The sequence below is a fragment of the Aricia agestis genome, chromosome 1, assembly GCF_905147365.1.
Source record: "Aricia agestis chromosome 1, ilAriAges1.1, whole genome shotgun sequence".
In the NCBI taxonomy this organism is placed as follows: domain Eukaryota; kingdom Metazoa; phylum Arthropoda; class Insecta; order Lepidoptera; family Lycaenidae; genus Aricia; species Aricia agestis.
The window spans coordinates 6,316,208-6,604,565 of record NC_056406.1 but is presented as its reverse complement, the minus strand read 5'-3'; the positions used below and the strand labels follow the sequence as shown (position 1 = coordinate 6,604,565).

The 288,358-nt window shown below is 36.1% G+C and overlaps 5 protein-coding genes and 1 long non-coding RNA gene across 13 annotated transcripts; 3 read left to right on the top strand and 3 right to left on the bottom strand.

Moving 5' to 3' along the window:
• Positions 1 to 20,560: 20,560 nt before the first annotated feature.
• On the bottom strand, positions 20,561 to 128,830 carry LOC121726780 (transcription factor Sox-17-alpha-B). Its single transcript, XM_042114295.1, has 4 exons — positions 128,495 to 128,830; positions 118,712 to 118,936; positions 94,744 to 95,132; positions 20,561 to 23,076 (listed from the first exon to the last, which is right to left on the bottom strand). Exons 2-4 carry the CDS (start codon positions 118,786 to 118,788, stop codon positions 21,875 to 21,877), a joined length of 1,668 nt encoding a protein of 555 aa, XP_041970229.1. The 5' UTR covers positions 118,789 to 118,936; positions 128,495 to 128,830; the 3' UTR covers positions 20,561 to 21,874.
• Positions 128,831 to 135,712: 6,882 nt separating this feature from the next.
• On the top strand, positions 135,713 to 142,967 carry LOC121734580. The gene is made up of 3 exons (XR_006036758.1): positions 135,713 to 135,723; positions 141,980 to 141,983; positions 142,902 to 142,967. It is a non-coding gene; the product is annotated as an uncharacterized LOC121734580 (long non-coding RNA).
• Positions 137,395 to 149,693, bottom strand: LOC121734456 (glutamate--cysteine ligase regulatory subunit). Its single transcript, XM_042125072.1, has 6 exons — positions 149,219 to 149,693; positions 144,152 to 144,419; positions 140,497 to 140,616; positions 139,962 to 140,072; positions 139,482 to 139,667; positions 137,395 to 138,329 (listed from the first exon to the last, which is right to left on the bottom strand). The coding sequence occupies exons 1-6, from the start codon at positions 149,312 to 149,314 to the stop codon at positions 138,175 to 138,177; spliced, it is 936 nt and encodes a 311-aa protein (XP_041981006.1). The 5' UTR covers positions 149,315 to 149,693; the 3' UTR covers positions 137,395 to 138,174.
• Positions 149,694 to 150,707: 1,014 nt separating this feature from the next.
• LOC121734521 (transmembrane protein 14C) lies at positions 150,708 to 158,597 on the top strand. The gene is made up of 5 exons (XM_042125145.1): positions 150,708 to 150,723; positions 155,240 to 155,318; positions 157,453 to 157,500; positions 157,958 to 158,048; positions 158,274 to 158,597. Exons 2-5 carry the CDS (start codon positions 155,243 to 155,245, stop codon positions 158,392 to 158,394), a joined length of 336 nt encoding a protein of 111 aa, XP_041981079.1. The 5' UTR covers positions 150,708 to 150,723; positions 155,240 to 155,242; the 3' UTR covers positions 158,395 to 158,597.
• On the bottom strand, positions 158,594 to 287,842 carry LOC121734375 (A disintegrin and metalloproteinase with thrombospondin motifs 1). 8 transcript variants are annotated; one of them, XM_042124988.1, is made up of 18 exons: positions 287,651 to 287,842; positions 285,389 to 285,391; positions 231,161 to 231,254; positions 204,496 to 205,026; positions 191,769 to 191,864; positions 189,471 to 189,609; positions 187,648 to 187,755; positions 185,278 to 185,413; positions 184,138 to 184,267; positions 167,703 to 167,845; positions 166,896 to 166,948; positions 163,178 to 163,304; positions 162,941 to 163,105; positions 162,594 to 162,710; positions 161,725 to 161,839; positions 161,412 to 161,527; positions 160,603 to 161,208; positions 158,594 to 159,687 (listed from the first exon to the last, which is right to left on the bottom strand). In XM_042124988.1, exons 3-17 carry the CDS (start codon positions 231,248 to 231,250, stop codon positions 160,620 to 160,622), a joined length of 2,655 nt encoding a protein of 884 aa, XP_041980922.1. In that variant the 5' UTR covers positions 231,251 to 231,254; positions 285,389 to 285,391; positions 287,651 to 287,842; the 3' UTR covers positions 158,594 to 159,687; positions 160,603 to 160,619. The 8 variants fall into 8 exon arrangements, with proteins under 8 accessions (XP_041980922.1, XP_041980886.1, XP_041980914.1 ...); XM_042124952.1 differs by lacking the exon at positions 166,896 to 166,948 and adding an exon at positions 166,490 to 166,545; XM_042124980.1 differs by lacking the exon at positions 166,896 to 166,948 and adding an exon at positions 166,490 to 166,545 and having other exon boundaries at positions 158,594 to 159,684.
• LOC121734467 (homologous-pairing protein 2 homolog) lies at positions 180,614 to 183,046 on the top strand. The gene is made up of 3 exons (XM_042125080.1): positions 180,614 to 180,871; positions 181,327 to 181,587; positions 182,894 to 183,046. The coding sequence occupies exons 1-3, from the start codon at positions 180,651 to 180,653 to the stop codon at positions 183,021 to 183,023; spliced, it is 612 nt and encodes a 203-aa protein (XP_041981014.1). The 5' UTR covers positions 180,614 to 180,650; the 3' UTR covers positions 183,024 to 183,046.
• Positions 287,843 to 288,358: the final 516 nt, after the last annotated feature.

Below are 288,358 nucleotides of genomic sequence, written 5' to 3'. Positions count from 1 at the left end.
GTGGTTTAACGTTTTCGCCTGCCTAATATGAGCAGGTAAGGAGTTCCAAAGTACAATGGACTTGACAGTAAAGGAGGAATGAAAATATTTTGTTTGATGGATGGGAATGTTGAGGAGGAGATTTGAATGGGAGCGGAGATCTTGCCTATCATAATTATGGAACATATAATTGTTTTTTAAATAACTAGGGTAATGGGAGTCGAATAAGATGTTGTATAGTAAGGAGAGTATGCGAAAATCACGGCTTGAGACGGTATTCAGTGATATGGTCATATTTACGCAAGCCAAATATGAACCTCAGCGAAAGATTTTGGAGGCGCTCAAGCTTATTAAGTTGTTCTTCAGTTAGGTTGGTGTAGCAAGCGTCAGCATAATCTAGAAGGGAGAGAAACAGGGATTGAGCTAAAACTACTTTGGTTTGGGTAGGAAGAACGTACCGGAGACGTTTTAGGGAATGCCAGGTAGAATAAACTTTTTTGCTAACATTTTGAAGTTGTGGCGACCAAGAAAAATACCTTCTACAACGTTAAAATTTCAGTAAAAATCCTTTAACTATCTTGCTAAGTAAGTGATTGGTTTTAGAAACAACCTTGTTCTTTTTAGAAAAAATAATCTCAAACAAAGATATTATTAGGATTAATATTATGTAAATGATTCGAAATTCGAAATTTCGACGATTCTATACGAAATTAGGGAGATCGCAGACGGCACACTTTTTGTGTGATCGAGTCTGCGGCGCACATACAGTTGGCATGGCGCGGCCATCATCTGCGGCCATGCAGACTGTATGTAAGCCGCAGACTCGATCACACAAAAAGTGTGCCGTCTGCGATCTCCCTAATTGTGATTCTATATTCAAATTTTTCGTACGCGAAATTTACGCGATATTGTACCTAATCTTTTTTGTACGAATGTGGTTTAATGTGAGGTGGAATGAGATTTACTGACTATTGTTCGGCCGGACCTGACCGAGGAGACTGATATTATCTGCCGGAGATCATAACTTACCGCAGCACGCCGGAAGCCAAATATCTTAAGTAACTCATTTCTGCTAACGTGAAAAATACGGTTGCGATTTCATACTACATTATAAATATCTCTACATCGCATGTAAAAAACGTAAGTACTAAGTAGATTCCTATCCAACATGAAGGATGGCGAAGGCATGGCGAAGACACAGAGTAGAAATCTGTTATCTTGTGCCCTAGATATTTCCACTGTTTCTACTGTGCTTAAGCTGAGCCAGCAGCAATACGTAATATAAGTAACTGATGTTAATAGCATTTAACTACGAACCTCTCGGGCCAAATAAAAATTAGTTATTTGTAACACAAACTGATGCTGCTCAAAGTACCCAGTAGTAAGTAGCCCAGTCACCAGGACCAGATTTATATTTTTTTGAGTAATAGGCCACTTTAATTTTGCCGCCCTGATGTACGAACTCTGCCGCCTAACTGCCGCCATCCTAGGACGCTGCCGCCCTCCCTAGGACGCCATAGGACGCTGCCGCCCATAGGCCATAGCCTATATTGCCTAGTGCCTATACATAAATCCAGAGCTGCCTGTCACATTACACATACACGCATACATGCAACGAAACTACTCCTCACTTTTTGTTTGACAAATATCATCTTATTTGGTCTGAAACGAAAGTTTGTTTTCAAGTAGCTCTACCAACTATTTAGTATTTAGTTAAGTGTGGTAGGCGGTAGTTAGCCGTAACTATAGATACTTACTGAGCTATTGTACAGTTTAAAGTAGTAGTCTGTACTCTGTAGTTGTCTGTCGGCAAGTCTGAAGTCTGTGTACAGTGTAGTTATGCTAAAACGCCGCACGGTCGGTTAATAAACAAATGATGTAGCGTAGCAATTATTTCTCTATTTCTTGCGCCCGCCGCCTCTGTGCTCCGCCGCCCGACATACTTTGCAAAATTTTTATTGTCTATGGCAATGGATATTCCGTGTTCAGATATATATGCACTTGCATCATAGATAGGTAAAATATTCCCATATAATAAGTATTGTATTGTAAAGAAAATTGAACCACGACAGCGATACGTCACTCGGGTTTGCAAAAAGACATTATACACTGGTAAAGAAAATAATATACAATATAGATAAGGTATGTTTATCAATTCAACGAAATACTGTAAGCAATCATAGCAGTGATTATTGTCTGGTGCTGTTATTTTAACTTAAAGATTTGAAAAAAAACCACTATTTTTTATTAAATGATTAAAAAAAAGATTTAAGTAATACTTTGTAAACTTTGACTTTAAATGTGAAAATTTTGTGTGATATTTTTCCTAACTTACGCCATTTAATATAACCAAGTTTTCGTACTGACTTTTAAGCAGGTTCAATTTTCCACTAACACCGACAAGAAAACGACAATCAAATTAATGAAAAGGCGTAACTTCCTTACTCAAGTGTAATGTTCAGCTATAATTTTGTTCTACTCAAAATGTAAACTACGTGGATATGATTTATGCAGAGTATAAATTATATTCTTCGGTTGGTCCGTCAAAAGTTATTTGTCAAGAGATGACGGGAATGTGATAAGTCCACAGGAAATTGAAATCTGTATCACTGTTCATCACATCGGGCACGGCCGGCACAGGCCGGGATGCTAATCGCCAGGAATTTGAATATAGAACTCTTTATTCATTTTTTTCTGTCTTATGTAAGATGGTTAAAGCTTGATAGTGTAGGAAGGTGTAATAATATAGGCAGATATACTTTATACGTAATATGTAAATAATTGTAAAGGGAATAAATAAATAGGTATCTAAATAAAAACAAATTTAATTTTGTTAGTCTCAACTCTCGCTAAAACTCGAAAACGGCTGAACCGATTTGCCAATTTTTTGTCTTGAAATATTGGTGGAAGTCCTGGGAAAGTTTAAATATGGTGAGAAAATTTAGGAGTTAAGTGGTCACGGCCCACGGGTCATCTAGTTACATAATAATAATATTATGTTTTAACCCCTTGTTCTTCGTAGCTTGTGTACATTTTTATGGGAACAAATATAATGACCACCAAAAAATGCACTGATACCCTAAACTTGTTTACCAAAAAAAGATAATTAACACCAAGAAAATAAAGTCTAAAATTGCAATACTACCAGCTATTTAATCATGACAACACTTCAAATTGTAATCGAACACCAAATATAGTAAATGATCACCAAATAAAGTAAATGATCACCAAATATAGTAAATGATCACCAAATATTGTAAATGATCACCAAGTATAGTAAATGATCACTAAGTATAGTGAATGATCACCAAATATAGTAAATGATCACAAAATCCTTGTGAGCAAATCAATGCGATATTTCTGTCCAAATAAATCACTACGATTGACAAAACATGTAAGCATATTATTAACAAAATAGTCGGCCAAGTGTGAGTCAGACATGGAAGGTTCCGTACCGTTATAGAACAAAATTAGACCTAAAGTTGTGTTTTTGTATGGGAGCCCCTTTTAAATTATTTTATTATTATTATTACCTAATTATTGAAGTTAACATAATATAACCAAGGCCTTTGCGAAAACATCAACGTGCCTACCGGATGCCATTATTGATATCGAGCAAAAAGGCCAAAAAAATAACGTTTGTTGTATGGGAGGGCTCCCATAAATAATTATTTTATTTTATTTTAGTACTTGTTGTTATAGCGCCAATAAATATACACAATCTGTGAAATTTTTAGAAGTCTAGCTGGAGTGGTTCTTGAGATACAGCCTAGGCCCTAGAGAAAGACAGATGGACGGATAGACAGGCAAACATCGAAGTCTCAGTAATAGAGTCCCGTTTTTTGGGTTCCGTATCCAAACGGTACAAACGGGACTCTTTTACTAAGACTTCGATGTCTGTCTGTCCGTCTGTCTTCTTCTCTTTAATAGGATATTTGCTAAATAAAAATATATTTGATTATAATTTTACATTTTTGCATAAATAGGATAGCGGGATAATAAATCTTTGGTAATCATTTTACATTAAAATGCTAGTATAATGTTGGTGATCATTTACTAATTTTGGTTATCATTTTACTTTAAAATGCTAGTATAATGTTGGTGATCACTTACTAATTTTGATGATCATTTACTTATTTTGGTGATCATTTACTATTTTTGGTTTTAAGATGTTAAATCTTTGGTTATCATTTTACATTAAAATGGTGGTCTGTATTTTGGTGATCGTTTACTATTTTTGTCTGTGAAATGTTACTATTTCTGGTGATCAGTTAATTATAAGCCCATTTTTATCTGTGAAACTCTTCATTAAATTAATCATAATTATTTATTATTAAATGTCTCTGTGCAGACAGAGTACATTGTGTAGGTTTCTTAACCCAATTAAGTTTCGTAGTGATTATACGGAATTTCGTTGAATTTCCACATAACATTAAGTATTATAATAATGTCCTAATCTTCAATTCTTCGGAGCTATCTTTATAATTCGTATCGTTCCTAACAGTGAGTTAAACAAATGTGTTTTCGTCTACACTTGCCGCTTGCGTATACGCAAAACATTCGTTCAATAGAAAATGAACCTTCAATACTTATTATAAGATTGATAGCGTCTTGATAATATGTCTTAAGAAATTCAGCAACGTTTAATCTAAATTAGCTTAAAATATTTGGCATTAGAATTCAAATTTCAATGATATGCGAATGGAGTAAAGGATTAGATAGTACAATGCCGTAGATGGGACCTTATAGGGCGTGTAATGGTAAAAGGAGCTATAAAGGACCATATCATGGAGTATTCCGATATGATACTGAAACTAATCTGCTTTATATATACGATTTAGTGTTAGAAATAAGGAAACTTTCTATTTGGCTACTGTTTAAATATATTTTGTAATATAAGTGAAATATTTTATGAACCCACTACCCAGATTGGATTGTTGTACAAAATATTCCAATGGATTGTAATATAAGTAATATTGATTGCCACCATGGTTACGATGCTGTCTACAAGGTGTAGCAAATGAAAGAGATAATACTTTTGTGTTTAGAGTATGTAATGTGTATGAGTCTCTTATATAGAGCTCACTATGAATATATAAAGTAACTTTTATTTGTATGGGCAAATGAGCGTTCTGGGGCGCTTGCCCATATAAAAAAAAAACGCCCAAGTGCTAGTCGGACTCGCGCACGAAGGGTTCCGTACCGTTATAGAGCGAAAATAAGGAAAAAATGTGTTTTTTGTAAGGCAGCCCCCTTAATTATTTATTTTATTTTAATATTATTATTTAATATTAAAGGACACATATAATTGAGAATTTTGTGAAAATTTCAAGTGTCTATATGTTGCCATTGTGGATTACGAGCCAAAAAGAACAAAAACATAACGTTTGTTGTATGGAAGTCCCCCGTAAAATATTAACTTTATTTTATTTTTAGTATTTGTTGCTATAGCGGCACCAGAAATACATAATCTGTAAAAAATTCAGAAGTCTAGCTATAGCGGTTCTTGAGTTACAGCCTGAAGACAGACAGACAGACGGACATACATCGAAGTCTCAGTAATAGGGTCCCGTTTTTACCCTTTGGGTACGAAACCCTAAAAATAACTCAGCTCATCAGTTTTGTTACATTCTGTATATGTGCAATCGATGTCGACTATATTATAGGTAGTCGTCGAAAATAGAATATTAGGTTTTCAGAAAATATAGCTACACCTGTTTTGAAACTTAGCAAGTGCGCTAACGCCTTCAGTATATTTTTTCACGTTATTTATTAATCATCCATCAAAATGCATAATAATTTATTTAATTTGTCAATAAACTTATCTGCTCGTAATAAAAGCTATCTGGCTATCTATGGCGTATCAGCTATAGAGCTAGCTCAGCAGGCTTTGCCGCGCCGCTCAGGTGCTATCGACGGAATTAGCGAACTAGCATACCACTCTACGCCCGGTCACATCGTATTCCAAATATTGTTTAATCGGAGTTCAACGGATGGTTAGTAAAAACGCGAATGACGTACGGTTACGTGGTGGTCAAGATTTTTTTAATTACCTACCGAAGGCCCGAAACCAAAACGTTACCGAAGTTTATTAAAAATTCAATTTACCGATATTAGCAAAATTATTATTTTTAAATATACTTAATGTTTTTTTTCTCAGTAAATCCATAATTAATGTTTTTCAAGTTTTTCAGAGCTGGTTTTTGTTGCAAGTTATTTAATTAAGTTGCAATAATAATAATACACAACAATTAAAAAAGTATAATATAGGTATTTAGAGTTTTGAGTTTTATTCTGTATGATACCAGTTGGAGCCTCGAACATGTTTACGGGTACGGATTTTAGGGTTCATACTCGTATGATTGAACCCGAAAACAATCGGCTTAGTAATTATATCAGATTTAACCAAGTGCAATTGTTGAAACTTAGTTCTAACCGGTTAAAACTAGCCGGTTTAATTTAGAGTTTTGGCTGTAACATGTCAATATAACTTCGTTCTTTAATGGTCAGTTTAAATGACGTTTAAACGTTCACGACGTAACCGGGCCGTAGGCAGTAGGGTTTAATTAGGAGCGTTTAATTATTTACGTGGTCACGACGCTGCGAGCTGTTTGATATATGTGTGTATGTCCCCCGTGACCTATGAAATTGCTGCATTTGGCATACGACACGCCGTATTGTGTACGCTTATGGTAATTGAATCTCAAATATTTATGCTAAGGTTACTTTGAAGAAGAGTTGACGTGGGGTAGAGCGTTATGTTAGCGAATTAGCGACGGTTATCAATCAATCCCCATTATAAATTTTACCATCGCCATCAGCAAAGGCTTGTTGTCTAAGACCTTTAGTAGTAAGGTTTCATCTTTAGAATATTTAACTGCCGCAAAATTGTAACAAAAAGTTATTGTCCACAGAATATCCAGGTTTAAGAAAAATTCGAAGTCATCCTTTGCTTTAGTAACAATTACTCAATCTGTTTTTACCTACTTTAATCGTTTGTAAACAACAAGGTAATGCCCAAACTGAATCGCATTTAAAATAAAAACAAAAAATCATTTTACATTTAAATACAAATTAGTAATGAAAGAGATTTAGATTGCTTACCTCGCAAATTAACGATCGTTAAGGGGCAACGAAAATATTTAAAGAAGTAGTATTGTGGACATGACATTGAATTAATGTTCCATTTTTAGGGTTCCGTACCTTTGGGTAATGTTATAATATTATGATGTTCCATCAAAATGACTGATAATATATCTTAGTTCAGGTCACAGAGTTGCATCATGCATGCATTCCTCACATCATAACAGGTTTTCTGAAGGATATTCCATTTTTGAAATAAATGAAACATTTGTACAAAACATATTTTTTAGTTTTAAGCTGGTTTTTAACTTTATTTTGTTTGTACATAAATAGTAAAAAAAAAAGGATTTCATACAAATTTTGACATTAAGGAAGTTTTGTGCCTTGATTTATCGTTTGATTAACGGTAACTTGAGAAAATAATATGCTATCCATCCATTATTTATTTCATTGTTTCAATTTATTATAGGTCTGTATAAACTTATTTCAACCACTTGTATCTAGAGCCAGTGTATCAAATGTGGTTCATACCTACATCAAAGATAAAAAAATTCAGATGTCCTTTTCCGGAACTCAAAGTATCCCCATACTAACTTTCACCTAAATCGGTTAGGTAAAGAGGTAACTGACATACTCTCCCGACAGACAGACATTTCATTATGATATTATCATGGAAATATCAGTACATAGTTTAACAAAGTCTTTTTTCGTCGGTCCCTTAATCAATCTTTGAAACTACACATCTGATTTCGATATAGTTTCTTCCATAACTTAATTAACAGGACGGATATCAGCTACTTTTTAATGCGAAAAAGGGGTTCAAAGGGTGGGTGAGGCTCACGCAAGCAATGCTCGTAGATCGACCAGTGAATAATAATAAATTAATTGTCGTCTTATCCACTTCAGCTAGCGGGTGTCGTTACCGTCGGGTCGGGATGCGATCAGCGCGACGATCAGGAAGGCCGATCCGCGGTCCGATACGCATTCGTAATTAGTTCCGATGGACCCGACCGAAACGAACAGATTAAACTAATAGTAATTACATCGGTTCGGAGTATAAAGCTTTTGTTTTTTTACGGAGAAAAAGGAGGATGTGAATGCATGGACCTTGGATTGCTTTTTTTGGATAAAAATTGCTTTGGATATATTTTGATTCCCGGGAGAGGATAGTTTTTGATGTTTATTAAAAACTATCCTGTGTTCTTGCCTAATATTGTTTGTTTAAAAATACTTCTTAAATTCATGCTTCAAGTTATGTCAGTAAACTCAGAGCTCGTTTGACCCTGGATCTCAAAGTCAGGCTGTGCCTACCCTGCTATATAGCCTGTATAACCTATAGCTCTATAGCCTGTAAAGCTTATAGCCTGTGTATAGTCCCCCGCGCCGCGACAGGCGTGTGCTACCGGCCGTCGCCGCTCGTCGATACTAAATAAGAGTGTCACACTAGCCTTTGCCAGCGCCGCGCGGACAGCCACATGCGAAATGCACTATTTAAATACATGGGACGGAATTTTAGTAACTGTTGATTTTTTTAAATCAGAAAGATCAAAGATACCATGACTTTTAACGACACAGCAAAAAGCAAAATAAAATGAATTTTTAGTTGTTACTTTTAATCAGGAGCTATTTAAGAATAATTTCAATTGTTCAACTTGCAAGTAGTTAACTGAAAGTAGTTAAATATATTATATTTTCCTTTTTGATTTTTTTATTGTTTTTTACTTTAAGATATTTACCATTACAGTTATAATGCTTCATCAAAATTAGGAAAACACACGTGTCCTATGAAGCTAGGCCGGCCTCTAATTTCAAAAGCTACGAGCTACGAAACGACTTAAACTTGCAGCATTTCGCATGGCGCGGTCCGCGGGCGCCTTTTTGTTTGATTCCGTATTTCGGCTGCGCGGCCGTTTATCTGAGATACGGCTATCCGCATCTGAGCTTGTATCAGATAGCGGGAGATACGCGCAAAGCCCGCTGATTAGCCGATAGTACTGATAGCCGCCCAGCTCATATTTTATAATGATATACTTATGTCTCGTTAATTCTATTTCGCCATATCTGGTGAGGACGATGGGCCGAGGAATGCCTATAATTGACGAACCTTTTTGCATGCGAAATGAAATGGAAAATTCCAAACATGGCTGATGGCAATGAAATAAAACGCTAGCCCTCTCACCAATAAAAAGGTCAACGCTATTTAAATAATGCTCTACAGTTTTTCCCTTGTCTGTTACGCCAAAAATTAAAAATAGGTACGAGTATAATACTACACCTATTACTAATTTTCGTTTGTAAAGCTATACCAGTTCGAAGACGGAGTTGGGCACGAAAAATGATGTATCTTGATACAAGTATTAGGTGGTCGCTGTTAAGCATTTGTTTTTGAATGCAATCTTGTTCTAAATTATACTAAACAACATAATGGCATTCATATACGTTATTTTTGTGGGTTAGTACACGAATGCTTAACAGCGTCCGTATGATAGGCTTACGTAAGACGTCAAATCCCATAAAGCAACTTGATTTTAAACTCTGTTTCAGTTCTGCGGCAAGTAAACTGTACATAAACATTTCGGGTATTAAGACACTTGAAGCTCGATGTGGAGATTGATCGGCGGGTGACAAACAGATTCGATCGATCGCGGGGCTTATCGCGATCGATCGTGTGCTCCTCCATCTCCGCGGCGCACAATTAAACTTTAATTGAGGCAAATGCACAATAGCCGGCGATCGCTGATAAATGTATGCGGACTGTGGAGCTGTGGAGCAAATTGTTTGGAAGTTAAAGGGTATTTTGGTGCGTCAAGTGAAATTTTAATGAAATTCCCTTCATTTTGAAAGGTATATTGTGCAATATAAACCATAGAAAATCAGACGGAGAGCTTTAAAAATAAAATATTTGAAACAAGTAAAATAATTTAATCGTAAAAACTAAAAAAGCATAAATTTATGCAAAGTATAAAACTCTACGCTTTCGACAAAATAAATTCTATTTTTTAATGGTACTATAAACAACAAACTTTGGGTGGTGAAATTGGCTCTAAGAGTAGATAATATTAATGTCATGGCAAAATTTTTGCTTAGCAGTTAGCCATAAATTACTATTCCTTAGTCTTAGTTTTAATTTAGCGTGTATGAATCTCGGCGCACAATGGGGTAAGTCGGGTATCACATGCGGTGTATCTGTGTATTCTATCTGGCGGGCTGGCGGGCTGGCGGGCTGTCGTCGGCCCTTTGTGGCACCCGCGGCGAGCGTGTGTCACTATATACCTCCTTACCGGGATCCACGATTCTGTTATTAAATAACGAATGTCAAACTCGAGCTTTGAATGGAAACGATATCATCTTTAAACTCTCTGTTGGGAACTCTATGTGGAGTTATCTTACGTTAGTTGAAGGTGGTAATGATTTTCATTTATTTGTCACTCGTTGGTGTCTATTGCGACGTTTGCTTGCTTATTAATAAAAATCCAGCTCAATCGGTTAAATATATCTACTTCAAAATTTTGTTTCAAGATTTCACCCGAACATACATACTTACGTACATACAGAGTAAGTCAAATACTTAAAAGGTTTTAAGAACTGACTGACATCAATTGAAATAAAACAACATCAAAAAATAACACAAAAAAACTTCCATGTTCCACGCTAATACTATACACTCATTTAAAAAATAAAAAGGTACGAACGAGTGGAAGATATTCGGTGATTATTGCGGCATTTGTCGCGGTGTCTGGCTGTAGGACTGTACGTCGCTGGTCGCTGGAGCCTCCGATTTATTGCATAATTATTTCCGGTGAGCCTCACCGTGTACGGAGCTGTTGTATGCCTAGAATTTCTGCAGCTTAGGAAAAGTTAGAAGGCAATAATTACAAAAAGTGGTAAATTAATTAAATAACGAGATATGAACTGCAAGTTCATTTATAAAGCGGGAACGGCACATTTTTTGGCACGCAGCTGCTATCCAATGTTGTTACATTTCATTGAAATTGGTTCAGCGGCTTTCGCAAGCAGACATACACACACACATACACACTTTCGCACTTGCAATACATTGCGTTTTTCGCTTGTGATCTGCATAAGTTCTCTATCTATAAAAGACATATTATTATATGATATTTTCGCTCGGAAAATGATATTTGCGATGTTATCCTAGAAAAATTCTCGTGGGTGTAATGAGTGGGGCTGCGGGCCGGGGCCGGGTATAAATCAGGAGCAGCCTCATTTACCTGCGCCCGCGCCGCGCTATCGCCCGCCAGATATCACCGATAGCGCAAGCCGATAAATAAAATAATGACGCGCACACCGGCAGGAGGACGTGGACGCGAGCTTAATTTAATTCGTATGAACAACGCTATTGACTAATGAGCCAGTTTATTGAAGCAGTCTACTTTTCTTCAATTACAAATTAAATCAGTTAGAAATAAGTTAAACATTAAGCATTAATGGCTAAACATTAGGTAAGACCTTCAGTTGAGCTAGGCCCAGGAATCTTTGAGATGAGGAAATTAAATAGCAGTTTCTTGAAAAAAAGTATAATATTGTCACCTAATAAGAATCGAACTGATGAAAACTGCCGGATAAGCATCCGGCAGGTTTTATTTGTCTTTGCATTCGATGACAATAAGATGCGAGAATATGAAACGGGCCCATAAACAATATAATTAGTATTCGATGTTCTGACCGGTGAGAATAATTAAAAAATATTTTTTAAATGCATCGAAACTTTTAAAAAATATCATTAGTGAGTCAGAAAACGTCGAATGTTTTTTTTTTTTTTATGAAATAAGGGGGCAAACGAGCAAACGGGTAACCTGATGGAAAGCAACTTCCGTCGCCCATGGACACTCGCAGCATCAGAAGAGCTGCAGGTGCGTTGCCGGCCTTTTAAGGGGTAATAGGGGAGGGTAGGGAAGGGAAGGGAATAGGGGAGGGTACGGAAGGAAATAGGGGAGGGTAAGGAAAGGCAAAGGGTAGGGGATTGGGCCTCCGGTAAACTCACTCACTCGGCGAAACACAGCGGAAGCGCTGTTTCACGCCGGTTTTCTGTGAGGACGTGGTATTTCTCCGGTCGAGCCGGCCCATTCGTGCCGAAGCATGGCTCTCCCACGTCTAACAATATTTAAAGGAGATACCTATGTGACTAGGTATCTCCTTTAAATCCAAGTCCCCCTGTGCGTGTGCTGGCGCGTCCAGTTTAAATTAGCAGTGGCTTTACGCAGCGGAATCTGCGGTGACCATTAACATAGGAGGGATGCTCGGGGCACCTCTTCGCTAAAAGCCAGCAATTAGCCTATTGATAGCCTACACGTTAATTGCCTAGGAATTTCAGAAAAACGTCTTAGAAGGGAAGTACTTTTAGCGCAACTAGACATTTTATCACTTAGTTTTTGTATTGCGAACGCTTTGAATTTTCGCCTGAGATTTATTACGGTTGAAAGGAAATGTAGACAGAGAATGTTTTCACTGGAATATTCTGTCATGTGTTAAGTTGGATTTTGATGTTAGGACACAATCAATTTATTCGTAATTAGGAAATATTAAGTCAAGACCTAAAATAATTAGTGGGCTTATACAAATTGCATCCCTAAATTAGAAAAACAAAACATAACAATATGGAATTGGACATTATGGTCATTTCACATAGCAACGCGTTTCTAATGAATCCATCCATCGTCTTCCATACATCCCATACACTTAAGATTTGTAACATCGCTCTTGACATTACCAAAATATGCAAGTTGAGTTAATATTTGATTTACTCGCAGGTGTCCCAAGTCCCAACTTACGTAGCGTGAAATAATTTTTAAACTCTAAATTAAGTATATTTTCACAGTGACGAGTTGTTTTGACAATTTTCATCGTAGGTAATATATTCTGTTAAATGTGTTAGATCGTATAATATATTACAATTAATGTGGGAAAACTCCTAATAAACATACAATAGGATGATGCAAAGTCCACTTTTGGACTGAGATTTATGCAAGCTATATTATATATCTTTAAAACATATAATTATGACATTAAAAAGAAAAAAAGTACTTAAAATCATAATAAAGATAAAGTAAAAAACTTTCAAATATCTCTTGCAATTTTGTTATACAATCTGAGAAAAACAAGCTTTTTTGCTCCACATTTTGCTTGTTGGCTTGTTGGCTAAAATTCTTGTTGGCTACAATTATAGTTCCTAAAAAAACCCAAAACATTTTTTTGTATTAAAATGGTTCTAGAACCATTTTGCTATGATATTTCGTTTTAGCGGATATTCTGTTTATATAATATTAGCTTTCAAATAATTATGAATTCTGACGAATGCGTCGTAACGAGGGTGGTCTTTGAATTTTTAATTTATTTATGAGTTGAAGGGTGCCATATCGATATCGGAATTTTAAACAAGGTTTTTACACTTTTCCATATTCAAACGCTACAAGTGTTTGTAAATTGTTTTTTGTTCGTGTCTGCACTCAGTGGGGCATATTAAACAAAAACTACCGAACTGCTGATTAAGACGAAATCATTTGGAAGTCGGTCAGATGCGCGACTTGTGCATTTATTCATTACCGTCAATTCCCTTTTTTAAAACTTTGTTACTTTGTTCAAGACATCCAGCCTTTAGCAATCAAATAAAAAATATACCTTTTTAGATTTCGAACTCACTGAAAACTTTGAAATCAAAGAGTATTTGTGATGCTAAATATAAATCCGTAGACGTAGAGCAAGCGTACGACGCAATATTGCCAGATAAAAATATGACTAAGTTGTAGTTTATGTTAATGTGACGTGAGTGACAGGCGGGTAAGACACGACACGTCGCGTCGCGTCGCGTGGCGTCGGCCGCGAGGAGGACAGGATGTGGATGACTGGCACTTTTTACGCCTCGCCTCTATGATTGGAATTACTTTTGTTGTGTAACTTACATTTTTTGTATCGTACGTTTATGTTATTGAAATTACAATCTGTTGGCCATCTTGTAAACGTCATTTCGAATTAAGTTACCAAAACGTTATCAATCACTCGGTAAATTATCATTTTAATTTGTAAAACTCATTCGCGGGACGAGAAACTTTGGAATTAGTTTGACAGATTACCTCTAGCAGATACACTAGCAGGAACTCAACAGACTGCATGATATTATTGTAACAAAAATGGTAGTTTTATTTGTAAGTAAATATTAATTATATCAGCTAAAAGCAACTTCATTATAAGTTTCGTTGACCCTTGCCGCTGACCAAGTTGGACAGCTCTACAATTTCTGCAAAACCGTCGATAAACCTTAACAAACCATGGATTCATTTAAGTTCGGGCCATGCGCAATAAAATAAGGAGTAGAGCATAAACATATTATATCATTGCCCAGTGCCGGGCCGCGTGCGGGAGCGATGCGCCTTTGAAGATAGCGCCGATACATTACTCCGATGGTTTGCATAGCGCGATTTGGAGCCCATTCATCCGGAGCACAATGATCAAATTGTTAATTTACTGAAAACAGCCGCGGACCGCGGTAGCGAGATAATAACATTAAAACGCTCGCGAGTGCTTTATAGTTGACCAGTGTATACGTATTGACATTTCAGGGGTCCGTGATTCTGTCTTGGAACTTATACTAGTTTGAAGTTTCAAAATGTCAGTCCGTTTTCGCTCTATATTTTTATAATATATTGTACTACTTAACAATATAATATTCTGTTTGGGAGTCCGAGGTAAAATACATACTTCAAAACTATTTAAACACTATCTACGGGAGTCGGGACCCTATTTTCTGTGTTGCGACTGGCGGTGAGCCGTGCACTAGGCCGGTTTTTATTGGAAGAAAAAAAAGGGAAAATTGAATGAAATGCGAAAGTCACTGCAATAGTACAGCAAGGATTTAAGCTTAGAACAAACCTACGCGTCAGTGACGGAGCGTCAAGTTGACAAATGTGTTTTTTGTATACAAAACACACATTTAACAACTTGACTTTCCGCTTCGCAGTCGCCTGGTCGCGTAGGTTTGGCCTAAGCTTAATACGATAGGGCTAACTGCTAAGAGTAAATAAGAAAGCTCTGATTTTGCTCTCTCGTACCCTAATCATGGAGAGTAAACATTTCCCTATTTTCTTTTACACAATTTTTAATAATTCTGTGTGTGTTATTGAATCGTTATCGGTACGTTATCTACATCTCTTTTATTTGCGGCGGTCGCGGTGTTCGGTATCGCGGATTACGTAGAGCACAATGGGTCGTTATTGAAATGTTTTGGTTAGCGCGGAACTGGGTAAAAAGGACACCTCGTGATAATACACGTGGTGCAACCATCATGGCCGTGGAATTTTTGAATGCACCGGTTTAGGAGTTCTATTCCTATCTTTCGAATGTCGCTTAAATCCATAAAGTTAAAATACCTAGCGGAATAGAGAAACAAAGGCCTGAGCAAGAGAGATGTCACTATCAGTAACACTGCGTGATAAAAAGAGACGTGTGATACATGACAGCAGCACTCAGGGCCCGATCTAAGGGGGGGCGAGCCGGGCATTTGCCCAGAGCGGCAAAAATGAGGGGCGGCGAAATTGACTTATTCCAACCTAGCCATCCACCACTTAAGTTTGAGAATTTTACCAGCTAACCTACCTTAAGTTTGCTAGTGGAAATATTTGAGTATTTTACTTAAAAATTCCTCCCATTTTCCCCCTACAAATATGTTTCCCGTATATGTAAAGGGCGGCGAAAATGATCTTTGCCTGGAGCGGCTAAATGGCTAGATCGGGTCCTGGCAGCACTCTTTCTATGACGTCCAGTCGGCACGTGCCGCACGTTGACAATTTAACCTTTAAGTACACGCGTTGTTTTGGGTAACGTTCCGTCACGCGTGGGGTCTAGAAGTACCCCAATATAAATATACATATAAATTCAAAATAGTTTAATAATTTTTAAAACCTGTTTTATATTATGAGAAAATATATTATTTTATTTATGAAAAGCATTTATAAATAATAATTTAGGGCACATGTTGAATGTACTAAAATTCAATAAAAATGTCTACTTCTGACTAACTTATTATTTTTTTCTAATAAAATAGGCCTTATAAATAAGTAATCAAAATAAAAATTGACACTAAACATTACAGAAAAAAAATTGACAATCCTTGAAAAGTACTACCCTAAACTAAAATTATTCCTTGAATGGGGTAGAGGTGGGGGGGGTGGGGTAGAGTGGGGGAGAGGTAAGTAATAAATAATTTGACTGAATGAGGCTTGCAAATAGTTTTATAGCAAGGCTTACGGACAATAATAATTAGTTCTGGAACAATAACAGCATCCTCGCTTTATTTTTGGCGCACTAGATCTACCTACTTATAACTCTTCCAAAATGTTTCCAAAAACTTTCAGAGTCATTAAATTGTATAATATTATGATTTGAGCAATTTGATTTCCTATCAGTCAGCAACAATTTTTGCCATTTATACATAGCCAATTGAAAGAAACAAATAACTAAACACATAAACAATGTGAAAAAAGTATGTGAGTTAAGTCACGGGTGGGGTCTGCAGGTATCCCCACATAAGCAAAAATGTAACTTCTCTTAGCAGAGGAGCGACGGGCTTTTACTCACTGAAAGCCTCGCGTTGCATTGAGATTAGCCGACTATGTGCGATCGTAACTTGCCAATTTAAAAAATTATCGTCAAAAACAGCGCGTGGAGTCTGCGTAGACCCCGCCCGTGACGTTAAAGGTTAATCTCATTATACGTACATATTTTTACACACAGATGAAACCAATTTCGGTTTCATTTGACAGCTCGAGATTGTTGCTTTATTCCGCTAGGTATATTAACATTCGCGCGTATGGTGTGTGCGCGTGAATTAGGCAGCATGGGATCGAAGCGGGGATAATCGAATCTCATACCCTGAGGATTCAAGGTATAAAAATCGGGCCTTTGGACTCTGGATTCCTATTGTCTTAATCTTGGTTCGATTTTCAAGCTGTGTCAAAAGTGCGCGCAAGGGGGACAACCTACAGGAAATTGCACAAAATGGTGAAGAAATTTTCATTCCAATCACGGTATTTCTGAAAATGGAAAAACCATAAATTGTGACCTCTCTGATTTTCATCCAAAACGACTGAGTTCTCAATATATGTTTAGAACATGCAAATTGCGCATGTTTTGAATTCTTAATCTTATAAATAACAGACAGTTAAGTATCCAACTGTCACGACGGCTTCGTCTGGTTCCCAGCCAGAACTCCCATTTCCTAAATATAAATTGATTCGAGCAATTCTAGCTGCAGCAGTAAATAAAGATATTGGAATAGCTTATAAACAGTTCAGCGAGTTATATATTAATAGCAGGAACAAAGACACTCGGTCATTCTGTGCCCATTACTCGAAACGCCAAAATAGATTTAATTACTCGCTCTTAGAGTTTAAAATCGCGGGGCATTTCTTCGTAAAATACCACCAGTTTGCGCAGATTTATTAATAGGATTAACTTCTGATACACTTTACGACATTATAGCTTTAACTGAATTGTTAAGTTCGATTAAGTAGGTAAATATTTTATCAATGGTTTCACAAGATAAGGAATTTTGACGAATCAAAAGCTTAAACGCGACGAATGTGTAACCACTTGTGAGTAACAAGGCTAATTGGTGGTAAAGTAATTAATATAAAATAGTACTCTCTTCTGCAATATTAAGCGAGTCAATATTTTTAAATCATCATAATCAATGGTCTCCAAATTTGTGAGTGGGAGTTTCTAAGGTTAACTATTAACTTCATAATAACTATGCACATAAATTAAGTTTACTATAAGGGCCTGTTTCACCACTTTCTGATAAAAAGCCGAGTTGGCTATTCACAACTTTTTTGACAGATTCTCCATACTCGATCTGTCAAGTTAATTGGAGGATAGCCTATTCGTCACTTATCACGAAGTGGTGAAACAGGCCCTTAGTCTTTTACTCTAACTATTAGACTTCAGTCTTCTACTTAGCAGGTATTTAGTGGGCCACTAGACGATCAATTATATTGTACAATAATATTGAGCAGGCGCTAGACGGTCAATAAAATTGCACAATACGTGATATTGATATTGCATGATAAAATTGATCTAGACGATCATGATAAAATTGATCTAGGGCAGGGGTTCCCAATCTTTTTCAGCCTGCGGCACAGTTACACGTCACAACATTTTGTCACGGCGCCCTACTCTACCTAGCTTTTAAAAAAAGATACACATTATTTAATGATTAGATATACAGAGTGTAACAAAAATAAGTGATAATACTTTAGGGTGTGTACGTGTTCCTAGTAGAGAGTTCACTGTGTAAGTAGCAGCGCTGAAAGACCAAAAAATTTTTTCACTTTTGTATGGGGAAACTCGTGACGCTCGGGCCCTTACCCATACAAAAGTGAAAAAAAAAATTCGTCTTTCAGAGCTGCTGCTTTCACAGTGAACTCTCTACAAGGAACACGTACACACCCTAAAATATTATCACTTATTTTTGTTACACACTGTAGTTAGGTTATAAGCAGGTAAGTAACAATAAACAAATATTATTATTTAATCATCTACCTGCTTTAAGTACATAAATAATATCATAATTTTATTTTCTAATATTTGTGGTTTCGGATAAGAATGGAGGATCGACTCACTGCGCCACTTTTGCTTTTCCACGGCGCACCAGTTTGGGAACCCCTGGTCTAGGGCATTTCTAATGTTTTTTGCAATAAGTATTTATTTTTCGAAAAATTAATTTTCCAAGCCGGAAAACAATCGTTATTAACATGTTAATGATCCAAATCTGAAAAAGATTATCAGCAAAGTCTCCAAGGATTAAACCATTAAGACGAAGATAAAATTATGTATCACAGTTTATTAAACCACACGCTTTTGAACCAAAGTGATGCACCCCGCAATCTTGTATTTTTAATTTAATTGCTAATATGCGCATTTCGCAGCGACTATAATAATAATAATATACTTTATTGCATTCCACAAAATAATACAAGAAAACACTAAAATCTGAAAAGGACAACACAATTCTGGCGGCCTTATCGCTATCTTCCAGGTCTCTACATAAGTAGCGATATCTTCCAGGCAACCATCTTACGACTAGAACATTGATATAAAGATAACTTAAAAACGAGTGGATGCATAATGTGCATAACAAACTAAAACTAATAAACACACACACAAAACAATTAAAGCGAAAGTACACGATGAAAAACTATTAATTACCTACTTAACTACTAATGTTAAAAAATCTAATGACTAACAAGGCTACAATGTTTCATCCGTCTCATTATTGTTCAATGATTTAGTTAGTAGACTATGTTTTGTAGGAATAAAAAATATTTTAAAAATATAACTGTGTGACAATTACTTGCTATTATAACAAGACTACTAGCTATTTGACCGAGCTTTGCTCGGTATTCGATAAAACACGAATAAAATGACATTTTCTAAAAATGATTCCTAGCTAGATCGATTTATCGCCCCCGAAACCCCCTATATACTAAATTTCATGAAAATCGTTGGAGCCGATTCCGAGATTACAATTATATATATAGGGACATATATACAAGAATTACTCGTTTAATAATAAGACTATATTTTGTAGGAATAAAAAATATTTAAAAAATATTGCTGTGTGACACAATATCTTTCCTATCGACATCTTCATGATGTAGAGATTTTTGTTTTAAGTGTTTTTCATATCGGTCATCGGATTATGTCGCAGATTAACGGTATCTTTATTATCATCTCTTCCTCGTTCATACTCGAGTTGGTATTGCACGCGAAATTAATTAAACACACATAGAGTGTTCCTTGCGGGCCGTCGATACATCAATATGTTGTGGGTCGGGCGGCGGGCGGACATAATTACAGGCGCGCGCCGCCGCGGCCCGCGGCCCGGCACATACGTGCGCAAATTATTTAGTAATTTTAATTTTATTTGGACTTATGCGCTTTCTGTTAGGGGGCGTCGATTCGCCCGTAGTTTAGCGATTTATTTGGCCAAGTGTGAGGTATTGCGCTTAGGATCGTGATTAATACGTTTATTGCTTCGTAATAATTTATTTGTCTTTGTGTTTTGCATTATGTAAATTAAGGGTTTAGTGTTGTTTATTGATGCTACATTTCTTGTCACCTAGGAAAAGGATGCTTTTTAATAAAAAATTATAATATAAAAATTGACACTCTGATATTTCTCTCAGTTCTCCTTTAGATGGTGGGTGTGGTGAGAATTTCATAAAATTATATGTAAACGGTAATTTTATCTTTATGCATTAATTTTACTTTCTTGTTTTACTTTTTAAATCGGTCGATTATGATTATAATGCATAGGTTTGAAAAAATATATCAGCTATCATTTTCTAGAAATGTTTCGCTTATGCAAGAAAATCCTAGCCAAAAATTTTATCTACTTTCCCACGTTGTGTGGTTTACGTGGTATGCTTTGTCTAAATCTACTCATAAAGAAGAATTTATTCAATTAAATTAAAATAAAAACTCATTTTACGAATATATTTTTATTAATTATAAATTTTCTTACAAGGAAGAACGAAGTTCGCAGTGCGAGTGTCTTTTTATTATTCTAAGGAACCAAATTAACTAAAATTAATACAAATTATATTATAGCTATGAGATATTTTCAAATTCGTACATTTTATACAAACATCGTAGGTCTACCGAAAATATTAACGACTTACACGATATCTACAGGCGTATGGAAGATCTTATGATAAGCTTGATTTAAAATATACAATAAAATACAAATAAATAATCTTTCGCGACAGAAAAATCTCGAAGATTCGGGTATTATAAAATAACAAACTTTAGGACCCCTACACATAGCACCAATTTATTCCACCAGCCACAACACGGGCATGTTGTTACAGTCGAAGCTACTGCTTAATCTCAATATTCACAAACTTTAAAATTATACGATTAAAATACATTCAAATTTCATCCGAAATTCGATTTAAATTTATTTAATTACACATTACAATTATATATTTTTATTTACACACATTAAAATTGCTTCAGCTGTGGCAATTTTTACATTGGATCTTTTTCGGAATATGGTAAGTCAGTCGACAGTCAGTAATACATGAGGTAATGCCAGTTTTGTAGTAATATTTTTTCTTAGGTTCTTTCCCATTTTCCGATTCGATATCGGCATTGCAAATATTCGACAGCCATTAAGAATAAAATGATATTGTATATCAAGTCGGGTAGTTAAAAAAGTAACTACTAGGTTTCATATATTTTACTTAACCTTGGCTTTCGAATATCGGCTTAGTTTTCGATACCGGTATTGGATCGGAAGGTGGGAAAACGCTCTTATGTTATGTGTTTTGCCTAAGCCTCAAATACTTTGTAGTACAGTTTAGGTACTTGTTGACATAAAGAACATTATTGGATCTTCGCACAAACTACTTGAGAGGCATTTCCGCTATTTGGATGAACGCTTGTTCGATTACTATACTTAATACTCCAAGTCAAGATGTTTTTCATTTTTTTTGTAAATTTGTCGATAGACTATAATATAGCCTGACCTTAATCATCATGTACCTACTGATTGTCCTTATCATGGAAAATTTTAGCCAACAGACGTAATCGGCAGGAATGTTTTATTTTTTTAGGCACGCCTCGGTTTAGTAAAAAAAAATAACAATAATTGCACTACTATGAGACCACGGTTTGAAGATTTTCTCAGAAATCAGATTACAATTACAACGATTCGACAAAACATTTCAAAAGTCTACCAGTCAAGTTACTTATAGTTACAAGAATAAACGTAGATACTCTTTGGGCTACATCGGGTCTAGTTGCTGTAGCAGGTCTGACGCACGCCGGCGAGGATGACGCTGAATTCGTCGTCGGGGCGCGCGTCGGGCGCGGCCGGCGGCGGCGCGTACTGCGGCGGCGGCGGCGCGCCCGCGATCACGGCGGCGTACGGCGCGGGGTACACGCGCTCCCCCCCGCAGTACTCCCCCCCGCCCCCCGCCGCCTCGCAGTACGGCCGGTACTCGTACCGGTACTGCTCCATCGCCCCCTCCGCGCCGTAGTCCAGGTACTTGTCGAACTCGCGTGCGTCCACGTCCGACTCCGGCGACCCCGTCCGCATCTCCGGCCGCGGCCCGAGGTACTGCTCGCCGTCCTGCCCTTGCGCCGCCGGATCCTCCGAGAAGTACGCTCCACCGTCGTACTCGGTCTTCGGCTGCTCCGGGTACTGCGCGACGTACGTGTCCTCCGTCTTGTAGATCGGCTCGTACTGCTCGTAGGGGTGGTACTGGATGCCGTACTCACTGGCGAGGGGCCCGCTCGGGGCGGACGAGACGCGCGGGGCGGTGTTGCCGAGCGTCTGCTGATCCTGCGACGTGGCGACGGGCGGGAAGAAGGTGCCGGTCACGAGCGGGGGCTGCTCGGCCGCCGTCCGCTGGGTGCACATCACGTACATGCCGTTGGCCATGCCCATGGCGGCGACGGGCGCCGGGGAGTACGAGCCCCCGGTCCGGAACTTGTACGAGTACGAGTCGTTGAGGGCCGCGGCGTTGATGGCCCGGCGCCGCTCCTCGTACTGGAAGTTCTCCTTCTCGTTCTCGACGGGCGAGGCGTCGGGCGTCGGCAGCGGGGCCTCGGCGGGGGCGCTCCGCCGGCCCTGGGGCTCGGGGGAGCGGGCCGGCGACGACTCGGGCGTCTGGACGTGGCCGTTGTACTGGCTCGACTGGTAGTCGGAGGCGAGCGGTGAGGTCCGGTAGGGGGAGAAGCCGGCGCCGGGGTTGTGGGAGTACCGGCCGTCGGGGGAGTCAGTGGCGGTGGCGTAGGGGGAGCCGAGGGCGGCGGACGCGGAGGGCGGGGCGCTGGAGGGCGCCGAAGGCTGGTTGGGCCGGGCCTTGTTCTGTTTCCGGCGGCGCGGCCGGTACTTGTAGTTGGGATGCTCAGTCATGTGGATGACGCGCAGCCGCTCCGCCTCCTCCACGAACGGCCTCCGGTCCTGCGGCGTCAGCGACCGCCACTTTTTACCTGAAATAGAATAAAATGGCTTTAGTATACCGATTTCGACGTGATTGTAACTTTTATATCTAATATAACAATAGTTCAGCTGCTACAATATTAATATTATAAATTTATAAGTCTACTGGAATTTTTTGATGGTATAACTGATAAATGTCATTGGTAACATCAAAACACACATATTAATATAGAAGTATTTTTCGATCGGTAGCTCTTGTCTCCTATTAGTTTCTTGCATTGGACGTTACATTATTAATATCGTGTTTCGAGGTCCGTAATATATCCAGGGGCTATTTTAAAGGCATTTCTTGACAAAATGGACACCAGCTGTCAAAAACTCAAGTTAAATAATCACGATAGCGCTTTATCAAATAACTATAAAACACCTACCGAGCGTCTCATAAATAAAAGCCTCTGGTTCGATCTGGGATCTATTTGCATCGTATATTGGACTCTATGCCCCCGCCTTAGAATATATTTTTGAGTACTGGCACAAATATGAGGCTGGCAGAGGAATTATCACGAGAGTGAACGATCTTCAAGGATATTTATCAATGCGACACTACTTGCTACCGGCGCGCGTCGAACAGTTTACTCTAGTGATGGGGCGATGTACTCGAATATTGTTATCGATGGAATATTTTTTGGAAAAAATGTTCAGATTTTCCATGTATAAACTTTAATTAGCCTATTACGTCAAGAACTAAAATTATCTTCAGATGTCTGAAGCTTGGTTTAGGTATTTTAAGAAACTAGTATTTTAAAAAAGAAATCTTTTAAACTTGATAAACACCATTGACTTTTTTGCTGCAGTTTATAATAGATATACTTACATAGATAAGTTTTTGCATTTATAATTTTTTGCTATTAAATTTGAAGCAATTATGAGGGGAGGCATCAAGCAGGTAAGACCCGACATGAAGCGTGACTGATGTCCGGTGTCAAACAGACTAATGGCGGGAGGCGTCCCGCTCTGTTCGCCCATTAGTGGTCGCGTCTCCAAAACTTTATCGATAATAATTAATAGAGCTGCCAACTATCGATTATTTTAGGAATTTTGTAATTTACATCCTTTTTTTTTTTCTTTCATTTTATTAAGGCTGTAGCCTGTAGCTACTAAGACGCGGGAGAGCCATGCTTCGGCACGAATGGGCCTGCTTGACCTGAGAAATACCACGTTCTCACAAAAAAAAGGCGCTTGCGCTGTGTTTCGCCGAGTGAGTGAGTTTACCGGAGGCCCAATCCCCTATCCTATTCCCTTCCCTGCCCTCCCCTATTCCCTTCCCTTCCCATCCCTACCCTCCCCTATTACCCTATTCTCTCTTAAAAGGCCGGCAACGCACCTGCAGCTCTTCTGATGCTGCGAGTGTCCATGGGCGACGGAAGTTGCTTTCCATCAGGTGACCGTTTGCTCGTTTGCCCCCTTATTTCATAAAAAAAGGACAAAACATATTAAGGGGTTTATACTTTATTGTTATGATTTTATACGTAAAACATCTCTATACTTGAGGTAAGTATAACTGACGATACCTTCTTTCACGATACGATTTTTCCTATGAACAGTATCTCGTGGCCACGTGTCGGGGCATTAATATCCCGACTTCCGCCGCTACGCACGTCTATCTGGCAGATAACGCGTATAATATTACCATTACGCTACCGGTGGTCCCTCCACTTTTTATCGCACTCGAGACAGAGACAGATTTTTAATCAGTTTTAACAACATTTTTAATAAGACACCTAAATATTTATAAAGTTAAGGCCTCATAATTCTGGCGATATGAAATGTTGGATTATAAAAAGTTTGACGAAGCTCGTTTACTAACAGCTGATTGCTGTTATAATATATTTGGAATAGAAATTCATTTATTGTGAGTGTACTTTTGCAATGATAAAAACTATCCAACGTTCCTGGGGATATACCAAATTCGTTTTGTGGTTTAAATTCAAATATTCGAATTCTTTTTGAACAAATAGGAACACTTTAGTATTTATCACAATAAGTACGCGTGTGAATTCACGTAAAAGAGTTTACATAAAATAGCAAGACCCTGCAATGTCAGTTGAGAGCTCCTATACCTACTCATTTGACATACCTGTATCAGGGAGGTACTCGTACAGTGTAGTAATTATCACGTTTTTACAACATTTAATCCGAATTGATGACTGACATAAATCTCAATATTGTGTGCGTCGTTCGTGGAAACACAAAAACTGTTATCATATTATGAGGGATCTCGTTATCCCGCGGTAATGGGGCCAATCCATCTGACGTGACAGTGTCAATCCCGGGTCCGTAATTTTTTTACCCTGACGGTCATTTTTTAGCCCCGGTGGTAGCCGGCGTCACGCGGGGAGCATCAATACCGGTCAATAAAGACATTGTGCAAGTAGGTACACAAAAAGTAAAAAATATATCGTGAAAAACTTGTACTGGCAATGCTGAGATTCGACGATACAATAAATGATTTGATTGAAAGTAAGACCATCGAATGAAATTTTTTAAAAGAATTTTCTTGAAATATCAATAACATTTGCCACAATCTTAAAAATAAAAACAATAGGTTGCGTTCCGGGATGCCGTTACATGCCGTTGCAGGCTGAACTCTGAAGTCAAAATTAGAGCATACATTTTCGCCACGCAACAGATTGAGAAGGGAATATTATTTCCTCTTGTGTTTTGACGCGAATTTATCATTTTTTACCCACCCTAAAAAAAGTGTACAAAGTTTTTACTTAAAAAAGGAAATTTTACTATTCATCTAACAAAGTGCTATATTTTAGAACCTTTTAGCCAAAGAGAAATTGTGTGTAACAAACGTTTCGATAGTATTATCACCGAGCGGGAAGTAAGTATATGTAGTTTATTTAATGACAGCGATCGATCAAACTCGTTACGGTGGTCTCACCGTTAATTAGATAACCATCATAATATGTATTTAATTATACAACTACTGTGCTATTATTTAAAGACTTCGACCTTGGTTTATAGTTTATACTGAGTAACTAAATCGTAAGTACTTGATATTTTTTTAATCTTAGGATATTCCTATGCTATAGTTTCCTGACAACAATTTAGTAAATAAACTCAAAGATAACTAATTTCTACTAGACAAAAGGCAGTATATGTGTAATATAATTCATGTTATCTTATAGGTTAGTTAATTATTATACCCGGTATATTGACCAGCATAAAAATCCCAATTAAGTAGTAATATGTTAATAATAATAACGAATCTATCAGGTGACTTAATTACACACTTTAAAAATGTTTGCTCTTCGCCGTTATGGCTCGTTACAATTAAATCTTGAGCTAAAGTTCAGAAAAACTTGAGGCAGAAAAAAAGTTTTACGATAAAGGTTAAAAATCAAGGAGCCGTAGTGTCATCGAGGTTCGATAGATGGCGGCCTCGTTTTTTTGCCGCAACGGATGTCCAACGCACGCGCTGCATTCTAAATTCGAAATTTCTGCCATTCCACTCTATCTGGAACGGTGTATCTACCTCTCTCTTTCTCGCGACATTTTTTTGCATTTCGATTCCAAGTGCGTGGTTATTTTTGTCGTTTTTTTATGTTGATACGGCCGCTTTTCTTATGCGGTGGCCGGTGGCAACGTTCCTTGTTTTTTTATTGCTTATAAAATATTCGCAATAAACTATGTTGTCTCGGGTTATTAATCTAGCGTTTCGAGACGATGTTTTATATTTGGTCCCATATCGATACTGTATCTTATGTTTAATGTATTATTTTGGTGTCATGTAACATATTTCATTCGACGCCCGACAACTTAACGAAATGATAAAAACGTAGGAAGAAAATGATGCTAAACATAATGAATTATATTGATAGTAAACACCACATCACATTTATGTTATTATATACCTAATTATAGCACTCACATTAAATATTAGTCTTAGTAATAAAGTAAATGGACGTTCCGCAGAAACATTTTAAAATAAAGAAACGGTAAAATTGAAAGACGACGAGTCAAACGGCATAATAAAATCGGACGTACCACGCTGAATATTAATATTAGTATGGTTTAACTCGTTTCGCTGTAAATTGCCTTACGTCAGTTCCTTTACACGTACTCAGAACTACAGGCGTTCGAATATTAGACAATCGTGAGCAACATTTCCCTCGCACTAAACAGTAGTGCCAACATTTAAACGCACAGCTCCGACCATAAACGCGTCCTTTATTTTTTATTCGCAGATTCTGAGAAATGTTCAAAGAAATAAAATTGATTCCGAAATCCATAAAAGACGCTTTTCGGTTTCAAGTTCTGCAGAACGAAAATATCCATCTTGGAATGGTTCAAGAGTGGAAACACTGGCTATAGTCTATGGGGGTTAATTTTTGTATGATTTTGCTTACATATAAGCTATGATTAGGAGCTAAGGTTAAATATTAACTTTATTATTCGCAAGCACACAAACATAATCTCTATTCAAAATAATCTAGGAGTATAGTACTTATAGTTGGAAGGATACTAGTTCTAATAGTAGTTATAGCTGAAGGTTGACGGTTACAGAAGACATTTCTGAAATGGTTAGCCAAAAAGGAACTAAGAGACACTTTTCCTTTTATACACGGTAAAAAAAAAACAAACCAACTTGTTCAACTTTTTTTACTTGCACCATATTATATACCCCTCATATCCTAGCGAGTAATACCCGCGCATACCCACCGGCTACACATTGTGCCTAGTCCGGGGCCCATTCACACCGCCCTTGGCCGTTCCTGCCTCCGTAATCTATTTTATGTACAGACAGATTTCCTAAGTGTGTATTGTATTCGCACCGTTTCGCAAAACTCTCAAAACTGCGAGGCTATAAAAAAATTCTATGATACTTTTACTGTTACGAGTCCCTTATATGACGAGTCGTTTCAGTCAAAGTAGGAGTGACTTGGAGTAATACACGAAAGTATTACACGCGCACTTCGGAAACAATGAGGTGTAGCTCCCATTTTTCTATTAACTGAGTCATATCGGACTCAACATCTCGACAGCGATCCTATTCTTCGTCTCTCAAAACCGTCGGGGATCAAATGAAAAGCAAAGAGAAAGTAATGACGAATGAGGAGGAAACGGAGAATCGAACCCGTCATATAATTACGGCGCATAATTCCCCGCGCCCACGTGCGCGCATTGTGCTCAATAAAACCTTTTTCGAACCTATACTTAGCAAATAATTAGGCTTTAGTTTGTTGAGGCGATGAATGCTATCATGAAATCTGAAGATATTATGAAGTTTGTATGTGAATTATTGTGCTGATATAAACTATTTTCATTGAAGTTATTCATAATCATAGGGATTTCAGAATAATGATTTCTACTATTCCCAACCATAGTATACTTTCTGTACAAAATGGCACATCCAATAAAGTAAGTTACAAAAGCAAAACAACAGCAAATAAAAGAAGAACGGACAACATAAAATGCCGTCGATAAAATGAAATGTGGGACGAAACCGATTGAATTATCGGTATATTTTCAAATATTCGGTACGATACCGACATTGATATTTAATTCTCCTAATTTGACTGCATTTCTCGGTTGTCGGTCGTGCCCATTTATCATATGTCTATCCTTCTCTCTCTCGCTAGTTTGTTATAGTTCTATCTCTGTCCGGCCAGTTTGGATGCTATGTGCGTACAGGGTAAGACCGCGCGTGCCGAGACGTCGTTGACTTTTTTCCGATTACAAGAAAAACTATAAAATGAAGTGATTGTTAAAAGCTATCCGTTTAAGGAATAGTTTCCGTTTATATAAAGAGATCGATATGGGTGTGTATCAATATATTGATGATCAGTGTTGGTCTCATTTGATTTATTAATATTTCTCATATTTTTTTCTTTTGAAGGGGTTTCTTGGGGTTATTACTTTGGCACCGTAATTATTTGCTTTTTCCCTATTCTCAGAATACAGATCGGCTTTCAGGTTTTCAAAGCTTTCATTTCTCACGTTTAACGTAATAACCTTTCACTGAAAGCCATGTTATTTGAGACAGCCTAACATACATAATACATATGGCAATATTTCGATAAAATACCTTGTTGATATTCTATTCTATGGTTTTCGTAGATCATAGTTGGCGTTCTAGAAGGCGTATTCGTTTGCTACTTTCCCATTTTCATTTACCCATTCATAAGCGCCTTTTACAATGCGTTATAAGAAGGGCTAAATCAAACTAACGATAGGACCCCAAAAAAAGGAAATTTGCAGCAGTTTTTCCTTATAAAAAAAAGTGCTAAATCGTCAAACTATCAACAACTTCACCACAGAGTAGACAAGGGGTATTCACAGTATAGTTTCTAACACCGGGGTCCAGTAGTATCGTGTAAAGGCGCGCACACACGTGCTCATTAGGCGCGCGGCTATTCGCGCCACGTGTGACGGTCACGTCTGCCGCACGCGCCGCCGCACGACTCCGTTGTCGCACGACACGGCATTAACAGATATTATAATTTATAATAGCTAATTTAGGTGACGGCAAAGATCAGAGCGACGATAGGTTAGTTATAACGGCATGATTTGTACAAGTTTTTTTAATTCAAAATTAAGTTCACATTTCACTTAATTCTCAATATTTTTTAACACCGAAGCGATATATCTTTACTTCATGATCACGCGACTTCTGTGGTTGTCATGCTGGCTTCAACAATAAGCTGCACAAAAACAAAGATTTAAACTTGCGTTCGAAAGAATGAAATATATAAAGGTGCGAAGATCAAGATACTTTCACCACACACTACGTTTGGATATTGCAAAATTTAATTTTAATATTTGGATATTGCAAAATTTAATTTTAATAACTTTCTAATATTATAACGTATCATATTATATTCGTTACTGGCACAGTTTATAATATTATGGTGATAATTAAAAGGCATAATATACATAAATATTTAGTGACTAGATTCTGTCTTGTTACCGTTAGCATGATATTTGTAAAAGCGTAAATCACAAACTTTCGTTGTTTGCCCACATTCTTATTTAGTCTCTTGTTATTAATATTTCGTTAAAATGAAATAAATATTTACGTTTCTTTTTAATATCTGCTAGTGAATAATATACTTTTTTCGATTTCGGGAGCCGGTTAAAATATCCACCACACGAGATGACAATGGAGCCGCGCGGCGGGAGCGGTCGTGGTGCGCTCTAAGTTATTATTACCGTCGCACGCCTGCACGCTAATACCTACTAACTCTTGTCAGATTCTTCCTCGTCTGCTAATAAAATCGTTATAATATTAGCAGATAAACAAAAAAAAAACATGCCAGTCTTGGGTGTGCCTAAAAAGTTTTTTTGGGCCCTTCAAGAAAAAATTAATATCAGGAAAACTGAAGTTGATATCTTCAAGAACAAATTTTGGATATTCTGATAATACTATTATGTTTACCTCGACTACAACAGTGACAATAATTCGCAAAAGGGGATGAACACTGGAGCGCGCCTGTAAAAGACATCAACGAGCGCACATGAAGAACTTTTATAATTTTTTTCCAATAACTATTATTGTTCGTGTGATAAGTGATAACTACTGATATATTGTTAATTAAAAATAATTTTTTGTTTCTTAATAATTGTGTCAATAATTGTAATATAAAGGGATATTTAAAACAGTAGCATTAGCATTTTTATCATTCATCATAATTTGTTTAGATAATCGGTATTTGTGATATCTAGATAGATCATAGATAACTTAGGATATTGAATATTCCGTGTAGGTGAGCTATGGTGATCCTGGATCAATATTCGCGGGGCGGCAGTTCGGCGAACGGCGACCACAAAGGCGGTATTAGAATGCGGCAGGCGACTACGGTATCCAGACAGACAAACAAATACAGATTTTACGTGAATCTAATCTCGGTAAAATAAGTTAGTAAAATAAGTAAGTAATACAAATTCACAAGGAATAGTCTATGCATAATTATTTCGAAGAATCACCTCTTTTTTAATCTGAGAATATACTATATTATAATAAGTACATACTTTGTGGTTTATACCAATAAACCTTCCCTAGATTTCCGCATATATTTCAAGACTAAAATAAGCCAAATCAGTTTTCGAATTTAAGCGAAACTTACAAAATTTATAACTTAACTAAACGATTGGGTATGAGTGTTCTAGTAGGAAATAGTACACTGTACAATAGGCACGTGGTTTTGAATGAAAGTCCGGCTCATATTTAATTCAGCAGAACGTTTCGTCTCGCCTCATTCACGGACCCGTATCGCGCTTCATTCACGATCCCGCATTATTATGGTATTTTACAATATATATACGTCACATACATACATGTATAATAAATGATACAGTTTGTCTGTGCGTAACCACTTCACGCTTAACCCTCTGAAATATTTTTTACGGAATTTGGAGATGATTTTAGTCTCTAAAAAATGTACTGTTCCCACACTATATTGTGGACAACATTCAGTACTTGGTAAGTAATTAGTATTAAACACTCAGTCGAGCCTGGATTTAGGCTGCGTTTCCACCAGAGATGTGCAATGGAAATGTGCCTACGAGGATGTGTAGCGGAGCTGTAAAAATGCGCTGGTACAGTATGCACAAACCTAGCAACACATCCATTTCAACACACATTTCTCGCAACGCATCCCTCGCTTGTTTTGTATGCGCAAAAATATAGCTCCGCTAAGCAGTTTCCACCAGAGCTGACCGAGGCATAGTAAATGCGAAGGGATTCTATTGGTTCTTTACAAACACATCCTTCGCTACGCATTCCCGCACATCTCTGGTGGAAACGCAGCCTTAATGTTGACCCCAATTTCAAAGTCGGATATCGAACAATAAAGCACACATGACACATACAAACGATGGGAAGATATTCCCATACTCTGTATTTCAGAGTCAATGACCTTAAAATTCTACAATCCCAAACAAAATTACAGGGCAATCGTTCGTCGTCCAAATGACACCCCGTGACAAGCAAATGACATAATTGTCAAAATAGTCACTACGCTGACAATCGCACGTGACATCGCGCGCCGAGAGAGACGGCCGCATGCGGAGCTCCGCCCGATCGACCGAGACAAAAAGTGACGTGTCAATGTCAATTATAGGCGGGAAATCTGAATTAGAGACTACGATAATGACGGTTTCAAATTTGGAACCGTTTTGTTCTAAAAACGATAAATCGATCGATTCTGTTTCAATATTGATTGCGTGTGGTCGAAATTCTAAGAACAATAATCGAGAATTAATACATCGCAATGGTATACTATTACGACGATTACAATGTATAAAATGAATGAGATTCGTCCGATTTCGATTTGGTTTTGTTGGCATTCGCGTGCGAAATGCGATTTAAATATTCAATAAAGATGAGACATTATTATTTAACACCCGAGGTTTTACGAACATATTTTACGAGTGTTGCAACAAAAATCGGTAATATATTCGCGTGGCACGAGCGAGCCTTTTCAACGCCTGTCGCGTGTAAAATCTGCGATCATTTCTCCTAATTATACCTCGCCGGCCGATGTGGGTGTTCGAAATATGAAATTACGTTAATGTGAAAAGTGACATTTATTTTTTTAATAGTTTGCAAATCGCGCCAGATTTAGGTCGTGCGCCGCGACATGTTTAAGCATTTCGCCGATGAAACATTTTAGTTATTTATAACGATAACTGGGCGATATTTATGGGACGCAAAAGAAGTATCGCTAAGCAGATGTCACGCTCGGTGCCGTGAAAGGGTCTTAATGTTATTTATTACTTTTTAATGAGAGGATTTACTGAATATAAAATTAAGGACATAGAATTTATACGCAATTGCTTGGATAAATATTTTTATTCACTGAATTTATGCTAACGTGCTGGGTAACTGTGTTTGCAATGTGTTATTTGTACATTTCCTTTACTTTTATTTGGCCACACAATATCATCTCTATAATTGTCTTGTCACACTATCATTATAAAGGTAAATGTTTACAAGTTTTTTTTACTCTGAGAGAAAAGATCAATTTTAAAGTAGAGATAACCCGCCCTTAAACTTTGGATAACAAAATCTCATAGAATAACACACAAATGGCTCGTCCAGCGTAACACGTATCATTACGAGAATATTCTTTTAATTAAACACCAATTACCCGTACAAGGCGGAGTTTTTACCGACTGCGCATAAGCGTATTATTGTGAAATGCTAGAAGAAAGTTGACCCCGCGTTTCCCAGGCCTCCATATTTATGATGAGCGGAATGGATCGTCATAAAATTATTTTTTCACCCGATAATTGCTGACGCTTCCGCGTCAGTTTTTATCGATTCAAATAATCGATTCGTATTATTTCAAGTATTAATTAATGTGGCCGGTTCTGATTGCGATTGAGAATGATGGCTGTCAGCTTTTTGCTGAAGTCACTTTTTCTACTTTTGTAATAGTATTAGCGATTTTGCACGTATTTATTTGTTTTATGTAGAGCTCTATCTCATGTTCACCGCAAATACTCGAGTAAATGCTTCCTCATAATTTTTGTGGTTGGTGAGAAATATAGGACACCTTTCATTGAGCAAAACTATAAGTTTCACCATAGACTGTCCTAAATAATAAAAACACATACTTTTATGTAAATATAAGCTTGACTTGGTGACAAATTATGCACTTGAATAGACTGTTACTGCAATACATCCTTGGCTGATGTAAAGACACAGTCGATTCCGCCCATACTAGTATATTTAGAGATATTTATCTCTTACCAGCCTGCGTTTCCAACTTTTTTCTTTGCGAAATTCGAAAGTTTCTTAACACCTAATGGCAGCATCGAATCACGTCGGCAAAGCAGTTAACCGTTTATACGAGTGGGCGCGCATGTGTTATACCTAGAAAGAGTTTTCGTAAGAGCGCGCGGCGACCCGTGACCGTTTCCTGCCGGGTGCTATGACCCCGAGCCCCCCGCCCCCCTCTCGAGCTGGCGAACTTGGCGTTTTATGTTTTTTTAATCGACAGGAAATTAGTAGATTTTCGGCCGGGACCCATTTAACGCTCCAATGACACTAGATTTAATCGATGGTTAACGTATCTGTATCCTGTTTGGTAGTTTATAGCTTTTTATTTTGATGTCCTTGATGCCCCTCCTATAACATAGAGTAAATACTAAAAAGTAACTTACGGTAATAGCTGATTTAATCGTTTGAGTACTTTGTTTTAAAAAATATACTATAGCTATAGGTAGGTGCTAAGGTTTTCATGACAGATAAGTAGGTTTACAGTTTTTAGGGGGTTTTACAAGCAAATTCGACCTATATCAATACAAATTAAGTTCACCTTGAAAGATTCTCTTTTTAAATTTCAATAACATACGGTCTACGGAAATATATTTACTTAATACTTTTGTACTATACATAATTACATACATTTAAGATTTTTATCATATAATACACACTAGCTGTTTGACCGAGCTTTGCTCGGTATTCGATAAAACACGAATAAAATGACATTTTCTAAAAATGTTTCCTACCTAGATCGACTTATCGCCTCCGAAACCCCATATGTACTAAATGTCATGAAAATCGTTGGAGCCGATTCCGAGATTGAATTTTCTCGTTTAAAGATATAAGAATATTTAATACACATCCATGACCCAGGAACTTTGAAAACTTTTTTTGTTCCGTCGGCGGGATTCGAACCCGTATGAATCGGATTCAAGTTTTTAAGAAAATCTGAAGCAAAATGAACACGAATTCAGCCACCATTTCCAAGTTTTCTCAATGACAAAGATACGATGCCCTCGTTGACAAGGTGAGAAAGCGAGATGTGGAAAAAAAGAGAAATGTACGCACCGTACATACATAACGCGATAATTATGGCAATAAAGCGTAATATTAACATGCGCGAAGTAGTGCAATATGTATGAGAGGCGGTTCCCATGACGGTAACTGTAAGCCGTGATTGAGTTTCATATTCCTAGTTTTTGCGCATTAATTACTCAAGGTCAGTGACCTTTGACCGTTTTTTTAACTTTGTTGCTCAGGTTTGGACTTGCTATTTTAGTCTGAGTTTAAGTATTTTTCGTAGTTTTTATGTATTACGAATTGGTGTTTCTCTGTCTACTTGAGGTACGGAGAGGAAAACTCTAGAAATAATTGTTAGTTATTTTTTGGGGTTTTCTGCCTTCTTGGCTCTTTATTTTTAACTCAACATATAAATATTAAACTAGGTACAAATGTAAGTACCTACTTTTTTTTTAAATTTCATTAGTCACTTGTTTATGTTCATAATATAATATTTGTAGATATAACTTTTAGGTTTTTACCAACCTGCGTCAGTGGTTTTTATTGCGAACCTTGACTAAGATATTTTGAGCTACGTAAATAAGCTACTAAAAGCGTTAACTACGTGTACAAAAATATTCAGCTAATTGTATTTATTAAGGGCCTGTTTCCCCACTTCCTGATAAGTGCCGGATAGGCTATCCACCACTTAACTTGACAGATAGAGTATGGAGAATATGTCAAAAAGTTGTGGATAGCCTATGCGGCACTTTATCAGGAAGTGGTGAAACAGGCCCTTAGTGTAAAAAGTACATAATATTATAGCAATAATCAGTTTTAGGGAATAAAATTTGTATATAATATCTATGGTCATACATAACCCCAAATAAAAAATACTACGGTCGGACATAGAATATCTCTCTTTTTTTTAAAAGTCGGTTAGAACAACAGGTGTAGTTCGAGTTACACTTTCTATACAATCAGCATATACATAATATAGACTCTACCGCATGTTCTTATAATATTATTATATTCTCTATGATTGAGGGGCAAAGAAACTAAAAAGACAGAAATCTAAAACAAAAAAACTTGCCATCAACTTAAAAAACATAACATCTAAATAACTATAATAATATTATTATGGTGATAAAGTCATCCATATCAAAGAAAACCGAGAAAAACCAGGGTGACCAAAGGTCACAGATTCCTCGGAAAATGCCTTTGTTCTCCCATAAGTATACCCATAGGAATAAATACCAAGTCAGAAGCGATTGTCGGCTATTACAGTGTAGTGGGCGTCGGCGGTGCGTGTCGACCCCTGCCCCATTACCGCGGGGGAAGGGGGACAGGGAACGTTTCCGTGAGGCCAGGGGAGAAGACTGGGGAGCGATTCTCATGCCTAGAATGTCACCTCGATCACAGACTATCCTTCGTGAGCTTCCTACTCCTATTTTGTTCTGATTAATTTCGTTGTCTGTCCGAAGACAGCTTTGACATGTCCCTTGGGCTCCCTGAGGTCATATCAAAGATTTTCCACGGTTAGATACTGCGGTCAATCGCGGCAACAGAGAAGATACAGTAGTGGCAAATGGCAAAGTGTGGTGGGCCAAAACCCGTTAAAAAATTTCTCACGCGACACATGTGAGCGACAGAGCCTGCAATCGAAGCGACATTCGAGGTATAAGAATTGGAACCCTGGGGAGAGGTACCAGGGAATAGAGGAGACAGGGCTTCCGTGATGCATTACGCATGTGAACGCGCTTTAATTGCAGTCTCAAGTAATTACTCGTCCTTAGTATTAGTACGGCAATTTGTGTGAATAACAGGACCGGTGTGAAATCTCACGTTAACTGACCTTTGATTAAGCCCCAATTTCACCAACGTCTGTTAGTGTTAACAGCTTGTTAAAATGTCAAGTCTTCTCTTTCATTCATAAGAAAAACGAAAACGTGATACTAATTCGAGCGTTAACTTTAACGGTCGTTGGTGAAATTACGGCTTAATGTTATACTAATGTTGTACTATCAATGAAGTGGATTACCAGGCAAATGGTGGACCTGAGTAATTTGGTCGCGTTCAGTCAAACTCATCCGACCGATCACAATTCACAGCTAACATTGAATTAACATAAGCCGACCAAACGACGTAGGTCCGTCAACTGTCTAGGAATCAATTTCCTCGCGTATACAATGTGTTTATTATAATATTGTTTACGTTTGTTTAGCTAAAGGGTGACGAAACCTACTTCAATTATAAAGAATTAAATAAGTGAAGCTTAACTTTGCTCGGCTAGTTTAAATGAAGAATTAACGTAAATAAGTCTAAAATGCGATATGTTTGGTTAGATCTTTTTTCCTCCCCTAGGATAGGTACAGACAAAAACATACAACATTTATTTCATTGTATGATGAAAAAAGAAGTCACTAATGAGTTGTGTGATTACCGGTAGCCACAACTCCGCCCTCTCATACGAAACATCATAAATTATTATGATAGCTATTAAATAATTAACAAATTGTAAGCGAGGTGCGATATTGTTTTACATAATGTACGGTCACGGCGTAGATAGCTGATATTAATAAATTATAACATCGCCAGCGTTTTAACACCGGCCGAGCGGGTAATTTCATTAGTCTTCACCCCGAAAGCTATTTTAAATCCTACAACACTGATAATAAAGTCCAAATTTGATTACCACGAGCCGTGCGCTATGGTCACTAATGAATTACTAAACCCAACGCGATTAATGTAAATTGAGCTCTATGCTGCTTTAATAGGGTTCGTTTTGGTGCTAGGCTGTTGTAATTAAATGTTAAATGGGTGGTTACGGTCAGTTAGTGTTTTTAAATGATATATGTCGAAAGAAACGTGTAATAGTTTGTTTTGATAATATCTTTATTTGTTTTATCAATGGCACTGTTTAGTTTGGTATGAAAATATTTTTATGTTCATACCTCGATGATCTAATACGGCACGGACGTATAGACATATAAATGCTCAAGCAAACAGTGTCAACTAAAAGGCCCCAAGGGAGTTGTAGGTACAAGGTCTTTTTGATATTTGAGAATTAAAATTAGATTTTACCCAAATATAAATTAAAGCATAATAATATAATAGTAGGTATCCTGATTTTTCAATCTTTAAACTGCGCCTGGAATTATTACCGTGACAGTAGGAAGGGCTCCGGGGTGTATTGACCGTAAAGGTGAACGAATTTCAATAGCCGTTTTATTAACCGAATTTATTAGACTAATACACTTGCTTTTTTTTGTTAGAAAGGAATAATGTTCAAAAGGGATACCAAGCGCAGGGCTAAGGCCTGAACATAGTGCCTGCAACAACAAAAAAAAATCTGCTTTTTTTAAAACTGATGACTTGATTACTTGATAACACTCTATGCATGAGGTCGCATGGCCCGGCTATTTAGTAAATTAATCACGCGATAAAATCAAAAGTAATTTAGAGAGCACCGCGATAACCGCTATAATGGTTAAATCTCGAATTAATTATCATTAAGGTGGTTAAAATTCGCGACATATATAATTAAAATATTTGTGAAAGTCACGAACAATGGTGGGACCGTCCCACGGCAGACTCTTGTCACCTACATAGCGCCGGTAAAATCTGGATCATGGTCTTTAATATTTATTTTACAATATTCCATTTACGTGTAACAGTAAACATTTCTAATGAAACCGTTTCGAATCCCTCATATCGATGAATCTAAAAATGACAGAAAACATCCATAAACGAAAAAATAATAACACCGTGTACGTCAATGTTATTCCATGTCAAAAGGGTTCAAACAACTCCGAATGGGATCCATTTGACTTACAGCTTTTGTTTGTGAGGCACTTTGTCATTGCACGGTAAGTCGTAGTATCTGCCTTGTGTTCGATGAAACCTGGGTTTCCTTTTTTAAAAAGCCGCTAGAAAAGTCGCTTGATAGACAAGGACAAAACATTGTTTAGCTTATTCATTAACCAAGTTTGTTATAGTCTTTTTATTGTTACATTCTAAGGATGACAAAAGATAGTGCAGAAAACTATGGATTTAAATCACAAAAAATAAATTTTGTCGATATTTTCTTCGTTTGTAATGCCCTAGTCGAGAGCGATGGTGCGTCCGTCACGGGTGGGCGGGCTCGCAACTGGAGCAAAGGTGAAAGAACATGTACTCGTGAAACTACCTACCTATAAATTTTATCGACATTAATTATCGCACCCGCTTTACAGCTCTAATGCTTGGCAGCTAGTAGAAAGCTACGATGTTGGTGAAATTAGAGTAAACAAAGATACTTCACATTTGGACAGAATAATGGTTTAAAAATGGCTAAATTGTCGTTAAGTAAATCTACTAATTTAACTATAGACTAAAATAGCCCACCTGATATATACCCCTTCATGCCTTTTCCTTTAACCTTATCATAACTGATTTTAGTAGTTTTCATCGCAGCAGAATGTACGGATCCAGATACACAAATTTCCACGCGAAGGAATGCAAGCAAGTGGTAACATCAGTAGCCCTAGTACGGCAACCAGTAGAAATGCGAAAGTATGGACAAACTGTGGAGATAAACTTAAGGTAGCGTTCCGATCTTTTTTCGTTTCCAAAAGTTCAATTAAAATGCCACTTTATGACAAACTATAGTCCTAAAAATTCAAATAATATCCTACTCTATGACATAGACTATAGTCTGTCATAAAGTGGCATTTTAATTGAATTTTTGTCGGTCGCGATTGGCCGCGGTAAAGATCGGAACGGCACCTTTAGTTTATGTCCACAGTTTGTCTATACTTTCGCATTTCTACTGGTGGCCGTGCTAGGGCTACTGATGGTAACAAGTAGATCTACTTTTAATCCCTGTAAATTTAATCCCTGCACTGCAATCCATGTTGGTAATTATGATTTCCATGTAATCTAGAAGCGAGTTATATTTAAGTATCATACCAATAAAATATGAGACTTATGTTTATGTTGAAATGTAGGACCGATATAAGATATGCACTTTATCTTTGAAAGACTTACGGGCAGCAATTAAAACACTGTATTTTCGTAATTTATGAACCGAAAGATAAGTATTTCAGAGTTTTTAACGATCACATTACTAAAAAATATGGGATATTTAAAAGTATATAAAATATGATATATTATGCATGCCTTATGTAAAATGAATACGCTACTTATATAAGTGAATAGTAGGTACATAAAACTTGTGACGCGACAAAATATATGACTTCCTAAGAATACTTCGCTAGAAGATTTGTAATTAAAAATAATTTTATTTCAGATACGTGTCACGTTGTCTGCATTAAAATTAAATATTTCAACATAATTATACATACCCACCTGAAAATAATTGCTGGAATAATTAATCAAAATTAAGTATAAAATTATTAAAATACGAGAGATCGAAACAAAGAAAAACGTAAATTAAAATATTTTAAACTTTTGATAATCATTTTTTGGAAAATCCTCATAAACAGTAAATCTTTATAAAATAACACATATTAGTCATTAGTCAATCATGTAAATTTTATAAATGTTAATGTGTTGTTAAATTTAAAGAGGCCTATGTCCAGCAGTGGACGACTATAGGCTGATATGATGTAAATTTTATGGTCATTGTAGACCAGGGGTCACCAATTAGTTTCGCTCGGGGTCCATTTTAAGAAAAGAAATTACCTTCGCGGTCCGCACATTTTATAATAAAAAAAACATTTATTAAAAAAAGGTAATTACGGAGATTACAAAGGTATTTAATATTTATATTTTACATATCAATGAGAAAAGAGACAATTTTATTGCTTGTTTGGATATTGGTGCAATCTATATGAAGTCCTGGAGATGTTCATCAGTAAGTCGAGACAGAAATAATTTATTTTTAACGAAGTTCACCTTTGAAAATACTCGGTCCGTATACATTTGGTGACCCCTGTTGTAGACCAATATAATAGTAAATGCTTCTCAAATAATGTAAAATATATCTATGCAATATTCATATCAAAAGTGTAAAGGCGCGAACGTACTGGCCCAAATTTTGTATGGTGAAAAAGACATCAACGCGAGCGAAGCAGCCATTTTGGCACTGTTTCCAAAATCAAATCAATTCTCTACTCGCGAAGTGCGTTTCAATTCGGGCAAATGAATATATGAGGTGAATAATCAGGACGACACCGAGTTATTCGGGTTAGGCAGCGAGCAGTAATTAGCATAGGTCACCGCCTCGCCCCACTTACAACCGAATATTTCACTAAATGTTAATGAAATACGATAAATGAACAGCTTTTGTAATTTGTGTCTAGTCCACGATTACTCACTGAACCCAATGTACCAATACAACGTTAATACAAATATCTAAGTATTTTGTAAGTTTTAAATATTCGTTTTTTCGGTAGCGGCGGCGTACATAATTTTAAATGGCTAATATCAATTAGGTATGATAACTAGTCCATGGTTTGATAAGCCACATTGGTAATCTACTTCTGTTGGAAGGTGAGCGCGACCTCCGTTCTCCTTTGACCTTTGTCATCTAGAAGACAGAATATACAGTGTGTAACAAAAATAAGTGATAATACTTTAGGATGTGTACGTATTCCTTGTAGAGAGTTCACTATGAAAGTAGCAGCGCTGAAAGACCAAAATTTTTTTTCACTTTTGTATGGGCAAGAGCCGGAGCGTCACGACTCACGAGTTTCCCCATACAAAAGTAAAAAAAAAAATTGGTCTTTCAGCGCTGCTACTTTCACAGTGAACTCTCTACAAGGAACATGTACACACCCTAAAGTATTATCACTTATTTTGGTTACACTCTGTAGATGTCACTCATTCGTCCGTCTGACATACCGACTAAAAAACGTACGGGGCACTATCAATTTCATAGATTTATTAATTACTTCCATAAATAAAGACATTTCCAAGTAAACACCAATTTGCAAGTCGCAATTAACGAGCAAAAACCACGCTGATTTTCCGCCATTACTCATAATAACGTCCAACAAAGGTTCAACAAAAACACAACAATGATTCGGCCCTACGTGGTGCAACATGTTTGCGTAAGCGCAGCAACAGCGTGCGAACATTTTTCTTGTTACCCCCATATTGTTGGCACTGGCGATCAATGGAGATTGGCTGTTGCGACACTAAATCGGGCAAAACATACACACGACCTTCAGATTAATTAGTCTGTGTCTGACTAAAAACACCCATTATGTCCAATACCGATTCTTAATATCCATTAAGAGATAAAAAATTAAAATTCTAATTCCGTTCAACGAAATATTGCTAATAGACTGTCGGGGTTAAATGGTATGATTTAGGGGGCGACTAACCCGAAATTGACGATTTCATAATTCCTTTTTATAATTGAAAATAAGCCCCGAATTGTTTCATTTTCTTAAAATAGATACTTAAAATAGATTTGATGTGAGCGAAAACACGATATCTTAAAATTTACTCGATAGAAAAAAATCACAAAGATGCATCTAATTTTCATTTATTGCCATAACCGTGTATTAAACAAATTTGAGTTAAATTCTATCATTGAGACACTGACCTGGCGGATTTTTAAAATGTTGTATATTTATCGAGTTATTAAGAAAAAACTAACTTGGCGATGATTCCGCGTCGTTCTTTTTCACCTGGCCATTTAGCCGAAACTTTTTCGTTTTCGCTTCGGTATAGAATCGCCGATCAAAATGTATGGTTGACATTAGACGAGTCGAACGTCAACGTCATATTAACGAACGCTTATAAATCCCAGACGACGTCCAAAATCTTTCAATTAATAAATTGACTGATTTTTTCAATGATAGCACACCTTGGGAAAAATAAGCTGACTGACCATAGGTCGCTTCTATATAAATGTACCATATTTTTACTTAAGTACTATCAGTACTTACAAACTTAACGTAAATTAGTTTAAACTATTTTTGTTATTTTCCACCTTTTTGGTAAAAGGTGGAAAGTTTCTTACGCCGGTTCTTCTCGGCGGGGTAGTTCCCGAACCGGTGGTAGGCCTCATGTAGACACGAAGTTCTAAAAGTAATATAATAATAATAATATCAATGGACGCTTCACACCACGTCAGTCTGGCCCCGTGCTAAGTACCTAAAGGACTTGTGTTACAGGTACCAGACAACGGAAATATATTTAATACTTTTATACTTTACATATAATATTTAAGATTTTTATTATATCATACACATATTTAATACACATCCAGACCCGGGAACATTGAAAACTTTTTTTGTTCCGTCGGCGGGAATTGAACCCGCGACCCCCGGTTTGAGCTACCAACGCGCTCACCACTGAGCCACAGAGGTCGTCAAAAGTGTTAACTTTGTTAACCTAATTGGAAATAAAGATTTTTGATTTTGATTTGACTTTGATTTTGATTTTATGTCAATTTCATACATTTTCATCGGCGATTCTATAACGAAGCGAAAACTAAAAGATTTTGGCTCACCCCCCATATGAAAGACGGGCGTGAGTGAGAAGAGAGAAGGACGATGTTTGATTTTTTGGGTAAGTCGCCTTCTTAAACTCTGAAAGTCAAACGATGAAAAACTCGCTTACTACACTATAAGGGTAAAGTCGCATTGATTAAGGATACCAAATAGAAATCGGCCAAGTGCGAGTTGGGCTCGCACACGAAGGGTTCCGTAAATCCGTACCGTTATAGACGAAAAATAGACCAAAAATTGTATTTTTGTATGGGGTACCCTTAAAATTTTATTTTATTCAAATATTATTATTAATTATTAAAGTAGACATATAAGGCCTTTATGAAAATTTTAAGTGCCTAGCTATTGCCATTATTCATTACGAGCAAAAAAGGCCCAAAAAAAAACGTTTGTTGTATGGGAGCCCTCCTTTAATATTAATTTTATTTTGTTTTTAGTACTCGTATTTGTTGTTGTAGTGGCAACAGAAATACACAATCTGTGAAAATTTCATAAGTCTAGCTATAGCGGTTATTGAGTTACAGCCTGGAGACAGACAGACTGACTGACAGACAGACAGACGGACAGACAGACGGACAGACATCGAAGTCTCAGTAATAGGGTCCCGTTTTTACCCTTTGGGAACGGAACCCTAAAAAAGCACTGAAAAGTTAGGATTGTACATAATATGGTTTACAAACCAGCTTACAACTTACTTAATACAACCATATTACACATAATATTGATTAAATTAAAATACTACTATTATTAGTTTCGAATGAAATAATTGTATGATACGCGTCAAAATATTTCAGGCCAATTGTCGCTTACTATTACTAATACTGTACTACTTAGCAGTAGTACAGATAAAATATTGGTGGAAGTAGAGCTAGTACAGGTACAAGTAGAGTTAGTACTCTACCGTAAGCACTGCAAGTATCAAGATTAAGCAAATCCTGCAAATGACCTCTACATTAGAAAGGAGAGCTATGATGGACGAAGCGGGCCATATGCCGCTATTGTTCGTGAAAAATATTCCTATACATCGTGTTATCAGATTTCACACGCCTCTAACTGTACTATATACAGGTTGATTTATTCTAATACATGCATATGGGTTAAGATTTTCAAGTTTTCGCCTCAAAGCTTGATGCAATCGCACTTGAACTGTACAACGCAAAAACCTAATATAATTAGGTTGTTACGTTGTACAGTTCAAGACACAATTTTTAGACCCTAACAATTATTATGACACATTTTTAAATTGTCCAAACAAATATTGTAGTAAAATTTAAAATAATGATCACGCAGTGTACAGCAAAAATATAATCAGGGCAAGCTAAGCGATCCCTAGTATATCCCACAACCTAAATATTTTGTGGTACACTTTACAGAAAAACTATCACGCCTATTGATTTGTGCTTTAACATACTGATTTTTATTTATACTTATGTAGGTGTGTTATTACAGTCAGTCAAGGACATAAGTTCAATGTTCAAAACATAAGGACTATAATATTATAAATTGTCTTATGGAAAAAATTAAAAATAATGTGGATTAATATGACCAGTGCCTTTTCCTCCTGAATAAGACAACAAATACATCTCTTGGCTCATCTCAACTGTGTTTTATGAACATCCTGTAGAATAATCTCCGCTGAAGCAATTAATATGTTAACAAGTGTTGAGCCAGCGCTGCCTTGGTGGTTACCAAACATTGCGCCAATACAAATTAAACCATTTTTACTACAATCTCAGCTTATATCTCGTGGCCTTGAAATAAAACATCTTGCAGCTCAGAGATAAATCTTAAAATGGTGTAATCTGTACGAAAATCCTTTTTCTACGAGCTATATTAGTGTAAGTTTAACTGAGCGTTTAGTCAAGATATTGTGATATGTCGACGTTGACGTAAAGATGTGTACCACACTCTTTTGGTTTCGAGCTTCGCTGTCAACATTATCAAATGCATTTTGGCCTAACTTTTTAGCATATTAGGGTTAGAGGAAATTATTTAGTCCTGATGTCTCAGGTAACTTAGTAGTCGGAAGTTATTAAGATTCTATGGCAGCACCCTGCCACCTTTTGGTAAACATTTCTTGTACGATCTTGTAGTTAATCAACAGTTTAATGCCCAGACTTTAGTTAAGAGTCGCTTGACAGCTGTTTAAATGCACACAGACGCTGATTTTGCTGTCGTCACGTCACTTTTTGTGTTTTAATTTTTATGCTTTAAATGTTTGACCAGTCCACAGTGTACGGAAGAGACGAAAAATCGGAAATTTTCTTTTTTCTTCAATTTTGAATAGGCATTAGTATAATGAATGCGAGAGTAGAAAACCCGCGTGCTAATTCGCAATAGTTTTTATTCTACGAGCTACAAAAGTTTAGCGCTTTTTTGCGGCCCGGAAGCGAAAAATCCATATATCTCCAAAATTTTTACGCAATAAATAAAATGTTATATTTCACCTGAAAGCCTATTAAATAAGGTATATTTCAAGCTTTATCCTGATCCGCCGTGTCGATAGTATAAATAGTTTTCATTTTTAGGTTTTTATTTTTTTAATCCAAAACCAAACAAAAGATGCAATCGAAGATATCAACAAATTAAAGGTATATAAGCATTCTTTCTATACGCACAAAAAAAACCACCTCAAAAAGTTTTTTTTTATGCTCGGGCCACACTAACGAGAAATGCCGTTAATTATCGCGATAATGCTAAAACCTGTTAAAGCATTATCGCCTTTAATTAGTGGCATGTAAAGGCGATAATGCTATAACATATTTTAGAATTAACGCGATAATTAAAGGCGTTTCTCGTTAGTGTGGCCCGAACATTAGACTGCAGTCTAAACAAAAACTTTTTGATATGGGGGCAAAGAAAATAGTAGAAAACTTAAAACGGCCAATAGTTTGTCGGATTTAAGGCAGGTATGCATTCCACAAGAAATCAATATTCCAAAAATCCTACTGTCGGCCATTTTAATTGTGTGCCCGTTATAGCGTTTTCCATATCTCATGCCCGCGACTTGAATACCAAGACTGCACCTGACGCCGCTTCCGCTCTATGGGAGTTGGGAATCTATGGACGTTATAGGTCAACGGTTTTAAAACTCAGGATATGATTCTACGTATATTTAATTTAAAAAGTACGTATAATTGAAAAAAAAAACTATAAGTACATTAACCCCCTTACTAATAAACGTTGTATAAGCTTTGAATAGTTATACAGTGTTTTGTTCCTGTCACACAAGTCACATTTTTAATTGGATTGAAAAAGACAAAGCTTATACAGCGTTTATTAGTAAGGGGGTAAGAATGTGTCATTACTCAGTGCTATAGACTAGCAACATTTAAAAAATACGCTATAATCAAATGCATAATAATTTATAGGTCAGCGTTGTTTTTATTTACATTCAGATTAAATTGGATATACGGGGCATACAGCTTGTACAAGTGCTTGTACTAGAGATGTGTCAATTGACATTAACTCGCTTGAACTCGAGTCGAGTAATTTTTTCCGAAGTTGTGTAGAAAGATTTAAAAAATATTAAAAGAATAAGATGAAACGTTTAGACTTGTTACGAGATTTAAGATGTAGCAATTTAATAACACTAGCTATCTGACCGAGCTTTGCTCGGTATTCGATAAAACACGAATAAAATTACATTTTCTAAAAATTATTTCTAGCTAGATCGATTTATATCGCCCCCGAAATATATATACTAAATTTCATGAAAATCGTTGGAGCCGATTCCGAGATTCCAATTATATATTTATATATATACAAGAATTGCTCGTTTAAAAATATAAGATTTTATGACTGTACTTAAAAAGAGCTGTTTACTTGTAGAAAAAACAATTCAAATCGTCTGAAATTGTAAAAAACTCGAACTTGTAAGAAGCTTAAAATAAACAAGTAGTAGTACTTGTTTATTTTAAACTTCTTGCTACTGCGACAGTGCCACTGTATTATAATTATCACAGAATAATAAACGAGTACTTCCGATGAACTGCGCCTTCCACGTAAACCCTTAATTCCGACAGTTATTACACTAAACACCGTTAATTTAACTTCCCCGTCCACCACCAAAACGAACTCTACTCCCTTGTAATAAAGCACTGCGAACCGCTGAGGTAACCTTGTAGTTTTCTACGCGGTCTCATTGTGTGTACGTATGGTGAAAACGGGTAAGATTTTCCCACGAAAAAAGGAAAACTTACGGTACACGTATGTCGAAACTTCTTGTGACACGTCGCATGATACTATATTGCATGTAAGGTCATGATAGCTTGTATAAATAGCTGATCCCTCGCCCGCATACTGCAGCCTCGCGAAAAAATTACCTACGGTGTTTTTGGACTTGAGTAGCTGAAGTTATTGGCTAAACGAGCTTTTTTAATAACCTTCTTGTTTTAGCAAAAATCTCACCACTACAACTTTAAAGCCAATGTAGATAAAATTTCAGATTGAGAATTACAGACATAGAGTTTGGGTTACTAAGTTTTCAGCAAAAGTGTTATAGTGTTATAGCATTACGTAGAATATTTTGTAAAATATTGAAACTTTTTACAATCTCCAGCCCATCGAAGGGTATGTTAGATTAGGTTAGCCAACCTAAGCTTTATTTTAGTTTGAAAAAAGCTTTTAGATTAACTACCACTTTATTAGTAGTATAATAGAACTCATACAACTTGGCAGAGTAATAGACTTGCTAACGCAAACTCATTAGTCTCCTTATCTTAGCGAACTTCTGTCATAAATTAGCAATATTTTTCACTATCTGTCTAAACAAATGTTCTTCGCAATCTTCACCGCCCATTACCTCCAGATTCGTAACAATTTCAAAACGTACCGAACGCCAGAAATACCTAGTAGCTAATTACAAAATCCTTCGTATACATAAATAAGCGCTTAAATATTCCATTTTTACTGTGGGAAACACAATTTCAAATTTTATTATTGCGAAATAAGAACGTTATTACTTGTAAGTTGTAACTGTACGTTAACGCGCGTGAATATACTTTTCCATTTAATATACTGAAATATACCAATATAATATTATAATAGTATATTATTTTCTATCATACGAGAAGTAATTAAGATTTAAGGAAAATATGTATCAACTCGATCTTTTTATTTAGTTCTAAGACCGTCATCCTCTCAAAGTACAGGTGAATAAAATATTTTTTTTTGTTATTTGATCAAAGTAAAATCAATAAAGTAACTAAACTGTACGGTAATTTATATGTACATTACGCGCGACTTCTCTTTATACTATTTTTATAATTACTCCCTCCACAAAAATCTAATTACTTCCTCAACAAAAGTCTATGATCCTTCATGTGGTCTGCTTCTTATCTTTTTTTTTTTTAATGAAATAAGGGGGCAAACGAGCAAACGGGTCACCTGATGGAAAGCAACTTTCGTCGCCCATGGACACTCGCAGCATCAGAAGAGCTACATGTGCGTTGCCGGCATTTTAAGAGGGAATAGGGTAATAGGGGAGGGTAGAGATGGGAAGGGAATAGGGGAGGGTAGGGAAGGGAATAGGGTAGGGGATTGGGCCTCCGGTAAACTCACTCACACGGCGAAACACAGCGCTAGCGCTGTTTCACGCCGGTTTTCTGTGAGAACGTGGTATTTCTCCGGTCGAGCCGGCCCATTCGTGCCGAAGCATGGCTCTCCCACGTATAAATAATAGAAAAATTTGTTCAGTAGTTCGTGAGATAAGACCTTTCAAATAATTTCCCCCGTTTTTTCCACATTTTCTTCGCTCCTATTAGTTTTAGCGTGATAAAATATAGCCTATAGCCTTCCTCGATAAATGGGCTATCTAACACTGAAATATTTTTTCAAATCGGACCAGTAGTTCCTGAGATAAGCGCGTTCAAACAAACAAACAAACTCTTCCGCTTTATAATATTAAAGTATAGATATTTTGCCCTGGGATCTTAGAGCTGTGCGCTACCTTCAACTGGAAAGATGTAACCCGTCTCTCTCAGTCGGATACTTCAGGCGTTCATCTCGGCGATGTTAGCGCAACTGAACCGCGACCGGATCTTGCCTCAGCCTCATTAAAGATTCTAGGTCGGTCTGCAATCGTTAATTAGCCGAGATAAGTGCGGTATTAATTGTGTTCGCCATTGAGGCGGCTATCGCGCCATCTCGCGGGGAACACTTGTTTGCGTTCCGTTTTACGGATGTATTATTCGAAAATTCGGTTTAGTTTGTTTTTTTTAAATTGCAGCTTTTTAAGACGTATAAATATTTTTGTGTGCTTTTACGTTATTGTAAAAATTAATAATAAATAAATTAATTATGCGCTAATAGCAGCCGAGCTGACGTAAATATTATGTTTTGAAGCTAAATTAACTCTTAACATACCAATGGAATCTGCTGATTCCTCAAGTGAAACTTACCTGAAACAAAAAATAAAATAATCAATATTTTAAAAATACAAAATAGGAAAATAAACCAAACACAAAGTATATGGCATAATAATTGCAGACTAAAAAATGTTATTATTAAAGTTGTTCTTGTGTTTTTTTTCCATCCGTGATTTCCACAAATATATTAATTTATCTTCTAATTATCTTTAAAACTTATTAATCGGGACTTAATGCTACTTATTCTAGTAGTAATGCTACTAGGCTACTACGAGTACATAATGCTTTAGAATTTGTACATTATATTTTAATGATTTTTAGTATGGAGGTTAATTTAATTAATTTAATAAAGTAAATTTAATAAAGTTAATTAAGGTAATTAAATTCATGGAAAATAAAGAAAACAGGCATCATCTAACTAGTTTATAAGCATAAGTAAACATGAAAACATCGTTTTAATTATCATTGCAATCGTTGAATGTCTTTCGAAGAGTTACGACTCACAGGTTGCAGACGTGTTCAGTGGAAAACACGAAGATTGTGGAAAATTATCAACTTAGTTGCTAAGTAACAAATAAAACATAGTATTTTATTAGCATACTATAATATTTTATGATGCGGTAGTTACTATATAGCTAGTTTAGCAGCTTTGAGTATAATATTTCAGAATTTTGATTTGCTTAAGACATTAGAATAACTTGAAATCGTTGGACCTAATTTCAATGTTAGTGTAAATAGCTTGTCTAAATTTATAAAATATTTTTAATCAATGACTAACAGGCGTTACTAAAATTGTCATAAAATCTACATAATTTTAATTATTGCTTAAGATTTCAAATTTTTTATTGAGCTTGTAGGTAAATCTACATTAGAAGTAGCTTTGATTAGTGTCACTGTTATGAAATTCGGTACAAAGGTCGACAAATTTCTAATTTAAGGCGTATATCCGAGTGGCGATTCGTAATTGTAACCGTGAAACGAAACGCACCAACGCCTCGCAGTTCGATTGCGAAAACGGAACGGATATAGCCGTTCCCTCCGCCATTGGAGCAAAATTTGAATTTTGCCGGTTAACTAGCCACTTCCGGCCGATAGCTTTGTTTCAGTTGGCCAACCGGATACGAGATGAGGCTCTGAGGCTGGATTTTAAGTAATTAATGATGTTAAGTTACGAATTTGCCAGTGTTAAAGTTGTTTTACATAGGTTGAAAGGTTTGAAATTCAAGAAAGTTTCAGGAAACCATATGAGTAGAATACAGAAATAACTTTAAGTTGTACTGATTCTTTAAAATATTCATACTGTTTATTAGTTTCATAGGGTGCAGTAGTAAATGACGTGATGGTTGCATAATAAGTAGAAATTTGGATGACGACCTTTAAGATTTACAGAGAAAGAGAAAGTTACAGTCTGTTACAATGATATTCTATGTTAGTATTTTAGAAACTCATTGGTCTGTTATCTCAATTAAGAAGGCTGGATAGTGCAAGTTTTAAGAATCTTAATATGATTCAGTAAATAGTCACAGGTCAAGTTTCTGATTCTGAGGTTTCTGAGTGATGTTTGTTTTTCGGTAGAGTTGTTGATTTTAATATATTATAGTCAAGTCAAAGCACTGTTGGATAAACTTTAAACAAATCTAAAAATCACAAAAACTATACATTCTGACTGTACTGAATAATGTTTATATGTAGTTCGTGTAATGACGCCGTGATTGGGATCGTCGCGGTCAAGAGTCGTCACGGGTGAGGAGGTTTCAGTAGGCGGCTGGCTACGAATTTTTACTTCTCCGTCAGCTACGTCATGATATTTAATCCGTTTCTATATATTGTATGTGCTTGTCATTGTCAGAAATTTAGATTTTCTTGTAATTCTTAAAAATTATTAATTATTTTTTTCGCTGAAAATTCGTTTGTTCTCTGGTAAACTATACGTTTTGACACTCTTAAAACGACCTTCGAATCCAATTCAATTCTAAGTATTTCCTAACCAATTCCATCAAGATTTCGCTTCGAACAAGTCTTAATAAATATAGGTAACAAACAGATACTTTCACAGTTACATTTCAGGTACAGTGTCTTTCAAACTTTTAAAACGTCTCAATCATGAAAGTGCAAATGACCTCATAAGACCACGCGACGGCAGATTTTCCTCTTTGACTATTTTGGCAATTAACTAATGAGGGATTAGTAGATTCCGATTTTCGTTCTGGTCGGGCTATTCTGGCTAATTTAGTATTAGATCCAGCAGCACAGGAATGAGCTACGTCATGTCTAACTAGAGTGCTGTGAGGTTGTCGTCGCGGGTGGCTGCGCGGGCTAATTGCGGCCCGCGACCCGTGACCGACAGTTACACGGGAGCGGCCCGCCGCGCCGCCCGACCCGGACACCGTATTAATATGTACTTACATTTATTCACAAAGATTCAAAAGATTCCTTGATGTATCCCGTATGTAGCCATTGCTAAATCTTACAAAACAATGATTATATCGTAGACTACTTATATGGAATGAAATCAGCTTGAACGTATCGAAACCAAAGACTTCTATTTAAACTGATGATGAACGAAACCAAAACATTATTTACCAAGAGCCTCTGACTGCCAGACCATCCTCAATTTAGGCAAGCTGAAAGTTTACCTGTTTGTGACCTTCACAGAGATAAGAACGACCAGCAACTATGGAGTTTCGATCGCGGTTACTTTAGGACATAAAGAATTAATATACCGAGTGGAATGGACAAACAATCCCGAGCTGTCAAACGAAACCAAAATTGAATTACATCTATGTGTACAAATCTGTACTGTAATTCTGGGCGTGAAAATTATGTTCCTACATACGTACGATAAGTGCAGACTGAATGTCAAAACAGATGAAAAAAGGGTTCTGTCGCTTCAAATCACGCATCTCTTTCTACCACACAGTGTTATTGATAGTGACATCTCGCTTGCTCAGCTCTTTGTTTTTTAGGAGGTGTCCAGTTCTGAAGGTCTACCTGACCTTCGAGAAAGAGTAAATCTCAATTTTATAGCTTAAAATATTCTCTGCGGTAAGTGGAGGAATCTCGTCTTCCATTGCCGGACATATTTGACAGTTACTTCCCACTGCTAGACACCCTCAAAGTCTGATACTTTAAGAAAGTTTAAGTGTGTCTGGCAGAACTGGATACCTCCTAAATTAACCGCGACCAAAACTCCATGGTTGCTGGTCATTCTATATCTCTGTAAAGGTCACAAACAGGTAAACTTTCAGCTTTACGAAACTGAGGAAGGTCTGGCCGTCGCAGGCTCTTACTCTATTACTTTGGTAACCTATATTGACTTACCTACTTAATGTTACTAGCGCAATGTTTATTAATTTATTTAAAATAGTATTAACTATTTATTATACCTATATTTTACTAAAGCGGGAATATTACCTATAAATGTACGAGTAGGTACTTAGCCAATTATCTCACATTGGTTAATTACACCTAAAGTGTACATAGCGAATTACTCATATATCACGGAATAGCGTTAATTACGCGTTATTAAAATGCAAATGAAGTTTCAAAAGAAATAAAAGTATGGCGCCCGCCCACCGACCACTCCTCATATCGCACGCCCCGCTCTAGCGCTAAGTAATTTACTAATTATACCTTTTGTACATTTTTAACAATCTTTTAATGATCGTTTATCGGAGGCATAAACGGAAGTGTCAATTAACAATATCATCACATCAATTTATACAATATGCTTGTTTAGCTCTACAATAAATACAGTTCTTGTAATTTGATAAAATTGTATATACTATATTGTAAACTGTTGTAAAGTTAACAATGTATGAATTTGATTCATCTGTACATCTAATAGAGTCGTGCAATCTCATATTACCGCATAATATGATGTTGCATGCCTACTCTTGTAAAATGTAGAGATATCTCTACATTTTACAACGCAATACGCATACTATGAATGTGAAGTCAAATAAAGCCAATTTTGTCAGTAATAACTTGTAGGATACGTATATATAATATATATTCGTTAGTATAATTTATTTTTCAAAGTAAGTACAAGCACGTAAGTACAATTTAATTTGTAGGTACTGTTGCGTGATTCAAAATTCATTTGTACACACGAATAACAGAAATTATGCTTGTTTCAGGTTGGCATAATCGAAAACATTGATTATTTCCATTAAATTATAATCAAAATATTTGCAGTACGTATCAATTTTCATAATTCGCCTACGTGTCGTAGATCGTATTTCGGAGAATTTCGATAGAGCAACGGTAAACCGACTTTACCGTTCGTTCATGATTTGACAAAAAATTAATGATCGCGAATGAAATTCTACAATTTTTAGCTTGTAGTCAGCGATAATGTCAATGTTGTTGTGATGTTTGCTCGATTTTGCTGCTTGTTTTGTAGAATTTATGATCCAACTAGCTGTTGCCCGCGACTTCGTCCGCGTCAGCAAAATCGGATAAAAAAAGAAAAAAAAAGAGAGGAATTTTCCCCTCCCTTACCCAAATTACCCAAATAGTAAAAATGGGATCTTGGTAAGTAGTTGATCTGATCACTTTTCATGAATCTAAAGTTATAGATAAAAACGCCAATACTGTATAGAAAATCTTAAGAATAACGAATAAGAGTAAAATTATTATTTTTAAACAAAAATTGAAACCGACTTCCAAGGTAAAGACAATAGTAATTTTCATAAATGAACTAAAAAATATTAATTAATAAGACTGGTCAACAGTAAATTTGGTACCTGAAAACTAAGAGCTGTCTCTGTAAGAACTTTGTGCCCCGATCACATGTTTCTAAGAAATTTTCTTTCTATCAGCTCAGGTTTTTAAGATATTTAATTCCAAAGTTTCAAGAATCTCGAATTTCAGTCTATTTCAGAATCGCCTTACAACTATTGACATAATGTATTTTCATGAGTTTCGATAAAATATGTTTAGTAAATATACACAATATCTATTATTTAGATCTCAATTTCAATTGCATATTATATTTTTTATTTAAAAGAGAGTTGTTACTCCACGTAGTATCAGCTAGGTAAAGCATTTTGAAAACCGTCATAATATTGGGGAAATTAGTCATCATTCCTTGAAACAAATATATGAATACTTTCAACTGCAATGTGATTCTGAAATGGGCTAAAATGCGAAATTTTTGAAACTTTGGAATGCAATATCTTTAAAATCTGAGCTGATAGAAAGAAAACTTCATAGAAACATATATCGTGCACACAAAACTCTTATAGAAACTGCTATTAGTTTGCAGGCAACAATTTTTTTTTCGATTTTGTTGACCTGTGTAATTCATATTCTGTACTCAGTATTTCTGTTCTCAATCTTCATAATTTGAAGACGGTACCAGTCATATAAGTTGTAGTTATATTTTGTCATAGAACTGGGCACTGGCGATTAGGTTAGCTGGTAGTTGGTACCGACTTCAAAATAATGAAGACTGAGAACAGAAATACTGAGTGCAGAATATGGATTATTTATTTCTTTTTAGTTCTATGTGTGTCCCAAAAAATATCTAGGAGTTCCCTCTATATCACATGATCACCACTTTTGTAAACATAAGCATTGTACCAAATTCGGGTTATTGTACCTCTATAAACAGTAAACACTAAATAACAACAAAAGAGTTTTAAAAATCAGTCAACAAACGGTGGAAAAATAAAATAATAAAAATTATTGACACATTGACATAATAATATGCTTTTAGTTGTTGAAATAACGCCAAAATTGGCGAACATTTATTTATAAGGATTCAAGAGTTCTGTACAGCACCTTCGGAACCAGGGTGTACTTCGGCGCAAATTCTTATTTTTTGGTAGTTTAAGCTTAAAATCCTTCAGAAAAACGTAAAATCACGTTTCCATATAAATTTTAAAGAGTCCTGTCGATTTCTCATGGTTCGCATCATCAGATCACCACTTTTCTGATCATATTATCAAATTCGGGCTACATCTCATACAACAACAAAATAATTTTGGAAATCGGTCTAGAATCTCATACAACAACAAAATAATTTTGGAAATCGGTCTACAAACGACGGAGTGGTCCGCGAACCAATATAAAAATAGTGAAACATGTCCTCCTCCTTTTCGAAAGTCGGTTAAAAAGTAACCTAAGTTATGCCTTACTACATCAGCTATGTGCCAAAAAAAGTCCCGTCAAAATCGCTCCAGCCATTTCAGAGATTAGCCGGAACAAACAGACAGACAGACACACAGACATACAGACAAAAATTGTAAAAAATGTTGTTTTGGTGTATGTACCCTATATACATTCATATGCATCTAGTAAAAAACGGTTCTTTCAATATTACACACAGACACTCCAATTTTATTTATATGTATGTATGTATTTATGTATAGATGTATAGATGGTAGATTCTCAGATTTTCTATACATAAAATACATAATATTAAGTGGAATTTTATCCAAATCTGTAGAGTATCAAAAGATATTAAAAATATACAGTGCTTTTGTGTTAGTTAAAAGCGTAGATGACAATAAAGGTTAATGTGACACCAATTTTTTGACATTTTACTAAGAAAAATGATCTCGTGAATCTAACCTACCTACTGAAAATTAATATCAAATAAGTTATGAGTTTTCGTCTCTAAAATCTAAAATCCAACATAAGGTAAATCCAACAGGCAATGACAAAAGCGAATAAAATATAAATACATAATCTCAGAAAATTTCAGAAGTCTATAGCGGTTCTTGAGATACTGACAGACGGACAGACATCGAAGTCTTAGTAATAGGGTCTCGTTTTTACCCTTTGGGTAAGGAACCCTAAAAACATGTCGTTAGGTATAATGAAATTGGCAACATGCATGGAAGGTCACCACCACGGCTGGCTTGGTCCGCACCCGTCCGGTGAGATCAGCACCGGTGATATTTAGTTAGCTCATGTGGATGAGTCGCTAATAAGATGGGTAGATGAGCTGACATTATCATGTTATGTCAAGTCATTATTTCCAGGTGTCTTTATGTGCAACGGTAAAAGGTATGATTGTATTTTTGTAACATTGTTAGAGATGTAAAAATATTTTTAAACGGCGAAGAAACTATGCATAAAATTTTGGGTACATAAATTATACCACGTTATACGTATAATCCATACTAATATTATAAATGCGAAAGTGTGTCTTGTCTGTCTGTCTCTCTGTAACATCTTCACACGCCTAAACCGCTGTACCGATTTTGCTGAAATTTGGTGGAGAGATTGTTTGTAATAAAAACTAAAATGTACAGTTTCCGCGCGATTAAAATGTTGGCGCAACGAAGTTGCGGGCGTTATCAAGTTTAAACTATAACTTAATATCTGAAAGTTGGTAGGTTTCGAAAGTAGAATCCAAAATACTACTTTTTATTAGGGTTCCGTACCCGATGGGTGAAAACGGGACCCTATTCATGAGACTTCGATGTCTGTCTGTCCGTCTATCTGTCCGTCTGTTTGTCCGTCTGTCTGTCTCCAGGCTGTAGCTCAAGAACCGCTATAGCTAGAGTTCTGAAATTTTCACAGATTGTGTATATCCTTTGCCGCTATAACAACAAATACTAAAAACAAAATAAAATTAATATTTAAAGGGGGCTCCCATACAAGAAACGTGATTTTTTTGGCCTTTTTTCCTCGATATCAATAATGGCAACAAGTAGGCACTTGATATTTTCACAAAGGCTTTAATTATATGTCTACTTTAATATTTAAGAATAATATTAAAATAAAATAAAAAATTAAGGGGGCTCCCATACAAAAACACAATTTTTCGCCTATTTTTCTCTAAAACGGTACGGAACTCTTCGTGCGCGAGTCCGACTCGCACTTGGCCGATTATTTTATTATTACTTACAGTTTTTATCTATCCAACATTAGAGAAGTAAATGCCGAACTATACTAATACAATTTGTCTGCTGTCTCAAATAGAAAAGGCTGCCGAAGATGGCCATAGTATTGCGCAAGCTAAAATCTTATTACAGGCAAGTTCATCTGGTGTGGGAGGAAATTTGACAGAAAGATAAATTCAAGTTAATTTATCAAAGAATTGACAGGAGCTTAATGATCCGTGATGTATTATATTGGCAAGTATGTGCTCTATCGTGACATCGAGCTCATCATTATAAAGAACTATGCACCTGCTTTAATAGTAACCTTCGTTGTACATAGTTAATAGTACTTGTGGACGCCATTTTTGAGAAATATTTTTAGCTTCGGCGAATGATTTCTCTAACAGACTCAAACTCATTTTTTTATTCAGAATAAATTTTTGCAAATATTCTCTACATACATGATGCCTACTGATATAGATAACTGAATGCTAAAATACAATTTACAAATACTTAATACAATTCCAATCAGAGACGTTGCATATAAATACATATTATTATTGAATTACCAAGCAATAAAATAAATAAAAGGAATAATAGAAATTAGTTTTATACCGAACGCTTATATTACAACAAATACGTTTTTTGTTCGCGAACCGAGATCCGACATCTCGATTAATCATCTGATATCGATGTGTGATCGACTAATGCTGGACAATTATTTTGACAGTAACGCTCACGACTGCACATCATTTAGTTACAATAACCACGCTCTTAACACTATAGTAATAGAGCTCTAAATTGCTTGGGCTCTACTCGTAGAGATTGACGATAAATTTGTAATCGTGTACCGTTCGATTCATTCACATTTCACAGACAATATAAACACGTGACGAATGATTTAAACAGTATAAGCAATAAAACACTCTAATCGACTTATATTTAAGGCTTAATTTAACTTGCTTTAAGCTAATCTAAAGAACCAAAATTTTATAAAGCTAGAGCCTAGAACTAAGTAAATTATATGGAAGTATCATTTTTATATCAAAAATTATGATAATTATACCCTTTCAAGTTACGCCGTGACTGAGTAACAAGACCAACTAGCGTTTGATTTATTTTGCTATGAATAATACCATTTTATATTATTCATTGCAAAATAAATCAAGTTGTAATTAACTGATAGTTAGATAAAATTACAAGCCTGCCCACAAGCCCATCATCAATTTCTCAGTATTGCTACAGATTAAATTGTTACTAAGTACAAATGATATTACCTAATATTCAAAACTATACAATGCAAATACAAAAGTATTTAAACATAGGTATCTTTTAAATATATGGATGCCAAACATGGTCTTTAACTAAATCCCAAAATAATTAGTTAGAGGTATGTCAAAGGGCGATGGAACGAAGCATGCTCAACAAATTAAGAACGGATATGATAAGGAATGAAACACTCAGAGACAATACCAAAATAGAAGATGTAACAGTCAAAGTTAAAAAACTAAAATGGAGGTGGATAGGCCATATACTGAGAGGAACAGAAAAGTGGAGTAAAATCATCCTGGATTGGTACCCAAGAACTGGAAAAAGGAAGAAAGGAAGACAATTTAAAAGATGGACAGATGATATAAAACATGTAGCAGGTAGCACCTGGACTAGACTGGGGAGGAACAGGGAAAGATGGAAAGCCCTGGAGGAGGCCAATTGCCAAAAGGGCAAAAAACAAATATAGAAAAAAAAAACAAAGAAACTAAAGAAAACTGCAGGCTTAAATAAATAAAAATCTTTTAAATTTATTAAAACTAAAATAATAATACTTGGCTTACATAATATAACACATTCTTTACACTTATCGAAGTAACCTTAAGTTAGTATGTACTATTTATTAGAGGAGGATCAGTTAAGAAAGGTCAGAATCCGTAATGTCAAGATTTATGTAATTACATTAGAATAACAAACGAGTTTAAAGGTTGACGTTATGCTAAACATCAGGTGGAATTTTGGAGTTTGATCTTTGCCGCAGCTCGCGACCAGTAAAAAAAGCAGCTGTCACATTTTGCGCGAAATAAAAAAAAACAACTAATTCATGGTGTATATTGTTAAACATATCATAGCAACGGGAAACGTTTTTGTAGAATTTCATCCAATTATTTCCATAACAATCTTAAAAAAACACTGAAATTGTCAAGTCATCATCACACAAGATTAAGGTGCGGGTAAGTCACATCGGGGGTCTCAATACTGACAGTCATGCACCCCAGCTGAACGAGTTAAGTATAATTTAAATTAATTCCTGACAGGCTAAAATATCGTATCGGCATTATATAATTAATCGGTTAGGCTGTGTACAATTGAACATTTTTGATCTAGCATGTATTCATTTTACAAGTTTTTCAGCGGCGACAAAATTTGCTAATTGCCAGCGTTCTATTTTCAAATGCGATCGGCCAGCAACTTTTTTTTAAATTTAGGCTATGAAATGATGCATAGCGCCAGATTAGGAACCGGTCAACGGGTCCGGTGCAAGTGGACTATTACAAATGATGGAGCGGTTAATAAGGTAGCACGTTTATCTTATTAAATGTCCAGCGCCCGCGGCCTCCGCCGTGTGATGGATATGCGAGCCTCAGATACCGTCGACAAATAATATCGTCTAGTGTTGGTACTCTCTGCTTGCTATTGTCGATAGTTCTGGCTACTTTGTTTGTCGAAAATTCGTAAAATTCCTAAGCAATTTCGAGGGTTTTTGGAAAAATGTTCTATTGTAAAACTTTTATGTTAAATATTGAGCTATGTTAGAGACACCGAAACGTTTACTCAAGGCGAGAAAATCTACTTATACGGTAAAATTACATTATAATTTGAAATAAACATATCCAAATGAGGCTATTGTTTCGTTATCGATACACGTACAACACTAATACACGGCATACCGATACAATTAGTCGATATCGAGCATCGGCCGCGCTAACTTCACATTCAGAACATTTGTCATACCCGACGCGACGCGACGCGACGCGAGGCGACATTCCTCTCATTGTGTTTAGGTGCTACTTACTATAAATATTACACTTCAAAAACTACGGCACACTTTAGTATTAGTAATATAGGGTGATAGGTATAATCTCGATAGATAAGCGAAAAATACATAGGAAGATTGCTGGCTATTGTTTCATCAGCTTTTTCAGAATCAGAAGCTAAAACTTTCGATGATGTTGATTGTTAAGTGACATCACAACTTAATATTCTTTTCTTTCGTTAATTAATACAATTTCCATTCAGTCACTTTATGTAATCTTTTGAACTGAATCGAAATGGCCTAATTTATTATTGTTGAAAACCCGCAAAACACAAAAAAATTTCGAGTCCGCAGGTGCAAAATTGTATGTCGTTAACGTTTTCTTGAAATAATTATGCATTTTTACATTTGTATTATGAGGGAAAACGTTTATTCACTATCATTAGAACGCATAAAATACTGCATAAAAACCTTAAGTACCTGAATACCTAATAAAAATACCTACATGGAATAAATTTTGATAGAACTTTTTAAAAAATGTGTTTTTCTAGAATCTCACACTGGTAAAATAAAATTTGTGTTCTAAAGAACGAAATTTAAAAAAAAAATGTCCCTGTCCGTCGGGAGTTGGACGTATTAAATCCACATAGAAAGCTATTACTGAGAAGTGTTATCTGGTAGCGCGCCCATCTCTCATATTGGGACCGCACGGGAGGCCGAGGCGATAAGAGCGGATTAACTTAAACAATTTATCATTCCTTTTTTGTTCACTACTGTTCGACTATTAAGCTAAAGTGCAGGGTTTAATTTTTAAAGTTTAACAGTTCGGCGACGTTGCTAAAATATTTTTAGGTTCAACGAAATCAAATCAAGTTATTGGGGAAGTAGTTTCTTTCATAAACTTCATTGTCTACTGCTGTTTTAACAAAATCATAGTTTGACTTCACTAGTTTACCATTTCAGTGCTACAATAAAAACATACTCGGGAAAGCTGTGTCGTCACTACCCAGCGTCAAATGCAGGCGCGGGAAAAAAATTCGTTACGGTGCTCTACATGGGAGATGAATGATTAAAAACAATCAAACGAAAGCCGGAGTGAATGAACTGTGCACCTTGAGGTCCTGCGCGAATAAAGAACAATGCCCTATTGTGTGCGACGTCATAGACGGAATATAGGTCGGCCGAAACACAGCTGATCGCCCGCCGTCCGCCGGTCGTGGGAGCCACCTCCCCTCTGTTACTGTTCTTATGATATGCACTAATTACTTTTTTTATGGACTAATAGCGGTTATTTCTGTCAGTTTTTGTGATGTCGAGGAAGCAGGAGGACTCTTGGAGGAATCGACACCGGATTTTTGTGATGCTGCGGTCCTCTGTCTAGGGAGTCGTTGGTGCAGTATGATCATGATAAAGTTGCAGATGTTTTGGGGATCTTTAGAAAAAAATTGGACTCCAAAACAAGAACAAAAATGTCTTAAGAAAGTCATGTTTTTGTGATAATATAAAATATATTGTTTAGATTACAAGGGAAATAAGTATAGTGTGTATTAATTATGTGGTAACTAGTTGTTATGGCGCTGCAAATACAGCGCTGAAACAAAAAATATGCATAAAACATTAACTGCTACTAAATCATGTTTAACGTGTACATAAATCGTCCATAACTATAATTTATATCTGTGCTTGTAATTTGTAATGTATTATTAGTTCTTACTTTTTACATAGTTGGGTATGTATATAAGACTTGAGCATAAACTTGAATTAAATTATTTGATATTTAAAATTTTTTGCTTCCACGCGGAACATTATAAGTTTTTGCTAAGATCAAAACAAAAAATACGTTTTTACTTACTACCTACCTACCGACCTACCTAATTACAATTAGTTATAAAGATTTTGAAAACATCGTAAGGTAAAGTTAAAATTCTACCTTCGTCCAACCGTACAAATTTTAGTACCTAAACTTGCTCACTCTGTGCAAATTGAAAGATATGCTTTTAGCCACTAAACGAGTAACATAATTTTGTGATATTCGTGTAATTAGTTGTATAATATTTTGTGATACATCATACACGCCAAGACAAAATTATTGGACCGATTATGAGATTTGGCACTTAGATGGAAAAATGTTGAGTACGAGTATCTGTAGCCTGCAATTAACCATATCCTTATGTACTATCAGAGAAGTTGATTCATAGGCAGATGGAGGTCCTATTTAATAATAATAATAATAATATCTATGGTGCTAAGTACCTGAAGGACTTGTGTTACAGGTACCAGACAACGGAAATATATTTAATACTTTTATACTGTATACATATATTTAAGTTTTTTTTTTAATTTGATACACATTTTCAATACACATCCATGACCCAGGAACTTTGAAAACTTTGTTCTGTCGGCGGGATTCGAACCCGCGACCGGCTTGAGCTTCCAATAGCCCACCAACTGAGCCACAGAGGTCGTCAAAATTCCAACTAAATGACGTAGGTCTGCCAACGGCCTACGAATAGCTATGTCCACACTATGCGCTTTCGTTCTCAATTTTCGTCATCTTCCTTCATTCAACTTTCGTTTTGGCGCATTTAATAATTGAATGCGTCAACGAACACAACGCCAACATTGTCATTTTTGTTTTTGGATACGGTCAGTGCGCAGCGCAGTCAACAGCGAACGTGAGGCATGCGTCGCGGGCATGCCTCACGTTCGCTGTTGACGAAGGCACAATGTTGACAAAACTAATCAATTTCTTCAAAAGTACATGGTAAATTAACAACATACAAAACACTAAACTCATTACCACCAAAATGGTTTCGGTAGACGGTGACGTCAGAGGTCGAAGAGGTTCACAGAGTTCAGAGAGTAGCGAGGTCGGCAATTAACATTATATTATTACCTCTGCGTATTATTTATGCTGTTTTTCTGTAAGCGTATAATAATGTTACATTTTAAATACCACAGTACTATTCCATTCGTGAAAATAGATTTAAAAAAGTTTAACAATATTATTATTTGTATTAAATATAATTCATATTTAAATTTTGAAACTAATTCTTTCAATTTAAAGTATCTAGCGAATATAGCTTATACCTACTGAAAAATATAAAAAAAAAAACTAAAGTATTTCATGCGAAGTTGGATTATTCAGTACCTACTGATACTACTATGCAATTTGTTAGGTTCAAAAATATATCAACAAACTTCTAAGTTACCCTACTACCTACAAATAAAAAATCCACACATAGTCCGGTTAACGAATGACTCAAATGATTGCTTAGGTTCCCGCTCACGCATTCTATAACTAATTTGTTGACTGAGCTAACAGCAGACAATTATTATGCTAGGTCTGCTTTTCTTTACCTGAAATGGATCAAGATGGACAACGACACGGAGTCCTTGGATACACTGCAGACTGCTTAAATAATCGTTATTAGTAAGGGGGCTACGATTTTAATTTACAGATACACACAATATAATAATTATTAATAATTATAATTAAAAAAATATTATAGTACCTAAGTACCTAAGTACTAAGTACATCTATTTATGTACCATCGAAGAATCATTCATAGGCAGTTGACGGAACACGTCATTTGGTCGGATTGTGTCAATTCAATGTTAGCTGTGATCTGTAGGCTGGGTTTGACATAACACGACCAAATTTCGTAGGTCCGCCTTCTGCCTATGAATCAACTTCTCTGATAGTCACTATCTACGTGGTAGAGTCATGCTTCGGAACGAATGGGCTGGCTCGACCGGAGAAATACCACGGGCTCACAGATAACCGGCGTGAAACAGCGCTTGCGCTGTGTTTCGCCGAGTGAGTGAGTTTACCGGAGACCCAATTCCCTACCCTTCCCTTCCTTACCTCCCCTACCCTATAATCCTATTCCCTCTTAAAAGGCTGGCAACGCACCTGCAGCTCTTCTGAAGTTGCGTGGGTCCATGGGCGACGGAAGTTGCTTTCCATCAGGTGACCCGTTTGCTTGTTTGCCTCCTTATTTCATAAAAAAAAAAACTCTTTACTACATTTATGCATACACAGTGACAGGTGAAGTGTTAGCTACAAATTCGTCGCGGACGCTTTGAGTTGCAATAAATATGTGCATCTCAAGTGCAGTTGTCGCCGGTCGCGGTCGCCGGTCGCCACATATCGCGGTGTGAATCTGAATTCCATTTGAATACCTTATTCAGGTAATTGCTTTTGGGTCGTTTTTCCGTAATGTCTGTGTTTTTGTGCCGTTAAAATTATATTATAACATCTTCTGAATACTATAATGGATATTCACTTCGGGCATGTTTTCAATAGTTTTCGTCCAACTCTCGATGTCAATATTTGGTAAAACTTGTTTACGTTCTTCTTGGGAAATCCGTGTAGGTGACACTTTGATTCGCAAAAAAATTTAACTCATAACCATTTTTGAGCGTTTACTAAATTCAGAATTATTAAACTTTCAGAATTCAGAATTATTCAATAGAGAAGTCATACTAAAGATTTAAACGAATGCGCGGTGCGTCATTACGACAAAACAAAATATATATTTTTTATTTTTCTTCAATGAAACGAGTACCTAGAGTAATATTTTTATAAGTAATATTCCATTACATCTGAAAATAATACATAGAATTTGAGAACAAAAAATACTTTTATAGTGCGTAATAAGGAGCTCCAGAATCTGGACATAATATATTCTAAATTTTCACAAGAAATGCAATAAACCAGTACGGTAGTAACATTATCGGAACATAAACAAGGACCACAATATAATTATGAACAGTAGTACAATTCAGTAGTGTTCTTAAAATCAAATTTATAAAGCACAGATACAAGTTGCATTCGCTTAGGTACGGCGTGATATGCATAATTTGTAACTGAAGTTGAAATAGCACACATTGTGTTCGCCCTGTTCGGTGTTGTATGAAGAGTATAGACATTGACATTCTACGTAGACTTCTGTATACAATATATACTACGTCGGAACTCCACGAGCGCAAAGGAAAGTGCATTAGACGAAACAATACAAAAATGTAAAATGTGAACGGCCTGCAGGAGCGGACAATGTGCCATTGTTGTTGGCAATTACGCGCACGTGCCCGCTATCTAGCGTCCTTGGGACGATCCACGATTGTTCCCATTGATCTTACGACTCCATTGACGGAACGTCACCCAAACATCGTCATGAGTGACGGAGGTGGTGACACGGCAGATGAGTTGTGACGGAAGAAAGTAGAAGATAAGTAAGTATGAAACGAGTTACGGAGGTGGAGAACACGGTAGATGAGTTGTGGCGGAAGATAAAAGGAAATGTAAGTATGAAGAAGAGTACATTTTTGACATGTTATTTTTCTTCGATTTTATAGAAAAAGTCTATTTTAATCTTGGTGGTTGTACTCGTACTCTCCTCACATTCAAACAGAGACACTTTTGTCCATTCTTTATAAATTATGTTAGAAAGAAGATATTTAATAGAGAATAGACCCAGAAAAATATATTATCTCACATCATTGTTCCAGATTCTCCAAGCAAATCAGGAAATCAAGCCGCTAAGGAACTTATATTAATTAATTTACAGTTATACTTAGTTGAAAATAACCTATTAACTCTAATTACTTGTGTCAGTGGCGAGATAAATATCGGTGAAATATTACAAATGCCACCGCGCTGCAGGTCGTGCCGACGTAAAATGTTAGACATGGCGCCCTGTCATTTAGCCTGAGCTAGGACTAGGTCACAAATAGTAAATACTAGCGAAATTAACGGTGTGCGGTTACGGGACCGGCAGCTTGTGTGTTCGTAGGTTTATCACTTTTGTCTCGACATAGACAAGCGTGAATGGACCATAAACAATATAATTTAAATTTGGAATAAACTGAGTGGCCACTGCCGCATTTCATGGTATAACTTTTATGATTCTTGAAATATGTGCAACGCATTCAGTTAATAGCTGCGTCAAATGCTATGCTTCTTAATGCTGATGCCAATAAAAGTATATATACCTGTAATCGTTATGACACAAACTCTAGTGTTGCGAGTTTGCGACTGCTCATGACCGAAGAGTGCCAGTGGCAATCGCTTAAGCCATGAGACGATCTGTCTGCTCGTCTTGGTCCATTTCATAAAATTCTCAAGTTGTAAAGCGTTTTAGGTGTTAATAACACCTCGTAACTTAGTAGGTGACAGGGAAGCGCTTAACGCTAATCTAGAGTGGCCCTTAAACCCAAAACCGTTCGCAGAACCGATCGAATTATCTCCTGAATGATTTTATGTGTGGTTTTACGAGAGCAACAGTGTTGCCAATGCGCGCGCATGATTTACGCCCAGTTTCATGTGCGAGCCGCGAGTTTTGAAATGGCAACACGCACTGACAATTCCGCTCGGTACTTTGTACGATATGCTCCGTGTTTTATTGCGGATTTCTCGCAAATTTGAATTAGGAGGCGTTAATCCACCTGTCAGGGAAAACATTCTAAGCACGGTGGTTGCACATACATGTTGTGATTTAATTTACGAGGGGATAAATAATGAATTAGGGAAGGATATATAATATCTACAAGACAGCAGTTTTTGAAGGCTTGCTTGAAGACATAAAAATATGCATGTGTATGTAAAGAATGTTTAAAATATAATAAGGTCGTTGACTTGTCGCTGAAAAAAAAGCAAAACCTTGGCAACCAAGTGGTGCAGTAAAAGTGGTATATCACCATCTTTTATGTTCATGCAGCGATTTATATGGGCTTACGGGGTTATGACGTAAAGGTAATTTCTTCGACATGGCATCGAAGCCGTACCTAATCGCTGGAAAGGCGATCGCTCACCGCAGTTATGACTTATACCTGTGCCCGGACCGAGTGGAATACACCGCCTGGGAATTACGCGAACACTCAACCCAAACGTGTGTGTCACCAAAATTAGGTATTGAGGGCTAAGCAACTTACTTTATCTCAATATTATAAATACGTACTTATGTTTTTAACAAACTCAACAGGATGTAAAAATACACAAATTTTTAAAAAGTACTTAGGTAACTAAATAAAACACAAAGTATTTCACAAGAATTTAACTGAACGAAATACTAAGAAAAAAACTGAAAATTAGTTCACAAACACATTAACGTTAAATTTTTTCGTTTAACATACGAAAAAATTACAGTTAAATAACCTCTTCCTTTTTTGAAAGTCAGACAAAATAGCAGTTCTTGAAAGCGATTATCGAGTTAGGTAAATGTATTAATTATCCAGCGAGCGACAATAATCTTATTTATTTATGCTGATTACGGTATAATTTTGTACGTAGCTATTATTATAATTGTGCTCATTATTATAATACTTCGACTGAGATACCGAAGGGAATGTCTAAAGTTCAGCGCGTGTTTGGCGTTTTATACGCCCGTGTGTCAGCTCAAGCCGAGAAACATGACGCTGCCGCCGTTTTTGAGCAAAATATTGTACGTTAATTTAGCACAGGCTGGTCATTTATGGCGCTGCATTTTGCTCTTTTTGACCCCCTTAGCGCATATTCTCGAAAATTCTCCAAACGTTTTAAAATCACCTGGGGAGAGCGTGAATTTTCATTTTATGACTTCAGAATACTAATGTGAGTGTGCTTGAAACGACACCTCGATAGTGTGCTAAATAAGTGTGAAGAAGAAACGATATTATTATACGTAACTATAGAGTAACATATAGACACATATTGTAAACAGTTTCACAATTGGTTCAGCTATACGTTATTTATTTTTAAAAGTAACTTTAAGAAGAAGTTGAAAATTTGAATCAAAACAGGAGAAGAAATTAGAACTACAAACGAAAAGTAAGTAAGGTAGTTCAAACTTTTTCAGAAAACCAGCAACCTCAGGTATACCCTTTATCGCTTGAATGAAAAATTTAATACATTAAAGTTGGTTCATTGAGGCGAGATCAGTCTAAACACGGGTCGTGTTACCGTCGTCAGTGTTATAGCTCCCTGTATAAACATCGCCGTTGATATTAAAATACGCCCGTGAGACCGCAAATCTGCACTTGTATAATAAACTTGACTTATTTGTTATAAGTTGTGCAGGATCAATCGATCGGGCAGATAGTATGATGACAATCCCATGGGAACATATATTTCCCTAGAGAAGCCTATGTGCTTCCCCGTGCCTCAGTCTGTGCTTCATTAACATCATCTATGACAGCAGACAACAAAATCCTCTTAAGTTTTGATATTATAAGTGCGAAAGCGTATCTGTTTGTGTTATTTAATTGTGTCCAAACCACAATTTTTTTGATATAAGATTTAATACCTAGATATAGTAACTTGATGAAACTATTGAGTATCTTTGTGATAAAAACTTTTAAAACTTTTATACGTCTTTCCCGTGTTCTGAAGTTGAGTTTACCATTTTTTAACCCCCGACAAAAAAGAGGGGTGTTATAAGTTTGACGTGTCTGTCTGTCTGTCTGTCTGTTTGTCTGTGTGTGTATCTGTCCGTGGCATCGTAGCGTCCAAACGGGTGGACCTATCTTGATCTAGTTTTTTTTGTTTGAAAGCTGACATGATCGATTATGAAAATGAAAGTGGAGGTTTCATGTTTGGGCTCATATTAACGGCCTCATCGAAAAGGACATTGATAAAATATGGTAATCATGAGAATATGATTCTGTTGATAGGAATTAATATTCTGCACTATAACCGACACAAGTTTAAAAAGTATGAAATAAAATTAAATTAAGAAATTTAAAAAAACCCCCGCCAAACAACTTTAAAAAGTAATGAAATAATATTTACTGCCTTCAAGTTCAAATAATTCCTAACTTGTGTAAAGAAATATTTTAGTCCATAATTGTTGTCAAGGTGTGTCCGGGGACCGCTAATGTAGACATGTTTGATTTCACACAACAAGTTTAAGGATCAATTCACAGCGGACTGAATCGAGATAATCAGCGACTTGGCGGTTGTAGGTTGTAGTTTACTTAGCGGTCCCCCGACACACCGAGACAACAATTATGGACTAAAATATTTCTTTACACAAGTTAGGAATTATTTGAACTTGAAGGCAGTAAATATTATATTCATCCCAAATTAGTTTTCACTTTAAGAAACATGTATATTTAGTGTAGTTTGTAGTTATGTTATACATTGTACAATTGCTTATACATTTGCGACGTAGGTAAACACCGCGGGCTAGTAATTGCGCCAAATTATACAGCGCATTATAATCGCTTCGAGACTGTATCAATCAATTCAGTACGCCTTATAGAATTATTCCTCGTTAATTCTATCGAGAGTGTTACCACGGAAACTCGATTGATCTCAAGCTCGGACGATAAATGAAAACAGATTCGATTACATATTATTATCGTTCGATATATCTATATAGATTTATATGTTAAACTCGAAAACAACTTCAAATTAGGAACACATAAGTGTAGAATGTAGATTACTACAAAATTCTAGAATATAAAAATGTATCGATTTGTATAGAAAGACAATAAAAAGTTTGACAAAATATTTTAAGATATCAAAGCGATATATATGTTCAACACATAAATAATATTATGTAATGTGTTCAGTATTTTGAAACCGTTTAGAAAACGAGAAGACGCAATATCAGATGGGAAGCCACCGCGCACGCCCACATCGGAAGTAAGACAGTATATTTTGTGTGTATATAGATTATAGACAACCTGCAATCTGCATTCGTAACAACGAAGGAATGAGAATATAGAATAGCCTCTAAGTTACACGACGTTTAATTTTTTAGTAAAAAAATACTTTAAATTACTCAAAACTTGTCCATGTCACATACTCTGCATGTGACATAGGCTAGTTTTGTGTGCACATAATTTAAGATTTTTTAGGAGTTTTCTACCTTTGCAAAAAACAAATAGTAAATTTTCAAAAGTTCCTTGCTAATTTATATTAAACTAGCTGTTGCCCGCGACTTCGTCCGCGTTAGCATAGTAGATCACATCCCAAGTATTATAATTTATTGTACAAAAATATTCAATGTACAGAATTGACTTTCCTACGATTTTATTTTATATAGATGATCCGCGCGGCTTTGCTTGCGTAATTTATGAATTCCGCGCAACCGTACATTTTTCCGCAAAAAATAGCCTTTGTCCCTTCACGTGGTCTATTATATTCCTCTATTTCTTCGCTCTTAATAGTCTTAGCGTGATAAAATATAGCCTATAGCCTTTCTCGATAAATGGGCTATCTAACATTGAAATAATTCAAATTCAAATCGGACCAGTAGTTCCTGACATTAGCGCGTTCAAATAAGCCCTTTCAAATAATTTCCCCCGTTTTTTCCACACTTTTCTCTATTTCTTCGCTCCTATTGGTCTTAGCGTGATAAAATATTGCCTATAGCCTTTCTCGATAAATGGGCTATCTAACACTGAAAGATTTTTTCAAATCGGACTAGAGGGGTTAGTGCGAGTTTTATTCGATCATACGCATCGAGCACGTTAACGCGAATTTATATGGAATCAAAGCAGCGCCATCTACTGGCTGACGTGGATACTGCTTTGATCCCATATAAATTCGCGTAAACGTGCTCGATGCGTATGATCGAATAAAACTCGCACTAACCCCTTTGTAGTTCTTGAGATTAGCGCGTTCAAACAAGCCTTTTCGAATAATTTTCCCCGTTTTTTCCACACTTTCCTTTATTTCTTCGCTTTTATTAGTCGTAGCGTAATAAAATATAACTTATAGCCTTTGTCGATAAATGGGCTATCTAACACTGAAATAATATTTCAAATTGGATCAGTAGTTCCTGAGATTTGAGCGTTCAAATAAGCCCTTTCAAATAATTTTCCCCGTTTTTTCCACACTTTCCTCTATTTCTTCGCTCCTATTAGACTTAGCGTGATAAAATATAGCCTTTCTCAATAAATGAGGTATCTAACACTGAAAGAATTTTTCAAATCGAATCAGTAGTTCCTGAGATTAGCGCGTTCAAATAAGCCCTTTCAAATAATTTCACCCCGTTTTTTCCACACTTTCCTCTATTTCTTCGCTCTTGTTAGTCGTAGCGTGATAAAATATAGCCTATAGCCTTCCTCGATAAATGGACTATCTAACACTGAAAGAATTTTCCAAATCGGACCAGTAGTTCCTGAGATTAGCGCGTTCAAACAAACAAACAAACAAACAAACTCTTCCGCTTTATAATATTAGTATAGATTTACTATCGTAAATAGCGTATCGAAAACATATAGTAACGTTGTAAATAGTAATCTAATCGTATATTTAAGCAACTGTCACTAACGAAGCATGCGTGATTTATTTTATAGTGAGATAAATTAGTGATAAAACATTTATGCCAGCAGAATTACATTGAGAGCTGTATAATTTTTTACAGACGTGTTGCGATCGTGTGCCACTATATAATATACCTAGCAAGTTTAAAAAATAATCCTACGAGTTACGAGTAATTTTTGAATGTTTTTTTATATATTATGTTTAACTAGATTTGTAGTTTATAGGTATGACTGAATAATTAATACTTCCTATAGAACCTACTGCTAGAGTCCAATCATAGGATATAGAGGCACATTATAATATTATAGCCGCTTGGCTCTTTAAAACGCTCACAAAAACTTTTTGTAACTGGTTGAAATAAAAACGGGTCTATAGTAATTTTCGTGTGAGTGAAAGAGACTAGCAGATTAATTTATCGCGATCCCGTGGCCATACTATAGCTGACATGATTACATGGCACAAATTCACTATTCAGACTCGTATATTGCGTCTCTACTTGATTAAAGAAAATCAACTCCTTAACATTTTCTCCTTCTCAACTTCAACTAAAAATAAAATGATATAAAGTGTAAATTAAGATGGCTGCTGAATACCTATTTTATTTCACAACCGACATTGGCCTTAAGAAATAAGACTTAATTAGTTTTGCTGCGAATTATTACCCCATTTAAAATATATGCTGGCGTTTATGCAAAATTCGATTCATTTGCAATTGTATAAAGTTTATTTTGAATTTTATTAGCGAACGGTAGAGTTTGCTGACGTGAGTTCTGCGGAGGCAATATAGGTGACGTTGTATTGGATTTATAGAGGCGAATACTTAGCTCAGACTTGGTTACTTTGCTTAAAAATATACTTAGTGAATATGACGATTAAAAAAGTTTCAATAGTCAGATTTTACATGAAGAACGTCGACAAAATTGCTGCCTGAACCGTTTAAAACCTTCACAGCTTCACACTAAGTTGCTTGAAAATGGGGGTGTAGGATCCGAATTCAACGGTGTTGCTCAGAGCATTTCCATGGCATAAGTTCATTGTACAAAGCAGCTATGCAAACTTCTTTAAATTGTCAATTAGAATACAATCTTATTAAGTGGTCAATATAAAGGCAGCGCACATACTCCGCGTCGTATTTAAAACCGATTCATCACTAGTACAAATACAAGAACATTTTAACACTTAAGAGCATATTGGCGGTCAAACATGGCCAGCTATGTATAATGCTGCGTTTTGTATGCGCCGCGCGCGCCTTTCCCCGTATGGCCTGATGGACCCCAAGTGTCAAATAATAATAATGAAAAACCCATTAATTATCACGTTTACTGCTTTTAAATTGTTCAGTTTTTGCGAGGCAATTATGCGAGGTTTGGAAAAAGGTTGCAACTTTGTTTGATCCTGACAGTTGGGTTTAAAACTGAATGTTATGCAAGTAAAATCTCTTTATAATCAATTCATTTTAATTTTTAATGTAAGATTTTAAAACTTAGGATTCAGACCTCAGGAAAATCCCCGAAGTCCAAACGCTACTGATTTAGCACCATGTTTTGGCCAAGCCTAGCCTAGGTCTTCTATAATTCAAATTTAAAATGAGGAAATTAATATTGTATTTATTTCAAAACTCTGAGCCATATAGGTACTCTCGTAACATAAAATAATAAATTCAGTTTTAATATCTTAACGTTTTAGTATATCTGCAATTATGCATGTTTATTGTTGATACATCCATATGAACTCCGACCAACAAAAACATACTTAGTACTTAGGCCTCGATAAAATCGTCGTTGGCAAATGGCAAGTGTTAAATTGTTAATGTTTGCAAATGCGCCATTTATTATCCCCTGATCATTGGCGCCAAGGATCATTGAGAGCTCTTCCAAATATAGGGTCTATTATATAGGGTTTATGACAAGGAATTTACCTGTATTGAAATGGTTGAGTTATGGGATTCATTTAGCGAGGTAACTATTTTTATCAAGAGTATAAACATTTAAAAATGATATTGTAAAAAACATATTCAAAATAAACATAATATTTTGATTTTATTATAAAATTAGTTATTGGCTTTCAACCTTTGTTAAACTACGTTAAATTTAGTGGTAACTAAGGTTTAAATGGCCTATAATAATTAAGATGCACCTTTAGTTTCGTCACAAAAATGCTACTGGCTGGAAATTCTTCGCTAATTGGCGCAATTTTTAAACGATACGTCAAACGTCGTTGTGTTCTATTTTCGAAAATTAATTACTGGCTGGTTAGCCTTTGTTAAGGCGGTCATTTACGGTGAGTGGCGTATGACGTGTGACGCGCGTCGCCGCGGACGCGCCGTGAATGGCGGCCCTTTGTGTGCCTCTCTACGGTGACAGGAACCCGCGTGTTAGACATTGTATAATGAACTAGAAATATGGCCGCCCGCTTTTTGTCGCACCGAGAATTCACTGGAATTCAATAACAGCTATAATAATCCATCTGCGACACGACAGCTTGACACTATACGCAACAATACAACATTTTCAATTATTTTTTTAAAACTTAACAAGTTAAGCAATAAACTTTACATGATTTTATTAAGGAATTTCATGGTACTAGGCATAGTTAAATAGTTACTCGCTTTCTCAAATTATAGAAAACAAATGCTATCACCATAAATAATCACCTAAATTACCTTTGTCGGTCAGGCACGGTACGAAATCCCGGACATTTGGCCGAAATGTAGTTATTTTCCCGGACACCTCTTAAACATATTTACGATTACGTCTTGCCAATTTTTACTAAAACATCTTTCTTTTTCAATAAGAATTTTAAAAAATCTGATTATCTCATTTCTCAAGGTCTTGAATTCGTACTTGATTTTGATCAAAGAAGAAAATTAGCGAGTTTTCTCGTATAGCTGCATGAATAAAAGTTGGATTTCTCTCAATAAAAGTGTCCGGATTTCACCCGGACTACACTTTCAAAAACCCGGTCTGACGGTCCCCGGACGCCCTTCAAACTAGGACAAATCCGGGGAAATCCGGACGGATGGCAGCCCTATACATGTGTTACATAGCTCTACAACTTCTACAAGTAGGTAAAATTTTCCTGCCCTAAACAATTATTGAGCTTTTTAAGCTCAACGTACGGTTCATGATTCATGTTATTAGGCTCATAAAATACTCTTGTTTTTTAGTTGTCTCTACTTAAAATAATGTGCACATCAGCTGTGTAATGTGATACCTAGTAAATATACTAAAAAAATACAATAGATGCACCAGTTGTATCGGAATATTCTGCGGTGGTTTATTTGCATCTTATTAGTTGTGATTAGCGTGACTGATAAGTTAAGGTCGCTCTAATTATAACTCTTGAGGTCGTAATAATCTGTAATCCTTGAAAATAATGTGTTTAAGTGATATTAAGATTTATGATATCTTATACTCTACCATTATAGGACCACAAAAATGTTATATGCTTTAAAAATATCAAGTAATTTTCCTCTTGAATTTTATTAGGTATATGAGAAGCTGGCGAACAAAACATGATAGTCCGCGAGAAAAAAAATAACACAGTGGTTAAAAAACTAGTATCAACTATAACTACTGAACTATTCCCGTTTTGCTTGAAAATGGTCTTTTTAAAGCCTTTTTAACCGGTTTTGATTGAAATAATTAACAGGAAAGACGCAGATGGGTCAAGAGAAGACGATTCAAAAAAAAAACTTTTGCACTCTGGTGGACTTGTCCAATTTTTCGTAAAATAAAAGCTCTCCAGCTCCTCATATATAGTTACATACGGATAGAAATTGATCTTTATTTCCAAATAGAGTTAAAAATTTGTAAGCTATATCTGTTTCAACTTTCAACCCTATAAGCTCCTTGATTCATGATAATAAAATTGATAATGATAACCCTGATAAACTTCTGGCAATACCAGACTCAAGTTTATTAGGGTTGTCAATCTAATAAGGACAATAATTAGAAGCTAACGATTGTAGACAAGTTTCACGGTAGAGTACTCCACGTAATGTAGATCTCGGCGGAGAATCGCTTTACATTCGCAGCTAATGGGCCGTGGCACAACTTTCCATTGCCACAGCAATGGCACAGCATTCCAATCTTATGCCTGGGTTTCTTATTTAAAAAAATATTATAAGAAATGACGTGCTTTCTGTGCTTTATAGTACAGATTTTTTTATGAAATAAGGGGCAAACGAGCAAACGGGTCGCCTGATGGAAAGCAACTACCGTCGCCCATGGACACTCACAACATCAGAAGAGCTGCAGGTGCGTTGCCGGCCTTTTAAAAGGGAATACGCTCTTTTCTTGAAGGTTTGTAGGTCGTATAGGTCCGGAAATACTGCCGGTGACAGTTTGTTCCAGAGTTTTACAGTGCGCGGCAGAAAGTTACGCGAGAAACGCACGGTGGAAGACTGCCACTCATCAAGGTGATGAGGATGGTATATTTTTCGCGTGAGACGATGGCGAAAAGTTGCATGTGGAATGATTCCGAACAATTCCTTAGAGCACTCCCCGTGATACAACCGATAGAGGATGCAGAGTGAAGCTACATCTCGGCGTAATTCCAGGGGGTCCAAGATGTTTGAAACACTATGGCAGTCAACAATTCGAGCGGCCCTTCGTTGGAATGAAATGAAAATCCAGAGGGAGCAGTTGGTATTTTGGCGCCCCTGCCCAGAGATGAGAACAATATTCCATATGTGGCCGAACCTGCGCCTTGTAGAGTTGTAGGCGCTGGTACGGACTGAAGAATTGTCTCACCCTGTTCAGAACACCAAGCTTCTTCGAGGCTAACTTGGCCTTACCCTCTAGATGGTATCGAAACTGTCAACTAGACTTCGCTTGATATGTTAACGCCAAGTATTTCAATGCTAGGGGAGATGGTTAAAGATGTGCCCTCAAAACGAGGTTATACGACCATTGGTGACTTTTTAGTGGTGAACGCGGAGACTTGTGTCTTGGCGGGGTTGAATTGGACCAAGTTACGTCTACCCCATTCAGAGACCTTCTCCAATGAATTCTCCACCTTAGACACAAGTTCGTTTCGAGTCTCAATGACATTTAGCCGAGAAATATTGGGGGAGCCATTATATACAGCATCACCTGTACTATCATCCGCATAGCAATGAATGCCGTTGGCCTGTAACATGTCATTGATATGCAGTATAAATAGGATAGGCGATAGCACACAGCCCTTAGGGACACCAGCATCAACAGACTGAGTTTCCAAGCATTCGCCGTCAACTACGACCTTTATGCTTCTATCTGCTAAGAAACTTGTGACCCACTTGCATAATTTCTCGGGCAGCCCGTATGATGGTAGCTTTGATAGCAGCGCTTTATGCCAAACCCGATCAAAGGCCTTCGCAATGTCCAAACTAACAGCCAATGCCTCTCCCTTCAACTCAATTGCCTGAGCCCAACGATGAGTTAGGTATGCCAAGAGATCACCAGCCGAGTGACCCTTACGGAACTCGTACTGTTTGTCACTTAGTAAGTAAGAATTTTTGTGACTAGGATAGCCTAGTCACAAAAATTCTTACTCCCACGAATAGTCGTGGGTTAAAAACAATGAATCTACCTTCTAATATATATTTTTTGTCACTTCAGTGATTGTATACAAACTTCTTGTGAATTTTAGGTTTTTAATGTAGGCAACTTTCTAGATTGCTATCTCAAGGATAGTCACAACTTTCAAATATTGTACGATTAAGTAGCAAACCCCAATTTCAGCGTAGTGTCGGAATAACTGAATAAATTAAATCTCAACACCTTTCTACAGCTTTTACAGTAAGGAAATCAATTGTCACGCTAATTTGAGCCTTATTAGCATAATAATAAAACGATCTAACGGTTTTGGGAGTACTCTGAGATACAGCTTGGCCAGTTGTACTCGTAATAAATAAGATTCGTTAAACCGACTCCCATTCGAACCTCCCACTCGGTTAATGGTAACGGTACCGATTTTAGCGATCCGCTAAGGAAATTCTATGCGAAGATATTTTGATTTAATTGCCTGGATATCAGAAATATAGTAGGTAAGTGATTGGTTGTTGTGTTAGAGTTGTTGATTCTCAAACAATAGGAATAGAAGCAATTAAATAGTAATTATTGACAAGACGTACTAAAATTAATACGTTTGTTATACAAAAGATTTGATTAGCAGGGAACTAATCAATGCCACTGTTAAAAAGATAAACTGTCTTCTGTCCAAAAAAAAACTCAGAAACCTGGAATTATAGAACTAAAAATACTACACAATAATATTTAAATGGTACATAATTCTAAATCAGCAAAAACGACAGTTTCGAATTAAAGATTAAATCAGAGTAGCACCAGTGAACAACCTCGATAATCTTTGGCTGTTGGGATGATTGCCTATTACTTTTCGTGATGACGTTGAAAAAATCAGGCGGCTCAAACGCTTGACGAACGCCTACGCAGAGCTGTTCGAAATTCAAAATCCAAGCTCATTTGCAATTCAAAATGGACGTCGAGTGACGTAGCAGGAAATCGAGTTACTCTGATAAGTAAAATAAAATATTAAAATCTTAGAATGTTGTCAGTGGTTCTGGCTTGGAATTATTTTTAAAGATATTTAAGACCGCGCTTCTTTTTTAACAATTTTCATAACGATTTCGATAAAAGTTCAGTGAATTAGGTATTTTCTCTCAAGTGTTTCAACTTATCTTTAGTAGGTAGGTATGTAAATTATTTATTAGTGTATAAAATAGAAAACACAAGTGTTCATAATCAACAAGCCAAGATTAGGATTTTTCTTTTTTAGATTTAAAAAAACCTCATTTTTTAAAGGTTTTTTTTGTATAGAATATAGATATATAGATAAAAAACCATAGTTTGCGTTTAAAAACATCGTGCAACAACTTATAAGGCATTAGGTAAAAATGCTGTAAATAATTAAATTCTAGACAGCACTAAAAACGTAATGATATCAGTTAGGTATGAGAATTCGAAACTGGTCATAAATTATTTTTAATTAATATAATTAATTAAATTTTACGTAAGAAAACGTGATTCTGACGTTGAATTAATTAAAAAGATAATATATATTTACTAATCAGTCGTGTGAAAATACATAATAAATTACTAATTAGTTTTGTTTTCAATTGCAGCAAAGGCAGAGACGCAACTGAATTTTCCAATTTTTTTTAAGTGAAAAAGTAGCGCAGATAATGTAGATTAGTCTGACGGGTTTTATTTTCATCGATACGGGGACACAATTAGTGTCGGGACAGTCAAAAGGCCGATATCGATAAATTAACTCGACATACGAAGACAAAACGCGATGCTATCACTCGCACCGCTTTTGCGACTCCTTTTAAAATTCAATTCTATCTCGGATCGAGTCGGTACAAAAAGACCAACATTTTTAATGCTCTCGTTGATATGGCCGTGCTTATTTATATAGGTGACCATAGCAAACAGTAAATAGGTGACAGGCTAAAATGTTCAGAGATCGTTAATTTAACTGTAATAGTTAATAATACTATTTTAATGACAACAGAACGTAACATTTCAGAATTTTTTATTGATTCATTTAAATTTCTGGGTATTCTATTCGTTACTAGCCAATTAAACCTGCCTCTTTAACTACTCCTTTAATGACTAGAAATTAATTTTGGTAAGTAAGTTCAACGGAATCAAGTCGTGGGAGAAATTCTGAGGGTAGTGATATTTTGTAACTCTAAATTATCCAAGATAAGTCATGTGGGGCTTTCATGCTTTAAATGGAAAAAGCCTTCTTAATACAATATAGGTATAAAACAAATGAAAATTTTGATAGTATGACTTGACCACAACGAAACCACATACCTATATAACCACAGACCACACTTACACAGCGACTTCAGAATATTGCTTAGCAAACCTTGCCTACCTAGCCTATGTATTTTCTAATTAGAATATTTTGACAGGGATATCGATTGCATCCCTATCAATACGGACATAAATGGTTTAATTCGTGCGCGCGCGCAGGGCGGTCATTGGTCGGCGCGCGCGGGCGTGATTGGCCGAGCGCGCGTCGGCGAGCACAAAGCGCGGAGAGGCGGCGACCGGCTACAGAGGCTGCAATTGTCAATTTACCTGTCCATTGGACACTATGAATATGGATGCGCACTGTTTATGCGCCCGCTCATTGACAGTATTCAAATGTTTCGAATATTTAAGTCGCTTTTTAATGCTGCGCCCGATGCAATTTATTATGTAGAGCGCGTGACAGCTTTATATTTTTCGTATATAAGCATTTTCCGGTAGTCAGTGGCAGTCGAGATGTATTGACGTTTCCTACCAACCTTGCTGAAAGTTCATTATACTAAATTATGCGTTGAACATTTAAAATTAAAGAAACAAATGATGAGCTCTTGTTACGTAGTAACTAGTACCTAACTATTTAGTAAGTACCTAATATGTTAGTCTACTTCTATATAAATGAAATTATCAAAGATTCATGAAAGATTGAAGTAAAGCAAATTGAACCATATTCAAGGGCGAAAGAATCTATTTCAATCAGGTAACTTGCTTCAGAGAGATCGGTAAATGGGAAGGTAACACCTAGTATAATAACTTACAATCAATTGGTTGCAATGGGACACGAAAACACCATAGTTTAAATAAATGCAATTGCTTAGCAATTACTTGAGATCCAAAGAGTACTTAGAAATGTATGAAAGAGCAAATTCAGCCGGATAAAAAATAGGCTTTCAGGAAATTTTCTAAAAAGAATTCGGAACCGTATCTGTATTCTGTATCAATACACGCTGCTCTGAATGTTCTGGTATATTAATTAATATTTATACTTCCCATTACAATTATTGTTATTCTATCCTCATTGCACACTAAATATGTTAAACAGCCGTCATTGATTGAGGAAAATCCTGTGCCATACAAAAAGTGTTTGCAAAATATTTAAAATTTAAATTCGAAAATTCGTGGAAAACATTATTATGATGCACCATCAATCGAACGTCAATGACTTATTAATATTCAAATGAAGCCATAAATATATTAATTTATGCCGGTTTGTTAAAAATAATCATATTGCTGAAAATTTTTAATCTACCTTTACTTCTCATATTATATCTACCTATTGATAAATAACTAAGTACCTTATAATTTTACGATCAACTCTATCTAAGAACAAGAATGTATCTATCTATAATGTTAATAAGAAATAAGAACCAATTACCCTTATTAAATAGTAATAATTATTATAGCCTCAAAATTATTACATAGACATTAGATACAATATCACTAATTTGGCTGTTTGAAAAGTTAACTATTACTCCTATTAATTGAAGAAAGAAGAAAAAAGAAAAAGAAGAAACAGTGAATTGCTCAAATACGCATGATGTTATAATAATATAAAACACGTTTCTCGATATGTAAACTTCTGCAGTAGCGCTTCTGACAATTTATTTATTTATTTATTTAAATCAGGCTACGTAAAAATAGAAGCCTACCTACCTACCAAATACATTGGTATATTGTTAGAAATAGAAGTTATGATTTTTAGTTCATAAATAAGAAAAATCTTATTTCAATTTAACATTCAGAAACAGGAATTTGAGACACAGAGTATTTAAATCATAAAACTATGACAAAAATAAATAACAAAAGAATCTAACTAAATAACAAAAAAATAACAGACTAGAAAGTTAGCAGCTCCTAAGCTAGGTAGACTGATGCTGATGATAGTAGTATGAAGTAGATAGTGAAAAAACATTTCTCAAATATGGAACTTGGAAATGATGATTCACCGGTCAGCAGTCAGCATGCCTCATTGTAGGACATTGTTTGACATCGCAAATGTTAAACATCGGACACGTAAATTATACAAAACATTTTAACATATTTTTATAATAAGCAGCAGCTTGCTAGCAGTGGATCTAAAAATAAAGCTGAAAAAATGAAAACAACAACAAAAATAAAGAATCATGAATGTAAAATTAAGTAGTAGAGTTGTAGATGAAGCCAGTTAAGAGATATTTTATCTAATTTTATTTGGATATTTATACTAGAACTCAGTGGCGACTGGCGACGATTGATTTTCATTCAAAGGAAAACTCTAGCTTATAATATTATTATGTTGTCGATTTCGAAGAAGATTTAACCTTTAACGTCACGGGCGGGGTCTACGCAGACCCCACGTGCTGTTTTTTGACCGTATTTTTTTTAATTGGCAAGTTACGATCGCACGTTTTCGGCTAGTCTCAATGCAATACGAGGTCTTTCAGTGAGTAAAAGACCGCCGCTCCTCTGCTAAGAAAAGTTACATTTTTGCTTATGTGGGGATACCTGCAGACCCCACCCGTGATTTAACGTATATACTTTTTTCACATTGGTTATAGGTTTATTTGTTTGTTTCCTTGAATGGGGTATATATAAATGGAAAAATTTGTTGCTGACCAAAAGAAAATCAAGTAGCACAAATCATATTATACAATTTTAATGACTCTGAAAGTTTTCGAAAACATTTTGGAAGAGTTAGTGATAGCTAGACCTAGTGCACCAAAAATGAAGCGAAGATGCTATTTTTGCCCCAGAACTAATTATTATTGTCCGTAAGCGTTTCTATAAAACTATTTGCAAGCCTCATTCAGTAAAATAATTTATTACTTACCTTGCCTACTCATGAAATAATTTTAGTTTAGGTTAGTACTTTTCAAGGATTAACAATTTTTTTTCTGTCATGTTAAGTGTTAATTTTTCTTTTGATTACTTATTTTCAAGTCTTATTTTATTAGAAAAAAATAGTAAGTTAGTTAGAAGTAGACATTTTTGTTGAATTTTAATACATTAAACATGTGCCCGAAAAATTCCTTGCAAGAGATTGGTTAGTTCACAAAAATGTTCTTTACTGTCTAAATAATGGTTACTTTTTTATTTATAAATGATTTTCATGAATAAAATAATATCTTTTCTTATAATACAAAATGGGTTTTAAAAATTATTAAACAAATCTGAATTTATATGTATATTTATATTGGGGTACTTCTAGACCCCACGCGTGACGGAACGTTACCCAAAACAACGCGTGTATTTAAAGGTTAAGGATATTTGACTAGTGCCAACATAATAATACGAGTATGTTATAAATGAAACAATAGGAATGAACTTACATTATATATAGGAAGACCACATCACTGAACTAAGGCTATTGGTAAACTTGCCAGCATAGTGCATACACACTTTTTGACTTTGACAGTTGACTACGAATGACAAAATTCACGTGTGTTCAGACCAAGATTTTTTTTAAATTGTTACTTCAGGTGGTAATTTATTGTAAACCGCATGTTAATTAAAGCACAAGGCACAAGCACACATTGTTAATCTGGACCCACCTTTAGTCAACGCAAGTCCTGTGCCGATGCTAAAGATCCTGTCATGTGACATATCAGCGTACCTAATCTATTCAGATCCTAACTACCCGGGTTAAGGAAGCTAAAAGTTGTTAAGGTAACATAGCTAGATAAAAAAATAGACATTGACATGCTATGACATGGTACAAACAACAAAGGCAGTTATTCAAACAGTGACAATTTATATCTATATGGAACATTTTAATACATTAATATTTAATGGGACACCATGTATGTGAGTTGCCAAACTTAAACCGATATGGCAAAGCGACTATTCAGACTTGTAAATTAGTAGTACACCTTAATGTTTTACGCACATTGATGTAGTAAAAATTGAAATATTTTTTGCAAGTATGGAAACAATCAGATACATGAACAAAGAAGATTTACCTACTGTGCCTTGTTTCTTAAACATGTAAACTCCTGTAGCGCTTCTGAAAAATACATTGTCATAATATTAGATTAGGCATTGTACAGTTCATGAAATATAAGTTTGCCTCATCCATGTCCCAGGATAGACTAAAACAAACGGAGAATCCCGTGACGAGCATATATTTCGTCTATTACCCGCCCATATTTGACGTTGACTGTTCATGCTGTAAACAGCTTTGCAACCATGGTTATCCACGATGGTCCAACGAAAAGATGGTGCCCTTCAATAAATTATATTTAGATACATGGACATGAGAAACTTGTCAATATCTTCGTCATCTTATTTTTGTGATTAAATGTTTTTTTTCCTTATCATTGCTGATGTCGTGTTAACTGTTTGTATATGCATATGGCAAGCTATAACTGAAAGCACTTAGTCATATAATGTGTCACACCATGAAGCCACATAAAATCGATCAAAGAAATCGTTGCTCATGAGTAATTGATCGTTTATCTTCTTGGAAAAGTATGACATTACACACGTCAATTGTCACCAAAAGCAGCACCGACGGGGGTCGAAGACGACCGAACAAAGCCGAAGACGCACAAACATGGCCGCACGCATTCCGATTGCATCTAATAACCTCAAAATCAAATGCAAAATGGCGTATTGAAATCACGCCGCTTCGTTTAGCATTCCGACATGCCATAACAGAATACGCATTTTCATTTGGGGCTATTGTCTTCGTAGATATAAGTATCGATTTCAATAAATAAATTAATCGTATTCCATTGCAAATAGCATCAGTTTGGCACGCGCCGGCAGACGGCCGGTGAATCGATAAGTCGGTGTACTTGTACGGTGCGTTTGGTTATTACTGACTTTATTTCGTTTGACTCATGTCGCTGTACGTGAGCTAGGGCATTAACTTCTATGCGATTTTTATACGCCATACATATATGTAATTGAATCGTTTTGTTTATATGCAAATTCGTTTGAGCAAGCGCAGAATTTATTTGTAGTACCTGATCTAATTGATAAAACAAAGCGTACGAGTGAGTACAAATGTATTGGACATTTCAGACTATAAAATTCAAATGAGATCTTTATTATAGGTACCTATAAGATTTGCAAGCCTGATACCGACGTATGTGTAGCCCAGAGCCCTATAAATATTGAGTAAGTACCAGATACGCGTCTGTTAATTGTAAAGTCATTTAAAGGCATTCAAAGACGTTCAAGGTGAAACAACCAAGATAAAACCTAATATTAAGTACAAAATATATAACACAAAATTATTATCCTAAAGTTTATTTATAAAATAATTTGGAACTTAGACATTAGCACTTTTTTCAATTTCCCAATTGGAAAATTAAAAGAATTAAGTCATAAGTTAAGACTTATAAGTTATAATACTTATTCGATTGATACACACAGTCTATCTATGGCATTAGAGCTATAAATAATTCTAAATAAGTTGCTCAACAAACGTAATATTGTCTCAGAGTTGTGACAAATTATATTATACAGTGAGACAATTTTAATGAGTCACGTTATAAGTCTAGACTTTGTCGTCCATTTAATTAAATCGTTTTGAAAAACGAACACTTTTTCATTAATACTGACGCGGAGGGAATGTATGATTACCGAGAAGGTTTGACGCCAGTCTGCCGCTGGCAACACGACCTGTGGACGATCAAGATTGTGCAGACGCACTACAACTAGATGGAACTTTTTATTGTCAGGCTGAGATTAATAAAAAAAGCAGTAATTTAAAGTGTTTATAAACATTATAAATTGTTACTGTTATAAAATAGAAAACAAGGGAAGAAACCAGAGAAAGAAGAAGGTCAGAAGGATAAGTAAGATTATTTTTCTTGTAGCAATACAATATAATATGTATTCATATCGAGCTTGGATAAACACAGATAAACAGCTTGGGTCTCTAGACCAGAATAAGTATAGATAAGTAGTAGTTATGTAAGAGATAATCATGAATTTTCAGTTGGTGACCACTTACTAGGAAGTTTCGAAATTAGATTGTTAAATGTGATGCTATGAAGTATTAGCATAAATTGCTTATTCTGATCAGACATAAATTAGATTGGGGCAATCGACTGCGTCGATTATCTCTTGATCAATCGATCGGCGGTATCGATTAATTCGCAATAACAATTTGTCGTCGGCACTCATATCTATCGAGTATTCGCCTACTTACTACAAAATAATGTATTCGACGCTCGAACCTTCGTAGCGGCACTGCGTAGGCGCACACATACACCGATTTATCAATCTTGATCATTTCTTATATTTTTTACGTTACGTGACCTTTTTGCATTCTTTTAAAATGTCTAGAGGGATCACATTTTACAGTAAAATGTAAATTAAAATCTTTAATTTTATTTATTGATCTAAATAATAATAATATTTATATTCATATAATTTTAACCATAGTCTATAGTAATGAGGAAATTGATAATTTAGTTCTCAAACAAATTTAACGACTGTCAAAATAATATTGTGACGTCCTGTAACAAGTCTTTGGTTTTCCCCGTGGTGAATGAAACGTTCGTTTTCCTTCTCCTACATTTCATTCAATGCCTTTTAGGGCATTCAAGGGATAACAAACATTAAAAACAAAACCATCAAGACTGTTCAATATTTTACAAGCACAATCAAAAGTTGGCGCAGCGTTATGGATATATAAATATAGTAGGCCCGAGCAGTCGTGACCCTATTGCGTCTGTGACTCATAATCGAGGCGCGTGCGCAGCTTTGACGTTTTCCATTTTGCATGTCTGCCATCAAATTCTACTTTAAATATTTTTTTACTAAATATTTTTTTAGATATTTCAGCAGAGGTCGTTGAGTCTTGCATAGCCTGATTCGTTGGATAGATATACCTGAATGAAATGCAGTAGTAAAAGTAAAAATTATTAAATTTAACTTGACGTGATAATACAGCAGCTGATAAAAATTAGTTTTAAAAGTGGACGAATCTAAACACAATCTAAGTTGCTACAAGTAAATAACATTGAAATAATAAAGGTAAAAAAATCAAGTGAACAAATATAGATGCAAATAATAATGACATATTTGATGAAGGCGGCAACAGAAGTCTAGGAATTACAGGTACTAATATCCTATCTCAGATACTGAGATCCTACTCTCCATTTAATTATTCATTCGGAACAAAGCTCGTATAGACTTATAGGGTTCACATCAAAAATGGTTGCGCTACAGGTTTGACACATAATTTGCCTAATTATACATTAGAGTAGTATTCTGGTAATTTTAGTCAGAAACGTCAGATGTAGTTGGATTAACGAGTCAATTATACGCGGCGTGGGTACGGGTCCTATTATTGGGTAATTACACAGTGCTAACTGATACCTAGTTAAGCGTTGCGCTTGCATACATTGTGTTAGATGAGGCAATACTGTCAATCAACCGCAAAGCGAAACGTTAAAAGTATCAAAGTTGTTGTAGGAGTATATCGTGTACTTGAATTTGGAACACTGTTTTATTTATTGCATTTTGAATTTCGAAAACTTTTGCTATCATAAAGGATGTTAATCAAAATATGTTAATTGCTTTGTGTGAATGATTTCGGAAAAAAATATTTCAGAAAAAATGTCATAGTTTATCAAAGGATGAGATACAAATAAAAGATTCACTAATTCTATCATGTGTAGTTGATCAAAATAATGTTAGTACTTAGATGAAAGTTTTGTGAACGAAGTTCATTCCATCATTTACAGTCAGTAGAAAGTTGGCATACTGTTAACCGTTTCAAATGCGGTCATATCACATTTCTCTCATTACTAAATTATTAAACAATGAACTCTTGATTAACTTACTACTCGCTCAACCTAATTACTTTAACTGCTAAATTTCGAGCTACAACACTTCGTTATTATTATTATCTTGTTTCATATCTAGTAGTTTTTTTCAATTTAGCGAAGAGATTCAGCGATAATCTTATAATTATGCCATTTTATCAGTAGACATATGGCGCGCGGCGCATAGTTTATCTCGTCGCAAACAATCTGCGCAGATATTTTCCTCCGGGATAACCTCCCAAGTTGATGCGTCCTCATATCAGATTTTCATATATAGTCAAACCGATTTAATTTAAATCGAGGTCGGGCGATTATGATCCATACGGCCTAGGTAATAGCACGCGTGCATGCGCACTGGATAGCTGCGGCAATCGTTATCAGATGTGACACACGGAATTAATTGTATTATTATTGTCAACGTGTTTAGAATTATTATTAGCCGGTCGGTCGCTTTTTGTCCTGTTTCCGAGAACTTAATTCGTGGCTATTCTACTGAGTGCTCTAACATTCGAGGAACTGTCTCACTTGTCTAGTTCTTCTTAAAATAGTTTCGCTACTGGAACAAGCACTAGTACTTTTCCGTTACGTTAATCGTTGACAGCCGAATATATTCTTCTTTATAATTATTGAATGCAATTTAGCGACAACAAACAAAAGTTATGCTATTCTTGGTATTTTGTAAGTCGGTGATATAGGTACATTATACATTTATAACTATCAAAAGACACGTTAAAAATAAAACAATATATACCTAAGTGTTAATCTGTATCTTCCGAATGAAAGTGTCTCACTTTCAAATATCAAACCATTTAAGTTGAGGACAAAAAGTATGATTTATTTCTTGTGTTATACACATCTAGATAATATTACCATAAGCCGAAGTGGTCGCCATATTTAGAGCGGCGTAAAAAGTTGCCAGCCTCCAAAAACGGATGGCGCTTGCGCAGACCAAACGCTATAGTGGGAAATACTTAAGATATGCTACTGTAGTGATTTTAATTACTCGGACATTGTAGTGAAAGGTATTTTTCCTACCTCTGTTGTTATTATAATACTCAACAAATGTTTTTCTTTCCTCTGACGTCTGAATAACCACAATATGTTCGCATGCGCAGAAAACGTTAGGATTTGTATTAAAAATTTGGTGACATGGTTTGATCGGTTTGATCCATACTTCCATACCTCCATACTAATATTATAAATGCAAAAGTGTGTCTGTCTGTCTGTCTGGTGAGGTACCAGACAGACAGCCCGCCCTTCACGCCCAAACCGCTGAACCAATTTTGTTGCAATTTGGTATGGAGATACATTGAGCTTCAGGAAAGCACATAGCATACTTTTTATCCCGGAAAAATGTATGGTTCTCGCACAATAAAATTTTGGCGCAACGAAGTTGCCAGCATAATCTAGTACATTATTAAAATATACGTATAATATGTTTTATTGCTATATCTTATGTTGTTAAGTCAGTAGCACTTATTTCACCATAGGCCTGCCTATTTCCTATTGTCTGATACCCTACAGTATCTTATTAGAGTATATGATATACTGATAGTCTACCAAGCATCTTATTAAAGCTAGACTAGTATTTACAATATAGTCTACAAGGGCAGTCGGTGGCGGGGCGGTGACATGCGAGATTTTGTGCGCAGTCACTAATGCACGATCAAGATTACATCGTGTCCAACTTCAGGGAGTAGTTTAAAACGATCGCTTCAAAACTGGATGTAACTTGTAACTTGCCTTAATTTTAGCTTTGGATAATTTTCGGAAGAAAATACCTAAAGACGCTTAAAAAAGTTTTAGGAGATGCTTTTGAGGGAAGGCTTGACAAATTTTGGAAGACCCTTCTGAAAAACCGGCCAAGTGCGTGTCGGACCACGCGCAATATAGGGTTCCGTAGTACCGCTAGTTTTTTAATTTTTTTGTGTGGTTAATGATTGTACATTTATTACGTGTTTTACACTATTAAAACATCATCTTAGTCATGTTCAAAGGAATTTGAACGTAAAGTTCCTTCATACTTCGCCAAATACCTTTATTTAGTTGATCGACTCAATAACTTATGAAGTCTTATTAGCCGTGATAGCTTTCCTTTTAAATTCAGCCTTCACCGTTTGAAAAATCAGTTATCGTAACCATGATACATTTTGTCAAATAATGTGTTATGCACGGACGTAAAAAAAACAGTGTTATGGTTGTCTTTTAAAATGGCTATGGCAAAATATAAAAAGAAGAAAAAATTCTTGCTGATGTTTTTTATTCAAAATTAATTAGCACATTTGTGTCCCAACTCCAAATACAGTTTACAGCTGCAGTAATACTAGGACCTAACTGTTATGAAATTAAAGACAAAACCAAGGAATATTTGGTTTTATTCCAAATAAATTGTTGTACATATTTGTCAGTATGAAAAGGTATGACAATATTAGTTGTTGATATTAATAGACAATTCGAGAGATGCTGAAAAAGGTCTTAATGTACACTACACTAACTGATAACTGAAATAAATAATGACTCAATCATCAACGTATCAATTTAATACGGGATATTTATAATACTAAATAAGGCTAAAGAATTTTATGAAAGAGAATTGCACACATTCTAGCACGCACACGGTATTTTTAAATTGAAATCATGTCATAACATTTTTTATTGAAATAATAATTAATAATTATTTAATAAGCGCGAATGCTTAACATTTTAAAAAGGGTAATCATGAGATGACCTTTTCTTGAAATTGCTAATAAATCATAGCAAATAACAAGTTACGACTTCCTTGTGATGATGAGTTAATAGTGATGATACCTATATACAATGTGTAACAAAAATAAGTGATTATCACTTATTTTTAACTTTACTTTGTAAAGAGCTGCTACTTTCACAGTGAAGTGTACGTGTTCCTTGTAGAGACAAGGAACACGTACACACCCTAAAGTACTATCACTTAATTTGTTACACCCTGTATTTAAAGTAGTTTGTTAGAATACTTGCTTTTCTTTTTTATTTTAACTATAACTATATTCTGAATTTCACACTTTTCTGAGTCTTTCTGTGGCAGCACGTCCGTTATGGAGTCAAAACTTAAAGTGTGGACATATAAACCACACACTGACTGTGTCTTACTTTTTAACACTTATTTGTTATTTGTTTTTGGCTGTTCCCTCCTACTCTCACAATAAAATTTTCTTTCCTACTGTCAGCCTTAGTGTATGTAGTACTAGCTATTATAGTAGGACTAATCTCAATAATTTATTAATTTAAATGAATCGTGTCTCGTACAATCATGTACTGAGTATGTGCGGTGGTGTGTTGTCAAGGATGGTTGCTCTGATCCCATATAAGGATTTGGTTATCACCAATTAATGGTGCCGATCAAGGTCAAAACGTGACCGTTTTATCATTATGCTGATTATTTTCGGGACTATAATATATTATTTATTAGCTGTTGACTAGTTGTTTTGCTTTAAGATAATAATGGTGGCTAATGGTACTTATATATAGCTACCATTAACTATACTAGTAGCTAAATCGTAACTTGTTCCTAAGTAATTATTTCATTTCATTTTATCGGAGCTTAAGATATTTTTGCCACCGTGAATTGGGCAAGTTTTTTTTAATTGTTTAATTGTCTGTCTCTAATGAAATAAACATTCAGTGGTTTATAACCTTAACCCATCAGCAACTTATTGATAAGAAGAACACCTGTCAAATAACCTAAATAATAATAATAAAAAAGATTTATTTTGCACATCACACAACACAATATTTACAAACAGACGCAAAAACAAGGACAAAGTATAATTAAATTAACATTGTATTGTGTGATGCCAAAGATGGACCCAGCTCAGCATTAGCAGCAAGACTGCTGCACTGATATTCTGCTAAATAACCATAGAAACCGGATATAATACCATCTGCTAAAAACACGTACAAATAAACACATCAAATTAGAAATTATGAAACTGTTTGCATGGTCTACGCCTTGCAAATTATTTTTTACTGTATTGTTACTCACGTCATAGATGATAAAGGGGAATGCCAGCCTGTTTACAAGTAAGCGATATAGCTATTTGCGTCAAACAACCACAAATCCATATTTGTTGACATCCAAGTTATTGCTCTAGCCATGACATTTGACAAATGTTATTTCGTCCAAAAAATTATCAAATGCGACTTTCAATTTTTTGCACTGTGCGTAACTTTTAAAGCTCTATCTAACATATCGGTTATTCTCTTAATTTTAAACCGAAAAGTATATATACCTTATTGTCTGATGAATGTAGGGAGATATCGTATCTATCTACAAAAAATCATTCGTGATTTGAAAAATAATTATTATCGCATAGTTAATAATAATTCCTTTGTCTATACTGATTTCATAAATTAACTCTATTCAAGAAATACTTTGTAGGTTTTACAAGCGTTACATTCTTGTGCATAAATTATTTTACTTTACTTTTATTTTACTTAGATTACTTATACTTTCCTTAAGCATCCAAACTATTTTGATTTACTTTAATTTACTTAGTAATGATTGGTCGGCAATTGATGTCTGGTACCTACGTTTTACTTATAAGCATATAGAGTCAGCTGGGCTGTCACATAGGTGACACGTAAGTCGGCGGTAATCCCATATTTTGGCTGATAAACCCTATTCCATTACTCATTGGTAACGCATGAATAATGCCCGCAAACCGCGGTCAACCTGCAACTCTATTCCCCCGTGATAAGGCAGGGTCTCTTATCATTCGAGTACGTTTGTGATGCTTACTATTTACGGGTACACGGTTATGTTTTTTTTTAGTTTTATTTCATTAAACGCGATAGCATCGAGCCACCCACGCCGCGGCTGTAATGACTTGCCATATCTGACCTCTGCCAGGGACAGTCGGAGGCTAAAGTGCTTATTGTACCGTTAGATACAGTAATTGTAATTATAGTAGGTATTATAGTATAAAATCTTTATTGATGGTTATTTGTATGTGATATAGCTATATCAAAAGCTATATTGCTTGTGTTAAAGCGTAGTAAATATTAGATATTTTTATGTTTTGATTGGTGATCACTGATCACTGATCACTAAGCATCAATACTGCATTGATAGGCAGTAAATACCTAGGACTTTAGCAACAATAAATACTAGCTCCATTATTTCTTGCTCCAATTACTCTCATACTATGATGGTTGTTTCTACTTTTAGAAATGTAATAACATTTTCTTAAATACTATCTATGTAGCTGGCTGCTGGAGAGTAGAGTAGTGATCTATTAACTTAAGAGCTTGTCGTGGCCACAGTACAGGCAGAGTACGTTGCGTAGGGTCGGGTTCAGGTCGGGAGAAAGTTATAAGGTCGTGCTAATTACTGATATAACTGCGTCACCGGTGCCATGGCTCCCGGCTGATGACTCATTCGTGTTATACTAAATACAAATATTATAGTGAACGAACCAGGTAACTAACATAATACAACATAAGGACAATTACTCATTTTTCTCTTATAATTTGAACAAACCTTGCAACTTAACAACTTCATCATCTGGCTAATTATATCTAGTTATACATAGAATTCTCATTTTTTGATTCGAAATCATTTTCGCGGTCCTAAAGCCTCCATTTATGCAAAAAAAGACAGTTTTCAAATTGTTACTTACCCGCTTAATTGCGAAAGTCTGTTAATCACCATTTTGAAGAAATTTGCTATGGAGACTTTGGGCTGGGGAAGGACATAATATTATAATATAATTAATCATATCTTTATACACGTTGGTCGTTGGTAATGCTGGAAAATGACTCTTATCATAAAAAACTTTGTCCAATGATCGAAAGCTCTCTATGCCTCAAAGTGTTAAGAAATCAATATCTATTAGATTAGCAGATTGTTATAGCTCTACTTATTCAATCTGTAACCACCAGCTATAGCGATACTATGCAATTAAGTTGTTACTGTGGAATTCCTTACCATCTTTGTGATCATGGACTGTTTATGTCAATAATATCCGCCACTCTACTCCTTATCACATTTTCTTTTATCAGCTCTAATTTGTTCATGACTTAAATTCTATATTCTGTAAGCTGTCGCGCTCAGATCCTATTCTTTCCATCTATACTATGCATACTAATATTATAAATGCAAAAGCGTCTGCCTGTCTATCTGTCTGTTACCTCTTCGCACCTAAACCACTAAACCGATTTTTGTGAGTATGGAGATAATTTAATTTCTTCTTAATAAATTCAGTCTAAATAGAGAAATGGCTAACTTATTTCTGGCCAATGGGTGTCGGAAAATATGTTTTTTTTTTTAATGAAATAAGGGGGCAAACGAGCAAACACTCGCAGTATCAGAAGAGCTGCAGGTGCGTTGCCGGCCTTATAAGAGGGAATAGGGTAATAGCGGAGGGTAGAGATGGGAAGGGAAGTTAATAGGGGAGGGTAGGGAAGGGAATGGGGTAGGGGATTGGGCCTCCGGTAAATTCATTCACTCAGCGAAACACAGCGCAAGCGCTGTTTCACGCCGGTTTTCTGTGAGAGCGTGGTATTTCTCCGGTCGAGCCGGCCCATTCGTACCGAAGCATGGCTCTCCCACGTATTTCCTTTAATTGGACGAATATATAATAATATAATTATAGATTTAAATGTTATTAATTTAACAAGTAAGTCATTTAGGTATTCGAAAGAGTGTTTAACAGATCATACAAGATAGACAACGCAATGTTTAAAACAACTTGTTAAACAGTAAATTAATAAAAAATAAATTGCATGTATGCCCTATTAAAAAAACCAAGATTGCAATCCTAATGAATATTGCATGTACGAAATTTAAATACAGAATGAATGGTTAACCAAATGCGATCGATCAATATGGAAATACGCCATTTAATTATCCAAATTAGCATATATCAGAGGAAGGGCGAGAAACATACTATAAATCCTTAAAATGTTTGCTACGCTAACTCGTGCGTATTTTGATAAATTACGACGTTTCACATTAAACAGCCTAGAAGACTTTAAGTTTATAATATGTATGTAGTACGTTAGTTTATGTTTCGAAGCCTTGCCAAAATTATAATTGGGTATTGTTTTGATGATGATTTTTGCTACCGTACATTATTCAAATAGTTTCTGTATATTCTCTACATATTAAGTTACTACTACTGTAGTTATTTGTAGTCTATTACTTAGATTAGAACAAAAATTATTGTAAGCTAAAAATAATATCACCACAGTGTGCCTAAAATTAAGTTTATTCCACAGTCCACTTACCTTTGACTTCTTCAATTCTATTGAAAGCAGCACAAAACAAATAAATAATATTTTTAAATCGTTCGACTCAAAACAAATTGTGTGATCATCAACAAACAGTTTTTCTATATCATGGTAAAATAAAAAATAAACTTACCTAGCATTTTACTTAAGTCCGCATTATGTAGATCTGGATTCTCATCAGCCAGCTTCTTCCGCTCCACCTTGGCCCACACCATGAACGCGTTCATGGGTCTTCGTATCCTGGCCTCCTTCATCGCTTTGGCCTGGCCCATCTTCGTCGTGAAGGGTGCCCGAGCGTACTGCTGGGAGGAGTAGTCCCTCGACGCTTCGTAGGGGCTCCTGAAGTCATACGGCGCTCGGTACATGTCCCCGTAGGGTATGGAGGACCACACCACCAGCTCGGGGCTGGTAGGGTCCTGGCCGGAGTCGGTGCTGTTCTCGACGGCTCCCTGGACGTACTGCTCGTAGCTCCTGTGGTAGGTCGGCGGTGACTCGATGCCAGCCCCTCCTGAATCCATCATGCTGGAAGGAGAAGAATTTCAGATTAATGTCATGACAATATGGCACTTGAGAAGTTATGTGTTGTCACTACCTTTATTTTGATATGGTCCCGCCAAAAGCGCAGATAGAGCATTGAGGGTTTTAGTTTGTAAACCAGGCATTTAGCACCGTTAGTTTAAAAGGGATTCTATAGGCCCTACTCCGGGGTCACTGAAAAGCTAAATGTATTTCCTCTTGATAAAAGTTTGAATACGTGGGACAGCCATGCTTCGGCACGAATGGGCCGGCTCGACCGGAGAAATACCACGTTCTCACAGAAAACCGGCGTGAAACAGCGCTTGCGCTGTGTTTCGCCGAGTGAGTGAGTTTACCGGAGGCCCAATCCCCTACCCTATTTCCTTTCCTACCCTCCCCTATTACCCTATTCCCTCTTAAAAGGCCGGCAACGCACCCGCAGCTCTTCTGATGCTGCGAGTGTCCATGGGCGACGGAAGTTTCTTTCCATCACGTGACCCGTTTGCTCGTTTGCCCCCTTATTTCATTTTAAAAAAATGCAATCAGACGCCAGCTGAAATGGACGCCATACAATATACTATGTATAGATACTTAATTCATGACTCATAAGACTTCCACATAACGTCCCTTAGCTAACAACACCGCTCAAGTCAAAAATTGGCGGTTTTTACATTTTAATGCCATTCGATAGAGCTGCGCATTGCGCGTCGAACTATTGGACACATGATATAGATTTCAGCCAATTAGAAGCCGTAATTCAAAAAACAGTAACAGTGCTCAAGTCGATTGGCCTCGCAACACCGCACAAGTCGTTAATCTGTCATACATTTCGCGCGAAAATACTTCGTACTCCGTGTTTATTCAATTTTTATGTGAATTTTATCGCTGAAAGGAGTATGCAAGAACTTTTAATAGAAGATTAAGAGGTAAGCTATAGAATAAAGTAATGAACGGTGTTAAGCCGCAAGGGCAAAGTCACAGACAGATCTCCCCGAATGATCAGTTTTACTGAAATTGAGCCATTCGGCGTGGTGGGCATTAAAGTCGCCAAGTATTATGATCTCTGCGGATGGGATCTGCTGCTGCACTAAATCTGAAGTAGCTTGGAGGTGTTCAAAGAGTCGGTCCGTCTCGGGGTCACCACTATGGGATGCACGCATAGACGCGAGGGTGGTCGTCGTAATCAAATCGGAGTCACAACGTTGAGAGGTTCAAGAGGAGGACTTCAAGATTGCTGAGGCGGCGAGAGCTGATATCATCTCTGATATACACACACACTCCAGCTTTAGGCAGAAAGGAGTGCTCGAGATAATACTCTGGGTGGAAAAGGTATGATTTGTCACTTAAAGGTGATATCTGCGTCTCGGTTAAAAAGAGCAAAGCCGGCTTTGCCGAGTCAAAGTGGTAATGGACGGCATTAAGGTTGGAGTGTAATTCCCAGATGTTACAGGATTAATATCGAGGGGTGGGTGCCTTTGTGTGTTCGCTCTTGCCCCGAGCAGATTAGAGCGCAGTTCCCTCCCCAGAATACGACTATCGACAGACAGTTTTGACGTGGGAGAGCCATGCTTCGGCACGAATGGGCCGGCTCGACCGGAGAGATACCACGTTTCACACCGGTTTTCTGTGAGGACGTGGTATTTCTCCGGTCGAGCCGGCCCATTTGTGCCGAAGCAATGTTAATTATCTTGAAATTTAATAAAAGCATTTCTTTGCAAATATTCTTTAAATACCTTAATGCCTAACACTTCCGCAAACAACACCGCCTAAATCTAATAAAGTATCAGTCAACACAGCTCAAGTCATAAAATAAAAGTTTAAATAAAGTAAATCGACAAAATAAGTATAAATAAGTAATTATTTCTTAACCGCTAACTAGAGTATTACTTATAATGACAAAAAAAATCCACGAAATTTTTAAAATCGACTGTTTTTTTTTCGTCTCTTGTAAAGTTGGTAAAAATGACTTAGGCGGTGTTGTAAGCTAAGGGACGATAAGTAACATGACCAATACTAATTATGGATCATTTCTTTTGAAGAGGAAAATTTCGGTGTCGCGTGTCTTGCAGGTTCGCTTGCACTTCCTCCACCTAAAGAACGTAAGTATTCTAAACGTTTATGTACTTTATTCAGTCACCACTCACCCCACTTATAATTAACATCCATATTAACTGTACTAAAATGCTTAATTCTTCTATTCTTTTTCATTGAAACATCACACTCTAATAAAACAATATCACACAAAGCTTCTCAAAATTGACAAAATCGCTCGCACAAGCATTTACTGGAACGGATATGTAAATCGAGTGTGAGGTAATAGACGCAAAATGCAATTCGTTGAACGATCGGTGTCCTATACCACAATTGTTCAGCGGACTCCATGTTCAGGGAAGTGCAAAAATCTGCGAGTGTCAGTTACCAGCTAGTAACGAGAACGATATGAGGAAAGTGAACCGATATTGGTAGAATTAGATACCGTCTGCAAACGATATCTTGATTTACGTAGGCCGTTTCTAGCTGTGCCCGTACACAAACTTAAGAAGCGCTTACACGGGCAATAATTACGGCAATAATTGCTCGGCGACACGAATGGAGCGATCTGGAGCAATTGGAGCAATTTATTTCATATCGCTCAAGGCCATATCTCTCAAATATTCGATGGCCACATCACTCAATATTGTATTGCGCAATATTGCTGGTTGTTGCCGCAAATTGCTTGATGTAGTCGTGACGTCAAAGTTGACGAGAATTGACTGGAGTTGAGCAATTTTATTTGCCGGTATAAGCGCACCATAAAGGGACTCTATACTAATGGCCGTACTCAGAGACATTCAATGATGGTTAAACTTCACTTTATTGAAAAGTTTGACATATAATGTCAAAATCTTCATTTAATTACCTACAATTAACTTATTAACATTCGTCTCCGAGGACGGCAGTAACATTTAGAAATAAATGTGTTCAGAAGATTTAACATTAAGTACCGAAGGTTAAACGAATGTTGAAGTAATCTTATATCTTTAAACGAGTAATTCTTGTATATATAAATTGGAATCTCGGAATCGACTCCAACGATTTTCATGAAATTTTGTATATAGGGGGTTTCGGGGGCGGTAAATCGATCTAGCTAGGAATCATTTTTAGAAAATGACATTTTATTCGTGTTTAATTGAATACCTAGCAAAACTCGGTCAAATAGCTAGTTTATAATAAGAAAAGCAATTTACTTGTTCCATGGCACAACCAAAACTCTGCAACCAGGCGTAAACGCGTGACTAAAAATGTGGTTTATTCGGGGTTTTCATTTGGAAAATGAAGCTAGTCACTAACTAAACTCATGAGTTACTTGGCAGTTGACCAATTTTCAAAATATTTCACCATATTTACCTAACTTTCTATGCAAATGTTAAATATAAAAAGCGATAGAGTGAAACCGCGCAACAATACATTCCCACACGGTGGCGCCTCTAGCGTCGTTCCGGGAAACCGCGGTGTCGAGTGCGCGAGCTTTCCTTTAATTTCGGAATCGCGTCGAGTTACTCTATGTGTGGCTACTGTGGTAGGTAAAGTGTTACGTTGCATCGAGTTGCGATAAAATTGCTTTGTGTAACTACTGATTGGACTGACTTCGTCTATTTTTAATGCACTTTTAGAAGGTAAAGAAACAGACGTACAAGGATAGAAATTATCAATTCGGTTACATTTATGATTCCAATTTTAAACATTTCAAGTGTAAATAATTATTCTATTCAAAATTAATTTTATTGAATATTGTAATAAATAATCCTTTAAAAAATATATAAAGTGCAAAGGTTGCTATTTTATATTCTGCGCTATATTAAGTTAATGGAAATCACAGGAAAATCTACATTCAACGTCATCATATAATTATCTCGGGCGAATGAAAAAAAGCTCGCGTGTTATATTTACTTAGCAGTTGCAAAATGACGGACAGATCAGGTGTTCATTATCAATAATTATATTAATTATTTACATTAAGTCACATTAGTGAATCGAATCAGTTTTCTAGCGGCTTCTATTATACCTACCCTGATACAGATTCAATGTAACATTAATTTATTCTAGCATTGATGTCATTATATTATTGTTCTGTATAATAAAATAATAAATTACATAAAAAATGTAGGTGCACATTATAACTTTAATATATAAACATATAAGTACAAATTCCAAAATTGTTGTGTAAATATATTATGCTGTTTAAGTGTAACGACACTTAAACAGCATAATATATTTGGATAAATTAATGTTGTATGCACTTTGGAGATACTTTGCATCTCGGGAAAGGATATAGAATCTGTACATACTCGTATTATTATAAAACAAAGTCGCTTTTTTTCCCTCATGTCCCTTTGTTCCCTTTAATCTTTAAAACTACGCAACGGATTTTGATGATTCTTTTAGTGTTAGAAAGCCCATTTATCGAGGAAGGCTATAGGTTATATTTTATCAAGACTAATAGGAGCGAAGAAATACAGGAAAAGGTGGAAAAAAAGGGGAAAATTATTTCAAGGGGCTGACTCAAGTCCCTTTCAAATAATACGCGCTAATCTCAGGAAGGTCCGATTTGAAAAATTATTTCAGTGTTAAATAGCCCATTTATTGAGGAAGGCTATAGGCTATATTTTGTCACGCTAAGACTAATAGGAGAATGTGGAAAAAACGGGGGAAATTATTTGAAACGGCTTATCTCGCGAACTACTGGAAATTTTTTTATGTTATTTGGCACAGATAAGAAGTAGACCACGTGAAAGATCATAGGCTATCGATTTTAATCATTTTTTCAATGGCTATATATTTAATACCTGTGCGACGCCAGGACGGGTCGCTAGTAGTTTATATTCCGAAGAAATGTACGTTATTATGATATGAACCCACGTTATAATTTTACGAGCAAAATAAATAGCGTCTATCACAATTCACAAGATAGCATTCCACAATCCACTGTCGCAGTGCGAACATCTCCGTGAGTCAATTGTTTCTCTAATGGTTCTCATGTAAACATAAATAAAAAACACGACGAGTTAGAAAACGCATTCCAACGCAGCTGTTACAACAATGAATATCATCTTCGCAAGATCCAGCCATAATTGAATACTTTAGTGGATGAAGCAGGTAAAGCAGTAACAGTTGAAAAATTGCCGTTTTTTGCGTAAACGGAGGCTTCAGGGCCGGGAAAATGATTTTAAATCAAAAACTGTGGATTTTATGTGTAGCCAGATATATTAACCAGATGATGGAGTACTTTTTCTTTATCGTTGGGGAAATAAAATTACGCATCTACAAGGTTTGTTCAAATTATAAGGGAAAAAATGAGTAATTGTTCCATGGCATTATTATAAAATATTGGTTACTAGCTGTCCCGGTCAACTTCGTGGTACTCAAAAACCTTTCCTGGACTTCAAGGATTATTTTAAGACTAAAATCAGCCCAATCCGTTCAACCGTTTTCGAGTTTTAGCGTTACTAACACATTTGAAAATCATTTTTATATATAAGATCTGGTTCTTCCACTTACGTCTTTAAGTATTTCCAACGAAAAAGTCACATCCATTAGTGCTAAAGTGTGCCAGTATGTAAATTAATAAATATCTATTAGGTTCTGTCTAGATAAGGTCAATCGTAGGATAGGTAAAAAAAATATTGTTGAACACTATACTGTATTTGGCGAAACATGGCGGTAGCGTTTATATAGAAAATTACAAGTCTTTGACAGGGAGCCAATGACCGCTACCGCCATGTTTCTCCGAGTACAGTATAGTCTAAGTTACTGAAATTCGTTTTCGAAGAACTATAAATTTTTCCAGAATGAAATCAACCTAATGTGTCCTTTCCCTCCACATATCCAAACCATACAAACAAAATCAATTAGAGATTTAAGCGAAAAGGGATGACGGACAGACAAACTTTCATAATATATTTGGATTATTTGGGGACTAGATGACGCCCACAACTCCGTTGCGCCAAAATTCGTTTATCGTGCGGTAACCGTACATTTTCCGGGTTAAAAAGTACCCTAGTCACCCGGGACTCAAAGTACCTCCATACCAAACAGTAAAATCGGTTCAGCAGTTTGGACGTGAAGAGGTAATATATAGATAGACAGACAGGACAAGAACGGACAGACAGGCTGAAATAATTTCGCACTAATTAAGTATGGATAATTAATAGTAACGCATCTATCATTTACGGGTACGATTCAATAAACATTCTACATGAAATCAGTGTAGTAGCAAAACAGTAGTGTGCTCTTAATATTCTCTCGTTTACAAGTTGCATTATTTCCAAAGCAACGCGAGACAATAGCTATTGTTGACAAAACGGTCTGTCAGCGCGCGTTTTGCGGGCGAAGGATCCGATTCTTCTCCGACACAATCGATTTGATGATCACCTCTTCCGACTTCCGGAAAACTCATTCGAACATCTCTCTGACTCATGATACTTTTCTCACGTCTAAACGCAATCTTGGTCATTACAGAATCCATACTTCCATACTAATATTATAATTGCGAAAGTGTGTCCGTCTGTTTGTCTGTTACCTCTTCACGCCCAAACTGCTGAACCGATTTTACTGTTTGATATGGAGATACTTTGAGTCCCTGAAAAAGACATAGGGAACTTTTATCCCGAAAAAATTTACGGTTCCAGTGCGATAAACAAATTTTGACGCAATGGAGTTGCGTGCGTTATTTAGTTAGATTTATAAATGTGTGGTAGAGTCATGCTTCGGCACGAATGGGCCGGTTCAAGAAATACCACGGGCTCACAGAAAACCGCCCCACCCTATAATCCTAATCTTAAAAGGCTGGCAACGCACCTGCAGCTCTTCTGATGTTACATGTGTCCATGGGCAATGGAAGTTGCTTTTCAGTTCGGGTAACCCGTTTGCTCGTTTTCCCCTTATTTCATAAAAAAAGTGTCAGTCTGTTTACCTGTTCACGCTCAAACCGCTAAACCGATGATTTGGATGAAATTCGGTATGAAGCTCAACCCTACTTTGATGCCTGGGAATTTGTGTGAAATTGCATGTAACGTAACTACTGATTAAAAACATTTTAAAAGGAGTTGCACCAAATCCCATGATTCGTGGATAGTTAACTCACCGTAGTTTTACTGGAGTTAAATCACAGGACGGGCTTGCTAACCATACACCGGTTACTTTGTATTATGTATTGGGTAAATGAATTAATGTTATAAAATGTTAGTTACCCACTTCGTCCACTCTTGCCTTCAAATATTATTCAGCATTTTTGTACTACTCTGTCCTACCGTCTCCTTCAGGCTTACAGCTCGACAAGGCTTTAAATGAACGTGGGTGACATTGACGGGAGCGCTGCTGGTAAAGGAAAACTGTCAAACACATGTCAAAAATGACGTTTTTGTATGATAGAAGCGTTTAGTTCCTTTTCTCGCCACATTCATATAAAGCCGTGTTCATTTTGACGTGGGAGAGCCATGCTTCGGCACGAATGGGCCGGCTCGATCGGATAAATACCACGTTCTCATAGAAAACCGGCGTGAAACAGCGCTTGCGCTGTGTTTCGCCGAGTGAGTGAATTTACCGGAGGCCAAATCCCCTAATCCCTACCCTATTCCCTTCCCTACCCTCAACTATTCCCTTCCCTTCCCTACCCTACCGTATTACCCTATTTTCTCTTAAAAGGCCGGCAACGCACTTGCAGCTCTTCTGATGCTGCGAGTGTCCATGGGCGACGGAAGTTGCTTTCCATCAGGTGACCCGTTTGCTCGTTTGCCCCCTTATTTCATTAAAAAAAAGCCTTGTCGAACTGTAACCGCGTTACCCAAAGCACTAATCTGTCAACAACTTAAGTAGAGGTAGTATTATTTACACGTGTTCTCGTGTTGGCTATTGTACACAACATGTAGAACACGCAGACAAATGAACTGTGGAGTGCATGTGCAACTGATAAGGCCGTCTCGAGATAACAGATCTGATAACGCGAGCGGTACTTTTAATACCTAAATTGTATCTAAAGTCTAGACTTTCTTAATGTTGGCGACTGGCTGGACGCAGAATGAGTGTTTAAATAGTTTTTTACTGCTTCTGAATACAGGCTACGATTCCAGTTCTAGTAGTAGTAGTTAAGAAGTTGTTTCTAGTAACTTAAACATAATATTATGTTACAAATAAGTGAAATTTCATACGAAGGTGTCCCTGGACCTAGAGACACTGAACAGAATAACTAAAAGGAGTGAAATTATTATTTTTAACAAAAAATTAAAACCGACTTCCAGTTCCAAGGTAAAATCAATAACAATATGAACTAAAAAGTATTAAATAACTCTTACTTTTTAATATTGCCTTTTTGAAAATTCGTCTAAATCTCAACTCATTCTGTACTTACTACAGTCTTCATTATTTTGAAGTAGGTACCAGTATGTATGTACCAGCTAATTTAATCGTGAGTTCAGTCAATGTCAGAATGTCTGAAACTTTTGGGACTGGTACCGACTTCAAAGTAATGAAGACTGTAGTATGTACAGAAATAGTTGAGATTTAGACGAATTTTGAAAAAGGCAATATTAAAGCGTAAGTGTTATTTAATACTTTTTAGTTCACACTAGCTGTCCGGGGAACTTTGTGTCACTTAAAAACCATCCCTGGACTTCTACGAATATTTTAAGACTAAAATCAGCCCAATCAGTTCAACCGTTTTCGAGTTTTAGCGTTACTAACACATTTGAAAATCCATTTTATATATATAGACTAGTTGTCCCAGTGAATTTCGTGTGACTTTAAAACCTCCCCTGGACTTCTACGAATATTTTAAGACTAAAATCAGCCCAATCCGTCCAGCCGTTTTCGAGTTTTAGTGCAACTAACACATTTGAAAATCCATTTTTATATATATAGATTATTATCGTTATAAATAGTTAATGGAATCAGGCGTTACTTTGCGGAAATCCATAGTTTAAATTTAGTTTGTTATTATTTTTAGCAATATTCCGCGAAAACAACTTCCACCTTCAAGTAAATGAGTGAGTGTACGCATAGGCATGCGTACAGCACCTCCCTCCTCCCACACTGCCTATGCGTACACTCGCATGCAAGAACTTGCAAACACCACCACCACACAAACATTAATGTTGGCAAAGTATTGGTATATAGTTTTGTAACAAATACGTTTTAAATTCGCCTGGGAAATATAATAATTGTGATGATATATAAATAATAAAGTGACTCAAAGATAAAGTTCACAGAGGTTCATGGAGATGTTGAGGATTGTTAAAACAAGACTATAATAACTAGGCAAAGTCTTTTCTAAATCTACATTCTTAATTATAATAAAATGGTTGTAAAACTATCTCACTTTTTTTTATTTAAGGGGGCAAACGAGCAAACGGGTCACCTGATGGAAAGCAACTTCCATCGCCCATGGACACTCGCAGCATCAGAAGAGCTGCATGTGCCGGCCTTTTAAGAGGAAATAGGGTAATAGGGGAGGGTAGGAAAGGGAATAGGGTAGGGGATTGGGCCTCCGGTAAACTCACTCACTCGGCGAAATACAGCGCACGCGCTGTTTCACGCCGGTTTTCTGTGAGAACGTGGTATTTATCCGGTTGAGCCGGCCCATTCGTGCCGAAGCATGGCAAACTAGATTTTAGTACGAGTTAGCAGCACTGATTCTTGCAAAGAAGTTATTAAAAGTCGTTAGGTATCGCACTTTTGCTTATTTAATGGTACTAGATGAAGCAAGCAACTCCGATGCGTTAAAATAAATTTATCGCGATGGAACCGTACATTTTTCGGAAACAAGTATCCTATGTCCTTTTCCGGGACTCAAAGTATCTGCATACCAAATTTCAGCAAATCGGTTCTGCGGTTTGGGCGTAAAGAGGTAACAGACAGACAGACACACTTTCGCATTTACAATATTAGTATCTATGGATATTAGTATGGAAGTATGGATCTGGATGAGTATTGAATATTGCAATACATGTTTTTTTTTTATTTCAACAGTGCAAATTACACTACTATGTTGAAAAAAGTGTAAAGTTGTACCAGACATCTAGACAAAGGTAGCTACTAGAAGACCATGAATATTGCAGATTAGTAACAGGATCTATTAAGTTGCTAACACTAGAGCAAATGGGCGCAACGGGTGGCGTCGGGTCGGGTAACTCCTAAAGGTGGCTTTCCGATCCTCGCCGCAAGCGACCGCGACCGACAAAAATTCAAATGAAAAACACTTTATGACAAAGGCTATAATAGGTTTCATTCTGTACGCCACTACAAAACCGCGGACAGGGTCGCTAGACCAATGTCGGTAGAAAATTAAACCTGTTTTATTTGAATTTTTGTAGATCGCGGTCGCTACCCGCAGGGATCGGCAAGTCACCTTAACTAGTTATAACATGATCCGAGCGATTTATAGGAATTCTCATGCCGTGCGTGTGTACTGTATACCAGTGTGTAGTGTGTATAGAAACACGGCATTGTGTGTAACAACATCGCGACAGTACTGGGAGTTCTCCTCTAAACAAAACATTTCCGAGAATATACTCTTTAATGTCAATAATTTCACTTTCTAGAGGCTAATTTATATACTAAGTATATAAGAATATTTGACTACACAATGGACTAGGTAATCAGAAGAAGTGCGTTTTATATAGATGTATCATGATATATCCACGGACGTAAAAAAAGTAGATATATCTAAGTCTTTCAACCTTTCGAACTTAAAAAAACAATGTGTACGACAAGCTACCGCTACCGACAACCAAATTAAGACTCAAAAAATGAAAAAGAACATAATACTAATAATTATACCTGGGCGCTCATATTTAATTAGTATTAACGTGACAATATTAATTTATCTTATACATCTCTTTATTTATTTAATAATTATCATCCACTAAGATTAGGATTACAGTAATTGGGGGCGATACCGGTCCGTCCACGTTCGTGTCCCTGGGCGCCTGAGTACGCCACCCCGCCCTTTACACGGAGTCAGGTACTCAGGATGGCTGAACGCCGGTCTTTCCTCTGTCTTTCTTTCTTTTTATTAGTTTACTCTTCCTTTTGCATATTTTATTTTTGTTTTTACTATCTTTTCACCGTTTTTTCTACACTATCTTTCCTTTTATTTTAACTCTTCTATACAATATTGTGTGTTTGCGTGTAAAATTCAGTGAGTGATTGAGAGATGGATGGGCCTGTGGGCCCCCAACCCTAAGCTGGTGACGTCCGGTGATGGGGTGCATTGCGGGTGGGTGACCACGCACTGAGGATGTGGGGCAGACTCACCCCTAATTGATCAATTATGGAAGAGCGTATCTTGAAAAATACTCCCCGGGTGGGTTCTGGTTGTCCGGTGGACGCCAGAGAATCCCACACCTCCTCGAAAGAGGGGGTCTGTCGGACGTATACGGGGCCGGCACAAAATGCGCTGAAGGGTGAGGAGGCCGCTGCGGCGGCGAGTGGAAGTAGTGGCGCGATTTCGCGCGAACGTCCGAAACCGGCGCACCTAACCGCGCCGGTGGCGGATGTAGTAAATATTCCTGGGGGCACCCTTGCCCTCCAAAATGACGACTTCAGGTGCACTACACGGACACCGAATGTGCAAACCAAACGGATGGTTGAATTGGAAGGCAGATCGCGGGCGACGACGCCCGTGTCTTCCCGCAGTAGTAAGTTTTTCGGTTTGGAAGGTAGAACTTCTGCTGAGGAAGAGAGCGGCAATGAGACGACCGGCTCTCAGAGACAAGAGAGGGAGATGGAGCACTCCAGACGTCGCTTCCTTAAGAGGCGCGGAAGTGCAGTCGAAGAAGACTCTGAAAAGGGAAAGGACGTGGTCCCCCTGAGGCATACCAAACGCGGTAGGGGCAGGCCACCCACCACTGGCCAGTACGTAGGTCTCCATCAGAGAAGGGAAGAGCGTAAGGCTAAACAGGCTGAGGCCGAACAGCGCGCATCGGAGATGGCACAGGAGCTTCCGCAGCAACAGTCACACCAGCTGTCGGATGCTTCCTTTTACACGGACGTGACGATGTCAGAAAAGGAAGAAGAGGAACAGGTTACCTCGGCTATACTAGGCTCTACTATCACCAAGAGCCTAGAGGTGATTTCCACGGTAGCCACCAAGTCAAAGAACCTCAGCGGTCAATACGTGAAGCATCTGAAGGATGCTACGAAGGCAATCCGAGATGCGACCGAGGAACTCCTGCAGCGTTCTAAAACGGAGGAGACACAAGCGCTGGAACAGGCCAACAAACGGCTCTCCAGAGAGCTCGGCGAAGTAAAGGCTGAGCTTGCGACCCTCAGAACCGAGCTCCATAAAGTACGACCGCAGATAGACCCGGTGGGGCCCTCACTCGAGGAAATGCTGGAGCGCGCGATCCGAGAGGCGGTCTCACTATCAAGCGCTCGTCTGGATGCGCGACTAGAGGGTCTAGAGGCCCGACTCCTACCGGAGCCGCGCCTGCGTCCCCCACTAGCAGTGGACAGAAAAAAGAATGCGACGCCTGATTTAACACCTGCAGGACCGCCGCAAATAGAGAGACCTGGGCCGGTACCAGAGGTGTCAACACTACAGCCACCACTCAACCCTGGCCCGGCTCAGAAGAAAAGGAAGACGAAGAAATCTGCTGCTGCCATAGAGGCGGCTGCAGCTAAAAAAGACGCCGCATCAACACCAGCGGCGCCACGACCCGCCCCTTCGCAAGAATGGTCGGCGGTAGTAAAGAAGAAGGTAACGGTGCATAAAAGGAAAGAGTCAGGAAGACAACAGAGTGAAGCTCCTAAGAAAAAGAAAAGGAAGAGGAAAGGAAAACTACACGCCTTTAAGACTGCGGCGGTCGTCATAACGCTGCAGCAGGGTGCAAGAGAACGTGGCATGTCTTACAAAGACATATTAGACAGAGCGAAAGGACAAGTGGACCTGTCAGCCATGGAAATCCCAGCTGTCAGATTCAAACAGGCCGTAACGGGAGCCCGATTATATGAGGTCTCAGGTGCGGCCTGTAAAGAAAAGGCAGATGCCCTGGCGGCAAGGCTAAGGGCTGTCTTGGGCGAAGAAGACGTCCGCATCTCCAGACCCCAGAAGTGCGCTGAATTGCGCATTATGGGGCTGGATGATACGGCAACGGCGACGGAAATCGCGGAAGCCATTGCCAGATCTGGCGGTTGCGCTCCGGCAGATATAAAAGTTGGAGAAATCCGACGACAGAGAAATGGACGCGGCTTGTCTTGGGTGAAATGTCCAGTCGATGTCGCAATGAAGGTCTCGGAGCCGACCACGAAGATCTGCGTGGGATGGACGGTGGTGCGGGTGGTGCTCCTGTCTGCACGCCCCATGCGCTGCTACAAGTGCCACGAGACCGGGCACACCCGGGCCACTTGCTCGAAAGAAACCGATCGCAGCCAACTTTGTTTCCGCTGCGGTCAACCAGATCACTCGGCTGCGCAGTGCGTAAACGCACCGCACTGTGTGCTATGTGAAGCGAACGGGAAGCCGGCTGACCACAGCGTCGGCAGTAAACTATGCGGCAAGCCGGCACCTAAAAAGAGGAGGAGCTTTAAAAAGAGTAAGCAGTCCCATCAACCCGTCATTCCACCTACGGCAGGCACTGGGACCGGAGCGGCCCCTATGGAAGCTTCATAACGGCAACCACACATTATCTGCAGGGTAATCTGAACCACTGCGCCCGGGCGCAGGACATTATGGTTCAGAGTATGGCGCAGTGGTCGATTGACCTCGCCTTCATATCGGAACCGTACCGTATCCTTCCCAGAAGCGACTGGATCGGTGACATAGACTCGACGGTTGCTCTGGTCTTCGGTCCCACAATCGGCCCCCTATCCCCGGGGAAAACGACGAGGGGTAGAGGCTTCGTTGTCGCATGTCTGGGGGCCCTCACTGCGGTGGGGGTCTACTTCTCCCCCAATAGACCATTGGCAGACTTCGAAGCCTTTCTCATGCGGCTTACCGCATTTATCAGCGGAGCAACGGGTCCTGTGATTGTCGCCGGAGACTTTAATGCAAAGTCCAGGCTTTGGGGTTCCCCGGCGACGACCGCTAGAGGCCGCGCTGTTGAAAGCTGGATGGCTTCCGTGGGGCTGGTGGTGGCAAATCGAGGCGCTGTCAGTACTTGCGTTCGCCGACAGGGCGAGTCAATCGTTGACTTGACCCTTGTCAGCTCGAACTTTGCCCGTCACATCACCAACTGGCGGGTAGACGAGGAAACGGAAACCTTGTCGGATCACAGGTACATCCGCTTCGACGCTTCTGCACGCGCGTCGGAGTTGGGTCGCCCACTTCCATCCAATGGCGGCCCGAAATGGGCCTTAAGACGGCTGGACCGCGACCTCCTGGAAGAGGCTGCTGCTGTCGCGTCATGGGCGCCGCTCCCCTCGGACGACGTCGATGAATGCGCGGACTGGCTCAATGAGGCATTACGCAACATCTGTGACGCCTCAATGCCACGAGTGAGTCCTTACAAGCCGCGACGCCAAACATACTGGTGGCGCCCTGAACTGCAACATTTGCAGCGGGAGTGCACAGCAGCTAAGCGTCGCTACAAGCGCTACCGTAGACGCCGGATTAGACTACAGCACGTAGAGGACGGCCTATATGACGAGTACCGTGCAGCCTGCGTCGCCCTCCGTGATGGCATACAACAGGCGAAGACGGACTCATGGAATGAGTGGTTACGGACGCTGGAGGAGGATCCCTGGGGCAAGCCCTATAAATGGGTGCGCCAAAAGCTGCGCCCGGCTGCCCCACCGCTCACTCAGAGTCTCCAACCGGATCTCCGCAACAGGGTCATTGCGACCCTATTTCCATCGGGGGCCGAGTGGAGCCCACCCCCAACAATGATCCATCGGGAGGAGACCCTTGACGGCGAAGAGGAGATACCGCCCGTAACCTCGGCGGAGCTGGCGGCGGCGATCCAAAAGATGGCCCGTAAGAACACGGCGCCCGGCCTTGATGGCATTCCAGGACGCGTCTGGGTTCTCGCGATAAAGGAGCTGGAGCCGCAGGTGCTCTCCCTCATGACGAACTGTTTGGTCCAGGGACGAGTACCGCAGCGTTGGAAAACGGGAAAACTGGTGCTCCTGCGGAAAGCCGGGAAGCCGGAAGACCAACCGTCGGCGTACCGACCTATCGTGCTTCTTGACGAAATTTGTAAAGTGCTGGAAAGGATCCTGGCGGCGCGTCTCTCCAAACATCTAGAGAACGTCGGGCCCAATCTGAGCGAAAACCAGTATGGTTTTCGCTCAGGTCGATCCACGATGGGGGCGGTCGCACGGTTGCGTGACATTGTCGAGGAAGAGGTTTCCCGGGGTGGGGTAGTGTTGGCAGTATCACTGGATATCTCCAATGCTTTCAACTCCCTGCCCTGGGAAACCATCAAGGAAGGACTAAGGAGACACGGTGTTGCGAGGTATATGCGCAAGGTTGTCGGCAATTACTTGTCGGATCGCTCCGTGCAGTTTCAAACCCAAGATGGATGGGAGGAAGAAGAGGTGGACTGCGGCGTTCCACAGGGGTCAGCTATTGGACCACCCCTGTGGAACTTAGGATACGACGAAGTGCTCTCTGGCGCCGATATACCAGGCGTCGAGAAAATTTGTTATGCGGATGACACTCTTGCCATCAGCCGCGGCAAGACATATCATGAGGCAGTGGTCCGCGCGACGGCTGGAGTCGCTCAGATCGTCCGTCAGATCCGCGGACTAGGACTGACAGTGGCCCTGGAAAAGTCCGAGGCTATGTGCTTTCACAGGCCCCGGAACCCTCCACCACCCGGACTGGAGATAGTAGTTGGCGGGATCCAGATAAAAGTCACTCCATCTATGACTTACCTGGGTCTCGTCCTGGACGGAAGATGGACTTTTAGGGAGCATTTCAAACAGCTCCAAACGAAGGTGTCAAAATCGGCAGGTGCCCTGGCCTCGCTGCTCCCAAATCTCGGGGGTCCAAGCCTGAGTTGCAGGCGACTTTATTTGGGAGTCGTGCGCTCAATGGCAATGTACGGGGCGCCGATCTGGGCAGACCGATTGCGCAAGGAAAACAGTCTCGCGCTAGGAAGACTACAAAGGGTGATGGCCATCCGGGCAGTCCGCGGCTACCGCACAATCTCCAAAGATGCGGCTTGCCTGCTCGCGGGGGCCATCCCCTGGGATTTGGATGCGCGTGCCCTCGCCGATGTATTCTGGCGTTGCGCTGCGGTCCGCGCGGGGGGCAGCAACCCCCTACCGGATGCCGTACGTCGGTGGAGGAGCGATGCGAGAGACATGGCAATTGATTTGTGGCAAGAGCGGCTAGAAGAGCCGCAAGCCAGCGTGGACTTAGTTCTGGCCATCCGCCCAGTACTCAGACAGTGGCTTGATCGCAAGGATGGAACTCTCTCATTTCGCCTCACACAGGTGCTGACCGGGCACGGGTGCTTCGGTCGGTACCTGTGCGAGATCGTCGGAAGGGAAGAGACCCCAAGATGCCACCACTGTGACGAAGACAGGGACACGACCGAGCACACTGTATCGGTCTGTCCCTCTTGGAATGGACAACGTGCGGCCCTCACGGCCGCCATCGGATATGACACCTCGCTCCCAGCATTGGTTCGCTCGATGCTGGGCAGCAATCAAGGATGGAGGGCGGTTGAAGACTTTGCTGAGCATGTAATGGCTGCCAAAGAGGAGGCCGAGCGCATACGCGAGCGGGAGGCGCTCGACCCTCGAAGACGTAGCCGGCCAAGGCGACGTAGGGTCAATAATGACGACCGAAACGTTCCGCCATAGCCGGGGTGCTCGGGGCATCGGTGTGGGGACGCCGATGTCCATTGTACAGAGCCCCCGAGCGGGTCGCGACGCACTATGTGTTCCAGTGCATCGCGACGTAAATACAGAGGAATGACCTAAACAAGCCCTAGTAGGGTCTCTGTTAGGCCTGGAGGGTGTCTGAACACCCTCGATCAGACGTGTCTGCTGACGACCAGGCAGACGCCCGCTGATAGAACTGCGGTGGCCCCACATTTCCCGTGGTTCTGCGAGTAGCGGCGCAGAAAGGAACACGGTCGGGTTTTAGTGGGTAGAGCTGCGGTCACTTACCATCTCATCGGCCGCAGCGAGTCCCACATACCCCGGTTGTCTTCCCCAGCACTGCCGGGGATGCATAATGGCATTTCCCGACTAAAAAAAAAAAAAAAAAAAAGGATTACAGTAATAAACACACCGGCAAAATTAGAGGAACATAACAAAATTTTCAATTTTTTAAAATTGTTCACTGATTTTTATATATTTATTTATTTATTTATTAATTGATTATTAAAAAATAAATTTTATATAAATTTAGGGCATAAAAACGTGAAAAATAGAAAAAAATCAGCAAAAATCAAAAAATTAAGAAAATTTCAGTAGTAAGTTTTTAAGATAAATTCTCCATTTTTATTAAAGAAATGCCATGTTAAAAGCGTGTAATGCCTTCTATGGATCTCAAGAGGGCCTGGATACGCCATTCCATGCTTGCATTTTAATTGTCAATCATTTCCTGTGGGATATTCTCCTACTCCTCCGCTCGCCAACCTCCAAGCGCCAACTCGAGCTCCTGGACACATTTTGGAGCTGGAGTTTTAACTCGTACCGTTCACCCATTAATGTGCCACACGTCTTCAATCGGATCCACATCCGTAGACCACGCTGGCCTCTCCACCTGGGCTACGCCAGCATCGTTTAGGTAATAATGCCCGATTTTCTTACTCTATGGACGCACATAAAATTGAAATTACTACCTAAAACTGTGTAAAAGGCACACCATGCAGTTCCAGGATGTCGGTGCTATAGCACTGTACTGTCGAAGTACCATCATCTATAATCATCAGCTCCATGCGGGCTCCAAATCATATGCAACTCCAAACCATTACGAAGCCTGCATCATAGGCCACTGTTTCCGGTAAGTTTGATGGCCTGTTGCTTTCCTTATGATTTATCCACATTTTTTATCGCCTGTCAATACAATGTACACAGAATTTGCTCCCATCACTGTACAGCACAAGATTTCACTCACTTGTCTAATTTTGATGTTCACGCGCAAATCTTAGCCTGGCTCTTCGGTGTCCTGTCTCAAGTTTTGGTGCCCTTGCTAGCACTTTTGAGTTTAATTTAACTTCTTTGAGTCTTCTTCTTACTGTACAATCACTTACACGTTCATCTTGGACCTGTTCCGACAGGTTTCGTGTCTGCATAGCAGTTTGAGGTCGATTTCTTAAGTTTTGTTTCCTTACAAAATGGTCATCCTGAACCATTGTCACCCGATATCTGCCTTGTTCTCGTCTCCGAACGTAAGATCCAGTCTCTCTGAAGCGTTGAAAGTTACGATGAACCACGGAAGCCGACACACCTAAGGCCTGACTGACCGAACGGTAGGTGTGACCTTTCTCTATCGTGGTTACAGCTCTAGCTGTCGCAGATGCTGGGAAATCACTAATTTTGTATCTAAGCAATGTGTTCTTCCAAAAACCAAACAATCAAATGAGCTGAGCATACCTTTCACCCCGCTAAAACGCCATTCTTATCAGGAACACTTACAACGTCAATAATCGAAAAACACTTATTAGGGCATAATTGCTATAAAAACCTGTCAACTTGCCAGTTTTGTTCAATATTTTATTTCTTGAATGAGCTTAGAAGCTATAAAAAAGGCTTTCAGACAGCCCGACCCACTTGAGTTCAAGTTTTGGCCCTTTTTACCTATGTTCCCCTAATTTTGCCAGTGTGTGTATGTTGCACAACATTGTCTGACGGCAACTCTTAAAGCATAAAAGCCATTTTTGGGATGGACCCATTGTTCCTCTCAAATTTAATTAATAAGAAAATAGGCTTAACAGTATTTCTTTTTTTTTTCTCGCAGCTACCATAAACCAGTTTCTAATTTAAAACGTATTTAATATTAGTCATATCGTAAATCCTTTATCAGTAAGGACGACGCACTTGCACTCTTGATAGTGATAAGAAAGGCATTTGATAACGCTTTACCTAGATCTAGACAGAGTAGAAATGCAACGAACTCTACCTGAGATAAGATGTAGAGTGTACTAAAGTCCAAACGGCGATTCGAAGCACAAAACCTAATATAAAATTTGCATTAAATTCTATGCCCTGTTATTTTCACTAAATAACAGCAAATATATAATCGGAAAAGCCTACAACAAACTAGACGTGGCCCGCAATTTTTCGCATAGAAATTATTCAGTGTTTAAACTAATGATGCAACGGAAGTGTCTTAGCGGAACCAGAAACGGAAACAGATGTCAAAAGTAAATTTTAGCAGAAACGGAAACGGAAATGGATGCAGAAACGGAACTGTAAATAATATATATAAAAAAACAAATTTACAAAATATAATGTCAATAATTAATGAACATAGCTTGCGATAAGCTCACGGCCACTTTTTTATGGAGTCGGCTAAATATTATACAAAGATCAATTCCTCTCATATCAGGTCATAAAACGAGTCAGAAACAAAACGTATTGAAGTAACCGTCGAGCGATGCTATCACAAAATTATTTCCAATTTCACCGTTTTGCGTCTCCGTTCCGAAATCTTTTTCGTACTTTTTTTCGTGCGATGGCCGTCGCGGGGCTCACTCCCATAAATTATAGTTCGGTAGCTCTTTTAAAGGGGTTTTCTGGCTTTTTATTTTGTTTAGCCCTTTGAAGAATTTATGTCCCAGTCTTACTTAGTAGCGGTCAGCCGAGTTGTCGGGTTTGGCTCGGATGTTTCTTGTATTTCGTCGATATGTGCGCTACGTATATTTGTGTATTCGATGCGGTCCTGATTTTCATATTTAATTCGAATGCTGGGTTAAATTTAAATTTCCCCATTTATTAATTTGTGTGAATATTTAGAAGTACTACAAAAGTTTTATAAACAGTAGATTAGCATATTTTGTTGCTAAAGTTTATTTACGTTTAAAAGAAGTTTTTACAACACGCAGAAAATATAAATGGAAAAGCATGCAAAATTTAAAGCAGGCCAGTTAAAAGTTAATACAATGCTGACTGGTTTTGATAGGACCCTATAGAACCTATTTTATAGGTTCTATAGGGTCCTATCAAAACCGATTGCAATTTACGAAAAGGAAATACATATCGAAGACCATACCTACGGAATAATATTCGAATACTCGGCTTCGCAATATGAATTTTTATGCAGCTTCGATTTGGTCGACGACAAAAAATAATTCGTGGTACGCCGGCATTTTATTATGAAACATACGTTTAGAAGTGTGAGGACGGTTTTTTGACCGCTCCTCAAATCGTGTCATGTGTTGGCAATGAAATGCACGAAATGCTAAAAGTAAAACAGCACCTCGACTTAGTATCAACATGGTAGACAAAACGGATTCCGAATACTGGCAATTGGAATAGTTTTCAGTTTTTTATCTCATTTTAGGCACCGAAGGCATCCTAACGGTATTCACCAGAGACATAACTTCCAGACGGACCGCCAACAAAACTTTTTGCTTATTTTATCTGACCTTACATTGTAGGTTTCGTTTTTGAAATATAACCTAAAGGAATATTTATATCAGGACCAAAATTATTAATATTATTGTTCTATGTTTCAAATATTCATGAATTCATGACCAATTGTGGGCTTTGTGAAAGGTGGATAATTCTATAAATATTATGTTTTATTAATTTTCGACGAAAACAGTTGTTACAATTTTAGATTATGAGGATTATAACTTGAACCTGAACCCTTCTCTGCTATTTCATCATCACCACAATTATATGCCCAAATAATATTTTTTGGTAAATGTGATTACTGATTAAGCATAGAATTTGGAAGTTGGCCATTGACACTTCAGTCTTGATTCGTATAGTTTAACTTTTTGTTCCGAAGTGATAAACTTTTGACAAAATTTAATAGCGTTAATTAAAAGTATTATACTCTTCTAATTACCTTCATCGACAGCGGTAGAATTGACACAAAAACCATACCGGCGACTCTAATTACGTGCAACGTTGGCCGAAATTAAAAAGAAAAGTCGCACAGAAAGAATCCCGCCTATTTTTAAAAATGGAACCTGACGATGATTCGCCTAATTAATAAACCAATCACGTACAGTCGAGACGCGGCGTCGAGGTGCGGCGGACGTGCGGGCGCGGGGGATGAACGCTCGGAAATTCGAATTCTATATTTTTTCTGCACTCCGAGCATCATGATGTTACATGTAATTGGCTTGACGGCCGATGACAACAAATTTAGAATTAAATTAATTGCTAGCTGGGCTACGACTGGCGACGTCTCTAAGCTAGATAAGAATGCCGTAAAAAGCGGTTCCTTCGTATTAAATGAATCATTAAGAGATACCAGCGCACGCCAACCTGCTATCGATTTTTAAAATCATCAATTAAATTGGCTAATCTACAAATTAATGTCATCAATTAAAGTAGACGTGCGAGCAACGGGTGCAAGGACATATTGCAATTTGCAATGTGGACGTGCATGTATCGAATACCAAATTTTTTTACTCGACGAACTAAGAAAGCTCGAATTTAAACGTTGACACTGCTAAATTGTTTAAAAATCAAGCTGTAGGATTTTGGAAAAATACACCATTGATCAAATAAATGCATTCCCGGTTATGTCCTTGCTCAGCATGACTGCAAAAACTGGTGGAATAATCAATGCTCTGGTTGGCAGCACTGGGCCCGAGGAAACCCGAAGCGACGCGAAAGACCGCGAAGATTAGCGAGCGCGCAGTTTTTGCTTGCATCAATCGATGCGCTCGCGCATTCGCACAATGAATTATTCAAAAATTGACATGAAATGGCGTATGGTTCTTTTTTTTTAAATGAAAGGTGCCCGATTGAGGACTGTAACCGCCTGACGAATTCATTGGTCGACGGCTTTTTGCATTAAGTAATTGTTGTATATTTATTTAAGTAGCGAAATAATAAAATAATTGGCTCCTTAATTGCTTCGATAGTGTCAACTTTCCCCCGATAATTAAGTTCCTCACATGCTATATACCTATTACGATACGATGCTGCAAGATTCTAGGGATCGACATATCGAAGCAGGCCACAGACATCAGACGGCTATAAAACAAATTTACTGTCAAACCGCAAATAAAATTTTGCCTTGAACGATTCTACGGTTAAGTATTATTATAAGATTTCTACTATGTATCGGTACATCGGAGACGAGTATATTCATAAAATAGAAATAAATCACTGAAGAGACAGAACACAAATAATTTAGGTAGATTAAGGTGACACATGATGATGGAGTTGGCAAATAACTGTTCAGACAACACGCGCATCTATCAGATAACCATTGAAGATTCTTTATATTATATAAGTAAATAAAAAAACGTTCATTTATTAAATTAATAATGACACTGGTAGGTTAATACCTGATAGCCATGGAGAAGAAGGTACCAGCAGTGTTATTGGTTAATATGGAAAAAGTGATACTTAATAACTCATGATTAGGTAGTTATTATTGAATATATAATATTACCTGTACTACACAATACACATGCGTTGAACTTGCAAAGTTATATAGAAAATATCTATTTACACATACTTACAAATCTTAGATACAGTAGTGGGAATGTGTGGTGGGCCATACTTACGAATCTATTGTGAACCCTGTTACGTCAATAGGTATATTAGGTATAATAGGATCACCAATAATTATAATATGGAATATTGTAATTGGTGATCCTTACATTTTGAGTTGTGCTACTACTTCAATCTCCAATAACAATAAATTGGACGCTGTTAAGCATTCATGTACTAACCCACACAAAAATTACGCATTGAGTTATGAATGCAGTTATGTTCTGTAGATGATTTAAAACAAGACTGCATTCAAAATTTCACAACAAAAAAAATTGTGGGTTAAGACACTAATGCTTAACAGCGGCCAATTAACATGCGCTTCCTAATTTAGTACTTAGTACTTACTAAGGTTATTTGACCCTTAAAAAAGGAACGGAAATAATAACGCGCTGTCGTTTTTACCCACCACGTAGCAAATCATTTATATTAGTATTGTCTAGAATTCGGACGTTCGCGACAAGAACGGGTAATTAATTCTGGTAATGCTGTTAATGATGGCGGGGAGTTGCCGCCATTTCCAAGTATAAGTAATCATCTGAATTCTGCTTGCGATTGACAAATTTTCTTACGTGCGGTTTTTCAGCAAATGGCTTCATCTCGTGCCGTCTGTCAGCTATGCATATTGTGTCTTTACATGGCGCTGACACAAGTATTTGATCAATTAATATTATTCAGTATGGTCCGGCGGCACAGCTTTGCCGATTGAATTTGGCCAGTCCGATTTCTTGCGCGCCGTGTAATCAATTTGTCATTGTCTCATTAAAGTAGTTACTAAGAATTTTGACAATGCTGTCTCCAAAAAGTCTGTATCATCCCACCACGTCAATTTTTCACAGGCTTCCTTACTTGCGCGAGGATAATTATTGCCTTACCCTGACTACTAATAGTTCCTGTTTTGTGACCTTCCTCTCATCATCAAATACTTTATTATTTTAATTTAAATAAATAAAACGTAAGGGACTTACTTATACGTTGCGAATGACATGTTGCCATCCATCGGCTGGTCATCTACTCCGCCCGTCGTCAGCATGAGTGTGTTCATTCGTAACCTTCCGTTTTATGATCCAATAATCGAATGTCGATGATCGATATGTCACAACACTAGTCCCTTATAAAATGATTGCGTCCGTATGACGCAAATTATTGTTCTTAGTCGCATCACTGGCGCAGTATGTTTCCTCTTTTCATACCTGAAAAAAAAAGATTCCTTAAATAAATCATGATTTCACAATATTTTATCAATATTAATAATTTCTTCTTACTACGCTCATATACCTACTACTGTTGTAAGAATTACATATGAGGCATGATTGTCACTGTGGTATGAACTGCAAGCACAAAAAACATATTCCTCAACAATAACAAGGTAATTGACTGTTTGAGTCATAACATTACCTATAATACTAAGGTGACGCCGCGTTAAGGTAAAAAATCGTTTTGGATATGTTTTAAGTCGCTTGTTTAAAAAAATAGAAATGGAACAGCAAGAAATGGAAAGGGCGTAAGCGACAAATATATTTCATATAAGCTATGGGCAAAGTATGCTTGAACTAATCTATGTACAAATTTTGGAAGCTTAAATAACTCTCTGTTGGCAAAATTAGAATCCCTGTTTTTATAGAGGTCTTTTTGATTAATTATTCTGTGTTATAAAAGTTTACGAATCGTCTTATGCTATGGGCAATTCAAAGATAAAGACATGATGAATACTGACAATGAACTTTAATTTCTTAGCTTTAGTCATTGTTGAGAAAAATTATCAAGGCGTCACCTTAATTAATTATGTGTTTGAACAAAGTTATTCATAATAATATACATACTGATTTTGATATTCAAAATATTAAATAGGTATGTATTATAGTTACTTATTAAAATAAAAGTTTGGAGTGGTTCATTAAGTACTGTATTTTTATTGTGATTGGTGCTGGATGCACTTATCTCAAGATTTAGGAAATGGCAGCAGTCCACATACCAAAATTGTGAATTTGTGTTTTTTGATAACGCTTTGCCTCGATGTGCCATGATAGGGTAATATACGTCTATGGTACGTAGGCAAGGCCTTTTGACTTTTGAAGCAAAAGCCGCTTAATCTTCTTACGCCCTATCTTCTTAAACCTTCACCTAACATACATCTTCTTCGAAACTATCTAACACATCTGGAATTATGCTGGTATCAGATCCGAGATACAGGCTCCGTGTGTATGGCGGGAACCGGCACCGCGGCCATATTGGATCTGATTGACAGCTGTCAATGTTGGCGGCATTGTGACGCGTCGCCGCGCCTGCGCTTGCGCACACCGCACCACATGGTTTAGGTGTCACATGCTTCAAAAATATTTAAATCTCTAACACGCCTAGGAATCCAGAAACGATCAGATGAAACGCCAAAAATAACGTAAAAGTTAAATAAACGTAAATTAATATTTTAATTCATTAATATTTTAATAATGTAAGGATTATAACAATTAAATATCAATATGATATAAACTATTATTGCCTATTTAATTGAACTTAGTACTTACTTATAGGTCTACCAGAATTTGATGTCAAAAAATGAGAAAAGAAATTGACTGTATCAATAACGGGGTAATTGGAATAAAACATTTTGATCTTTTTTTTTCTTAAAGCGGCTGATTCTGTGTGTGAAATATTATGCAAATATAAAAATTTACCCAATGATCAAGGATATTTTTTGAATATCTGCCATCAAAATTTGCTAAATAGATCCTGGTAGACCTATAATAATGACAAATAATAAGTTATGGGCCTTATTGAAGCCAACCCGAGACCCCAGAGCCGGGAGCTACCTAGCACAGCGGATAGCAATTGCCATCCAACGTGGCAATACTGTCAGCTTGCTAGGCAGTCTAGGCACTCTGCCAGATGGGGACGACCTGGGAAAGTTCTTCTTTATATGGTGTTATACTTTCTGTTTGTATTTATTTCTATATTTAAGATTGTATTTTTTAGTGTTTAGATTATTATCTGCTGTTTCTTTGTTTAGCTCAATTATTTTATTATAATTATTATAAAATTATTGTGTTTAATATGAATAAAAAAATAAGTCATGTTATCAATATACTTTTTTGCGTAGAATTCAGACCGGAACGCGACGCGTAGATGCATTTTTAAAATTGTATGGATTTGACAGATTTTTTTCGAAATGCATCAGCGCGTCGCGTTGTAGTCTGATTTAACCCTACCTAACTCTCTGGTCTTTGAACCCTAGGATACCTCCTATTAGGTTATTTATAAATTTATGCTATACATTATTTATTATAATCATATTTTATGATTATAATCTATTATTTACGTCTAGTAACCTATGATAGATGTCTTGACCGGTTACAAAATATTCAATTTAAAATATTTAAAGCCTTTATATCATAAAGATTTTACGCATATCTGGGTATATGAACCATAGATCTATGTATTAGGCAGGTACCATATTTTTACCTTTTTCTTTGCAATCGAAAATATAGGTATAGGTACCTAATTTTAAAACATAATATTATTTTGGATACTCAGCTTGTTGGCTTTTGCGTCATTAATGCAAATAGGCAAATACTTTAATGAGTAATGTGTATCAGCTGTAGGTACAATTGGAACTAGAAGGTATTGAGTACGTATGTCGTATAAGCTATACATAATATTGTGAACTGAAGTCGAAATTGTTGCTATTGCTGTGTATTGTGTAACATTTTACAGTTCATTATTTTCAACTATTATGTTAATAATATTAATTAATGCCATGAACATATTCGATTATGTTAACTGAAATAATTAACATTATGATTTATGATCAAAATGATTTAGAAACATCAGATTATGTGATTACTATTATCTAATCATTTAACTATAAGTACCCCGAATTTTAAATCAGTTTATTCTGCTTTAAAAATGATTCGATAAAATATACAAAGAATTAAATAATTGTAAATCGAGAAGTAAGTTTAATCGTTATGGAGTGCCTCAAGGCTCAGTATTGGGCCCACTGTTATTTCTTCTTTATATAAATGACATTTCCCTATTTGACAATTTTTTTTATAATTTGACATTATTCAAAGACGACATAGTTTCTATTTTATTTACACATAAGAAAATTAACATAGCGAAAAAGAAAATTGAATCTAACATCAATAATAATAATAGCTTATAGCTCCCACACCGGTTTTGGTGATGGTGACCGGTTTCATTGAAACCAGGCCAGCTACGCAGGAGTAATTTTTAAATACGTGGGAGAGCCATGCTTCGGCACGAATGGGCCGGCTCGACCGGAGAAATGCCACGTTCTCACAGAAAACCGGCGTGAAACAGCGCTTGCACTGTGTTTCGCCGAGTGAGTGAGTTTACCGGCCAATTCTCTTCCCTATCCTCCCCTTTTCCCTTCCCTTCCCATCCCTACCCTCCCCTATTATCCTATTCCCTCTTAAAAGGCCGGCAAAGCACCTGCAGCTCTTCTGATGCTGCGAGTGTCCATGGGCGACGGAAGTTGCTTTCCATCAGGTGACCCGTTTGCTCGTTTGCCCCCTTATTTCATAAAAAAAAGTGCCCAAGTGTGTGCGCAGTACACAAGAGCACTTTCTATTCCTTTACTCTCATAACCCAGTGGGACGGAAGACCGACACTACCGGCGAGAGATCAGGCGCAGGACCGAACTTTGATGTAAAAATGTGCATGTGCCCATCCGACGCATGGATCATCTTACTTGTCAGACAATCAGGTGATCAGACTTCAACACAGATTAATAATTATAGACAGGAAACCCAAAACAACTATTTTTTTAAGATAGCCACTCCATGTGTGTTAAAACTTACAATAAGGTCCCGGCACATAATATTTTAAAAGGTTTAACATACAATAGATCTGTAAAAGAACTGAAAAAAGTGCTGATGAATAAGTGTTATTACAGTGTAAAAGAATTCTTAGAGTCGTAAACTTACCTGTGATATAATATATCTTTTATTAGTTATTATTATTTTAAGAAATGATGCATATGGAATAATATTAATTTCTAATTTATTGTAAGTACTTATTTGTTATAAGTATTTCATTTTAGTATTTTAAATTGATATGTTATGTATAAAATTAATTGTTCATTATTTATTATCATATATTTTAGGAGTATTAATTGAATTGCAAACATTTTTATAATATAGTACATAATATAATATTTAAGGAATTTTAAATGAATTGTTAAAAAATGACTAAAGTACATAGATTTAAGACTATATTGCACATCATGTAGGTACTCGTACATAGGTATGTCGTAGAATGAAAGCTCCAAATAATTATTATTATCTTAAAACCTTTGTAACTCATTCTAGCAATAAATAATTTCTGATTATGATTCTGATTCAATACTCTCATTAAATAGTCTGTGACCTTTTACTTTTACCGTTAGATTGATCTGTTACTTTCAATTTTCGTTACAAACATCGATATAATCTCACCACGACTTATCGACAATCTCTGTCACAGCACTAGACGGGGTTTTTCGATAAAATCGGAGCGGCACGACAGATTCGGTAGCTAAACAAAATCCCAATTAGGAAAGATAAAAGCCAACCTTAATTTTAAGTGTTTTTATTTTCATACTGTAGTCTAAACGAGTCACAAACTACATATAAATTTCGTCTCTTGTGGTTTTGGCCATAGTTTCTCGTTACTTTATTAGTGTGGAAACCCTACACAAAACAGAGTTTAGTATTTAAATATCATGTGCTACTTTCTATTATAGAATTTCGTTTTTAACATACTAATTAATATTATTATTATCCTTTAAGTATCATTGGAGAAACTATTCGTTTATCTAATAAATTTTGTTTCTTTAAATTATTTTTAATCAATTCTCAATTTTGTTTATCCGGAGAAAATTTTTAAGCGTTGTGTAAAGTTTATTTTCTGAAGCCTAAGTCCTATTTAGATATTAAGCTTCTACTAAGCTTCTTCATGTAGGCACTTTACAGAATTCATTATTACAACAGACTACCAGAAGGTATTAATAGGTAACTAATATCAGGTAATTGCTAAAAAAAGGTTTTTTATTTCAAATCTTTTAAAATAATATGTAGATAAGTACTTAATGTAGATTCGATTAGGTATTCGGACACAGATCCTAAATAAATTTTATTTAATACCAGCTGTTATATCACTGGCAATTGAGACAAACCGAAAACTAACAACACACTCAGGAAGGTACCTTCTTAAACAAAAGTCATATTTTATTAATAACGAATTTATAATTACACGAAGATTAATTATTTCGTACATTTTGTAAATAAATGTGCTGTAAATATAAGGATAATTTTTTTTTTCTGTGGTTATTACTGGCGTGGCTTCGGTGTTTGACCTCCGACTCTGAACCACACCACAACTCAATAAGTTATGTTATATTTCTTTTACTGAGTATATTTGAATAACAATCTATTCTCATAATATTATAGACACCTAGGTATACGCGGACTCTTTTTTGACGTCCAGTCGGCACGTGCCGCACGTTGACAATTTAATCTCATAGAATTCATGTTCAATCATGCTTGTGTAAATGTATACGTACACATATTTTTACACACAGATGAAACCAATTTCGGTTCCGTTTGACAGCTCGAGATTGTTGCTCTATTCCGCTAGGATCTAGGTATATCTATTAACCATAAGGTGAAGACGAGGCTGGCCGGCACTGTCAAAAAGTTATGAAAAATAGGTTACAAGTAGTTGTCATAACTACGGCTCTGTAGTTGGCTCTACATAGGAACTTTACAGGGACTAACAGCACAAGCTATTGCTCTTAGGGACCTGCAACCTTCCTTGTCTTTCTCTCAAAGAGATTTAATAGTTTTTAAACCTTAATTAAATTACGATTTTGACATAAATTCCATTATATTGTCAAATCCGTCATTAAATTTAAGTAAAGTAATTATTAAATCCCTCTTAGTAAATCGGCATTTGATCTACTTAGAGGAGTTATACAAGTGGATATTAATGTGCAAATAACATTTTTTTATTCAAATTCAGTGATTTTTTTTACAGAGTAGGTTATTAATTAGGGTTACCCGTACCCAAAGGGTAAAAACCGGGTCCTATTACTAAGACTTTGACGTCTGTCTGTCCATCTGTCTGTCTGTCTGTTCGTCTGTCTGTCTCCAGGCTACAGCCTGAGTTACAACTCAAGAACGGTAATAGCTAGAGAGATTAAATTCTCACAGATTATGTATTTCTATTGCCGCTATAACAACAAACACTAAATACAAAATAAAATAAATATTTAAGGGGGGCTCCCATACTACAAACGTGATTCTTTTTGCCATTTTTTGCTCTATATCAATAATGGCAGCAGATAGGCACTTGATATTTTCACAAAGGTCTTAAATATGTCTACTTTAATAATTAATAATAATAATTAAATAAAAAATTAAGGGGAAGAAACATGATTTTTGACCTATTTTTGCTCTATGACGGTACGAAACCCTTCGTGTGCGAGCCCGACTCACATTTGACCGATTATTTATTTTCTTTTGTGCAATAGTTTTTTGTATACGAAAAGCCACATAGTATTATGGTAGGCATGTTTGAAAACCAACTATCGCACTCAGAGACGAATGAAGATTTTATCATAAGCCATTATCTGTCAAACTCTTCATTAAATTAAAGTTTAACATTAAAAATGTATCTGAGTGGCAGAAACCCATCTTGAAATTTTTTCTCAAATCCATGTTGCTGTCTTTGTGTGATACGTTAGAATAAGTACACGATAGACAATGACAACCACATAGAGGACACGTTGTATAAATATTTTTATAAGGATTTTATATTTAGAACAGTGTTTTCCAAAACGAGAAAATCCACAGCCTTAAACATAGATCCTCCTTCTTAGGAAACCGATTGAAAATAGAGCTAGTCGTAATGATCGCCTATCCCAAAGACCTCTTTTGAAAGGAGACAGTAAGAAGAAGAAGGGAAAAATGTAAAAATACTAAATAACGAATATGTCGCAAAAGTCAGAGCAGAGGGTGCGACCAGCAGCAGCAGTTGGATTATATATTTTCTTCGCTTCATTCTTCGATATATTAATTAACCAGCCGACGGTTACCAGCTCGGTTTAATATATTATCTTTGAATGAAGCGACTCATATAATAATGATCGTTCACTTTAATATATTATCTTTGAATGAAGCTACTCATAGGTATAATAATGATCGAACTTCACTTGGTAAGTTCGCTTGATCATTTATTATTTACTGTATAAATAATCCGATATATTGCTCACGTTTTATCAGAATAATGACGGAAAAGTTATCAAACGTCGAACAAAACTTTTCTGTGCTGGTGCTGCACTCTAGCGTGAAAGCATTACAGTAATCCCATTAGAATTAAGAAGTGAAAACAATTTTAATGTTTACTGACTCGTTTCGTTACATGTTTACACAAAATTGTGTGTTCCGAAGCAAGTTGTACGTCCGTATAAATATTCAAGGGGTCGGGAGGTCGGGTATAGCTATTTGAATGCGTGGTTCTCAGTTCAAGCCCAATCAAGAAATGATGTTTATTTCATTGTTTTAGCATATTATTTTCCTGTGGTAATGCCCTTTTAAACTATTGGATACGTAACTATCGCGCTTAAAAAAATACTTTAGAAGATACTTAGGTCAGTGCTAGCTAGTATATTATATTCTGTGCGTAGTTATCTATTGATGTCACCACAAATTTGTTTGTGACGCTCTTGCGTAGTTTAGTGGTAGAAAAAGTAACTTCTTAGTTACTTTTTCTACCAATAAACATGAATAGACAGACGTACTTACACATTTACTATATTAGTACTTAGTAGATATAGACTTGTATATATAAATATTTCTTTACAGCTTTTTAGGTAAGGTTGCCAGGTCGCTTAGCCAAAAAGCCGGACAAAGGAGTCAACTTGGCCGGACATTTGTACAAATAAGTCCTGCTATCGAGTACTTAGAATCTGAACTCGTGTAGCAATACGTTCGTAATTTTCTGTTTTATTAAAAACGATTTTACATACAATTTTACATTTTATTAGGTGTAAAACCTTTTTAAAAATAGTAGATTTTCATATAAAATTATCGATTCAAAGCTCTACAAAAGGAACGGACTCCTCTTAATTTTGGCCGGACAAGCAATCAAAAAGCCTGACTGTGTCCGGACGCCTAGCAACCCTATATATTATGGGTAAATAAAACCTACACAAAACGCCGAATAATTATTGTGTAAAACCATATTAAATTCCAAATCGATACCAGAAGCTGGGCTTGTTTAATTTTCCTTCTTATTTAAATTCGCCTGTTAAGGTACATGCATCGGTACAAATTACTATTATTGTGTTTAACAAGGTCTTAATGCATGTACTGTTTGGTGTCCTTAATTTAAATAAATAAATAAATTGTAAAAATTGGCCAAGTGCGAGTCGGACTCGCCATATTACCAATTATTAAGCAAAGATGGGCAAAATTGTGTTTTTTGGGAGTTCCTTAAATATTTCTTTGTTTTAGCTCCGTGGTTATAACTTATAACCCTCTCGTATGTTAAATCGTAACCTAACCTATGAAAAATATCATTTGCAAGACATCAAGCTGGTATTGGTTATCTAACTGCATAAATAAAATTCTAATTGTTAAAAGAAAAATTGGCAGCCTGAAGCCATACCATTTGATATTTCTCAAGTTTTGTTTGGAATATTAGAAACGAAAAGAGTATTAAGTACAATAAACGTCGCCTAAGCTTTATAGTTCCTCTTTTTAAAGTTATCATTATTTCCAAAAGCTTTAAAGCTCACCTACCTTAACTAAGTAAGTACAATTATTGTAAGTACCTAAAGAAACATAAATATATTATATTTAGTTTTTAGTAAATACTAAATATGTATTTTTTTATCCCGTAAGTTAGTAATTTGTGGTATAAGCCGTAGTATAAGCCATATAAATCCATATTATTATTCCTAAAAGAATCAAATATTTTGATGAAATTATGATGATGATGATGATGATGATGAAAGTTGAAACTTGTGGGTAGTACCACAGAATATATATTAGTAGTAGTAGTACGAGAAAATATTATGTTATTTTTGATGTTAGGTAAGTGGTAACTGTGATAATGAAATCCCTGTTTTCTTTCCGTTTAATATTTTGTTGTTAGTTTATTTGGGAAAATCGTGTATTTTTTTCATTGTTCTATTAATACAGACGCAATAATACTAATGGCTTAATTAATTTAAAAAAGCAGGCTTTGCGCACCTTTTTCGCTACGCGGATTTTTTTACCCCTAAGCAATATTTGAACATTGATGTTCAAATATTGCTTATTTGGAATCAATTACAAAATGAAAATTAGATACCAACAAGTACCCGCATATTTGTTTCGTGTAAGTTTCTTATTACTTCATAATAATAATTTAGTTTATAATTCTCTGAAACGTGTTTTCAAAACAAAAGGAAGATAAGCAATAAATCAGAAGTTAAGATTTTAGTATAAAGATCTAGAAAGGCAATAAATATCTTCTCGGCCTAAATATGTAAACTTCTTTGAGACCTCCAATATGTAATCCTATATGATGGCTTATATTTGTCACACAAGAGTCCAGAGAAGTTCTTTTTGATAGAACCCATTGAGTAAGATACAGAAAAAGACTTTTTCCGTATCTTACTCAATGGGTTCTACAGTAGGAACTACCCGAAATATAGTAACTAATGTAAGTAACAATTGACTGTAACAAAACTAAAAAAGACTTACCTATCGATATGTTTATAAATCACCAAGAATTCGCCAAAACAGTTCTTACACTACACAGACAGTTCGAGGAACCTCCTTCTGCGCAGTCGGGTAAAAATATTCGAGTACATAGGCCGAGCGTACTGAACTTTAACCGCAACTTGTCACATAAACTTAATACATTTCACATTTTCATAAATACGAGGAACACCGTTTTATTTGAGTACACTGGTAATACACAACACTGAGTTTCTTACGAGTTCGCTTATGAAGAGTTTGACGTTAGTTTTTTTTTCGGAGTTCGAAAAAAGTATTTTCGAATTTAGAACGCAGCGCTCTCTATCCGCGCCGGCGGGTGAGCACGATCGACTGGAAGCGCACGCGCACCTCCGAGCGCCCGGGCACTGGTTTCAGGGGTTACAAACCTTTTTATTACTTATTGCTTACTGTATTTCCTTAGATATCATAATTCATAATTTAAAATTATTTGGAATATTAGCTAATGTTGTATTAAGTGAACAAGAGAATTTAGATTACTTTAAAATATTAACAATTAATAACGGTAACAATTAAATAAATTTGTAATTCGTATTAAAATGTAATAATAATGAAAATAAAATAAATACTTATACAATATAATGATTTATTCTGTGATTATAATAAAAATTAAAATATTATTTATGTAAGTTTATTAAAATATCAAACTAGTACTTAGTAAAACTTCCGCAGCGTTTTCGACATCCAGAATCTACCCGGGATAAGACCCGGGATAATATTAATAATAATATAATCATACTTCGCTTGATTGAAAGGTTGAGCACACAGGCAAAACCTGTTAACTCAACAATTCAACTTATAAACTATCCTAAGAAACAACAAACGTATATCTGTCTCTGTTTTACTTGTACGCAAACCACTTAAGAGTAAGAAAGAAGACAGTATTTTATGCGAGGTTAATTTTTAAGAACAATTTTAATTGTAATTGCTAAAGATCGTATGTTAAATCACAATATTTCATGCAAAATGAACATTAATGAAACGGAATAGAGCGTATTTCACTAAAAATTTATCTCAAATGGTAAAATTTTTGTAATAAGAGATACTAAATTATCAAGAAGTTTTGTAATTACGACTGCGTTTGATAACTAAATTATTTTTTGCCATTCAGAATTCAAAAACAGTTACGTAAATTGCAAATTCTGTCAAAATATTAAAAAATCGAACGCGGAAGACTATTTTAGAGTCGGATGCGCGTGCGCAACTGGACACTGGACACGTTTGATTAGATACGAACTGCATCCTATAGCTTCGTCTCTGTCTGTCATGCGGCGGTAACGCGGGTGGGAGGGCGACGACTGATGTTTATGGACCGAAATGTAGACGTGGCCGTAATGGGATCTTCCCAGACGGCGGCCAGTTTCCATGGGTAGGAGGAAATTACGGACTTTACATAGCGCTCTCGTTTTTGTGTTATTTATTACCGCGATCGTCTGTGTAAATAATTAATGATAAATTATATTATAGGTACTATTTTTATGTTTTATTTTTTATATTCTGGTGTTTAATTTATTATGTTTTTTAATTACATATTTTGTTAGAAAGAATCCTTATCACTAATTTGTAGGTTTTAATTACATACATACTGTTGATGTTATCAGATCCAGATCCAGTTTCAGTCTATTTGGGATATGGATTATGGATAGTAATAATATATTCACATAATAATTACCTAATTTCCTCAGACGCCGAACCCAATAAGAATATTTTATATTATATAACTATATTCTCGTAAGGATAATTATTTAAATCTCCTTAAATCGTAAAAATATATGTTTTATTCTTTGAATCAGATTTATTCCTTGAAGTAACCATGTGAACTCATTTCTCGTACATCTTTATCTTAAGGTCTGACTGGTTATATGCATTGCCTGAAGGCAAGCATTACCGCCCATGAACACCTCACCGTAGGCTACTGGCCTAAAGATTAAGGTTTAACCATTAATATAAGCTACTATAATATTAATATAGTTTTTATTATTTTAAGCTGTGGGTATCGAGTTTGAAAGATTGTCTAAATGGCCGGAGCCAGTATTTTTCACATTTTATGTAAAATAGGAAGTAAGTAAATTAGAGGAAAAAAGAATAAAATAACATCGTTTTCGTCCTGTTGAGGAAACCACAGGCCCTGAATATACAAACATACTTTTTACGACTTTCTCAAACCTGAGCTCGTAGTTCGTACTTAAAGCAATTTTCCACTTGAGATTCACCAGGCGAAACAACATCTTTATCAACCCACTAGCTTTTACCCGTGACTTCGTCCGTGTCAACACACAATAACAGACATAATAATTTTCCCCAATTTTTTTCACATTTTCCTTTAAATCTTGGTTCAGTACAGTCGCAGCGAGTGATGTTATGACGTATATGTCGCAGTCACGTCGCAGTCGATAGCTTAAAAAAGCCATTTAATCAAACACTTAGCCCTTTGACTGAACAACGCCATTCAATCACACAGCTATACGTCGTTTGGCCGACTTGTTGACTGCAACGTTCAACACTACAGCTAGATGACGCTTAGCCAACTGGTTAAATAGTAAAATAACTAAGGTGACCATTAGTTTAGTGCTATTGTTACACAAGCGTAATGATAACAAGCATATTAATTGTATTCTAACTTATTTTGAACACAATCGCAATAAATACCTTGGCGATGAATTTCTTAATCCCGTAATTTCTCATAGTAACATAGTAAAGACCTAGACTAAAGCCCTCCTCGACACGTTTATAAGATTCAAAGATTCAAATATTTGAATCAAGTTTCTAAAATTTTGCACAAGGGCTCTTCAGAATTAAGAGAAATAGCCACAATTACTGCAGACGTACTTAGTTGTATTTAGGTACATACATGTAGGTACCTGTGTGCGTATGTCACGCAATTCGGCGGCATTGTTAAGCATTTTCCTGTATAATCTACAAAATTCTTGATAGGACGTTAATTGCAAGGGAAGATAAGTATTTTACACACATAAGTATTTTGAAACACAAACAAACACAAACACATAAGTATTTTGAAAAAAGTCAACCCCAATTTCACCAACAGGTTGCAACGCCTCTCTAGTCTCTAGTGACCTTTCTTGTTGATTGATGCAGTAATAAGCTAAAGTGATAGCTTTCTTGTGTAAATCTTGCTGAATATAATATTATGGCACTTGACCAACTTTAGTCCATATAGCATACCATGGACTTAATATCCTGTGTTTTAATAGTAAGAAAGGATCTGGATTTATACATAGTTGTAGAGATATCAAGAGAAGTTAAGAATGTCCTATGTTTTGCACACCCGACCTATATAATTTACAGGCTTTAGAAGTTTTCAGACATCATATTATACGAGTATTTAATTAGTGGGCAATTAGAAAACTAAAAGACGAAGAAATCATCTCAGACAATCAAGGAAGAACACGTATAAAACGGCGATTTGTATCTATCTTGAAGATCACAGGTTCATACACCTCTGCGACAATACCGAAGGTGACTGGTGGGCAATTAAAGCGAAAGGACGACGTCACGAGTGGCGACGCGCGACGCCGAGAAAGCAAGAGTGCGACAATTTCACGCCTCGGAGCCGCACGCGTCTGAGCTCGGATGCGCTTGCGTTTTGGGGAGCGATAGAAAAAATGATAAACATAGGTTTGTTTAAAGCCGCTGTAAAAGTTTTGGCTGGCGAGAGCCATTTAAGGTGGCTAAATAAACTAAAGGCTGCATGGGGTTTTAAGGGCAATGATAAGGGGGGCAGGGGATGGGCAGTTGCCAGTTGCATTAAGACTTCTAAAGTGTATCGCTTCATGCTCTCGGGTCTCGACTGTACCAGGCGTTCATATTTTTATCTTCCATAATATCCTCCTTAGGGTTTATTCAGACCGCAATGCGATGCGTAGATGAATTACTAAATTGATATGGATTTGACAGATTCACGACTCACGAGACGTTTCACGTAATTGAAATCTGTCAAATCCATACAAATTTTAGCCGCGCCGCGCCTTGCGTCGCGTTGCGGTCTGAATTGACCCTTATCCTCCATGCCCTTGTGTGGTTTGTCAACCGCTGGGTAAAACATGGTGTCCACTGTCCATTAAAGATTAACAGTACTTTGGAGCAAAATATTTATTATAAGTATATACATGGTTTATACCTCTGAAGACTGAGCCTTATAGTTATGCATTTCCATAACGTTCCTTATGGACCTATAATTTCAACAAAGAATAATGAAGCTGAGGATGAAATAAATGAAGAATAAATTCAGCTACGAAGCTCGCAAGCAAAATTAAGAGAAGACATCTTAAAAACGAATGCTGCCAGCATCTCCTAAAGAGTTTGTCTAAGTGTCAAGAGCCCAATAGCTAATTTCTTCTAGGACTTAATTCTCTCCGAAAGCAAAATATAGGTATATGTAGAGAGTTTTTAAAAGAGATTGTAGCCAAGAGCTACAAGTGCGTAATGAAAGCTCAAATTAAGCTAAGTAGTGCTACATTGCCGTAGCATATGGCTGTAAGTATATACCTATTGGGTGTTTCTATTTCATTTACTGTGAATGAAAACGTAATTAACCACTCGAAATCAAAAAAAAGCGAAAATTCCATTTAAATGTCCCATTCATAATTTGTTTACGTTTTAATAGTACATATTAGGTACCTCTGAAGCAGAAATTACATGCATTTTAGGGAAAACTGGCTTATAATATGGCAAGGAAACAAAAATTTCATTTTAGTCACGTACCTACACAGGCAAAAGCATTATGCTAAAATAAATTGCAGCAGAATAATTATACCTACTACAATCATGATTCATGGATGTACCTAAAAAAAAGGACTACAATAATATTATACTTTATACTTTAATTGACTATTTTAACTAATGAGTAAACAATATTAAGTATTTCGTATATTCGATGAAGGCTGTATGAAAAAAATTTTTTTTTTTTTTTTGTGTACGGTACGCTCGCGACAGTGAAGCGTGCTCAAATCTCGCCAAAATTGTCCTCGCACAATTTACCTCCGCTTTCCATTGCTCGTTACGACTTACGACACACTGCTTGTACCTCATTCGATTATCTAACCTCACATGAACCTCACCCTGGAGTTTTTCATACCCGGTTTCAGTGAATTTTAACTTACCGAGGCGCAGCGGCCAGCGACCCAAATTGAGCCTCTTCTGACACAAGCACACGCTATTTCTTCCGATCCTGTGCAACATCTTGCCATGTTTCAGCTTATCCTTCCAGCGGTATATCTGGGTTCGTCTGCCGGTTCATCGATACTTTCAGTGAATATGGATTTTGGCTGCTGTTTAGGAAGAATTGAAAACTAGGCCCAATTTCACCAACATCTGCTAGTGTTAACAGCTTGTTAAAATTTTATGTCTTCTCTGTCATTCAAATGAAAAACGAAAGAGGGAACGTGATACTACGTAATTCAAGCATTAACTTTAACAGTCGTTGATGAAATTGAACCTAAGGTTGCCTACTTGCAGTATTTTGTTCCGTGGTATTATCCAAGAGGGTAGAAATAATCCTGCTGGGATCAACTCAAAAATAGTTCATACACGGTAGTTTGCCCCCAGAATAAAATTTAGCGATTGATGTCTCATGAGTCACGTCTCGTGTAAAGACATGACCCAATGACCCATATTTTTCATGTTTCTAATTATATTCATTTCAAATAGGGCATTTATACCTACACCCCAAGAATAGCGATATCACAATGGCCAAAGCACAAAAAGAAAATGCGTAGCCTATAGGTAATTTCAAATTACCAAGACGTCTTTTCCTGGACACAGCACAAGTCCTTTCCTTTTCAATTAGAATTGCATTCAACGTCCGTACCAATTACCAAGGAAACCGGGGAAAGTCAAATGACGTACAGACTCTTAAGATTTAATAGGTGTAGGTGTATATTCATCCCCATGTATATTCATCACGAGATGTACCAATAAATTGTATTTTCGAATCGCTCGACCACCCCTAAGGCCCATCTCCATAATACCCCATCCGCATGCACACTGCGCCGCGCACGTCATCGTAAAATTGAGCGAATAACTTTATAATTGTGAATAAAAATAAAAAGGGGTTAACAGGAAACGGAAATTGCCTTCCGCGGCGACCCCCGCTTCCGGAGCGCTGCTGGAATCCTTTATTAATGCAGATATTGTGCCTGGTCAGGTGTATGACGTTCCTGATAATTACGGATGCCAACTGAAGATTTCTTTGGTTTTTGCAATTCGGAATTTAATTTTAGGGAAGTGTAAAAATATTTTGGTTACCGTCTTAAAAAGATGAGGCATTTTGTTTCCTGCCAGCTCTTATCGAAGAAAATGGCGGGATTAACTTATGCAAGAGTCGATTATCGAAGTTTAAAAGTTTATGCCGAGACGAGCCAAGCGAAGCGCAAGGGCACAACCTACCTTTTCTCGAAGTGTTTCGCCGTTTTTTGAACCTTCATAGAATTGGTTTCCGTTGTAGCAGAAGTTCATATTTTCAGGAAATGATGTCATCAATAGACTTATTAAGATATACATACATACAAAGTCTCAATTGAACAGCTTTAATACTTTAGATTTTATAGATATCTAAAATACGCCGATTTCGTCACTGACACATCATTAAAATGTTTGGCTACTTCCTGAAGTGTTAGAAAGTTGAAATTTGGTAGGTACGTAATCTAAGTTTAGTGTTTAACCAACAAAAAAATTCATAAACTTGTAATTTTCGCCGTCCATCCCCTAAAACGGGGTGGAAGTTGACCCTCATAGGGTTGCTTTCCGATGTACCGGATAGTTTATATTCTCAGAATATACTAATGTCACTAATAGACTTATTAAACATACAGAGTCTCAATTGAATAGGTCTAATACTTTAGATTTTATTGATAAGTATCTAAAATACGCCGATATTTGGTTATACGTCGTAAAATTAATTTAGTAGAAGAGTTATGGAAGTTTAAATATGAGACTTTCACCAATTTTATGAATTAGGACATGAAAGTTTACACGGTATATAGCAAGTAACAACTTACAAAAAGGACTAAAATCCCACCAAACACATTTCATGTAAAATGTTACCTCGACGACCACTAAAGGTTTGCCCTGTGAAAAAGACATCAGATCTAATGTAGAGCCAAGCTTCTGAGTTCTGAATCTACGCGGCCTAACTCTATCGACCTTATTTCGAACAAATTCCACATTATCAGTGAGTATGTATACCTATGGCTTGGCTGTTTCGTTACTTACTTTAGATCACAAACTAAATTTTCACCTCACCTCCACGGCGGTAGCGAAACAGCGAGGCCATAGGTACTTTCTGATAATTATGTAGAATTTGTTGGAGTTAGGGTGGATACAGTTAGGCCGTGTAGATTCAGAAGCTTGGCTCTACATTAGATCTGATGTCTCTTTCACAGGGAGAACCTTAATTTGTGGTCGAGGTAACATTTTACACAGGCGCGGTCCGAAGAGGAGGGTCACAGGGGACATGACCCCCCCCCAAAATCTAAGGTAAAATTGAAAATCTCAAAATCTTGCTAAATAATAAACCGAAATTTCTAGCTATCCCCTAACCACCGCTTCGTCCGACCTTAGACAGCTGCGGTGAACCCAGAACCGTCCGAGGGGCGAGGGCGCAGATTAAGAAAAATAGTGTAGTGACTACTGAGTGACTTCCCTCCCCCCCCCCCCCAAATTTCAGGCTGCGACCGCGCCTGATTTTACATGAAATGTTTTTGGTGGGATTGTTTATTCTCTCTCTTTTACTGTGGCCCATTCGAGTCCGACTCCCTTCTTATCCCATTGAGTTAATATTTTATTATGTTAAATTGTAATTAGGTAAAGAATAAAGGTAATTTACTGGTGAAATAGGGAGATCGCAGACGGCACACTTTTTGTATGATCGAGTCTGCAGCGCACATACAGTCGGCATGGCGCGGTCATGCAGATTGTATGTGCGCCGCAGACTCGATCACACAAAAAGTGTGCCGTCTGAGATCTCCCTTATGGTTACTAATGTACTTAGTCATTATCATCATATCAGCCTATAGTCGTCCACTGCTGGACATAGGCCTCTCTCAATAAACGCCAAGAAACCGATCTCCTGCTACTCGCATCCTACATGGGCCTGCAACTAAGCGGAGATCGTCGTCCCACCTAGTTGGAGGTCGACCTACACCCCGATTTCCCAGCCTTGGTATCCATTCTAGAGTAAGGTGTAGGGATGTGATATGGCGTAGGGATGTGATGACCCCACCGCCCGCCTGATGGTAGTTCTGCCTCACAATAATTAGTGTGGGATAGATCTAACATCAAGCGCAGTTAGTCAACCGAAGGATGGCGGTAAAACCATCAACGATAGGGTAAGTGAAGAAATCCATGGCCATCAATGGGCTGCAGCATTGATGGTTTGATTCACTGGCCCCTGTCAGATTGCCAATCCGCGTGCTCCGCGAGCCAATTATGAGCAAATGCATCTCATGAAACGCACCAGATGTCCTTAGTACCTACGTTAAGTACAACGTAAAACAGATAACTCACTCAAAATGTCCAGTTATCATTAATAATATTAACCACCGACAAATCAGACGATGATGAATTATTATTATTATCGCTACCATAATTTTGTGCAAAATGTGCAATGCACACGGGCGCCATCCTCTAGGGGTCCCAAATCGCCATCTTTAGGGGCGCCAAAACAAAGGACCCAAAAAATTTGCCTAAAGGGGCGTCAAAATCCTTGTTTTGCACACAGGCGCCAGTAGCCCTTACGGGGGCCCTGATTATTATAGCTTGAGGTTGAAAGCTGCGCACACTTTCGCCCCCCGCTTGGATTTTTGTAAGGAAAAAGAAATACTTGGTGAAAAAAAAGCAAGCAGTTGTAAGTAATCGCCAGTATATTTTCGTTAACAATTAACATAATTTAATATACACTTTCAATATATTTTTACTGTTGTAAATAGTCTATTAAATAAGTACAGATCGTTCAATACTAATAAATAAATATGTCAGAACCACTAGTAATATAAAACGTCAAGTAACTTTTCTAATATACAGACAAATCCAAGCAAACTTTGTATAGTTATTAGCTGTATTAAACTAATTATTAGAAGTTACAGGTTATGGTGCAACCATAATATTGATGATAACTGAGCTATATTTGTCTAAAACATCAGTGTATTAGTGAAAAAACCAAAAAAAAAATCACGCTCGTGCGTAAACAATATAGCACCAATGGCAGTCCCAAGAATAACGGCCAATCAAAGCATCTGGCTTACAGCGTTTCGGTGAAATCCATTTTCGCAACACATTTAAATATTACAGTAATAATAAATATTACGTACGATAGTTGTATAGAATTAGTAGTTATTTATATGATGCACTTGTTAGTATAAGTATTTATTTAAATATTTTTAAGACATGCAACCAAATATTTGCGGAAATTCCAACTGTCTAAAGTTTTAACGGGTAAGGCCAATACAGCTTGAAGCTCGCCTATTACCAAATGTCTTTGCCATAATCGAGCGCGGCCTTACACCCATCGGTTCACAGCCATGTTAAAATATAAAACCTTACAATTTTAATTTAGATCTTCGCCATCTTTATCGTAATCAGTTTGACCCTAGCAACATGGCGTATTTTATATTACTAGTCAGTTGCAACTAATCGTTTTTCACGGAGGCCTTGCAGACGTAGCCCTTCAGCGCGAGAACTCCTCTACACTTGATGTGAACTTGGTACCGCGCGCACCAGTCCAGCCGCGCACCCACCACGCCCGCGTCGGAGAGTGTCTTCACAGCGGCCACTGACAGTAGATCTGAGGAAAGAAAATAAACTTGTCAATTTTACTTAGAATACACAATAATTACGAGTGTAAAAAATATATTATTATAAGGCTCTAACAAGAAAAGTAAATAGGTATCCAATCCACACTCCATTCTAATATTATAAATGCGAAAGTGTGTCTGTCTGTACGTCTGTTACCTCTTCACGCCCAAACCGCTGAACCGATGATATTGCTGTTTGGTATGGAGATACTTTAAAGTCCCGGGAAAGGACATAGGATACTTTTTACCCCGACAAAATGTACAGTTCTCAGTTCAAAAGTTCTAAAAGTGCTTAACCTTCAAGCGGGCGCGCGCTATTTTGTAACGGTAGTGGTCGAGCGTAACCTAAAAGACGTCGTAGGTGAATTTGGGAAACAAAATACTTTTCATGCAACATTATTTATTTCATAAATTTAATTATTACTCTTTTTAAAAGTAATCAGTTCACCCAGAAAATTAAAAGCATTTTTGGTAAAAACTTAGTTATAAAATCCGGTGACCCTAAGTAGCTTATCTTGTGTGAACAGCGGCAGAAAAAGTGATCGGAATTTTCTTATCCTAGTTCCATTTTTTTCTTCATCTAGCAATAACACTCGATGTTATCGATCAACGACGACATAGTTTTATAAATAAACATAGATTTTGCCTCAATTATATGAAAACTTCATATAAAATTATAAGAGAGGCGCGCGGAGTCTTTTCGACGCCGGCGCGGAGACCAAAATAATTGAGCTCCTTGCTGCAAAGAGGGTGCGGAGAATAAGTGTAAGCTATTTATTTAGTAGAAAGATAAATTATGAAAAGCTACTAAGAGAATGATACGGATTCAACGATAAATATCGAAAATATCAACGAAAATGTTTTCAAGGGAGTCGATTCGATGTCGCGCGACCGCTTGAAGGTTAAATCGCGCACGACTCCTCAGGGAGTGTTGGCGTGTGCCCGCGTGCTTGCGTACGAGCGTGCGTACGTGCGCGCCTGTATCTGTAGCACCATCGAGGCATTGATTCCTAGGCAGTTTGACAGACCAACGCGACGTCATTTGGTCGGATCATGTCAATATAATGTTAACAATTGTGATCTGGTGGCTGGGTTTGACGAAACGTGAATAAACTACATAGGTCTTCTTTGATAGTACTCACCGGGGGGATCGGCGTGTGTGAGCAGCTGCACGTCGTTGGCGCGGCAGAAGGCGTGCAGCGCGGGCGGCACGACGCAGCACGACGCCAGCCCGATCTGCGCGATGGTGGGCTTGACACGCGCCCACGCGTGCAGCCGCCGCAGACACCCACCGCCCACGTCCGCCACGCCTAACTGCTGCACGCGACCTGCGGATAATGAAATGCGTCCTGTTAATTCTACAAATGTATTAAAATATAATCCAACTGCCAGACATACTTTGCCTTCGAGGTAACACATTTTTCTTAAACGGAGAAGTGTCTAAAACTTTGCATCGTTTTCATTTTTATTATTTATCAACGTCATCGTAATAAGCGACAGCCATTTGCCTAGAGCGACAAAGATAGTCAGCATAAACTTTTGCCAATTCGACTAAAGGCTATAGAGGAAAATACTGTAATTGCTGTAGTTGTGGTGGGAAAAAATATTACGCTGCTATTTACCTTCCTGCTCGTATTTCTCGAGCACCGCCCACAGCACCTTGATGCCGGGCAGGATTGCCTCGCACTTGCGCGCATCCGCCTCGCTGTCCGCCTCCTCGCTCGACACGCGTCCTGAAACGTTAAAATACATTTCCTTTTCATAGTGACCGGAAGGAACAACAAATCAATCGACTTTTAAAAATTCGCGATATAACTACGTATCGCGAATTTTTACAAACCACAAAGAGGCGTCTCTAAATATGCTTCGCTAGACATAGCGTATGACGACACATACGATATACATGTGCACACAATATGGAAAGGAATTACGCTTCTTGTAAGGCCAGACATTTTGGTGTGTCGACACAAGCCTCACTTTTATTTAACAAAGCTCAGACCGCATAAAATCCAAGCTTTAACGTTTGAAGCGTAGCCGAAACCAAAAGTTAGACTATCATCAAAGAAACACCAACATATACGCCGAGTGCGTGCACGTAGGCGTGGCTTGCAACGTCGCGCCCGCAACGGTACTCTGCTCACACTTAACAGCACTCACCGGTGACGTTGTTGGCCACTTTGCCGTTGACGTCGTCCTGAGCGTCGTCCCGTGGCGGCACGTCGGGGTTGTACGCAAGGATAACGTTGTCTATGCGATCCGCCCGCAGCGCTGCAAACACTGGAAAAATAAAATATTAGTTAGTACTTAGTAGAAACTAGGAAAATCATTATTTTCGAAGCTGCTGCATTATTGTCCAAAAAGGACATCTTTTTTTCTGGAACGGACTGTCGCCAGCAGTATTTCCGGACCAATAAGACCTGCTTACTTTCAAGAAGAGAGCGTATGCCGTATTCCCTGTTAAAAGGCCGGCAACGCACCTGCAGCTCTCTAATGTTGCGAGTGTCCATTCGTGACGATAGGTGCTTTCCATCATGTGACCCGTTTGCTCGTTTTGCCCCATATTTTATTTTAAAAATCTAGTAAGTATTTATTTTCAAAAGGATAAGCGAGTCCTGTAAACTGTAAAGACGCATCGCGCAGACGAGGAAGCGGAATTAATAATGTTGCGTCGTTCGTAATCTCGAGAGTTAATATTATATTATTATATTATTTTGTTTTGTTTTATTATAATTAAAATCTGGAATATTCTTTTCATGTCAAACTCTTATTCCTAGAAAGCATTTTAGCAACGTAAAGTTTTCTCTTAAAAGGATGATTTAGCAAGTTATAATATGACGCGCATCTGATAAGTGATGAAAATCCTAGCTAGTAACTATATCACTACAATACTTTAGATGTGATTATGTGCAGGAGGTAACGTGATATCAGAATGATAAAAATTACGTCACTTATCATAATAATACCTGCTAGCAATTTATAAACGAGAAACTGAAAAGTAAACATTGTGAATTTATGATCATTTATAAATTATAATCATTACGAATGACGATATTTAGAACTCAGTAGTTTATTTTTCAAAAGACGAGATTTTTGCGTATATATATTATATATTAATTGTAATTTTCCATCTTTTTAGTAAAAGATGGCCCCGTGCGAGTTTCTTACGCCGGTTCTTCTCGCCGGGTTTAAGAGGATCGACTACCGGGTCCATCTCCATACAAAAAGCCATAACGTTTTGCTACCCCTAAAACTTATCCGATTTCAACGATTTTTCACTATGTTATTGCCTTTAGTGAAAACTATGCTTCTACGTTTTCCTTTTATCAAAATTTTTGTTAGTTTGAAAGTTACGAGCTTCTGAAATCTAGGTTTTTAGGCTCAAATCTTTCTCATTTTAAATGGTTTGTATTTGAAAAACAACGTAAAATTTCAAACAAAGCAAAACGTACAAGCGTAGATTAGATTCTGCTGAAAATATTGATACCAAAAAATATTAGTTTTAGTACAGTGTAGGGGATGCAAAATGTTATGCCCCGAAAGTCGAAACGCGATTTTTGTCTAAAAATACCCAGAATCACAGCCGAACTGCAACTCTCTCTATCGCACGTTTGCGCGGGGGCCGAGCGCTGTGGCGACAGAGAATGGTTTTCCAAATACCTATTTTCTACGCTCGCGGCACTACACAATAGTCTTAAGTTCCCGAACTGGTAAACACCAATGTAGTCCCGACGTTCAGAGAACATTTGAAAAAAAAATTCTGAATTTAAAAAAAAAGAGTTAGGTATGTAAGAGTGCGCTGGTTCAATGCGTTGGCCCAATGTATGTAACACTGGGCCAACGCATTGAACCAGCGCATTGGGTCAACGTGTTACGTACGGAATTTTTTATTTTTTTTATGAAATAAGGGGGCAAACGAGTAAACGGGTCACCTGATGGAAAGCAACTTCCGTCGCCCATGGACACACGCAACTTAAGAAGAGCTGCAGGTGCGTTGCCGGCCTTTTAAGAGGGAATGGGGTAATAGGGGAGGGTAGGGATGGGAAGGGAATAGGGGAGAGGATAGGGAAGGGAATCGGGCCTCCGGTAAACTCACTCACTCGGCGAAACACAGCGCAAGCGCTGTTTCACGCCAGTTTTCTGTGAGAACGTGGTATTTCTCTACTCGGTCCCATCTAAGCTTTAGTAGGGCTCTATACGTCACGTTGGCCCAATGTATACCTACTGGGTAAAGCCAATAGCCAATTTAAAATACAGTAGACTCCCGCAAAAGTTTTTAATGGCCGTGTCGGATTATCGAATTTGTCAGATTATAATGTAGGTACTTACTGCCTAGATTTTTACACATTACAATACAAATAAAAATCATTAAGTTTTATCTGAACTACAAATCAATTTTCTAAAGCTAGGACCTCATGTAGGTACTCATAGCACACTCATAGTACCTGGGTTAAAGGAGCTTCAAGTACAAAGCCTTTGTTTCTGGTTTTCACGTTTAGTTTTCAATTTTGCATAACATACTATATAAAGATTGGCCAAAATAATATGTACTTATTATTAACTAGTGATGTCGGATTACAAGGGGCGCCGGACTAGCCAGGAGCCAGATTAGCGAGTGTCTACTGTAGTTTCTAAATAATTTTAAAACAAAGGACACATATTCTAAAAACATCGAACCTAGTGTTAGGTACAAGTAATTTGGAACACATCGGTCGTGAATCATTAATTGCGTAACTTTACACACGATAAGAAAAAATAACAACTCATGCACCTACAAATAATAACAAACAGCGTAGCATAGTATGATATCATACGATTTTAATCTATAATTATTGATTTACTATCTTCGATATCATTATATTGATTTTGAATTGCTAAGGATTTATGACATAGGATTTCCGCATTGCGAAAATATAAACGCTTCTCGCGTGATACACGAATTTCTACGCAAACGAGAATGCGGGCAACAAAAGTTTAAAGTACCTATATCTATTTCCATTCATAAGTACTTATAGATTTACTCGCATGATTGGTCTGTTGCTGGTGCTCTGAAGCAAGCAATGCTTTAAGACCCTGTTGTCAAAAATATCAAAGCAAGCTAGCCCCGCCTACACACCCCGCTATCCTCCAATCGTGATATTATAATGATTCCATGATTCAATGCTCGGGGCATTGTGCTTTGCGCTGCAGCTAATAGTGAACAATATCGCGTAATAACGGTTCCCGCATTATAGCACGAAAGTAAAGTTCATAAGTCCCAAAACTGTTTTTGATGATTACCTAAAAATTAAATACAATACTAATATTTCCTTTGGCCATTATTTTATAAAGTGTGTGATTGTAGTACTGCAAGTTATTTAATGATAGTAACTAAATAAGTGTATTATATATATAACAGATATTTGTTGTAAAGCCCAGAAAGATTGATAATTTCGAAAAATATAACTATCGAGTCAAAATAAGTGAATCGTGTTTTCCGTTAGGCAAATATCAGATAAATATAAAATGATTAAATAAATCTCAATTTAATTTAAGTCAATCGTCTTCTGGGATCGTAATACTTATTAGAAAACACAGCGAAATTTGGCAGCCCGCTCATAATCTATGCTAAATTGGGTACTTCCTACTCCTATCTTTTTCTGATTAATTTCTTTGCGGGACCCAAGACAGCTTAAGCATGTCCCTCGGAATCCCTGAGATTTCCAAAGGGTTTTCGTGGTTAGATACCGCTGTCGATCCTGGCGACACATCTGAGATACAGCGGTGGGAATGTGTGGTGGGCCCGTTAATAAAAATACTTGATCTATGCTCGTACCATTTTCCAAGCACTCCGTCAACGAAGCCTCGCTGTCCTCGTTTATGAATATTTTGACGCCGATTTTCAGGTTTTTCCTCTCCTCCTCGGCCATTTTGTTGTGGGCGTCATCGTGCGGTCTCGTGATGTTGATCACCGCGTCCTTCGAGGTCGAGACCACCATGTAGTCAGAAGACTGTTCTGACACCTCGTGTTTTGAAATACCGTTCTGTGTCGGTCCGTTCTGTGTGCCCCACTCTGATAGCGTTAGTTTTATGCTTTCCGATAGCTGGAAATAATAAAAACGGCAAGTTTTGAGTGCGATCACAATAATAATTATTATCTGTTAAGTACTAAAAAACCGCTTGAGTAAATTAGAAGTATCTGAAAATCTTTTCTTACTCATTGAAATTCGTATTCGTACGAAAAGCGATTACAAAAAAAAATATTTTATCATAGTTGTATTTCAGGAAACACCTAATTATACTATTACTAGCTGTTGTCCGCGACTTCGTCCGCGTGGACTTTATAGTTGTTCCCGTACATCGATTGAGTCGTTTACGCGCAATTCAGAAAAATGTATTGTGTGGGAACCGCACATTTTTCCGAGACAAAAAACATTCCTTGTCCCAGATTCAAATTAGTGTCTCCAATCTTCATGCCAAATTTCATCAAAATAGATTAAATAGTTTAGGCGAGAATCATAAAAGTTTACTGTGCGGGAACTGTATATTTTCCGGGATAAAAGTATCCCTTGTCCTTTCTCGCGACTGAAATTTGGTGTTGCTATACCAAATTTTATCAAAATAGATTGAATAGTTTAGACTTTAGGCGATAATCATAAAAGTTTATTGTGCGGGAACCGTACATTTTCCGGGACAAAATTAGTATTCCTTGTCCTTTCTCGAGACTCAAAGTATCTCCATACCAAATTCCATCATAATAGATTGAATAGCTTACGCGCAAATTATAAAAGTATATTGTGCAGTAAAGAGTAATTTTTCCGGGACAAAATGTATCATATGTTCTTTTTCGGGACTCAAAGTATCTTTATACCAAATTTCAGCATAATGGGTCCAGCCGTTTACACTTTATGCGTGATGTCGTGACCACGCGTAATAATATAACGTTCCGCGCAGCTTCGCCCGCGTAAATTAGATATTTCACAGACAAATTAGTCCACAAAAAATAGCCTATGATCCTTCACGTGGTCTACTCTTTACCTGTGCCAAATAACAGAAAAATTGCTCCAGTAGTTCGTGAGATAAGCCCTTTCAAATAATTTGCCCCATTTTTTTACATTTTCCTTTAATCCTTCGCTAGGAGCGAAGTTAGTCTTAGCGTGATAAAATATAGCCTTTAGCCTTTCTTGATAAATGGGCTATCTAACACTGAAATATTTTTTTTAATCGGACCAGTAGTTCCTGAGATTAGCGCGTTCAAATAAGCCCTTTCAAATCATTGCAGTAGTTAATGAAATTAGCGTTCAAATAATTTCTCCCGTTTTTTCCACACTTTCCTCTATTTCTTCTCTCCTATTAGTCTTAGCGTTATAAAATGTAGCCTATAGCCTTCCTCGATAAGTGGGCTATCTAACACTGAAAGAATTTTTCAAATCGGACCAGTAGTTCCTGAGATTAGCGCGTTCAAACAAACAAACAATCAAACAAACAAACTAACAAACTCTTCCGCTTTATAATACTCGTATTAGTATAGATGTTAACTGATTGAACACGCAGCAGTAGGTAAGGTAACTCTATTACGTCTTACAATAATAAGTACCGTAGTGACAAACATTTCAAATGATTTGTGTAAACTGTAAACATACACATTACACACTGCATAATGTTGGCTGCAATTTGCAAACAAATGAATGACTACTGAACCGTTTTCTTTGCATTTTGCAAGCAATAAAATCGAATGTGTTTTCCTTAATTATTTTTCTTGTTAAAAATTGGTTAAATAGGATTTTTATGTCCTAAGTGACTTATGGGGTTCCATATCAATACTTCATTTTGATTTTTGTGTCACTCTATGTCATATAATATAATTAATACCTAAGTACATAATATTATTATGTACTATGTAGGTATTTGGTTTTACGTTTAACCCATAAAGTTAATATTATATTCCGCTAGGTATATTAACTTTATGGTTTAACCTTACCTTATCTCCTTAAGAGGGCGACTAACCCAAAAAATCAAACATCGTCCTTCTCTCTTCACACTCACACAGCACGCCCGTCTTTCATATTATGGCAGGTGAAAAAGGACGACGCGGAATCATTGCCAAGTTAGTTTTTTCTTAACTCAATAAAATATATGTATACAACATTTTAAAAATCCGCTAGGTCAGTGTCTCAACCACAATAAGGTCTCAACGATAGTTTTATACAATGTGTCAAACTATTAACTTAGTTTAATGCACGGTTATGGCAATATATATGAAAAAATCGTGAAAATTAGATGCATCTTTGTGACTTTTTTCTATCGAGAAAATTTTAAGATATCGTTTTTTCGCTTAGATCAAATTCTTGGAAATATAAATGAAGTATAGCTATGTTTAGAAAATGAAACAATTCGGGGCTTATTTTCAAGTATAAAAATTAATTATAATGTCGACAATTTTGGGTTAGTCGCCCCCTTAATCTCTTACGAAAACAGTGGGCTGGTATTCAATAAGATGTTAAATTTTGCAGTGTTATTATGAAAAGCGTTTCTAGAAGCGTTTCTAGACGAGTTTTTACAACCGCAAAGGCCAGGCTAACGTCTTTGCCAGTAAAAATCTAATAAGAATAAAGTACAAAAACTTGCATAACTTACATAACCCATTTACTTTGTTTGTACCTGTACCTACTTAATATTGTAGGTATGACCTTAACACGCAGCTATAATATATTAATATTATATGAATTATAAATTATAATTAGCTAGAGTGCAACACTATAATGAAGATCAAGGAGGTATAGCTCTTATCTGATTTATCGCGAAATACAAAAAAAGAACTAATTTAAGTTTTTTCTTGCTAATATTTTTTTATTATTATATTATAAAACTATGACATTCATGATATTGTAGTAGGTAATTTACGATTGCGTAATTCTATAGCAAGTGTGAAGTGATTAAACTGTGACGTCACCAGCAATGGCGACATGACTTGGCACTTTTTTGTCCAGCACTAGAGGCCCCAGTACACAATGGCCCATGCTGGCCCACTACAAGCCATCGCCATTGTGTAGTAGTAGTAGTAAACTCTACTACTACTCCCAAATTAATAATGCGCATGCAAATCTTCGCTAATTGTCGTAATCATGAAAACACCCGAATCTATGAAACGTAAGAGCCCCAAACAATGCACTTGCATTTTGCACCTTGTTCAAAGGAAATAGAAGTAAATATCATATAGCCGGTGGCTGTCCGCTGTCGCCGGTCCGTCGATAAGTGCTAACTCAGCGAGAAGCCATCGCGGCGTTACCGTGTTAATGTCCAAGCAACGTCAGGCGCCTCTACGTCGTTGCAAAGCGCTGTTTTTCTTAAAGTTAAGTTTAAAACAGCGCTTGCCGCGCTTATAGTTTCGGTCTGTCCGTCCGTCTGTCCGTCTGTCTGTCTGTCTGTCCGCGGTTTTGCTCAGAAACTATAAGACCTGCAAAGCTGTAATTTGGCATGAATGCACATAATATTAATGATGCCGACATGAAATTTAAAAGAAAATTATGGTACCTTCCCTACTGCACATCAAACAGGGATGATTTCTTTTTTCGATTCGACCCCATCGTGTGGGGTGTCGTTGGATAGGTTTTTTTAATAATATTATGAGTATTCATAGATAATTTTCCAATTAAGGGATTAAGGGAAGGGATCTATTTGTGAAATATTGAGTTTTAAAGTGGAAAATATCATTAGAGTCCAGTGTCCCCCCCCTTCTACCAGCCAAAACGGTTGCTTCTGGAAATGTGAAAAAGTTCACGGGAGTAGGATATATGCTGAATTTAAAAAGAAAACTATCACGGCTAAGAAGACTTCATAAGTTATTGAGTAATTAATCAATCAACTAAAAAAAATGTATTCGGGGAAGTATAAAGGAATTTATTGTTCAAATTCTTTTGAAAGTAACTGATATGATGTTGTTAGTATTTAGTAGTGTAAAACACGTTAAAAAACACGTTAAAAATATACATTCATTGACCATACAAAAATTTTAAAAAAACTAGCGGTACTACGGAACCTTATATTGAGCATTGCCCGACACGCACTTGGGCGGTTTTTTAATAATATATTTTAATCATTGGTATATGTATAAAAGGTAATTGTAGAAATAAAGGAATTGCTCATAGCATCATCGCCGAAACCATACATTTTTCTCAAAAATAACGATCCTAATAAATGTAATTAACCAGGACCATACAACATATTATATCCATACGGTCTATTTAAATGAGTTCAGTGGTTAAAATATGAAAAGGTGACAGACAGACTCATTCGCATTTGTAATATTACTATAGATAACATAACATACTCCTAAGCATGATACAGCAAAGTGCATCATCACACAACAACATTAGAAGTACCGTACATGACATTAATTAATTTTATGACTAACTAGATGATGATAGTATTTTTTTAATAACACTCAAAAGGAAATACATATATTATGATGTTATAAGGATTCTTATAAAGTAAAGTAAAAGTATAAAGATCAAGTTCTTTGCCTTATAAAATTATTAAGCATAAGAATAATGTGAGACTTACTCCATACTAATATTATTTAAATGTGTGTGTCTGTCTGTGTCTGTTACCTCTTCACGCTTAAACTGATGAACCGATCCTGATAAAATTTGGTGTAGAGATATTTCGAGTCCCGAGAAAGGACATAGGATACTTTATATCCCAGGCAAAATGTACAGTTCCAGCGTGATTAAAGAGTTTTGGTGTAAAGAGTAAGTCTTCTAGTCCACCATTAAGTACTAACATTTTTGCGGGCGTCTTCTTGTTCACCATTAATACTTACTAACATTTTAAAAACTCTGAATGTACTTATAAGTAAGTACTTAAATTATCATTTAAACAAACTCTTATTAAATTTACTAACCTCTTCAGTAACGTTTTGCCCAGCCTTCTTTTTGATATCAATCAAGTTTAAGACGTTTCCTGTGTTTATGGTGATTTTAGATGCTGATTTCAACATTGTTTCTTTAAACTTTCAGTCTTTAGTTAAATGTAAGAACTAATTCAGAGTCCGCAGATGAGATGACACACACAACTTTTTAAGTATTTTAGAGGATTGGTTTGAAAATTTCTCAAAGACGTATTAACTGTAGCGTTGATAGCACTATAATACTGTTCTAAACGGCCTTGTAACATGAGGTAATGTTCACTATCAGTTATATGAAAAAAGTCGAAGTAGGTATTTCAACTAATTGCGTGTCCACTAGATGGAACTAACTCGGCACATATTTTCTTTCAGTTCAGTTATATTTTAAATTTCTTTGTTAATGCAAAAAACTGTAGATTTATGTCGGTTTTTAATTAATAAATTATTGAATGAATGGAAACTGTTGTGTTCAGTGTTGTATTCTTAGTGCTTGACATTGACAAATGACAATTGGCATTTCAACATCTGATATTTGAAGTTCTTTTTCTTATAATGGCACTTCGGCTATAACCATGGCCAGTGTCGAGTATAATTTTATGGCGGGAAAACAATATTCTTTAACACAAAGTTATACAGATTTGACGGTTTTGTCAAAAATGTTATTTTCCCGCCTTATGACGACCTAGTCTGTGGCTCAATTGGTTGGGTGTGTGGCAACTGGCAGCTCAGGCCGCGGGTTCGAATCCTGCCAACGGAACAAAAAGTTGTCAATGTTCCCTGGTCTGGATGTGTATTAAATTTATTATGTGTATGATATAATAAAAATCGTAAATATATGTCTAGACTGTATAGTATGAAAATATTAAATATATTTCAGTTGTCTGGTACCTGTAACACAAGTCCTTCACATACTTAGCACGGGGCCAGACTGACGTGGTGTGAAACGTCCATAGATATCATAAACTTATAATGCATAGACCAACAAAGAGTGCGAGAGAGAAGAAAATCCTTTAAGGAATTATAACAAGATGAAAAGAGAGAGGCAGTCTAATGAAAATAATTGTAACAACTTTTATTTGACAGGTCGTCAAAAGTCGTCAATCGTTTTTATGCCTTTCGGTATTTGCAATTTATTATTTAAATCGTATGTTATTTTCAACAAATACTATTATATATAACAATAATAACTTGTGCTGTGAGTGATTGCAGTGTAAATCATAGGAATAATCCTGAAAAATATACATTTCACCCGTAATTAATCTTCATATCCTATTCTTTCTTTAGCTCTCTATTTCAAATAAAATATTGTGAAAACTCCCTTTTACTTTCATATTTTGCGTAACTAAAGTTACTGTTGTTCTTATATTACACAAATTTTGAAGAAAAATTTTTCATTAAATTTTTTTACATATACGCTAGTGCTTGAATCAAATTTATCGATATGCTTATCGATATTTTACAATAACATAAAACTAAAATAAAAAACTAAAATAACATAAAACATATAACTAAAATAAAAAGGACATATTATCTTATTTTAACGATTATTTTTAAGTAATAATTATCTTTTGACATATGTACCTAGTGTAAAATCAAGGTTTCACAGATCAGTCACTTGAATCTAATACTCATTGAATGCAGCTTTCAGTAATATAATAGACACTAGCGGCCCGGCCCGGCTTCGCACGGGTGGACATTGGTTTTTAAATTATTTTTTTTAAATAAAGGTAGTCAATCTTTAAGTTAAGCAGAACATAAAAATAGTTTACATTATTTAGCCTGCAACTACTATATTATAATTATTATGTACATATAACACATTTTTATTGTATTTTTTTTTATATTTTTATATTTTAAGTGTTATGTTTGATTATTTTATCCTTACCTGCAGAAGATACTATTATTTATAATATTTTGCAATTTCTTCATGTTTTTTTTTTGTTTAAAATATTTTATGTTTTTTTTTGTAGTTTTATGCTTTATTATTTTATGCTAACCTACATCTACTATTATATACATTTTGAAATTTTCTATTTGTTTTTGTATAAAGTATTTTTGTTGTACTTTTGCGCTTTATGTTTTTTTACACCATACTTCTTTTTGCGTAAAAGATTCCATTAAAATTGGGTTAAAGCTTCCCTGTAAACGATATTTGATGTTGTTTTATTTTGTGGCAGCAAAATAAATTGATTATCAGCAGCTCCAACTCGGGATAGGCCAATGTATAGTTGACCATGAGTAAAACATTCTTTTCGTAGGTCGATGCCTACTAATTTGAAAGTTTGACCTTGGGACTTGTTAATAGTCAATGCGAAAGATATTTTTACCGGAAATTGAAGCCGTTTAAATGGGATTGGCAGATCAGTTGGAATCATCGGTATCCTCGGTATATGAGCTAGTTGACCAGCTGCTGGGCCGGTGATAATGGTAGCTACAATTAAATTGTCCTTTAATTCTTTAATAAGCAGCCTTGTCCCATTGCACATATTTGGTGGGCATAAATTTCTCAAAAGCATTATTGGAATTCCGATTTTTAACGTCAGTTCGTGTGGTGGAAGTCCAGAAGGATTCAGCGAATTTAAAAACTCCTCTGGTAAGTACTAATACCTGCTGATAAGTAGTTTGGCATGGTTTGTACCAGCGCAACGTTACTATTGCATATTTTTAGATTAAAAAGTAGTTATTGTAAGATAATAATAATTGTAGTAGTCAGACATACGATATCGCGGACTTTTACGTTGATATTAATGTCCTCTATAAGACTATAGTACATCACTTTGCGATAAGTAAGTATAGTCTATAATTTATAAAGCATAAGCAAGAAGGAATATTTTGGTAGATTTTTCACACAATTATTAACACTTAATACCTCCCTTTTTTCTCTCATTAAATATAGCCTATATTCAGCAGAAATAGTGTGGATTAAAAAATATGCATTAATACTTCCATCGTGCATCGGCATCGTGGGTATCGCAGACACAATAGATCTTCAATTGTTATGCTGGCAGCCGGCTGCCGCTATTGGAGATTTATAGTTAAAGAAATTAATTAATTATAATAGCAATCAAAAATAATAGTCATTCAAAACTTATTTTAAAAAGTTCTAAAAATATTACTTTCGTAGTCATAACTTTTAAAGCTTTTTTGAAATTAGGATTATAATAATGAAGCACGATAGTCTATATCAAATCAATAAAGCAGCACCCGGCTGTCGCATAACTATTGAAAATCTATTGTGTCTGCGATTCCCACGATCGAGGTAATATTTACGTGGACTCTCCGGGCGAGTCTGTGGCACTGATAATTAAATCTCTCCCCTACCGCACGCACACCCGCGCATCGCGCCTTGACGCCCAATTCGCAACGTGCAGCAGAAATCGTAATATTTTAATTTCGCCATAACATTAAAACCAAACGTCCAATTTTAATCATTCAAAGACCAAATATTATCTACATTAACTGTACTTAGTGATGAAATAATTTATTTTGATAAGGGTCAATAGCATGATTTAAATAAACGCATTTAAATATAGTCCAAAAAAATATCTAGATTTTTTAATAAAAAAATGGTTATTGTGCCTCACTCAACATAGATAGGTATAGTGTGTCGCGGACTTTTTTGTAGATATTTAAAAGATCTATAATTACTTAGAACATTTTATGCCTCTATCTTTTATAGTTTAGGCAGCGTACGCAAAATAAGTAACTTTTCTGGTTGATTTTTTAAACCTTGCGTCCGAAAATCCCAAATATCTTATGGAACCTTATATTTTTCCAAAATAAAAACTAGCCTATGTTCAGCAGAAATAATGCAGGATTCCAATGGTAAAAGAATTTTTCAAATCGGTCCAGTAGTTTCGGAGCCTATTCGACTCAAACAAACAAACAAACAAACAAACAAAAAATCAAATCTTTCCTCTTTATAATAGTAGTGTAGATTATATTACTGAAAGCTGCATTCAGTTCTCTGACAGAATAGGTATAACTGCAACTTATATTATACTTATTAATAGGACTGGTAGTGGTACCGACTTCAAAATTATAAAGATTGAGAACAGAAATACTGAGTATGAGTACAGAATAAGGATTATTTAATACTTTTTAGTTCATTTAAGTATAATATTACTATTGTCTTTACCTTCAAATCGGTTCACAAACGGCGGAGTAATCGTTGAACATACATAAAAAATGTTATATCCACAGCCGAATGTCTAACCTCCTCCTTTTTGGAAGTCGGTTAAAAATATGTAATTGTAATAAAAAGTATTAGGGAGTGCCTCCGCTGCCGGCGCCGGTTGCCGAAATGACTGCCGGCGCCGTTTTCCGAACTACGAAGTTTGCCGAAGTCACGCGATGTTTGCCGAATAGGCTGCCGGCGCCTATTCGGCAAACATCGCTTGTCAAACAGAATAATGATCAAAAACATCAGACTTGAGCTAAATGACTATGAAAAGTACAAATAATAAGGTCATAATAATTGTAAGGATGCATAATTATTTGAATCCTTCGATCGGGGATTCTCGGAAATTCTATTGATTATTATTCTATTGAAATAGTATTCTATTGATGTCGCGATCACCGGTGCTCGTATGGGGCTTGAATCTTGGATGGGTTAATGGTGGTGATGATGAAGATGCTGATAAATGTGTTCTGCATAGTAGCATTTAAAGACAATATCTTTGCTTCTTTAAACAACGCTGAAACTCTCTAACATGTATAAGGAATCTGAAGTTCTGTTCAGTACCTTCGGAAGTATACCACGGAGTTTATAACTGTAGCTGTGGTGCAAAATCTTACTTTTTGGTAGCTGAAAAAAGATAGCTAAAGTAAAGCTAAGCTAAGAAAATGCATCACAAAAAACTAAAATATCCACAGCCGAACAAATAGGTACCAAACCTTCACCTTTACAAGTCGAATATATAAATTGAGATTATAATTATAATTTCTTTTTCAAATTTGTGTATCGGCACTGGAACCTAGCGCTTTACGCATTATCACCGGCTCCCATTTTGAGTGCCAGCGCCAGCAGCCGGCAGTATACTTACCGTAGTTCCCATTACTGATATTTTTGGGAGCCGGCGCCGGCAGCGGAGGCACTCCCAAAAGTATTATGATATTTAATGATATGTATTATAATTTAAGAATAAAATATAATATACTATGTGTGTTGTTTACTTTCAACGTTTACTTTCAATGCAGCAATGTAAGGGCTGATTTACCAGATAGATTTTACCTGAGTAATAAATAAGTAACTTTATAATGTGTTATGTGTATATTATTTACCCCTATCAGAACCTCATGTCATAACTCATAAGTCATAACATATCCGACGAATGACGATTGAAAAATCATTCCAAACGTTTTTTGCTGTAGCGCCATAAGAAAAAAACTATTGTCAGTGTCATTTTGTCTGATTTTGTCTTATAAAAGTCAATGGAGTTTTTGGAAGAATGTGAAAGAGTGATGTTGTGTTTTTATATTATTTTCCTAAAATTGTGTTATCTGGGTTTTTAATGTGCAATATTGGTAGGATACTAACCATTAAATATTCGTTATCGTGCACAAGTGTGGGAAAGTGATGTAATAACCAGAAACGTGCTCTTTTGTGTTCCCTCCAAAACTCCATCAAAAGTTTCAGTAAAGCGTCCTACCACTTTACTGAATCGACCGACTTGACTTCTTGACTGTATTGACTTTATACTTAGGCTTTGACTAGACTTTAGACCTGACTGACCTGACGATAATATAGAAAAAATTGTATAAAGAATATTGTTTTCCCGCCATAATATTATACTCGACACTGGCCATGGTTATAGCCGAAGTGCCATTATATGAAAAAAAAAAAATCAATGGATTTTTGTCATTTGTCACCTGTCAGACGTCACTCGTCAGCTGTCAGAAGAGGAGAAGATTTTCGTAATTTGTTTTTCTCGAGCGATTGCTGTTGTTGGAATAAATTGCAGAATTAACTAATTTTGAAAGAAAAAATAATATTATCGAAACTTTTTAAATAATAACATCATGGGTCTCGATATTATTGGATTTGCTTATGCTGCTACAGTAGCTGCAGGGGGCATAATGGGTTATGCTAAAGCAGGTATTTTTGCTAAGTATTCTTTAGTAGTGTTCTATCTTTTATACCTAGGTAAATATTATAGAATTATCGTATAAAACATAAGCGTTTCGTCAGTTTTACAGCGTGTTGATACGTAATACCTACGTAATAATTAAGTCCAGTAAGTTCACTGACAAGATATTTTTTAAACTAATGTTATCTTTCTTGAATATTCTAGAATATTTTTAGGTTAAGCTTGTTTTCATTTAGAATAATTGATAAACATCATGATATTAGCAAAATTCCATGCACAAACATTATTATTTTTATAATTGATATTTTGTAAAAAATATGCTTTTTAAAATAGTTATTCTACATTAATATTTTTTAAAAGTTTATATACAAATTTCCTGCCTATTTGACCTTCAACTGACCAATGTATAAGGAACTTGATTTTAATAACACCTTGATTGCAGACACAATAGATTTTCAATTGTTATGCGGCAGCCGGCTGCCGCATAACAATTGCCGCATAATGGCTGCCACTTGGAAATTTATGGGTTTCTTTAATTATTGAATTAAGGTCAATGTGTCAAAGTTCGTCTGGGAGGTAAGTCCGTCTAGCGGCAATAATTTCCATATTTGAACGACTAGTTTCATATGGCTCCGTGGGTAAAACAATATTGCAAAGTTAGTTTGATCTAAGAAACAGACATGTCGCTACTAACTACCTGTTAGGAAAAAAACGATCTCAATTTTTTTTTCCATTTTGTACTCGCAATCTTACTTATTACTGGTGTTCGATTCGTTAATATCGCTTTAATTTCGTTATTATCACCTGCAATATGTGTCTAACCTAAAATTGCAATAATTGGGAAGTCCGTCTAGTTTTCATAAGAAAAGGCCGTCATATGCCGGTCTTGCCTCGAATCAGATATTGTCAACCTTTTCAAATATACATGTCTTTATTGTTAATTTGCATTTAAAACTATGGACTACTAAATCATAGCATTGCCCAAATTTTACTGCACCAAAAGAGCATATAAGAGGGGCTGATAAAAATTGCAAAAGTTATAAACTAAAAAAAACAAACCCTTCTTTTTTTACTTAGTAAAAAAAGAAGGGTTTGGTTTTTTTAATATTCCAAAAACCAAAAATTATTTGAGATAATCAAAATTTGAAAAAAGATCCTTAAAGAGCAGGAAAATTTTCCTAAAAAATCCTACCTCCCAGACAAACAACCCTTATAATTTTAATTGAGCGGCGAAAATAATGGTATAAAAACGCGTAACTTTCGCGTGCATGGCCCCAATCTGCCACGTAAACTAAAAAGTTATTTTAAGTAACTAAATATTAATATGAAGGAATAAAAAAAATAGGTACTAAGTAGACATATCAATAACAAATAATCAAATCAAAATTAAGTAGGGGAGTATGTTGAAAAAGTCTCATCCCTTAAATGATGATGAAGCAAAGTTGTTGATTTTACCGGCACTAATTATTAATATAATTTTGTTGTAATAAACATTTATGTTTATACTTGTGTTTTTTTATAAAAAAAATGCACTATAATTTTAATGAAAATGTTTGCAACCACTTAGACCTACGAACTTGCCTTAAAATGATATAAAATTAATTTTCTCTGGAATGCGAACCTTATCACCGACACCTTATACAGATATTTGAATGGCCGCTTTGCGGCTTGTGCTAGAAACCGTTGCCATGCATTTTACTTTACAAGTTATGGCTATACTGCTGCTAGACGGACTTACCTCAAACAGTAAGGGAAGTCCGTCTACACGCCGAGTTTTAAAAAAATACCACGTAAGTAAAAAAATACGGCAACTAAGATTATTTTTAGATCATTATAGGTCTAATTAATATATAGCCTATAATTTCCGATGACGCAAGTTACTTTAAAAAGCGAATCTCAAGTCAATAAATTATGTTAAACTTTAATTTTAGAAAAGTATGCCAGACTTCGACACATTGACCTTGATGTTTTTTTTATTGACTCATGTTTAATTGTTTTATTATATCTGTAAAGAATAGGATTTTTTTTTATTAAATCCATCAAAGTAAGTAATCCATCTAAGTATATACTTACTGTATTAATTTAGGTTTCCTATGGGACCCTGGTTTTTTTTTACTCAGGCACTTGTATATTTTTTTTAAGGATCCATCCCTTCACTTGGAGCAGGCCTCATATTTGGCTCAATTCTAGGTAAGAATGATTTTTAAACTTTTTCTCTTAATGTGTATCTAGATATAATAATTATTTATTTTAGATACATTTAAATTGGTCATCTGAAAACAAATAGTAATTGCTGTGTAAGTGACGTGTTAGCTACATTGTAAAAAAGATACAAAGATACCTATAATTTCTAATCAATATGCTTGTATACTTAAATATTTTAACAGAAGAGTTTTAATTGTTTTTTTTTCTTTCTTTCAAATACCTTTAGAAACGGCACATAATTAAAAAAAACTAGGCCTTTGCATCCGTTGTAGATGATTTATACGGTATTTTAAGAGTGAAGTAACCACTCATCAAATACTGTAGAATACTTGTAGAAAACTACTGGGCACATAATAATACTTTAGATTATAAACTTAACAAATTAACTTTTTCAATACTGTTACTTGAGTAGCCTATGTGGAAAACTCATTTTCCTTTGTAGGTGTTGGTGCATATCAAATTAGCCAGGACCCGTCCAACTACACCCTTACACTTGGAACCACTACCACTCTGGGTGGGCTTATGGGATACAGGTACATACCTAGCAGTAGTTCTTTCCATCCATATTTTTACTGGAATTTATATAATATTTTTAATTTAATTGTTAAGTTATACTATACTGCTAACATATAGTTATCAATTCAATAATATTAATTATTTATTATACCAACAGAGCTGTCCTTCGTCAATAAATAAACATTTAACATAATCTCTCTATATGTAGAGATTCAATATTTATATTGCGTCATTTGTTACAGATACTACAATAGCAGAAAGTTTATGCCCGCTGGTCTAATGTTTGTGATGTCTGTTGGAATGCTTGTCAAACTGTTAGCTAAGAACGTAGCAGCATCACCAGTTCCAGTAAAATCCAATTAGATTTTATAAAAGGTAAATTCTGTCTTTTTGAGAGGACTATATGTACATTAAGTAGCATTTCTATAAACTCCTTGATAAGGAATTACGTTTACGATGTATATTTTTTGTGAATGGTTTAATTGTTCATTATTTTATTGAATGAATTGGGTTCGGTGTATATTTTATATGGAAAAGTGGGTAGTTAATAAAACATCACAAACATATTTGTTTTTTATATTTTTTCTTAGTTTAAACAATTTAGGACAAACTTAATTATCAGATAGGTACACATAAATTATTGGAACATAATAAATAGTTATAAAAAGGCAAGTGATGTCAATAAGAAGTTCGGTCGTATTGTAAATATTAAACTGCAGTCTGAAACATCTACCATTAATTACTCTATGGTAACTTTAGTCAAGAACATTTACATATTAAAATATCAAAAATATAAATTGTATATTTAGTCCTATTTGTGTAGAATATTTACTATATTCGCGAACCAGTCGCTATAAACAGATACAAAATATAATAATACAAAAGTTTATGAATGCTCTACTAATATTTTAAGTCACTTAGCTCTTGAATTTCATGGAAGACTACTAATTTGAGGATACATCAAATTTTTAACATACATAAATAAATAATATTAAGAACCTATGAATAAGTTGTGTAAAAATTTAAAACGCTATTCCTAGACTTTTTGATAAAGTAGATAATTTCTCAAAAATAATTGAATCTGAAATAATAATTTAACGTGGAGGCTTTTGCATAATATTAGTTTCTACACGCACAACGCTTACAATAAGAAGGCACTTCGTGGCAGTTACTCTGTTTACAAAATTATTTTTACAACAGCTTAAAGTCAAACTTAGATAACTCCAAAACCGAGTCGAGTATATCGAGGCTTTGTTCGTCATACAGATTTATTACTAATGTACTTACAGTTCACTATAGTTACACAATCACAATGATATATCACTCACAACTGTGTCTGACACCAAATATTGTCTTCAGACACATACGCGCAAACCTTTACCCGCTGACGAATACTACCCAACTCTGTTCAGTCGTGTAATCGATTCTAACATTTATTTCGATGTTTTATGAGCTAAATTAATATCAACTATTCGAGTCGAGTAATATTCATTTTGAGGTATGCGCGACACACTCTGTAAGTTGGGCTGGAGACGGTCCCGGCTTCACTCCAGGATAGTCCAAGAAGTTGTCCAGGATCACTAATATCTTAGCACCAGTCTCTGGATCCAGCAAGCAGTCTTCAGTAAGGCCTTCGCGATTTGCTAGTGGCGGCTACTGCAACACAATTCAAGGTTTTACTTCATCTTGTTCGAAGCCATTGGAATGATGACGGGCGAAAAAATAAAATGATTAGCGGCAAAACGTTTAACAAAAGTGATAAGTACAAATTACAATTTTCATGTGATTTTAAATAATTGCTAGTAGACTAAATTTGAACAAGAGTTAAGAAATAACTTAGTCATCATTCCAATAATGCTTTTTTATATTTTTATCCATGTTTCTGAGAATAAAAATTGAAAATGATATTAATTTGTAAATGATTTAAGTGGTTCTCAGAAATTTTGTAGTAAATCAAGGCAAATATTATGATCGTTGATGGTAGCACGATTGTAGCGAGAAGACAAGTAGACAGTTACATTTTCTAATTAGTGACATACGTTACCTACAAGTAGCTAGATACATATGACAATATTATAAATTTCAAGAACATTGGTTAGACATATCACTGTAATCACCGTAAAAGTTCATTTAGTTAGAAACAAGTCATATAGATCAGCTCAGTTTTTTTGTAGTATTTCGTGTTTGCGTTGAGTATTGTAGTTAATAAATTATTGGCTTCTGAGCTTCAAGCGTATGTAACTTGTAAGTATTCAGTAAAGGGCATCATAGAGTCTAAAAAGTTCCCTTTAGACAGACACGAAGATAAGTTAGAGACAAGCAGGGCATGACGATTTGAATAACATATTTACATCGATGATATTATGTAGATGATTGTCCGATCATGGTTCAACTGAAAAGAAAATGATAAGGCAAGTCGTATATATACACAGAGAAACAGACTGCACCGAAGTATTTACAAGCTGATCACAGATTGGATGTCATGGGTTCGTGATGACTCGATTCATGATTAGATCCTGATGGTATGATCTATGAGACGACAAATGGTAATGACCGTCCTTCGTGCCTTACCAATTTTTTTGGCAGCTTTACGTTCTTATAATGGCTCCCGTCGTCAAATTCTTTTGGAAAGAGTAAACTAATCTGGCAGGCTCAATCTGCACGTCTTGTTGAGAATTGGCGTCGGGTCTTATGGAATTGTCGTAGGATTTCGCTTGAGAGTAGTAGGTGCCAATTTTGAATAAGGACTTTATGCCCTTATCTGGGAATAGGGGACTCTTCGTAGTCGGACGTCCAAAGGGACTGTACTCTTTGCCAAGAGAGCTCTTTTTCTCGGTGACTTCAGCTTTAGCTGCTTTGGTGGTGAAATCCTGGAAGTCGTATGGACTTCTCGTGGTGCTTATCGAGAACTTATTTAAGGACGGTGGGAACGAGATGCTCGTCTGTGGTTTCCGTGTAGTGGTGGTGGTTGTAGTAGTAGTAGTGGTGGTGGTTGTGGTCGTTTTTTCGGTGACAACCTCTGGCGGTTTGGTTATTCTAAAGTAGTATTTGAACGGTTTCAATGTGGAGGTGGTGAAGGATTCCGGTTTGGAGCTCTTTTCGTAGTTGGAACTGTAATTTGTGGCCGGGGCCGGTGCTTCCGTGCTGGGTACGTACGGTTGGGTCGTCGCTTCGCTACTGTATTAGTATGTATAAAAACATGTTATTATCTCATAGTACATAGATTAACCGTATTACATTGTGTTTTGTTTTAATATTTAACAAAATATGTTATTTAACATTACAAATTTATTTGATGGATTGTTACTAAAATAATATTGAACACTATTTCAGTAACAATCGTTTCGAGTTTATATTGAGTAGTCAGGAGAAGTACGCACCTCGTAATATTACCATAAAATGGACTAGTCTCCGGTCGGACGTAGCTGGGCGTGTGCTGCGAGTAGTCCGGTATGATGTTCTCGTGTTCAGTTATACACCGGCCGTTTATACAGTACTGAAAAGTGTAAGGTAAATTTTATAATACCTGCTAGCCCTAATATAATTTTCTCGTGTTTTTGTCTCACACATAATTTGAAGAACACTTGGCGAGACTGGAGAAGATAATCAGCTCATGTGTAACAGCCAATCGTCAAACATTGCTTAAAAGATAATTTTCAATAGCTACCAAAAGGCATAATTCAACAATGTTACCTGGCCATCCCCACACGGCGAGCCCTCGGCGGCCGGTCGGTACGCGACGCAGTACCCGCTGGCCGAGTCGAAGCAGAACAGCTGAGCGCACACTCGCTCGTCTTTGAAACACGCACTGCAATTTAAACGCGTTGCTTGTAGAACATTTGAGGGTAGTTTACGAAATAATATTAAAACTCAAAATATTTTATGGTCTGCGACCGCCACACATAGCTCATTAGATAAGTAGAGCAAATCCATTGATTGGCTACGCCGCTCTTACAATTTCTTACATTTACATATTTTTTCAGTTAATAAAGTTCAACACTAATAAAACAATATTTGCGTGCACTTTGTGCACACACTGAAAAAGTGCACGCAAATATTGTTTTATTAGTGTTCAACATGCATTTCCACCAAGTACCAACGGTACAATCAATTACATATAATAAAGTTCAGTAGCCTTGCTTATAACATATAATAATTATTACTACCTGCAATTTGCAAAAATCTACTTATAAATTATAAGTAGATTTTTGTAAATTGCAGGTAGTAAAAAAATGCTGTAGTAAGTTAGCCTAGGTAGACACAGCTTAAACGCAAACCAATTTAGATTGCAGATGCCTCAGCTTGCGTAGCTACTAGTTTAAAGTGCCGGCTGGCAGCGGGCGATACGAAGTAACCTCAAACGACGTGTCGCAGCGACACTACTGCTTTCTATGTATTTCTATGAATAAGTGTCGCTAGCTTCGTGTCGCTAACTGCGGAGGGTATTTCATAGAAATACATACAAACCAGTCGTGTCGCTGCGACACGTCGTCGGCGGTTGTTTCATGTCGCCCGCTACCTTTATGCTTCAAATCTGAAAAAAGCGGCATTTCAAGACGAACCTTGTTCCTCTATCCTTCCGGCACTGCGCGTCGAGTGTCAGCAGACGGCCCGGCAGCACCCGCGGTAAGGAGTCATCCTCGTGCGGCGAGTTGAACAGGCACGTCGCTGTGTCGCCGCTGGAACAGTGTGTTTTATGTAGTAATCATCATTAAATTTTATAATAAAATATTTTTAAGTAATATCTGATAAAACTATATTATGATTTATTTAGAGGCATTTCGAAAATAAGTAAATAATAAAATCCAATCGGAGACAGTAATGATAAATATGATTCTAGATTGACGTCTCGGTGAATGAAGATGGATGACCTTGTTTTCTTACAGGCCAACGCCAAGGCAATACTTACTTCAAAAAGTGATGGAAACTTTGTACACTACAAGGGGACCACCTAAATCCTTTTTCAGTATGCCTGAGATCAGACATGATAAAGCCGTCCTCCCATCTGCATTTTTCCGCGCCTGGTCCTCCAAGATATGAGGGAGGTGGGCTACCGTCGTGAACAGCGCCCAATCTATAAGATAACAATTATTATCATAATCACATTAAAAACATTTAAATATATCTACAACAATGAAAGTCTTACAAATGGCCGACTTCGTGGGCTGCGACGATAATCCCCGAGAAACCGCCCGTGTCCTCTATGATGGCAACTGAATTGACTTTTTCCAATCTTTTGTTTACAACACACGCGCCACCCACATACGCGAAACCTAGTAATGAAACAAATATTAGATGAAGCAACGAGATCCTAAAAAACTCAAAATTCAATAAACAAGGAACTAGGACAAGAACGATGAAAAAAAAGATAAATGAAGATAGTTTGACTACATCTACTTAATGAAAAATACTTACTGAAATTAATTGTAAATGTACACTAACATGCGAAGCAAAACAGGTGTTACAGCGGTTATTCAAAATTAATGCATATAGGTAAAGCTCAAATAAGATAAATGTTAAAAGCTGTCAAATCCAAATATGAAAATATTATTGCTTTGCATTTAAAATGACCGTAAACCCGAGAACGTTACTATTCAAATTACTCATCCGATCCTTAAAGTTCGTATCTGTGGTCGCAACCGTGTTAAAAGCATGCAATTTATTGTCTTGCTAAATCGACCACAGTTCAAATTCTTTCAAATTCAAATTCAAATTCAAATTCTTTATTCACAGAATGTAGTTTCACAATGTACATGTAGGTGGTAGGGTAGTAGTATATTATTTAGTTCTTACATTCTACCATGATTTTACATGGTGTGTGAAGTTATATATGTAAGTAGTTATAATATTAGTATTTATTATACATTATATTAAAGAAACCAATATTACGCAATATAACTAATTATTCATATGCTTATTATGAAAGGCCATGAAGTCATAAGTCACAACATTATTTAATTAGGAGTTCATATTTACTGAAGCTTAATCAATGTTAATTATAAACATATTTGATAAACCAATGCGTCAGTAACTTAAAAGATAATCATACAATTTAGTCACATTATAGTCTGATGTCACAATAAAATAATGTTATCTGTCAGTGTCAAAAAAAAAAAAAAAAATAATTAAATAATAATTTACATTGTAGAAAAGTAATTTAAATGGTTCTAATTTTATATAATTATAACAATATACAGTCACACACTCACACATATGTTATTAAAGAAACAAGCAGTACCTATTCAATATTCATAATAAGGTCAATAAACCAATGATATTCTATGTTACTAACGAAACAGTCAAAAGGAATCGTTTAAGAATTCTTGAATGGAGTAATAACATTTTTCAGTCAACAGTTTTACTAGATTATTTTTAAATAATTTAAGTGGTTTATCTTTTATGCTGCTGGGGATTTTATTATACACAGTTGGTGCCATGCAAAGAATGCTCTTTTTTAGCAGTGAGGTTTTGTATCCCCCAGTACACAACAGCTGTTTATATTTGGATCTCAAACAATTAGTGCGAGTTCTAGTTTCAATTAGAGAAGTAAACAGGTGTTTATTAGTTTTTACAAATATTGCAACTTCTAATATGTATAAGCAGGGAAATGTTAAGAGTTTGTAAGTTTTAAAGTAGGGGACACAACTATCAGTTACTTTTAAACCGAACATGGCTCTGAGACAACGTTTTTGGGACTTGAAAATAATGTCTTTGTCACTACAATTACCCCAGAAAATTATGCCAAATCTTAAAATGGACACAACCATGCTGTGATAAGCTACTATGACCGTTTCAATGTTCACCTTCTTAGATAATATGAATAGGGCATAGGCAGATGAGCTAATTCTTTGGCATATGGATTCGGCTTGGGCTTTCCATGTTAACTGGCTATCTATCAATATACCCAAAAATTTAGCAACATTTGTTTTGTCAATGGATTCGTCGTTATAAGTTATTTGAATGTCATTAGGTATAATTCTTTGATAAAAATGCATTATTTTAGTTTTCTTAATGTTAATTTTTAAGTTGTTAGAAAGGAGCCAATTTATTATTTTTTGTAGTGTGTCATTAATGTCTTTTGCATAGGTTGCTTTTTTTAAACATTCTATAATTAGTGTGCTATCATCTGCAAATAATATGGATGGGAATGGAATTTGGAGAGGTAGGTCATTTATGTAGAGCAAAAAGAGTAGGGGACCGAGAACACTACCTTGCGGAACACCGAACATAATTTTTCTCATTGAAGAGACATATACAAATTCTTTTTTAGTTTTTGGGCACGTTCTAGTAATTATTGTGTATTGAGTACGGTCATGCAGATAAGATTTTATTAGGTCAAGGACATTTCCTCTGATGCCATATGCATTTAGTTTATCCAACAAAGTTTTAAAATTAACGCAGTCAAATGCTTTGGACATGTCGGTATAAATTGCACATATAGGCTTTTTATTATCTATACTTGGCATCACTTGTAGCAGAAAATCAAATATTGCCATATTAATGTTTTTGTTCCTCCTAAACCCTTTCTGTTCTTTGCAGAGTATATTAAATTTATTTAAAAAATAAGTAGATGGCTTCATATAACACTTTTTCTATTACTTTTGAGAAGATAGGTATCAAAGCAATAGGTCTATAATTGGTCATGTCAGTACGATCTTGTTTTTTAAAAAGAGGCTTTACGATAGAGGTTTTTAGTTTTTGAGGGAAGATACCTGAGGTAGTGCATTGGTTAATTATGTGAGCGATAGGCTTAGAAATGCTTTGTGAGACAAATTTAACTACTTTCGTACTAATATCATCGTATCCACAGCTTTTATTTACAGTAATTGAATAATTTATTTTCGTTGTTAAAAGCAGTATTTCGCGCTTAATAGGTGGGTTAGTTCATTTTACGGCGTCCTCGTGTCATTTATCTGAGGTAGGGCCGACGAGTCCCACAATGACCTTACGCAACTTTCTTGTAGGTGCAAGAAGATGTTCTAGAGGCCTTTTGAAAGGTCCAGGTAGCCAATGTTGCAATAACTTAGTGATTAACTTACCGCACAAATGAATCTATAATTTATACGTATTACGGTACTTTATGATGATGGCAGCAAAGCGTTCGCATGCTTAACGAGGAGTCCAGACGCTATTTCGTTATAGTCATTATAATGAGACATTAATTAGATACTATGATATGATTCACTAGCTACATAGAAGTTCGACTAAACAAGAACTACTGACAGCAAAGAATAAACTATATACATGAACGTCTAATGTATCTGAAAAAGTGAAAACAGACTGAAACATAGAACTTGACAGAAAGATTATTCACAGGTGCTAATGAAAGTACGGATTTGGGAATGTGATAAGGAGTACGCTGTACGATCCCATAATGATATTCATGTACATATTATAGTGAGGGACTTAAATGAATTAGGCGTGCTCGGGGGAGGTTAAATGTTCGACACACGCCTACCTGCTGTCCCTCTATTGCACGCCTCATTCGGATATTGTCTTCTGCACATGTCTAGTCTGAAAGTATTCGAAATCATATCTTATTACAATATAAAAAATCTCTTCCTCCTGGACTTCGGTCTTCGATCGTTTTTATGTAGGATACTTTTGAAGCATAAAATAAAAGTTATGCCGGTGCAAATCATAGGCAATATTCTATTTTTTATTCAGTCCCTTTTTCTAATGAAACAAAATATTATTTTATTAAAAATAGAGTATTGCCATTGATAAACATATTCAGCGCCATTACCAAATCCTTTACCGCAAATAAAATAATAAGCCGTTTTATTTAACGCGTAGCCTTTGTTAATGCCGAGTATTTCAACACCACTTGTAACCTAAAAAGGCTTGGCTTAAAATTAAATTACCAGCGGTGCCTTTTGTACAGCGACCACCTTTACGCCTTCGGCACATGTCGTACCTGTTGGTAAAATGAGTTTTTGTGTCTTCATTCAATGTCGTGATTTTTATGGATCAACTCCATGACATACTATTATGGTATTTGCTCATTTTAACGTTGCATAATGGCGCCAAAAATTTCAAAAAACGCAGAATACTTACCACTGTATCCAGTCTTTACATAAATTACTAAGTTAAAATTCGCGCTATGGTGGTTATTGGTTTGGTAAATCCGCTGAACATTTATGAATATAATATTTTTATCAAATACTATTTCGAGAAAACTTAGGCTAACCTTTACTATTAGACTCTTATCTAATAGGTACTTAGTAGTCTGTTAAAATGTCTTCTTATAAATTATATTTTGTAAGTACCTCCTCACATTTAAAAGCTAAACTTACCTTATTAAATTTTTCTCTACCTGCATTACAGATTGGATAATACGTCGAGACTTTTGAGACGTGATTGATTTGGGAACATGCAAATATTGTGTGTAACTCATTATAAATCGTACCTACACTCCGATATATTTTGATGGAAAATACGTTTTTGTCACAGGAACCGTACATTTTACGTTTTTACGCAACAAATACTATTCAATGTAAGTACTTTTCCCCAACTCAAAGTACTTACAACTACTAACTTCTCCAAGCTTGAAACGATTTAGGTAACTAATCGTTTCGGCGCAGCGGTTTAAGCTTTGAGAGGTAATACAAAGACAGACTTTTCGCAATTGTCTATAATACTTTTGTTTTTATATAAGAAATATTACTTACTTGGTGATAGCAACTGCTATGTCATATACGGGCAGACGTCGTTCCCTGAACAAATACTTGCCCATGTCAGTGAGCGCAGCGGCAGAGTCTATCGCGTCCCGACCCACCCGATTTTTTTCCAAATATGGCGTAGCATCTCGACCCTGCAACATATCAAATTATTTTTTCAGCCGCAGTATTATATTATACTGGTAAAGTGTTAACTTCGTCACGCATAAATAATTGGATATTAATTTCGAATTTTGAACGCCCTTACAAAAAATTATGAGAGTAAATGTATTTAAATTGTAAATGCTAGATCTGTTTATTATATTATACTTATTAATTAAATTGATAAGGATTTACGAATTTACTCTAATATAATCCATACTAATATTATAAATGCGAAAGTATCTCTGTCTGTCTGTCTGTCTGTCTGTCTTGCTTTCACGCCAAAACTACTGAACCGATTGCAATGAAATTTTGTATACAGTTATTCTAGAGTCTGAGAAAGGACATAGGCTACATTTTGATGTGAGAAAATATCTTATTTCCATGAAAATATCGATGAAAATGAATTCGCATTGCGCGTGGCCAGCGCTCATCCCGGGGGTCCTGGGTTCGAGTCCCGCAGGCGGAACAAAAAGTTTTCAATGTTCCTGGGTCTTGGATGTGTATTAAAATAAAATTTCAAAAATCTTAAACATATTTTATGTATAATATTATAAAAAATCCAGAAATATATCGATGGAATGAACATTTTAGTTCTAATACGATTCAACAGATGGCGTTTTATTTTTTACTTTATTGTAACATAGAACTAATCATACTTATTAGTTAGTATGTTTTTGTTTATAGTTTTTAATACGTTAGAATATTATGTTTAATAATATAATCACTTGGTATAATAATAATCAATCTATCTTATCTTATGTAGAACTCCTACTGCATTTCTAATCCATACTATCCATACTAATATTATAAATGCGAAAGTATCTCTGTCTGTCTGTCTGTCTGTCTGTCTGTCTGTCTGTCTTGCTTTCACGCCAAAACTACTGAACCGATTGCAATGAAATTTTGTATACAGTTATTCTAGAGTCTGAGAAAGGACATAGGCTACATTTTGATGTGGGAAAATATCTTATTTCCATGAAAATATCGATGAAAATGAATTCGCATCGCGCGTGGCCAGCGCTCATCCCGGGGGTCCTGGGTTCGAGTCCCGCAGGCGGAACAAAAAGTTTTCAATGTTCCTGGGTGTATAATATGTTGGATGTGTATTAAAATAAAATTTCAAAAATCTTAAACATATTTTATGTATAATATTATAAAAAATCCAGAAATATATCGATGGAATGAACATTTTAGTTCTAATACGATTCAACAGATGGCGTTTTATTTTTTACTTTATTGTAACACTAGATGACGCCCGCAACTCCGTTGCGCCAAAACTCGTAAGTCGCACGGGAACCGTACATTCTTCCGGGACAAAAAGTATCTTATGTTCTTTCCCGGGACTCAAAGTATTTCCATACCAAATTTCGGAAAACTCGGGTCAGCTGTTTTGGCGTGAAGAGGTAACAGACACACAGACACACTTTCGCATTTTATTATGTCACTAGCTGTTGCCCGCGACTTCGTCCGCGTGGACTTCAGTTTATAGCGCGCGGTGTCAATAAAATTGGTGTCAAAAGCTTTTTAAAACCCTGGTACCCCTTAAATCAAAATACCCAAAACAGCCGTGTAGTGTGCACATAATATGATTTTTTTAAATTAAACTTTTTTATACCTTTTAAAGCTTATTTAGCGGTACACAACTTAGCTGCATAATGCATTACACAACTTTAGCTTTGCCCAATAGCCAATACCCATAGGCCATAAACTATTTAGTATTTATTATTGGTAGACTGTTGTTTCTGATTTCTATGTTGGTACGTGAGTTATTTAATAACATGTATAACAATCGAAAGAATCGAAATATTAACTCAACATGGTACCACGTCTTGTAGAAATACATATGAGCAAGCGATAGCACGATCTAGGCGACTCTTGGCGCCATCTGTTCCAGTTTTTGGAACTAACTTAATTTGAACAAATTTACGCATAAACACCCCCTTACAACCCCTTTTTCCAGTAAGAAGTAGCCTATGTCCTTTCTCAGGCTTTAGACTATCTGTGTACAAAATTTCATTACAATCGGTTCAGTAGTTTTGGCGCTCTTGTTTTTGAATTTGATATCTAATCTAAGTTGGTAGGTGAGTTCTTAGTTAATAACGTGTATAACAATCGAAAGAATCGAAAAACTTGGCTTAACATGGTACCACCTCTTATAGAAATACGCATGAGCAAGCAATAGCGCGATCTAGGGGACTCTTGGTGCCATCTATTTTGAGTTTTTAGAACTAACTTAATTTGACCAAATTTACGCATTTTCACCCCCTTACCCTTTTCCAGTTAAAAAGTAGCCTATGTCCTTTCTCAGGCTTTAGACTACAATCGGTTCAGTAGTTTTGGCGTGAAAGCGAGACAGACAGACAGACAGAGATACTTTCGCATTTATAATATTAATAGTATAGAACGTGTATAACAATCGAAAGAATCGAAAAATTTGTCTTAACATGGTACCACCTCTTATAGAAATACGCATGAGCAAGCAATAGCGCGATCTAGGGGACTCTTGGCGCCATCTATTTTGAGTTTTTGGAACTAACTTAATTTGACCAAATTTACGCATTTTCACCCCTTTACAACCCCCTTTTCCAGTTAAAAAGTAGCCTATGTCCTTTCTCAGGCTTTAGACTATCTGTGTACAAAATTTCATTACAATCGGTTCAGTAGTTTTGGCGTGAAAGCGAGACAGACAGACAGACAGACAGACAGAGATACTTTCGCATTTATAATATTAGTATGGATAGTATGGATTAGAAATGCAGTAGGAGTTCTACATAAGATAAGATAGATTGATTATTATTATACCAAGTGATTATATTATTAAACATAATATTCTAACGTATTAAAAACTATAAACAAAAACATACTAACTAATAAGTATGATTAGTTCTATGTTACAATAAAGTAAAAAATAAAACGCCATCTGTTGAATCGTATTAGAACTAAAATGTTCATTCCATCGATATATTTCTGGATTTTTTATAATATTATACATAAAATATGTTTAAGATTTTTGAAATTTTATTTTAATACACATCCAAGACCCAGGAACATTGAAAACTTTTTGTTCCGCCTGCGGGACTCGAACCCAGGACCCCCGGGATGAGCGCTGGCCACGCGCAATGCGAATTCATTTTCATCGATATTTTCATGGAAATAAGATATTTTCCCACATCAAAATGTAGCCTATGTCCTTTCTCAGACTCTAGAATAACTGTATACAAAATTTCATTGCAATCGGTTCAGTAGTTTTGGCGTGAAAGCAAGACAGACAGACAGACAGACAGACAGAGATACTTTCGCATTTATAATATTAGTATGGATAGTATGGATTAGAAATGCAGTAGGAGTTCTACATAAGATAAGATAGATTGATTATTATTATACCAAGTGATAATATTATTAAACATAATATTCTAACGTATTAAAAACTATAAACAAAAACATACTAACTAATAAGTATGATTAGTTCTATGTTACAATAAAGTAAAAAATAAAACGCCATCTGTTGAATCGTATTAGAACTAAAATGTTCATTCCATCGATATATTTCTGGATTTTTTATAATATTACGAGTATACATAAAATATGTTTAAGATTTTTGAAATTTTATTTTAATACACATCCAAGACCCAGGAACATTGAAAACTTTTTGTTCCGCCTGCGGGACTCGAACCCAGGACCCCCGGGATGAGCGCTGGCCACGCGCAATGCGAATTCATTTTCATCGATATTTTCATGGAAATAAGATATTTTCCCACATCAAAATGTAGCCTATGTCCTTTCTCAGACTCTAGAATAACTGTATACAAAATTTCATTGCAATCGGTTCAGTAGTTTTGGCGTGAAAGCAAGACAGACAGACAGACAGACAGACAGACAGAGATACTTTCGCATTTATAATATTAGTATGGATAGAACTAATCATACTTATTAGTTAGTATGTTTTTGTTTATAGTTTTTAATACGTTAGAATATTATGTTTAATAATATAATCACTTGGTATAATAATAATCAATCTATCTTATCTTATGTAGAACTCCTACTGCATTTCTAATCCATACTATCCATACTAATATTATAAATGCGAAAGTATCTCTGTCTGTCTGTCTGTCTGTCTGTCTGTCTTGCTTTCACGCCAAAACTACTGAACCGATTGCAATGAAATTTTGTATACAGTTATTCTAGAGTCTGAGAAAGGACATAGGCTACATTTTGATGTGGGAAAATATCTTATTTCCATGAAAATATTGATGAAAATGAATTCGCATTGCGCGTGGCCAGCGCTCATCCCGGGGGTCCTGGGTTCGAGTCCCGCAGGCGGAACAAAAAGTTTTCAATGTTCCTGGGTCTTGGATGTGTATTAAAATAAAATTTCAAAAATCTTAAACATATTTTATGTATAATATTATAAAAAATCCAGAAATATATCGATGGAATGAACATTTTAGTTCTAATACGATTCAACAGATGGCGTTTTAATTTTAACTTTATTGTAACATAGAACTAATCATACTTATTAGTTAGTATGTTTTTGTTTATAGTTTTTAATACGTTAGAATATTATGTTTAATAATATAATCACTTGGTATAATAATAATCAATCTATCTTATCTTATGTAGAACTCCTACTGCATTTCTAATCCATACTATCCATACTAATCCATACTAATATTATAAATGCGAAAGTATCTCTGTCTGTCTGTCTGTCTGTCTGTCTGTCTGTCTCGCTTTCACGCCAAAACTACTGAACCGATTGTAATGAAATTTTGTACACAGATAGTCTAAAGCCTGAGAAAGGACATAGGCTACTTTTTAACTGGAAAAGGGGGTTGTAAGGGGGTGAAAATGCGTAAATTTGGTCAAATTAAGTTAGTTCCAAAAACTCAAAATAGATGGCGCCAAGAGTCCCCTAGATCGCGCTATTGCTTGCTCATGCGTATTTCTATAAGAGGTGGTACCATGTTAAGACAAATTTTTCGATTTTTTCGATTGTTATACACGTTCTATACTATTAATATGATAAATGCGAAAGTATCTCTGTCTGTCTGTCTGTCTCGCTTTCACGCCAAAACTACTGAACCGATTGTAGTCTAAAGCCTGAGAAAGGACATAGGCTACTTTTTAACTGGAAAAGGGTAAGGGGGTGAAAATGCGTAAATTTGGTCAAATTAAGTTAGTTCCAAAAACTCAAAATAGATGGCACCAAGAGTCCCCTAGATCGCGCTATTGCTTGCTCATGCGTATTTCTATAAGAAGTGGTACCATGTTAAGCCATGTTTTCGATTCTTTCGATTGTTATACACGTTATTAACTAAGAAATCACCTACCAACTTAGATTAGATATCAAATTCAAAAACAAGAGCGCCAAAACTACTGAACCGATTGTAATGAAATTTTGTACACAGATAGTCTAAAGCCTGAGAAAGGGCATAGGCTACTTCTTACTGGAAAAAGGGGTTGTAAGGGGGTGTTTATGCGTAAATTTGTTCAAATTAAGTTAGTTCCAAAAACTGGAACAGATGGCGCCAAGAGTCGCCTAGATCGCGCTATCGCTTGCTCATATGTATTTCTATAAGACGTGGTACCATGTTGAGTTAATATTTCGATTCTTTCGATTGTTAAATACATGTTATTAAATAACTCACGTACCAACATAGAAATCAGAAACAACAGTCTACCAATAATAAATACTAAATAGTTTATGGCCTATGGGTATTGGGCAAAGCTAAAGTTGTGTAATGCATTATGCAGCTAAGTTGTGTACCGCTAAATAAGCTTTAAAAGGTATAAAAAAGTTTAATTAAAAAAAATCATATTAAGTGCACACTACACGGCTGTTTTGGGTATTTTGATTTAAGGGGTACCAGGGTTTTAAAAAGCTTTTGACACCAATTTTATTGACACCGCGCGCTATAAACTGAAGTCCACGCGGACGAAGTCGCGGGCAACAGCTAGTGCTATAATACGTACACTTGATAGTTGATAAATAGTTAATCAACAATCTCTATTAATATTTAACGAGAAACGAATACCGACAAAATACTCGATAGGCGATAAACCAATTTACATTATTGAGCATTTTACAATGGGTCCAATTATAAATATCTGTACGGTAAGCTTATTGTTTGTGTGATGGTGGTGTACAAAAAGTGACTTAAGATTTGTCGTCATTTTTAATAGCTGTTCCTAATTGACAGCACAAAAAATTTAATCTCGAACAAACGCTCATGTTAAATAAATAACGTGGAAGATTTTAATTCCAAAACTGGTATAAAAACAAGTTTTGCATACTGTTGAATCATCAATGTGACAGGTTTTTGTCATTTTGTATTTGCGTTTTTTCTCAGTGATCAGTGATCACTGATCACACTTGTGAGTTGTGTTCTATCTGCAATTTAACTTTACAGTGTGAAAATGTTTGTATAGATGCAAGAGAAGAAAAAAGTCCACTGGTTTTCTCTATGGAGACTAAAAAGTCGAAATGCTGAAAATAAGTCCCTGGGCGTTAATACTTTAAATCTTAGTAAACGAAATGAGAAATAAAAAGGGAAAGGAGATTAAAATATAATAAAATGACCAAATTCAGGAGGCAGACTCAGGCAGAAGTCTCGAAACCAGCAGGCAGTGGGGCGAGAGCGGCGCGAGGGCGGCGCGGGGGCGGCGCGGCGCGTGACTATTGGACAGGCCCCGAAAACCTAGCGTCGCGGCCGCTTCCGCCCCGCTGCTCGCTGGTTTCGAGACTTCAGCTCACGGAATATAAGTGTTATATATTCCGTGCTTCAGCTTTAGGGACGTCTTGACTTAACTTGCCCATTACTAAAACTAAACACTTATACTAACAACAAAAATATTAACACATACAAAAATTATACTTATTTGATGGTCTGTTCTTGTCTGTTACGCTAGGAAATTGACTTGACAGGCAAGGAAACATTATAGTTTTAGCGCGTTTTACACAGTGTGGATATTTTTATTAGTATTTTTATTTTATTTACATACACACCTTTAAATTATTATCTACAATCTTAAACACATTTATGGTGTCGCAAAACTTTTGATGAATATTTTCCTTAACAAGCGTTTACTAAGATTATTATTATTAATTGACTGCGAAACCAAATATGAATAGCGGATTACTTGTAAAGATGATCTGTTATCATCTCGCAATAAACAAGTCACGAAGAACGTTACACAATTTAAAAAAATCAAGAGGAATTTCTCATCTTACAATATCGTGTAGTGTACCTATCAATAAATCAAATAATTTACTATCAAAACTATTCTAGGTAGTAAGTACCTATTCTCAAAGATTTCGTTGGTTCATTGCAATTTAGATTAAGTAGGTACAGCTGGTTAGTATTTGGTAAGTATTTAATAATCGAGTGCGGAAAACTTTTACTATTTAGCAAATTTAAATCAACCCGTTAATTTTGTTACGTAGTTTATATCATCTTTGGTTAATTGGGATGAGGGATGTCAATCTCATAAATTTCCTTTTTTAACCCCCGACAAAAAAGAGGGGTGTTATAAGTTTGACGTGTCTGTCTGTCTGTCTGTTTTAGGAAATGAGGCGCTCTACATTTAGGTTTTTTATCTTTACCTATCACAATTTAATGCCAGTCGCAACACCTTTTTTACAATATGATTATTGTCTTGTGTTGAGTATTCTAGGCTTATTGCATAGGATTCTTCTCGAAGTTACGCCCAAAAAAAAATATTAAAAAAATAAGTGTGCGCACAAGAGCACTCTCTATTTCTTGACTCTAATAACCCAGTGGGACGGAAGACCGACACAACCGGTGAGAGATCAGGCGCAGGACCGACTTTTTACATGCCCATCCGACGCATGGATCATCTTACTTGTCAGACAATCAGGTGATCAGCCTGCATTGTCCTAACCAAACTTGGAAATAACATGTTTCCAACGCGGGAATCGAACCCACGACCTCCGAGTCAAGAGCCGCGCTCTATACCACTAGACCACGGAGGCGTTACGCCCAAGTTACGCCACTGAGTTATAGTCTCTAGTCTCTACCAATAGGTATAATGTCGATCAACGTCAATGACGTTTTTTTCTATCGAAAGCAATCTGGCCACTGACATTTAGATCTTTAATAGAAAACTCGTTCTAACAGTAATCTCATAATGATTCGCGAAAAACAATTAACAGTTTCTGCGGAATTAGATCGGGACCGCTAATTATTGTTGGCCGATAAATTAGTTCATCAAATGAATCACGTGTACCAAAACTTGTTCGAACGCGTCTCATCCTAACCGATTGATGCCATCTCATCTGCTAATCAATATTAAAAACTTATAGTTCGGGTTCCGTAGAACATTTTTTTTTATCTTTTCTTTCTCTGTTAGCTACGACTTTCAAGACTTTTCGCAAATAAAATTATTGTTCGTCTCATCAAAATGAAGCTACTCACAAAAAATTTGCTTGATAGTAATAAAAAAAATTGTTCTACGGAACCCGGACTATTATCCTCATCTTTGCTTATGTCATATCATATTTAAAATATTAGGTTAGGATTTTTTTTTTGCATTTTATATAAAAAATCAAAAGGTTTTTTATAAAGTTTATTTACTAGAGTAGGTATATAGGTGCCATTTTGTTCGATAAGTTTTTTGTTGGTGGGACATGATCCCATTGCTATAAAAATTTTGGGGCTTCTGATGAAAAAAACTGCGAAAAGTGGTTTTAGCAGTCCTCTTGTGATGTCAACCAAAAAAGGTGGAAATCTGAAGGTCAAGGTCAGGACTATACGGCGGATGCATTTACACCTCCCAGCCAAACTCGTAATCTTTGCTGAGTGGCTAAAGATGTGTGAGGTCTATCGTTATCATGGTGTAAAACCACACCCCTTCTGTTGATTAATTCCAGCCGCTTTCTCTAAAGTTCTTGCTTTAATCACATCAGTTGTTCGCAGTACAGTTCAGAATCGATGGTCCTGCTTGGCGGTAACAGCTTATAATGAATAATGCCCTTTCAATCCCACCACACACACAGCATCACCTTGTTGCGAGTTAACCCGGGTTTCGCCACAGTCTGAAGCCTGACCGGCCTTCGACCACGATCTTTTTCGCACGTTCTTGTCGTACGTGATCCACTTTTCATCACCAGTTATCAGCTTCTTCAAAAATGGTTCGATTTCATTACGTCGTAATAAGGAATCACAAATGCACCGTGTATTCAACACGGTTCATTAGGTTTCTGTCTGTAAGCTCACGAGGCACCCAAATATCGAGCTTTTATGTGTACCCAGCTTTTTTCAAATGCGCCAAAACGTTTTCAGCTACATCGTAACTACTAATACTTATGCCGATCTAGCTCCACTTTTTCAAAAATGCCATCAGTTTTGTCCGTAACAGGGCGACGTGCATCTTTGATATCAAAATTTCCGGATTGAAAACGCTTAAACCTATGAGAAAAAACGTCCCCACCAACCAACAGAGCAGAAACAGGTGTCATTCGAAAGATCTACTAGAATAGAGATTTTTTTACTATGGCGACATCTGTCAAATACGTGGGGTTACAGTGCAATTCCATCAAACTTGGCGCGGCGTCGTCATCGTGCCATGACACGACGCCGCCACCTTGACACGGTGCGACGCCGCACAGTGTCCCGGTTACGCGAACGATGCACCGCGCGCCCCTCTTCAGGGTGAAACTTCCGAAAAATGTCGTTCCAAACTTAAACGAAGCATGTGAAATACCTATCAAACAAAGTCGCGTAGTGGAAATATTGTCAGATTTCAATCAAACTAAATGGGCCACGGGGCGGCGCACTGTTCGTGGCACCGGAAGTCGGAACACGCGTCACGTGTCACGGTGGCGGCGTCGTATCGTGGTACGGTGACGATGCTGCGCCGTGTTTGATGGTGACGCGGCCTTAGGTTTTATAATAATGTATTGTTTTTATTTTATTTTTTCTCTTTTACATAATATGCATTTCCTTAATGTGCAAATAAATAGAGTTGAAATATGGAGATCATATTAATATTATTGTCTTCAATTAAATCGTCATTTGTTTGTACATGAAATTAAAAACCAGCACAGTGCGTATCGGGTCACGCGCAATAAAGGGGATTTTAGTACCGCTTGTTTTTGATAACTTTTGTATCGTTAATGAATGTACATTTGTAACGTGTTTTTCACTACCAACAATACCATCTCAGTTACGTTTAAAATAATTTGAACGAAAAGATTCTTTATACTTCTTCGAATACATTTTCTTAGTTGATCGACTATTACTCAATTACTTATTTATGAAGTTTTTTTTGCCGTGATAGTATTCCTTTAAAGTCAGCATAATATCTACTACGAATTTTTTCACATTTCTAGAAGCAACCTGAGCTAAACAGCTAAACCTGAGCCTGAAACCTGAGCTAAAGCAATTTGAGCTAGTGGAAGGGGGGACACTGGACTCTAACGATTTTTTCCACATTAAAACTTCATATTTCACAAGTGGATCCCTAAATCGGAAAATGATCTTTGAATACTCTGAATAATATTTTTTTAAAAACGTACCCAACCACACCCCACACGATAGGATGGACGCGGATGGCATATAACGATTTTATATGCCATTTTGTCGCTATCATTAAGATAATATGCATACAATAAAAAAAAACCGCGGACAGACAGACACACAGACGGACGGACAGACCGAAACTATAATTGTTCCTTGTTGACTACGGAACCCTGATATGTTTTTGTTTATAGAAAAAAGTGAGTTTTTGTTCAAAAATAAACACCTTTTTTTTTTGGAGAAAAGTTTATTTTTTTAATAAACCCAATTGATTTTGAAACTGACAGGTACTTAAGTCTTTTCTGGGTCCCAGTGAACAAATCGAGACGCATCCCATGACTGTTGAAGGGTGGGAACGGGGTCCATACAAAATCCCCCATAGGCCTTTGCGCTACTCTCACAGATGCTGCATTAGGTCCATAAACATCACACATTTTTTTCGCGGCTTGTGTTGCATTTTTACATTCTTTGTAGGTACTTACTTATAAAATTTTAAAATGTATCAAATTTCTTCATTAGAATCACTAATTTTAACAATAAGAAAAACAAATGAAAATCTCACATTTACCTAATTTGAATTTGGAATGGTTTTCTGTAAAATTAAAACTTTTTAATGATACTAAAATCAGCCAGATACAATTGGTATAGCCAATGAGATTTTATGACAAGTTCATACATAGGTACATCATAGGTACTATAATGCGAAAAGACTTTTTCCCCAGCCTAATAAATTATAATATTATAAGAGAACTGAAAGTGCTGGCGCAGCACAGGCGCAGACAATAAAAATGGCGGCAGCTCCACCGACAAGGGCCTTGCCCTTAAATAGGAAGAGAGTAAATCTTATCTTTGCCCCATCTATTTGAAATGCCAACTTGCTCGAAATATTGATGCTGACTCTACATGAAATGTCAGCGCATTTATAATTAGTTGATTACACAGTACACACCTACTTTAGGTACCTACCTATTAGTCCTATTACCTACTTATAAACTATGTAACAAAACAAAGTAATATCTAAATCTAATACATTAGGTAATAGTGTAGGGCAAAAAACTATAGAGTTTGCTGTGATAGTAGTACTATCAGATAAGTTGATTCCTATGCAAATCGGGGACCTAAGTAGTTTGGTCGCGTTACGTCAAACCCAGCTGACAGATCACAATTAACATTGAATTGACATATCGACCAAATAACGTTGGTCTGTCAATTGCATAGGAATCAACTTTCTCGATGGTACTTTTGACTTCTGTGTTTTTATGAGGAATACTAATACGCAACACCTAGTTTTAATACCTAACATTGGAAAAAGAAAACTTTTAGAATATTAATTTTACACATGTTGTTATGGCAAATAGGTTAAATTATATGTAAGTACTTACATAATAAATTAATAATTAATGATGGTCATACATTATAATTATTATAGGTACCTATAACACAATATTAGGAAGATTAGTGTAGTTTAGTCAGGTCTATTTAATGGGTTTTCGCAAGACAAAAGACGATTTTAAATGCGATGCGAATCTAATCAGTAAGTATATGGTTATATTTATTGGTCATAGGCGCAGGTGTTCCTAATTTATACAAATTTATTCTATAGATAGGCAAATAGATGTTTAACATAATAATATCAGCTATGTCAAGAGTCAAGACGTATATATAGGTAAGCTTTGTATAAAATTCGTTTTTTATGATACCTGGATTATCGCATACGGTATACCTACTGCATAAGTAGGTAAGGCCGAGAGGTATTATGTTCAGACAACCCGTTGTACCTACGCAAAGTACTTAGTATGCTCTCAAGGCGCTTAAATTTTTATTATACCAAGCTGTTGTATTTTATTGTACTAAAACAGTCAATCTTATCATTAATATAGATAATATCATGTTTTTCTGGGCATCAAATTTACGCTAACATTATGAAGTAAAATGAGTAAAATATATACCTAATTTGTGTTTCCTACAGACAGTCATTTATCCGAACACAGTCTTTTATCGTGATTCATGGGATAATATTTAGGTAGTATGCAGGCGGAGTATTACATAATATCTAATACATACCTACTGATCCGAAAATTATTTGCATGAATAAGCATTAAAAATAATACAAATTAAAAATGCTGAATGTGGCTGAATGATAATTTTGCGTGACATTATCATTTTAATTAAAAAAAAATATTTGAAAATAGAATTTGTGTTTGGCGCTAAATTGCTGCGTGTGCGATTTTTTTTAGTTTTTGTGAAAAAAGTTATTATAATGGCTGGAGAAGCAGTATTTAAGTATTTAGTTGATACAAACAGACCATATTCGTGTGCTGACGTAACAGTGAATTTGAGAGGTGCATTCGGTAAAACTGCCGTTCAAAAAGCTCTTGATTCTCTTTCGGAATCTGGCAAAATACGCTGTAAGTTATATGGTAAACAGAAAGTCTATGCTGCATTACAAACGGAAGCCGTTGAAGAATCTGATGATACAATTATTGGTAAGAACCTAAATTTTTATTTGATTAACGTTATAGTACCTGGATGACCGAGCTTTGCTCGGTATAGCAAACACTCATTGACTTCGTGTTACTTAATAACGCCATCTGCTGGTCGTTAAAACAATTAGTTGCTAACAAAATAGTATTATTATTCGCCAATAGATGTCAGGAAGAGTCATATTTTTCAGTTTATCGATTATCGATAAAACACGAATAAAAAGACATTTTCTGAAAATGATTCCTAGCTAGATCGCCCCCGAAACCCCCTATATATTTCATGAAAATCGTTGGAGCCGATCCCGAGATTCCAATTATATATATATATCCGCGAGCTCTCTCCTCTATAAAACCTTGGGTTAAATAAAAAAGCTTCTTATAACCTATGAGTTACAGATTTTAGATGTAAGTAATTGGTTTAATTAAGTCTTTAAGTTATTTATTACCTTGTTCAGATTATGATCATCAAATAAAGACTCTCAACGAAAACATATTAGCGCGGAAAAACGATTTAAAAACCGCCGAGACCAATCTTAAAGTTCTCACATCCGCACCTACGAATGATTCTACGAAGCTACAAATTGAAGATATAAAATGTAATATACATAAATTAGAGACAAAGTTAGTAACATTAAGAGGATCCACTGAGGTCATAAGCGCTGACGAGAAGAAGATTGTTTTAGGCTTGCATGAGAAATACTTGAAGGAATATAGGTATGAGTTTTAATGTCTAGAAATAGAGTTATAGCGAAGAATTAATATATCTCCTATAGTAAATTATTTCTAACATCCTAATTAGATTTTATAATGTAAGTATATATACCTACCTACTTAAGAACATCATATAAAAATCTATTAGTTAGATTAGGTTAGTATTTCGAAATATAATCTAATTCTAAAGTGTAATTTAATAATTTTATGGATGTACACTACACTACTATAATAGAAAATATATACAGTAGACAATCTTCATATTCGGTAGTTATAGTATCCTGCCGCCTGCGTAGACTTGATTTAAGTAACTTAAAATAGCAAATCAGTGTTGTAACTTGTAAGAAAGTCGCGCAGGTACAAAATATACAAAACTAGATGACGCCCGCAACTCCTTTGCGCCAAAACTTGTTTATCGCGCGGGAACCGTACATTTTTTTCGGGACAAAAAGTATCCTATGTCCTTTCCCGGGACTCAAGGTATCTCCATGCCAAATTTCAGCAAAATCGGTTGAGCGGTTTGGGCGTGAAGAGGTAACAGACAGACAGACAGACAGACAGACACACTTTCGCATTTATAATATTAGTATGGATTTATCCTATGCTCTGATTATTATCTATTTCTTAAATTATTGAAGTAGTTGATTTGTAGGCAGATGACGGACCTAAGCTACGTCATTTGGCCGGGTCAATTCATTAGTCGCTCCTAGGTTTGACATATCGCGACCAAGTTACGTAGGTCTCAGGTCCGCCAGCTGCTTATGAAATAATTTCTCTGATAGTACCTTGTTGATGCTACTCAGTAGAGTCTACTGTAGGTATACATTTATATTGTGACACGTATTTTTGATGACGAAACTTGTCGGCGCGCAACTCTTTGATTGGCTACCCTAAATAATTGTCTGTTTGATTTTCTCGTTTTGTGATCATGTCTTCTAAGTTTTGATATCTACTTGCTATTGTTCGTTCTGCTATTTTATAAAAGATGTAGGAATAACTAATTATGTACTTTTTGATTTGAAATTTGCGAAACGAAGTTTATTAAAAACTTAAACCGACTTCAAAATTTCACTAAAAATTCGCTATCTCAAAAACGATTGAACAGATTTTGATGAGACTTGCAGTATTCAATTAACAATATCTAGTAAGTATTAGGTACAATAAAAATAATTTCTGGAAATATTAAATACATACGGGTCGAACTGATAACCTCCTTTTTTAAGTCGGTTAAATACATCGAAAATCGAAATATTATGTTAACTTATGTTGTTGCTTCTATTTGTTATGACTTATGTCTATATTGTTTTAGGAAACGCAAACGGATTTCTTCGGACATGTTGGAAGCGGTCATGGACGCGTATCCAAAAACAAAGAAGGCTTTTCTAGAAGAATACTGCATCGAAACAGACGAGATGGTCGATTTTAAAATAAACACGTAGTAAAATAAACTTGTTTTGGAACCCTATGACTTAACTGATTTTTTTGTCATTACTACGAATGTAGTTTTTTTAGGTTTTAAGTAAATTAGAAATTAAAAATGTACCTATGGGATTTGATACCTATTGGGCATCGCAAATAGTATTAAATACTAAGGTACGTACTCATTTGATTTCTAGTTCCCTGTATATCGAAAAGTAGAGAAACCTACCTAATTTATATTGTGTAGGTATTGTAGTTATATCATTATTATATTACGAAGAATGCTATTTGTGGCGTAGATGTTAAACTTGTTCAAGACATCACTTTATTAAACATAACTTTACTATTGCATTGATTGGGATTTGGAAGAGATAAAAACATGATAAGTAAGTGATTTGTCACAGGTGTGACTAGTGTATAAAACCATAAAGTTAATATACCTAGCGGAATGGAGAAACAAAGGCCTGAGCAAGAGAGATGTCACTATCAGTAACACTGCGTGGTAAAAAGAGACGTGTGATAAATGACAGCAGCACTCTTTTTTCGACGTCCAGTCGACACGTGCCGGACGTTGACAATTTAATCTCATAGAATTCATGTTCAATCATGCTTGTGTAAGTGTATACGTACACATATTTTTCACACAGATAAAAACCAATTTCGGTTTCGTTTGACAGCTCGAGATTGTTGCTCTATTCCGCTAGGTATATTAACTTTATGATAAAAACTCCAGTGATTTGAAATTTTATGAATCTTACGATGAAGCACCTATTAATACTTAGTAATTATAACCTAACCAAACCTAAACTTACATTATGTACCCACGGTTAAAACTTAAAAAGTAAGCTATATAGCTTTCTCTAACTCTTTATCTTTATTCTAACCTCGTCCGATAAGTACAGATTTCTTTACTTCAAAATAAAATATAAAAAAAAAATTACACGTTACGACATTTTTATCGGAAAGAAAAAGTTTATATCAAAAAGCTTTTATCAGATAGCACCTATTATAACAGGTCATATTTTCGATATTTTCTTTTAAAAGGTGACCGCTACAGGTTGAATTTTAGATATTTTTGGAATAAAAGTCTCAATGTTATGAAATTTATGATACTAGATAAGGGATAGTACTCACTCGAGATATTATGATGCCGGCTATGGAGATTCGTATTCTGGGTCCCTTTAGCAGTTTGTACCTCAGGTCGACGCCGTTCCAAAACGACACGAAGTAACGTTTTATTTGCAAGTTATCGCCGCCGTGCAACCTGTGACAATATTTTTATTACATCCAAATTCATAACAGCTGGTGGGTCAAATAACTGTAAAGCAGGATATAAGTAATTGGACATTCCCTTAAAAATGTGGTACCTAAATTGTCTTAAAAGTTCGCAAAGTTAGCGTTTATTTCCTGAAGATTATATACTCTATGTATGAAGGTGTCTAATACTGTGCGTATTAAGAAGTAAAAAGATACCTAGGTTACTGGAGGGATCGCTAACTTTTATATTTCTTAATTTTTATATTTCTTATAAAGGTTTCTGACTATACCTACATTTCTGGATTAAAGAACTTTTAACTCTGATGAATGTTTCTGAAATTAAGTATTCTGACTACATTCTGGCCATATACACCCTAAATGGACGCTGTTAAACATTTGTATACTAACCCACAAAAAATTACGTATTGAGTTATGAATGCAGTTATGTTTATATGCAGTGATGATTTAGAACAAGACTGCATTCAAAATTTAACAAAAAAATGTTTGTGGGTTCCATTTTTTTTTATGAAATAAGGGGGCAAACGAGCAAACGGGTCACCTGATGGAAAGCAACTTCCGTCGCCCATGGACACTCGCAGCATCAGAAGAGCTGCAGGTGCGTTGCCGGCCTTATAAGAGGGAATAGGGTAATAGGGGAGGGTAGGGATGGGAAGGGAATTGGGGAGGGTAGGGAAGGGAATAGGGTAGGGGATTGGGCCTCCGGTAAACTCACTCACTCGGCGAAACACAGTGCTAGCGCTGTTTCACGCCGGTTTTCTGTGAGAACGTGGTATTTCTCCAGTCGAGCCGACCCATTCGTGCCGAAGCATGGCTCTCCCACGTATCCATCCATCTACACAAATGCTTAACAGCGACCATTATAGGGCCGCCTTTGCCCTTAATTTAATGTGAGCAACAAAGTATCTATCTAATATCGTTTTCGGCATCTGAACTACCCCGGGGCAGGGTGGGCCGATGCCGAAAACGCTATATCTGAATTCAAGGACTTGGAATTACCTGTATCCATCATAATCCACGATGACCAGTATCTCCGGGTAGATGACGTAGGGAGCGTCCCTCTTGCGTCTGCTGTGCGAGTCCGTGGACCGTCGTCGTCGGTAGCGCTTGCTCAGGTGGTCGGGTTCCATAAAAGCTGCAACAATGTTTTTGGTAGGTACTTGAGAAAAAGCACAGTTCCCTAGAACTTTTGACTGTTTTGTTGTTAACTGAAGATTATTTTTAACTACTTATTTCTAAGCCGGTAAGTGTGGCATCTATCTACATACAAAATATATTTTACTAGTAGGTACTAGTAGGTAACTATAATATAAGGCAGTTATAAAATATGTATACATGAGCTCAGAACAATATTTTTTATAAAAGGTCGGTTTCTATTACATTTCTGTGTACTTATAAAAAACGCTTGTGGTAAAGTGAAGACAAAAGGCACCATAAATTGCTTAAAACGTGAATGAATTCAGAAAACGTATGGTTTCCCCCAATCCATGCCATTTGATAGATAAATGAATGGATTAAAAACCTGAATTTAATGACGCAAGTTGCCCGCCTGCCAACCTTATGACCTCTTAACTTTTCGCGTAGGTATATAAGAAATATTTTGGAGCTTAAAATTATTGCGAGAATTCTAATTTGAATTCAATTAGGGGCCCAATTTTCGTCGATCTCGGTTCGATTACAGTTTGTCCCACTCGCCCTTGAAATTAGTACCGTATTTTAGAATCGGGCCCAGAAGCTAATTGATATTTTGTAAAGAATATTTCTAAGCTCCTCTAATGGACTTTACGATATACCTAAGTATTATGGCGCCTAAATGTTACTTGAGCAATTAATTCAATGTTGCAAGTCATTTTGCAGACCAAGGCACCTATGCCTTATAGGTTCAAAGTGTTAATAAACTTCAGAAACGATTATATTTCAAGCAATTTTGAATAGGTATGTATTACCTAATCACTGTATGTTTATTACTAAAATACGAGGATTTTTCACTATGTTTTTATTATATTGGAACCTACCGTTGCTCTGTAGGTATTTTTCAGAGACTTTGAATATTAAATTGATTTTACTTAAGTTCACACCTACTTCATAGGTTAATAATTATATATTTAAGGTCATGTAATAATTTTAGAAGGTTTGCTACTCTGGTGGCCAGTGACATTAAAATTATACCTAAAATGGAAAATCCATGACCATAATCTAATAATAGTTACCACAATAAAAGTGGTTACAATAATTTATCAACAAACATAGCTCTTGAATGACAATAGTCCTATTAACATATCCTCAAAATATTTTAATGTCTAGTAAGCAATAACTACTAATCAGATTCGCAAAAACATAATTTATGCCGCTTTTATAAAACATAAATATATATTTTTATAGAGTGTCGGTGTCATATAAAACAGACAAACTTAACAACAAAATTGAAACCAGTTTAAGAGGATATAACTTGATGTTTTATAAGCAACAAAAACAATATATTTTTATAACGAAAAAGAAGAAAACTATTTATTCATAAAAGTAATTATTATATTCGCCGACCAAATCTTGTTATGACTTATAGCCGATTAAAATGAAAAACGAGTCTAGAATGGAAACTTAACATGTAAGGAACCGAGCGTTATTTTCCACTATCAAGAGTTAAGACGTACTTATAGTTAATTTAAATCCATTAATTAATGATTCATTAAAATTTTCGCCGCATAAAAATCACAATATTAGGGAAATAAGATTAATACCAAGGTTTTCCGATTGTAATTTTAATTTTTGAGCTCTACTTATGCAAAATAAAATGAAGTTTATTTTTTCTAAGGTAAGTAAGTATAAAATATGAAAAAGTTTGCGAATAAGATTCTAAGTGGATTGTAATATATGTAATTTAAGTAAGTATATTAAAATCAAAGGCATACTGTAGTAGTTTAGGTTCAAGATAAAGACATTATCACACTGAAAAAGTATCTAAGTGTTCTCAAAGTAGGTAAGTAACGTATATTCTTAGTATTTTAGAAATAATACCATCGAAGAAATGGATTCATAAGCAGATGAAATTGGTAACTTTGTATGGTTGAGCTATGTCAAATCAATGTTAATCGTAATCTGTCGGCTAAGCTTGACATAACGCTACCGAATCACGTGGGTCCACTAGCTGCCCTTGAATTCATTTTCTTCATCGTGTAAGAAACTTTCATGGAAGCAATGAGGGACAAATGGCGCTATGTATATTATTATGTCACGAAATAGCTGCCACATCTTACATAATAGCTGTTATAATATGTCTGTCTGATACGACATTTGACACGAAAGACGCTACCGTCCCTCTGGTGGCAAATGCTATATCGAAACCCATCATTGGAATATCATAATTCATACCATAGTCACTGGCGTGGTCCTCCTCGGCCGGGTCCCGTTTGATGATAACGTGCTGCGCGCCGTTCAGCGCCAGCTGCAATTCCTCCTGCTCAGCTTTCTTTCTTTTTACTGAAAATAAGCAGTACAGTCTTATAAAATATCACTAGAATTACAGTGCTAACTTCAAGGTGCTCCCTCACTGGGAGCATTCGCGTGTAATGTAACATTATAGATTCGACTTTGAGCATTACATTACAATACTACCTCCCGGACTGACGAGCATTCGCGTGTAATGTAACATTATACCTAGATTCGACTTTGAGCATAATACATAGCAAGTTGACTTCACTATCACGTAGTAATAACTCCCACACCGATTTCGATGACGGTCTTCGAAGGACGGCTTCATTGAAACCAGGCCAGTTACACAGGAGTCATTTTATAGTGCTCAAGTGTGTGCGCAGTACACAAGAGCACTCTCTATTCCTTTTACTCTCATAACCCAGTGGGAACGACGATCTTGCTTGTCTGATAATAATCAGGTGATCAGCCTGCATTGTCCTAACCAAACTGGAAATAACATGTTTCCAATGCGGGAATCGAACCCACGACCTCCGAGTTAAGAGCCACGCTCTAAACCACTGGACCACGGAGGCGTTACTACTGTCACGTATGACGTAGTAATGATGTTACAAGTTATATCAAGATACTAGCTGTTGCCCGCGACTTCGTCCGCGTGGACTTCAGTTTATAGCGCGCGATGTCAACAAAATTGGTGTCAGAAGCTTTTATAAAAAAAACCCTGGTGCCCCTTAAATCAAAACAGCTGTGCAGTGTGTACATAATATTTCATATTTTTAAATTAAACTTTATATTTTATGCCAAATTTTAAAGCTTATTTAGGCCCATAATTACACAATTTTACCCATAAACTATTTATATCATTGATAGGTTTAACTTTTAAGGTTACGTCACTGCATATAAAAAGTAATAACAATCGAAAAAAAATCCAAACTCGAATGTAAGATGATACCACCTCTTATAGAAAGAAGTCTGGGCAAGCGTCACCGCGATGTAGGAGACGCACGGCGCCATCTATTATGAATTTTTGGAACTAACTTAATTTGAACAAATTTACGCATTTTCACCCCCTTACAACCCTTTTTTCCAGTAAAAAAGTAGCCTATATCCTTTCTCAGGCTTTATACTATCTGTACTTTTCATTTTCACGTTTTGGCGTGATAGCGAGACAGACAGACAAACAGAGATACTTTCGCATTTATTATATTAGTATCTAAGATAGTATAGATTACACATTGCATCATTACAAGGTGCGCATTGTAATGCTCGGTTCTCCTCCCTCACTGATGTAATGCTCGACTCTGTAACGTTACATTACAATTTACAAGCGAATGCTCCCGGTGAATATTAATAAAATATTTTTTTGCTAACTACCTAGGTACCCTTTATCTCATGTGCTTTGGAGGTTAGTTGGTACGTATTATAATGTATCTTCTATAATAACAATATCTCAATGCTGGTTAAAAGAAATTAATACAATTTGTATCAGTGTTTAAAGGTCCATCATCACTCATCCATGTGGATAATGTCATTGCATCATTCCTTAAGTGCAAGGTGGTTATGTAGTGGTATCTTTCACAGTGGCGGCCTTACCAATTGCGAAGCCCCGGGCGGAAGGTCTTTGCGAGGCCCTGGGCGGCAGGTTTTTGCGAGGCCCTTTGTCTTCCGAAAAACACCTTGCGAGGACCCTGCAAGAGCGAGGCCCTGGGCGATGGCCTTGTTCGCCACCCTCTAGAGCTGGTACTGATCTTTCATCTACTTACCAATAGGCAGGCCGGTATCGATGGACACCATGTCGGCCATGCTGGTGGGGTCCATGAACATCTCGTCGTCCGGCGCGCTGGCGCCCGTCACAGAGTCCGGGATCGGCCGCACCAGTAGCTCGTGACCGATTGAGCCTTCCTGCGACACGACACGATCATAATAACAATGATTGACTAATGACAGTCATTACAACTAAATCGGAACTGCTGCTATATCCTTTATTGTAATCAGGCTAATTATCTCTTAGTAGTGATCTACATCGATACAGTAGCCTGCAGATATCTCCTAGATGCAGTATTAGATTGACTTGATACTTTCATACTAATATTATAAATGCGAAAGTGTCTTTGTCTGTCTGTCTGTCTGTCTGTTACCTCTTCACGCTTAACCGATTTTGCTGAAATTTGGTATGGAAATACTTTGAGTCCCGGGAAAGAACAAAGGACATTTTTTATCCCGAAAAAATGTACGGCTCCCAAGTCCCACGTGATAAACTAATTTTGGCCCAACAGATTACGGAGTTCTGGTATGGTTACTAGAAAAAGCTTTTGTGTTATGTGTCAATCATCATAATATTATTATGACATATTATTATGAGTTAACGTACAATTATTAGTACGTTAACTAATTACTCAATTCAACGTCGCATTTTCGACACATAATAATAAAGGCTAAATATCGCACTAAGAATAAAGATACCTATCCGATATCGTACCGCATACTGTGAGCAGTCACTAATAATATGATTAACGGCAGTAATTACATATTAACAATCGGGACTGGTCTTTCTATATCCTTTTATTGAAATTAGGTTTATTGTCTCTTTAATTGTATAGGTGTGGCTACTGTTAAGCTTGGCCACAAAGTCTAGAACATAGACAAACAAGTTACGATAGATTAGTATCCGTAGACGTAAATAATACTATATTTGGCATTTAGAATTTATTTTGGGAAAATATTGCGACATCTATCTTATCAGCCCTAGTAGACAAGTGGCAAGCGATTATCGTAAACGCTAACAAAATGTATGCGATTTGACATAAGTCATCGCTTCGCTAGCGAATACTAATGTCAAATCCCATACATTTTGTGGCGTTGGTGTTGGCGTTACGATAATCGCTTACCGCTTGTCTAGGCCCGGGACTGATTCATAGCCACAGCTGCAGCAGAATGTAGGTGCAGGACTCAGAGGAAGTTCTAAAACTTAGAGACCGTTGGAATAACGGCTTTATTACACAACAGATAAGTTACTAGATATAATATTATTCTTTGAAGGGTAACTTATCTGTAATGCAACAGACCTTTAAACCTATTACATATTTCTAAAGTTATAAAAAATAATTGGACTTAATTAGACAAAGTAAAAATATTTTTCTCTTGTTTAGTATTTTGGCCTTTCGGGTTCTGGTTTTGTTGTTTTGCAAATAAAATAGCTGTTTAGGTACATTAGTATTACTTTAGTACGTATCCTTATTCCTTCTTCCGATGTGGAGATAGATGGGTTCCAACTTCCGAGTTAGTTTAATTACTTCGGAGATTCTATAGGAGTGACTGTTATTTGTTATCACAAGTAAGGGCCAGAACACAACAATGCGTTACGGCGTCGCATCGTAAAAATCTGCGACGTCGCAGCATGCATCGTGGAAATTTGCGATGCGTCAGCGACATTTCCAATGAAATTTTTGCGGTGTCACATCGCATCGCATTTCTATAAGATTTTATTTTTGCGATGCCGTAACGTAGTGTTGTGGCCTGGCGCTATATAAACTCTGAACGCGCTGCAGACAAAAAACGCTTATATCATTATCTTCTCAGCGGGTACTTTGCGTAATGGCGTCTGTATAGTGTTATTACCAAAATTTACATGCTGTATTCGCGCGCTAAACGTTAGTGCATTGCATTTTTCCCGTCGATTGTCCGTCAGCGTATGTCGCAACCGACCTTAGTCTACTTATGCTTCTATTGTTCTTTTCTTGATACTATGTCTTAGGATGCCAACAATCTCATGACAACTATGAACACATTCAATTACAAAACGCATTTAGAGTTTTGATGCAGTAAAGGAGTTACAATGACGCTTTTGTAAAGAAGTACATAATATAATGCTAGTTAAGATTCTACAGCTATGACGTACATAATATCTATTCTAAAAATATATTGAGTATTTGTAGCAGTTCTTGTCCCTTTCAAAATATTAAGTAGGTATTAAGTTTCTATGAAATTCGCAAATTCCCTGAGCATAAAGGTAATAAGTAAAACTGACGATTTACAGAACAAAATACATAATTCTTACGTACCACCACTAGTTTGCCGTGCTTCGGATGTCTCCTTATCAACAGAGCAGCTCCGTTCTCCTCGTCGTGGTAGAGGTCACCGATCTCCTCCTCGCCATCCTGTAAAAGAAAGTTTCCATTGTGAACTTTTAAAATGATAATATTTTCGAAATATGATAATGCTGTGTAGCGGCACAATCCTACACCGTCCTATCGAAGTTTCTGAGAACGACAAGACATATACTACAGACGTAGTGATGATGAATGATGATGTCAGTGGGGTATCTGCCTGACTGATATCCTCACATGTTTGGGTAGGTAACTAATGTTGCACGCCCATGTGGCAGAAATTGTGATCAAATATGAATTGTAAGACCTTTGTACCAATTTCTTGGAAATAAATAAATTGAATTGAATTGAATATAACAATTCTAACTAGATGATGATGACTCTAAACCTGATTGCAATCTGTACTATGACAGGTGAACGAAAATGCGGCACACAACATCAAACACCAATAAAAGCTACACTGACGGCGATGTGCATGTCCAACAGAAGCATTGCCTGCTGTGAGAGATATTGGGTGGAAGAATAGTTAAAAATTATAACGAACCGAGGAATGAAGAGTATATTCCTTGTGAACTTGTTTTCTACATTTATTGCTCCTTTTTTAAATCTTTGTTTGATCTAAGTAGTTTTTACTACTTACTTAGATCGAAGAAGTAATTGGTTAAGTACATCATACTTATTAAACTTGAGGGTTCAAAGCTACAAACGGCCTGCTACAGACCTTCGAATGATTAATACATTTGAACTGATGGTCGGTCGATACGCAAATATCTGAATACTTACACGTAGCTATTGTGTGGAAAACCATGTTGGAACAATAACGTTTTGTTCAACGAAATTCAGTTCAATATCACCAGACATATGGCCAACCGTGTGCTGGGAATATGAATGAATGCTTTTAATCATGATCCTTCAACAGTTACTTGATAAAGTCCGTTAAGGATACTTAAAGTATTTTATGGGACACTAAAAGTATGATCTGCCTTTTAATACTGAATATAAGATGTTTTTAACAGTTTATTCTTTATATTTTGTTTGAATGCAAGTTTGCTTTGTTGTTTTCTACCAGCCTTTAATTGGCTTGGTCTTTTATAATAAAAAAAGCTTTCCTCGAACGTCGACTTCCACGAGGAAAGGACTTCAAATTAACAAAAAGCGATTATAACGAGGTCCGTATACAGTAATCTCCATATTCAGTACTAATTGATATTCTGCTCCAGTTTTCAATTTAATTAGACAAGCGGGGACGTGCGAACGGAATTCTGATAAGCTTTCTGCACCTCGTGCTGTGGTCTCGGACAATCGCCGGAAGTACCATAACGAAGGCTGCGGCCGAAACCCCTTTCAATATTCTGCATAATCGATAACGAAATTAAAGCCTTGGTTCGCCTTTTTTTATTTAGGACGATGCACTCGAGTTTCATGACAGCTTTTAAAAAGTGTGCAACTCGCAAGCAAGTGATACAATCCAAATTAAACTTAGTAAGACGTTTTGAACAAAATGTTTATATGCTTCTTATAAGTCCTTCAGTTGTTTAATGCTAAAGGTTAAAGTTAAATGTAAAGAAATGGTGTAATAACTTAGTCCTTATTATAATTCACTCCTCATATTATTAACATTGTTGATGGCATTGTTGTTTTTTCAACTATAGATCACCTTGTTGTAGAGCAGCAGTATGCTCAAAGAATATAAAATGCAAAACACGCATACAAAACGTTTGCTCTAAGTCTAGACTTAGAGCAGCCCGGTATCTTTATTCCTCTACCAAACAGGTGGTAAAGACCTACAACAAAGGCGTGGCGCCCTTCCAAATTTCAACACTAGGGCATAGTTGAAGTGTTAGTCATATCGTGGGAACTGTACGGTCGTGACATAAGTGCACCCATTCATGACATTCACCTGCAAATTATCTAAAATATCTACATAAACTCTCCGCTTTTCACTTTGAGTTTTATTAAAAATCTAAAGTATAGAAATGTGTACAGTGCCAAAGAAATATAATTACTTAAAGTCGTCTGCAACTGCTTTGGCCAAAAAATAGTTTATCGCGAGGGAACCGTAAATTTTCCGAGAAAAAAGTATCCTATATCCTTTCCCAAGACTCCATATCACAACAAAACGCGTCATGGGCGCCAAATAAATTAATACTTTATATTTACAATATAAAGTTTGGATTTATTTGCTTAAATGAAGAACAATATTATTATAATTTAAGCAATAAGTGTTATTTCATCTTTTCTTAAGAGAACGACGTAAGCAAAATTGGCGATTTTATTTATTTATTTTTATACTTGATAATAAGCTATGAATAATTAATATTTTTTTCATTCTTCTAACATGGATACTACACTATATCTGCGAAGGTCTGTAACGAAAACACGATATCTTAAAATTTTCTCCATTGAAATTAAAGAAATTAAATAAAAACTTTAGTTCACAAAAATGACTCGATAACATGAATGAAGAATGAAGTGATAACTTAAATAAATATAATTATTTTTATTAACATTAAATACAGTATTCTGCGTAAACTGTATACTAAGTGGTAGACACAGTAATCAGTGATGATCTTGACTTAATCGGGATAACCCCGGAGGATAAAAACATAAGGCGATTCCTTATGGCAAAAAACATTGAATATATCTTGTTTCACGATAAAATAAACACATTAAAGTTCTCTTACTTGTAAATATACAATAATTTTACCATACATAATGACTTTTGACATACACGTGTCGAAGAAGACACGACTGTGAAGCGAGTTACAGAATATTAACGTTAATAAAGGTTATTATGTATATAAAGTAAAGGTACTTTCAATACAACTTGTCACTTCCGTGTTCCTGCAGTCCATTTAAGGGCATTGTCCCTTAAAACGGCTCAATAATTTTAATACACTAAACTGATTTAACATTTAAAACCGATTTAATTGTAAGAATTGTCATATTATGCAATATGCTAAGTGTTTTGCAAAGTCCATAATTTCCGCGACCTCACCCGCATGAATATAAACTTTGATCCCCTTTTAAACCCTCTTAGAAATGAAAAATTCAATCAATCAAAATCAATTCAAAAAGTGTATCATGATACCCATTTTGAATAAAAAGATATTTTATTTTATTATTTTAAATCCTTCGTCTATAGATTAGTGATAACAGCATAATAAGAATATGTGCGAATTATATGTGCGAAATTAAAGTTTATAGCTGGGATTTGGTCTTGGTCTGGGATGCTGCCTTCCCCCGTGAGCATGAAGTTTGTGTTGTGTTTTGATGTAATGGCTATTTTGAGAAAATAAAGATATTTTATTTTATTTATTTATGAAGTGTTTTTTCAGCGGGATCTTTCAATTAACTTTACGTTTTAATTAAGGGCGCGTATTAGATCAAATTGATTTACATCTCTCTGTAATATCAATATTAATGAGAAACTGAATGTTAAATTAAGATGCGGCAAACTTCAGGACTAACACCAGTGACTATGTTACTCGAAAACACGATAGCATACAATTTTCTCGATAGAAAGAAATTGCGAAGTTGCTTCCAAATCACCAATATAATTAACACGTTAAACTGCTAGTATACGAGTAATACATTAAAATAAAGCTTGAAACTTTTTAGTATAATTACATTATAGATAAGGCAGGGATTATGTTAATTTTTTTTTAAATAAATTAAAAGATATCCTTTAAAAAAAGAATACCTATAACTGCTCGCTAACTTGGCGATAATTCCGCGTCGTCCTTTTTTACCTGGCATATGAAAGACGGGCGTGAGTGTGAAGAGAGAAGGTTTTTGGGTTGGCCGCCCCCTTAAGGCGAAAGAGAAAAAGAAAGAAGAAGATCCAATAAAGATTTGACGTTTCATTCTAAACATATTAATTTACTCATACTTTAAGAACCGATGTGTAGATAATATCATAATGATTATCATGTATCATGGTAAAATTAACTTCATTAGATAGCATAAAATATTTTTGTATTTTTTGTATTTTACACTAAATTGCTATAGTAAAAAAACCTACAAACATTTGTCTACGACTGTACTTCTCCCGTTACAAACCATCAATCATTTTGTGATATCGATATGGAGTATTGTGCTCCCGCGCCGCTCGTCGTAGAAATCCGTAATGTGATCAAGTGCAAAGTGACGTCGGTTATGTAACACATCATCACGATCTACGCTAAATCAACATCATGGCCACTCTATGATGAATGGATAGATTTTCACGTGCCTTATAGTACATACCTGTTACAAACCAAACTAAACAGACGGTCGAATGGTCACCAGAGAGAATAAAAATTCTGATTCCTAAAGCAAAAAGCAAAGTAGTAATTTAACCAAATTATATGATTTTATTATATTATGTCTATTATCCATACGTCAATACTGTTGCAAAAGTCTATCTGTTTGTTACCTTTTTAAGCCAAACCCCTAAACTCGATTACTTAAATGGAAATATTATATTAGATAGGTACGTATGAGGTATGTACTATGTACTGAAAATTGAATTAATTGTTTTTATGTGTTGAGTTTCTTAAAACAGTTTTTTAGCAAAAAATAATGGACATTACAAATAAAAATGCTTTTAAAATTATTAGGATTAGGAATATATTATTTTACAACAATTTAATTTAAAGCAGAGAAAGGCACGCCTAAGTTACGGCTCCCAGTCAAGTATCTCTTAGTAATTGATTCACTTTAATTAAATTTACGACAATAATATTGTAAACAGTTTAAAATATACTCTTTTTATGCGTAAAATTGCAAACAAGCACACAGTGCGCCTGATATTATACACCGTCAGGAAGTTATAAAGCGTGTAGTAAAATTATATAGAACCGTTAGTTTGCGAAATTACAAAGTCAATGTTTCTTAACATTGAAATGCGTGTAAAAATATTTTTTGGAAAAATATTCATTTTGGGCTTCTCTCATATTATAATTTTGACCTTTAATTATTATTTAAAATCAATATTTATCGATAAAAACATGCGTATTTTACGCCAATGATGAGAACTGTTTGTCGATTTCTCTGCTGGTCAAATGTCACCACTCACCACGTAACATTTGACTCACAACTATTTTCACGTTGCGAACGCGTTGATGTCTTTTCTTCGAACGACCTTGCTACGACGCGACGGTATAAAATATTATGTTATCTTATATCTTTAAACGAGTAATTCTTATATATATGTATATATATATATATATATATATATATATATATATATATATATATATATATATATATATATATATATAATTGGAATCTCGGAATTGGCTCCAACGATTTTCATGAAATTTAGTATATAGGGGGTTTCGGGGGCGATAAATTGATCTAGGTAGGAATCATTTTCAGAAAATTGTCTTTTTATTAGTGTTTTATCGATAATCGATAAATTTTGTAAGCAACTAATTGTTTTAACGACCAGCAGATGGCGTTATTAAGTAACACGAAGTCAATGAGTGTTTGCTATACCGAGCGAAGCTCGGTCATCCAGGTACTTGTCATAAAATAGCATGTTATTGTTTTAAAATACCTTACTTTGATTAGCTAATGTAAGCTAAGCTTTGTCATTGGTCAATCTTGATTCATGACACCTTTATTAATAAATTCTTGCAAACTTGCGACTCGACTACAATTTCTATCATGCGTTCAGGTACAAATACCCATGTCCCATATTAAATAACTCGAACCTTATAACATTAAAGCCAAAATCGCTTGCTAAAAAAAGCGCTTTTATTTCAGTTTATCTACATAATATTCTCAGCTTACTAAGTGCGTTAAAAACATGTCGGTTCTTTTGTCTGTATACTAGGAAACGCACATTAAATCATGTCATAGGTCACAACGAACTTTATGCCTTGCCAACACCTCATATTGTTTTATTACTATACGACTTTATAATGAATTGTTAATAGTTATTCTTCCTGAATAAGTAATGACGATTTTAAATGCAGATGCGCCGTTGTTATTTATGGCTATCGACAAGAAACTGATTTATAAAGTTGTTATGTGAGGTATTATTAACCAAGCGTTGTCCTCTTTTTGTATCTCATCAGATAAAGCAAATATAAAACATAGGTTTTAGTTTACGGTTATGTTTTGGGATACCAGCATTACTTTTCAGTAATGTTAGCTTTACTCTTCAGTTAGTTCTTTTTAGTTATAGGCGCGGTCCAGCCTGAAATTTTTGAGGGGGTCACTCACTAATCACTACACTAAAAATTTATTGCTGTAGGATAACTAGAAATTCCCTTTTATTATTTGGCAAGATTTTGAGATTTTTCAATTTGACCTTAGATTTTGGGGGGGTCATGTCCCCTGTGACCCCCCCTACGGACCGCGCCTGTTTAGTTAATCCAGCGCCAAAATTCTAAAAACTTACACTATTCCCGCTAATGTATAGTAAATCAACCTATCGTCACGATCTTCTATATATATAAAACTCAAAGGTGACTGACTGACTGATTGACATAGTGATCTATCAACGCACAGCCCAAACCACTGGACGGATCGGGCTGAAATTTGACATGCAGGTAGATGTAATGACGTAGGCATCCGCTAAGAAAGGATTTTGATAAATTCCAACCCCAAGGGGTTAAAATAGGGGATGAAAGTTTGTATATAATAATACTGCTTAACGCGAGCGAAGCCGCGGGCACAAGCTCGTTTTTGTATAAAATAGGTTGGGGAAAAAGTCTTTTCGCATTATAGTATACAGTATGAACTTGTCGTAAAATCTCTTGGGCCATACCAATTGTATCTGGCTGATTTTGGTATCATTAAAAAGCTTTAATTTTACAGAAGACAATTCCAAATTCAAATTAGGTAAATGTGAGATTTTCATTTGTTTTTCTTATTGTTAAATGAGTGATTCTAATGAAGAAAAAAAAAATTAAGAAATTCGATACATTTTAAAATTTTATTACAAAATAGGTAAAAATGCAACACAAGTCCCGAAAAAAATCGTGATATTTATGGACCTAATGCAGTATCTGTGAGAGTAGCGCAAATTTGGTTTAAGCGTTTTCAATCCGGAAATTTTGATATCAAAGATACACGTCGCTCTGTTCGCCCTGTTACGGACAAAACTGATGCCATCTTTGAAAAAGTGGAGCAAGATTGGCATATTATTAGTAGTTACTATATAGCTGAAGAACTGGAGATTGACCACAAAACGGTTTTGGCGCATTTGAAAAAAGATCGATATTTGGGTGCCTCATGAGCTCACTGTGTACTGTGTACTCATTTGTGATTCTTTATTACGACGCAATGAAACCGAACCATTTTTGAAGAAGCTGATAACTGGTGATGAAAAGTGGATCACGTATGATAAGAACGTGCGAAAAAGATCGTGGTCAAAGGCCGGTTAGGTTTCACAGACTGTGGCCAAGCCCGGGTTAATTCGCAACAAAGTGATGCTGTATGTGTGTGGTGGGGTTGGAAGGGCATTATTCATTATGAGCTGTTACTGCCAGACAAGACCATCGATTCTGAACTGTACTGCGAACAACTGATGAGATTAAAGTAAGTAGTTGAGAGAAGGCGGCAGGAATTAATCAATTTTTCACAGAAAGGGTGTGGTTTATCACCATGATAACGCTAGACCTCACACATCTTTAGCCACTCAGCAGAAATTACGGGAGTTTGGCTGGGAGGTGCTAATGCAGATCCGCCGTATAGTCTTGACCTTGCACCTTCAGATTTCCACCTGTTATGTTTCGGTCGCTGCAGAATTCATTAGGCAGTGTCAGGTTGACATAACAAGAGGACTGCCAAAACCACTTGTCGCAGTTTTTTAATCAGAAGGCCCAACATTTTTATAGCTATGGGATCATGTCCCTACCAACAAGATGGCAAAAAGCTATCGAACAAAATGACACCTATACAGGGTGTAACAAAAATAAGTGATAATACTTTAGGGAAACTCGTGACACTCGGGCCCTTGCCCATACAAAAGTAAAAAAAAAATTTCGTCTTTCAGCCCTGCTACTTTCACAGTGAACTCTCTACATGGAACACGTACACACCCTTAAGTATTATCACTTATTTTTGTTACACACTGTATACTTAAGTCAATTGTAAATAAACTTTATAAAAAAACCTTTTCATTTTTATATAAACTTTTTCCCCATCCTAATATATGTATACAAGCAGTTTTTTTAAGCGAAATATTTCTTAAAAATTGACTTAGCATAATATAGTTACACTTTGTTTTATTTTGAAAATAAATAAGTTAACAAATTACCCCTATGTATTTTCTAATTCATTTGCTTTAGAACGTTTTTTTATTTAGAACATAGAACAGAACATCAAGTATCGACTACTCGATGTTCTGTTAATTTTTAATATTAATGTTAATGTTAATGTTCTGTTAAATTTAATAACAAGTAACACTATAGTCATGGTAATTTTTGTTTACATTTAGATCAAAATGAATGGAAACGGAGTATATGACAATAGTTAAACATCTAGACAAAGTTAAGGTAACGCTAGTACGGCGCTTGAATAAATGTGGTCATATTATTGTAATACATGGACAGAAAGGATTTGACTTGTAAATATCGTCTTGGGCGGTCGCGAAAATGCTCAATAATCTTCGTTAGTCGTGGTTTGAGTTATATTATCATTTTGCGCTACCTCTTCTGAATAATAATATATTATTATAACTAGATATTTCCCATAACGTCGTAGCAAAAGAGAACTCTATATTCTTCTGTCCTACTAAAACTGCCCTTTTAAGCCTTTGTCTTGATCTTTTAAGCCGGGTCCAGACGAGTGTAACGTTTAATGTAATTCACCGTGTAATGTAACAGGAATTCTACGTGTGGACGGCACTACGAGCATTACATGTAACGCTCGGGGTTTATCCGTCGGCTGTCGGTTTTTGCGCGAGCACAAAGGCTCGTTTGGACAATTCGCTTTGAGTTCGTGTGCCGTCCACACTGTTGACGCTAAATTACACGTAATCTTACATTACACGTTACACTCGTCTGGACCTGGCTTAAATGATCGATTATACCGAGTTTTAATTTTAAATTTGTTCAGCAAGTTGCATAATGAACATGAAAGGAAACAATCTATACATATAATAAAACTGTAGAAATGACAATTCTGTACTTGTACATTAAAGATATCCAAAAAATAATAAGCGGGGGCTGTTACTACATCGCTATAGAAGCCAAAACTGTGGTTAGTTTTTTGTCTGTCTATCTGTCTGTCTGTCTGTCTGTCTGTCTGTCTGTATGTTTGTTCCAGCATCACACGAAAACTACTGATCCGATTTGAATGCGGTTTTCGCAGATATATTTGTCTTCTCCCAACTTAACATCTGGTGTATAAAAAATTTCCCCCCCACCTCTCCAAGGGGTCAAAAGAGGGGGTCAGATATTGTATCAAACTTTTTTTTTAACATGAAAACTACTGATCCGATTTGAATATGGTTTTCGCAGATATATTTGTCTTCTTCCAACTTCATATCTGGTGTATAAAATTTTTCCCCCCCACCCCTCAAACGGACCAAAGAGGGGGCAGATTTTGAATCAAACTTTTTTCTTGAATAAACTTACATCATATTATAAACTGTATTTTCCAATTTAATATCTGGTGTATAAAAAATTTCCCCTCACCCCTCTAAGGGGACAAAAGAGGGGGCAAGATTTTGTATAAAACATTTTTCTTTAACACGAAAACTACTGATCCGATTTGAATACGGTTTTTGCAGATATATATGCCTTATTCAAACTTAGCATCTGCGCCGCCCCCCCCCCCCCCCCCCCCCCCCCGACCACCTGGTAATGTTGCCAAGCAAAAACATGTTGCGTCGTTAGTGTTGAGTTTTAATTCTCCTTTAGGATCTAACTAAACATACAGATTTTGAGTGTCGTTTGATTAACATGCGGGAGGCTTTGCCCCCGGCCGGTACTTGGGGCCTGCGCCCCTCCAACCCCCCCCCCCCCTCCTGATAATGTTGCTAAGCAAAATGGTGTTGCGTCATTAGTGTTGAGTTTTACTCCTCCTTCTTTAGAATCAAAGTTAGTTATTTATTAAAAGTGAAATAAATCTAACCAAAACTAAACATGCAGATTTTGCGTGTCGTTTGATTATATATACACACTCCCAAAAGCGCATTATAAGCATCCTGTAGGATATTTTGGTACCCAAATGGCGAACATAAAGTTTCTCGTTACAGAAAATTATTTAGCGTCATTGCCTTAATCTAACACAATAATTTACCCTAATCGTGGTAAGTAATAAACTTTATCTTATTTAATGTATAAAGCGGTGAACTGGGTAAGCTGTAATTGATTATTACTTAATGTCTACATTACGTTTAATGAATGAAGATCCCTATCTCGATCTGATTATTGATGATCCTTTTGAAAGATCTTCCTTTATGATTTTTGCGAAACAATAAATAATAAAGGTAATAAATAAAATTTGTGGCCAGTAAAATTATTTTTCAAATGTTTACAATTTAGTTCGTTATACACATTGGTCGGATTTTGAGGTGTTTATTACGGGAGTTCATATTTTCACTAGCATTTTTGATTGGCTAACGACAAAGCATTAACTCGCATTAAAATACCTCAAAAACCGGGTATTAATATTACACATACTAGCATTAAAGTACGTATAAAAATGTCAACTAGATTCTCCTGACCACCGTAAGTTGGTAAGGAAAAATTCATTACCTTTCCTTTGGTAAAATATTTTTATCAGCCAACGCGCGTTTCGCGACCTCGGCCAGGGTACGGGCACTATCCGCATACCATTACCCTCTACATATCTCGTACACGAATTCCGAGCCCTGATTTGCATTGTAAAGTGCCTGGTAATTGGAAGGGCTGTTGCAACTTCCGGCTGACCCGCTGGTATCGCAATCTATCAATTTATCGATAAATTTTGAAATTCAGGTACGCCACTAGGATTTTGGTTGCAAGTTGTGTATCCGGTTCTGGGGTCAGAATTTAGTGTTTACAATTATTATTATCATTTACATAGTGAAGTGAGTTATGTTTTAACAAGTAGGTTGCTATGAGTACTTTATTAGTAATGTTTTTGTGAAAAACATTTCCCACGTTTAATTTCTCTTAAATACTTTTCCAACAAGAATATATAAATAGTTGTAGAAGCTTCTATTTAAATCTATTCCATACAATAAATACCTTGAACATATCTAATATTATATTTGTTACAAATTATTAAAGTCTTAGCTGCTACTTTTAGAAAATTCTAGATATTATGTTTACGCTAAAAGAGGTCTACCATATTCAACAAAATTACGTAGGTCAGTTGGTAACCGTTACTAATTTGATGTCTGTATTAAACTGTTGCCTGTGGCATCAGCCGGCGCGTGTTCGTAATTGCACAATGGCAACTCTGTACGATTTAATTTCTCATCATATCACCGACATTAGATAAGGCTTCGTGGGAAGAGCGAACGCTTTCACCCACCACATTGGGAGAGCACATTTTTTGCCAAAGAACAATCGACTGTACGGAGCTCACGATCGAACAATACCTGCGAGCCGTTCGAACCCATCGAGTCATAGAAATAAGTACTAAAATGCTCTGAAGTAGTATCACTACTAGTAGCGTTATATATCAATTGTCCCCTATAAGTTGTATAACATTGAATCTAATTATCGCCTCGGTTTTGCGTTCAATTTCACTATTGATTGTGGTTTATGAAGCGGAGATGTCGCTACAATTATGAGAAATTATCGAAAACGTTCGATTGGCTTCCATTGAACGATGCAAATTTCCATTTCAAAGCTATTAGCATAACAATTAACCTTTCATTGCGCCAGACAATGGAGTTGCAGAGGTAATTTTAGGGATACTTATACAATATATGTGTGGAACGAGCTTTTGCCCGCGGCTTCGCTCGCGTTAAGAAGTATTATTATATACAAACTTTCATCCCCTATTTGAACCCCTTGGGGTTGGAATTTATCAAAATCCTTTCTTAGCGGATGCCTACGTCATAACATTTACCTGCATGCCAAATTTCAGCCCGATCCGTCCAGTGGTTTGGGGTAAGCGTTGATAGATCACTATGTCAATCATTTAGTCACCTTTGAGTTTTATATATATAGATTAGATAATGGGCATTGTCCAAAAAAAATCACATGTACTTTTTTTTTTCGTTAAAATAGGGTATTTTAAGAATATAAATTAAATAATTTTTAAATTCATTGGCTAGTTTTTTGTTCAATAAATTTTTAAAGTTTCGCTCTGACGTCATCAATTTCAGCGGCCAATAATTGACCTCTGCAGTATGTTTTTTTTCCTTTCAAGCTTATTTATAATGGCTGATTCGTCAAATGCAAGTTCTCATTATGTGAAAGCTGATACGAGAAGCTTACCAAAAGTTCGAAACGTAATGTTGGTCGAATTTATTGCTAATTTAACGCCATTGAAGGTCAAACAAAGGGTAAACATATTTGTTAAAAAATATAAGTAACTAATGTGTATTTTTTTCGTTTAGGTATATACAGAAAAACGATCACTGACCTTATTCCTCGAAATGTTTTTGTAATGAGCAAAATTAAAAAAAAATGGACAATCCCCATTAAAATAAAAGGACTACACACTCACAGCTATATTATGAGATAAGCCCATAGTTGTTTTGGAAGAAATAACTTGCCGTCTAAAAGAAACTAGGACTTACCGTCGTCGTTTCCTCGTAGTCGACGCCGTGGGGCTGCGACTCGTTGGTGAGCACCCGCCACATCCTCAGGCCGTCCTTCTTCACCAGCCCCTCCTGCCGCCGCAGGGTCAGGTTCAGCTTCTTCCCGAACGCCTCGAACTGGAGCCTGTGCACGTCCGGGTCCTGGTTTTCCACCGCGTGCTCCGTGTCACCGAACTCACTGTCACTAACACTCTCACTGGAATTCGACACGTCAAACTCCACCGGCACTGTCAGGTTCAGGTCGCCGATGATGTCCACGTCCTTGATCAGATCCTTGGCCTTGACGAACATCTCGTCGTTGAGGAGCGAGGGAGGATTCTTCCAGTCGCTGATCTTGTCGTGGGCGACCTTCCCGCTGTTGGGCGTGTGGAAGTTGCTGGGGTGGGAGGTGGGGATGTTCCGCCTGGCGAGGTGGTGCGTGAGGTGGACTAGGTGGTACTGAGGCACGTGGCTTTGGTGCTCCACGTGGAACACGTTTCTGAGCTCATCCGGGGTCATGTGCTCGTGAATCTGAAACAATAGAAATAGGAAATTAGCATACAGTGAAAAGCAACAAAACTTTTTAGACGCATATAATTATAATTTATAAGGAAATTTTAAGAATAGCGATAACCACATGTTGAGGATATATAAAGTGGATCTATGTCTAGATAATGACTTTGAATGCCAAATAGAGTTAGTCAATTTTGGTCGGAAACTTTAAAATTTAACAAGTTACAGATTGCGGCCTCATTCGCTGGGCCTTATTTCCCCATTATTGTGTCATAAAACTGCCTCCAACTACCTGATTGATCAACCGTCAATTCAGCAAATACAGATTCAATTTGCATAATATGTAAATAATCATAATCTCGTTCTTTAAATTCATCGACAACTATTGTAGTGACTACCGAAACAGAATCAGACATAAAATATGATAATTCTAGAATGTAGCGCCCCGAGGACGAGGCCCATTCGTGTTTTTAATCTTTTGAATATGCCATCTTAAACATCTGACTTATTTCCTGTTCGGTGACTGGTCCGCTGATCGCCAGATTTTTGTTTCATAATAAAACTAGTTTGGTAAAAATCGTATTTACCTGCAATACTTTATCTTTTTTAAGAACTGGTGATTGTAACATTTAATTTAATCTGTACATTTTTCAACATTAACAATATTGCAATTTACAAGGTTTTTGAGTGAATCACGAAAATATTCTTATACTTAATACACTCTTAAGTAAATAGTCGTACATAATAAAACAGTTAGATAAACCTTTTGATCTTAAAAATAATTATGACAGTCACAGTAGTATATAAGGAAAGATCACATCAATTTGTTCAGGCTAAGTCGCAGGCAAAACGGATTATAAAAACTCTTAATCTTATCAGTTTAGTTTGGAATATCACATATCCGTATTGGAGATTTTGTTTGAATGTCATTGTCGTTAAGTCGGTTGCCTTGGTCTCGGTCAATAGTACCGGCGCCTTTCTCGCGAGCATACATCGCAGCTTTTATGAACGTTTGCTATCCGCAGGATAGTAATATCCTGGTGGCAGGATAACCTGGCATTTTGTTTTTCCTGTCTTTTTCGGATCATACGAAGTTCCTTGTGAGTCGGGTGTATTTCTCTTAATTTATACTTTTGTACTTGGCACTTTCTTTGTAGAAGTTAGAGCTGGAAGCCAAGGTTGTTTTTGATAGCGAAACTACAGATCCAACTCCAAAGGACAGTCTTATTTACTGGCACAGATAGATAACACAAATTAACTCCAGGTTAAATATAATACTATCTCCTTCATAAAGGCCATGAATGACTGAGTTTTTGAGGTCTTATTGCTTTTTGTTTTAGCTTATTGCTCAGTGCATTCTTCATCGGGTTTACCTCACTACTATTAATAGACGTACTAGATGATAAAAGAAATGTAAGGATGACAAGGCTCTCAATATAAATCAAACCTACGAGCTCCATAAATTAAATTTGATCAAAGGAATATCAATCTTATTTTAATTATCGTAAGTAAGAATCTCCTGTAACGATTTATGCAAATGATACAGTTACGTCGCTGCTTATTCTACATTATGTAACGGCTGAGTTTAGTAAACTAGTTTGTCTAGAAGAAAGTAGATTTATATTAGGAAGGCTGGACTAATCTAGTGAACTTTATATTATGATTTATGATTAATATTTTTAGTTGTCAGAGATAAAGTTTTGTTTACCTATTATTACTAGTCCATTTATTTATATATTTGTGTCTGTAAAAGTCTGATAATAAAATATTATCTATTGTATTTCGTGTTAGGGTCGGTTCGCATTGCAACGTCATGAGATGATGCAATTTTTAAATGAGCCATTCGAAACTGAACTTTATTTACACAATATGAATATATATATTGAACTTGACTTGCCTAAGTTCTAATTACAAATGACTCATTTAATCGCATCGCATCCCATCATGCAATCCAATGCATCCCATTGCAATGTGAACTGACCCTTAGCCCGCAAGCCTTATGTTATTTACCTCCTATAATGTAATATAAAAAACGGTAACAATTTTGTAGTGTAATTAATTCAAACTTTAAGTATGTAACAGAAAATTAAAAGTATGCTTTAACAAATACGATCAAAATGTTGAAAATTACGAATATTTGTCCTTATAAAGAGAATTCTTATAATGACAGTCATACAATCCGCATTGCCGGGCACATGTTACAATTCACTGATAAGTGATATCTGAATAATCACGGACGGAACAGAATCATATAAGTTACTGTAGTTACTACAGAAAATATGGTATTTACGAGTACATATGTTTATATACCTACTTATTTTTAACTGACTGACCCGCGACATCCGTATAAACGTACTTACTATCAGAGAAGTTGATTCCTAAGCAGACGGGGGACCTACGTAGTTTGGTCGCGTTACGTCAAACCCAGCAGACCGATCACAATTAACATTGAATTGACATGATTCGACCAAATGGCATTGGTCTGTCAACTGCCTAGGAATCAATTTCATCGATGGTACATACGACCTCTACTAAAAAAAACGCATCGAAATCCATTGCGTAGTGTCAAGGGTTCAAACTTCAAAGGTCCGTACTTGCTTTCTAAGCAAGTATAGCGACGAGCAGTGGAAAAGCGACTCCGTTTTGTTCTATGTAGTGATAAAGACGTTGTAATATATTTTGTCTTCTCCGGTTGCATAGTCAATTTTTTTCGAAATAAAAAAATATAATATATTCAACAGTCATTGTTTACTAAAGTTGGTCCGTGATGTTAGGTTACACAGGTTCTATCTGGCATCAGTTTAGTCTATCAATCTGAGATTGACGCCAGATTTATGGTTGATGGCTAAAAAGTACATAATAAAAAAATTATCAGTCTATCGATCCGTGGGTTAGACGTCCAGTTTCGCGTCAATATTTACCAGATTGATGGATCAGATTGATGAAAAACTGAACCTGTAACCTCCGACTGTATCTAAAAACAATGTGAAGTACATAAGCCGGACATAGCATGGTGCAGGTCATGCTAGGACCTAGGTACAGTGACAATCGCGTGCCAAACTGACCCACATCTGGGGTCCTTGCTCTCGAAATTGGAATAGGAACTGTTTATTACCACACAATAACCACACATTCGGCTAATCCATTCACTTGGGAACTGCAAACCAATCACTTCCTTATTACTACGGCAATAAACACCAAATTGCTTTGAATTTTGCAAATAATTGTAGTGATAAAGAATAATAGGTTCTATTGTTCTGTAACAAGATTGATTTTAGATCTGTCGCAGCTTGGGGTCAGTTATTGGCAAACTATTGTTAAAGCTGGACCATTGATAATATAATAGATATAGAGTATTTAAGAAAAATATACTGAAACGCGTCGTAGTAAGGTCTAGATTTGTTTGAATGTAATTCGCGAGCTGCATAAAGCTGTGAGTCATTATAGTCTAGTCGGAAGTGGTCGCAAAGGTCGTAAGAAAGTTCAGAAACAAATGATCGTTGTGGCCAGCACACACCATTGTGTAACTGTGGCATAACTGCCACAATACATCATAGTTAACTAATGACTGATCAAAATTGATTGGAGACATTTTTCATGTCTACTTAAGGAAAAAAAACACCATTCTCTAATCTGCTAAACGGTGACTTTTTAATTTGAAAATGATGATGATGGTAATAGTAAAAAATACAATGTTGCAAAAACAAAACAAACATTTTACATAATATATTAAGATTATTGTTCTGTTCAGCCCTAGTAGACAAGTGGCAAGCGATTATCGTAAACGCTAACAAAATGTATGCGATTTGACATAATATGTCATCGCTTCGCTAGCGAATATCAATGTCAAATCCCAAACATTTTGTGGCGTTGGCGTTGGCGTTTATGATAATAATCGCTTGCCGCTTGTCTAGGCCCTCTGGAATACTATAACAGCTCTAGATACTACGCACCGCTACGCGCTGTAAAAGACTTTAACGCGTTTTGACTAACGAGAGCGATCATCTCTTACCTGTACCCAACCTTTCCTGAACAAATATTTTTAGCAGTAAATCGTTGTTTAATCATAATAGTTATATTTAATTAATATTAATGTATGTCCACATTTTACTACGAAATATAATTAGCAAATATTCAGCATATTATATTCATATTTACTTCAAATAAGTACTGGATAGCTTATTGAAAACATTTGTTGCCGCTTACTTTGTATCAAGCTAAAAAACAGATTATGCAATAATACAAACTTTATTCTTACTAAACTTTAAAACAGGCCCTGCATATTTAATCAGGAGCTTGTACTTAATTTTGAGCGGTGGGTAAAAAGATGCATAGATCAGACGTGACTTTATTCATGGCATTTAATAAGAGTGTGTAAGCTTTGCAGATATATACAATGTACATGGTTATTATCTGTCACAACTTCCGAGCGATCCATCCCCAGTTCGGTCACAGTCACGCGAATCTCAGCGCACCTTTAAGCCTCCAAGAGAGAACTGAGAACCCATGATTGACACCCGTGTGAAGAAATCCAGTATTGGCACAAAACAATGTGTTGCGCAACCACTTTCCCGTTTGCAGCGACTGTCTGAGCCGAATCAAGAGCGTAATTCTAGTTCGAGCAGGAAATGTTAGGTAACCCACTGCACTAGGTACTGTAGGTACACTGGATGTAGATACCGCAGGCGCGGTATGTCTGCCTACGTAGGGCTTTGTCACATTGGCGGTTTGAGCGCAGCAGTTGTACGGCGGTTAGAACAAGACTTGCTGTTCCTTAGTGTTGTAGTGGTGGATCGTCGACGCTTTTTCGGTCAACGAAACGAGACTGTTTATCGTTCATCGTAAACTAGTTGACAAACAAAGTAGTTTTGTAACTAAACGACTTTCAGCATTAACTATTTTGACAAACTTGTTATCGTTTGCTGATCGACGCGACGAGTGATGACGACGAACGACTCTGTGAGCGGTGGAAACGAATTTCCCTTCATACTTTTGCCAGGTTCAGGACTGGCAGGCAGGTTTATTCTTGAAATTTTACATTTAAATACTTAATTAAATATTTAAAATTATATTTAATTAAGTATGTAATATTTAATTAAGTCCGTCGATCGCGTCTCTGTCGCACGCACCGTTCCGGCATTCATGTCGGCATGGCAACCGTTCACGCATAAACCAGTTTATCAGTAGGCGCTAAACTAGTTTACCCGTTCATGACTAATAAACAGTTTAAGAGAATACACCAAGGGCTACAGAAACGAAAAACAAGTATTTGTAAAATCTATTGCTGTTGCTCCCCCCGCAGAGCGCGATAGAGACAACTGCGGCTTGATCTAATAAAAGAACAGAAAATCAACGATTCGTTGTTCCCTTATTTTTTCTCCAAAACTTTACCGATTTAAGTACTTTTTTCATTAAAAATTAAAACAAGGCTTGAGCTGTGTTCCTATGTTTTTTTTTTGGATAATCTAGCCAAATTTGTTTTCTGTATGTTCGAACATAGCTGAAAATCTGGCCATTTTTTGGGTTTTTGAACGTTCATATCTTTTTTATGTTTATTAAATTATGAAAAGAAAGAAAAAATAGGGACATGCTAATAGTGGCCAAAAATATTCAGGAAAAAAAACTCTACCGACATTATCTAGGGAGGAAACAGGGGACAACGGCTCTATAGTGTCTTCTCTAAATAAAGCGGTTCGTTCAATCAACGCCCATCCCTAGTGTGTTGCGGTACGGAACGTCGAAACGGTTGTACGGTACTAATTTATAGCACAAAATACGAGATACTTTTGAGACTTTGACGGTTCTTTCATCAGAACACCACATCCAATACGCAACGCATGAACGTCACATAATTTTTTTAAATTTATTTATTATGGCAACAATCATATATGTAACATACAATTTACATTAAGTTTACAATAATTAAGATTAAAGACCTAGAGTGCCCAAGAATTATACAAATACATTAGAGAAAAAGTTATTGGTACTCAAAGAAAACAAAATTAGATACTTAATAATATGTTAAGTGTATACAGTTAACAGTGAGACATGAGATGAAATATAAAGATTACTTAAACATAGAAATTAGGAAGTTAACATAACTTTAAGCTTATTCTTTAGTGTGTTAAGGGATACATTCAATAAATCTATTTCGAAAAATCCTTTGTAATAAGTATTGGTGGAACGATAAAAGAATGAATTTCTAGTATACAATTTTATAAATGTGTATATTTTTAACATTAAACATTTTTGGTTTTCGACGGAGCTGTGACGTACCAACACAATGTGGTTGCGCGCTTACAGACCTTAAAGTTTCTAGACTCTAGTACTTAATGTCGCACCAGACAGTTAAAGTAGTTTGATTATATCAATTGGTTCAAATGACGTGATCGTGTAGGAATTAGATCTAAACGTTTTTGTATTTTTTAACTACTTTTAGACTTAAAATGACCAGCTGATACTTAAATGATATTATCGCAGAATTTTAGTTTATTTATAGTATTCGTAAAAGAATATTTTGCTGACACAAAGTCCAAAATAAACACATAAGCTTGCGTTTTTACCACAGCAAAACGTTTTTATACCCATATTTTTTCTTATGTCAGATTTAATATCTAAACATTTGTAAACTGTTAGCCTTACAATAAAAAATCCATTACTCAAAATTACATTAACATGCGAATAACTCCAAACTCTTCAAATTCATTTTACCCGAGCTTTACTACATAATAAAATCATAATTTAAGGATTTCATGAGATTTTGACGGCCATAAAAATTATTTTATTTTGTGCCTTTATACGAGAGGATTACCAAATTTTCCTTCCTTATGGCTGTCGCGGTAAATTTACGATGGCAGGCTGTGACGTACAATTAATTTGTTATTAGCTTCCTACGGCGAGAAGAAGGCTTAATTTCGCCATAAGGTATTTTCCTTAATTGCCATAGCAAATGAGTATTTTAGCATATGTATCTATCTCATAAATCAACCTATTAACAATTACAAGCTATTAAGATAACCGCAAATGATAGGCTCTATCGCCGGATGCTACTTATTGGCTTCTATAGAAAAAAATTTCAACATCAGCACCGTGGGAATGGTGGTTAAACTCTTAAAATAGAAGTACAATTCATATTATGTATTTGAAACAGAGACCAATGAACTCTTTTAAATAATTAATACGATCGTGATTCGTTATGATCTAATGTTTTTGGTAAATAATATATTGGTAATATCAAAAAAGTATTAAAGAAGCTATTAGTTATTTATAAATGTGATGAATAATTCTACGTTAATTTTTTTATTTTTTATGAAATAAGGGGGCAAACGAGCAAACGGGTGACCTCATGGAAAGCAACTTCCGTTGCCCATGGACACTCGCAGCATCAGCAGAGCTGCAGGTGCGTTGCCAGCCTTTTAAGGGGGAATAGGGTAATAGGGGAGGGTAGGGATGGGAAGGGTAGGGAATAGGGGAGAGTAGGGAAGGGAATAGGGTAGGGGATTGATCCTCCGGTAAACTCACTCACTCGGCGAAACACAGCGCAAACGCTGTTTCACGCTGGTTTTTTGTGAGAACGTGGTATTTCTCCGATCGAGCCGGCCCATTCGTGCCGAAGCATGGCTCTCCCACGTATAAATTTCAAAATGCGCTTGAAATACCAAGATTAAGTAAGTTTAACCTAATGAAAAGCTTATTATTACGTAGGTAGATTATGTTAAGTATACAATTATTCTTATACGCCAATCTATTCAAACCGTGTTTATACGGTTGTTATCTATCATAGTACATAGGTCACAGGTCTTATCATAATGTATATCAGAGTAGAGTAGCCCATTTTTTGGCGCGAATCAATTGACATTTGACGTGACTCCATCTTGGCTTGGCGGCCATCTTCACCCGACCTTGCTCCAGAAAACACCGGTTTGTTTCGCAATAGCTCGGTGAGAAATTTCACTATCTTTATTACTATAGTAATATCAATCTATAGATCAAATATGAACAATGAAACCATAACGAAACCAAATTACCGTAGCTTTCTGTTAATACGTTGCAAGTCTAAGGGCCTGTTTCACCGCTTCCTGGTAAGGCTATCCACCACTTAATTTGACAGATGCAGTTTGGAAAATCTGTCAAATAACCCTATCGGTCACCTTATCAGGAAGCGGTGAAACAGGCCATAAGTATATTTCAATTTCTTCAACTAATGTTAGCGAAAGACATATTTTTATGTGTGTTAAATTTTAATACTCTACACTGCCCCAATTTTATAATCTTTTGGGTTAACTTTTTAATATCAGGAAATAAAACTTTAAGGTCAAGATTACCAAAATTCACGCTCTAAAACGCAATTAAGAAAAATGTATGCCATTAACATTTAGTCTATGGTTAGTGGGCCGCTCTACTTATCTCCGGCCCACTTCCCCGACCACTTTCGTCTATCCACTTTCATTTTCGCTCGTAACTGTGATGTCATCGGCGTAATTCGTGTTAATTTCTTGTTGTATAATTAAACTAGTTGTTATTAAACTGGTTTCGTTTTACTGTGGCTATTGATTCTTAAATAGCAATCGGTAACGTTGATGTAATTGAGTGTAACACATTTGCAATTGTTATTTAAAAAATAAAGTTATATCTTACAAAACAAAACGATTGTTTTAAGAAAAAAATATATAAGTAATTCAAGACATTCACACATATTTTGTTTTTACGTTTACGTTCCTAAAAATCATTTAATTTTTTTTCTTTAAAGTTTTACATGGAAGCTGTAAAACATTTTAAGATTTGTTTTAGATTATTTTGATTTATTTTCGTCAACTTGCGTCAGTGGTACCGTTGTTCTAATCATTCGTTAATTAATCCGTGGTTTTTCAACCGTGTTTTTATTTTAATTAGAAACATAAACCTGTTGGTCATGCTACATTATCGAAAAATTTTATTATGTTGTTACTAGATGAAGCCTTTCTGACGTGGGAGAGCCATGCTTCGGCACGAATGGGCTGGCTAGACCGGAGAAATACCACGGGCTCACAGAAAACCGGCGTGAAACAGCGCTGTGTTTCGCCGAGTGAGTGAGTTTACCGGAGGCCCAATCCCCTACTTTTTTCCCTTCCCTACCCTCCCCTATTTCCTTCCTTACCCTCCCTTATTCCCTTCCCTACCCTCCCCTATTCTCTTCCCTATCCTCCCCTATTACCCTTTTCCCTCTTAAAAGGCCGGCAACGCACCTGCAGCCCTTCTGATGCTGCGAGTGTCCATGGTCGACGGAAGTTAACAATGCCTAAGACTCTTGCATGTATACTAAAAATGTTAATGAGCGTTTACTAGAACTTTGGTTTGGTTTTAATGTATAAGGTTTTAATGTATTAGTTTTTAAGTTTTTTGAAATAAATAAAAATTAAAAAAAAATTTGCTTTCCATCAGGTGACCCGTTTGCTCGTTTGTCCCCTTATAAGCCCACAACTCCGTTGCTCCAAAATTAGTTTATTATGCGGGAACTGTACGTTTTCCTAGATAAAAAGTATCCTATGTCCTTTTCCGTTTCTTAAAGTATCACCATAACAAAATTTTATTAAAATCGGTTCAACGGTTTAGACGTGAAGATGTAAAGAAGCAAACAGACAGACACACTTTCGCATTTATAATAATAGCATGGATTTATTATTATAAGTTTTATTTAAATAATTATAAAATAATTTAAATGACTTGTGTCAATGTTTGTGACACTGAGAATGTAGAATCCTACTATCTTACTATCCTTCCTACTTAATATTAGTTTGTTTGGATGTATAGATGTATGGATGTATGGATGTATGGATGTTTGTTACTCTTTCACGCAAAAACTTCTGAACGGATTTTAATGAAACTTGACAATAATATACATCAGAATAACACATAGGCTACAATTTTAACCGACTTTCAAAATGGGGGAGGTGTTATGTTCGTCTTTTTATATTCAACGATTACTCCGCCGTTCGTTAACCGATTTTCAAAATTTTTCTTTTGGTATATAGGGTATCATTCCAATTTGGTATTATATTCACAAAAGTGGTGATCTGATGAAGGATCCATAAGTAATCGAGGGAACTTCTCAAAATTTATAGGGTAACATGTGGTGACTTCATTTTCATGAGAAGTATTCTAAGCATATGCTAGCAACAAGTAAGATTTTGCACCGAGGTATACCTGGTATACCGTGGTTCGGAAGGTGCTGAAAGGATCTTTTTAGATACAAAGCTTGTATCTAAAAAGATCCTGATTCTTTATAGATGTCGTAGGATGATTTGATAAATCCGTGTTTTCGCGAAATCCCTAGAATTTTCGCGAAAATTCGATTTATCAAATCATCCTACGACATCGTAGGATGATTTGATAAATCCGTGTTTTCGCGAAAATTCTAGGGATTTCGCGAAAACACGGATTTATCAAATCATCCTACGACATAGACACAAGTTTGGGAGTTTCGGCGTTGTTTTAAGAACGGAAAGCATATGCTACTATGCAAATTAAATTCATCATCATCATCATCATCACTATCATATTATACCATACATCGTCCCATGGTTATGACTTATGACCCTGTTATTAGTACTTTTCATAGTATTTTAGATCGAGACTCGAGTTTGTCAAGCGATAATCAAAAAAATCTATACCTACCTAATATTATAAACCTGAAGAGTATGTTTGCTTGAACGCGTTAATCTCAGGAACTACAGGTCCGATTTAAAAACTTATTTCAGTGTTAGATAGCTTATTTATCGAGTAGGACTATAGGCCAAGACTAATACGACCGAAGAAACTTAGGAAAATGTGGTAAAAACGGGGGAAGTTACGAGCAATTTTTATGGCAATATTTGGCACAGATATAGAGTAGACCAAGTGAAGGTAGTAGGGACATAAGAGCTATTTTTAAGGGAAAATGTACGGTTTCCGTAAAATTCCTCGCGGGCGAAGCCGCGCGGGACACCTAGTAGAATTATATATTTAAGAAGATAATCTATACTAATATTATAAAGCGGAATATAAAATTTACGTGGGAGAGCCATGCTTCGGCACGAATGGGCCGGCTCGACCGGATAAATTCCACGTTCTCACAGAAAACCGGCGTGAAACAGCGCTTGCGCTGTGTTTCGCCGAGTGAGTGAGTTTACCGGAGGCCCAATCCCCTAACCTCTACCCTATTCCCTTCCCTACCCTCAACTATTCCCTTCCCTTCCCTACCCTCCCCTATTACCCTATTCCCTCTTAAAAGGTCGGCAACGCACTTGACCCGTTTGCTCGTTTGCCCCCCTTATTTCATAAAAAAAAATTTTTTTTTGATACAACAAAAATATATAGAACTATAGAAGGAAAATCATGTCTTTAAAATAAAAATTGTTATGATGAACTATATTATACAGATACTAGCTGTCCCGGCAAATGTTGTTTTGCACTATAAAGTATTTCGCCCATATTATTTTATCGAAGTGACTAAATAAGTATGTCACCATGGCAACACCGTCCATCGCTATCCCGTCGCACAAACAATGGTCGCCGTCAGTCTCGAGTTGTAATAATTTACTATTATTTATTCAACAAATGCACTTACCAATAGATATAAAAAGTGGCTAGTAGCCGATTCTCAGACCTACTGAATATGCGTATAAAATTTTGTAAAAATCAGTAAAGCCGTTTCGGAGGAGTACGCTAACTAACATTGTGACACGAGAATTTTATATATAAGATGAGTAAGGAATATAATATCAGTTTTTGATAGGTAACAAAAATGTAATACATACTTACTAATTAAAATATGTTTTAGAAGAGAGGTTATCTATTTCCATACAGCGACAAGTAAAACATCGCTTAAAAAGTTAAACCTATAAATCAGTTTTTCTTTTCGAGCCTTTCCCGAAACAAACAAACGGAGAAACGACACGTTGACGCTTTAAGATTACGTAAAAATCTGCACCTTTGCCCTTAAATCATCGTGACACTGCCAATCGCACCTCGATTAATAATCTAAGAAAATAACGAAATGCTTAGTATCGCCGTTAAACAGAGATAAAGCATTCATATACAGTTATACACGATCTTTATCTATACCCTGATTCTACTGTTTTACTGCAATATTAATACAACTTTGTTACGTTACATACCTACTTTGTATAGAACGTTTTTCTTTTGAGGTTTTTATCAATAGGGAATATTACGCAAAGGTTGGAGCAGAGGGACCATGTCACATAATATAGCAAAACATTATAATCCGACCAAAAACAGAGGTGTTGCACATGTCATATCAGAATATTGACAGAAACGTTGTCAAACGACGAACAAAAATTTTTGTATACAATCAGCAAAACCGTTCAGCAGTTCATAACTAACCAGATAAAACAAAAGGACGAGGCTGCATTAATATTGCAATGAAATAGAATATAGTAGAATCAGCGTACATATTTTGATATATATAATTTATTCTTTTGTTTGCATTACATTTAACGCGTTATATAATATCGGCCCAGTATTCAAATTGTGGCATACTTGCATAATTTCGATACATAATATTAACATAATATAGGCCTAAATGACCAACACGCTCGCCGAAGGTAGACATAGATATAGAGTATTGTATGTGAAAAACGTAGATTTGAGCATAAATAAAGTTCTAAATTAGGTACGCTAGTCTTTAAGCATTCACTTAGTTAACGCTATGAGTATTATTAGTTACTTTGATTTACATTAAAAGCTTAAGAATATAAGCTCAAACAGATGTTATTTAAAAATAAATGCCTCAGTGATTCAGTGGTTCAGAGCGTGGCTCTTGGAGGTAGTAGGTTCGATACTCGCTTTGAAAAAATATTGTTTCCAAGTTTGAACTTTAAACAATGCAGGCGATCAGCCTAGATTGTCTAATAATAAAGATGATCCATGTATGTGCAAGTAAAAATCCTGCGTCTGATCTTTTAGTCAGGCATGTCGGACATCTGTCTCACTGTGTTATGGAGAAAAGGAAAATAAAGTGCTCGTGTACAGCGCACACACTTGGACATGAAAAAAAATGATTTTAGTAACTCGATTCGCAGCTCTCAGATTACGCTATTTTAGTAATTACTCGTTAAATGACTAATAGAACTAGACGACCTAAAAATGTTTTGCCCATTGTTTTAATGCTGAACACATAATGATGTAACTGCGGCGGTTGTCTCGGAAACGGGAAGGGACTTATATCACTGTTGCGTGACAGCTATTGTCAATTTGTGTAATTGAATATTATTATTATCGAGTCATTATTTTAAAGATCAATTAATGATAATTAGGATCCTTTGTTCCAGCTTACTGCTCTTTAGGCTTATAATATCATCCAATATTCAATGATGATGATCAAGAAATGATCATCATCATACATGTGATGATCATTTCTTGATGGTCATGGAAATTAAGGATTTCCACAAAGTTATTTGTTATTCTTAAATAGCAATTTTGATTAGTTTGTAAGATACTAAACGATACGTAATCAAAAATTCGAAAAAGGTCTGGCACTATAAGAGTTAAGTACTCATGCCTCTCCCATAGTAATTGAAAAAAGGCGTAAAGTATCTATTACTTATTAGCAGATTTACCCAACTGCACCAAAATATCTAGTGGCATGCGCATATGCCACTGACACAGTGACACGGTGGCCCACTACAGTGGCGTAACTAATGCCCGGGGGCTATGTATACTTGTTAAATTAAACGGCTTATGTAATAATTTAATTGCAACAGTTAACTAATGCTTAGAATTAAAAATTATGCAAATGTTCTAACGAAATGTGTCAAATTTCACGGTCGCTGGGCTCCGGAGCGTTCGTTCACCTCATCTTATTGTTTTATTTATAAAAATAAATTAACATAAATGGACAATGGTACTGAATATGCGCTTAACTAGATGCTTATTCATCTCGTAAACAAGAAATAACCGTTTAACAATTCGGAAACGATTAATTATTATGATTAAAATTTGTAGCTATTAAAATCATTAGATTTTATTGAGTGATCAATATATAATTGAGTTACTAATTATATAATTTTGTTATAATTGTAATGAGTACTTTATTTCGCAATCTTGGAAGAAGGTAATTTTAAAGTACAAATTATCTGATCGTTACAAATCAATAGTAGATACGGCGCTGACCACACGTTTGCCCTTTACCCAGTGACACAAATGGAACACGTGGAAAAACCTGACTTTTAGACAAAGCAGGTGGAACTAATTTAGACCGTGATCAGTTGTGATAAAATTGATTTTCAAACGCCCAGCAATGCGCTTAGATCTGACATTGGGTTAGTCCGAGAGAACACGCGAAACGAATACCAATTTACGTATAATTTAGCAGCTGGGGTCGAACTTTATGACCATGTGGTAGCTGATAAAATAATTACAAAGATACAAGGAATTGAATAAACACAGCTGGATAACAAAAAAAACTCTACATAAATATTCAATAATTTAAGACAATCTTCGATCTTAAATAGTTAAATACAGTTTAACTAGGTAAAATATAACTAGCTTTCTTGTCCTTACAGTAGTGACAGGCTTTGTCAATTGACTATGTCGTTAACGACATAGTCAATTGACAAAAATGTAACTGCAGTATTAAACCAATTTCATAATATTCTTAAGCACAGACTTTAGACAGCCATTGTATTACAAAGCTAGCTAATTTGTTTTCATCCATTAATTTACGTGAAGATACATTCGGCTTCCGCATACTCGCCGGCCATGCTTCGGGGATAAACAAAAGAAAGGCGTCGACAGCATTGACAAGTTCACAACAGCGGAACCGGAAGTCGTGTCATTGTCTTTTGTCGCTGATTTCCGGTGCTGAATTGTCTATAGGTGTCAGGGTCATGAATTCCCGACATAGGAACAGCTGTTTGCCATCCAAAACGTGATAGGTTGACAAAGTCATTTGTTAGAAATTATATAGTCATTATTTTATTGCAGTTAAATTATAAAAATTTTTGGCACAAAACTTTAAAATATCTCCAAGCTATCCTGGTTTAGGAATTAAACGCAGACGCATTAAAAGTTAGCTTTGTAAATCTTTGGCATATAAACGATTCATAGAATTTCATACAAACTATGAAACATTGTCCCACGCCGTTTGGACTTATCTCAATGTTATATTAGGTGTTGGCTGTGGAAGTCAGAGTGTTCACGGCGCGTAAGATTTATTCAAGGCTGGAGACAACGATCTGAGGCAACCTACATTTCAAACAATGCTGATATAACGTTGACAAGCACTCAACAATTCAACATATTAACTGCGTGATTGTGTACTTATTGATTTTATTAGACACGTGATAAGCAAGGTTTGGAAGTACCAAAATATGTCCCTAGCAGTACTAACATGCAAAAGTGCTTTACTCTTAAGCCCCTGACTGAACAGATTTTGATAAAAAAAGTAAGGAGATTGGAGACACTTTGATTCTCAGAAAAGTACACATTTTAGTTGTTATCTCGGGAATATGTGCAGTTCATACAAGTTAAACGAATATTTGTTAAAATGCTTATTATAATATGAGGTACAAGAGTATTTCTGACTTTCATCGATGGTCAACATATTGTTGCAAATTTATAAAGTCTACAGAGCACACTCACGAATCAAGCATTAATTACCATGATAGACTACGTCACAACAAAACAAAGAGATTATAATACTACGTAACACAACAAAATCTAGATATTAACTTAAATGTCTACATAGTATGATTCGTTCTAAAGAGCAGCAGTATTTTTAGCCAAAATAAATGTCACTTGCTAATGATCACTAAATACTAATGGGTTTATATTCTTAGCTAACTGTTTCACTTAACTCTATTGGTATAAGGTGATGTTATGTAAAAAGCTTTTGTAAAAAGTCGCGATGTAGTAAACTGTGAGCCGGTCGATTATCGCAACTATTACGAAATCGGCTAACTAAATATACGATAGCATAAAGCCGCTAACTACGTATAAGATAGACACGTTTGTACGTTTGTTATTGAGTTACCTGGCGACACACAGACAGACAAACAGACAGACGGACAGACATCGAGGTCTTAGTAATAGGGTCCCGTTTTTACCCTTTGCGTACGGAACCCAAAAAATGAAATACAAAAATTATCGTGTATATGTACTGACGAATACTGGTAGGTATATTCTCTATCACAACGATGTACGATAATTTTTATTTATTTAAAAAATATATTTCTTCCAACATTGAGTCACGTAATCTTTACTTTAAAATTTAAGATCCCTACGTCACGTTGCACGTTTCTACGGTATAAAAATATTAATAATAAAGATCTTCTTGAAGTCGTTCACCTCACGTTGCTGCGATTTACATAACATTAAGTTATTATTATTATGAATTAACACAAAGAAAATAGTGATGTGTTTTTTCACAATACAATTTTGTTACTGATGTCTCAGTTCTATTGTTGTGTTGTTTAAATTGTTATTTTCTATGACAAGATAAAGTTAATGACACAATTTATTGGTATGGGCAAATTTAAATACTATTTTGAGTCCCTCTTGAAAAAAAATAAATAAACTCGAAACAAAGTGTACTTACCTAATTTCTTTTTTAATGAGATTTCTCTGTTGAAAAATTCATACACTGGGTATCTAATGACATTCGGCAAACAGGAGCGCACGTATGTTTTTGCCGCCCAACAAAAACATAGCAAGCCGCAATAATCGTAGACTGTTTTTGTACCGCGCCACTGACCTACATATTCTCACATAAAAACTGCTGGGAATATTATTTTGTTACCTTGTGAAATAAATAAAAACTTGTTTGTAACTTTCTTATCTATTTAATTTTCATAGGATTTAAAAATAAAAATACAAATATAAATAGAAGTACAGATAACAATAATAAGTATGCACTAGTTTAACAAAATCCTTACTAATATTATAATTCAAAAATGTCTGTCTTTCTGTTACCTGTACCTGTTCTGTTCTTTTATTAGAACTTTTGTCGTGTTGTCTCTATCGTGCTCTGCGGTGGGAGACTTGAGATTGGTGAGACAGCAATACATTTTCAAATACCTATTTTCAATTTCTCTCGCCCCTGGTGTATCCTCTTAAAATACACTATACATAGTCGTATTTCGACCCCTCAACGTTGTGGAATACTGCCAAAGACAGACTCGTATATTACTTGAAGTAATATTTTCTAGTGGATATAATAAATTTAGCCCGTCCCAGTGTGTTATCGCGCCCACTTCCCTCAGACGGCTTTTCTCTCAGGATATCGGTTTGTGAAACATATTTACATATCCTCTTGTATATGTAAATACTTAACATATAACTAGCTCTTTCTAATGACGTTCAGATAATAAAAGATGACAATTTCATGCAAAAATATGTTGCACACACGAAAGTAGAAAGAGCAAATCAATCATTATAAATTTAAAGTTGAAGATTACGGAACTCCTCTGTACGTTCACCCGACGCGCACTTGGCAGATTGTTAAAGATCTGTCTCCAAGAACATACGACCAATAAATATAATAATGATTAATACGAGTATGGCGTCATTACCGCGACATAATACAGGATCATTCACTGCCTTACTCAACACATTCCTAAATTACTCTGTGCACGTACGGCCAATTAACGATTGTAACCGCGCCAATCTAAACCTTAAGTCCGTAGACATAAGGGTCACACAACGACAAATCCTTCCGAAACCAGTCCAAGATCAACCCGAAGGTTCGCGGCTAAATGATATTATTTTTACGTAATTGATACCGCGATAGAGCCATTACCGAAAACACCTGACGGTAAATGGAGCGTCACGTCACGTGTGAGAACGTGTTACGTGACGGAGATGGCGGAATACTGTATGACGATAAACTATATTATGGCGATAAACTACAATATGACGACATCAGAAGTGGGATAAGCGGTTAGCAAAAGGATGATGTGATTAATGTGGAGAATTTCGTAATCAAACTTTGCATATTGATATAATATGTACTCTATAGTTATCTAGTATTTCAAAGTCCTTCACTTAAAGATCATTCGAAAATTTTGACCACAAAGTTAAAAATTAAACTGGTGTGGATTTTATACATACATCACTAAGATATGCGTTGTGTCTAGAGATGTGCCGATCATGACTTTGGCCGACTAGCCGACTATCCGATTAGTCGGCTGCAAAGAAGCCGACTAATCGGCCGACTAGTCCAGTTGATGGTTTTTATTAAATTTATTTCATGTACATGAAATCTCGATTTTAATAATACATACCTATTTAAGATTAGCTGTTAAAAATAATTTTTAACAAATGATTTCTTTAGTATCAAGTAACTTCAGAAACAATTTATTTAATTTTGATTACTGATTGAGTGTGATATGAACACATTATAAATAATAATCAAGGTTTTCATTTAATGTAATATCAATAATAGCAAAAAAGTAAAAAGCCGATTAGTCGGCGCTTTTTACCGACTATTCGCCGACTAGTCGCCGACTACAAAAGTGGCCGGATAGTCGGCTTTACCGACTAGTCGGCGACTAGTCGGCACATCTCTAGTTGTGTCCAATCCCAAAAAAAAAATCTAGATAACTTTATTGTCAAAATAATCGAATGAAACTTGACTAAAACCTTGGTTAAAGTAAATTTTAATTTAACCAAGGTTTTAGTGCAGTTTCTACATATTAGGTGCATGTAAATTACAATTAGTTACTAATTTTAGCAATTACAGTAGAGTTTCCACAAGGACTGGTACACGATGATGATGATGAAACGCGCCAGACATTGATATTAAGCGAATAGCAAATATTTATGAAATATCTTTTACGAGTCACGACTCTGAGGAAATACGAGTTTCGCTCCAATTCTACTCGTACGCAACTAGCTCTGCGTGCGCCGAAACACTATTACATTCCATTTCTACCATTATCACGACGTGTTAGAGTCCTTTTTCCGTCTAGCCGAGGTAATTTATCCGCAATCGCTATGGGAACTAAATATTTTCGCGAATTCGTGTTGTAACGGCCACAAAAGGTAAGGACGTGACGGCAAAGATGTTACGTATTTACTGAAATGTGACGTAATAATGATAGCTGATCAAGTCAGAAATAATCTAAACTTCCTCGTTTCTTACGTTCAATTGAATTAGTATTTAGTTTTCAACTAGATAGCAAGCTTACTGCAACTGAAAAATATCACTACTTTTTCTTCGTTCAAAAGACATCAACGCGTGAACGCGTGGCATTGAAAATAAATAATACAGAAAAGTAGTTCATTTTTGTAGTTACAATAATAAATAAGTTGAATTTTAATTATGATAATAGCCATAGCTTGAAAACTAAATAAATGAAACATAAAAACCATCAACTTTAATCCGTGTAAATCAATTTGATACAATATTTACTCAACGCAACACGAACCCTGACCCCGTGGTACAATTTCCGCCGTCGCGGTCCGCGCCCTTGCGGTGGAGGGGGGTTAGGCAGCGGAGAGCTAGGCATCGGGAGGCTTGGCAGTGGGGGGGGGGGGGGGCTTGTCGAGGTGGACCGAGCAGATTAATAAAACTAAATTGACGATATTTTGATAATCCATTTTTAAACTTGATAATATACAACAATTGTTTTTTATAACATAGAAAAATACATTATATTTGCGAAGGTCTATATTTGCCAAAACACAGTTTTTTTTCAAATCACACCGTAGGATCCGATATTCACGATTATTTAATTGTTTTCAAAACGTTTATTTAACTGAGTCAATATTTAAATACATAATGTAAAAATCTATTACCTACCTAGACTGTACTAGCGATTTTTAATAATATTAATATTAAGGGAATTTTTGAATTTTTAGGCAAAACTACTTTGATGCCGATTTCGCGCCGTTCTTTTTTTGGGTTCCGTAGCCAAATGGCAAAAACGCAACCCTTATAGATTCGTCATGTCTGTCTGTCTGTCTGTCTGTCCGTCCGTATGTCATAGTCAATTTTCTCCGAAACTATAAGAGCTATACTATTGAAACTTGGTAAGTAGATGTAGTCTGTGAACCGCATTAAGATTTTGATACAAAAATAGAAAAAATATTAAAAATTTTAGGGGTCCCCATAAAAAAAAAAAAAAAAAAAAGGTACAACTGAAACAAAAAAAAAATTTCATCTAACCTATGCGTGTGGGATATCTATGGATAGGTATTCAAATTTCATATTGAGGTTTCTAATATCATTTTTTTCTAACCTGTATAGTTTGCGAGAGAGACTCTTCCAAAGTGGTAAAATGTGTGTCCCCCCCTCTAACTTCTAAAGTAGGGGAATGATAATTCTAAAAATAATATATGATGTACATTACTATAAAAACTACCAAAAAAAATTGGTTTGAACGAGATCTAGCAAGTAGTTTTTTTATACGTCATAAATGGTGAACCTTAATTTAACTTTCATGAAATCAACTGAAATATAAAAAGGAAATAAAAAACCATTTAATTTCATAGAAATAAACCTTATTGCCGAATTTTTCACCTAGTATATGAACAACGGGCGTAAGAGTGAAGGATGTTTCTCTTCTTGCATTATTTGCCCTCCTAAGAAGAGGCTAGGCAGCGGAGGGGTTAAGAGAAGGTTACCCCGCTAAGATTAGCAGGGTAATTGCGGCCGCAACTCTTTCACTTAGCCAATTTAATGTTGAGCCACCGCAGGTTGCGGTGTTGCGGGTTGGAATTAGTTTATAACACCTGCGCCGCCGTGACCGGTCACATTTTTAATTTCATTGATGCAATTTAAATAATTCCAATTGCAATAATACCCATAAAAAGATATTGCTTAAGTGTATCTATCTGTCTATCTGTTACCTCTTAACGCCTAAGCCGCTGAAGCGATTTTGCTGATATTTGGTATGGAGATTATTTGATTCCTAGGAAGGAAAGTTGGATACTTTTTGTCCCAAAAAAATTTATGGTTCCCGCGCGACAAACAAAATTTCGCGCAACGGAGCGGGCGTCATCAAGTGCTTTAACATAGAAATTAAGTCGAATGACTTCAAAGTTCAAACGTCGCTTTTATTGTAATTAAAAAACAAAAAGTCCGAAAACCAATATTTAAAGCCTACAAAAACGAGATCACAACTTATTACATTAGTCGTGGATCGTATCGGCCAACATAAAAAGTGATAGAAACGATAAATTAGATTTAGTTTGTTTCGCAAGACGAACCGAGCCTGCCGCGCGTGACAACGAATCCGTCACGACAGTGGACTACCGAAATTGTTATGGTGGTTGTACTATCAGAGAAGTTGATTCATAGGCAGATGGCAGACTTATGTAGTTTGGTCGCGTTATGTCAAACGCACATTGAATTGACATAATCCGACCAATTGTCAAAGGTCTGTCAACTGCCTATGAATCAATTTCTTCAATGGTACGAGTACATACTGGACCATCAGCTTTGCAAGTATGGATCTAAGTCCTCCTGAGATTTAGATCCCCGCTTACAAAACTGTTGCTTGAGTCAAGTCAAGGCAAAATATAGTCCGTGCAATCCACGAAGACGCGCCCCACTATTCCTCCTAATCGATTATAGTATATGTGTGCATGCTTTCGCTAATATTTGAGTGTTATCGGTACACACTAAATACCTATGAGTGCACACGCACACTACAATAAATTGACCAATTAAGAAAAAGCATCACGGTCAAAGGAAAAGATGCTTACCCAAAAAGTGGTGGGGCGCGTCTTCGTGGATTGCACGGACTATACAAAGTGACAAGTCAAACTTTAAAAAAATATGTATTATTTAAAGTTAATTAAACGTTCCATTTGGATAACAGTTGGATTTATGCATTCATATGACAAAACAGAGATGAAGATGTATGTTTTGGAAATAATCTAACCGTTTAAGAATAAACACAGGCCACAAAGCCAATTTTTGAGAGGAAACAATAAACATATTATGCCAAAGTTGTGAAAAACTCTACCTCCAGTTGATGTTGATTCACACGATTAATATCATAATAATATTATAGTAATTACTCTACAATTATTTATAATATACGATACCTTTGTTCTTTAACAAGGATATTTATTGTTTGATCTCAAAACATACATTTAATAATTTATTAGCATGAAACAAACGCAGGTTGCATACGGGTTAGAAGAGTTTATTGCTCCCGATACTTTACTCACGATATTAATATTCTAAATAATTAGTCTAGATAACTACTGCGTATTACTTTTGTAGTTTATTAATAGGATACAAATGCGTTAACGTAAACCAATTACATTTAACATTGCAATTAGTCAAATAATTGCATTTAAGACGGTAAAATATGGCATCTCCGTAGGGGGAGCCCTTACGGAGACGCCGTAATTTACCGTTTTTAAAGCCTTATTAACTCATAATTTGAAACCTACAAAATTATAATAAAAATACAACAATAATCTTCAGTATATGAACGTTCCTTTCATAGTTATTAATTTCCTATTTTTGTTTATTATACTCATGATATCAGCTTCCAAAGTAATACCAATTTATTTAAATTCAAGCATACATTCAGTATCTTCCTATTATTTACAAATTACGTTTATTTGAAACACACGCCAATTATAGATCGACAATTTCATTAACTCCATATTTGCCGTTTGAATTGTTTTAGGTCAATTTTGAACTATGATAAGTAAAAAAATAGGTTTTAGGTGCGATCTCGGCAACGCGGCAAATGCCTGGTCAAGGTCGTTTGCTCAGGGGATGGCCTTAATAACTTGGATAACGAAGTTAGAAATCAAAATGTATGTGATTTAACGTTTCACATCGCTAAGTGCTTCTATACTAATATTATAAATGCGAAAGTGTGTCAGTCTGTATGTTACCTCTTCACGCCCAAACCACTGAACCGATTTGGCTGGGTTTGGATATACTTTGAGTCCCGGGAAAGGACATAGGATACTTTTATCCCGGGAAAATGAACGGTTCCCGCGCGATAAACGAATTTTGGCGCCGAGTTGCGGGCGTCATCTAGTATGAATTACGATACAAAATTTTTAATTTAAATTTTTCAGAACTAGCGAATTCAAATTTCCTGGGCCTGTTTCACACACACACAATAAGCGCCGAATAGGCTATCCGCCACTTAACTTGACAGATGAAGCACTATGGAGAATCTGTCAAAAAAGCTGTGAATAGCCTATACGGCACTTTATCAGAAAGTGGTGAAACAGGCCCTAAGTATTCTGATCTAACAGACAGCGACTGTAAAAGCCCTGGTCCTGGCTGTGAAAGTGTATCATCAGCACTCATCAGTCTTTTTACCTTCCATTTCCTTGTGATCTAGTAGAAATAAATAAAGAAAGAACGTATTTTATATGATATTAAGTTAATTAATATGATGTTAAGTTCAGGATAGATTTATTTAAAGATTCTTGATGATGATGATGACGATTATTGATCAATCATTGATCATGTGATCAATCAAAACAAACGCGCGTGTTGGTTCGCGCGATTTCGTTCCGCCTCGTCCGGAGTTCAAGTGCCTCTGTACTCTGTAGCCCAGCTGTTGCATGTATTAGCATAATTAGGGCCAAACTATTGTGAGGCCGACTTGATATTTTTAGCACTAATGGAGATCTCGTGTTAACCAGACCTTATTTTATAAACGAGCGCTTGATTTATACCTTATTAGTTAATATTAGCTGTAGAGTCTACAGGTCTGAAGGATCTGTAGAGTGTAGATCCACAGATTAGTAAATAGTTACAACGTAGATAGATCTATGTAATATTGCGATCCGGTTGGTTTACGTCCTATAGAAAAAAAACACTTAATAAATTTACCCATTACATAATTACTACTTTATGTAAATAATTAATACACTTAATGAAAGCTGCATCGTACATCTACAAGGAACATCGTCTTGATAGGCTGGTACATTCTGTAATAAACCAGTAAACAGTTTTAGAAAAACTTTTTTAAATGTAAAGTTAATCTTAAATAATTGAGTATTGACAATATATCATTATCTCTCTACTCTGTCGATTTTTATTTCTTGAAAAGAGAAGACAGAAAGCTCATAACTTTTCTTTTATTGTATTGAATTTTGAAAAATGTTTTAAATTACAAAAACTGACTGTTTGATATGGGTCTCTGTCCCGTGAATTTTCAAGAGCTAAGCTTGTACGCATTATGTTTACTAATTCTGGAGAAGCTTTGAAATTGATTGCGCTTTAACGGTGTTGGACAGGGGTCAGTGCCCGGGCACTATGGGATAACCACAAGTCACAACTGACAAATGGCTTATGTAAATGACACTTCTAGGAAAAAGACTAGAACGTAAACAGCTCAAGACTCTGTTGTATTATCTGCAAGCAAAAAAACCATTAAATGAGAAAGGATAAGAAAAAATCTAAAATCTGCCTGGAAATAGATTTCCAGTCTCACTATATTACATTGGATAGGTCCATTGTAATATAGCGGGTCTACGTTATATTTTGTTCGGGTTAAGTCAATGTTAGTCGTGATCTGTCGGCTGCACTTGACATATTATATCTCGTCTAAATTACGTAAATAAGTCCGCCATCTAGGCCTATGATTAAATTTGATGGTGCATATTTTTGGTAATTAACAAAAGTAAACTCTTGTAATAAGTTAAACTATAATGTCTAGAGTTAGCACAAAGCAGTAGTATAATCTAGTTGTATGTCGATTGTGTAACAAGTCACCGATCAAGGAGACGGCAAGTGTAGAGGATGCGACGTCCATATTAATGTTCCGGCCAAAAATGTCACTGTCAAGTCTACGTATGACGTATATTTTAGCGCGTTATTATATGTAGGTATACAAATTTTCCAGAATATTTACAGTTCGATATCAGAGCAGCGCCGGATATCATTTGTAATTTTATATATGTCCTTGTCGAATGCCAAAAAAAGGATGTTTGGCATAATATATAATTGTAATTGTATCTGAATTACTTTGGAGATATCAATTACTACTTTATAGTTTTGAATTGAAATATTATGGTACGATGGGCAAGGAGGAACTTTGGCAGGTGTTTAATCGTAGCGATATCGTATGGCCAATGCAATGTGTGGGGTTTATCATAATTTCCACTCAAATAATTTTCAGTAATATTACGATTACTCTCATATTCAGTATACCCTCGTAACTTATACAGGTAAAAGCTACATTTCCAGCATAATATATTATTCTTCTCGTCAAAAACAAGGTAGCAAATTAATCTAACAGTACCATGTTACGTTTGTTAAAATATAATAAAAATTGTCGGTAACTTGGGTTTTAATTTGCAAAGACATTATCACAAATCGTGCGAGTTTTGAAGGAGACCATTTAGCTTTTGGAAATTACATCTCATTACGAGTAATAAAATTTGTCCAGATTCAATCGTAACCAGTTTATGACGCAATCTCTGACGATACAGTTCGCACTGATTTTGTTACTCGGACAAACGGGATTCTGTCTTCAAAGCACATGATCTATATCAGGGGTCACCATTTGTATTTTATTTTTGTTTATCTTTATGTACTATCAGAGAAGTTGATTCCTATGCAAATCGGAGACCTAAGTAGTTTGGTTTCGTTACCTACGTCAAACCCAGCAAACAGATCACAATTAACCTTGAATTGACATATTCGACCAAATAACGTTGGTCTGTCAATTGCATAGGAATCAACTTCCTCGATGGTACATTTAATTTGTTCTTCTTTTATTTAATTTTACTCTTAAAAAAGCTAATTAAAATAGAAATTGGTTATGGTGAAATAAAAAACGAGGCTGTATATTATTTTTATAAATTTATATTTATAAGCCTTTACTAACAAATGAGTCTATGTAACTTGATTTAATAAACTATTTCAATTTCAATTATGTTCTATAGCCTGCGATATATCGCAAAGCCTTGCTGTCGCTATCCCTTGTCATCAACAGATGGCCAAAAACTCTTTATAGTCGTGGTTTTTACGTCTCAATAATGACAATGTTTCCATTTGTTATTGCACCATAGTTACGTATTGGTCAAATTAGTATGAGAGCTAGAGAAACTTTTTTTTTAAAAGCTAGAGAAAAAAATTTTGAGAGCCAATTTGTGGATAAAATATGTCATACTTTGTGACATTAAAGGATCGGACACCGGTGTCGGGACACATTATATAATATAACTTCGTAGTGCTTACCTTAGTGCTGAGTGAGTTAGTGGAGAGGAAGGAACAGAGCAGGAGCGCTGCGGACAGCCACTGGGCCGGGGTCTGCCGCCGAGCCTCCATGGTGCTGCAACAATACACATACACGTCATCATCACTGACACACATAGACAATAGACTTGCTTGCTTCGTTTAAATTGGCAATAGTAAAACAACGTAATTCCTTTATGTATTTTCCTATAATAAGGAATAAAGGCTTTATAAACAAACGTCACAAACAAGCAGATTTTTAGTCGATAGGACTAATCGTCATCGCTAACGTTAAAATATAAGTACAATATTATTTTTTTGTAATATTTTGTTTACGATTTACTTTCATTTTTTGTGTCAAATTTCATTAGTCATATCACACAAACAAGTGAATAAGGGTTTATTCCCTTTACGGTCAACGTTCTTGTTAGCAATGCGACAGTTAGGTGCGAGAACATTATTTGTTTTTCGTCAAGTGGTGCCAATGATCGAACAAGCTTAAGACAAAATTTACATAAATGTACTGTAGTAAAACCATCTTGTAATCAAACAATAAAAATTAAACAAAAACCTACTAGCATACAGTACATTGTACATAAGTGATGATATACATTATTAAGAGCGCTCCTGACTCAAAAAATCAAACATCGTCCTTCTTTCTTCACACTCACGCCCGTCTTTCATATGCCAGGTGTAAAAGGACGGCGCTTAATCATCGCCGAGTTAGTTTTACTTGAATAAAAGACGAACTATAATGATTATGAAAAAAGTGTTTTGAGCAAATTTAGGTTTTATGAATGCCTTTTTAGATATTAAAAAATATTAAAGAAAAGACAGCAAACTTCTAAGATCCAAGCAAAAATTTGTCTAATACAAGGTTTTTTGTAAAAAAGAAACTATCGAGCATTTTTTCAGTAATCGTGTTTTCGTCTTGAGCATTTAATATTCATGAACTGAAGTTACTTGTGTCAAAAAATCAGTTTTCTAGAACTTAAAGATTTTGCGATCTAGGTTTAAGTATGTAATCAAGTTAGGGTCAGGCGCGCTCTTAATACAGTAACGGATACCAGCTACTGACTACTGCCTGCCTAGCATACGCCAACGAGATATCTCACTCTCGAGATAATTAAAAACTATTCGTCTCATAATGTCAAAATCTCGACATTATCTCGACAAAACTCTATAAAAATGTGTTATTTCGATGATAGATCTACGCGAGAATAAAATGTTTGTCGTGCTAGGGTCAATAGAGATGAAGAGACAAACCAACAAACATCGAGACAACTGTAGAGTGAGATATCTCGTTGGCGTATGCTAGGCAGGCTGGACTGAAGTGAGTCAATATATTAATTCAAACACAGTGATACTGGCGCATGCTACTATATCGACGTAAATCAACACAATTCCTTCGCAGGTTATAAAATAGGTCAACAAACAACTAACTTGGTCGCTTACCAAAGGTTTCATTACAAAAGAATTAAAAACATTTAAATTATTTTTTTTTAATTCTCATTTTCTCCATAACATAAACAAAACCACCCAAGAACCCAATTAAATATGCAATTTAAAAGTTTTTTATTCGAACATAAAACTTGAACTTGTATTGCGGAAAGTCAGTATAAATATTTGAAAAGGGATCGTAAAATTAGTGATTTTTTATTGAACTTTTTATACGCCGTCAATCAGCAAAACATAGATTAATAAAGGTAAAGCGCAAACCAGTAAGGCTGGGGTCTTTGCTCTTTGTTATGGGGCAGTGGCTTTTCTCGGAACCCGCGAATATTCGAGCACGGGTCTGAGGTTCCTAAGGGTTTCCATTGACAGTGTTTACTGTGACTCATTCATGTTTACATTCTTGTACTAAGGGCTACTTCTGTAAAATCTCTTTTTATCGCAAGGGGCTTTACATTTTTTTATAGTATAGCATTGTTAGGTCATATTTTCCTCTCAATCAATAATTACATTTAGAATTCGTTATGTACTTTTATGAAGTTTTTAGAATGTTCAATTTTCATTTAAATCTTAAAAGCTGGACATTACAATTAATCCAATATATAAAATTCTCGTGTCACAATGTTAGATAGCGTACTCCTCCAAAACGGCTTTACTGATTTTAACCAAATTTTATATGCATATTCAGTGGGTCTGAGAATCGGCTACTGGGTACTTTTTATATTGATAAGTGCATTTGTTGAATAAATAATAGTAAATTATTACAACTCCAGACTGACAGCGACTATTGTTTGTGCGACGGGATAGCGATGGATGTTGCCATGGTGACATACTTATTTAGTCACTGCAATAAAATAATACGGGCGAAATACTTTATATTATGGCAAAGAAACGTTTGCCGGGAAAGCTAGTATTATATAAATTAAAATAATTAACAACTAATACTGGCTGGGAACTAGGTTTTACTAAGGTACATATTTGACATTATAATGTTTGCGTGTCTGTAATAAACATGGATTATAACAAGAAGGTCGTTGCGGTTTTCCCAACTCATCCCGCGACCTTTGCTGAGCCGGTCAATAAACACGGGTCCCTTTGAAATGTTACGACCATACATCCGTGACGGATCTGCGCACGCGCACGCAAATGCACGCAGACGTTCGACGGTAAATTAATTGCAATTATGCAACAAAACATCCGCGACTCATCCCGGAGTGGATGTGATTTACTGTCACAGCAATAACATTGACTTAGTTACTCATATTTCCGGGTTCACGTGGAAAAGCTCTTTTGGTCTTAAAAGTTTTGACAAGTTTCTTTTATCGTAGTCTATTTTTTTTTTGCATTGATTTTCCGCACATCTAAATTGAAATTTCGGAGAAGCTTTCGCGAAGGCCCAAGACGTTGACCCATTTTGCTACACGACTGCTTGTATGGTATATATTTTCAGCATTTTTAAATGATGGCAACACTAACTACTAAGTTAGCGTTAGTATGAGTCGTGTTTGAGCAATATGTTCCGTACGTAGTTTGATATTCAACAGTTTTAATAATATTATGTTCGTATCTTTTTGCAAATAACATGAAGTTTTCACTTTCATAATATTCTTTCTTATCCTCTGTAGCATATTATAATCGCGAAAGGAATAAATATTTTTTACATTCATAATCCTACTCACTTTGTCGTATAAATTATAATACACGGAAGGAGATTAGTCAAAGTCGATTTATCATTACGATAATTAACATACTCAATATTTATGTGCACTTATTGCTAATTAACAAAGTGATTTCGGCACAAGTTTATATACGTCTTGTAAGTACATAACACAATTTTAGAGGAAATTAAAGTTAAAAAGTAAGCTCATAGTTTACCATAAAAACGTATTCCATAAATTATGACACCGAAGTTCGGAAACAAAAATATCTAAATAACTTTTTTTTTATTATGGAGTCGATAATGATGATGACAAACATACATTTACCGTAAGTCCGAAGCACTAAATAACTAATTTGCGGGAGAAAACATTGTATGTGCGGTTAGTGGGTCCGCTTGCCGTAATTAAAGTTGCGTAACGTTTTGACATGAAGTAACATCTAACCTTTACATTAGCAACTGTTGACATCTAATTCGTGTCGTTGCAATATACTTTATTGCAACGAATTTTATTATAATACAAAATGACGCCCGCAACTCCAACGCGCGTGAGTCGCACATTTTTCTGGGATAAAAGTATTCTATGTTCTTTCCCGGGACTCAAAGTATACCAGATATTATACCAGACAGCAAAATTGGTTAAGTGGTTTGGGCGTAAAGAAGTAACAGACAGAAAGCCGTACAGTCATATAGATTTCGTTGCTTCTGTGGGTGTTTAGTCATGTTAGATTCAACAGTTTCGGCAGCAAAATTTAGTGTCAAATTGTATGGAATTTGACTAAACGCATCGCAAGCGCCATGGCAGTTGGCACATAGCGATACTTTTTTTTCAGATCCCATTGGTATCTAACTTTGCTGTCGAAAATAATTAATAATTCATCGAATGGAGTTCGAATAGTCACTCTGTACAAAGCAATAAATATCAAATCAATATAAACGTTCCAATTTGTAAGTAAAATCAATTTATGAGTAAAATAACAAACATAAATTTAGGATCGATGCAATATTATCGTTTTCTTACGAAAATCCTTACGTCTTGACAATCGATATTTTAACCATCGTCACATTTTAACGATAAATATTGTGGAGAAACACTAGCGTTGCAAAAGAGACAAATAAAGTGTGTATTATTACAAAAATACATATTGCAGGCTGACCGGCCAATGAGGACCGTGCGAACATCGGCCGTGACGCAACTGCGGTATCCGATTTTACGAAACCCACACTACTTAAATTACAATTTCGACGTGTATTCGATAATAAATCGATTTTTGATACAATCGATTACTGTAATTTGTCGATTCAATTATCGATTTCGTCTGTAGTCGAGCCCCCAATTAGCAGGGGAATAAACCGATGCGGAGAAAATGATGTAATTATTCTGAAGGTTGAGTTAATCATCCCAAAATCATTATTCCGCTGTCCAGACCGATTTGAGGAAATGTCAATCCAGCGCTCGCTGTGTTTAAATTTTGAAAAGTCATTTATGATCAATAAGTTTATTACTTACTAGAGATGTGCCGACTAGTCGGTAAAGCCGACTATTCGGGCACTTTTGTAGTCGGTGACTAGTCGGCGAATAGTCGGCAAAAAGCGCCGACTATCCGACTTTTTATTATTTAAAAAAAAAGGTTTTTCATATATTATTACATTTAAGAAAATCCTTGATTATTTTTAAATTAACTAGATTTGGTCGCCGCGCTCAAAGCCCGCGATAAAAGCTATGCCATAGCTTAAAATTTATTCTTATTTAAATAAAATCGGATTTTGCATCAATAAATTAGGTAATTATGATCTACAGCAAAAAATAAATCATGAAAATCATCAACTGTATCATGAATCATAACCAAAACACGATCCAACACGTTCGCAGGCGGCGTAACCATGATCGGCTTGGCCGACTAGTCGGACGATTAGTCGGCTTCTTTGCAACCGACTAATCGGCTAGTCGGCCAATGTCATGATCGGAACATCACTATTCATTACTCATAAGGTTCTAGCTAAGTTCTTTAAATTTATAAATCGACCGGCATTTACATTAAAAGAATGTTTAACTGACTTTCAAAAAAAGTTATTTAAAACTAGAGATTTTTTGACATTGCATTGTTGATTGCTTCGAAACTGTCATGGTCTTGACAATGTAGCCGTGAATGGAGTGTTCTACTGAGATCCGCGTGGAGTTGTTAATTATTTTCAATTAGAACTGGCGTAATGGATCGTCACGGTCACCGCCATTGAGCAACGTCGAGGATTCGCACTAATGTCCAAATTTTGTAACCTCCAGAGTAATAGTTAATTTGAATTCAGATATAATCATAAGATCTAAGTTATTTGGATAGTGAGAACTGAGCATATTCACACTATTTCCTGTGGCAATGTTGTGTGTAGACTGTAGAGTAACAACATAAAGTCAGTTATAACAAATATTTTTCCGATTTAAAATATTTTTCCTACGACATATTAGAGAAAAAAAAAGAGATGGTCCCAAATCCCAGGCTTCATAGGTCCTTTGTCCTTTGAGGGTAGAGACGTTAGTAGTCCATCAAGGAGTCAAAGTATGCGAATTCCCGATCATTAAAATATTATGTACCTACGTACAGAACGAAAGAATTTACAATATTTATACCCGTTTGGTCGTAAAAGCGAACTCGATTGATAAAAGTTTTATTTTTAAATACTTCGGATGCCGCAGCGTGCACATAACTTAGTGATGCAACTTACTTTTTTTTACTTTTACAGTAACGGTCAACGGAACTTTTATAATCAGAATCATTAGGGGTCAAAACACTCTTGATACTTGCACGCATATCTCCCGACAGTAATTTGTATTATATTACGCATTTGCATTCGCGAACAAGCCGTACAAATCTTGATACTCAGTTATGTAAATACGAGATTGGCAGTGAGTTATGAATCTTGCACTACCGTTAGTCAAAATTTTCAGACACAATAATTAATGATTAGTACGGTACTTAGATAATACTTCGCAGTTGAGTTCGAGTACCTACTAAATAAGTTCTCTAGGTATTTATTAATCTTAAATACTACGTTTTCACAGAAAACCGGCGTGAAACAGCGCTTGCGCTGTGTTTCGCCGAGTGAGTGAGTTTACCGGAGGCCCGATCCCTTACCCTATTCCCTTCCCTACCCTCCCCTATTCCCTTCCCGTCCCTACCCTCCCCTACTACCCTATACCCTCTTAAAAGGCCGGCAACGCACCTGCAGCTCATCTGATGCTGCGAGTGTCCATGGGCGACGGAACTTGCTTTCCATCAGGTGACCCGTTTGCTCGTTTGCCCCCTTATTTCATAAAGAATAAAAAATATATATAACGCTCAAAGAAAATGTATTCAGGAGAAGCTTAACGTGAACATGACATTATTTTGTTATAGCTCGAGTTTTATCCATCTTCGAGGTGGAGGAGTTCTGGCCCGCCTGTGTAGTTAACCGGAGGTTCCGGGGGAGGCTCCCGAACGTAGCGCGAATCACGTCGCCGAAAGAGACTTTACGTAATAAAGTGTAGTGTGATTGTGTGTGTGAATGTGTAAATAATAATATATATTAGGATAAAATTGTTCGGCGTGCATCTTGTCTGATTGCCATAACACAAGTTTTACTTAGCATGGGATTAGACGACGTGATGTACGCTACCTAGCTTCTTTTATACTATTGAGCAATTCTTGTATATATATATATATATATATATATATATATATATATATATATATATATATATATATATATATATATATCGGTCAAATAGCTAGTTGTATGCTTAATAAAGAATTTGAATTTGAAGTTCTAAAAACATTTGTTTCAAAATTCAGAAATAAAGCAATATTTATTTATTTATTTAAAGTTCAACTTAGAACACCATCTGTTACAGCTCGTGTACAATAATATTATTATGTTAAAATATATATATATACAATCGTGATGACATAGTGATTGCTTAACAGAAGAAAGTTTCATTTGTCATCTCTGCCCGGTCAAGGGCGACCATATTTACGACAAGAAAAATGAGGAACAGCAAACATTTTACGCGCATTATGCAAAAGGGCAAGATGATTGACAAACATTAAACCGAATAATTTGTATAATTTGTTTCGGGGACAAGAATTATGATTTTTTGATGATAAATTAAGAACAAGAATGTCATATTCAGTAATAATTTAAAAAAAATAACGTTTTGGTACTGTGTTTATATCAAAAGAACTTTATATTGTACTAGATGTCCCGCGCGGCTTCGCCCGCGTAAATTAGGAATTTTACAAAAAAAAAATTTTATGGGAAAAAAGCTTATGTCCCTAAGCTTTTTTCCCATAAAATTTTTTTTTATGGGAAAAAGTAAAAAATAACTTATGTCCCTACTCCCTTAACTTGGTCTACTCTATATCTGTGCTTAATATTGTCATAAAAATTGCTCCAGTAGTTGGTAATTTCTTATATTCCTTCGTTTTTCCCACGTTTTCCTGAGTTTCTTCGGTCGTATTAGTCTTAGCGTGATAATATTTAGCCTATAGTCTTACTCGATAAATGAGCTATCTAACACTGAAATAAGTTTTTAAATCGGACCTGTAGTTCCTGAGATTAACGCGTTCAAGCAAACATACTCTTCAGGTTTATAATATTAGGTAGGTATAGATTTTTTTTATTATCGCTTGACAAACTCGAGTCTCGATCTAAAAGACTATGAAAAGTACCAATAACAGGGTCATTATAGGCTCATAAGTTATAACCATGGTACGATGCATGGTATAATATGGTAGTGATGATGATGATGATGATGAATGTAATTTGCATAGCAGCATATGCTTTCCGCTCTTAAAACAACGCCGAAACTCCCAAACTTGTATCTATAAACAATCAGGAGTTCTCTCAGCACCTTCCGAACCACGGTATACCAGGTATACCTTGGTGCAAAATCTTACTTGTTGGTAGAATATGCTTAGAATACTTTTCACGAAACCGAAGTCACCACATGTTTCCCTATAAATTTTGAGCAGTTCCCTCGATTACTTATGGATCCTTCATCAGATCACCACTTTTGTGAATATAATATCAAATTGGGATGATACCCTATATACCAAAAGAAAAAATTTGAAAATCGGTTAACAAACGGCGGAGTAATCGTTGAACATAAGAAAATGAACATAACACCTCCCCCATTTTGAAAGTCGGTTAAAATTGTAGCCTATGTGTTATTCTGATGTATAAGCTATATTATTGTCAAGTTTCATTAAAATCCGTTCAGTAGTTTTTGCGTGAAAGAGTAACAAACTCCATACATCCACACATCCATACATCCATACATCCATACATCCAAACAAACTTTCGCCTTTATAATATTAAATAGGACTAGTTGATCCCGCAAATGTTGCCTTACAAAATGAAAAATAAAATATGTTGGCCGATTCTTACTTAAACTTTTATCAAAATCGGTCTAGGCGGAGGAATTTAGCAATAAATACCGCGATACGAGAATTTCATATGATAAGATTGATAACTTAAAATGCACGGTTTTCTCGCTATAAGATCCCCTCACGATCCCCTTCATACTGAATGTCATGGAGATGTTGAAGACGCTGTCGAGAATTCAAAACTACAAAAAGACACAAGATCATAGCGTATTAAATACAAGATACTAATATTATAAATGCGAAAGTGTGTCTGTCTGTCTGTTAGATCTTCACGTCGAAACCGCTGAACTGATTTTGATGGGTATGGAGATAATTAATTTTAATCCCAATAAAGGACATAGGTTAGTATTTCTCATAGAAAAAGTTGTTCATTTTGACGGGCTCATTTGATGCTTTCAAAGATAACGGTGATTACACTAACACACTGTATACCGGTTAAGTATATATAAGCGGTCATAATATCTATAGCAAAGAAAGTTTAATTCTGCATTCAGAGCACAATATTTGAAAGGCTATCGTGGCTATAATATTCGATGAACGTGAAAACACTCCGTGTGTGGAATCCTTAACCGTGTATTTCGTGTATAATACTCTCATTTCACTTTCCTTTGTACAAATTTCAAATTTTTGTGAAAGTCCGTTTCTGGATCAGCTTCTAAGGTATTGTACCATGATATTATATATTATCCTAAGGTCAAATGGTCGGCCTATTGTCTACCAGAATCTGATGGCAATTTTTGACAGCATATTTTCAAAAAATATCTTTGATCATTGGATAATTTTTTATATTTGCATGTTTCACACACAGAATCAGCCGCTACAAGAAAAAAAAAAGATCAAAATGTTTTATTCCAATTACCCCGGTATTGCTAGAGTCAATTTATTTTCTCACTTTTTGCCATCAGATTCTGGTAGACCTATAATTAGCCATTAGCCATAGTAAATTTTATATTGCAGTTTAAATACTCACAGTTATTGATTTTTTAGACTGGCAAGGACTTTATATTAATAACACAAGATTATCAAAGAAATTCACAGATAAAAAAATGTTTACGACGTACCTCAAGTAATGTGCCCTCTGTCTTTCTGTCTATTAAACCTTTAACTGTTTTTCATGGATATTGGAGCGTTAAGGAAACAGGAGGAAGGCGCATAATATCGTGATGAGAACGTTGATGTGAAATAATTATGTCACCTAAACCACAACAATTAAGGTAAAATAGTACTGCGTTGACTTTTACAGGAGGAGAGAGTGTGAAGCAGTCTCTTAATTAATGACACTTTACGTTCTATAAAATTTGGCCATGCGCCAAACATTCATGTAGGATAGCTCTTCTTAATTTATTTTCTAAAACTTATCAATATTAAACTAACTACTTAATAAGTTACATAAACGCAGGTGTCAAAGACCTTGCATTTAAGTGATAAAGTCATTATTGATAGTTTTGTTCTTCATTATTTATTTTGAGCGAGACATAACGTATTGATAGCGAATCATTAATCGTAAACTATTACATAACTTTAGTGCACGTCATTTTTTTTCTTCTTATTAAATTACACGCCTAAATATTTAAAGCTTTTTGAATGAGTTATTACTACTGGAAAGTGAGTAATTACTATAACTTAAATATTATTTAAATGTAATACATATTATAGTTTCATATATTACAATTCAATTGAAGTATAGATTTCAATTAAACCGTTGCAATTTTGAATTCAAAATGGCTAACTTGTTTAGCTAACGGAAGACAAAGTAAGTTCCAGATCCAACTGCCAATTTTCAAACGTGCAAACAAAACAATAATTATTCTCTACAGTCTACAGGCCATCAGATAAGCATGATATTAATATTACACCAACAATAATAAAACAACAACAAATTAGATAATACACCAACGAACCAATTGATTTTCTTATGGCGTGAGGGATACACCAAGAAATCTTGTCCATGAGTTCTTCCTCTAGCCACAGAATATATACTAGTAGTACCAACTCTAGCTCAGAAGCTGCGGATGCGCGAGCGTCGTTACTGTGTGAGTCAGTCAGAAGTGACATCGTCTTTTATATGTCACATATATGACACGAGTAAATGACTAAATTATAGTTATGGTCAAAACCACGAGGCGAGTCATTGTTTTATATTATTGTCCTTTCATGTAAAGTTTTGTGACTGTACCTACCGAAGATGTAAAATAAAACGTTATCACACTTTTTAAGTACGAAGGACGTTCACTCTAGAAATTATTATTATTTTATTAATAATAAAAATATTTATTGAATTAAATAAATATTTAAGGAAAAAAATATTGAAAAAAAACGAAGTTTCTCATTGTTTTTAGATCTTGGGGGTCAAACTATGTAGTTTAACGAAAACATGTATCTCTGCACGTAAGATATCACGCATAACCACCACAGAAAGGGTTTGATTTTTAGCGTATATTATTCATAATTAAGTCGGTACCATACCATATCCATAAAATTGAAATATTCTGTCAAAGAGCTCAACATTGTTAGCTGGTATCGACTTCAAACTTATGAAGATCGTGTACAGCTACAACATATTTGAGGTTTTACGAATTCTGAAAACCTGAACAACTTTTTCTGATAATTTGCGTGCTGGGCGCTGGCAGGCCATGGGCGGTGGGTGTGGGCGTTGTGGGGTGGGGAAAAAAATGGAAAAAAATGTAGGTTCAGCGACTTTAATTTTTTTTTCTGAACGCTGAACCTACATATTTTCCATTTTTTTCCCCACCCCACTACATCAACACCCACCGCCAAAGACCTGCCAGCACGCATATTGTCAGAAAAGGTTGTTCAGGGGAGTAGCTAACGGAGTTTTAATACAGCTGAAGCCACATGACCGATTTGGTCGTCAGCTCTTAGTCGAATACTCTCTGAGAAAAACTGCGGACAGACAGGCAGATGGACAGACGGACAGACAGACTGAAACTATAAGGGTTCCTTGTTGACTCCGGAACCCTAAAAATGCAGTATAATTAAAAAGTAAGAGTTACTAATACTTTTTAGTTCATTTGAGAATAAGTAATAACTAATAATATTATTGTTTCTACCTTGGAAGTCGGTTTCAATTTTTGAGAAAGATAATATTAGCTTGTGTAGGTTGCATTATTATATTTCTCATATTTAATACCATATAATATATCATCTCAGATTTAAAACCTGCCTGCCTAGAATACGCCAACGAGATATCTCACTCTCGAGATAATTAAAAACTATTCGTCTCATAATGTCAAAATCTCGACATTATCTCGACAAAACTCTATAGAAATGTGTTATTTCGATGATAGATCTACGCGTAAAAAAATGTTTGTCATGCTAGGGTCAATAGAGATGAAGAGACAAACCATCAAACATCGAGAAAACATGTAGAGTGACATATCTCGTTGGCATATGCTAGGAAGGCAGGAGGTTTAAAACGTCTCTTAACCTCGAGTCGATACACGTAGGTACAATACTTTCTCAGTATTGTAACAAGGTATGTTTGTTCAACAAACAACACTGTTTACAAGAAACAACGTCCTAGAACTAATCAGTGTAATTCGCAGACGCCCACGGGTTTCAAGAAGTAGACCTTCATGTGTCGCAATGACGTCAATTTTATGAGTTTTCGTCAAAATATTTGCCGGTCATCCGGACAATACGGATGTGTACTGTCATAAATTCTGACACAAGTATACTGCCTAGTCCGTATGAGAGCTCTGTGGATTGAGAGTCTATACTAATATTATAAATGCGAAAGTGTGTCTGTCTGTCTGTCTGTTACCTCTTTACGCTCAAACCACTGAACCGATTTTGCTGAAATTTGGCACGGAGATACTTTAAGTCCCGAGAAAGGACATACTATACTTTTTATTCCGGAAAAATGTACGGTTCCCGTGCGATAAACCAATTTTGGCGCAACGGAGTTGCGGGCGTCATCTAGTTTTTTATATACTTACTGCCTACTGCGGACTGCCTATATGCCTATGCCTTTTTGATATATATACTCGTACTACCTACTGCCTAGTCCGTGTAAGAGCTCTGAGGAATAAGAGTTTTGATATATTATATTATTTAACGCTGAGATGCACCCGACCACTCGCGACCATACAAAGCGCCGCTCTTGCCAGGTGTCAATAAAAGTAGAATCCCCCTTGAACTTCCCGTACAGGCTGGATTCTACTTATATTTCTTTTCGACTTTTCCGGCAATCACTCATCAGATAAGTTTTTTTCTGAATACCTGATGCATCAGTTTAGTCAAGGAAAAATCCGACATAATTATGAGGTTTTGTTTGGGGTTTACCCGTAAATTCAGAGTATAAATATTATACAGTACAGTAATACAACTGCGTTCCTAATCTAACTCTGATTATATACAGTTTAAGTGCTCGCAACGTAATCTCTTTACACAAACCCTATTACTTTGCTGTTTCACCACTTCCTTATAAGGTGCCGGATAGGCTATCCACAACTTATTTGACATATGCCCCATACTCTATCTATCAAGTTTTATCAGGAATTAGTGGTGAAACAGGCCCTTAGTTATGTGAAAACACGCTGCGTGCGTGCGTCCTATTCGGGTGGTCTATAATATTGTGAAGACGGTCTTCTGCTTTATATTTTTTATACTACGGTAGTATATTTTATTTACTACACAAATTTGTCACACACTGACGTAATTCACAGAGCCATAACTTTAAACTTCCCTTACTTTGAAAATGATTAAATCTAACCGCAAAACATAGTGTCATTAATTCTTAAAAGCAGTCCATCCTTATCCTTATTTCGTTACTAATATTACAAAGCGAAATAATTTCTGTTTGTTACCTCTTTACGCTTAAACCGTTGAACCAATTGTGGTAAAATCCCGGGAAAGGACAATGGTAAGTTTTTGTCCCAGAAAATTAACGGTTCCCGCGCGATAAATTTAAGAGTCCGGGTGCCATCGCAATTCTCATACAAACATTATACGAAGATCATTTCCCATACGAGAATATTTACCATATTTGAGTTATTATTCAGCTTGAGATAGTAATCACCTAGGTTCCTGTGTATGATTCACTGCAAAATATTTACATACCAAAAATATGAACGATTACAATATATAAATACACACTAAATTGTAATCGTTCATATTTTTTGGTATGTAAATATTTTGAAGTGAATCTTTGTACAGGAACCTAGGTGATTACTATCTTAAGCTGAATATTAACTCAAATATGGTCAATATTCTCGTATGGGAAAATGATCTTGGTATTACGTTTGTGTGAGAATCGCGATGGCACCCAGACTCTTAAGCTTAACGGAGTTACGGGCGTCACCTATTAAAGCAATAAAGAAGTCAAAATTGTTGATTTATTAACAACTTATGTAGAATGAATAGACTTAATAACTTAACCTTTACCTACGTAGAATTTTGGGCATTAAATTAAAAATCTCTCGCTTGCCTTCAATTCTCTCAGCCGTTTGGAAAGCGAGGTAATTCTAATTATAACGTAACTCAATTGCACTAGCTTTAGGCAATAGTCTAGGTTGATTAAAATATATTCTTGCGACATTTTAATTTAGACATTGTCTACAATTTAGCCATCCTTTCATTCCCTATAAACGATTACACACAGTAACCGTACTTGGCTCAGGATAAAACTATAGCTTCCTGTAGTCTAATCTAAAGCTGTGCATTTTTCCAAATCGATTCAGTTGTATGGAAGTCTATTCAATACACACGAACATTACCTCATTATAATATCAGTGTCTAGACTAGGTCTACCGCATATTCCTGAGGTTTTATACTTTTTTGCTCTCTCTAAGCAATCTCTAAAGCGTTTCAAAGTTTAGAGATATCGCAAACGCTTTAGAGATATCGCAGAAAATACCAAGTGCATCCTGCGACCCCTCCCAAGCTTCAAAAATACTACACAGAAGACTAATGCCTGCATCTGTTGTTGATGGACCTTTAGTAAAACCAAATTTATTATTATGTAATAAATTATTTGAGTTAAAGTGAGCAAGTAATTGATTTAAAATTATGTTTTCAAAGATTTTACTTAAAGTCGGCAATATGGATATTGGTCTATAGTTGGCTGGGTCTGATTTCTTCCCAGCTTTAAATAGAGGCATCACCTTGCTATGCTTCATTAAGTCTGGGAACACACCATGTTTAATACAATTATTAAAAACTAAGGCTAAGTAAGGGGCAATGATGTCAATTACTGATTTTATAATTTTTGTGGGCATACACCAGAGATCAGTGGTACTTTTAATATTAATTGATTTGAAAGTCTTGATAATATCTCTGGAGTCGATATCTTTAAAAATAAAATTGACAATCCTTGACATGTTCTCTAAGTATTTTTTCTGCAACTGTAGGTGATGAATTTAAGTTCTTTGTAGTTGAGACTGGAATGTCTGCAAAAAACTTCTCAAAGACTGTCGTACGCACGAAGTAAGTAAGCACGAAGCACTACGCAGGTGCGGCCCAGGCATGACTGGTATGCCTCCAGCTCATCGCGCCATATTTTCCTAGGCCGGCCTCGGCAGCGTTGTCCTTTTACGGGTTACTCTGTTGAGTCTGTTGAGATCTTTGCCCAGCGATCTTGCATGCGGCCAACGTGACCCGCCTAAAAATGTTTTTTTTTTGACTCCACCATCGAAAAATAATTACTGCAAACAGATAAATCTATCGACAATCGAAGCAGCCGAGGATCTGAAGCAAAGGCTATCGCTACGAACTGGCAACAAAGTTAAAGATAAAGTTCGTACCATGGCCTCTTTGCTGGTAAATGGGACAAAAGGAACCTACAAAAGGCTGATAGTTGACGAGGCCCTCATGAACCATTTCGGCTCAATCGTCATGGCGAATCAGTTAACAGGCGCCAACGATGTCAACCTCATTGGAGATATTAACCAACTTCCGTTTATAGAGCATGAAAACCTCTTTAAACTTAATTACACTCGTCCAAACCTGGTAACCAACATCACCATCATCACAGGAGTTGTCTTGCACACACAGGAGCCCTATGGATGTGGCATACGCCTTAAGCATGGTCTATAATAACTTTTTTTTATTCATCGAAGGAAATTGTGCGGTCCCTAAAGCTAATGAAGTATACAGGAGCGAGAATACCTAAAACCGATCTAAATACCCTGTATCTTGTTCACACACAAGAGGAGAAAGCAGCCCTCACTAATACAGGCTATGGATCGGGAACGGACTCTCGCGTCCTCACAATTCATGAAGCTCAAGGATTAACGAGTCCTTCGGTGATCATCATACAAACCAAGTCCCGAAAGCTGGCAATCCATGACAGCGTTCCTCATGCAGTTGTAGCAAAAGAGCCACGGAGGTGTCAACCGAACACATAAAAGATTATAACATAAAAATGGCTATAAAAGACAGGAACGATAAAGTCCTAAGCCACATGGCGGGTAGATTCGACACAGAACGATATCTCTTTAACACCCTAGAAACTCCACCCAGCTTGAGTGACCCCTCTCTACCAAGCCAATGTCACAACATCTAAAGGCAAAGGGTGGAGCAGCATAAAATCTAAGGAAATCGAAAAATGTCGGATCTACTGGCCGCCACACCGACTGGGACCTCACCGTTCAAAACATGAATATTATTATGTATATATATATATATATATATATATATATATATATATATATATATATATATATATATATATATATATATATATATATATATATATATATATATATATATATATATATATATATAAAGTGTACATGGCGTGATGGAGCACAATTAATTAAAATTCATAATATTATTTCAATTATCCTAATAAAAAACAGATAAATCTAATTTACTTTGTGTAGGTTTTCCTACTCTTAAACCTAACAATTAAACCTTCACCTTTTATTTGTCTAAATAAATTGAACATTTTTATGAAGAAGTTTTCGTGTCTATCATGACGAGAATTTAATTGTGAAAACAATGGAATAGCCTTTAGTAAATTCAAGGGTGTGTATTCCCTACACCCAGACCTTGTCGATTGTGTTAATTGTATACAGATACACGCATAAAGACCATAACAAATTTAATTTATTTCAGGAAGTTCACTTTCATTTATGCGTTAAAATAAAGAGAAAACCCTCAAGTGCTTTATAAAGCAATCAAGAATAAAGTATCGCCTACATATTATATATTTTATGAACATTTATTTCTTCGATTAATTTAGCTTTGATCGATTAATTAAACCTACAAGGAAATATTTATATTTTAATTAGTACTCCAAAATTACTACTACAATACAACTTTTATGCAGCTTCGTTTCTTATTTAACCCAGTTCACTTCTATCAAACAAAAGAATGATATTCTCATGAAAATCGATTTCGGTTGTTTAACATTATCATGACTATGATCAAAGTAAAAACATGTCAATTTATAGAAAAGTAGTTTAAGGCGGGGATTAATCTCAATCCAAAACGATAACTTTGCACACAACCAAAGACCAAGCGTATACGCATCGCAATAAGATTCATTTTAGCTTAGCTGAAGTCACTCCAGCGGATTTTCTCTATTTTTCATGTTTTTTTTTAATATCTTTGGAAATAAACATTAAGAAACAAAATTGTTCGGTTAAAGAATTTTTAATATAGATTTACTAACAATTTATTGAAATAAAATGTATAATTATCCTAGTTAATACTTATATTTCGATGAAATAGATTTTTATCGGAGGTGAGTTTGTAAATTAATTACAGCCAAAGTATTAAGTTTTATTAAAATGTTTATGGTTTAAGGTATTTTAAATATTGTGCTTTATATCTCATATTTTTTAAAACTTCGTTATTATATTGGAACTAGGTAAACCGGAAGTCGCGGAATAACAAATTGGGGTTTATCCTCGCCTTAATACTTCTACTGCTACTACAGCGTCAACGCCCCTAGCTGGTGTCAAAAGTAATTTTCGTGCAACCAAGGTTCAGACGCACAAGGTGGCAGTTACAACACAAGGTAATTACAGGACAAACAATAATGTTGTAAGTGTGTAACCCCTCCCCGAGCCGCCGCGGTGGTCGCACGGTCTTGACTCCATGCATATAAAACATGCTAAATTCACTGAACGTATGCAAATATGCTTAAATATATGCAAAGGCTTCATCTTATCATTGCAATTTAACATGAAAAAACAAAATTGATGGAACATTATTTTAAAAAACTAATTAAAAGCTTACGGTCTTACTACAAAAGATTTAAACACCTATTACAAAATGGTCTCAAAACAATTGTTCAAGAGATATTTAGTTTTTTGTGGTAAGACAGCTATTATTTACTCTTTCTTATTGTCGCACTCAGAGGCGAGTGTTAAATGCTTAACTGTAATTAAATGAAGAGTTTAACAGATTATGTATGGGGTTTATATCATTTCTATATTCAGATCTTCATTTGACTATACTTAATTAATTAATATTCGCCCCTGAGTGCGACAGTTAGAGAATCTACCCCACATTTGTAAAAGAAGCCTTTTCGCATTTTGTATGTGTTTTGTATGTTCGCCATGTCTGTGGCAAACAGTTATAAAAGTAAGAAGAAACGTCGCACCTCTAATCTATATTTTATAATTCGACTACTATAGTGAAAGGTCAAATGCTAAATTAGCTTTGCAAACCTGTCGCTATTGGCTGTCAGTCGGTGTGGTTAAACAAAAATACCTTAGCTACATTAAGGTGTGCTCGGGGAATCGAGACAGTAGCGGTCATTGACTCCCTGTCAAAAAACTTGTCTTTTTTTATGAAATAAACGAGCAAACGAGCAAACGGGTCACCTGATGGAAAGCAACTTCCGTCGCCCATGGACACTCGCAGCATCAGAAGAACTGCAGGTGCGTTGCCGGCCTTTTAAGAGGGAATAGGGTAATAGGGGAGGGTAGGGATGGGAAGGGAAGGGAATAGGGGAGGGTAGGAAAGGGAAAAGGGGAGGGGATTGGGCCTCCGGTAAACACACTCACTCGGCGAAACACAGCGCAAGCGCTGTTTCACGCCGGTTTTCTGTGAGAACATGGTATTTTCTAATTAAACCGCGATTGACAATGAAGTGTCAGATGTTCCTCTAGTCTAAGGACGATATCGTATTTTGCATACTCGATGTGAACTGAAGATGAAGCATATCACTTCGAACTCATGAAATTCGGAGATTATCATTCTAATGCAATGATAGTTTTACTCCAAATCAGCAATAACCACCGTGTGGACCGCAAAACTGACAGCTCGAAGGCTCGCTTCGAGCCGGCCTCAATGGAATTCAATATGTCAAATATGTCATTTCCTTCGATTCGGAGTAAAACTATCGAGCAAAACCGTATGTGAGTACTTAGCATAAGAGTTACCAAGAGGTTTTCCGATGAATCTGTAACAATCTGTGTCTTTCTAAGAGGTCAATTTTATTCTTAAGTATGCTAAATACAGTGCGAGCATTTTTAATTTAGCACCTAGTCTATAAAAGGTCAATGACCGCAACCGCCTCGTTTCGCCGAGTATAGACATAGTTTGCAATCGTTACAAGTTACATTACAACCAGTAGGCCTACTACGAAACCTATTTGAGACTCAAACAATCGGCTGAGAATGCCGCGTCCTGCTCTAACAACGTCATTTCACGTTTGTTAGAATAGGACGCGGCATTCTCGTACGATTGTTTGAGTCTCAAAACGGTTTCGTGGTACGGCCCCTGACGCGAACAGCTAATGTTAAAGTCCTTTGTTTAACCAATTTCAAGTTCATTTTTACCGAATAGAAGTGCAGTAGGTATGCAGTGTGCATTGTCGATATCGTCAAAATCTAATTTCTAAAATTGTATTGTTCAAAGTTAAACCGCAATTCAAAGTTACCCAAAATGACTGTACTGACAACGTTCATGAAATTTAAAGGAACCTTTAAAACAACTCATTTATAAAACATACGCAGTTTTTAAATAAACGTCCATATAATCAGCTGTCTTCACTAGGACGGAAATAATATAAATGTAAATTACCAATAAACAGCACATACAATTAAATCAGTTTTGTGTTTTATTATGTGTGATCGTGCAATACGGTGGTAGGCCTCATGTAGTACACGACGTTCTAAAAGTGTTAACTTTGTTAACCTATTTGGAAAAAAATATTTTTGATTTTGATACTATAATATTGTTACATTAAAGCTAAACAAAATCAGTATAATATAAAGGTGCTAGAAACAGGTAAAATTATGATGTGGATGCAGTAGAGAAATATTTTAAAACTCAGAACATGTACGGCGTTTCAACGACAGAAAAGAAAAACATACAACAAAATTGATGATTTATATTTCAGTACCTGGATGACCGAGCTTTGCTCGGTATATCAAACACTCATTACTTAATAACGCCTTCGTGTTACTTAATAACGCCATCTGCTGGTCGTTAGTTTGCAACAATTAGTTGCTAACAAAATAGTATTATTATTCGCCAATAGATGTCAGGAAGAGTCATATTTTTCAGTTTATCGATTATCGATAAAACACGAATAAAAAGACATTTTCTGAAAATGATTCCTAGCTAGAATCATTTAATTTATCGCCCCCGAAACCCCCTATATATATATATATATATATTGCTCGTTTAAAGATATAAGATATATACATTTTAATGTCATACCACAAAATATACATAATATTATCACCCCAAACCAAAGACATCTGATACTAGATGACGCCAAAATTCATTTATCGCCCGTGAACCGTACATTTTCCACGATAAAAAGTATCCTATGTCCTTTCCCGGGACTTAAAGTATCTGCATGCCAAATTTCAGAAAAATCGGTTCAGTGGTTTGAGCGTGAAGAGGTAACAGACAGAAAGACAGACAGACACACTTTCACATATTTTATAATATTACTAGCTGTCCCGGTGAACTTCGTCTCGCTTTCCCTGGACTTCTACGAATATTTTAAGACTAAAATTAGCCTAATCCGTTCAGCCGTTTTCGAGTTTTAGCGTTACTGTTCAATTGAAAATCCATTTTCATATATATAGATAGTATATAGTATGGAAGTATGGATAAAAAATTCTCGTCTAATATATAAAATACACGATCTTATATATAAAATACGTGGGCGTAATTGAACTCCTCTGAAACGGCTCGACCGATTTTCGTGAATCTTAGCGAGCATATCGGCTAGGGTTGAGAATCGGACTTTATATGGCAAAACAACATTTGCCGGAATAGCTAATATTAATATATAATTCTTTATACAGGGTGTAACAAAACTAAGTGATTTAAACTTTTGTGTGGGCAAATTCATGACGCGTTTTCAGCGCTGCAACTTTCACAGTGAACTTTAGATAAGTGTTGGTACTACTAATATATATTCTGTGATAAGGGACACACACACACCCTAAAGTATTATCACTTAGTTTTGTTACATCCAATATAACATCGTTATACCTTTATTTGCCGTCTCTATTTATCTATAAACATTTAAAATACATTATATTGGTGTACATAAACAGAAAGACAAAAATATTCGCAGAGAGATTGCAGAAATAAGCAAGAAAATCAATGAAAATATAAAAAACGATAGGAAAAAAAGAAGAACAAACACACTTAAATTATATATAGAAAAAACCGGAGGGGTGAAGAAAGCCTTTAAAAAATTAGAAACTAAAAAGAATTGGATGACAAGTATGAAGAATAAACATGGAACATATACAAATAGTAGACACCAAATGTTAAGCATTGCTACAGATTTCTATAAAGAACTGTACAAAAGCAAAACTGACACAGAAAACGAAAATGATAGTGATATTTATGATGTTGATGCTGCGGAACTGGAACCTGTACCACCTATATTAAAAGAAGAAACAGAAAGAGCTATAATGTCTCAAAAGTTGGGAAAAGCTCCCGGCCCAGACGGAATCACTAATGAGCTTCTTAGAATATCAATGCCAGTCCTTAGAATATCAACGTCCACACTAACTGAGCTGTTTAATGAAATAGTTGAAAGAGAAATAATCCCAGAAGAATGGACGACGTCAACAATTATTCTTTTACACAAAAAGGGAGACAAAGGAGACATTAATAACTACCGGCCAGTTAGTTTGATGTCCAATATATATAAAATATTTTCAAAAATACTTCTAAGTCGTCTTACGAATAGTCTGGACGAAAATTAGCCAAAAGAACAAGCGGGTTTTAGAAGCAACTTTTCGACTATTGATCACATACACGTCCTACGACAAATACTGCAGTAATATGGGGAATATAACAAAACCTACTGGCTGGGCTTTGTTGACTATAATAAAGCATTTGATTCTTTAGAACATCAATACATTTGGAAATCGCTTCGGCAACAAGGAGTCCACATAAAATACATTCGTCTATTGAAAATCATTTATAAAAATACTAAGGCACAAATAAAACTAGAAAAAGCTGGAGAGGAGTTTTCAGTTGAAAGAGGCGTACGCCAAGTCGACCCTATCTCACCGAAATTATTCTCGGCAGTGCTGGAGACAATCTTCAGAAAACTGGATTGGGATAATTACAGAATTAATCTGAACGGAGAGAAAGTAAGTCACTTAAGATTCGCAGACGACCTTGTACTATTCTCAGAATGCCCTAAGACCTTGAAAAAGATGCTACAACAACTGTCAGATGAAAGCGCGAAGGCTGGTCTAACCATGAACATCGCCAAAACAAAGATAATGAGTAATTCTCCAACAAAATACGATATCACAATTAATAATCAGCGAGTAGAATGCGTAGATGAATATATTTATCTGGGCCAACTTGTATCACCAATAGACAATATGCAGAAGGAAATCGAAAGGCGAATAACAAATACTTGGGAGAGATTTTGGTCGTTGAGCGAAATAATGAAAAACAAAGAAATGCCAATGTCAGACAAACGAAAAGTTTATAATGCTTGTATCTTACCGTGTCTAACATATGGATGTCAGACTTGGGCTCTAACTGAAATAATGAAAAACAAAGAAATGCCAATGTCAGACAAACGAAAAGTTTATAATGCTTGTATCTTACCGTGTCTAACATATGGATGTCAGACTTGGGCTCTAACTGATCAACTGCAAAATAAAGTAAATATTTGCCAGAATGGAATAAAGAGAAGCGTACTGGGTATAAAAAGAAAAGACAGAGAGAAATTAAAGATTATTAAAGAAAAGACAAAGTTTAAAAAAGTACAATCGACATGTAAAGAATTAAAATGGCGTTGGACAGGACACATGCTAAGAGAGAAAAGAGAGAAATGGACAAGAATTGTAACGGAATGGTACCCTAGAGGAAGTACTAGAAGCAGGGGAAGACCGACTAAAAGGTGGGAAGATGACCTGAAGGAAGTAGCTGGATCAGGATGGCTACGCATAGCAAAAGACAGAGATGAATGGAAAGCCTTAGAGGAGGCCTTTGTCGAAAGACAAGCTGTTAGAAGAAAGAAAAACATTAATTTATAATTTAAAATAAGGTTAGTTGGGGTAAGAGGGCCGAAGGGGAAAGGGAAACAGTAGTTTGTAAATCAAAAACTATAGACCGTAGCCCTATTATTTCTTGGTCGATAAAGCAGTAATTTTGTTTTAGTTTCAAAGCAAAAACATAGATTGCACTATATCTACTTAGTACGAAAGAGTGACAGAAACAAAAAAAATATGTTGACCACTACAATATCACGAGCTCGCCGCGAATTTTTTGGGTGCTGGTTTATTGTGTTAAAAGTGCTGCAATAAGGCTGTCATTTTCAGTGAGTATTGTTAAATACCCTTAATTTGATTATTTACATACAAATGTCTATAAACTATGCTATAAATATCAAAATTTAGTATGATTAGAAACACAATCTACAAATTCAAATTCGGGAAAGGGGAACTACCATGGCCAGGGAAAGGGGAACATATGTTTCCCTTTCCCGATGTCAGAGGTCTTGAACATTTTAATAGTTGCTAATTTTAAGAATACGCACTAGAATTCAGGGTGCCTGTACAAGTGGCGATCACATTTACATCCGGTTTCTGAAAGGCTGATCAACGCTAAAATTAACTAATCGCCTGTTAAATCTCTTGTCAAGTACCAATTGGGCTGCTTGAAGCATGGTTAGTTAGTTTAATTTGATCAGCGTGTCAGTTGACACAGCTGTTTTTAACTCGAGAATGATATTATATCAACCGCTATTTTGGGTTTCCGAAACGCTTGTCAAGCCGTGATCATAGATTAAAGGTTTGTCAATAGCTGAAAATGTTTTAATTAGTAACTTGTAATGCCAAAGTAAAGTTCCTAGTAGATAGTACTAGTAGATATAGAGATACTAGTAGATAGATTTCAAGTGATTTTACTTTAAGTAGGTAATTTAAATAACACGTTTTTTAATATAACGGAATCTTACTGCAACAAAAATTACTATTGAGACTGATTCATATGAGCTGTATGTTTAGTATGAATAAATATTTAAAAATTTGCATTTCGTTTTTAGTTGACTACCCCTGTTTCGACTCGTATGTTTCCCTTACCCCGAATTCCGATTTTAATCAAAATTTCCTATTTTAGTTCGTATTTCAATAAGTATTGTGTTCAAATTTGATAAACGAAATATTAAAAAATGATATCGTGTAGGTGTATAATCTATACTACTATTTATACATAAGATATTCAGACTGTTCCCCTTACCCCAAAAACAGGGAAAGGGGAACAAAAAAATTAGCCTAACGATTTAGCATTTTCTGGTTAAAAGCATTATAACTAGCTTAAAAAGTCGTTCAATCATGGAAAGCTGACATACATAGGTATGTTTTGAGTTAATCAAAATTATTAAAAGACATACGTATTAGTAGCTAGAACTCAAAATAACATTTGAAAAATAAAGTATGTTTCCCTTACCCCAACTAACCTTATAGTAATAAGTGTATGTTAAAAAAAAAGTATATAAAATAATTAGTAAGTATTATATTTTATGTAGTGTAGTTAGTAAACACAGCAATAAAGGCTATTTTATTTTACTTTATTTATTATATATTGGTGTAACTGGAAGACCTGACAACTATACTCTAAGGTATACCGTATACTAATTCTAATTTTCAATTTAAATTCTACTAAAATTCTCGCCTTTTTAAGAGTATTTATATGTTTTAAGCAACTAACACATAATAATATTCTTCACCATTACAGAATACTTCAAACTCTTAGTTCTCAAACTTATTTTGTCGACCGCCCACTTTGAGAACAAATTATGTTTTAACGCCCCCCTTGTTTCAATTTAAAATGCATCCAAATTAAATAAATCACCCCCAAGCCTCTACACCCCGCCCCCCTTTAGACCTTCAGGCTTCAGCGCCCACAAGGGTGTGTTATCGCCCACTTTGGGAAAGACTGTCATAGTGCATTCCTGACTCCTTTCATATGCTAAACATATTTTTTCTTAAGGTAGCATTATTGTGTTGTAGAAAGCAACTCGCTCTTTGTAGTCTGTGAAGTGTCTTCACGATCTGGCACTGTTCGTTTAGCACCACTAAGTACATCCATTATTAACTTTTTAATGACGACTGTTTAAGTATAACATTGTTATTATTTAACTTTATTATAAACCATAACTAAAACTATAATATGATAGGGTAGGAAATAGCAATAGTAGTCATTTTTTTTTGGGTTCACATAATTTTTCAATACTGTTCATCTTAATAAAAAACTGCGATATAAGAAACTGAAAAGTTAATATTTACCATAGCATACAAAATAAAATATTATTTTAGTTTTAGTTTAGACTATGTTGCATAAGATATTATTTTTAGCATGTTTGGGGTTCATATAATTTGTCAAGCGTCTATCGATACCCGAACCGGTCGTTGGAATTTTCATCCGCATAGATATAACTTTAAATACCTATATATTTGATGACAAAAACTCTTTTCTTTTTTTTTTCTTTTGCGACATCGATAGTTAAGTGTTTTATCATTGATTTTTCTACATAATATTATGCTAATTCGATGCTTGCTTTGATTAATTAACTTATAAGTGGGTGTACCTAATAGGTATTAAAATTTTTTGTACACACATAATATTATTTTTAAGAGATTATAACTATAAATTGGAGATAAGTGTTAAAAGCTTAAATTAATGAATATTAGAGTTACTAAATGGTAAGCGATATAAGATTTCCACAATAAATAATAATGTGCAGCATTCGGAGCCAAAAGGAACGCACCATCTGTTCATTAGCTAGTCTGTGCAGCTCTGTCGCGTCACGCGTGGGCCCATTGTCAGTTGACACATACCTCTGAGGAGATGCAATTTATAAGTTACACTATACAATGCATTGTACCTCCATCCTCCTGCATAGAGATCACAAAAGTCGAGTAAATCAAGGTACTTGTCCTCGTGTGTATTTAAAATCCTCCACTCGAATTGTACAGGTTGTAACAAAACAAAGTGATACACTTAAGTATGTGCATGTATTAAGTATTTGTATTATTAGTTTACTGTGAAAGTAACAGCCCGGCTCTGGAAGAGCAAATTTCTTTTTACGATTTGTTACAAATATGCCCGTAAAAAAGTAACCGTTTCGGCGCTGCATCTTTCAAAATGAACTATTTACAGGGGACTAATACACACCAGTATTATCACCTTGTTTTGTTACACCCTGTGGAAAAGACCTGGTTTTTATTTATTTTTGTTGTTTTTATAGTTGTCTTTATACGTGTTTTAAGAACAGAAGCGTGGCACATTATGGCCTTTGTTACATAACACGTGTTATTTATTATTTAAGCCTGTGAACAATTACATGAACAATTAAAATAAACTTTATGCTCATAATGCGTGTGTATTATAAGTTTACACAATTACTTGGCCGCAAAACATACGCGATTAGAAAATATGTGTCACGGTCGAAATTCAAGGAAAATATATTTTTATTCTATTTTAATAAAAAAACTATTTACGTATTTGAACAAATTTATTATTTTACTATTATAGTGTAAAAGCTTTTGGCTTACATGTCAACATTAAAATTATATAAAATAAATTTAAGTAAGTATATTAATAAATAAAACCAATCTAATGTTTAATTACATAAATGTCTTTTCCCAAAACTTTATGTTCTAAGTGATAATTTGAAGTAATAGAATGAATAAGAAAGAAAAGAAAAAATGCAGAACATTAATATATTTTTGTTAAATTACGTTACGATTAAGGCTACAGAAAATAAAGGATATAGAAAACTACGACAAAATTTAAAAATTAAAAAATTGTTAGGACCAAACGAGCGAGAGGCATGACCACTGCGTCTCTTTCTATCGTAGCGTGAGCTTCGTCATTAGTGATGTCCCTCACCTACATGCTCACTGTGCAATCGGAAGTACGTAATGATATTGTCTCCGAAGGAAGTCGTGTGTCGTCAGTTATCGCAGATGGCCGAGCTTTTTGTGATGTAACGAAGGAAAGAGGTTGTTATCCTGTTTGATTTCATCGATCTTAGGCAATTTTGCGATCGTGTATTGAAAATAAATAGTAGAAGTAGATATTTTTTGTACATTACAATAAATCCGAATATTCCCTATATCATATTTGGACCGTTGAATTGATATAGATATTTTTTATAGAGAAACGGGAGGAAATCGGTTTTATCCCAGAAATATGTATTTTCCGCACGATAAACGAATAGGCAAAGAAGTTGCGGCCACATCTTAATATATTTAAAAAAATGTCTATTTACCCTGATTAGTCAGGGTAAAGATAGAGCCAGCTCATTGCTCGAGTTATATTAGTTTACTATAATTGACTAGGCCTACACGCTTCAAGTTTGTGTTGTCTCAATCAATGTCATCAATGTTTGTTGTGACTCATAATATCTTGATATTTGTTTGATTGTAGGTAATAATAAACTTAAAATTTTATTTACTGTATTTATCATGGCAAGATGTCGCACAGGATCGGAAAAAATGGCGTGTGCTTGTGTCAGAGGCCAAGACTCAATTTCTGTCGCTGCGCCGCAGTAAGTAAGTATTATTATTATAATATATTTTAATCCGTCCGTCTTATTCCACACAATATAATGATCTATGACAATTTATGCACCAAGGCATGTCTACGCCAATTTGTCGATCTATGGCAATAAAATTACAAGTATTATGTGTTTAATGTTAAAGCAACACAATGGCAGTTTGGGGAACTTTACACAATATTCGCTAGAACAATAGATATGTTTTGAATTCGTTTTATCCTATATCGTACACTACAGAGCGTGGTTTTGTATGAACATACAAAAGTGTGATGAATATAATATCACTCACGATTAGTTTTTCGTCACGATTCAAACTCAAGTCTTAAATATTCAGAGCCAGTAGAAAATAAATATTATGATGCAGAAATGCAAACAACCGTATATTATTTTGACACTAAGGAGCCTATCAGACAGAGAGCGGTCACGCGTTCAAGCGTTCTGCGGTCGAGCGATCATAACAGAACACAGGAGGAATTATGACGCGGTCCGCTTGACTGCTCTCCGTCTGAAGGGTCCCTAAGGACTTGAGCGCTTTCCCAGTCATGCGTGTCATCGCCCGCACGCGGATCTGAGGCCATGAAAGTTGCCCGCATCGCACATTTCATTGATGTTTTTCCTGTCATGCGGACAACACGTGCGTGGTCAAGATCATTTGTCACCTACGGGAGCGGACCAGATCCGCACGCGGAAAAGTGCCCTTAGAGTTGGAGCGTGCCAAAAGCTTGGCATAATGAGACCTTTTGGCAGCAGCCTTTTGAGTGAGGTCAGTCTCGTGAAACGATTTTATGGTGGGATCGTACCTACAAAATGTAGGCAATATTTTGTTCACAGTCGAGATGTGAGTCAGGTTTGAGATGACACGTCCGGCTACTTACCTGAAATAAAGAAAAAAAAATGAGTAACAGTAGTAATAGAGTACCTCGTTGGACCCTAAGGCTAATATTCAGATTCACTAGTAGTGTTGAGCAAAATTGGCCAAGACCTACACTAATTATACTCATGGTCTTGCAGTATTGGGGTTGATTCAGACCGTAACGCGACGCGTAGATGCATTTCTAAATTTGTACTGAATTGACAGATTGGCATGTCGCCTCGTCCAATTGAAATCTGTCAAATCCATACTTTATGCCGCGCCGCGCGTCGACTCGCCTCGTCGCTTTGCGGTCTGAATTGACCCTTGGTCTTGGTCTTGCAAAAAAAAGCAAGAGCAAGACTAATTTTATTCATCACTGTTCATTATAGTTTAATGCATAATATTGGGCCTTGGACACACGTATTAACCTAGTTAACATTTTGACATTGACATTACAGTAACTTTAGCAATTGATCGTTTGCCAAAAATGTTACTGACCTTATAATAGTAATTGATGAACAATTTATACTAATTTGTTGTAAACATTAGGGTCACCGGTAGTCATTAGTTCAAATTAGAATAATTTGATGATTATACCACATTTCTGTGTTGATTAAATATCAAAGGCCTACTGTATAAAATATTTTGTACAGAGCAATTGTCATTAATACTTAATCTTCAATTAATTTAAACGGAAAACTACATAGGCGACGTTTAAATGTACTTTTTAGTATGGGTTTACTCATGCTGTTCCCTTTTACTTCAGCTGATACTCCAGGGGGATGAGCGATGATCTTTTCTTTATCGCTTCTTTATAGAATCGTCTATCAAAATGTATGGAATTGACATAAGACGAGTCGAACGTCAACATCTTATTAACGAACGCTTATGTCAATTCCATACATTTTGGTTAACGATTCTTTAACGAAGCGATAACGAAAAAGTTTTGGCGGCTAAATGGCCTGGAATGAAACTCGTTAATTTTTTATGAAAAAAAAATAGTACAATCACTGACAGTTCTAGATTTATGACTTTATTTCTACGAAGTGTCTAGTCGTCGTCCGATTACCGGATGAATAAAATAAAGCTTAGTCGTCCGATTATCGGACGAATTACCGGACGACTAGCAACAGCCTTATTTCTAAAAGGATCAGAGTTTTTAGTCAAACTCCATATATTTCTGAAAATTATCTTTCTCTAAGAAAGACTTGAGTTCAACAATTTCCTTCCCAGAGGAAAGGAAAGGAAAGGAAAGGAAAGGCAATGAAAAAGATCCAGTTCATCGAGCTTAATATTTTATTCATGATCATTTATCTTCTATCCATCTATTAAATACCTTGTTCTATTATACGTGTACTTGTTTTATTGGTGTCATTCTCCACACCAATTATATCGGGGAGATCTCAATTGTGCTCTAAAAGGTTTGTAATTATTGTATCACAATGTATCGAGTACAAAAGGAAGAACAAAACACATTCCCTTCATAAAAACACCAACAATAACACATGGGACCGGTGGAAAGTGAACGTGCGCGGCTTATGTGTGTGTGGTACTTTGCACACAGGCCAAAACATGTGTGTGGCACTTCCGAAGTATGTGTGCTTATGTATGTATATTGTATAATAATGAGCATACACATGCCAAAGAGTGTGTGTGCATGACACTGTATAGACATTAGACAACTGTGTGTAACTAAGGAAGTCTAATCAGAACGAAATAATGAAAACCTAGAAAAGTATGTTTTGAGAATATGTTTTAAAAACATAATTTTCTACAGGGTGTAACAAAACTAAGTGATAATACTTTAGGGGTGTACGTGTTCCCTGCGGACAGTTCACTGTAAAAGTAGCGGCGCTGAAAGACCTTTTTTTTCACTTCGCTTTCTGAATTACTGTTCGAGCTATATCTTAATTAGTCATTTTTATCCTCTAAAATAGTGTTTTTCAGCCTTTTTTAAAATGCAACCCCCTGGTATAAAAAAATCGCGAAGCTCCTGTCCCCATCCTTTTCTTTTAATCTTACTAGAGATCGCCCAATGGTAGAAATTCGACCTTATTTTTAGCGACATTAGGACTACTACCTATATTTTGTAAAAATATTGACTTTATCATTTTTTTTCAACTCTTGTCTCTGGGACTCAGCTGATCTCAGACTGGCCAAGTAAGCATTGTCTAATAGTATCTTAGATTCAATAAAAAAAAAACTTTAATCTATTTTCAATTTGTCAACTTGTTGTCAACTGACTTCAATCATAAATAAAAGAGTATAATTCGTATGCTTGCCACTCAAAAATCTGTCATTGCTCATGTATGTGTGTTGTAGTGTGGGTAATGTTTTATTTGTTAAAAAAATGTATGATAAAAGCATAATTTCAAAATAATATTAGTTCGATGCACTACTTCACCATATAAACTATAATTACTGTGCAAAATTTCATGCTCCTACGTTTCCCCATTTTTCGTAAAAAGGGTTACAAAGTTTTTTGTTCGCGTATTAATATTATGATGATACGTCTTAGATTATTACATATTTTTTAATCTTCATTTTTTTTTAATAAGTAGTTCTCTCGACCTATGGCGATCTCCCAGGGGGTCACGACCCGCAACCTACAGGTTGAAAAACACTGCTTTAAAATAACGTGAACCTTCATAAAACTTTGATATTCAAATTCTATTTACATTAAAACTTTAATTGAGTGCAGTCAATAACTATTTTATGTTATTGTTATGTTATATTATGTATGTTTTATGTTATCTCATGCATAATATCATCAACTTATTTATGTTTAAATGTCGTTCAGGCGCCATTTAGTAAAATATTTTAAGTATTTATTTAAATTTGGACATAAAATTATAATTAATAACACAATTTAAAAAACGATACATCATAATATTGTTAAAATTTAAATTTTAACAATATTATGATGTATATGTATATGTTTATGTTTAAATAGTTTAAATTAATTTCATGGTAAATTTATTTATGTTTATTTAAAATTATTCAATGTTTATGCTGTTCATAGCTTTTAGCGTATTCCTTTAACATATAAAAATATGTCCCTTGGCTATTAAGTGTTTTCCTAGTTGGAATAATTTTACTATCAATATTAGGTATACTATCATGAATATTACTTACAGCAAAGCCTTTTTATACTTTAGCCATAATATTTACACCTCGGCTAACCTTGACTATGCCGTCGTAGAAGTTCAGAAAATGTAGATATATAACTAGGCTTATGTCCACCCAAACAACCTTAATATAATTCTACCAAACCTTATGTGTTATTTACTTTTAGAACTAAATACTTGCATACCATTGTATTGCTCAAAATATTAATATAGTCAGAGGGTTAAATTCAACCTTTCCTGCATTGATAACAAAATATTATAATCAGCAGAATCACAATGTATTGCTCAATTTTTTTGCAATTAGGTTTAGAAAGTATTTGCCGTACATTTTTCCCGTTATTTTTGCATCTGACAGGTCAGACATCTGACATTTTAATTCCGCAATCGGTGCATCACTAGAGATGTGCCGTCGCCCGTCAGCCTGACATAAGATACAATTATTATGATCGCATGAACTTTCAAATGATGTAAGAGGTACGAACTACGGTGTTCATTCGCTCATGATTCTAATTTTACTGTCGTTCTAATTTCCTGCTACTTTAATAAAGTTACGTGTAAAATAAGCCCGAATGACTTCCTTCAATTAAATTGTATAAAACTTATTTGCTCTTGAATGTTATAAAATACTAGCTGTCCCGGCAAACGTTGCTTTGCCATATAAAGTATTTCGCCCATATTATTATTTTATTGAAGTGACTAAATAAGTTTGGCACCAATACAACGTCCATCGCTATCCCGTCGCACAAAAAATGGTCGCCGTCAATCTCGAGTTGCAATAATTTACCATTATTTATTCAACAAATGCACTTATTAATATAAAAAATAGCCAGTAGCCGATACTCAGACCTACTGAATATGCATATAAAATTTGGTAAAAATCAGTAAAGCCTTTTCGGAGGAGTACGGTAACCAACATTGTGACACGAGAATTTTATATATAAGAATAGATAAAGACTAATGCGGGATACACATAATACAAAAATATGTGAAGAAAAATTATGCTTCACTTACTTTTTTGTCTATTTTTATTTACCTACCTAAGGTCTACTCCCGCAGATCCAGGTTTAAGTTAATACCGGGTTAAATAGTGTGTTATTCTTACATTCTTCATATTATATTTTACGAAAGAGATAACGTTTAATCCGGGGTTAACTTTAACACATAAAAGTCACATATAAAATAAACATTTTTATTTTTATCGCACAGAAAATAATAAAGTACAAACCCTTTTTGGAAGTCAATTAAAATGAATATGAAGAAAGAAAAACTTAATCTCACATTACTTTAAAATACGAGCGACTATTTTTATGTGAACAAAAACTAGTGAGTAGCCTTGTATCGATCAGATATGCACTCCAGTCACCGCGTGTCCCATCACTAGACTTAATTACCATCCAAATGAGTGTTGCCAATTGTTGCACAAGTGACGACAATGGGTTAATCGTTAATTCGATACACCTTAATTAGAAAATTGCTGATATTGAGCAATTTTATTTTAATGTGCTATCGAAGATAGATTCATAGGCAGTTAAAGGACCTACGTCAATTGGTCGGATTAAGTCAATTCATTGTTTAAGTAGCTGTGATCTGAGGCATGGGTTTGACATCACGTGACCAAATTACACAGGTCCGCCACCTGCTTGGGTGCATGTTGTGTTTTATTCAGTTTATTTTATTTATCCACTGTTTAGTAATTAAATAGCGCGCATCTTGTAGGTAATTCATTCCTTAGTTCATTTTTGACAATCGCTCACAATTTAATCAATTAAAATAATCAGGTTCAACTCCATAATCTTAATCGCGGTTGTGTATCCCGCCTATCCCGTGGCTCTGCCTAAAGCGGAAAGTAGGAACACTCGTTGGGGTTTTAGTGGGTATGCTCGGGCGCGGCCCTCCGAACCCAGGGAGTCCCACATACCCCGGTAGCCCTCCCCATGACGCCGGGGATGCGTAATTGCATTTCCGCAAGGATAAAAAAAAAAGATTCAACTTACTCCTGCCAAAAACCCAGAAACCGGGCACACCTATAACGGGTGACGTGCAGTGTGGAGCAAAATGCCAATGTTGAAGTAAAAAAATAATAAAAAAAGCAGCCGAACATATAACCTACTCCTTTTTGGAAGTCGGTTAAAAACAGACGAACATATAACCTCCTCCTTTTTGGAAGTCGGTTGAAAAATAAACCTTTCCATAAAATATGTATAATTTTTGATGACTCATCTTTAATCTCTTCGAAATCTACTTTGCAGAGAACACAGTAAGGTTACTAAATACTTAACTAAGTAATAAAATAAATTCGTAATGCGGTCGGCCACTTTTTGTTACTTAATTTTAATTTAATGCGAATTAAGTGTAATTAACACAAATATTGCATTAATTTAAATTCGCGGTTTATGTGTTAAGACTTAAGTGATTATTGTTGAATAACTTTGTTTTGACGAGTTTGGCCAACCACAGTATTGCTGTAATACACTATCGAAAATTACTTAAACTAGGACCAATCAAAAATTAGTGCCACGAGGCTCATATTTCATATTAGGAGTTGGAGGATACCATTTACCAAAAGACATAAAGAAATGTATCTTTCGCAATCAAAACCGGAAGAGTAGAGACCGGAAAGTAGACTAGAGTTTTTTGTTTTGTACCAATCTCAAAGTTTTTGCTAATCCTCCATTAAATCTTTTTACTATTTAAAATGTTTTAACTTTTAGAGCTGGTGGGCCCAATCAATTGGTAGCAACTAGTACTGCTCGTCACCCGTAGGTGTGCCCGGTTTCTGTGGTTTTTGGCAGGAGTAAGCTGAAACTTTTTTGTTATCGTTGGGGAAATGCAATTACGCATCTCCGGCGCATAGGTATGGGGAGGCTACCGGTACACATCGCCTAATTAGTAACAATGTGGGTAAATTCATTGATTTGCTCTTCAACGTCAACAATTTTTGCGTTTTTACTACATAAAATTGTTACAAAAAGGCTATAGCCTAAATTCAACTAGTGAAGTATACTCCACTAACGAAATTTTGTTGTGGTTTTGCTCGATCGAGCAATCACGTAGAATAGGTAAAAACCATGGCTCGGGCTTTCGTCCATACTTTCAGCATTGCTCGATAGTTTTACTCCAAATCGAAAGAAATTAGATATATTTAATCCCATCGAGCCGGTTTGATGCAAGCCTTCGAGCTGGTTCGATGCGAGCCTTCGAGCTGTTAGTTTTGCGGTCCACACGGTGGTTTGTGCTTGATTTGGAGTAAAACCGTATGTGAGTACTTAGCATAAGGATAATATCGTATTTTGCATACACGATGTGAACACAGTACGAATTTTATTACTTTAAACTCATAAATAGTTGGAGATTATCAAACTTAGAATTACCAAGAGGTTTTCCGATAAATGTATAATAGTCTGTGTCTTTATAAGAGTTTCAGTTAACAGAATACAGTGAGAGCATTTTTCACATAGCTCTTAGTCTAGAAAGGTCAATGACCGCTGGTGCCAACTTAATTTTTTTTTTACTATAGACGAATATCTTCTAGAATCTAGGACTTTTTGCTAGCGCAAGGCAACCAGATGGCTGCGAATTAAACAAGTATATAAGTAATATCTCCATACTGCCATACTTAGGGCCTGTTTCACCACTTTCTGATAAAGTGCCGAATAGGCTATTTACAGCTTTTTTGACAGATTCTCCATACTTGAACTGTCAATTCAATAGGTGGATAGCCTATTCGTCACTTATCAGGAAGAGGTGAAACAGGCCCTAAATATTATAAATGTGAGTGTGTCTGACATTACTTCTGCACGCCCGAACCGCTGAACTGATTTTGATTAAATTTGGTATGAAGATACTTAGAGTCCCAGGAAAAAACATAGGGTACTTTTTATCCCAAAAAAATGTACGGTTCTCGCGCGATAAACGAGTTATGGCGCAACGGAGTTGCTGGCGTCATCTAAATAATAATGATTAATGTTTTGGACATAAACATTTTATTTAATTTTAGAGATCCAAAAGGTATCTATTAATAATGACGTTCGACGTTTTGATGACTTTTGACCCTCCCTATCCCTTGGTGGGATATAGTGACCTTCCGCATCTATAATTCCTACATTAATACCCTTCCTTCTACCAAAATGCCTCACGTAATTAACCCCCAACCAACAACAACTGAAGCAAACGGGTCCACTTGCGATTGTTGTATCTATATATAGTAGCGACTGGCGATATGACAGTGTGATAAGATGTTACACAATATCGGTGTTACGAGTATTATCTCAGCGCGGCCCGCACGTACGCGGTACGGTACGGACGCGGTACGTGACCAGCACGCGACCGTCATAGACAGATGGATCTGGGAAGCATATGATTCACTGGTTTAGGCGAATTCTAATTTCGCTACTAAAACTTGATAGTTGTGATAGCGAAGTTAGAGAAAATGTACCTACGGGATTTGACATACGTGGCATGGCGATAGTAAACACTATCGGTCTTACCACAAAAAACTAAATATCTGTTGAACAGTTGTTTTGAGACCATTTTGTATTGAATTTTTCTCTAATCAACTGTTCAACAGGTGTTTAAATCTTTTGTAGTAAGACTGTCTATATTTTTGACTAGTTGTGTAAAAATTCGATTATCACGAGGGAATTTTTCGGAATAAAATTATGCTATCCTTTCCCGGGACTCAAAGTACGAGTATCTTCATAAGCCCGCTAAACATCAGAGTGTATACAGCGTCATCATGAAATCTGTTTTACCTTTTGATATTTTTGTGTAGGTACTTGCTGCACAAAAATGTCTAAAACGGCTTGCTAATTATCATCATTGATGAGTTACCATATAATAAGATAACTTTAACTAACGTTACTAGTATCCCGAGCTTTCGTGACAGAGTTCTTTTTAAATAAACAAAGAAAAAAGTTAATGAAACGTTACGTAGTCTCTGCGCTCTACATTTCAGAGTTCGGTTCGGTGTCTGGTCGCGCGAAAATCGACCCTTTTCCTGTTCAGTAGAACACAATTTACATTTGCTTGTATTTATTACGTATTGTTATACAACTTTGTGTAATACAAATCCAGTTACTTAGTTTTTAACTTGAATTCCTATGTTGTAAAGGCTACATTCTTTCAGACCGTGTATGTTAAATATCCTTAGCCCGATTTGAAAATGCTTTAATTTTATTGCAACGAAAATTTTTAGTTCATTGAATACCTAGAATCTAGATACACAATCTAATATTATGAAAGCGAAAGTTTATCTCTATCTATCTGTTACCTTTTCAAGCTCAAGCCGCTGAATTAATTTCAATGGGTATGATGGTTATTTGGTATCCCGGCAAAAGACATTGAATATGAAAGATTCCCGCGCGTTAACCAATTTCAGCGGAACATAGCTGCGGGCAACAACTAGTATCATCTAGCGAATAAGTTACGAAATATTCAATCGAAGTGTTTATTAGGATTTAAGGAACTTTAGAAGTGAACAGTTACAACTCAGTCACGGCGCCGGAGGAACCGAAACCTTTGATACCGAGCAATTGTAGCAATAAACGCAAATGTCAAACCTCTCTACTTGTATATCTGTTTACAGGAACTCAAAACTCACATTTTCATCATGCAGACGGATTCATTATATTATGGATCGTTACATGGTACACCAGATTAAAAACATACGGGTTTTGAAATTAGTAAGTTATACATGTTGTATTAAAGCATACATGTTGTATTAAATTGTAATATAGTATAAGAATACATTCGAAGTATTGTCGACATCTGCTATGTAACGACAGTTATATTATAAGGAGATAGTGATTTTTCTTCTGTGGAAAGAAAACTAGAAAAAAATGTAGTTATTTATACTTAGTTTTAAAATCCTGTAATATGTAACATATAGACATTAGATGCCTTGCCTAAATAGATAGAGTCGAAGAAATATAAAGATATGTAATCACTAAGGGTGGAATTAGCACTAATACTGCTGTATGGTGAGTTAAGACGTTGTTCGCACTGTACTAGGTATTAGTTATAATATGATATCACTTGATGGTGAGTTTCTTCCGCAAACTCTACTATACGCTTTTGGGGGCGCAGCGTGACATTTGCATGTTTACTTACCTTAATTTTATTTGAATATGTAACCCGGTCGGCAGAAGCGTCCGTAAACAGCATTAAACTTATAAATATGTCTCCAAGTGTAACCAGTCAAGGATCCTCTAAATACTAGTATGGAATTAATTGCCACCTTTTTTGGACATTCCGACGCGACGTTGGCCTTGCCTAATGTCAATTTCTTGACATTTAAAAATCGCGCCTTATATCAGAACTAAATTAGATCATAGCAAACAGGTATGCGTTAAATTGTATGTTTTTATAGTTTATACGTTGCTATAATATTATGATAATAATTATTAAATTTTGTATGCATGGCTAAAGCGTAAAATTAATCATCTTTTTGACTACACTTCTATAAGATAACTCCAATATAACATACATTTTGCTGGCGTCATAAAAGTACCTCTCACGGTCATATCACAATATAACTTTTTAACATTCGCAAGAATCGATGGCTATACCAATGGATAACTTTACCAGCAACGTCAGTAGGCGCTTGCTTGACATTGATAGCAGCTGAGTGTGAAGCTGTTTCTCAAGTTTTCATACTTTACATGATGGCGGTGGTAGTTCTAATTTCGGCCAAGTGCTGAATCATTATAGGATTGTACTGATAGACGCATTAAAGATTACTTTTAACTAACCAAACATTAAATAACTGGGTCAAACATTAATGTGGACCAAATTATCAATTTACGAATGCGGTACATAACAAATGACATTATTTAAATTAATACCTAACGTACAAGCGCAGCAAACAGCTTTTTTAATTGACATGGAAATTGTAATTTACCAACATGATAAAGCAGGTAATGGTTGTATAAGTAATAATAAGTGCCATTTAATGTTTGCTACATAACGTCTGTACGGTAATTTGTGTAATTATGCCGTAAACTTTCATGTTTCAGCCCCGATCATAGAGTTTATATCGAATGACAGATTAGCTTTTTTAATGGTGTAACTAGAGGCCGCGGGCTATGTTGTGAAATGATTGCTTTTTGGAACGACTCGTTACTGTAACGGGCAGTTTAGCGGCTAATGTTATCAATTAGAGTATAATTAGGCATTGTTGTATAATTGAATCTTGGAACCGACAAGTAAACCACTCCATCAATGAGTATCATATGTAGTTTTAATTAGGTAGTAAAATTCTCTTCACTGTTATTTTGAACTTAACATGAGAGCGTCCATTAGTAATATCTAAATACTAGGTGCAAACATTTAAAAAATTCGAATAACAAACAAGCATTAAAGTCGTTCAGAAACGGTGAATATGTTTGTTTTGTATAATAAATAATTAGTAAACTGAACATCGAGGTGTGAGCGCGTTTAATCAACACGTTTGTGTATCGGTACCTACTGTATTTTCCGTTAAACAAACCCACATCTAGGCCGAACCATTTAAAACGTCAACGCACTCTGTAATCTTCAAATCTAAAATTCGTTGCAGTCAAGGCAAGTATCAAGGTAATGCAATCGCTCAATTATTGATTTTGTTGCAATTTATCTAATAAGTTCCTAGCTGTATTTCGAAATTTAAAACTTTCAATATTTTTTCTAAAACTGAACGCGACTCTACTATATTTATTTTAACCTTTGACATGGGCGAATATTTTATAAAGAACAAGATACTTATTACATAATATCTCCCTTCTTAAAGGTGGGATCGGTCATCATATTATGTTATATTCTTTCTTTAATAAATAGTAAAGAGTAACTGTATGTCTCTGCATGAAAGATATTCGATACCATTGTAGCATTTAATAGATGACCGTACATAATATTTTCAAAGCTATTTTGACCGATGTTACGGTAGTTAGACAGTATAATATTGTCGATTCAGATAGCACGTTGATCTTATATTAAATATCTATTATACGGAGGTCGTCGCCCTCCCAGTTACTCCGATACACTTGTCAAAATTTAACAAACATAATATTGATTTATTTGCTAACGGTATATCGTATGAGTAATCGCATGAGATGCAAGTCTAGTCCCGACTTGGTCATCGATCTTTCGAGATGTATTGTTATGGTTTTTCCGAACTGGCATTAGTACTGCTTTTTGTTAGTATCCGAGAACCCAGGTTCAGGCATGAACGTGCATCTGACGCTTGAGACAAGGGGAAGATTACGTTAGCCACGGGTTTCTTCAGATTCAACTCCGTTTTAACTCATGCGACCTATAATAATGCTACCAATTTAAATACTTAATAAATATGTCCATACCAAGGCACATTAATTTGGTCAAGATTCAAATGTTGTTTTCATTAGCATCAAATTGCACGTTAACATTTATTTTATCGGCAACAAAGGTAAAATCAATGAATTCTATTCCGCTATTGCATCAAGACCTATCACACGACTTGCAATATTGAATAATTATAAAGAAAAGGTCACACTAGGAAAATGGGATGAACAAATGTTACATTATAGATGCGATGGCGTTGCAAAACGAAAGGTCACGTTATGTAAGATGCATGGTCAAAGTGTATATTGGTATGAACTCGTACTAACCTATTACAATGTTGGTTTAACTGATTTAAATCTAATAATGCCTACTTGCCGATGCAATCGTTACCGCATATTGTACAATCGTATTCATATGTTTATGTAACCTTAATACAAAACAATAGAGGAAATAAAAAAATTGTTAGACTTAGTGAATCTCGGTACACTTTTTAATACTGGTTTTACACGCTAGACATATTGATAGTCCAGTATTCTTCAAGACCGATCTCTTGTAGCGTGGTTTTACGCCGTATAATTCACAACTTTACTAAAATAATTGTAAATATGGTGACTGTTAATACAAATGTAGTAAATTCTAGCTTACATAAATAGTGTATTAATATTTTAACGTAGCAACAGCCTGTTTATTTTTATCTAATATATAAAATTCTCGTGTCACAGTGTTTGTGTGCAAACTCCTCTAAAACGGCTCAAACGATTTGAAATTTTGTATGTACATTCCTCAGGCCTGAGAATAGGTTTTAATATACTTTTTATATTGATACTAGAAATGACTTATATGGCAATTGGCAAAACAACCTTTGCCGAGTCAGCTAGTATTAGAATAAAAATCTGTATCCCGCAAACGAAGGATAGAGTTTTTCCTCAAACTCTATTGGTCTTACCACAAAAGATTTAAACATCTATTGAACAGTTGTTTTGAGACCATTTTGTACTGATTTTCTTTCTAATCAACTGTTCAACAGGTGTTTAAATCTTTTGTAGTAAGACCGTACATTTTTGTAGAGTGGTGAAGGATGGGCAAGCAAGTGATAATTGGCAAGTCGACAGCGTGTCCACGGTTTGTGTGTTTGGAATTACTATGGTGTTGTTTGCTACTGTGTAAAACAGCGGATTAAATAAACACATCTCTGTTGTTTGCTCTACGTATTAGGACTCAGAGGTCGCTGATTTATTCCACATTGTAACAAGATGTTGCCCGCAACTTTGTTGTGCCGAAATTCGTTTGTAAACTTTGCTGCAATAAGATCTCTCCTATATCTGTTTCCGTGACTCAAAGTTTTTTTCCATAGCAATTTATAATGTTAGTTTGTATGTAGGTATATTGTATATGTCAAAATTTACGTAGATATAATATACGTACTGTAAAAAAAATATCGTAGAATTAACTTACAATTACCAAACTATTTCGATAGTAGTACCTACATCAAGAAATAAAAAATAAGCAGTAAAACATCAGAATATAAATTTTAATAATATATTCGTAGCCAAAATTTTTGACGTGGGAGAGCCATGCTTCGGCACGAATGGGCCGGCTCGACCGGAGAAATACCACGTCCTCACAGAAGACCGGCGTGAAACAGCGCTCCCGCTGTGTTTCGCCGAGTGAGTGAGTTTACCGGAGGCCCAATCCCCTACCCTTTTCCTTTCCCTACCCTCCTCTATTTCCTTCCGTACCCTCCCCTATTCCCTTTCGTACCCTCCCCTATTACCCCTTAAAAGGCCGGCAACGCACCTGCAGCTCTTCTGATGCTGCCAGTGTCCATGGGCGACGGAAGTTGCTTTCCATCAGGTGACCCGTTTGCTCGTTTGCCCCCTTATTTCATAAAGAAAATCAAGTAATTACTTTTGATATTCAGTAACATGACCTTACTTCGTATAAACTGTAACGGTTACAGTTTTTTTTTTCACTTTGTCGAGGTATCTCGACTAAGATCTTTCGCATTACTTTCCCACTAAACGCTCTATTCATTAACCTCAAGATAAAATTAACTTAAGTTTCCTTTAAGTTATACAACACGTTTAAATGACGTATTTAAATTGTTATTACCGTAATTTAATTATATTTGTGTCATAAATATATAGGTAACTTTGTGAACGTTTAAAAACTTTTAATTGTATGAAAAAGCTCTTTCTACTTCGACTTTGCTAAACTAAGTAGAACACACAATATAATATTTTATTATCAAAAAAATGTACTTCTAGTTTGATAGAAGTTATTAATATATGAAGTGGATTTAATGTACTACTGCAGTATTATCTTAGTTACAGTTAAGATGAACTAACAAATTAGGTAGTTACAAATACAATCCTCTCTTAATCGTGCTGTCCCGCTCAACAAAAATAACCATACGGACATTTAAAATTTAGTCCTATTTGAAGAGTGGTTATTTCGGTCTGAAAATTCTGTATAGGTATATATGATATCATCCACATCGGATGCAAAGGCCTTGTTTAGAATAAGTTTTAAATTAATTAATCACTTTGTCGACACTTTTAGAGCAATTCCGAGGGACAAGTCGTTACGTCAGACAAAGGTTTAGACTTTAGAGTACTTTAGAGAATAATGGAGAGCGTTCATGGAGGCACCGCGCCGATTCACATAACAATTCTAATTATTACGCTAAGTAGCTCTTCGAATAGGGCTGCCACTAAATAGTTCTCAAATAATGTATTTTTATTCCATTTCATTATTTAATAACAATTTACAAGTATACTCCAATAAAATAGGTTTTTTCTCCGCAATTTTTTTTTATATTGGGATTAATACAGCTTATTTATTTAGGTTTGTTCAAATTAAATTATTAGAATTATTAAATAGGTTCTTCGTGACAAATAAATAATGAATTACGTTTTTTTCCTCAAAGAACATGAGCATGAAACTATTTAGTAAGACGTCAAATTAAATGGTAGTTAGTTAATAGCTATAATTTGCACTGACGATTTTTAGCTAACGTTCAAACAAGTGTATCTTGCGCCATCTTTAAAAACGTGTGTGGATAATAAATCCATTACCTATCAAGGTGAGATTCAAAAACGAATCTTATCGCCGAATCATAGAGTACTATATTCGGTACGGGGCCCGCTGATTAAATGATAACATCTCCCTGCCAGCCCTGTACAGTGTACGGTCAGCAGCCTTCACCCCGCGCACTTACACATCACTGCACATTCTAATACATTCTACTCGGTTTCGTAACTGACTGACATTTATGATTTTGTACACCGTACTGAAGATGAACGCTCCGTGTCCTTCCAAGTTTATTGTTTTAGCTTTTGTTGTTTAGGACTAAGAACTAAGCTATAATAATTATAATTGGCGGTTGGAATACTGACTTGATTTATTATTAGGTATTGTTACTAATAATCTTCTATATATATTAAATAAAATTGGAGTGTCTGTTAATAATAAAATAACCGTTTTTTACTGCATTCATATGAATATTTAGACGGTACTTACACCAAAATATTTTTTTTTAATTTTTGTCTGTCTGTATGTCTGTCTGTTTGTTCCGGCTAATCTCCGAAATGGCTGGACCAATTTTGACGGGACTTTCATTGACAGATAGCTGATGTAATAAGGAGTAACTTAGGCTACTTTTTAACCGACTTCCAAAAAGGAGGAGGACATATTTTTACTTTTTTATTTTTTACCTATGTATTTTACATTTTGTAGACGCGGACGAGGTCGCGGGTAACAGCTAGTAATTAATAAGCACTTTAGTACTTAAATACAAAGAAATATGTGTTTGTACCTATAGTTTATCATATGAGTATTGAATAGGCTCCAAACCTACTTGTATTGATTAAAATCTGATATACATATAACATAAGTAAACCACGAGAAGGAAATTAAGGCACAAATTCAGTATTGATCTTAACAAAATACAAATCCTGCACGACCACCTTTTACGCGCAAAGTCACGGCATCACCCACAGACTATGGAATTCCCCGAGTATCGCTCAATGCATTACGCCGCAAAACTGACGGCAAAATATTACGTAATTAATTATTATTGAATTATTAGCCGAATTTTTTACGAAGGCCGTATTAAACAGTCATTAAAGCACGTGGAATGCATAAACATTAGTGGGTCACGTGGGTTGCCTCAGGCGTTTCGTAAAGACATGCTCCGCTAAGCCCGAGGTGTTCGCCGCATTTGCGTTACAAAATGCTTCAGACACCGGGAGGGGTGCGCTGGAAAATTCATAAAAAATATTTAGCCAAGTTTTTTTAAGAGCCTATGCTGTAGCTCTACTGGCCAAAGGCCTCCCCAATGCTTTCCACTTGTCTCAATCTATGGCTACCGTCGCGTAGGCATCCCGTTGGCCTACTAACCTAACTAGCCAAGTGTACTCCCATTTTTTGTTCTGCAATTAATTACTAAAGTATTACAATTTACAAAGTATACTGAATAAATGGATTATAAGTTTTTTTAAGAAGCTTTTTTAAACAGAATATTTGCAATACTTTTAACCTAGGCTAAAGAAATGAACGATTATGTTTTATTAATATCAAAGTTCAATTCATGGGCGTACCCAGGTTATGGGCCGGGGGGGGGGGGGGGGCAAAATGCATCGGGTAGGGGGGGAGGGTTTCGAAACAGAGTTTATATAAGATAGGTGTTAATATTATAATTTCTTTAACCAGGTACTTAATTATACATTGGCAATTTTAAAAGTTATTTTCGAGGGTCTTCGGCAAATCGATATTTTTATTTTTCTATAAAAGTACTAGATAAGATACTTAGTAGGGACGTCAACATTATCAAGGGAGAGGCAGCTGCCCACCCCCCCCCCCCCCCTCGTTACGCCCATCAATTACAATTATATTCCTCAGATTTCGGATATGCTTCATTTCAGCTTTTATTGTTAGGTAATAGCGTAGTTACCTTAGCTCATACTGCACTTTAGCTATGTTAACACATTGCACAGCTAACACTATTTAACCAGTAAACAGTTTATACGATTAAAACTAACGGAAGGATGATCCTTACCTCCTTGGGCCTTGGAATAAATATTCATTTTGCAAGATATTATGTTTCCTGTTTACTGCTAATACATGAAGGAAATTGTTTAAACAACATTGTAGCTCGTTTGACTAGATTACCTACCCTACGAGTACGTATTGAGTAACTAATAGTTTTTAAATATCGAATTAATAATTATGTAAATGTTAAAACTTATAAATGAAAAAAACGACTAGAAAACCCCTTATAAAAGCAAAACCGTAATAGATGGAACTGTTAAATTAAATTTCGATCAGATTCCACCAAAGCTCGTTTAAGTTAAACGTTTGTTAAGCGTTGAAAAACGTTAATGAATGAATAAAGAATTTCGTAGCTCTTCGTGTGAATATAATAGACAACATAAAGACACAAAATAAAATAGAAAATAATAGAGAAGCCGCAACAAAGTATAAGTTGACGGGTTACATTTTCCCAGTTGTATAAAAAATACATTATTGTCCATAACTAGTCGTAAACTTCATGACTATGAGTAATAAATAAGACAGGACATTATATCTAATAGCTAAGCTGACCATACTATTAAATATAAGTACACGTGTTTTCCATACACTATAATAATATGGACTTTTTTGTATAAATAAAAATCATGACAGCGCAGTTTTCAATTTCGAAAATAACCTGACTTTACCAAAGCTAGACGCTCGGACTAATTACCTAATAATAACTTAATTCATTTCTTTTAACGGCTGAAATAAAATTATATACAGAATCTATATAAAACTACAAAGATCTTCTAGCATTTTGACGCCATCGTCACCTTAAAATTATTTCAGAGATAGAGTTTTTAAAGTTTTGGCTACGGCTATAAAAAGTGAATTTGCAGGTACTCGGATGAGTATGAAACAGAATGACACATTACAACATGGCGGCGTTATTTATTTTGACCACGGATCAAAATGATATCCCAAAAAAATTATATACCAAATGTTTCGGTCATACTACCATTGAAGTATGAAGGAATGCAGAGTCAGTAACGTTAACTTACTCAACACTAGCATGATTGCTGATGATGTACCATGAGATCAAGCAAGATAACCTATAAAAGTAATAGCTTTTATTGCTTAAGACATAAGGATCACTTTTGTACATCGTACGGAAACCTGTTCGTCAATATTGAGAGGTAATTAGCATGTTCACACCACAGAGTAAATACAACCTTGCCTGCATTAACCTTTGTCGTCTAGCAGAGGTAGAACACACAGGAGATGGCTTAAATCCTTCGTAATATTCTATGAATATCTGTCTTGCACAAAAGCCTATTAATAGATAGGCCTTTTGTACGAAAGAAACGATTTTTTGGAAAAAAAACAATATTAGTTATTTAATATTTCGGCTCAAGTGAAAACAAAAAATCAAAAGCGAGAAAACATTTACGCTGAGCGGTAGAGAGAGGAGACAGTATTACTTCCCTTCTACTACTCTCCTATAATGCTAAGTACTCACATGCGGTTTTCTCGATAGTTTTACTCCAAATCGAGTAACAATTACTGTGTGGACTGCAAAACTGACAGCTCGAAGACTCGCATCGAGCCGGCTCGATGGAATTAAATATATCGATTTAGAATAAAACTATCGAGCAATGCTAAATCAGCTGAATGTGTGGACGAAATCCCGAGCCGCGGGTTTTGCTCGACGTTATTGCTCGATCGAGCAAAACCGTATGTGAGTACTTAGCATTATATTAATTTTCAGCGAGGCCATAATATGTCCTGACGCGATTATATATTTTTTTTTTCATTCCAAAAAACTGCTCAACGAAGAAGTTCCGCTTTAATAAACCTTTGCAAAAGAAAAATAGATATAGTTTTTTTTTTCACAATTACATGCAGACACAAACTTTTTTCGGTCGCGTGAAATTTTGTATCTATATTTGTAATTTTATTGCTTACACGTGAAAATTGCATGACTATATTAGTAACGCGAACTAACAGTCAATACAGGAAATATATTTAACTGCTTTCCGATCACATTATTGCTGGATTTTTTTACTGTGATAATTTCAGTAAAACATGATCCATTAATTATAGGAATCCATACTAATATTATAAATGCGACAGTGTCTGTCTGTCTGTTACTTCTTCACGTCAAAACCGCTGAACCTATTTCACTGAAATTTGGCATGGAGATACTCTGAGTCCTGGAAAGGGACAAAGAATACTTTTAATCCCGGAGAAATGTACGGTTCCCCCGAGATAAACAAAATTTGGGGCAACGGAATTGCGAGCACCAACATTTCATTCATAAAGTACCCAGAAGAAACTCCGAATCGTAAGATTAATAAAATTATGATATTTACGTCAATATTCAATAACCAAGTGCGACGAAGTTGGCACATAATTATTACTCATCTTCATTGTATAGGTATTGATATTATTGATAATAAATCATTCGACGGCAGCTTCCTGCATTTAAATCTTCATTTAAAACGTACAACTGATGGAGATTAGATAAGCGCTCACGTGATTAATCAATTATTGCTGATAGCGATCAGACTCATGACAAACGGTAGTACAAAACACAACATTAATCTGTGTGATTCTGCTCATTTGAATAAAAAGAGTATTTTAAAAGCCGAACATAGAAGTTCCTCCTTTTTTAAAAGTCTGTTACTTGTTTAAAAATAGTATCTAAGAAGTAAGAGATCACTTTAATGTACCATCGAAGAAATTGATTTGAACATACGTGGGAGAGCCATGCTTCGGCACGAACGGGCCGGCTCGACCGGAGAAATACCACGTTCTCACAGAAAACCAGCGTGAAACAGCGCTTGCGCTGTGTTTCGCCGAGTGAGTGAGTTTACCGGAGGCCCAATCCCCTACCCTATTCCCTTTCCTACCCTCCCCTATTCCCTTCCCTTCCCATCCCTACCCTCCCCTATTACCCTATTCCCTCTTCAAAGGCCGGCAACGCACCTGCAGCTCTTCTGATGCTGCGAGTGTCCATGGGCGACGGAAGTTGCTTTCCATCAGGTGACCCGTTTGCTCGTTTGCCCCCTTATTTCATAAAAAAAAAAAAAAGAACAGTTCAATGTTAGTTGTGATATTTATTCTGTCAAGTGGGTCTGACACAACGCGACTAAATTAAGTAGGTCCACCATCTATGAAGTATGAACCAACTTCTCTGATAGTACAATGGTCATTCGGCATACGCTTAAGTTGAGCCCAATAATGGGTTATTGCGTTCGACTTGGAGAGGTGTCATTCGTCTTATGCCTAGTTTCTTATGTTTTTACAGAAGTTTATCTATTCAGCTATTTCTGGCTTAAGGCAGCTGTTACCGATCAACAACTATAATAAAGATATAGCCGAACCAAAAACCCTCAGAAACCGTGCATCAATCAGGGAAACACTGAGCATATTAAAGCTGTTGTTAGGGTTTCAATAATTCATGAGATATTTATGATCAGCAAAATTGGTTTGAAGCTTGAACTATAACAAGCTCTAGGTTAACTGTGTTACATCGGTTAGTTATTAAGTAATATGTAATATGATGCCGCCAATTTATATAGGTTTTAAATATTATTATGCAAATAATACTAATCATGTACGTCACATTCAACCTATTTTATCTCAATCAAATGTCATACAAATACGTGGCCTTGGCTTGTAAATAGCCTATGAAAAGCTTGTTTAAATTAGTTTTATGTAAATATGCATGCAGACAACGCGGAAATACTTGAAAATAATTAAAATAGGGTGTAGGAGGCCCAAGGGGGAGTTGATTTTTGATGATGATGATGATGATGATGGTGAGGCTGATGATAATGATGATAATGATGAGGATGGTAACAATGATGAAATTAAAAAAAGGAGCGTAGTCTTAAACAGGATAACACTTCACGTATTATTTCAAATGTGGAATGTTGAACGAAAACTGATCATTCCATCGAAGGTTTATTGAAAGTACAGGAAATAATGATCGGAAGTGTTACAAGTTTAATAACTTCATAATCATTGCTGTTAAGTTTACTTCATGCAAAAAAAAATATGAAATTCCGCTCTATAACTTACTGATAGGTAAAATAAAACCATTTTGCCAGCAGTGCTAGGCAATATTTCATTTTCAATTTTAAAAAAAGTAAAATCATATGAAAAAATTAAAAATAATATTCAAAAAAGGAATAGAACTTCCTAAAGCCATTTCACTATTACATTGTGGAGATAGAGTGAAAAATCTACTTAACGATTATACAACCCGCGCATAACAGTAATCGTAACATCTAGCATGCAAGTAGTAAAGCCAGCAACTTGAATGTAATGCTGGTGTAACTATATATTACCTGATCAGGGTGTGGCCGCCATTGAAAATGTTTGCTTGTATGTTATTGGAAAACTATTTAACAAATTTTATTATACTATATAGCAGAGAAAGTACAGTGTTTATAGTCTGTCAAAAAAGTGAAGAAATTAAAAAGTGGCATTATCGTAATGTCATCCCTTTCAAATCAATCTAAGAAAAAAGGGATAACACTACGATGTTGCCACTTTTTAATTTCTTAACTTTTTTGACAGACTATACATAGACTACAGTGTATAAAGCCCAGGCGCCAGGCAGTGTTAAAATATAAGTTAGTTAAGTTAAAGGAAAATGTTGTATATAAAATATATACTTAAATAATCTACAAAACGTTTGTAATTTTTTATTAAAACTTATTGAACTGTTACATTCAAAAGTTTTCCTGTGTCATAAAGATTAAAATACTAAATTCAATAACACCGATTATTCTATCCGATTCTGTTATAATTTATGTTAATTAAAGTATAGGATCGTAGAATCCTAATAAGTGCACGTGCAAAATTATTACAATCATTTATTCATAATTATAATATTGATTCAAGAATATTGTATACAAGATGTTCTGCGCTGATGGCATTTGTTGAGGATGACATAACTTGCCAATAATTATTGTATGTTGCATTCGAGGCTAGCGCACACTGTAGACTAAAATATTACAATAGAGCTAATACAAGAGTAAAAACCGGCCAAGTGCGAGTTGGACTCGCCCATGAAGGGTTCAGCAATAAGGTTTATTTCTATGTAATTAAAATGTTTTTGATTTATTTTTATATTTCAGTTGATTTAATGAAAGTTAAATTAAGGTTTACCATTTATGACGCATAAAAAAAAACTACTTGTTAGATCTCGTTCAAACCAATTTTCGTTGGTAGTTTTTATAGTAATGTACCTACATCATATATTTTTTTTAGAATTATCATGATTTGATACTTTAGAAATTAGAGGGGCACCCATTTTACCACTTTGGAAGAGTCACTCTCGCAAACTATTTAGGTTAGAAAAAAATGATATTAGAAACCTCAATATGATTTTTAAAGACCTATCCATAGATACTCCACACGCATAGTTTAGATGAAAAAAAAAAATTTTGTTTCAGTTGTACCTATGGGGACCCCTAAAATTTTTAATAATTTTTCCATTTTTGTATCAAAATCTTAATACGGTTCACAGACTACATCTACTTACCAAGTTTCAATAGTATAGCTCTTATAGTTTCGGAGAAAAGTGGCTGTGACATACGGACGGACAGACAGACAGACATGACGAATCTATAAGGGTTCCGTTTTTGCCATTTGGCTACAGAACCCTAAAAAGCTGATACCAGGCGGGTATTTCCTTGATTTTCAACTTACATTTAGCATCTTTTGTTCCCAGTTACACATTTCAATGAGAAATAAAGTGCTGCGAAAAATGATGCTAAGATTTACCATACCATACGGACTACGGTCTTGTATTATCTATTGTAATTTAAATATACCTTAGTCAGTGAGAGTCGGTGTTGATAGAGTATACCAAAAAATCACAAGCATATTTTAACTTCAAGGAAAAATATGTGCAAAAATTTATAAAAATAATATATTTCACAAAACTTTGCATCGCAATCGATCGGGCCTCCTATGACGTAATACTAAATCCGCTTAAATATTGATACAAGAGCGCGGACGTGACTTTAACCTCTGTGGAAAGTCTTCCATCACTGTACCATGATCTTTTGGCAAGTGGCCAACATCGGAAGCAATGCGGGCGTCTTGTAAATTGTCCCTTAAGGCGACGCCTTGATAATTTGGCTGTAGCGATATCGATTTTTCTCAGCATTGACTAAAGCTAAGAAATTAAAGTTCATTGTCAGTATTCATCATGTCTTTGTCTTTGAATTAACCTTAGCATAACACAATTGATCAACTTTTATAACACAGAATAATCAATCAAACAGACCTCTGCAAAAAAGGGATTCCTATTATACACTTTAATTTACCCATAGCTTATATTAAATGTATTTATGGCTTTTAAATTTCGCGACAAAACCCATTCTGTCGCTACGACCTTTCCACTTTTTGCTGTTCCGTTGCTTGTTTTCTAGCAATCAATCTAAAACAACAAGCAATCTAAAAACTATTCAACACGGTTTTTTTACTTTAACGCGGCGTCACCTTAATTGACTACTGCTGCTATCGCGAGCAAAGTTGCGACAATTACCTACGTAATATAATTCAAGTGCCAAAAGAGAGTTGTTGGTCTTTATAAAATAATTTTATTCATGAGTTTTCAGGTAGGTATAATATATTTTTAAGAAATAATCGATTAATTAACGTCCATGTGTTGAATAAAACATATTTCTATAAAATATATTTGCTTCCAAATGAGCAAACCTCGCCTCGCAAAGCAATTTTCCCGCGCCTGTTGATACCACAGGGGAAGTCACAATTTTATTATTTGTATTAATGCTTTTACCTTTAGCAAGATTTGTGAGTCACCATTTTGTACCACTTTTATGGAAGTTTCGGCAGTTGACATCTCGCGAAATGATAAAACCCGACATTACACAATTCCACAAAGAATTTGTAAGAGAATTCACGCTATAAAAGTATAATAAAGAAAATATATGGCGATGTATTATAAAAACAAGCTAGTTTATTAGAAGCTTTATAGTTCAGAGGTTGCGATACAGGTTTGGCTGGTGGCGGGTCGCCCGGTTGACTCTATAATAGCGCTACGTCCGCACTTTGGACCTCTTTCCTATTTAATTAGCGTTTGGTTTTCCCGTAAAAGAAAAATACTACTTTATTTTACTTTGTTTCATTAAATCTAGATTTAATGTAGCAAAACTTCGTTTAATATCCGCTAACTTACGTATTAAAAGATCAAAAAAGAAATATAATTGCACTATTGGTTGAGTTTTTTGTCAACAATAACATTTAGTTCCATTGTAACAATAATCTCCGTCGTAAATAGAGTAGAAATCTTAAATTTCAACCTTCTGATTCCTAAAACAATCTTAATATTTTTTTAATTGATCCGATATTTGCGTTAGTATTAAAATCTCTAATGCTAAGTACTCACATACGGTTTTGCTCGATTTACGTTTTACTCCGAATCGAAGGAAATTACATATTTGACATATTTAATTCTATCGGAGCCGGCTCGAAGCGAGCCTTCGAGCTGTCAGTTTTGCGGTCCACACGGTGGTTATTGCTCGATTTGGAGTAAAACTATCGAGCAATACCGTATGTCAGTACTTAGCATTAAGAGGGGTTTACCGGGTAACCAAACACCAACAACTTTTACCGCACGGCGACCGTCATGGCAAAAAGATGGCAATATTTTGTCATTTAGACGTTCAATAGAAGTTAGCTTTAGTCACCCGTGTAAACCTCCTTACACATTGTTTAACTTGTTCAGATAGAGTTGTTTTTCAAAGACGACACAATTAATGACACGGGGTAAAAGGTTGTTTTCGCAGATGAGCAATAAATTAATAATAGTAATTAAACGACGGTTTGTTTACCGCCTCGTCATACTATCGTCAGAAAATTACTGTCACGTGAATGCACACGAGACGCCGCCCAGTTCGTGTACCCAGCACGACACCTAAACTGTCCACAGAAAATTACTATCAGTAGCAGCGTTAGGGGGGTCAATGCCTAAATGAATGATGCAAGATATCAAGGGATTCCAATTTCAATGAATAGGACGCCAATTGAGCCAACCGAAATTTGACAAAAAGAGAGCACCGGAGTTTTGCACTTTTAAGGGTTGGGGAGGGTGTAACAAGAGTCGCTGAAGGCGCTTACAGCTCGAACCAAACCTGGTGATGACGTTCATGATGATAATGGAGGGGATGGTGATTGCGGTGATGTTGATGTTAATGATAGCAATTGTAATGTTGACAAAGATGCTACTGATGTTAATAATGGTGATATTCGTGATGGTGACGAGAACATAGCCCCTACCCAAGACGTTTTCTTAATCGCTGATACATGACAAGAGTCGAACGTTAACTTCATATTATCGAAGTTCGAACGCTTATGTCAATTCCATACATTTTGTTTGGCGATTCTATAAGGAAGCGGTAAAGAAAACATCTTGCGCTGTTATGATTAAGATGATGATGATGATATATTTAATGAAAATAGTCACGTGATGTCATAACTATATGCCAATTCTATGAGCAAGGTCTATATGACAATTATTTTTATTATTAATACAATCATTCGAATATTATAAAATGTGGTTCATGCGGCTTCAGTCACGTGTTATTGTAATAATAGAATATTATAATCTAATAATATTTCGATAGGCACAATATTGTCATGATGTTCTGACTCGCTTGTCCTAGTCCCGCCAAACTTATATAATCACAGCAAAAATATATTATTATTTAATGAAATTGTTTTTTTGCTGTGATTATTACATTCTGCATCCCTTTATATTTTTTTCGTTTCTTCATATATTTTTTTAAACCTTTAATTCAGATTCTTCTAGGGTCCATCCATAAGTCAATGGAATATTTTTCTAAACAACATCTCATAAATTTAAACGGGAAAAACAATAAAATTATTAAATGAACAGGTTGCACAAACTCGCAACTTTACGATTTTCTTTGATAATACTTTGACTAAAATATCAAACGCGAATAAAATGGCGATTCTATTGATGATAAATTATATATTTTTTTCTCGTAGAATACTGCGAAACGAGTTTTTCTCTACTATTTTACATACTTGATGTCATCAGCATCTACTTTTTTCATCCGCAGTGTTTCTAATAAAATTGATAATTTGATGCCTTCGAGTAACTAACTAAGTAATAGGTCACCTAGGTCGTTAAATGAGAATCAAATGAGAAATTTAAAACAATAAAAAGTTTCCAAACCCAAGTTTATCTGATTAAAGTGTAATAAAAAGTTGTTTTCGGAATAAAATTAAAAATAATGTTATAATTAATCATAAAATTATTTTTGGTTTAAGGCACATCTTTAAGGTGAAGGTAAACGGACTTTAAAAAGAAAACATTTTCCCTTAAACTTTTCCGTTCACCTTTCATCTTCGCGAACCGGCTTTGGCAGTATTTTATTTTATTTTTCGCCAACCGATGATCTAATCGTGAATTCATGAGAAGTGTCTCGTGGCAACTGAGCCAGATTAATGGCAGATGATCCGTCTTGTCACCTTATGCAAACTAACCAATATGACCAGCTGAACCCTCACGAACATTATAATCCGGCTTGTTAACAAATATTGATTACTATTGTTGCCCACATCAACTACGATCGAAAAGACATTTTACGCGGTCAAAACTGTTGTCCTTACCGGGACTCAATAGGTGTCTCTATAAAAAAATCATTTAAATCGGTTTAGCGGTTTTAGCAACAGACATGCATTAAGTAACAAAACATTAGATAACCTTAAAGGTCGCCACAGGTTTTCTAAACTGACATGAACCATAGAAATATATTTAGCTTATATTATATGTAACAGAAAACATCACCCTTTTAAGAATAATTCCGTCAACTGAAGACATAGAGTCTCCTTTTAATGATGCTATTAATCTACAAAAATAAAATGAATTGTATATTTTGTTAGTATCACTAAAACATGAGAACGGCTAAATTGATTTTGGCTAATTTTGGTATTCAAATATTCGGGGAAATCTAGGGAAGGTTTAAAATATTATCAAGAGAAGTGATACGAAGCTGTTACCCGGTGAACTCCTTGTAATAATAAAAAAAAATCAAGTACTTTTCAGGCAGTGTTGCAAAAATGGTAATATTTATTTCTTTAATATGAAGTAATTTCACATGAAAATATTTTTCTTAAAAAAACCTGTTCAAGTTTCATCCCAAACTGCTGTTTGCTAATTTTGACATTGACTATAAAATTAACCAACATAAAATATCTAGAATGAATTTCTTTAGTTACTGAACAAAGAGTAATTATATGAACTCATATTTTATTAATGTATTTTCCAGGATCAAAGTGTTACAACTTACAAACAAAGAAAACTATACGTTAATCTTAATAACTACTTACGTTATGATTACAGCGATAAAAAATAAGTAAAAGAAATTAAATATTTAGGTCTAATTGAGCGTTGAAAACTCTATAGGTTGTGTAAAAAATATGTTGACTATAAATTATCTACATTAATCAGAAATATTGTCCTTATATTTAAGACGTCACTTAACTACGTTCGTTCGTGTTAAAATAATTACTTTTTTATCACTTTTAATGCAAAATATCTAATGGGTTGATCGTACAACTCGAGCGTAAGGCAAAACAAAGGTTGTATATTTTGATATTTACACAAAACAATTGCATAACACAAGAGAATACAATATCTATGGCAAAGTTTATTCATACAAATGTCAAATTAAATTGACTGTCGTGCCAATTTCAGTTCGTGGGGAAACGTGAACTATCATATATTACAGCCAAAGTCTTCATGCTCTTATCGTTAAGGGCTCAATAAAAATATATCTCTGACTCTACTAGACTAAATGAAACAATAAAATTTGAGAGAAGTTAAGATGTTTTGTGAAGAACTAAATAAATTATCACATATCTAGGCTGAATCACATACTTAATACATATCTACTACGCTGAATATACCTACGCTGAATGATAGAAAGAACATCATTTGCGACGAGAACTAACTTAAGGATGCTTTTAAGATCGAATTATTATCATATGACTCGTGGGACCCAACGTTTTAAGAATAAAAGGCTTACAAACAGATATATTTTCGTATTTATAATATTGGTATGGATCGAAAAAACTGCTCTCATATTTGCAACATATCAGTGGAGCCGGTCGATTGACCTCCGAGAGATATGTAGAGAATGTCCTTTAATTTATGTAGATCACTCGAGGTAAATAACTACAAAAACTGAGCCCGTACGAGTCGCTTTTTATTCGGACATTTCCAAAAATTTGAAATCGTTAATTTTATACAGAGCCGAATCGGTAGTTTCCGTTCCCCTAAAAATATACTTTTGAAAACCTAGGCGACCTAGTCTGAAAAATATTTTTGACCATGAAAATAATATTGTACCATATCGACAAATCGATGGTGCTCGTATAAATATCGGACTATTGACCGAGTGTCACATTAGCGTTTGTGACGCCGACGTGCGGCTGGACCGCGGCAGTGTCGCAAGAGAACTTTCAGTTTCAAAATTCGCATAACGCTTGCACAACCGTTGCACAACCGATGCTCCGAAGGAAAACAGTATTTCGCATTTCCTCGTGCCGCGATTCCGCCGACGTCGTCGATAGACCTCGCTGAATTAAATGTGAAAACGGTGAACGTCACTTACGATGCGGGAAGTTTCAGAGGGGTGGGCCGGGCGCGCTGCAGAACACACAGTATACACACTTATATGCCATACACATAATCCATCACGGGCCCCGGTCTCGCGGACGGAAGGTCAGGTCCGTTGACACTCGCGACACAATTTTTCCGCGTGGAAAACTGATGCCGCGCGACGGGCGGCGCGGGCGACGACCGGTGGGTGACTGACGGCGCGCGCGCTCCCCCACGCAATAAAACCTTCGCTTTTTAAGAGTGGGGCGTTGATCCGACTAGATTTTTTATTTGAAAACGGTACAGGCACAGAACGAGAAAAGCCGCGCAGGGCTTAATTGACCGGCGATTATATCCTGCAGCTGTCAACAGTCAACACGTGTGACGTCAACGCGGCTATCAGACGCTACGTCTGCGGCCATTGCATCGCTTGCAGGGTTGGCCCTTCTTCTTATTTTCCTAGTAGGGAAATTAGTAGTTTGAAGCACTTATTATAATAATATTATGATTTATGGTTGTCTGAAAAAGTATTGTTTGTTAGTTACTGAAACAAATAATAGTTAAATAATCTTTTATCTTATTTGTTCTTTAAAGTTTTAATGATAAATTATAATACATCCAACAGCTTTAGCAAAGGTCCTCAGTAGCTAATAAAGCACACGTAATCTACTTTAGTTAAGATCTTTTATTATTTTACGTTTGGAAGAAATTACATATTTCC

Coding starts and splice junctions, on each gene's coding strand:
- LOC121726780 (XM_042114295.1), bottom strand. CDS start 118,788: ATGAACACACTCATGCTGACGACGGGCGGAGTAGATGACCAGCCGATG. Junction 95,133..118,711: donor ATGTCATTCGCAACGTATAA/GTAAGTCCCTTA, acceptor TTCTCCTTCCAG/CATGATGGATTCAGGAGGGG. Junction 23,077..94,743: donor GGACTTAAGTAAAATGCTAG/GTAAGTTTATTT, acceptor ATTCTATTTCAG/GTAAAAAGTGGCGGTCGCTG.
- LOC121734456 (XM_042125072.1), bottom strand. CDS start 149,314: ATGTTGAAATCAGCATCTAAAATCACCATAAACACAGGAAACGTCTTA. Junction 144,420..149,218: donor GGCAAAACGTTACTGAAGAG/GTTAGTAAATTT, acceptor TATTATTTCCAG/CTATCGGAAAGCATAAAACT. Junction 140,617..144,151: donor GACGGAGTGCTTGGAAAATG/GTACGAGCATAG, acceptor TTATTTTTCCAG/TGTTTGCAGCGCTGCGGGCG.
- LOC121734521 (XM_042125145.1), top strand. CDS start 155,243: ATGGGTCTCGATATTATTGGATTTGCTTATGCTGCTACAGTAGCTGCA. Junction 155,319..157,452: donor AATGGGTTATGCTAAAGCAG/GTATTTTTGCTA, acceptor ATTTTTTTTAAG/GATCCATCCCTTCACTTGGA. Junction 158,049..158,273: donor GGTGGGCTTATGGGATACAG/GTACATACCTAG, acceptor CATTTGTTACAG/ATACTACAATAGCAGAAAGT.
- LOC121734467 (XM_042125080.1), top strand. CDS start 180,651: ATGGCTGGAGAAGCAGTATTTAAGTATTTAGTTGATACAAACAGACCA. Junction 180,872..181,326: donor GAAGAATCTGATGATACAAT/TATTGGTAAGAA, acceptor ATTACCTTGTTC/AGATTATGATCATCAAATAA. Junction 181,588..182,893: donor AAATACTTGAAGGAATATAG/GTATGAGTTTTA, acceptor ATATTGTTTTAG/GAAACGCAAACGGATTTCTT.
- LOC121734375 (XM_042124952.1), bottom strand. CDS start 231,250: ATGGAGGCTCGGCGGCAGACCCCGGCCCAGTGGCTGTCCGCAGCGCTC. Junction 184,268..185,277: donor GTGGATTATGATGGATACAG/GTAATTCCAAGT, acceptor ATATTGTCACAG/GTTGCACGGCGGCGATAACT. Junction 162,711..162,940: donor AGTTTCCATCACTTTTTGAA/GTAAGTATTGCC, acceptor ACACTGTTCCAG/CGGCGACACAGCGACGTGCC.